Genomic DNA, 215,290 nt, shown 5'->3' with positions numbered 1-215,290 from the left:
CATTGATTGCTTTTTAACACGAAACGTTTCCAAATATTTGGCGAGATGGAGAGATGCCAAGAGGCTTAGAGAGTCGATCTCCTGTTGATAAGAGGCTGATCCGAGAGCCCATTCCGAGACCAGGGTGCGAAGAGACCGCTAAGCAAGTAATTAGCGGTATTTACAGGTCTCTTAAGAAACTATTAGGGTACCAGTGGGTGACCTGACTCGCCCCACGAGGTAAAGGGGCATCAACCGTGTCACGAGCGCTGGACTTGTGGAATTCGACGCTGAACCCACATCGCCTATAAGCGCCACCAGCTGCTCATCTGATGAGGCTTGATAAGGCAAAGACGATGCTTTGTGATACCCCCCACCACAGAAATCTATTCCGTTTACCTTTTAAAAAAATGACTGAATTGTTAAACGATGTCTTTTTAATGCAACGCACTGATTTAAAAGAAGTGTCTATGGCGGTTCCCGGACAGGACGGATTCTGAAAGCTCACCGCGCTGGTGGCCTGGGCTCAAGGCTCGAGAGGGGGGAACTGTCCCACTAGATGGGTCGTGTCCGCCAGACGTACAGCTCGCACCCCTGCCCATCCCTCTCGGGGTTTTCAGCTTTTAATTGCCTTTAATTGACGTCAGATATAAAGATCTGATGGTTCTTGTGTCAGCAGCGTTCAAGCACACAAACTCGACAGGCCGAATCCTGGTTCTAGATCTCTGATGCGATCTGATTTTGTAGCAGCACCCGAAGATCTGCGACCGGTTAAACCAGTAACCGGCTGATTAAGTTCGTTACTGACCCGGAAGAAAAGCCCACAGACGCAGCGGGAGTCCAGGCCCAGCACTGGACCCCTCAAGAGCCGGGGGTGAGAAGCAACCTAAGAACACGAGACAGGCCGTTTGGCAGGTAGCAGGTAATGTTTACCAAGATCGACAGGTGATCGATTTCAGCAAAACAGCCGGGCAGCTTGTTCCCCGCTCCCGCCACCCTTTGTGAAGGGACGTGCCTCCTTTTCTCGGTTTTCCCTGCGCTCCCCCCTGATTTCCTCTCGTGTTCCAAAGGAAGAGAGAACAAGGAGGGAAGAGAAATAGAGGACGCGTTTAAATAATATGAAAACAATATTTGACATTTTTCTTAGACTTTCGACAGGCTCTTAGAGGAGGTGAAGGCGAGCGTTTGCAATTGAACAACAAACTTTGCTCTCTGTTGTGTATTGAATTATCTGTGGTTTCCGCCCTGCCTAAACTCAGCAACAGCCTTTCAGACACGCTGGGGTTAACCGGACTATTAAAATGGTTGGTGCCGTTTTGCGGTGCAAATCGTCTTTCTTCCGTTTGACAGAACGCTCCCTGGTCTGGCGTGAAGAATAAAAGAACCATCAGGACATTATTACTGCACAGTCGCTGCAAGACGGATCCCCTTATCCGTCGATCGTGTTATTATGAGCCTCTTCATGAGTTGGCGTGTGAGGCATGGTCACCGACACCGGGGCTGATCGCAGACAGAGCGCGCCTGTTGCGCCTCAGATGACGACTCAGAGGAACCAGCGAATCGGGTTTGGCAAACGGGCAAACGCGAACCAGCATTTCCTCCCTCGCACACCTGATCTCGGGCAGGGCAGGCAGGTAGTTTCCACGCGACACAGAAACAAAGAGATGTTTAAAACTACAAGCACGTGAACCAAGCAAGCGTCTTTTGCCTTCCGATACCTCATACTACAAACGGGGGTGTGAACCGCAGCTGAAATGAAAGTGAAATAGAATATATAACCCCCCCCCACACCACCACCACCTCCTCATGTTTCTCGAGTGAAATAAGGACGGGGCTCAAAACCATAGACAGAAATAATGTTAAAGAGAAACTGAAAAAAAAATGCAATCGCATGATGTCGTCACTTTACTGCTGGTGGATGTGTCATTTGACAACCTGGAGATAATAATAATAATAATAATAATAATAATAATAATAATAATAATTGCTTACACTTATATAGCGCTTTTCTGGACACTCCACTCAAAGCGCTTTACAGGTAATGGGGATCCCCTCCACCACCAATGTGCAGCCCCACCTGGATGATGCGACGGCAGCCATAGTGCGCCAGAACGCTCACCACACATCAGCTATCAGTGGGGAGGAGAGCAGAGTAATGTAGCCAATTCATAGAAGGGGATTATTAGGAGGCCATGATTGGTAAGGGCCAATCAAGATGCAGGTGAATTAAAGGGACATCACTGGGATTTGAGTGCAACAGCAGCGTGACACAGCGCAGCTCAGTAAGGCACATACTGCCAAACCAGGACTAACTCAGAGGCTTTCGGTCTCGGAAAGCAGTTTTAAAAAGGCTCCCTGCGCAGGTTTCGGCTGCGGCTCCCGGGCTGGTGGACTGAGGGCCGAGGCTGTTCTTCTGACAAACGCAGAAGGGTCTCGCTCTGCAGCACCTGCCAGTCACTGCAGGAGCGGGCTGGGGTGGAAGGCGTTCGCCACCTGTCCCGCCTTAAACTGTTTAACAACGGATCACGCTTCCTGCGATACCTGAGGAGGCTCGTTACTGTGCCCGTGTCCAACTGGACCGCGGTGCCTGTGGGACTGGCCAGCTCAGACTAGCCCACAGCTGGGGCACAGTCCAGGCCAGCCAGAGCTCAGCGAGGAGCTTGGCCCACAGCGGTGCCCATGGCAGACTGCACACACAGGCCAGCTGGCAGCCTTGCCTATGAATGAGCAGGGCTGCCAAGCATTGTGGGCTCTGTGATGTCTTCATCACAATGTGAGCTCCCGGGATTAACAGGAAACCAGGAAACTGACCAGCACTGTACACAGGAAGCGATTAGGACAAAGTCCTTAATGTCCCCCAAGAGACCTCTTAAACACAGCACCTGCAAAGTGAGGCACGAGTGAAGATTACTCATTCTCTCCCTTGTAACGCCCACCTGCCCCGCAACTGAAAAAGAAACACATCCAAGGGCCAAACAATGGGAAATTTGAGAAATCTTGGTTTTAGAATATAAGGCAGTTGTACTTCAGTTTAATATATCACAATTTTTTAAATCCATACAAATCAGGACACGTTCTGCGAGGTCAGGTCTGCTACACCCACTGGTGAAACAGTATACCACAGCACCAGAGGGCAGCACCTCGGGGTCTTTACTCGTGGGCCTGGAAAACCCCAATCCAGTTAGCCCTGTGTGTCACCCTAAATACGGGACATCAGCTGATCATGTAAGCAAGGATTTCATTCCAGGAACCCTCGTGCTTGGAAGCTGGAGGGTGTTCAGATGGGTGGCTGGGAGCCCCAGCGCTCGCCAGGCCCGATCCAAGCCCCAAGAGCCGGAAGGACACACAGGAGCCGCCGCGGAGAAAAGACATCGGGGGGGCTGGTTTTCGAGCGCCGCGCGGTTTGAGTGGGCGGCGTGTCACCACACACAGGACAAAGCAGCGCATCTGTTGGACAGGGCAGGTTTATTTCAAGCTGCTCTCTGCACGGCGCCAAGCAGCGACGCCCCCCTGCTGAGGCTCTTGCAGAAACTGCTGCAGCAGTGCTGTCCAGGCTAATGAAAATACACACGTCCCCTACATTCAGAGTAACCCCCCCACAACAAAGTCACCAGAATTGTACCCCCCACCCACACTGCCCAGTCTCTGAGGTTTGTTAACACAGCACAAGTGGCCACAAGGACAGACCCCCAAAAAAATAGTGCCCCCAGGTCCGACTCCAACGCTCCTCCTGATTCAGCAGCGATGGTCCGGAGTCCAGACTGAATCCCAGAATCCGAGGGTGTGGAGGCAGGAGTATGAAGCCGGCCAGGATCGCTCGCTCACAGTCCGGCTCCGCGCGGACGGAAGTCCCGGCTGGCAGGAGTGGACCCCGCTCTGTCCTTGCGCTGTCCTGGGCAGGCCTGGCGGCGGGGCGTCCGCCGTAGAGGCTGCAGAGGAAAACGGGGAGCCCTCTCCCCTCTCCCTGTGACATCGCCGCTGTGCAGGGACCGGATCGGGTGCCCGTGCCCCTCCTCACCTCGCCACCCCGAGTGCCCCCTCTGCCGGGCAGCTGGCTCGCGGCGAGGAGGACGGCGGCCGGTGGGCGGGAGAGCGGCGCTCACTGCTGCTTGGAGCGGGGCCAGAAGCGGCCGGCGATGGAGCCCAGAGACAGGCCCTGGGACTTGTGCTGGGAGCTCTCCGACAGGCGCTGCTGCTCCTCCTGCAAGGCACAGCACAGCGCGTCACACCCCCGCCAGCAGGAACAGCTGCAGAGCATCACCCGCGCACAGGCCGGGTCTGGACCCACAGCACCGCCCCTACAGCAGCATAGTCTGGAGCGTAAGGAACTGTCCGTGTGTGTGTGAGGGTCAGGGGTGTGTTTTGGTACCTGTGGGGGTCGGGGTGTGCTGGTTACCTGTGTGGGTCAGGGGTGTGTGTGGTGGGGGTCGGGGTGTGTTTTGGTACCTGTGTGGGTCATGGGTGTGTGTGGTGGGGGTCGGGGTGTTCTGGATACCTGTGCAAGCTGTGCTTGTCGGCGTTTGAAGGCTGCAATGGGATCCTCCTCGTGGGCGTAGTTCTCCAGCACTGTGCGGACGTCTTCAACCCCACTGAGAGCGATCGCTGGCAGGGAGAGAGACAGGAGGCAGGATGAGGTTCACTCAGTCTCTGCTACAACACCTTCACATCGTCACCAGCTGTCCAGTCTCTTCTTCTCACGACTGAGCTGCTTCTGCCAACTACAGCCCTCGGTCCCAAATCTGAATCGTCGGTCAGCAATGCTGAAGTGATGGTCTCCAGCCCCACACTGTGACAGGAGCGGAACCTCTCTCACTGGTGCATCTCGCACTGCCTGGCAAGCGATCGGAAACCGAGCCGCGGCCGTGCACGAGCACACGCACGGTTCCGGACTCACTCTTGAGGAAGGCCGCCAGGTCGTAGAGGGCGCGGTCCTCCGAATTCCCGTCCCACTTCTGCAGGGCCAGCCCGTTGAAGGGCTGCAGGCTGAAGGCCTCCCTCTTGCAGTCCACCACGATCACCTTCGAGGTGTCCCGATTCAGGCAGGAGACGTCCTGCAGGGCCCCAGAGAGGGAGAGAGCACAGGCGTCAGCCCCGACCCCAATTCATCATGAACTCATTAATGAAGTCAATAACTGGTTCGATCAAGGCATTCAGATCTGGGGTGGATACTGGGGCTCTCCAATGTGGGGGGAAATGGCTCCATTTGAGTTTCTAAATCCTACCCATTAAACACAGAGGAAAGTGCCCATCGCACCACTGAAGGTACAGTCACATCCTTGCTATTTGTGCTCCATTTCCGAATCCTAACGCCCCGTCGGCGCCGATCACCACGCCCCCTGGTGGCGTGTCCCTCTGATTTCACCAGCGCAGGACATGGCTGTAGTTCATGGGCCATTCGGCTGGATACAGGAGAAAGCACAGAACTTCCAACAACGTTTCTGGTTCTGTACCATCTCCTTTGGGTCAGGACCCAGGGTTTCTGGGGGGACGCAGTGCACAAAGCCAGGAGGGGCGTGTAGCATCAGAACGCTCCCCCCCTCCCCCCAGCACACGGGCACGGTCTCCCTGGGGCCAGCTGTCCTCCTCCAGCCTTCACACGGCGGGCCCAGCAGATGGACAGGGCCGTCCCTCTCCTCCGTCCCCAGGGCAGGCCGGCTCTGACCCTCCCTCCAGCTAGCACAGGCCCAGGTCGTGGGAGACTGCCAGCGCTGCCCCACCGCAAATTAATGACCGGGCACCTGCCTCCCTCCTCACACTGCAGATCAGCTGAACGCCCCTCAGGGGAGCTCCGAGGACACGGCTGCTGGGCATCGCCAGGGCGTGTGTGATGGCGCGCGGGGGCCTGCGCGCGCACCGGTCAGGCGTGACCACTGAGCTCCCTGGAACATGACGCACAGCCTGCTCCCCCAGAAGTTCACATCAACAGGAATTATCCTGCGCGCCCAAAGCGCACCCTGCCCCCTCCTGAACTGGGCTCCCCACAACCCAGGCATGAAAGAAATCCTGGTTTAGCTCCTCCACGGTCTTGGGTTACATCTGCAACCCGCAACGTGTCAGGAAACGGGGCGCAGACCGGCCTCTCTGACAACAAACCGCCAGCCGACGTGCTGGAGCAGTGGGGCTCTAACCTGCTGGGGTCCCCCCAAAACCATCACTTTCACAGCGCCCTGGCCCTCAAGCTGACACTGCGCAGCACTGGCTTTCTGACGGAGCCCACATCCCCCCCCACCAGGGGCGGACAGGACCCCCGAAACACCAGGGGAACAGAACTCCCGCTGCACAGCAGGCTGATCCACTTCAGGTTTTACAAACCACAGAATGTGGTATGAACCCCCCTCACGATCTGTTCTGAACGAGCAAGAGTTCAAACTAAACTATGTTTGACAATGAAAAATATTCTCTTTCTACATTAAATTGGTTTAAAAAACACAAGCGAAATCAGTCAACAACCCAAGCCGATTGGAATGGGAATTACAAAATATGTCCGTTGCTCAGTTCGGCCTCAGCTTTCTCTTTGCTTTGGGGAAAAAAAAAAAGTTTTTGTTCTCAGATTAATGACTAAAAGTCGGACCCGTCTACTGTTTCAGCAACTGTATCCGCCAGAACCTGCAGCAGCTTTTCAGACGTTATCGGCCGCCTCTGGACCAGCGCGCCGCTGGGTCTCCAGAGAAGGGAGAAAGGGTTCAGCTCCAGGAGAAACAAACCTGGGCCGTGTTTTGTTCCCGGACTCCAGTGCGCTGCTGTCGCGAGCGCCGCTTTCTGAAAACTTGCTCTGCCTTTGAAAAGCATCGTAATTCAACGCCAACAGAGGAGCGGGTCTCTGGGGGGCTTTCTTTTCAGAGAAAGTCCTGCGCGTCCCCCCCCCCTCTCCTGCCCCCTGCTGCTTCTCACAGGGGCCAGATGGGAGGTGAGGGCCGAGGGAGGGGGGGGGGCCGAGAGGAGATGGAAAAGGAAGACAGAAGGCAGATAGAGGCTAGAAACCAGCGCGCGTTGCTGTAACACCCCTGGAGCAGGAGCAGCGAGAGGGAAGAGGCTCAGCACTGGGTGGGGGGGCAGGGTTCGGTTGTCAGCTTGTTCTAGACACACAGAAGCCGCCTCCCTGCCCTTTCAGCACTGCCTCTTACTTCCCCGTCACATTAAATTCAGATTTTCATTTAAAGATACCAATTTGAAGAGGACAGCAGTTTGTTCAGCCCTTTCCTCTCCCTTTTTGCAGCCTGGGGGACAAGCTGTAGCAGGAGGGCTGAGAGGTCACACACAAAACCAGCGCCACACTTTCACATCTGACCGACACTCTTCCTGGTTGCTCTCCCCCAGATTCCCAAAGCCACACAAGCCGCTCGGTCCTGATCCGGCTCCTCCCCGGATAAAAGACTTCTTTCACCTCCAGGTCCGGCAGCTGTGCGGAGCTCCCAGTCTCCCACAGAGACTCCCGCTCCACCATTCCCACTACACCTTTAAAAAGGCCCTCACCGTTCAAATCATTGGCCAAACTACGTGGAACCGGATCTCAAAAATAGCTGCCGAGGTTGGATTTTGGACAATGCAGATAATAAATATAAGGAAAACAGGACAGACAGAGAAAAGTCACTCGGAGCTCCGCCCCATGCATTCTTCTCCCCTGCCAGCAGGGGGCTCTCGCGCCTGCGGGCAGGGTGGAGCTGCAGGTTCCCTGCCCTCACGCGAGCGGGGAACCCTGCTGTGAACACGACCGCATCCCCTCAGACAGATATCCCAGCATGCCCGTGTTTGAGGACCCGGCGACTGGGCTGCGGTCAACAGGCCAGACCCGAGACCCGGGCGATTCGCAGGACTCGGTTCATCCGAGCGGCATCACGCGGCAAGCCGGTCACCGCCCGGGCCTGGACAGGACAGTCGACGTTGAGCCATGGAAACGGTACCTTGACGTGGTGCCCCTCCACGTAGCGCGTGGCGTCCCTGAAGAGCCGGTACATGACGAAGCCCTGGGGGTCGATGCTGTCGATCAGGGGGAAGGCCGTCTGCGGGGGTGGACAACGGCGCAGAGGAGTGTTAGCGAAAAGCCGCGGGCCTGGGCGAGCCGCCGCGATGGACCGCCCTGCCAGCGGCTCCTGTCGGCCATGGGCCCAAACGGCACAGGCGGAACAAAACCGCTCAACCCGACAGAACCAGATCTTCCTCCGTGTTTGCTGGCGTGTCTGCTGCACGCCGAGCCCTGCAGTAACAGGTCTGCGATGACGGGGCGCTCCGATTACAGTGGGGCCTGGAGCCCCTGTTCACATGGTCACCACAGGTCGCCAGGGCGGTCGTTAACACCACCCTCAGCTGCGGCCTGCGCCCCAACGCTATCTGAGCTGGACAAGGGCGGACCCTCACACTGCGGCACGCAGAAGATCCTTTTTTGGGGTTTCAGTGATGGCCGAGCACCACAGCAGCAGGAGTATTAATGTGATTTTTCACGCTGCGGGTGCCAACACCATTTCCATGCAAGTACACCAAGACCGAATCTGCACATATGTGCTATATATAGATACATGCAGGGAGGGCAAGAGTCTCTTCTCCTCCAAACATGAGCCCCAGGTCACTGCAGGTCTATGCCAGCTGCCATTTAAAAAAAACAAGTTTCAGGAGCATCCCTCCCTTTAGAACACAAGCTGATTACTACGACTTTACTGCTGCTCCTGTTGAGACGCGAGCCTCTTGGTTTCACCCGACGGGCGAAACGCGGCGGCGCCCAGGCTGGACTCTCACCATGCCCGTCTCGGAGGTGAAGATGACGATCTCGTAGAGTGGCGCCAGCTGCTGGAACAGAAAATCGATCCCGGGCCTCTTCTTGAAGCGCCAGCCCGTTACCAGCTGCGGGGCAGAAGGGTGGAGAGGGCAGAGTCAGGGCCGCTGACCCGGCTGAGCGACGCCAACCACGCGACTGCCCGCCCACAGCTCGCCGCGCGGGGAGCACAGGTCAGCCGAGACAGGGCCTGCTGGAGTGAAAAACATTTCAAAGGCAACAGTACTTCTAGAAAAGTATGCTTCTAGATAAGGAGCCTGCTTGAGCCCCCTGCCTGTCTCTCGGAGCCGTGTCTGAGCTGCTGAGGTCCAGCTGGTTTCTGGTTACAGCAGCAGCTGTGTGGGGGAGGGTCACACCGCTGGACAGGTGAGGTGGCAGGTGAGACAGGTGGTCAGCCGTGTCCAGATGGCTGGCTCGCCCGAGCTATAGTGGGAGAGGCAAGGCAGGAGGTGGGACTATGGGGGGGGGTTAGGGCCAGGTACTGGGAGGAGAAAAAAAAACAAATGACCATTCTGCTGCCCCCCCCGACAACAGGGCCTCACCTGCACTACCGCACACCTGCACAGGACAGGACAGGGACGCCACAGACAGGGGGAGGGAGAAAGAGAGAGAGAGACAGCGGAGACGCCAGGACGGAGTGAAGCAGGGACAGGAGCAGAGCGAGAGAAGGGAGCAAGCCATCCCACAACAGACCCCACACCCACCGACCACTCAGGGTGCAGCAGGACGTCGGTCAGCTCCAGCACCAGGGTGTAGGGGGGCTGGTAGTAGGGCTCCTTCAGGGGGTCTGGCAGCAGCTTGGGGCTCGTGGGCTCGATGATCATCTGGAACAAGTCAAGGACAGCAGGCTGGTCAGCCAGGCAGCCGGGCACCACGTTGAGGTGGGCAGGCAGCACGCAATAAATTGGGCCGACTACCTCTTCCAGCACTGCTCACGAGTGCAGAGGCCATGTGCGTGCTGCCCCGCAGAACGTGAAACATCACTACTTTTTGTGCCTCGAGTCTTCCCCCACCCCCCCCACATCCTGTGTTTCGTGTTCTGTCTCGGCGAACTTTCGTGCGCAGGGCTGTCATTTCCTGCGATTTTCACAACTGTACGAAATGCACCCGTCTCGAGCGCCTCGTGCTGAGCTGACGTGGACAGAGTTCGCGCTGACAGCGAGCGGAGCGGGCTCTCTGTCTGTAACCCCTGCCATTTCATCAAAGATGAAAGCCCCATGTTGCATGGTTGTTACTGAGAACAGGCACCTCTAGCAGAGTGAGATGTGACTTGCGGTGACAAGGGATGAATTGGGCTGGATTTGATGAGACTTTGCCCAGCCCACCTGTCTGCAATGCCAGGCACAGTGCTGCATTTGGATCAATGGGAGAGTCTCAGCGAACAGGACACTGGGTCCAGATCCCGGCGGGCGGGTCATAGCTCAGATCGGACCTGAGCCCACACGCAAGCCAATACAGGCTTCTGATCGGACCTGTCCTGCCTGCTCACCTGTCTGTAGTCTTTGAAATACTTGTAGGTTCTCCGCACCTGCTGGATCACAGGAGGGTCTGTAAGAGGTAAAAAAAAAAAAAAACAGTGAAAGACACAAGAAGGTGAACCAGCCGTTTAGCTCAGGCCAGTCTGGGCTCAGCCTCGCAGTCTGCAGACCGGCTCCAGTCTGGACAGCCCACAACGTCCCCTCCCATCCCCCTGGTTCTGTGGTCGGGAACCACACTGTTCCACTGGGGCCCTCTCGGGTCTTCTCCACGGACATTCCCTGGACAAGGCCTGACCTTTTCCAGCTGACCTGTTCTGACCGCAGTGAGGTGCGAGGACAGCTTGGAGAGGAAAGGCACGCTCAGATCTAGGCTCTGAAGTGAATCGGCCTCTTTTTTTTCCTTCAGCTGGAGCAAACTCAAGAGTCGGCAGTTCCTAACCAGGGTCCCGGAGGAATGGACAGGGTCTCTGCTGCTTTTCATGCTCCAAAGGATGACTTCACCGATCTGCTTCCTTTAACTTTAAACTCGTCGTGCTTCAGTCTGTCACAAGTGTGAAAAAGGCCCCGAATTCAAGACAGCCTCCAATGCAGCCTTCTCTTCAACCTGCAGGTCGCGACTGGCTGGCTGGACAGCACTGAGCTGCTGATCAGCGAGGAAACACGGGCGCAGGTGGGAATGACGCTGTGTCCGACACGCCCACAGCGAGCGCTGCCGCACACCTGAATGAGGGAAGCTCAAAAACTTCCAAATTGGTACAGAGTGGACGGGAATTAAATCCCATTATCCTTTCAAGAGATGAAAGGAAACTTCAGAGTCTGCCCCAGAGTAAGAATCAGAAGACAGTTGTCCAGGTTGGTCAGGACCAGGGCTGGGAAGCAGGTCTTGGTCTCAGGCTTTGCGGATGTGCTGGCTGACGGCTCTTTTTTTTTTTACCCAAAAAACCCCAACATATTTCAAGATGCCTCGCTGCCCCAGCTCGGGAAATTTAACCATTTAACCAGTTGAGCTCAGCCCTCGGCACCCGGCCTGAGCAACAATGCTCGCTGGTTAAGTCCCTGGGGAGGCTGCAGAAACTCGAGCTGGTATGCGAGGCTTTGATTAGTTTTAATCCATTTCATTCAATGGGAGGACTTGGGGGGGGGGGTGGGGGGCTCCAGATTTTGTAGGGAGCGTGTGACTGTGACCGCGCTGTTAAATACCGCCCCTCTGAGATTTAAGCATTAGCATTTCGGGCGGCTGCTGCTATTGACACTTCTGCTAGAGCCACTTTATCAAGCGGGGAGCGTGTGTATCGGCGTGGGGGGGGGGCAGTTTGAGGCGTGCTTCGCTGGCGATTGTTATGGTAATATGGAGGGGGGTGTCCAGACCCGAGCAGAAGCCGGGGTTTCTCTCCGACACCTTCCAGAGGGACCCCTCCTAGAAGGGTTCAGGGGTTCAGGCCTGGGAGCAGCAGAATCTAGGGGGCACACAGCCCCGTTAGGGTAACATGAACCCCGGACTCCCAGCGGAGGCTTAAAATGCAGAATGCTAGGCACACAAGGGAGACAGCCCAAACACCCCGCAGCAGCCCAAAGCATCCCACGGGGCCTGAAGTGGGACAGTCTGACTCCAGCAGAAAATGCTTTCAGTTTGCGGAGCCTTGTTGCACTTTCCTCCTCTTCCCCTCTCTGCTTCACTGATCTACTCGAGTCACACCCCCCCCTCCAGCATCACGGCTGTTTTCACACTTGCTGTGGAAGGATGGGTTGGTTAAGAGTATAGAATGTAAATCAAGCGATGTGTTAAAACTGCACGATGCACTAAGAAGAGCACGCGCTCTGGGACGGGTTCCCAGAAGAATATCCCTGCATTCCCAGGCTTGAGAGAAGGTGCCAGACTGACAGGTGGAAGGAGAGAGTCTTCTCACGCTCGAGAAGACTGTGCGGAGAACTCCTGCGAGTCCTCAACCTCCTCAGCGACGTCGACCAAGCCCGGCCCGTGGCCTTCAGAATCCAGAGTGAAACACAAACCGGAGGACACAAGGAGGAGGTGGCGTTTGCCACTGGGAGCAGGAGCCAGTCCGATACACCGAGGGTTGTGGGGGTAGTGAACCAGCTACCTGAGCCCTGGAATCAAAGCCGGTGTCTTTCGAGAAACAGCAGGATGAGCTTAAACAGCTCCTGAGCTGAGCAGCCATATGAGCTCGATGGGTCTCCCCTTGTTCCCAACCTTTACAAACCCGTAACGTTCCCTAGTCATTTTAACTAAATCCCCTGGACGCACAGATAAACCTCACTAAGCTTCCCCCCTGAACCTCACCAGGAGCCGAAAAGCAAGCGTTAAGAAGAGAAATTCGGCCAAGTTCCCTCCGACACAAAGGAGGGCACTTGAGGAGGGCCAGCAGGGGGACGTCTCATTGTTCCCCTTTGTTTTAGGGAAACAAAAAGAGCACAGCCCACAGAGCGGAGCTCCGCGCGGGCCGGGCCGCCACACTCCGGAGGGGCCGTGTTTGAACAGGGCCTGCTGGGGGCGAGTGGCTGGGCCCCAGCCCACACAATGGGGCCTTTTCATCGCGCGAGGGGGTGACATATGCTTGCTGTGTTTGTCAAATGCCATTATTAGTCAATCGCCACTCTTTTCTCCACACCCCACCTCTAGCTTTCCAGGTCTGTCACTCTTCTCCTCCGCAGAGCGATGACCTGCCCCACCCCTCCCCCACAGCAGCCGGCCTGGTCTGATCCCTGATCCCCACACTGAAAAACGGGACCGCAGGAATCACAGGGAATCACCCTCTGGGCGCAGGGGCTGTCCATGCAGGACAAGGAGGAGCAGAGGAATTAAATCTCACCAGCCTGCTGCACATGCCTGCCGTCGGCCAGCTTGCTCGCCGGGTTCGTGGACGAGAACACCTCTTCGCCTTCCCAAACTGGTCTCACCGAGGCGCCGCTTTCCCAGTGGGGTATGCGCAAGGGAACGTAGCGCTGTCGGTCAGCAGAGCCCTGTCAGGCACCTGTTCTTACTGTCCGGGTCAGTACCGGGCCCAGGAGGCCCTGGCAGCCAGTGGAGAGCCGAGCCCAGCGCAGTCCCGCGACAGCAGGAACACCAGAGCAGACCCGGGGCAAAACTGGGAATTTTCTCCCCATTTCCCCTCGTTTTCCCCCTTTGGGAGATAACGGCAGGGTTACCACACTAACTGCACACGGGCACCAGGACGCCCACGCCCTCCGTCCCGCCCACTCTCAGGCACCGGCCGAGAAACGCCACCAGGCCCGACCGCGCCTGCAGCACAGCCAAAGGTCCCGCGGAGAAGCCAACCGCCTCCGAAATCTCGGCATCCCGTCACGTCAGGCCCGCACCTGCCCAGCGCTGGGCTTCGGTCATCCGGAATGCCATCGCTCGGCGTGGGAACGTCAGTCCTCTCTTTCCTGACCCCTCCCGGTTTGTGCACTGATCCCCGCTCCCCGAGGGACCGGGTTCCGATAAATATTGTTCTCTCTCTCACACACACTTGCAAGTGGCACCAATCTGTCAGCTTAGGGACCGTAAGGATAGGCAGCTGGAAAGCCTGCTAGGCCGCCCCCCCCCCACCTCCCTCCTCCTCCCATGGGGATCAGGCGTTTTACCCCGGCCCCTAAGGTCATCATTACCTCTCATTACAGTATTAAACAGGGTTGGTGCTTTGTAGTGGGGCAGTGCAGCCCTGCGCCCTGAGGCAGTCAGCCTGCTGGGACACCAGAGAGACCCGAGCGTGACTGGCTGTGCGATTACTGCCCCACTGCCCAATTGTTCTGCGTTTAAAGACAACCGCTGCTCACTCTCATTTCAAATTACAGCTAATAAAAAGGTACAGCTGTCTCTTCTCCCCCTCTCCCCCACCCCACCCTCCACCACAAAATTAAAATAGCTCTGTAGCAGCACACAGCTCTGTCCCATCAAACAGGCCTGCTCGTCTCGGCCTCGTTCGCTCCTCCTCAGCTCCCGCCTGGAGAACGTCGCCAAGGGATTCCCCATTCCACGGCGCAGCGGAAGAAGCCCAAGCCGGGTTCTTTCCCAGCGGAAGAATATCCACGATGCCTGGTTTCGCCGCAGGACCGCGGGTCCTCACTCCCTTAACACCACGCGAAGGGACAGCTCCCATGAGCACACCTGCTGCCCTGGAGGATTCCCAGTGCCGGTACTGGGAACCACCATCGCTGCCGGGTCTGACGAAGGGGGTCACACGTCTACAAGGGACTGTTCTTCTGCCCCTACCCTCTGCTCACGTGCCTGCCTGGCTCCGCACAGAAGCACCCTCGTGCCAATCAACACGATTAGGAAATGACTTCCTACTGAGTGGGAGACAGGTGGTTCCCACCTCACTGCCTCAAAGTGAGAAGGGAGGAATAAGACGCCGGGTGGGGGCTTGAGGCAGAATGGCGAGACGGGCTTCAGAGCGCTGAGCGACGCCAAAATGCGTCCCCACCGAACTTCCTCGTCCTCCCCGGACCCCTGAGCAGCTTGCAGGGAGGAATCAATGGGGGCAGTGAACACAACGGAGATGAGCTTCACCCCGCAACAGCCACAGGGCAGCATCAGGGGGAGAGCTGACCAGGGCTGGGCAGTCTTCACTCAGGACAGGTGTCCTCCCTCTCGGACAGAATTTCCGAACCTGCGCGCTAAAGGGGGTGCTGCTTTTCAGATGTGATGATAAACTGAGGTCCTGACTGGTCATGAAGGATCCCCTGGCTGTTGGGAAGATTAGGGGTGTTAACCCCCCCGAGCCCACTAGGAGCCCCCCGAGTCCCTCCTCCCCCCGATCTGGGGGTGCGTTGCGTCTCCCAGGTGGGGCAGCACCTCAGAGGGGCCCCGATGGGGGTCCCCGCCTGCATGTCAGGTGCTTTGCGATGAAAATCATTACGCAAAAGCAAGGAATGATTCACTATCCCCATTGATCTGCGCGGCTCTTAGGAAAAGGCTTCCGACTGCCCCAGTCGAGCAGTGACCTTCAGCTGAGCCGGAGGAGTACAGAGAACACAGCGCCCCCTGCAGTCCCCCGTACACCAACAACGCCAAACAGCTCTGGCCTGGACCGCTGTTCATCTGGCCAGCCCAGTGTACAGCGGGAGAACTCTCATCAGCTGGGCGCCCCGTCTTCCATACTTACTGAGCACGCTGCTTGGTTACTCAGTGTCGGGCCCTGCTCTGCAAACCGCCAGCACTATTAAAAGGATTTCTTGCCAGAAACAGGGAGAAACGCACCGCGCTCAAATCACCAGCCTTCCTGGGTTTAACAAAGACCCAACATCGAGTCCAGCGGGGTTAGAAACCGCAGACAAAGGCAAAAAGCAATCCCAGTGCGCCAAGCACAGCTGCTTTCCTGCCCTGGAAAACAAAGTCCCGGGCATGTGGTGCCAGCGTGGCAGGCCTTCCTGTCTGCTGGCCCCGCTGGGCACATGATGGATGAGCCCTGGGCTCCGCAGGGGCAGCCCAGGCGGGGTGGCATGTGGCTGCACAGTGGCTGGTCTGTCCCCCCTTGGCGTGGGGCGCATCGCCGCAGCACGGAGCGGCGCTGATCATGGGGCGTGCCATTCATCATGGCCACACCAAGGCGCCACTCCTGGCAGAGAGGCAGGCCAGAAGGTGGGGGGGGGGTGGGGGGGGGCAGGAGGGTAACAGCGAGCCAGCCAGGGGCAGGGAGGGCTGCATGGCCTTATGGGAACCTCACATCGGCAGGAGCTACACACACACACGCAGCTCATTCACCATGATCAACGGCCCCCCTGCAGGCAGCTATGAAACCAGGATGTGCCGGAAATTCGCTTTTCCAGAGACACAGTCAGTATTACACATCCAGTGCATAAACATCAGAAACATCACAGACAGGAGGTCACTCAGCCCATATAAATCTATACTTTGCTAGTAGCTGAATGATCTGAGGATCTCCAGCAGATTAAGAGATGCCTGAGCATCAGCTTTGACAACAAGGGTGGACAGCTTGTTCCATGCTCCCACAACACTTTGTGTAAAGAAGGGCCTTGTTGGTTTTCAATGCATACCCCCTGGTTTTGTGTTGCTCTCCTCACAGGCATCACTCCTCTCACTCCGATATGATCAGGAATACCCCCCCCCCGGAGAACAGAAAACAGAAAAAACAATCAGGAACAGAATCAGTCACACTTACCACCGTCGAACTCATCTGGAATCTGAAACAGAGAGGAGAGAGAGAGAGAGAGGGTGAGCGAGTCCGATCCGCTCAATTACACATTAAATTAATCTGCCAAACAGATGAATAATTCAGATACATCTGCCAGCAGGCCTGAGCCCCCCTAGAGCTGGTGGTGGTGAGGAGGGGTTCCCAAACAGCCACAAGCTGTACAGCGTGGGAACTGGGGAGAGGGGGGCCCGCTCACCCACCCTGCCCGCTCTGGGACCCCCGACCACATTGACATCCTCCCCAATTCTGTTTTCCCACAGGGGGACTGACTGCGGGCCGAATTACCCCGGTCCCTACAGCAGGGCAAACACCAGCATCGTGCTCGCGGCAACACCACTACCGACTGTGGGCTTCACTGATCCTGCAGCTGCCTCTCCTCATGTTGGGGTCCGACCCCATTTAAAGAGCCCGTAAGCTGAAACAGAGGTGTACTGGAATAAACCAAATATCTCCTTTTTTAACTTATCTACAAATTAGCCGATTCAATCATTCTCTAATCTCTCTGGTTTTGTGCCCCAAAGAGACTGAACTGGCTCCCCTGATTCGGCAGCAGGACAAGGAAATTAGCACCGATGGGCTGTAAATGATCGCAATATTCACAATTACAAGCTGAATAAAATGTGCAAATGTGCACTATGCATGGACACCATGCAAATCGCCATCACGGTACAGTCAATGTGGTAGAAAAGGATTTATACAAAACTTTAAAAAAAAAAGACTAGTGTAATTTGGATTTAGTTCAACTAGGTATCGGCGTATACTGCAAAGGAATCGGCTGCAAAGGAAGAAGTAAAGGTTTATTCCAGAGAAAAGAAACAACCAAAAGAAGGCTCCACAGCCAAAACGTTGTTCTTTTTTCTTGTCTTTCCAGCATGGAATAAACCTTTACTTGCTCCTAATTTAGATTTTAGACGTCAACAAGACGCCCTCTTGTGGTTACTACTGAGCAGCGCAGCTGTCTGTCAGGCAGACCTCTTGGTATCTCAGAGGCCTTGCCTGCAGTTCCCAAAGGCAACGCACGCACCCACAGAATCAAAGCTGTCAATTATAAGCTCAAAGGGGCCAATTAGTAATTTGCGCAAATAAGGTGAAAACTTCTTCCATAGAAAATAAAACACATTGCAATGCCCAAACTGTGCAATCTGAGCAATAAAAAATGCAGCAAGTCAGTATCTGTTACCATAAGTATTTTTAGTTTTTGATATTAAAGTTTTGGCTTCTCCCTTTACTGCACCTAATATCACAAACACGCTTTTTACGGTTGACAGCCGCCCGTCTCCCACTGAGCCTCCTTCACCTCAACAAGAACACTGACCTCTGGTGGTCACCTACAACATTACACCGCGTTGTGGAAAACGATTAACCTTAAATCGAAACGTTTTAAGAGCTGAATCGGAGGCGTATTGGAATTAAACAGAATAAGTCTTTATTTTTTAGTGATCTACTAGCCAAACAAATAATTATCTAAAAAGGCAACACTCTAATCCTGTCCAAGATTTACTTAGAAGCCAGAAAAGGGTCAAATGTTCCATCAAACCGATTCTGGTAGGCTTCATTTCACATAGTGCCTTCAAAATAATCTCAGAAAGTAAAAGGAAGATTATTTTAGCAGACAGTTAGAAAACCACAAGAGAATGAACCCCAGCATCTCAACAGTGGATAAGTTTTGTAAAGGAATTTTACATCATGGAAAAGATCACCATCACTCTTGGGTTACAGGCGAGAGGTTTAGCCAATACCAGCACACCTGGATTGAGTTTGTGGGCCCATTGAGACCCGGTTCTGCTCTGTGAAGAGGATGAAGTCATTGTTTTGTGTTGATAGCTGGTTATGTTTTTGCCGACTGCATTTCCACTCGTAACCTCCTGTTTACATTAACTTAATATAAATAGGCAATGACATAAAACACAAAATATAATTGTAAAATGAAAGACGAACGCAGTAGATTACTTTAAGTGTGTTTAGCTGTGCTTTATATGTTCTACCTGTAAATCCTTCCATCATCAAATAAAAAGTTTTAAAAAAACCCGGGAATGCATTGCCATACTTAAAAGCGACTCAAGATAGTTCATGTAATTCACGGAAGAACTTCCTTTTTAAAAGAAGCCGGGATAACCGGATGTTTTTCAGAGAATCGGACAGAAGCAGGCCGAGAGCTCCTCCGCTGCGGCTCCAGGGCTCTCCCCAGCCTGCCTCACAGATCCGAGTGCCAACAGGTATTTAGCAGCAGCATCACAGGCATTGACGCCTGTATGTGAAGGGGGTGTCCAGGAACCTGCCAGCCCACTTAACAGCCTCGCACCAAGCTGCAGAGAGGGAGGCTGGGGCCACTCCAGTTCCCACGGGAAACCGGCACACCTCCGGGCACAGGGCTGTCATCCAGGTGCGGTGTGGGGGCAGCGTGCCCCGATCGTTCCAGAGAACGGGACTGTGTCACAGCACCCAGGCCTCAACAACACTAGAGCACGGCTCTGGGCTGGACACGTTCACCGCAGGATGCACAGAGCTACACCAAGTACACTACCCTGCACCTACTGTTCTCCTCAAGTGTTTACACACCAAAACTGCAAACTCTCTCGCAGTGAATGACGGCACACCCCATCTCCCCAGCCAAGACCGAGCGTCTGCACACCCCTGAGCTCACGTGAGCAACCACTCACCTCCTCCTCAACACACCAGCACTCTCCACGCCACACCCACACTCGCACCTGGGCCAGAAGTGCGCTCTTTGAAGTGGACTCCCAGCACACTCCAGGTTCACACCTGGGCCAGAAGTGTGCTCTTTGAAGTGAGCTCCCAGCACACTCCAGGTTCACACCTGGGCCAGAAGTGCGCTCTTTGAAGTGAGCTCCCAGCACACTCCAGGTTCACACCTGGGCCAGAAGTGCGCTCTTTGAAGCGAGCTCCCAGCACACTCCAGGTTCACACCTGCAGCAGAAGTGTGCTCTTTGAAGTGAGCTCCCAGCACACTCCAGGTTCACACCTGGGCCAGAAGTGCGCTCTTTGAAGTGAGCTCCCAGCACACTCCAGGTTCACACCTGGGCCAGAAGTGCGCTCTTTGAAGCGAGCTCCCAGCACACTCCAGGTTCACACCTGCAGCAGAAGTGTGCTCTTTGAAGTGAGCTCCCAGCACACTCCACGTTCACACCTGCAGCAGAAGTGTGCTCTTTGAAGTGGACTCCCACTCCTCACTCACAATGCAGCCTGGATCACGTTACCAGACAAGACCAACCGGCAGGAAATACCCCCAGTTCTCCACAGAAGCAGCAGACAGGAGGACTCCAGGACCAGGACTGAGAAGCACTGAGCTTGCATATCAGGAATTCGGCAGTTAAAGGCCACACTCTAAATCTGATTTTCTAGAACAACCCTCTCAGGAGTCATGCTACTCGGAAATGTGGAACATAACATTTCTTTTCCATCACATTAAATGTGACCAGTATTTGCACATATGTATGGCACTGATTCATATTGGTACAGCTGTGTGAAATGTGCATGAGAATGAACAATAACTTTTACAGAAATCCACATCTCGGATCCGGTGATGTCTGTTTTAGGTAACAGAAAGTTTACCCATATGGTTATCATACGGTCCCCAAGAAAGTGACAAACTCAATTTGGCACCTGACAGACTTCACCGATCACCCCTGCTTACTGGAAGTCTGCATTTGAAATAAACCACCCAGTTTAGTAACTGCATAAAAGCACACTTGTTAGTCTACAGCCCTGAACTTGCATTCGCCTTTGCTTGAAGTTGAGAAGATCTTCTAGCAAACTACTGAATTACTGTTTTAAAGGGGAACTGCAGTCCCAATTTCTCAGACCGGTAATTAAACCTTGGCAACAAAATAAACTCATTTACAGTATCGCAACAGTTGACAGATTCTGAATGAAGTGTAAAAACATGGGCTTTGTGAAAGGACTGTATGGTTGCCATGTTGTCGCAAAGCGCCTCGCCACCGTTTAAGCAAAACTTAAAAGCACCTAAAAATGTGTTGCCTTGTACGTGTCAGATTCATCAGAATTTTTACTATTACTATGGTAGCAAAACTGACTTGGTCTGAAGCATGTTCACAGTGCAATAGGCCTGCTTTTGTATTAAAATCCCAGGCATTTCTTGAAAATAGTAGGGGTGTAACCCCGCTGTCCTGGGCAAATTTCCCCTTGGCCCTCACCAATCATGGCCTCCTAATAATCCCCCTCTCTCAACTGATTTCATCACTCTGTTCTCCTCCCCACTGAGAGCTGGTGTGTGGGGAGCGGACTGGTGCATCATCCAGGTGGGGCTGCACACTGGTGGTGGTGGAGGGGATCCCCATTACCTGTAAAGCGCTTTGAGTGGAGTGTCCAGAAAAGCGCTATATAAGTGTAAGCAATTAATTAATTAATATGGAGCTGCAGATATGTTGAAATTTTGTCTCTTTGGTGATTGAAATTGCAGGTTGTACGTTTCTGTGTATTTGGTAGTTTCATTGTGGTTTGAAATGCACTTATCACTATAACACCAAGGTGTAAAAACAGCCTTGCAGATCCCCTTGAAGACAGAGTGCCAGTACTGAAGAAAACTCTTATTCCCCCCAGCCTGTAGTGACCTGCTTCTCTGAGCTGCTAGAAGCTGAATATTACCCATTCCGGCCCTGTAGAGGAAACAGACTGTACCTTGTTCCCTTGTTCATCCATAGAACTGCTGCCTGCAGGAGAAAGAGAAAAAAAGTTTCACCCATCAGGATCCGGAGGGAGCAGATCTTCTTGAGCTAAATATTTCTTCTGATTATTTGCAGAATCAATGTCTGGAAAGATCACCAGCTGCCCCAGTTGGATCCCTGGGAATAAAGAGCTGCTCTCGCTGCTCTGGGGCAGGACACTGACAGATAAGAAAAAGACCACCTCTAGCCCCGGGGTCGTCCCGTTCCGATCCGATCCAGGCCTTACAGACCGCTCTTCGATCAGCAGGCTGTCAAGACTCGGACCACAAGGGAGTTGGCACCAGCTCAGTCAAGGAACGGGTTCGATTTAGGCGTGAAACCCAAGGAGCTACAGGCTTTCGGCATTTTCCTTTCAGATGGTAGCTAAACTACTTTATGAAACCAATCACCTGCTCCAGAGGTTAAAATAAAACTTCCCCTTGCACCAGAGTAGGGGGTCCCCTGATTTAAGGAGTGACCCATGAATCCCACGAAACTGGAGCTCTCAGGGGCCAGTGTGGGTCCCCTCAGCCGCCCCCCGCCAGTCACTCTCTGGCCCTCAGGTCTAGTGCTGCTCCAGGTGGGGACTCCAGGCCCAAGTCCTGGCTTGTCAATACCAGCGGACAGGAATCCCAAAGGATCCAAGCTGCTTGAGGGCAGGGCTCTGGGTGGGCAGACGGCCCCGCCCTGAGCGGTCCACTCACCGAAGAGGTACACCACGCCGACGGAGCCGCCCAGCGCCAGCACGCCGGCCAGCCTCAGCACGATCTTCTTGGCGTAGGCCGTGTTCTCCTTCTGCTTCCTCTCATCGCCCCGGTCCTGCTGCCCCTGCTGCCCCTGCCCCTCTGCGTCGCCGGCCGGCTCCCCCTGAAAACACCCACACAGGGGAGTCAGAGCTCTGCACTGATATCTCGCGCCCAGCCATGCCCTCACCAGCGCGGCAAGACAGCAAACCGCCCTCACAGCCGAGAGCTGGACGCACTTCTTTACACAAAGGGCGGCAGGGGTCTGGAACAAGTACCCAGTCACATTGCCAAAGCCGGCACCCAGGCTTAAGGGCCAAACAGCCTCCTCCTGCTTGTAACTGTTCTTTATGTTTTAACCAGTAAGGAAGTTTGTGAGCCTCAGCCACTTGGGGATTGTTGCACATGCGTCTACAGCGTGACATGTGTTTCATTACGAAAGTCTACAGTGACGCCAGGGGAGAACGAGCCGGGAAGGTTACTACTAGCAGTCCATCTACCCGACCTCACCAGCCACCAGTCACAACAGGAAACCACATCAGAGCAAAAAACTCAGGCTTCACTCACTACACCGACGCTGGAAACTAGACGTGACCCCCCTGTCCCGCTAACAGGCGATTCGCGTTAGCTTACCATCAACGCGTTTACTCTCTGTGATCGAGACACACCCGTTTAGAGTAAAAACAACAACAACAACAGACTTGCCTTCTTTGCAAGATTTAAAAACCCAGTTCGGTTTCAAAACGGAGATTTAGATATATTCTTGAATATACCTAAATGAACGGCAACGGTCATTTAAAAGAGCAGCTCTTTCAAGGTAAAAGGTGCCTTTCCCGGGACAAGGTTACGTCGCCCACGACGGCCTCGCTGTAACAGCTCAGTTCCAAAGTGTCGCGTCACTATCATCATCATCATCATCATTATTATTAACAAAATTCTTGGGGAACATCTGACCTGCGGGGCTGTGGCAGCACCGACACTGACAGGCAGCTGACTCGCTTCAAAAGCAGCGAACCCACTTACCACCATCGCAGGCCGACATGTAGAGATACGTCTTCCTATGGACTTGACAAAAGTGTAAATTTCGCCTGTACTCGCCTGCAGTATACCGTGTCTTTCCCTCCAACAGGTGGAAACCAGACAGACAGAACCGCGGCTGTGCACAGACCTGGCTCTTGAGCTGCTGCTGCTGCTGGAGTCGGTCCTGCAGGATGGCCTGAGCCAGCCCACCGGTACCGCTGTCCTCTCTGCCGGCCGGCCGGTCAGAGTGCATCGCCCGGATCCCGGCAGGTACCGCAGCTCCTGGACCGGCTCTGATCCCGGGTCCCAGTCGCAAGAGGCCCCGGCTCGTCCGGACACACACGTTGTATACATACCCCGCCGACATCTTGAATGGAGCACAACCGGTCGCAATGACGCGAGTGTAAAGGACAAATTGTGGTGATTGGACGGGGGGGATTTGATTGACAAGGGCACGCCCCAATAGGAAATTGAACGATGAAGGACCCGCCTTTGAAGGCGTGTCTCGAAAGGTTGCGCCCAATCAAAAAGTAGGAATCGCTGACCTTCGCGAGAAGCGCCAAAGCGGCCATGCTCTGTGAGGGCACACGCCCCAAAGACGTAGAGTGACGTCAACGAGTCTATTAATCTTCTTACAAGGCGAATTCGCTGGAGCGAGGTCTGATTCTACGTTAATAGCCATTGACCTCGTAAATCAAAATTTAAAACGTTTGTTTTCAAGAAGAGAAATTAAAACAATAACTTGATGGATTCTTATACTTCAAATTTGATTCTTAGTACGTTAGGTTTGTGAAAACATTTTCTCACGTAAAAATCTCAATATATCTAACCCCTACGAGTCTGCAGTTTTTGGATTACTGTTGGCTACGACTGACCTATTTTAAATCCAATCAGACACTGCATCTCCAAGGTGCAGCTGATACAAGGCATCTTTCATCACCGCCGGTCTTTTCAAGAGATTTGACATTTCCAGAAGTCTATCGGTAAAAAAAACAACTACTCTTGTTTTTAAAGAAGTCTGGAATTTCAAAGACATTTTCAGAAACAGAGTAATTCTTTTTTTACCGATACCTTCCACTGGGATATTGTTTGCAGTGGAAGAGAATCTCTGAACTGCTGCTGCGCACATCCAGAATCTTCTTACAGCTTAGGTGGTTAAATGTACTGTGGACCTCTCTTTTCTCATCTCTTTTTGTGCTGTGGTTACTACTGGATCCTCGTTCTGCTTTGCAGACCCCCCCCAGATGAACTGAGAACCAAACGCTGTGTGAGATCGCCCCCGCCTGCGGGACGGTTAGTCTGGTGTCTGAAGGGGGGGGGGTCACGGGGTCAGCGGCGTGAGGTGAGTTTCCAGCGCTGTCCCGGGCGGTACGTCACCGAGTGAGGTGCACGCTCCCGGCACGGATCCCTGCAGGTCCGAGAACTCCAGGTGCCAGGTTTATAATGACGGGTTTCCGGAGAGACGGGGCCCAGATCAGCAACACTGCGATTGCTTTTGCGTTTTGATAAGATCACTTTATTGGCTTTATCTTGGCTTTATTTACTTTATCTTGTATTAGGAATTTGTCTTTTGCATACCCCAGCTTGCTCTCCATGAGACAGGGAGAGAAGCTTGGGGTCAGAGCACAGGGTCAACCATTTATACGGCGCCCCTGGAGCAGTTGGGGTTAAGGGCCTTGCTCAGGTTCGCAACAGAGTAGGATTCCTCTGCTGGTCACGGGATTTGAACCAGCAACCTTCCAGCCACAGGTGCAGATCCTGAGCCACAGAGCCACCACTCCACTCTTGCCCAGTGCGCTTTTCCTGTTTGATTGCCTGAACAGGTATGTTGGGAGTCTGGACAATTCTTTATGCACTGCATGTCTTTAAAAACGCCTGTGACTAAATCTGCATTAAAATTGTGCATGACCATATCCAACCATCAAGGTAATAAATGAACTGCTTGTTAATAAGGTAAATTGCAACAGATTTACCTGGCAATTGTCTGAAATAATTATGCTACAATAATACTGTTTGTAGAAGGTGATTAAAAAGAAATGATAATTCATCTGTTGCCCATATATGTAACTGTTTAGCAGGGAGCAGTGGGCCAGGAACTGGTGAAACCTGCTGCAACAAGAGAGAAGCACTGAAAACACTCAAAGGTAAGATCACAGTGAAGAACACACAACATCAAAGATGCACACTTTTTAAATTTGAGAGTGAAAACAAGCCACTCAGCCCAACATCTTCTCCATTGCCGTTTTTATTGTGGAATTTCATGGCCTAAAAAAACAAACAAAAACAAAGCAGAAAATAAGTCCTAAGTTCCACACTGCACAATCAGAGCAGCGTGCCACTCCAAAATCTGTCTCCAGCAGGTTTAAAAAAAAAAGGAAAAAAAAAATCTTCTCCTCAAATTAGGAATTACTCGGAATTACTCTCCATCTCTTCAAAAAGGTGACATACGCACAGCCTCACCACAGCAGGAGGACGAAGAAAGTACAAAAAGTAACGCTACGCCACGGAAAAGCATGGTTTTTTTACATTCCTCTAACTTCAGTGGGATGGATGCGCGGAGCTCAAGCTGGGAGGGATGGATCACACCTCCAGTTTGCCCAAGAAGCGCAGATTGAGGATCTTGAGCTGCTCATCCAGCTCCATCCTCACAATCCCGTCCTCTCCATCAATGCTCAGCAGGACGCCTGTGGCCTCCCGGTCCTCTCCCAGGATCACTTTCACCTGCAGGGGGACACACACAGCTCACGTCGTTGGCCACAGCTGGATGGGGGGACGTGCGAACTGGCTCTAACACCGGCGCCGGAGAGCTCTGATCCTGCAGCCCTCCATTCATCTGGCCTGGCAGGAAAATGAGACCCAGTGCCTCTCCAGGCCCAGTGTGACTGAACCCTGAAAGGGCCTCAGGTTATTCAATCCTTCTAACCAGGGACTTGAGCAACACAGAGACATTTCACATTCACCCTGGAAAGCCGATCTCCAGCCGAGTCCAACCATGAAGTGGGTCCAACAAGAGCTGAATCCCACAGAATCCACAGACAAACACTGTTACCCATTAAACAGATGTCAGCTACAATTAAAACCTGTTACTGCAGACACTGACATTGCATGTGGGGGTGTACTTCTCCTTCCAAAACACATGGGGGCACTATAGGGTAAGGCTTTTAGAAAACCTTGCCGTGTCCCAAACGAAGTACTGAACAAAGAGGAGACACATTTTATTTTTTCATGCTTTAAAAGCAGTGAGTGTCGGGACAAGAAGCCTCACTCCGCACAGTGATTTAGCGTCACTGGCGGGTACAGCTGCTCCAGGCAGGAGCCGACAATACCTTGTTGTTCTTGGTGGGCGTCACGGGTTCCAGGTGCTCGCTGGAGATGCTGACCACCTTCTCGGTGTCCTGCAGGTACACGGAACACATCCCGCCCTGTGGGACACAAGACACGCAGAGCCCATTGACTGGACAGCAGACCAGAGACGCCACCCCCAGCTCCCCCGCGGACCTGGGGGGATCCCCCATGAGACATCCGCTCGGAGGAGGCAACAACTAAGCGTGTGCAAGTGTGACAGATTAGGACAGCTCACGGGGAGGAGCACCACGCTGTGCACAGGAAAGTACGAGCGCACCGCAGAACCATCCACACAGCAACAACCCTCAGGCAGCCAGGTCGGAAAAACTCCGGTCAGACGACTCCAACACAGTGGGGCGTCAAGGTCAGAGAGTTTAAGACCTCCCCAGCGGCAGGGCTGCGGTCACTCACCGTCACACTGCGGATCACGCCGGTCTGGTTGACCACCTGGGTGTCCAGGAAGGAGTCCCGGACACGCACGAGGATGTCAGTGGTGACCCAGTCGCAGGACGTCTGGTCGATGCTGGAGCCAGGGGTGTGGGGGTTATACCCACCAGGAGAGGGCGCTCCTGGGGTCATGGGACTGTAGCCTACCGGGCTGGGGCTCGGACTGGCCTGGGAGGGGGACCCAAACAGTCAGCATGCTAGATATCGGCAGTTTAAATTCATCTCTCTACAACACCTTTCAGAGATTAATATGTAAATACAGTTTACTGGATTTAATTTAAATGCAAAAAAATATTTTTTGATATTTTTAGCAATCACCCAAAAAATCTAATAAAATCAGTTAATCAAGCTCAGTGTTTCAACCACAAGTATTTCTCCTCGCAATACCTGACTTAATACAAGATCAATTTCTTTTATCGGCTTTATTTTTTGGTCTCCTTGTTTCTTAACTGCAGCCATCACGGAAGTTTGAAGATAGGTTTGAAGTCACTAGAACTTTTCACGATACAGAAAATTATACACCAACAGTGAGTTGGCTCACACCCCCCCTATAGGGAGGGATGGGTTCCTGACATTATTCCACATATCATCCACAGTACACTGAGGAAAGCACCCACTGATGCTCATGGAAGTGTAGGGACATGGCTGGCGATGTGGTAACAGTACTGTGGAGAGACGAGCTGTAATCTTTCACAGTGAGGAAGAGGAAGATGTTACCTGGTACGCCATGGGCGAAGGGGTGGGGTGGTAGCTGGCAGGAGAGTGCGTGTTCTGGTAACCCACAGGACTGGGCGCCACCTGGTGGTAGCTCTGTGGGCTGGGACTGGGCTGATAGGAGCCCTGCGGAGAGGGCGCAGCATAGGGGGAGTATTGGTCTGTGTTGTACCTGCGGAACAAGGACAAGGGAAGTTCCAGTCAAAACCCCCTCACCGTTTTCCCCAGCAGCCTTCTATTGTAATCGTAGCACCCAATGGTTGTGCATTGTTCTGGAGGAAAAGCAACACTGGACGGACTTGCAAGAAAAAAATCAACTGTTGGCTCAAGAGCTTTGTCCTTCCCTCCCATGTCATCATGTCTCCACGAGCTCCTCCAGCTGGCTTGAACATGAGCGCAGCGCTCACTGCGGCCTGTCCAGCGTCAGGCCTGTCAGAGGAGTGGGACAGCACCGACAGATCGACCCACGACTTCACCCACACACTCTTTCAACGCCTTGGCTTGCACCTCCTTTCCTGGACTAGTGTGCTGACTCAGGAGGGATTGAGGGATAACATCTCAATCTCCAGGAGACTGCTCCGGCAGATAGGCTGCCTTCGACCACACTGCCAGCAAGCGGGCGGACCTTCCAATACCCTCACTGGCCTGTCCGCGGAACAACAGCGCTCCTGTCAGCTAACCTAGCTGCTCTTCTAAAATCAGAACTGATGCTAAACAGAACACACATGCATTCCCATTGTGTATCCTCATACTTCCAGAAACTGAAAAACAAATTCAGGATGTGGAGATTACTCGGGTATGAAGACCCATGCTGTGTGCCGAATTCTGCGGATCAGTGGGTACAAGCTGGTAACGTCAGGACCCCTGCAGGCCCCTGTGCCCTGGCAGCGAGCAGTGAGCGCCCATGGGTGGATTGGGGTGTTGTCACTCACATGGCAGGGGTGCCCGGTGTTTGTGGGTTGTACTGGGGGTTGACCTGAGGAGAGGGCACCTCAGGGTAACCAGGCGTCTGCGGATTGGGTGTGCCCCCATAACCCTGCGGAGAAGGAGAGGGCTCGTCGTCGTATCCGAACTCGTAGTCCTCGTCAGCCCTGTGAAGAGAAAACGGGGTGAGACCAGGGACCCCATGGCGTGTGATCAGACTGAACTACGACAGCCAGCCCCTGGGGGAGAGGGGGGGGGGGCGCGCCTTACCTTGAGGGAGTGTTGGGATTGTTGGGGTCCCAAGCTCCGCTCTGTCCTGGGGTCCTGCTCCCATCATGCAGCGGGGTCTGTGAGCCATAGTGGGGGGTGCGGTTCCCAGCTGCAGTATTAAAGGCAAAGGCAAAAGAGTCCAATCAGATCCTGATCCATGAGCCTACAAAAAGTGTGGAACCCAGATCTGGAGAAAGAGGAGATGCTATGTTTTTCATGAAACAGAAAGATCAAGTTTTGTGAGCGCTCAAGACTGGATCATTACCAAGTCCCTTGGACAGTGTGCTGTAACCCCAACGCTCAGGAGAGCAAGAGAAGGCTGGGATCGGGATCAGGATCGGGATCGAGTGATGGGATCGGGATCGGGTGAGGTCTTACCGTCGTGCAGCGGCGTCTGAGACCCGTACATGGGGGTTCGGGAGCCTGTCCCGTACATGGGGGTCTGGGAGCCGTACATGGGGGTGCGCCCATGTGTGGAAGTCATTCCTCCATGCCTCCTTGCTCCCCTGTGAATCCCCCCAAAACAGACAAGTCAAAGGTCAGACAAAAAAAACCTCACAAATGTCCACACAAAAGGGTGAGACAGAGCGGCAGGCAGGCCGTGTTTGGGCGGTGCAGTAAACAGTCAGGTGACAGGTCTTTCAGTTCTAGTCAGCTGCAGTGGAGAACCAGAATTCAAGTGGGGAGACGCGCCCCAACGCACACCACCCTGCCGACTCCCCCTCTTTTTTTGCCCAAAGTTCAAAAGAACATCTGTTTCTCTTTCCTCTGGAATTATTCTGGCAAACTACTCCTGAGGAGGAAGAGGGATGTGCAGGGAAAATCCGTTTTCCTGCGTTTCCCAACAGACCACACAACGAGAGAAGACGTTGTTCGCGCGCTGCTCGAACTGTTAAAAGCTGGTTCCTCTCATCCACTCCAGTGTGGTCAGATGTTGATTAACTAACCCCTGGCAGAGCAGATTAAAGTAATAACAGCTGAACTCATATTTTGCTCATGTAGCTGAGGGTTTCATCCAAAGAGATTACAGAATGAAATACGGCATCAGCCCAGTCACTGACAAGAGCACTTCAGTCTGACATTCCATCCACACACAGAGACTCAGTAACTGACTGTAATGCCTGGTCTGAGGAAGACCCGGAGCTTCAACTGGGAACCTTATGATAGCAACCCCTGTACCCTAACCACTGGACCGACAGGCCCCCTTCACAACCCCTGTACCCTAACCACTGGACCGACAGGCCCCCTTCACAACCCCTGTACCCTAACCACTGGACCGACAGGCCCCCTTCACAACCCCTGTACCCTAACCACTGGACCGACACCCCCCCCCTTCACAACCCCTGTGCCCTAACCACTGGACCGACAGGCCCCCTTCACAACCCCTGTACCCTAACCACTGGACCGACAGGCCCCCTTCACAACCCCTGTACCCTAACCACTGGACCGACAGGCCCCCTTCACAACCCCTGTACCCTAACCACTGGACCGACAGCCCCCCTTCACAAGCCCTGTACCCTAACCACTGGACAGACGCCCCCCCCTTCACAAGCCCTGTACCCTAACCACTGGACCGACAGGCCCCCTTCACAAGCCCTGTACCCTAACCACTGGACCGACAGGCCCCCTTCACAAGCCCTGTACCCTAACCACTGGACCGACAGGCCCCCTTCACAAGCCCTGTACCCTAACCACTGGACCGACAGGCCCCCTTCACAAGCCCTGTACCCTAACCACTGGACCGACAGGCCCCCTTCACAAGCCCTGTACCCTAACCACTGGACAGACGCCCCCCCCTTCACAAGCCCTGTACCCTAACCACTGGACCGACAGCCCCCCTTCACACTGCCTCTCATTCCAAAGGCACTTACACAGTGGTCAGACGCTGCCGATCCACGGAGATGGTCTGACAAGTGGAATGCAGCTCCACACGAGCCGTCGACTCTGTGGCGTCTTTTACTACTCCAATGTACCCTGGGAAAACGGAGCGAGAGCTCAGATTGTCTGGCCCACAAGAGACCTGCGACCCCCCGACAGGAGAGCCACTGCCGGGCAGCCACAGAGAGTTTGCACAACAAAGTCTTTTATTCATTCAGGGTCAAGAACGGAGGATGTATTTAAGTGTATGGTATTCACAGTAAAAGTTAGAAGAGCATTTTTAACAGTGTTTCAGAAAAATAAAGTATAAAATATTGCTGTGAAACGGAAGAGAAGCGGTTTTTAACAGAACAGAATATTTTAATGAACTTCTACTGGTCTGATGTTTCCCAGACATCTTAACTAAGGATCAAAATATTTATACAATTCTTTGCAGTTAAGCCAGGAGCACTACAACCCAATGTAATCACTGGCAGATGTGGCAGAATAAGTGTTTTTTCCAGGTTTACACCATAAAATCATGGTCCTGGCAATCACTGCCTATTCCTCATGTACAAAATTAAATTAGAACACTGGGCACCACTATTGACAAGTATAATGTTGGCAAAGACAACAAATGACATAACCCTGAGAATTCATAGGTCCTTGAGATCCTGCAAGATAGGAGGCCTGTGGGCAAATATCATGCTCTTATTAATGAGGGGAATCACAATGCAAAATATTTAGCATGTTGAGACTTCTACAGATAAGACTCCACATATAAAGTGCTTACAGAAAGTCTACACACTTATTTTTCACCTTACGGTTGGGTGTTACAACGTGTAAATTAAAGGTCAGATAAAATTCTGATTTGTGTCTTTATTTCAGGCTGTTAGGCCACAAAATGTTACTTTGGAAAGGGTGTGTAGATTTTCTGGGTACATGCGTTTCCACTGTGGCTTGTTAGTCTTACAGTTCAACACTCTTGTTCAGAACCAGCTTGTGTCCTTGAAGGGCATGAAGGTAGTCTCCCTAATTCTATACAGTACAGGCTCTGCTTACCTTTGTAAGGTCCCTGTGAGATACGGACTGTCTGTCCAATCAGATCGTTGTCCCGCCGGCCTCGGCCACGCCCCATGCCTCCGCCATGCCCGCCCCTCTGCTGCTGACCTGCGAATCACACGATGAGGATTTAAATCACAGTGACTGCAGGAAATCGAGGCGCAAAGTAACTCCACTAATCTGTAACGTGTCTCGACGTGATGGATCGATGTCAAGCGAAAGTGGGGACTACTCATCACGAGGGGATGGGGATGACGTGGCACATGAGCAGACAGCTCCTGTGACAACGCCTGCTCCTCCTGCAGCAGAGTGAGGACACTGCACTGCTCTCAGCAATCTCCCGTGACTCCACAGGTGAGCCTCGACCCTCAGCGACAGCCAATCACATCCGTTAGCCTGCTTTTGATTCTGTTTATGGTAGCTGGACGCATGTCAGGTGAAAGAAAAGCTTGCAATGGCTTGAAAGGCCCTTGAGACCTGGGTGCAGTGTCCGTGTGAGGTCAGCAGGTGGCGGTATGGAGTCCGTACTCACCCCCTCCTCCCGGGTGCATGGGGCTGCTGATCCGGGGGCTCATGGGCGCAAACCCCCCCACGGTGAAATTCGTCACATCCCTGGGCTACACACAGACATAACACAAGCCTTCAGTGACAAACGCAGGCAGACAGGAGGAAGAGCACACTGCTCACAGGGCTCCTATAACACATCTTCACCTGTGATTTCAACCTGTAATGCTTGAAGTAATTTAAGTGCGTTAGTTTAAAAGTTTTCCAAGGAACAACACATCCTACGTAGTTCCTACATAACACTACTTACTAAACAGCACTCCACATATTTCTTATTTCAGTGGTTTTACTGCTGTAGCTTTTATTTTTGTGCTTCCCCTTTTGACAGGGTCTCCTCATCTTTTCTCCCATGGATCTACAAGCTACAACCACACTCCCGTTGTCTGGAGCCGTGAGGCGATACATCATGATGAAAAAATAAAAGCGTAAAGAAAAATGACCCATTTAAATGATGATCGAGTAGGGAGCTGCATCAGCATGCACAGGCTGCAGAGGAACAGGCAGAGGTTTATTCCCTGCCGAAAAGAGAAGAGACAAGCCTTCTTCCCACCCAGCCGAAACGTTGTCTCTTTTCTTTTCGGCAGGGAATAAACCTCTACCTGATTTTAATGACTCCACTTCAGGGGCCATCACAGTTGCCCCTCAGCAAACTGGGGCTTGTCTGAGGCAGCTGTGCCGTGCTGGGAGCCTCCGACAGGCTGGTGTAGCGTGGCGATGAGCTGTCCCTGCAGGGAGAGCGCCCACCTTGGAGCCCCCAGCCAAGACCAGGTGACGCGTCTTGCACACAAACATGCCCCCGTTCTCCACCAGCTTCTTGCAGTGCAGGAAGGCGAAGCCCCGGAACAGGTGCCGGATCTCTCCCTCTCGGCCCTGAGGAAGAACAAGCACAACGATGGGACAAACCCCGGAGAGGCCCGGACCAAGCTGGCTTGACTACGGACTGCTGTCACGTTGCAACACGTTCAAAAGTGCTCGAAACACGCTTTAACCGATATGGGGAAATCTGTCAGAACAGGAACGTCTACATTAAATATTTTCAAAACGGTTGATGCCATGTTAGGCCATTTTTCGGGATGTTCCTGTTTTGATCCCGTACCGAGTGCGGGCCGTCGATGACCTTGACGATGTCCTTCACGTGGATGTTGTTCTGCTCCGAGTCCAGGGCCACGGCGAAGCGGTTGTCCTTCCTCCGGTTCACAGCCTGGTGCCGCACAGTCAGCACCTTCCCGTGCATGTTGAGGACCTACAGGGGTTTGACAGGGAACTCCTTTGTAAGGGAATTCGTTGCAGGGGGGGTCCTACTTTGCTGTTGCACACACGCGGTTGCATAACCTTCTCTGTTCATGACTACAAACGTTCAGTTCCTTCCGCTCATCAGTGTAGGACATTCCCTTAAGCCCAGGATGTATCTGGGTGCCCTTCTCTTAAATTCCAGAGCAGCAATGTTTTTTTCCCGAAACATGGTGACCAAAACTGTGCAGAATATTCTAAACGAGGGCTTACTAGTGCGCTATACAATTTTAATATGACATCCGAATCTTTTGACTACAGTCTAAGAAAAAGTATGTTTCCTTTCCTTTGAAAACTTAAGAACCCTCTTCCTTTTATTGGTGTGAGCACTGTTTTCTGAGCATTTTTTATGCTTTGTTACTGCATAAACAGTATGTGGTTGAAACTGACGCGACGCACACTTGCTCAGGAGAGGGCAGCAGCGGCAGAGCAGTAAAGGGCGTGCTCTGGACTGGAGAGCCAGCCCAGTGAAGAGACGCCCAGGGCGGGAGGACAGCCCTACCTGGAAGGTTTCTCTCTCCAGGCGGACGATCACGCCCACGGTCTGCGGGTCCAGCTGCACCAGCTCCCCCCACTCGTGCTGGCCCCCCGCGTCCACCCCGGAGGCCGTCTCCGAGCACAGCTGCAGGTCCCGGGGGAGCACCTTCAGCTGCAAACACAAGGCAGCACAGCACAGTCAGAGGCGGCCCTGGCCAGCACCCCTGCCCGTCACACCACTGAACTACAGTGGCTGGCTGCGCAGATGAAGGAGGAAGAGAGGCTTTGCCTACAAGCTGAAGAAGTTTCTTGACAAGCGGGCTGGACTGGGAAGGGTTCCTGCCCATCAGACTCCTCCATCACCAGAAAACAGTCGCAACAGTTGCTTGAGCCCAAGAGGCAAAAACTTTCCACTAACGAGTGCGGGAGATGGTTAGAAAAGTGTTCTGCTCTTGCAAAATGTAGCTCTTGCAATACTGTACTGTGCAAATGTAGTCCGTGTCAAACATTTCTGTTCATTGTACTGTATCTATGGGCCTATCTTTCCCTAAAAGAATGGAGTCTGTGGCTCAGCAGAGCTGGACAAGCAGTAAAGACTGTAAACAAGCGTTGTATCCATGTGAAAAATAAGTGGAATTGACCATAAGCTTATGCATAAAAAACAAGAGACCCGCTTCTTTTAATTTGCATTTTGTGCTCCCGTTGAAGATCCTACACTTTTCCCATGTTATTGGTAAACGCAGCTCTAACCCCGCTTCGCCGCACGAATGCGAGAAGGCACCAGTGTGTACAGGGGCCCCCGTCCCCGTCCCCTACCTCGTGCATGGTGAGGTCCGAGAAGAGGATGACGAAGTTCTCCTCCACGCGGACGATGAGGCCCGTGTCGCCCTCGTACCTCCCGGCGATCACCTTCACGTGGTCGCCCATCCTGAAGTACTTCCGCAGCTCGTGGGCCGGGAACTCGAGAGGGTCCTGGGGGACAGAGACGATCAGCACGCCCCCACCACCCAGACCCGCGCCACTGTCGTCAGGGCAGAACTTCAGCACGTTTCCGGAGAAGCAGATTACCTGGCACGCGTGCCAGGGTACAAGCCAAACGCACGACGGGATGCACGCTTTCGCACACGGCGTTTCCACCATTTCCCCTCCTCGGATCCCAACCCAGGATGACCTCACAGCACCCACTGCTCCTGCACACGCCCCATTAACTGTAAATCCTCAACAGCGCAGGGGGCCTTGCAGGAGGAACAGCAGGCCTGTGTGCCGGGGCGCAGGCCTGTACCTTCAGGTCCTCGTGCTTGGGCAAGATGGTGATCTTGTTCCCGTCGACGCTGAGGATTTTGCCCTGCAGGTTGATCAGCTCCCCCTCGCACACTTCCACGTTGTCCCCGGGCTGCAGGTTGTGCTCCCGCTCCTTCCCTGCGGATACGACAGCACGGGATCTTAGCTCAGCACCCCTGGCCTCCCGGGACAGGATCAATAGTTTTAACAGAGAAAGACCAGTGCGAAGGAGCGCCACCTGCCGTGCCTCGGAAACACAACTCCACTTCCGGAGAGCTACCTAGCTGGCCAAACACGCAGTGGCCTGACATTGACGCATGTGAAGGAGAGAAAAATAATCTGTTGGCTCATGCAGGGCCTGATGTGAACGCTACTTAACCATTATGTCACCACTGTACTATAACTGTGGGTGCAGGGACAGGCCCCATAAGCATGAGAAGGCACCTTTCTTGTTTTAGGCTGTCCAGCATGAAACGGAAGCATAATGAGTCACCACAGCAGACAGCTCACAAAGAGGGAGAACGCAAGGCTGATTCGCGTTTACAGGAAGGGACGGGCTCTGGGCTGTTTGATGGCGTGCAGTGCAATCACCTGTTGTCTCCGTCACAACTTCCAGGTCGATGCCCTCGGGCTGGTCCTCGAACTTCTCCAGCTCGGACAGGGTGGGCTTCACCCCGTCTGTGATCTGCAGAGGCACACGGAGGAGGGAGGGAGGGTGAGGGGCCGGGATCACTCCTGAACGGTGGCAAAAAACAGCTGCCCCCGACAGCCCAAGACCTTCAAGATCTGGCCCCTGCCCCCCTTGCTGGGTCCTCCAACATGGCTGCCTGGCCCCGCAGTACCCCCCCAAACGGTATGCGCCTTCCGCTAACTGGGAGCCCGCAGGGAGAGGGGGCACGCCTGCGCCCCGCCCCGATGCAGGAGCTGCGCTCTTACCACGGCGGACATGGCGAAGCTCTTGAAGAGGAAGCCCTTGCGGCTGTAGCGGTTGCCCTCGAAGATCAGGAAGTCGCCGTCGGTGGTGACCTCCCCGCCCAGCGCCCTGGAACATCGAGCCGTGCGAGACGGTCAGCGACCCTGCGCCGGGACCGGTCCTCCAGCACCCTCCCACCCTCCCGTTTGGCGCTGCAGCCCTCAGAAACCAGCCATCTTTACACCCTTCCCCTTCATCCGGCCCCCTCCCAATAACGGCACAGACGGACAATTAACAATCAACAATTATTGCACAGACCAGCGAAACTCTACAAACATTAGTGCAGTGCTTCTAAGGAGCAAAGTTTTTTTTTTCTACAAAACTTAAGACCAGACTTTAAACAGAGGTCCTGACTACTCTGGGTTTGTACAATCTGCCCTTCCTAATGCTTCCTCCTTAATTCAATGGGGGAAGCAGATTCTCACCCCTCTGCCCTGGTGTACAGTGTAGTGTGGCTGCCGGTGCTGACTGGGTGCAAGTCTCCCAGTTAGGAGCTATTCTACAATGGTAGAAGAAATGGGGTCTGTCCAGTGTGTGAGGCGATTTGGGATCCTTTGTAACACTAAGCATAATAGGAATGCAATTTATTCTGATTAAAACTCCCAGATATAAGCCATAGGAGCTGCAGCTGCTGTAGTAAATTCTGCTATACCTGGGCCTGGACACACACTGGGATACTGAAAGACACAGGGGAAATGATGACCCTGGAATTCTCTGCTCAATGAAATAAAAACTGTTCACGATACCTGATCTTCTCAGCATCAAACAGTCTCTGGGAGGGTCTCTTGAACTTCTTCCTCTTTGCGAACCAGTCTTTCTGTGAGGGAGGGATACAATATATACAGCCAATCAGGGATCTAGACCAGGCTGAACCCTACCAAAACGTCCTGTCCCTCATCTTACAGAAACAGTACAGCTCCTTGGTTTAAATAAACATCTTTAAGAAGCTGAAAAAGTTCCTTGGACAGAGATATGTGAGATATACTACATTCCTTCCATTTGTTAATGATTCAATTAGAGATCCAATGTCTGTTAACATGTTAGCTATAATATAGACTTTCCCCAGTAGTGACTTCTGGGTCAGCACAGGTTAGTTTCCTAATTAATACTGGCCGTTAGCAAAAAGGTAGCTCCTACTGTATGTATCAGCTCAGGCAAAAAGAAGAAAAAAAATCACTCCAAAAGAGCCAAAACCACTACGAAGCTTGATGCTCACCAGGCTCATCCGAGCTTTAATGCGGTCGAAATCGATCCTGGGAATCATTTTCAGCGATATGGTGTTCTGGCTGGGTTCAACATAGTCCACCTGACAAAAAATTCAAACAAGCAATCACAGCCAAATCATGAAAAACAGCCCAACAACACTTCTGCTTAAAACAAGACTGTGACAAAACTTTTATGTTCTTGCTTTTATGCATCTTGTACTGTGCACCCAGGACATCTTACCAAAGGTAATATTCCAGTCTTTCAAGGGGGTAAAACAGGAGAGAAAAGGGAGGAAACTCAAGTCCAGCAAAGGCAGGTGAGGAACAGAGGGTTGGACAGATTATTCAGAATACTGAAGGTTCTAGCTGTGACACCAAAGTCAATCTGTTCTCCAGTGCTGGTGCCTCCTTCCCTCCTGCCACAGTCATACCTGAGCGATGTCATCCTTGTACAGGCCTCTCTTGAGCCGCACCCATGACTTGGGCTTGAGGTTGGTGACCTCCTTGACCACCTTGAGGACGTCGGTCATTTCCTTGATGGGCACCATCTGCTGGTTCCAGAAGCCCATGCGCAGGTTGCCCACTCCTTCAATGGCGGACTTGACGTGAGTCTGCTTGTAGGCCTCGATATAGATGTAGCCCTTCACGTGCTCCGGGGCCACTACCGACTTGATCTGCAGGGGCTGTGGGGACAGCAGGAGGGCAGGGGTCAAGGGGGACAGGGGCTCCACGCGGACCGCGTTTTTGATCCGCTTAGCGCCAATCGGCAAGTTTCACAAAAAATGTAACAAGCAGAGGTACGAGGGCCAACTGACACTGGGTTTAAGGGTAGTTAGGACCTCAAAGATCAAAGCACCATTTCGTTTGCAATTAGCAAAGCTTTCCATCTCGTTGAAAAACAAAGCCAGATTAAGAGTTTTAAAATAAAGAAAAACATTAAGGTTTCACTGACTGCCGGGCGGGCGTAGTGAGGTGAACTGTTCAGACCTGCCCTTTCTCCAATTATGCTGAAATCATACAATTTTAACTGAGTGACTTAAGTGTTACACTAACTCTATACACAGAGTACATATGGTAAAATCTGGTGTTTTTAATTGCTGGCGCACACTGTCATTGTCTAGAAGATGTAAGCGATGTGTCAGTATGAACACCTATGTCTTTTAAATACTCATCCATCTCAAGGCTTGCAGTTTTTTGATTCATAGTTTCTGTTTTTGCTACCTGCATGGAAAACCCTGCACTTGTGTACATTAAACCGGACGTTTTTTTCCAAAACATACTGTGTCCGTGAACTGGTAGGCAATGAACTTCCTCATTAGAGCAATCGCAGTGGCTCTTTCTTCCCCGATCTGCAAGGACAAAAACAAACGCACACCATCACACACCGAAGCTAGGCTGCAGTGACAAATGCCAACAACCAACAGGAAACATCTGCTAGAGACACGCAAAAGGGAGAATCACAGAACAGAAACAGAAGCAAACTTACCTTGCACTTCACCGTCCACAGATTGGGGTCCCTTGAAGGAACAGATCAGAAATGGGTTTGTGAGAGCAAGAACCGGCAATAATCTTGTAATAAAACAAATACAGAGAAGCAAAGGTTTATTCTGGGATAAAACAACACTGACTCTCATGTCTCCTTAGCAAAATTCACCTAGACCAAGTTCTTGGAATGGTTAGCTCTACGGTGTACGATTCAAGGATTGACAACATTTTGTGTAGTCCCCCATCCTGTCCAAGCAAATCATCACATCATCACAAGGATCCCAGCATCCCACCTATCCCGTTCCTTTCTCCACTGAGGGCCGTGGTGAGCCGGAGTCACTGGCAAGCACACACACACACGCGGGGGACAATCTACACAGGCCAGCTGGCCCAGACAGCACGTCTTTGGACTGTGCCAGGAATCTCAGATCTGTGTTTTACGATTATTAAAAATGCATTAAACTTCCCAACTCAGAAATTCACTGCTACTGAACTGGAGGTTCTCCGAGGAGGAAATCGTAACCTTGACACATGGTTTAGTGGCTTACAAAACATGGATGCACGCTCTGGGGGGGTGCATGGTGAATCATTTCTGTAGTGGGTGGGGGGAGAGGGCAAGAATATTACACTTTATATCTCTACCTACACATTTCAAAACAATATTAGGAGCATAATATCAACACCGCAGTGACAACACTTGCTAACAAAGCATTTTAAGATAAAAAAAAAACAATCCCATGAAACAGGATCTAGTTTTCTGGGGTGCAGAGGTACATTCAGGAGTTTGGGTAATTAGATGTCAGCCTCTCTCACTGCCACAGTCTAGCAACAGGCTCTTGAGGGATCTGAACCAGAGCCAGAACTTTGAAGAGGCTTCAAAGAGCCAGTATCTTCAGTGGAAAAATCTTGAACATGTGTTTGACACAAAGCGCAACGCACCAGGGACGGCAAACGGACAGCAGGTTCTGACAGGAAGCGCCAAGACACACAGTTGCTTGTGTTGAAGACCCGAACACTTACTTGACTCCAGGGAGTAGCTGCTGCTGGGTGATGTCATCTGAAAGCTCTTCCGAGCCCCCATAAAAACTTCAAGAGGGGGTTTTTTGTAACGGGGAAAAAAAAAAGGAAGAAAATGCATTTTATCAGCACAAAAGCTGTACAAACTTGGTTATTCTTCAAACAGACCAGACACACCTGTTCAACATTCTTTATTAATTATTATATAAACAGTGAAACAACTGCACATTCCTCTTTAATCTTCTGATTACCATTGAGATGACACACTCTCCAGAAAATACTCCTACTTCTATTAGTGGGAAAACATGCAGTGTAGTTCAGATGTTACAGACAAATACACCATGGAGACATTTTGTTTTATCCTGTGATCTTTCCCCAGTGTCTGGTGGGGAATATACAGTTCACATTCAATCCCATTCCAGGACCAGGACTTCCCAGGGGTGTAGTCCTTGCTGCTTTAATGGGAGTGATTTTACATCAATCACTCCCATTCTGAAGAAACCTGGCTTGGATTCTGACATAATAATGAACAACAGGCCAAGTTTTATTTTCTACTATTCATCTCTAAGGCATTAGAACAAGTATTTACAAATCCAATATTGGCTCGTATGATAGTAAATGATCTGTTTGAACCACTCCTGTCAGGCTTTTGCTGTAATCATAGCACTGAGACTGCTCTTGTCAGGGTTGTGAATGATTTACTTATTGCGTTTCACTCGGGGGCTATAAGTGTTCTCATGCTCTTTGATCATATTCCGGCTTTCGATACAGTTAATCATTCAGAATTGCTCAAAACATTCCCATGACCCCGGTAAATCACGGTGTGCCGCAGGGTTCAGTCTTGGTGCCATTGCTCTTTATTATTTATATGCTTCCTTTGTGTCAGATTATACAAAAACATGATCTTCAGTTGCACTGCTATGCAAATGAATCTCAGATTTTATGATAAAACCTCTCCCTCCTCCGATCTCCTGCCTCTGTCACTAATCGGGTGTCTGAGTGAAATCAAGCTCTGGTTGACATCAAATTCCCCGAACGCCCTTCCTCAGACTCTTCGAGAGATAAACCCTTTGACTCTCTTCAAACAAACTCAAAACTCACCTTTTTAGGGCCTACGTCTGACTGCCCACCCGACATGTTCTTGTTTTATTGTATTTTTTGTCTTGTTCTTTCTTTAGCACTGTAGCATACAGTAGCATACAGTGCTCTTGAGGTTGGAAAGGTGTTATATGGATATAAGTTATTATTCCGGATAAACGGTTTATCTTAAGAATGAGCAAGAGAACTGACTATAGGTGCTTCTGCCGTGTAAGAATTCACATTTTTTTCCAAAATACAGCCTTGACTCTGAACGGATGGCAATTTAGAACTGCTTCACTGTATACGCTGTATGGGACAGATTGATCTCTCAAGGACAACAACGTCTACAACTATACATGTAAATCACTTACTGTTCTCCTCCAGATGACTTGGCGTATTTCTTCATGTAGTATTCACCCAGCTCCTCTTCCCGCTGGTCTCTGAGGAGGTGAAAACACAAAAAGCAATTCAAGAGAAGCAAGGCAGGGAAGCCTGTAGTTATTGGCACAACCACAGAATTCAGAATTCATTCAGAGTTGTCTCCTTCTGCCTGTGAGCACAAGGGGAGGGAGGAAACATGGATGTCTGGGAATGCTTTCTGCTGCTTGGCCCACAAACCCCTTCCTATGAGGACAGTGCAGTGCGAACATGTCTTCAAACAGAGGCTCAAAGGACTGGGCTTAGGACCAGCGCGTTTGGCTTTAAACATCACTTGTGACACAAACCCGGCTTTACTTTTAAAACAATTCTTGCTTTTCATTAACAAGGCGTTCCGAAATTTAATTACCAACATCACAACAGGTCAATAAGCACTCTAATGTGCTTCCCCTGCATGAACTGGGGGGAATTCAGAAAGTGTACGATTAACCAAATAGAGGCTTCCCAGCCAAAGACTTAACACTTTCATACCATTAGTTCAACCTAAATAAGGGAATTACAGTTTGAAAAGCACAGTGAAAACACTAAGTGTACACAGGCGCCTATGATTCTCAGTCACACAGCACAGGGATTCACACTGAGGATCAGAGCTGGTCTCTTGCAAGGGAAGGGGCTTGTGCTCCTGTGCGCACACACACCTCCAGAGGTTTTGCAGCCTGCGGGCACCCGAGCGATCTTCATCCAAAACCACATGATCGATGTTGGACACTAAGGAGAAAAAAGGGACAGAGAAAAATCAAGCCAGCGGAGCGAACCAGACAGACATCTCACCGACGCACTCCCTGAAACTACACGAGCAAGCAGACAGCCAGCTGTCCTCCAACGCCATCACAGGCTCAAGTCTCATTCCCTCACAACTCCAAAGGCAACAGCCCGCGGGGGGTTCTGTGCTTTCCGGGTTCAAGAGCAACATCCCACTCCAGGACAGTAACTTACTGAGCCCTGAGAAGTAAGGTTCAATCCTACTTCAATGTTCATTTCCTCTGGCTTCTCAAGAACCCACAGCTAATAAAACTGGATAAACCTAATAACTGTTTCTGGTGTTCATCACACAAGCTCTAATCACAAGTTGACAATTCAGTGACAGTGCTCCAACTGTTTTTCCCCTCTGAGCTTGTTTGTAAGAAAGAGTTTAAACCAAATAGCCTGACAACAATCCAAAAACAACTGTCCCATCAGGAGAAGCCTTATTAATAAGGGTTACTGGCAAAAGTGAAAATCGTGTAGTCATTTTTCACGCTGGCAGTATGTATGAGTTCACTGACAAGGTTTGTGATTTTCAGTCTACATCTAAAGCCATTCTGGATCAAGACCTACAGAATAAGCCTGTTCCAGGGAACTGCAACAGGCCGTCTTGACAGGAATCTGAAAGACACGCACACCAGTCTAGACTGCCCGTGTCAATATCCCTCTCAGACGGCACACAGCCCGTTGCTGTATGTGGAATCACAAGCCCCTAGTAGGGATTCGCTGAATTACAAAAGCAGAAACCTCTAAACAGCTTCTACACCACAAAATCAACAGGTCTTCTGGAAACAAGAAAGCCGTAAATGGTACAAGATGCCTTTTATTCCAACTGGAATTTTAAACAGAAATAAAAACAAACGCACACCGGAATGCGGACTGCAAACACTTTTATGTTCCTAAAAGCAGATAACAGACAGATCGAGAGGCCTTTCAAAGGACTGACACTGTGAAAGGCAGATGGGACTTTCTTGTTTTGTGGTAGGAGCAGGCCCAGGTTTGGAAATCACACTATTTAAGACCGGCAGCTTCTCTTGGCCAGAACCTCAATTCCATAACTCAAACTCGCCCACCCCAAACTTCTCATAACAACGGAGTTTTGGGATTTTCCAATACTGTACGTGCATAAATATTTTGGGAGCTTGCTTTGCATGGTCTCCATTGGAATGACATGGGAGCCTATATTAGAGGCAACTATTGTGACTATTTGTTTACTAGAAGCTTACTTCCCTTTTGATTAATTCTCTGTGTTGACTCCTCAGTAACACAAACCTTTGAAATTCTAACAATGAAGAATAGTACACTTTAAAAGTCAAACAGGATACATAGGAGTGCAGAGAGCTCTCAAACCAGTGGCAAGACCTTGATTTAAGAGTTTCCTCCCCCAGGATGAGTAAGAGAAAGCGTGTGGTTAGGGAGAGGTTGTTTTTTTTTTTCCTCAGTGTGCACACAAATCAAAGTATCTTATTGTCCATTCAGTGCTGTTATCCCCACTTCTGAACTTCTACTTTCCAAACCCGGACACTGGTGAGGCATCCAATTAAACCCCTTTATCTCCAATCCATCCCAATATGCCCAGCAAGGAGCGGCACAGTGGCGCTTCTCACACGTGACAGTGAGCAAGGCTGGTTGTCTCCGAGTGCAGGCGAGCAGGACAAGACGGCCGGCCAGAGCACAGAGCAGTGACCACACACCAGAGCACAGGTGCCAACACGGAAGGGACTGGATTGGAATGACCCAAATCTCTTTCCGTAAAGATCCCCTCCCCCCCGCCGACTACGTCATCTTCGCTTTCATTAATCTACGACGCAGGTGTGTTCGGATTCGGTGCAATAACCCCTGGCCTGCGTCTGTCTGATACTGGCAGTGCAGACTGTGAATGCGCTCTAGCCCACATTTACAGCGACAGCTAAGCTGCAGAGGGACAGCTGGTGTACAAGCACAGCCCTCCTGTTCCCTACTGCTCAAAAGGCACTGAAAATATCTGCTCCGTGTTAAGTGTTTCTGCACCAGTCACAGACTCGGCAACATGTTGCTGTGTCCCAGTCTACTCTGCCTCCATGTTGGCACCTGGAAGAAATCAGGACTTACCTTCCGCTTCCTCTGTTGAAGGAGGGGTGGAGGTGGAGATGGTTGCAGCACACAGCATGAGCCAAATTATATCACCAATGGCGGACAGCAAAGGGTGACAGGGGTCAGGGAGGGAACCAAAATTTTGTGAAGGAAAAAAATAAAAAAGTAAACAAAATGTCTAAAGGAACCCAAAAAAAGGTACAAATGGTACATACAATTGTAAGGAAAGCAGAGATTCTTTTTTTTGACAAATCTGTCCGGACATAAATAAATATTAAATCAATATAAAAATGGGACCCATACTACTAAAGGAACATACTCCGGCCTACGGTCCCCATACTGTGTGCAATGAGAAACAGTGCTTTTAATGTACAAGTGCTGTTTTATTGGCAGGTTGTACAACAGCCAGACGGAAAGCTGGACAGTTCTGCAGTCTAAAGATACTTCCACTATAAAAGCTGTTTTCTATCTGGAATAAACATTGCTGTGCTTTTGTTTGAGCTTGATGTCAAGCAGTTGGGCTTGTTTATGTTGTCTATGCTCCTGGCCAGGGGCTGTCCAGAAAAAGCTCCAGGTTCTGTCTCTAAAAATCAAGGGCATCCTCACGGCTCAAATCACTGCCTGTTACAGAAAGAGATGCCTGAAGGCGAGACTAGACATCTGGTTTCCCAGTAATTTTTGAGAAATCTGTCTGTCCACATCCTGTTCCTCTGCACCAGAACTGCAAGCAGTACTGCAGTACTTCCCTGGAGGCTGCACTAGGCTATGTTACCAGGAGGAAAATAGACTTTTGAAGTGGGGGGGGGGGGGGGGGGGCAAAGGCCAGTTGCAAAGTAATTTCCCTGCTTTCTGAGACAAGGAGGGAAGGGTTAACTGGCAATGCCTTATGACCTATGACCTATGGAACGCCACCAACACCCACATCACTGCTCCAGGCCTGACCGCACCCCAACTCAAGATTTCAAAAAAATACCCTAGTCTACGAATGGAGGAATTCAAACTAAAAAGTTATATTTTATATTACATCAGCATTCTTTTCTACTGACTTCAATGTCGACACTATTAATGTTAGGAGTCGTAGAGCGTGGTTTCTAACCATCATAGTAATCCATCCATCTTCTAACCACTTCCTTCCATAAAGGGGAGCCAGAGCCTATACCGGCAAGCAATAGGCACAGGGCAGGATACACCCTGGATGGGACACCAGTCTATCGCAGGGCACACACACACACAAACTCCACACAGACGGCACCCCAGGTCCGGAATTGAACCCAGGGCCCGGGAGCTGTGAGGCAGAAATGCATGCAATACTGGACCACTGTATAGCCAGTATTCAATTGAAATGTATTTTATCATAACTGCAAGACTGCAAATGCTTAACATCATCTGAAGATGTAGGCTAGATGCTTCAATTTAGAAGTAGAAGGGTAAGAGGAGCTTTAATCAGGAACCTCCAGCACCACCTGGCCCGAGTTCACAGACACATTATCAGGGCTGAGATTGCAGTCTGGTTTAGAAGGCTCTATCGACTGAGTGGGTACCAGAACCCCCCCCAGTATCGAAACATCAGCTCCTGCTCTTGGTCATCTGTGCTTTCTTCTTTCCCAATGCAAAACAAGTCAACCACAAAGAGCACCAATGTGTTATACGGTCCGTGTGCGTGTTGGTTTCCTGCCATCACGCATGCGTACAGTACATACATAAACATTCAGATATACAAAACAGAACAAAAAAACAAGATCTGGAATTGATTTACCGTTAACTGAAGGAGGCATGCATAAAAAATAAAGAGTTATGAGCGCAGCAAAGGAACAGTCAAAATTAACACAACAGGCATCACTATTGCAAAACAATTCAGGCTCAATGTTGCACGTTTTTTTCAAATGCCTAATGTTTGCGTGCCTCAAATTGTTGCAATTACAAGGATTTCTGGCACTAGACTTCAGAAACTGTAAACAATTGAAATTGGAGCCTTTCTGGAGGCCCCTTGTCTAACCCAATTACTGGTGTTAAACAGATGAAAATGGGAAAGATAGCTCAGTAAACATCCCGTTAAACGGCACGTGGACTAAGTCTCATGTGGTGTGCATGACTCATCATGTTGAGCTGCCAGTCCCCTCTGCCACGCCGTCCTGTTTAAACACCACAAACGTTTTCAGCTTTGCCTTTGGGACACCATGAGAATTTTCCAGTCAGTCCAGAGCTGAACTGCGGTGTTCCACGCTCCCAGTTCACTCACAGAGGCAGGAACCAGAATGTGCTCCTGGCCTGCGTGTTACTTAAGCCCTAGAATGACTTCAGCCCAACTTCTGAGCTGTCACTTTCCCAAGCTGGATTTGAACTTCCAAGACGTCAGCACTCATAGCTTGCAGGAAAGCAGCATGATAGTGGCCAACACCTGTAAGTCTGCAGTAAATAGGAAGGAGACTGAAGAGGCAGGGAAGCTTATTGGTTTTAAATGCAGACTGGCAAGGTTGAGGGAGGATGGGTGGCTCTGCTTACAACAGAATGCATGTTTAGGGGCATTTAAAAAAAAGCCAAAAATCTCTATCGTGTTTCTGAAACCCATAGGGCCTGATCACTCAAGATGTTGACATCAAAGGGGCAGTAAATAGAACTACCTTTCTAAGGTAAATATTTGGAATTTACCCTTACAGCATGCTTGATGTAACTTCCAAATATGTTTCTGAAGGTTTTGCATTACAAGGAATTATACCCTACAGGTAATCACGGGCTTAAGCACAATTTTTAAACATTTAGAATGTATGACAAAACATGACTAATTTAAGATATGGGAAGCATTGAACAGCTATCTTTCCTTCCACCAGCTAGAGGTTAAAATCAGACCATGATGCACTGGCCTAGTCAGCCCTAAACAAAGCAGCTTCAGAGCAATTAACTGGCTCAAGATTGTTTTCTGTAAATCTTAAGATCAGGACATTACAGGAACAGCCTAATTAATATGCTATCAATAACATACCAACATTATGATATATAGTCGCATGTTGAAGCATCATTTTCCCTATGATGCTTCAAAACGAGTCTTGAAACATTGTAATTCCTATTAGTCGCTACAGGTTTAGCAGACAGACCAAAGGCCAACTTTCAGATTCAGAAGTTAAAAAAAGGGGGGCATCAGAAGAGAACGATAAGAAAATGTATATACAACAAAAAGAATCCCCCCACTTTTTTTAGGTGTTAGAGGCATTCAGTCATAAACCCACAGATGGCAGCTTCACACCATTTCAGAATTTTAGGTGCTGAAAGGTTCTGATCTATAAAGCCACTATGAAGGTTTGTTTTGGCTTTTTTAAATGCAATTTGTTTTGTTTTCCAAACCCAGTCACAGGAGACCTATACAGCACGCCAGCTCTCGAAGGAGAGCTTCTCATGCGAGCCACTCTCTCCATCCCACCTCCTCGCGAGGACGCACTGACCTTTCTCTAGGATGTCTTCAGCTCCATCCTCCCACTGGTCCTCATCTTCATACTCATCGTCCACATCTAGAACAGGAAAGATGGTGTCAGAGAGCCTCTCCTGTTAAGTGTCAGAGCCGCCACACCTGTGGCCTGCTCTTTGTCCACCTTATCATGCATTTTAAAAGGCAACAGACCTCAACACTTTTATGTTTAAGACATCGGACAGTGGACAGCAAGCCTGGATACGACCTCCCTCTGAATTCAGCTATGCAGAACCAACAACTGAATGCTGGTTCAGAAGCAGAATTGACACTTACAGGACAAGCACACCTCACTGTCCTGTACCCCAGAATGAGGGGGGCACCACACAATTTCACAGGTGAGCAGAAGGTAACAAGACAGAAAAGAAGGTGATTACATTGAATTTGGGCAGAGGATTGAATCCCTTCTTTTATCTGCTCCAGAATTACCATAAAAAAATATTTTCAAATGGTTTTCTCAATGAACCAGCGGCACAGAGACACCCCCAGTGCCGAGGGAGAGAGAGGAACACAGGTATCTTACCGGCCTCGTCCAAGATGAAGCCCCCGTGACGTGGCTTCTTCCTGGGCCGGTCGTCATCATCCTCCTCTTCCTCCTCATCGTACTCTTCCTCATCCTCCTCTATCTCCTCCTCTCCCTTGTCGCTGGCCTGGGCCTCTTCCTCCTGCCATTGCAGGACGATAGCGGGCCGTCACACACCCAGCAACAAACAAGTCACCCCTCCCGCTTTGCAGAACCGGACCAGAACCGCTCTCCAGGGAGGGCCCGACCCAAACCCCTGCCTTCCGGCACAGCGGTCCAGAGCACACAAATAAACCCTCCGTCTTGCCTTTCGACAGCTTCCAAGACTGGAATTGCGCTTTGATTCGGAGCTGCGGGCACAATCCCCACTCTGCTCTGTGCTTGGAGGCCCGAAGGCGGGGCGATCGGCACCTTGTACTGGGCCTGCCACCAGCACAGGATTCAAACCCCGGCAGGACGAGCTGCACCAGAGTCACTGTTCCCTCCCCAAGACCTACACAAACACCTTTCCTTTCTGGGTGTATTAACAGTGAAGCGCCAGGTTATGCCCTAACTTGAATTAACAACCTGATTTAACCTCTGCGCTCTTGTTGCCAAGACGAAAACAAGTTTGGAGCTGAAGGACCCAGGATAACTGCAGGTCTGAGCCAACTGCTAACGTTTAATTGCCAGCCAAGACGGGGCCTCCCAGCAAACCGACATCCCTGTACCCCAGCTGCGCCCAAGCACAGAGCAGAGAAGCAGGAAGGAAAAGCTAGTCAGAGAGCACAGTCGTTGATAGCAGGGAAATCTGAAAACTTTCAGGGTACAACACTGTGTTAAGCAGTTATAACACACTGTGCTGAAAAACAGACAGCTCTTTTTCTTTTAAAGCCATCAGTATGCATAGGAATCCCAGTGCACAAGGCGCTAAGTGTCACTAAGTGTTTTGATAGGCCACCGTTCAAGGCGCTATATAATATAAAGTGTTTCTTTATCAATAATAAATCACACTTGGCTGTTTTTGCACTGAAATGGATGAACTTTTGAAAAGTATTAAACGGCAGGAGTTAGTGTCACAGACCACATACTGGATGAAGGGAAAGAAATGGTGGTCAGGTAGCTGTCTAAGTGGCAGCAGAACAATCTGTGAGCAGAGGCAGGACATGGGACAGGCCGTGCAGATTCCAGCTAGAAGCCAATCTTCTGCAGCCCCTTCACCACCACTTAATGGGACAACTGGGGTGATCGCTAAACTTCAAAAAATAATATCCGCACACTCCAAAGAAACTTGGCACAGGTAGGGAAGAAAAGGACACAACCGCCACACATCGTCGAACACACGACTCCCCGTCTTCTTTGACCGCGAAAAAGACCTCAGTTCAGTGACCCCTGCAGTGGCACAGCTCCCCGGACAGAGCAGCTTCTTCTGACCGCCCTGTCCAGTCTCGCTGTCCAGTGAGCGCAGGGTAAAAGAACACCGGGCCTAAACGGAGACTGTGCATCGATCAGGGGTTCAGGGGAGGGCGCCCGCCGTTACCTCATTCTCCTCCAGCTCCTCCGCCTCGCTGCTGCGCTCGCTCTGGTTGTCCGAGAAGTCGCTGTCCTCGCTGTCCGACATCCTTTCGGCACAACCCCCGGCTAGTGGGAAACAGGGAAAAGGAGCTGTAGGACCACCAGTTTGTAAACACCGAGGCTGAAGGCTGAACCTGCTCGCTGTGCGTCCTCACCCAGGCATCATCCTGACTAGCACAACTCCAGCTCTAGAGCCTTGGAACAACTGCCTTTTCTCCAGTTCAAGCGGCAGTAGGCACCTCAATATGCTGATCTTGTAGAGATTGAATACTGTGTGTAAGGGTAATATGCGTTTTGTTGCTTCTGCTGTGTGGTCTTTTTTAATCTGGGCTGCGCTGGACCAGTGTCAACTGTGTTGACGTTGAAGTACTAAATTGAGCTAAACGACAGAACTGTGGGATCTTTGAGTGTTGGATTTTAAACTTTCCCCGCTGGAAACGCCAGCAAATTCAGCAATGACGTCAATATTCGAAATAAGTCGAAATACACGTCAAAGACCACACAGCCCTGCAGAATCAGGCGCTCAGCTCGTTTAGGCAGCGGATACTTGTGACTCCGCATGAAGAGAGAAGCTCTCAAGGCAAAAACAAACCGACTTAGCTACGACTTCAAACTCTCTCCATCATTCCAATTCGTTCTTGTTTTTATTCGTGCTCCACTTTTTTTAATTAAGCTACGCCCTACCAGACATCTAAAACAGAAAATCGCTATGCGACATGAGCGATATACGGAATTTATTAACGGAAGCTATATTAATATAAAATACAGTAGTACCGGCCATGCACAAATACGTAAACAATTATATTAAGTACGCGAAAATCTATCTTGACACACCAAGTTTAATCGTTTTTTCATTTCATTAATGCACCACGTAAGAATATTTTATGAGGTTAAACACCTTGAGATTGATAACAGGCACGAATCTTATAGAAAACTCACAGCTAGGCCCTGAAATTAAGCCTAAGCCTAACCCTCTTTCTAAGAAATACATACGTACTTAGTCGCACGAATCATGGTATTAATACAGGCATCTGACGCCTAAATTGCAGCGAAAGAGCACTTACCTTAAAAATTACCGCAAACTGAGAAATATGTAAAAAAATCGTTGAGTTAATAAACACACATCACCACTCCAGCACAGACTGAAAGGAACTATCGCGAGAACACACTGAAAGACATGCTCCTGTCCTCACCAAGACGCCATATTAGAAAGGTCAACTGGCTCTGAGCGCCATCTTGGTAGCGGAAGCTGTATGTACATCAAGTATATTTGATTTTTTTTTGCCTTGGTATGTAGATTGCGACATTTAAAGTACTTTTTTTTTTTACGGCGGTCTCTGTGGCGCAATCGGTTAGCGCGTTCGGCTGTTAACCGAAAGGTTGGTGGTTCGAGCCCACCCAGGGACGCGAAATATTTTGCCAGCAGCCATATCACCCTGCAACTCACAACTGGCAACCCACTGAAGCTAAGCAGGTGTGAGCCTGGTCAGTACCTGGATGGGAGACCTCCTGGGAAAAAAACTAAGGTTGCTGCTGGAAGAGGTGTTAGGGGGGCCAGCAGGGGGCGCTCACCCTGCGGCTCATGTGGGTCCTAATGCCCCAGTGTAGTGACGGGGACACTATACTGTAAACAGGCGCCGTCCTTCGGATGAGACGTAAAACCGAGGTCCTGACTCTCTGTGGTCATTAAAAATCCCAGGGTGTTTCTCGAAAAGAGTAGGGGTGTAACCCCGGCATCCTGGCCAAATTTCCCCATCGGCTGTTATCAATCATGGCCTCCTAACAATCCCCCTCTGTGAATTGGCTTCATTACTCTGCTCTCCTCCCCACTGATAGCTGATGTGTGGTGAGCGTTCTGGCGCACTATGGCTGCCGTCGCATCATCCAGGTGGGGCTGCACATTGGTGGGGGTGGAGGGGATCCCCATTACCTGTAAAGCGCTTTGAGTGGAGTGTCCAGAAAAAGCGCTATATAAGTGTAAGCTATTATTATTATTATTATTACTTCCCCGTTCTCTTTTTCGCCTTTGCATATTCATCTTTATTTAATGTGCTTTCACTTGGGATTTTTCATTTGATTGTGGATAAGAGTAACTGGCTGCATTGTATAAAAACAATAGAAACTCAAATGAGTAAATGTTATGCAGTTGTAATTCTGGGGACCCTCTAATTAAAGGTAGCTATATAATCAAGTGTGCAGGAAAAGACAGAGTATTGGTTCCTATGGATGTGTGGGTCTGTCTGTCTTTCCTTCTATGGGCGTGAGTGCAGCAGTGGAGGTCTCTCTGCTTGTGCTAGCAGAAAACACCTTCAGAGGCTCGGGAGGCTGCACTGATAAGACAAACCATGTGGCATTACACAGATATTCTGGAGAGTATGCTTGTCACGTGCAGTGCACTGAACTCCAGTTCATTCCAGTTCATGTTTGGTTTTTAGCTTGTACTGTACTTTCCGCAGGCTCGATCAAAGTCTGGCGATGACGCAGCGGTTTGCTCGCAGGCGTGGCTTGTTGCCACTGGTCTGTTGATTACCGGCCGCAGCAGTCGGTCTCTCCCAGCAAGGCCTTTCTGTCCATTTAGTGTGAAAGGTGTATTGTGCTTCGTCACGGATTTTCATTCAGCCTCTGTTTTTCCTGGTTTACTTAAACCCCACAAGCAAAAAAGGGCAGCCTGTTAATGTCAACGTCAAGCAGAAAATAAATCAGGAGGAACCCACTCTTGACATCTAGGGCTCTTTCATCACCACTTTTTTTCCCCCTCACATCAACAATTAAAGTGTGTGTAATAATACCAAGTGTGGGATAAAGGGGGAAACTTAGGATCATTACATTATGCTCTTACTGTTCAGATGCCTCCCAATCTGCAGAGTAAGCCAGCAGCCCTGGACCAGCACAGTCTTCATCAGGATCATCATCATCACCATCACCATCACCATCACCCTTTGGGGCGGAGTGGTGGCACTGTGGCTAAGGACCTGCGCCTGTGGCTGGAAGATTGCTGGTTCAAATCCAGTGCCCCTGGAATTAGGGTTAAGGATTAAGGTTAAAGAGGAATCCTACTCCATTGGACCCCTGAGCAAGGTCCTTAACCCCAGCTGCTCCAGGGGTGCCATATAAATGGCTGACCCTGCGCTCTGACCCCCAGCTTCTCTCCCTGTCTGTGTGCCACCTCATGGAGAGCAGGCTGGGGTATGTGAAAAGACAGATTCCTAATGCAAGAAATTGTCAATGGCCAATAAAGTGATCTTATCATCTCCACTTGCTGCAACAGAGTTTCCCTCTGTCTCAGCCCCTTTCTGTACCTCCTTCACTTGGGACTGAAAATCACATCCCGAGCACTGGCTCGGCACCAGCACTCACACACACCTCCAATTGTTCCAGATCCCGGTGCTTGTTTTCTTTGTTTTTCAAAGTTTTTTTCTGTGTCGCTCCTCCTGCCAGCCAAGCATGAAGAGCCTGGAGCAGATTTCTTTCCTCAGTGCTCAGCCAAGAAAAGAAAAGCAGAAGTTTTGCTGGGACCCTTGAGTGAACCTTTCCTTATCTGGCAGGCAGGTTATTTTCGTGCTGCATCAGGCTTTCATCACCTTCCTGGAATAACCCTGATCTCAGCCCCACAGAGAAACTGGAGATCCAGCAGTGTGCAGAATACACGCTCCAGTCCCACTCTAGGGACACACTCCAGTCCCACTCTTGCTGACAGAATGGGAGGGGACTGGGCCGCAGGACTGCACTGACAGGACAGTGAGGAACTGCAGACCCCAACCACACCCACCTGCTCGTCTTTTTACACCTTTGAGGCGACTCAGTGCTGTAACAGAGGACCAGAGCTGTGGGGGGAAGAGACCCCACTCCAGGAACCAGGGCTACAGAAAACCTTCAGCTTCACTCACTGCAGCTGGAGAGAATACAAGCCCTGAAACTACTGCCAGGGGTACTACCTGAAGGGTTTACAACACTCTGGGGCCTCCACAGCACGATCACTCGCTCCAGAGTGCAAGTCAAACGCTGACTGGAGGAGAGGCGCTCCCCTGAACAGCAGCTACATCAGCCTGCAAGCATGCAGGAGGCCACAGGGGTCCCCGTTGCTGGGAACAGAGTCAGCATGACTAACTAATAATAACAACTGCTAACAATTATATAGTGCCTTTTGGACACCACTCAAAGTGCTTTACAGGTAATGGGGATCCCCTCCACCACCACCAGTGTGCAGCCCCACCTGGATGATGCGACGGCAGCCATAGTGCGCCAGAACGCTCCCCACACACCAGCTCTCAGTGGGGAGGAGAGCAGAGTGATGAAGCCAGTTCAGAGATGGGGATTATTAGGAGGCCATGATTGGTAAGGGCCAATGGTAAATTTGGCCAGGACGCCGGGGGTAACAACCCTACTCTTTTCGAGAAACGCCCTGGGATTTTTAATGACCACAGAGAGTCAGGACCTCGGTTTTACGTCTCATCTGAAGGACAGCGCCTGTTTACATTATAGTGTCCCCATCACTATACTGGGGCATTAGGACCCACATGGACCGCAAGATGAGCGCCCCTGCTGGCCCCACTAACACCTCTTCCAGCAGCAACCTCAGTTTTTCCCAGGAGGTCTCCCATCCAGGTACTGACCAGGCTCAGACCTACTTGGCTTCAGGGGGTTGCCAGCTGTGAGTTGCAGAGTGATATGGCTGCCGGTCATTAGCTAGTGATGTGACCGAGGTTCGAACCCGTGATCATCAAGCTTAACCAGTACCCAGGTTAGAAACTTTACTGGTTTAGTCACTCAGGATGCTCTCATTCCTAATATTTTGGCCAGTAAGGAGATCTGACCCCTGCATGTCCTGTGTGTGTCCTGCCATGTATTAGTGTCCCAAGGCAGGTCTATCCTGCTCTGTGCCCATTGGCATCCAGGTTATGGACACAGTCGGCTTATACTGGCCTGAGCAGTTTTTGAAAAGTGTATCTCCTTTGTGTTTGAGCATTCAGGCATCCTGTAGTGTCCCTGATTTGAATTGAATGACTTTGTGCAACTTCACAGAAATCAAAATAGTTGTATAATTAAAGAAATATTTAGAGAAGGGAGCAGACTGGGATATTTCTTGAAAATAAAGGCTTTCTTCACGATTCTTTCAACACAAAAGCAACTTTAAATGGGGCATTTGTTAAATCGCGCAGTTCCAGGGCTCTATAAAACATCAGCTGTCCTGCTGAGTCACTGTCCACTGTGAATGAGGCCCACCCTGGTGGTGAGCCAGTAAAGACAGAAGGCTCCTTTTGTGGCACAAAGTGTGTGATATTGTGTATGTGCTGGCTGGGGCACAGTGTCAGATGAAGTTAGGCTACAGCTCTTCAAAAAAAAAAACTTTTGAAAAATTTTGCTCCGTTTTTATGTATTAAGCATTTCATTACATTTAAAAACAAAGTACATTGTTTGCGCTTTGGGTTTGAGCATTCAGACATCCTGTAGCATTCCCGATTTGATTTAAATGGCTTTGTGCCAACTTCACTGAAATCAAAATAGTTGTATAATTAAAGAAATATGTAGAGAAGGGAGCAAACTGGAATACTTCCTGAAAATAAAGGCTTTCTTCACGATTCTTTCAACACAAAAGCAACTTTAAATCGTCTCACAGATTGCCTTTTTTGTTTTTTTTGGGGGGGGCATTTGTTCAATCATTCAAAAAGAAGAAAAACCTTCATTTTGCTCACTGCTTTTATGTTTAAAACATTTTATTGCATTAAAAAACATTGATTTCCCGACACGGGATTAATCTGCTGGCTCGTTGCTATGAGCTATTTCCCTGTCATGTTTAGCATTAGCGCAGCCCTGTGCCCAGTGAGTCATCGCTCAGAAGAACTTTCCTCTGGGGTAAGTTTGGGTCTTGTCTTGCTTTTCCACAGATACAGGATTTCAACAATGTCACACGAAGGGGCTGCCAGTATGATCTGTGAATTCCAAGCACCAAGTTCAAATTCTGGGCTGAAGGAGCCCCTTCCGTCAGGTTCTGGCCCTGGAGGAAATAAACACATCCAGATCATTGTGTTGTCAAGCCAGGGGCTGTACATGGAGAATCGGGGAATGTGATGCTTGTCCCAGCGAACTCTGCAGGTAGCCAGAGCCTCTCCCAGCGGGATGAGCCTGAGCACATGACCACTATCTCTCCAGATGGGACACTAGTGCCGCGTCCCTGGGATAAAACTGGAGCTCCTGGCCAAAGCCCTCATGAGCCCAGGGAGGGCATGACAACTCCACCCAGGCAGACTGCTCAAGCAAACGCCCCCATCTCGGCATCACTCAGCATGGGTTGCTGCTGCGCAGGATCTACTGCAGTCGCATCAAGAAAAGATACTGCTTTACTTAGTTTGAGAACAGCTCATGCTTGCTCTCATGACCTGCCCTGATCGAGCGAGGGACCTCATAATTATAATACTCCACTCAAAGCACTTTACAGGTAATGGGGATCCCCTCCACCTGCATCACCAGTGTGCAGCCCCACCTGAATCCTGGATGATGCGACGGCAGTCAGAGTGCGCCAGTACTCTCCCCACACACCAGCTCTCAGTGGGGAGGAGAGCAGAGTGATTATTAGCAGGCCATGACTGGTAAGGGCCAATGGGAAATTTGGCCAGGACACCGGGGTTACACCCCTGCTCTTTTCGAGAAACACTCTGGGATTTTTAATGAGCACAGAGAATCAGGACCTCGGTTTTACGTCTCATCCGAAAGGATGGTGCCCTTTTTAAGTATAGTGTCCCATTCGCTACACTGGGGTATTAGGGCCCACACAGACTGCAGAGTGAGCGCCCCCTGCTGGCCCCTCTAACACCTCGGTTTTCCCAGGAGTCTCCCCTCCTGCTGAGCTCCAGTAGGCCTGCCAGCTGGGAGCTACAGGGTGATCTGGCTGCTGTCCAACTAATGCCAGAACCAGGGTATTGGCCTCAGCAACGTGGCAGGCTGGAGCATTCCTCCTCTGCCTCCAGGGCTACAGTAAAAAAGGCCAGCAGTGGTGTACGAATGTAACCCAGGGCCATGTGTGTGGGTAGTGTAGTTACCAAGAGGGAGGAAAGGCCAGTAGAGAAAAGAAAAAAAGATTTTCCCCAGAGTCCACAAGGAAACCATGGAAACTAAGCCAGGGTGCTGTCTGTTTCCTGAAATGCCGCAGAAATGCCTCCAGGATACGCTTTATTGAAAGTTATAAATATTGTAAAGTCTCCAGACTGGCCGTTGTGAACAAGCAATTTAGGTATCCTAGCAGCAGCAGAAGCTCCCGTTTCCAGACAGACAGAGGGCAGGGTGACAGACCAGGCCTGCCAGCCCATCCACCGGTTGTGTTGCTTTCCCTTTCCTCAGCTCTCGAAAAGCACAAGGAGGGTTTGCCGGGAGCCGGGGGTGCCTCAGTCTGCAAGGGAATTCGTTCAAACCCCACGTTCACAGGCCTAGAACAGGTTTCCCAGCTTCAGAGCCTTTTCAGCAGTCGATCCGTCCAGCTACTATTCCTACAACTACTGCAGCGAGGACTATAAATGGCTTAGAACGCTGTCCAGCAGATTTTCTCCAATCAGCCATCGACTGCAGTGTGCCATGAATGCACTTTATTTTCAATAAAGGCTCTGCAGTTGCATGGGCTTGAATGCACGCAGTGCTGTACGATGTCCCATTCCTCTCCCAAGGTTGCTCATTCCGAAAGAGCTCCCTGCAGCTGCAGGGTCTTCTGCGGCAGAGTCAGATCCCTTCCTGGAGGACCCGGCTGGTTTCTCTTCTGGCTGAACCATTGTTTTCTTACACGTCTACAGGGTGTTACCCAAGGTCACAGCAGATGACTCAAAACACGCCTTTAAAGCCACCGGTGCTTATAAACAACTTACAAGTACTATAATCATGCAGCTGATTAAATAATTAGCCCCACGATGGACAGGACTGGACACCAGGCCCTCCAGGAACGGAGTCAGACATCCATAGCGTGGTGCCGAAAACTCAAACCTTGAACAGAGCAAACAAGATCTACGGCCGGAACGCAGCGGTCCCGGCCGGCCTCGGACACGAGCCGCGGTTCCGGTCTCGCCCTGTACCTCGCTGCGGACGGCGCCGGGAACGAGACCAGCTCGGGAGTGGCGGCCGGCGGCGTCTGCTCGCCGCGCTAACAGCTGTCGTTGATGGACTGCAGGACGGACAGCAGGGCGGTGAGGAACTCCCAGGGTGGCTGCTCCTCATGGGCCTCGCACTGTGGGCAGTCCGCTTTTTGGTCCTTCTGGTGAAAAAAGAGCACAGCAGAGACAAGAGAACCCCCCCGCCCCCAAAGGGCACAAAATCAAAACTGGAAGCACGACTCCCATCTCGCGGCCGCACGCCTGTGGAAAGTCTGCATCAGCTTTCACTTCTTTCCCATTTCAGGCCCCCTGCGCTGCAGCTGCGGCGTCTCTGCGTGCCCAGGGATGAGAGAGCTTTTCTCTTCTAATGGGATCTAGAATGCCTCAGTGCAGTTCGGAGGGAGGAGGGAACATCTGGAGAGCTACAAGGGCATGGCTGCTGCTTCCCGGGGCTTCAAATGTGGGCCTGGCTCCAGCAAGAACCCGGGAGGGAAACGGGCTGAACACGGGAACTGGGCAGCACTGGGGAAGTTCCCACAGGGAGCCCAGCCGGAGCTCCTGGGGCAGGACACTGGGATCACGCTGCTGCCTGCACGCTCTCCGCTAGCAAGGGCCCACCAGTCTCATCTTCCGCGGTGAGGGGAAAAACCCTCCCAATCCCTCATAATTAGCATGAATCCTGAGGAAAGACGCTGCGTGCTTCTCCTGTGACTCGGCTACAGAGGAGTGCAGAAGCAATCAGATTTCAAAACTAACAGCAGGGCAAAAGTTGAGATCTTCTGTCAAGGGGAAAGGAATACAATCTGCTGCTTGTCGGTGCTTGCAGATCTCCCTTTGCTTCCTTTGGAGTTTGTGGGCCTGACTTCTGTGGCAACACTATACCTTAAACTCTCCCCTCGGGGCCACAACCAGTGATGGGAATAAAAAGTTACACAAGAAGATAAGAGCTGAACACTCAATGGCATTGTTTGACTCATGCAGCAGAAATCTGTCCAAGAATGTCTCCTTCCATTGAGGTGACGCAAAAAAAAAACAACTCTATTCCTGCATGTATAAAAATTGGTTTTAAATCTGAAGTCTTAATTTGATCTTAAAATGACAACATGCAGGTAAGAGCTCACTGCTGTTGGTACTCAGGTGATTCTGGGCCTTGTGAGTTGGGGTCTCAAAGGTACTTGAAGGGAACGCTGGTTCAGTGAGTGAGCCCCACACCTGAAGAACGCTGTGTTTTCTCTCTTCTCTTTTCAGCATGGAATAAACCTGTTACTTGTTCCCTTGAAGGGAACTACAGCTCTGAATGAGTCTGGCCATTCACCAGGCACTGTATACCTGCAACTCCAGAAACTCACCTTTCATTTCTATTTTCAATTCTATTAATAGTAGGGATCGTCTATTGTTCTAGCATGAGAACTAAAATGCTCAAAACATCACTGGAATTCTACTCAACCACAAATGTATAAAAATGTTGAGAAACAGAACAACTGGAGTGAATACCAGCTAGAATTACAAGCTGGTGTGAATGAGCTGGTATACTTTTACAGGTTTTTATAAACTGTTTGACTCAACGCAGTCATGTTAATATAACCGCAACGGGTCTACAAAGTGGGCGGCTGATAACATTCACTGGCAAGAGATGAGAAAAAGTCCCACCGCAGGAAAGCAGAAATCCTCCCAGATTCAAGCCTTTTCATCCCAGAAATCCAGTTCTGTGCTAATTGCTGTACAGGGAATTTTAGGATTACTTTGAACTCCTTTTTTAAATCTAAATGTCAGACTTTATGGCATATTTTTCTTGGACATTGAAATGCTCAGTAAATATCAGAAACCTGATTATGCTGGGAATGTGCCGGCGATAAGTGCGAACTGATGAGGAATGCGGATTAGATCGTTTTTACTTTAACTTGCGAGGTCGTGTGGAGAAGCTGCAATGCGCGCACATACAAAAACAGAAGAGAAAGGACAGTCAATGCTATAAGTTCATCTCGGGTATACTCGGCTTCTAATCCCTAGGCTTTAGTGATTAAAAAAAAAAGTTTAGACACCATCTCGTTCTCTCACACTCAGGCACAACTTCTGCCGGAGTTCCGAGTGCTGGCTTCCGTCCAGATCCAGCCCGGCCGTTTGAAAAAGTTTGTTGAAGGTAATACCGAACACTTTCGTTCCTTAATGGACACAGACTGTGACAGAACGCCAGTGCATCAAAGATGTCCTTGAAAACGTGCACTCTTTAGTCAGCCTGTGGCTACTGTGCCAGTCGACTATATAGAACAAACCAGCATAGCTGACAGACCCAGCTGCGCTTCTGCGTTGAAAGGGGACGGCGAGAATTGGACCCGCTCTCTAAAACAAGCCAGTTAATGAGGGGTACCGGCACAATAGCAGTCTTGCTTCGCGGGAACTTCAAAACGCCAGGTCCGCCTCTTCCTGGGGACAGGCTGAAGAGATGCATCCAGGTGCAGGAACCGATGGCGAACTGCAAATTCTCACCGAGAAACAAATCGCCGCGAAGTGAAAACGGCCCAACGCCTGCCCACGGAACCACGGCGAGGGGGACGAACCGGAAGACGAAAGAGCTAATAGTGGACTTTCGGAGACACGGGCCATACACTCACAGCCCACTCAGTATTGATGGAACGGAAGTGGAAACAGTCACCAGCTTTAGGTTTTGGGGAATTCACATCTCTAAAGATCTAACCTGGACTGTGAACAGTCAACACTGTCAACACTGACTCTATCATGAAGGAGGCTCAGCAGCGCCTCTATTTCCTGAGGTGCCTCAAGCGATGGGGGATGCCAATACATGTGTTGGTGAACTTCTACCGCTGCACCATCGAGAGCGTCCTCACCAACGGGATCACCGTGTGGTACGGCAACACCTCTTCGGAGAAAGAAAGGCACTGCAGAGAATGGTCAATATGGCCCAGAAGATCATCGGCTGCGGTCTCACCGAGATTAAACAGCTCTATGAGGACCGCTGCCGTGGTAGAATTCTGGCCATCACAGAGGACAGTCACCACCCCGGGCATGAGCTCTTCACCCCACTGCCCTCAGGCAAGAGATACAAGAGCATACGGACACTTACCACTAGATTCTTCAATAGCTTCTATCCAAAAGCAGTGAGACTGGCGAACACATTTAGCCATCCCCCTCGGACCACCCCTACACCATCACCATCTACCTCTCTATGATTTCTTATCTATTGCACATCTCCAGTCATTGTTTACACATCTGTATTGTTTACATTCAAACTGTCTACATGTTTACTTGCACATTGTCTATTGTTTGTACATTGTCTTGATGCACTGTCTGCACTTTGTCTTGTTTTTTACACTTGTTTTACAATCGAGAGACTTTCTGTAAGTAAGAATTCCATTGTACCAGTACCGGTTACATATGGCAATAAAGTTCAAGTTCAAGTTCAAGACGGAGTGGAGGAGGGAAAACACACACCTTCGTATTCAGCCGATGCAACCGCCTCAGGAGCTTCGAAGAGACGTTCGTTCTCGTGTGTCCAAACTCGAGAATCAGGACCCTGAGCTCCTCAATAAAACAAGATAGTGTGGAGTTGGGACATTCCTGCTGGATAAAACACACCAGGATGTCAGCAGAGTAGCAGAAATATTCACAACTCTGCACCTTCCCTTAGACATCATCATCAAACTGCGAACAATATCAAATAAGTACAGCGTAACAGAGTACCGGTTTTAATCAACACCAACGCTGGAGATGGGGGCGCAGGGTGCTGAGCTTCATGTCGATGAGCAAGCAAGCAGGGAGGCATAGTGCCCCAGCGGTTAGCTCCTGGTCTCGGGTTCGATTCTGGCCCGGGGCAGCTTCTGCGTAAAGCTTGCATGTTCTCACCACCCACTGGGTATTCTGTGGCTTCACCCAGTTCCCTCACGGCTCCCTGGGAACGGCTTCAACAACATGGGTGGGAGGTTTGTTCCAGACTCCCAGAACCCTTTGTGTAGAGAAGTGCCTCCTGTTCTCTTTTAAATGCACCTCTAGGTAGTGCCTAGGATTGACTTTGAGTATAATTACTAGAAGGGAACCTCTCTCAAGCTTCGTCTGTCCAAGACTACAGATGCAGTTTTTACTGTAAGTCATTGTAAGACATTCTTTTGTGTAACTAAAATGGTATGCCGTCTTCTGAATGAGATGATATTCTTCTGTTTTCATGTAACATCCACTGATTTAATTTCTACTGTTTCTATTATATATCCTAACATGCGTTTCTTATGGCTTCCCTGCGTGGTATAACACATGAAACAAGCTGGTTGAAAACATTTAGCTGGACTCTAAATCAAAGGTCTTTTGCTAGGTAACCACCTGCAATATTAAACTTTCTGTCCTTTTTAAATTTCCTTTACATTTTCTACACGATGTGCTACTACTCCTACTTTATCATCTGCAAAGCTGAATAATTTTCTAACACCAGAACCTAAAGTATTGACCAGGCTTAAATTAAGAAGCCCAACAACTCTAACAAGTTATTTTAGCAAGATCTGCATTCCCTAACTCCTCGGCCATTACTCTGTTGAATCCTACTGTTCTGTAGAGTTCTCCAGTAACACATAACTGATCCAAGTCATTATAGAGCAGTATTAATGGATGGCACAGCATGAGCAATTCTCTACTCCATATGTGTCATTGGTCTTGTGGCTGTTGGAAGGGTTTTGTAACAGGAGGCGGTCCAGGCTCCCGTCAAGCGTAGTTCTGGACGCTATGCAGACGGTATCATCCGGAAGTAAGTGGAGAAGGACAACAAGGAGGAGGTGACGAGGATGAGGAGGGGTTGACAGACGGGGGGGCGTGACGATGGTGAACTGGTACTCGGGGGGCGTGGCCAAGGCAGACAAGTCCAAAGAGCCCAGAGGGGAAATCTGGGGTGCAGTCCAAAGTCCAAAACCAGGTGATCCATCCGAGACGAGACAAAACATGGTTAAAATCTGGAACCGGATCCAGAACACGGACAGGGAATAAAAACAGGATGACGAGGCCAGGCGCTCCGAGCCCCGGACCCAGACGGTCAGGATGCTGTGATGAAGCCTGTGCCGTCGGGTCTCTCCTGGACCCGCTGGTAGGCGGGCTTCCGGGCTTCAATCTCCCAAAGCTGAGCCGGTTCATTGTCGGCTCCCAGGAAACAAGACACATTGCCGTGTTAGCACTGGCAGGAGAAAGGGTGAGGTAGCTGGAGCAGGCTCAGGCTTAAACAGTGACAAATAAGACCACGGATTTAAGTGAAAAGAAGTTCCATTGAATCAAATAGTGGTTTCCAGGAAGACAATAATTTGTCGAGGAATGGAGTCCCAGTCCGACCAGAGGGGTCAGATAAGGGCAGCTTCAAAAAAACCAAAGTTTGAGAATTTAATCCTGCTTCTCAAAAAAAACATAAATCCATCCGAGACAACAAGAGAATTAATTTGATTTAGATGAACAGAGCGTGCTGAACTCAGCACTGAATTCCTTTATTGTCTGGTAAACATGTTCAAGTGGGTTTAAGAGTATTGCACTGAGGAAATGAAGAACCATTTATTCAGAAATTGGAAAAGCAAGGAATTATGAAGCGGCTTTTCATTGTTTCTTGATTTTGAGGAACACAGTTCAGATTGTGCAAACTGGAGTCCAATAATACACATCCCCTGCTTGAGCTCCAGTTCAAAGCACATTAAATTGAGGCCTTTTTGACACTCAACACATCAGTGCCAAGTGCAGCTAACAATAATAATCCAGTATAATAATTCTACTACCAATAATAATAAGAGTCCAGTTTTAAATCCCAGCTGTGGTGTGGCATTTCTGCTAGAGTCTTTGAGGAATAACAGGCAGGATGCATAGAGCAGCAGTACGTGTGTGCAGGTTAGGAGGAAAGAGCACTTTGTCAGACTTTTAGCAGAACTCCAGCACTGTGATCATTATGTCAAGCTGCTCCATGATGCTTCATTCCAAGTCAGACTTCCATGATCTGTTTGATTCAGGGAACTGTACAACACCCACGTTAGCCACATCTTTCTTGGTCACTCTGTCAGCCTTCTTCCATGTACAACGCGAGGCATCTCCTATTGTCTGGAGATGCAGACAATAGCTTCAGAAGCAGCTTCAGAACAGTGTGGTCATTAACCTCCAAACAGCTCTCCATCCACAGCCAGGTACACTCAACACACACCCAGTGCTCACGTGGTCCTGCCTTGTAAAGGGTTAATTCTCCTGGAGAGGTTAATCTGTTCAAAATGCAGGAGGGAAACAGTGTTTACTATGCAGTGAGGATGCCAAGACCTTTTTCTGGAATGCACAAGATCAAGTATCTGCTCCTGTACACCACGTTGGATTCGGGCTTGTATATCAATGCAGTGCTGTGCACCTTCAAAAGTGCCAGAAGAGATACGCCAAACTTGGGAATAACATTTCAATATGAATGCATGGACCCTGATCTGTCATGCTGCTCAGTACAAGAAAGATTTTCCGACTGAAAAAATGACATGGGTCTTGACTCACAGACTGGGAGAAATATGACAAAATCAATGGGAGGGAGATGAGGTGGGTACTCTCAGTGTTTGTGCACTCAAGCACTGCTCTCCAGCCAGATGCACAACAGGGGCAATTAGTTCAAAGCCTGGTCCAGCATTCTACCCCATCTGCAGAGCCACGTCTCTGAGATACTCGTTACTTTTCCATTCACTCACAGGGAAACACGCAATATCCCTTAAAGTATTCGGTAGATTCTGGATAAAGAGCCCAGGAGAGGCATCGCTATAAAAACAAACAGAGCAAGGCCAGCGACATGTCGAGACACCACAAACAGCGTCCGTGCAATGAGACTGATGCAAGGAAACTAACTCACCAGAAGGACAAAACTCTCGTGGTGATCAGATTACTCTGCAGAGGTGCTGTCATGTCAAGACTCCCCTGTGCTCTCCTGTGCAGGACCTGCCCCATGCAGCAGTGCAGTCACATGCAGGTGAAAAGCACCACATCTCTGCCAGCGAATTACAGCTGTACCAATCGCTCAGCACTTCCTACTGTACATACCTTATAATCGCTCACATTGGCAGTGTAGAGAGTGCAATTGTCTGGATTCTGAATGAAAACAAAAAAGCACTGATCAAAGACAGGCAAGACGAGTGCAGAACAATCTGAAAATTAGTCTGGTTTTACAAGGCAGCATTTTTCTAAACAAACAGGAGACACTCTATAGATTAGTCACCCCGATGACAAAGCACAGATGAATGTTTTTTTAATGGCAAGGTAAAAATACCTTATGTTCCTTTGCTATAGGACTTAAACTTGGAATACAGGAAAGGTGAAGAACTCTTTACCGCAGAAGTGTAATGTGCCAGTACAAAAATGTAAACTATGAATTTTTATCTTGCTTTGAGATGAATAAATGGGTTATTAAACAGCAGACGTTTCCCACTCATTAGGTTCTCACTGTGTACAGAGTACAGAGTTTACTGTTTCACAAATGTTCTCAAATTAGCCAGATTGAATTACCTCTATAATGGACTTCAGGATTACTCTGGTTTCATGAAGGCACACTTTGGTTTAAGTTATCTGGTTAAAGCAATTCAGTACAGCAATTCTGTAGGCAAGGAGAGTCAAGCATCGAATCCATCTGAGCCATCAAAACCACAGCGAAAGAATGCACGTCTTCATCCAGTGACTATGGGTTACAGCCCTTTATGGAAAACTATGGGGATAAAAATCTGTTGTAATAGCAAGGAACTATACAGTAGCAGCTGCAAAAGCCAGAGAAGAAACCTGGCAAAAATTCACAGAGAAATTGAATGTGGAAGTTAATTAGGAAATATCTGAAGATAAGAAAACTATAAAAATTGTGTGAGTATGCATGCGTTGGTGTTACTTCACTTACATTATTGTGGCACTGAAGTGGAGCTCCTTTTTCAGCTATTGTGTAGCTGTACAATATAGTTTTTATGCAGCAGTAATTTATGCATTTACAGTAGCTGGAGCACAATGGGGGTACCTATCAGTAAGTCAATACAAGATTATCTTCCACAGTGGTACTGCACAGTACAGTGCAGTGCAACCCTCTGGATAAAAATGTTGGATAAAATTAGGGAACAAGAAGACAAATGAGCAGACTAGGACTGGAGAAGGAGGAATCATCATCAACACAAAGGAATGTATCCCTTTACAGGGATATTGTCTTTTTCCCCAACATTTTTTGGGTGTGAATCAAGACGTTTAAGTGATGCACCACCCTACCACGTTGCAGAAACTCTTAAGCCAGGTAGAAAATGTGACCTAAATATAATATCTGAATTATTTTATTTTTCTAAATGAAGTAAGAAAAAAAAATATCCTAAATATCACTAGACTGGTGTTGAACTCTGATGTCTCTCTCAGCTCAGCACCCTGTTGATCCAGAGGAATGAGAGGAAAGTCATTACAGGGCACAAGTGGAGGAGAGCAGCTCTCCGCTTCCTTAGGAGCACAGCAAAGGTGGCTTTACATACATTTTTATGTAAAGTGGGCAAGTAAGTAATCATTTTGAAGAAATATATTGCAGTACTGGGCTTCCACACTCAACAGTCAATGCAGAGTTCTATTGTTTCAGTAAATCAAAGCTTATATTTACCCAGCCCACTCAAATATCACCCTTTAGCTTCACTGGTGTAGCAGGATGGACAGGAGATCACTAACAAAAGAGGGGTGTGTGATGTGTGGATGTGCAAGAGTTGTCAGTGCCAGCAGCCCTATCACCCTGCAGCTCCCAGCTGGCAGCCCACTGGGGCTCAGCAGGTGTGAGCCTGGCCAGTACCTGGAGGGGAGATTCCTGGGAAAGCTGAGGTTGCTGCTGGAAGAGGTGTTAGTGGGACCAGCGGGGGGCGCTCACCCTGCGGTCCTAATGTGGGTCCTAATACCCCAGTACAGTGGCGGGGACACTATACCGTAAAAAGGCGCTGTCCTTTGGATGAGATGTAAAACCGAGGTCCTGGCTTTGTGTGGTTATTAAAAATCTTGGGGCGTTTCTCGAAAAGTGGTGTTATCCCCCTGTTCTGGCCAAATTTCCCCCTGGCCTTTACCAATCATGGCCTCCTAATAATCCCCCTCTCTGAACTGGCTTCATCACTCTGTTCTCCTCCCCACTCAGAGCTGGTGTGTGGGGAGCGGACTGGCGCATCACCCAGGTGGGGCTGCACACGGGTGGGGGTGGAGGGGATCCCCATTACCTGTAAAGCTCTTTGAATGGAGTGTCCAGAAGAGTGCTATATAAGTGTGAGGAATTATTATTATTGCAATGAGCTTGCTTGAAACAAAGCAAAACAAGCTTGCTATTTCAGCGGTACCTTCCACTTCAGGCTGCTGGTTAATATATTTTGACCAACCTTCACCACTGACAGTTGTCTGGCGGTCCTGAGACGCAGCGGGTGGGGCTGTTTTATCAGACCCCGGGTCTGGGGGTCTGGGGGTCTGGGGGGCTGTGCGAGGGCAGGAGCTCAGGAGCTGTGTGCGCGTGGCGGCCCCTTACCCCGCTGATATTGCTCTGGAGGCTCTGCAGGTCCGCGACCGCCTCCCTGCTGCACAGGGCCCTCTGCCCTCCTGCCCACGGCGTCATGGCAACCAGGCAACACAGGGTGCGCAGCAGGGTGCTGCCAGGGGTGGCCATCCTCCACCGCATGGCAGGACCATCAGTCCCCCAGGGCCAGTCCCGGGACAGCTGGGGGGGTCAGCAGGAAAGGGCCAGGACCTCTGTGGGGCTCGTCGGCGTGCCAGCAGGGTGGGGGAAACCGGGCCGCGGGCTCATGCCAGCTGCCACTCCATGTGTTCCAGCTGGCACCAGCCCGGACATCTGCTCTTGCCGGCTCCCCCTCTGCACAGAGAGAGGACACGGATCAGCGCCCTCCTGCCGGGCCGGAACAACGCTGGACAAGCCCGCTGCACCCGGGAACGCATGGGCTGGTCAGCGCCGGACCACCCAGGACCAGGTCCACTCCTGGGAACGCATGGGCTGGTCAGCGCCGGACCACCCAGGACCAGGTCCACTCCCGGGAACGCATGGGCTGGTCAGCGCCGGACCACCCAGGACCAGGTCCACTCCCGGGAACGCATGGGCTGGTCAGCACCGGACCACCCAGAACCACCCAGGACCAGGTCCACTCCCGGGAACACATGGGCTGGTCAGCACCGGACCACCCAGGACCAGGTCCACTCCTGGGAACGCATGGGCTGGTCAGCACCGGACCACCCAGGACCAGGTCCACTCCCGGGAACGCATGGGCTCATCAGCATTGGACCACCCAGGACCAGGTCCACTCCCGGGAACACATGGGCACCGGACCAGAGTGGGCCCTACATCCACAGCCCCCCCCCCAGAGGAGCCAGATCTTTGGGCTGTGGGCCGCAGGGCAAGGTGTGCCTCCTGAGGGACCAGTCCTCAGCGTCACAAAGCACTGAAATCCAATCAGCAGTCCTACATGGAAACATCAGCCCCAGCCCTGAGACAGGAGTGCTGGAAGCATCGCATCGCCTAAATCAAGGGCATGACTACAACAAGTCCACACACTCATGGTCACCGGCCGGGCTGCTGAGGCAGGAGTCTCCCCGGACACACGCCCACTGCCTCGCGCAAAGGCACACGCACGCCAGTGAAGTTGCCCCCCCCCACCCCCCTACACACAGCACAAACGATTACCCCCCCCGCGCTCATTCGTTAGTGCCTTGCTTGTGCCGTTTTGTGCCATTGAAAGTACCTTCCCAGCTGCTTTCTTTCCCGAGATATAGCGCCTTCTTTTGGGGGGGCTGTGACCGCCACTCAGCCCCCCCCTACAACAATTTTTATTTTTGTGAAAATAAAAGTATTTTTCCAAGATTGCCGCGGTCCGCAAGTGTGAGCCGGTAGAATTACCAATGTTGTTTTGCGGATGTATTATGAACTACCCGTGTCGGCTTTGTACACAGGGCCCCTGAAAAAAACATCCTGGTTCTTTTTCACGATGACGAATGTGCTTTGCGCGACAAGAGTTGAAGTTGCAAATCCAAGCCTTTTTAAAGACTGACTCGACCGGCGGGTCGAATCTTCACCAGTCCCTCGGTGCGCATGTCTATTTAAGAAGGAGACAATGAGAAACTGATTACTTCTTCAGTTTATTTTGAAGGACAGCGCTACGAAGTATTAAGACGTGCAAGTTAAAGCCTCTTTGTAAGAACATAATATTGTTTCCTAAAGTTCGCTTTTTAAGGCTTAACCCGCAACTATTCTGCTAAGGGTACGATATTGGGGACAAATTTAATTTTCCTGTTCACACAAACGCACAGAAGATACCGATATTAAATGCAAAATCCAGCGCCCCCCCCCGACCCGGGCAAACAGAGAAACACAACTGCAGAGTTGTTACTCTCGCACCGGTACCAGAGCTTGAACTCGGCAGATGGGGTCACTGGAAGTCAAAGTCGCCGTGCATGGTCAAGTGATCACCGGAAAAACAAGGCGCTATATCTCGGGAACGAAAGCAGCCGGGAAGTTACCATCTACGGCACAAACCGGCACAAACGCAGCACTGAAGAATGAGACCGGCTCAGTTCTCCTAAACTGGTCTAAGGGGGCTCAGTGACGTCACGACCCCCGAAAACACAAGGCGCTATATCTCGGAAACGAAACGCAGCACTAACAAATGAGGGGGGTTTCGTCGTTTGTGCTGTTTGCACGGGGGGGCCATCGTCACGGAGCTGCGCCAGCGAGACAGCCCGTCTTCGCATTGTGGGCGAGAACCGAAGAGTCACCCCCCCAAAAAAAACCCACTCGCTTGACAAACGTCCCAACAGAAGAGGGAAAGGAACAGGTATAGGAGCCATACCCACTTCCTAGAGTAATTAGCGCCGCCTCTCGTTGAAGTTCCCTTCAAGAGTACACCTGTAATACACGAAGCAAAATGTGTATTGAAATCAAGTACAGGGTGGACAGAGCGGCAGGAATGAGGATTCCCAGTCGGAAGGTCTTGGGAATCATCTTGCGGTATTCTGTTGTGAAGCTCAGCGTGGTTTCGTGTAGGTATAGATATTGAATTGGATATTTGAATTTAACCGTCTGATGTTAAAAAGATTGGGCTTCTTGAATTACTTTCATTCTTTGTACCTCGAAGGAGTTGAATTCGCTTTTATGTACTGTGCTCATTCTGTGGCTTCTAAATCGCACATTGAGCGCGAACACTATATAGGTTTAAAGTTGACTCGAGAATGTGAGTATCGGTAAACTAGCTCGTTTGCAATTGGGGGTTAATTGCTGCATTGTATAATGGTCTCCCCGTTTATACGCCCCGGTGAAGGCACGTCTTCACTGAATTCTGGAGTTTGATCCAGACGGTGCTGTCGCTGCTTAACTAAACGTTATTAAAATGCACCATACAGAAAACAATAAAATGCATATTAAAGGCAGGTCTCTAGCTTTCGTTTTGATGACATGTAACTTTTGCGCGTAAAAAGTTACTTCACGTTAATCAAAAGCTTTTACAATTCAGTTCGAAATACTTCATCCCTCCCCAGGGGGCAATTAAAGAGACGAAATCTGTTTTTAATTACAACGCAAAAGCAGCGCACAGGTTTGGACGGCGCTCGAACGAAGCACTCGAGTACCTGATCTGCAGAGTGCCAATGGCCGTCCATGCGGATTCTGAAGGATACAAGAAAGTTAAATAAAGAAAAGAAAGAAAGTCACTTTTGCAGCCAGGTACTATAAACGCGAAATACAAACGCGTCTCCGCGCATTAGGAAAAGGAAAGTAAAACGTGCTCACCTTTTAAGATCCTCTGGAAAGGAGTTATTGACCTGTTGAGTCTCGCTGACACCTGTGTCCCTGCCTTCACTCCCGAATTTAAAAGGGTGAAAGTTAGAGCCTCGCTTTAAAACCGCCGCACATCGCCCGAGGTGTAGACTCGGCGCAGTCCGATTCTCGCTCGCAGCGTGAGGGGGTCACTCCTCAGCGGTCCGTTCCCGAGCGGCTCGGCTCGGCTCGCCACGGCGTTACCGAGTGCGCACGCTGTCTGAACAGGATGTGAAATTTCAGCAGTTTCGACTGGGATCCGTTCCAGAGTGAAGGAGGTGTTTCGCCGCAGACTGCGCGCCCCTGCAGCCGCAGCGCGCTGGAATTCCTGAGCGAAAGGTCACCCGCCCTCAGAGACGCGCGACGGCTTCTCCGGGGGGCGCCGCACAGGAAAGAATAGCCCCCCCCTCCTGTTTGTTATAAAATTCAATTTACAGCAACTTGAAAAGCAGCGTTTGAAGCTTTGAAATTAAACCCGACCCTTCGCCCCGGCGTCCCGGCAGGGCTTGGGTCACTGAGTACAGACCTGACCCGGGGCGAGCTCCGTCTCTATTTCCCCAGTGACCTCTGGTTCGAGTTCCGTGCCCGCTTTTATACAGCAAACAGGTCTGAGTAGGAAGCTCACACCGCATCGGGACTGCCAAGCAATCGGCAGGGAAAAGAATTGAAAAACCGGGATACTCCAGCGGAACGCCACGAGGTAACGCTCCCGCCTCCTCAGCTGAGCTTCCTCTACTAACAAGGGAAAACAAAGGATGGTCGTTTTAAAACGAACAATATTACAAGTGCAATGAAAATTGGTTTTACAGCCCAGGCTGACCTGAGGGGCGGAGATCCCAGGTTTAAACTTTACTCGTGTACTCCGAAAGTCTCTGCAGGCACGTACCGGGGCTCCCGCCGCTCTTCTGTTACAGCACAGCTGCCCGCAGCGAGAAGTTCCCGTCACCGGCTTCAAGATTACTCTCCGCGCACAGGCGTCATCAGGCTAGCCCGTGGGCACTGCCAACAGGACACGTGCTGCCCAGGATTCGACGGACTCAGATGGGGGTAATAGTGACCACCCAGAGACAAAACGCAGCGACTGATTGGATTTGTAACAGTCAAAGTAATAAATAATACTGTAACGCAACGGGGGTTCAGGCGGGCGCCCTTGCCTTCTGCCTGCATAGGACGCGAACCCGGGCCTCCGGCGTCACTCAACAGGGACCCAGCTTGCTGAGCTAAAGAGAGATTCCTCTACAGCCTAGGGGCTGTGGTCCCGCTATTACAGGGAAGGGCGGTGACGTCACCGCCCTGGTACCCGGCTCTTACACACCACTGACGGCCGTATGCGTTACAATACGTTTCACGTTTGCAGATCAGTCCGAGATGGGCGAGGCCGGGTTCGGACTTGCAGAGGAGCGAGCAGGTGGTCTACAACTGCAGAGGTCTAGGCAGTGGTTCCTGTAACACACAGAAAGCCTCCAGCTCGCGCTGGAAGAAGTAAGGACGTGGGCGGAAGGGAATTCGAAGCCCCCCAGGCTCTCGGATAAAGGCTGCCTGCCGTGGCCCACGGTTCCACAGCTGGTGTCATTAATTCATTTCCTGCATCTTTCATAACGCGTCCAACCAGGCGTGAACGCGTTTATAACTGTAATAAAGTGAACTGTAAAAAGGCTGTGCAAAATACGCTTTATATGTCTAATTAAACCAGGAGAGACTAGACCTTCCCAGAACCGAATTTGGCAGGCCTGGTTCCATAGCGAAAACCTGAGGAATGTTTATAGGACCTCTCACGATACAGTATTCCCGCGACAGCACACTCATGCCAAATCACAGAGTAAGCAGACACAGTTCGGAACATCACACAGAATAAACAACAGGCTGCACAATAACTGTCTAAACTAAATATTTAATCGGAGCGGAATGGCAGGTTGCCCCAGAGAAGGCGTAATGACCATGTCTACCACTAGATGTCGCCAAAGCGCATTTTCAGAGCTCATTCTATATAGTTTATCCTGTGGACATTGTTTTACTAATTGCATGGATTTTCTCATGTTTTTTTTTGTGGCTATGTGTTGGTAGAGCAGAGGAACACTTGATTTAAATGCAGTTGCTTCTGAGTTGTGTTAGACAGGGTACAATGTTAGATTTTGTTTTGTACCAGCATATAATGTTAAAACTTCACAAAAATGCCGGGATCACTGATTAGCAGGATCACGGATCACTTGATTTACCATCAGGACCTTGCACATGAAAGAAAAGGTGCATATAAACAGGTGCAACAATTCTGAAATCCTGCCATGAAGACATTCTGCTGTGTGTCAGTGTGAGTTCAGCGTCTGCACTCTCACAGGTTGTTTTTTTCAAGTGCTCGGTTTCTCCATCACTGAATGCTTGCTGCACTCATTAGTGCATGCCTAATGAATACGGGACACCTGCAGACAGGAGGAGGACTGGAGGCGGGAGCGGATCTTTACAAATGAGCACACACGGGGAAATTATTCGGGAAACATGACGGAGGTCACTGAGTGGAAGGGCAAGGACTCCCACCTGGATCGGCTCAGGCTGCCTGTTGTATTAGATCGGACCCCCGATCGGCACCGGCTGGAATCACATCAAACGAATCAGGGGTGCGAATGAATACAAGAAGACAGTCCTTTTGTAACTCTGCTTTATTCTTCTAATTACAAGCCTCTAAGTGCACAGTTTGTCTGGACCTGTGTCACATTTGAACACAAACTACCGATGTGGAACCAGGGCAGGGGAAACGAGATCTGCTAAAGATTTGCTCTGAACAACGTGAAAGAAATGCCCACAAAATAAAACAATCAGGGCTAACTGATCATACTTCCCCTCTAAGAGCTTACTGTGGTATAGCACAGTGAAGCTGAAGCTAAGCACCGTGGTGTCATTGTAAAAACATGGTAAGACACAGGGAGCTGTGGTAAAGCGTGGTACAGATGTGAACACTGTGGCGAAGAAGGGAACGCCTCGTGCCCTGGGCTCCTCTGCAGATTCACCACGAAAAACTGCCACAGGTGGCCACTTGAACCCACTTAACCACTGTGCTCTCTGCTAAGCTGTACAACTGTAATTATTAATCATTCTGTCTCTTGTATGAGCTGCTCCCTGGTGACTTCCACCCAATAATAATCATAATTTATACAGTGCTTTCAATCTCCTGCAGGGCAGAACAAAGACGCGATATTCCACAGATAAAGTAACGTCCGAGGACAGACACAAGTGCAGAAAGCAATGGGAGGTTATATTACAAACCAGGGTGGCAGGTCTGAGGAATCGGGTCTTTAAAGGGCTTTTAGAAAAGAGACAGAGCTTGTGACAGAGTGTCACACAGCCTCAGGCAGCGTATTTCCCTGTTTCCGTGCAGAAGAGCAGACCAGCTGCTGCCAAACGAGAGGGACCGGGAACACACCGCGGATCAGAACCCAGTGGCCAAAGCTGGCAGGGTGGGGAGTAATACACCAGATACACCAGCAGGCCTGTGGAGCAGCAAGACACCAGATTACCTAGGGCTTTTCAAGTCAGGAGGTGGGCTTGTAGACGATTCCCAAACCTGACTGGTTGCCAATGCAGGGAGGCCAGGACGGGAGTAGGACTCGGAGATCTGGTTACAATTCCAGCTATTTCATGTTATTGTGTTGGGGAATAACCAGACTGACTCTCACCAGGTGGCTCTGGCCAGCTTAGAGAGGAGTCTGACTTCTGTCAGAGGCTCCAGTTGGCTGCAATAAAACCTTCCATTTTTTCAGAGGCATCATTCATTCAAGCTGTCAACTCACCTGTCTTTAAAGAAGCCCTTCCCTCACCCTGCCTGCCCACCCATCCTGCCCACGTAATGGATGTCTCGCTGCGAAATGGGGGTCACAAAACTGGGCATTGATGTGACACAGGCGCAGTAACTGAGTGCCACCTGCCGGGCTCCTCATTGCACTCAGCTACCGTCCATCCAGTAGCTGGACACCGACGGCTCACGAGACTCTCACTCTGGTTAAGGGCGGGGCTGCTGTTCGCATGTAATGGGTCGGACTGCCGGTGCTGGGCTCAGGACCACACCGCCCCGGTCGCAGAAACCGGCACGGAGCGCGCCGGCGCCGTCAGATGCAGTTGGGCGGCGCTTCCTCCGCCGGGCTCTGGGGCGGCCTCTTCCTCGCGTAGCTCGCCTTGTTCACCCCGTCCTTGTGCTCCTCCTCGTGGTACCCCCTCTTCATCACGGCCGCCAGGTACGCGAATAAACTCTGGGGTCAAGCAAAAGCCAAGAACTGAAAGAGACTTGCGTTTTTGTAACGGTGATCTTAGCCCTCTCTGAAACAGTGCTAATCATGAGTGAAGTCTCATGACTTAATACACTCTCGCTCTCTTTTAGACCTGCTGCATTGGTCAGCATCAGCCTGTGATAATACACTCCTTACAGAGGTATTCAAGCGTTAACCACCTAGTCCTGTAACGGATGTCCTGATATACCTGCCCTGTAGAACAACACTGAACGATTCGTATTAGCAGGGCAATATAGATGTTTGTATCATATGAAATGTGCTTCGTGGTTTCCTCCTTCGCATCAGGACTATTTATACCACAGGATATCTTAGAATATCCGCATCACATTCCGTAGCCGGAGAACGTCAAAAGTGTTGACAAACAAGAGGAGCTATTCAGACCATCTGGACTGTTTGGTCGTTAGTAGCTAATTGATCCCAGAATCTCATCCAGCTCTTTCTCGGAAGAAAACCGGTGTATCGGCTTCAACAGCATGGCTGATTAGCCTGTTCCACGCTCCCACAACCCTTTGCGTAAGGAAGTGCATCCTGTGCACGTTCTGAAGCTCCTCTATCTAGTTTCCACTTGTGGCCTCTGGCTTGCGGTTTACTGTTGATACCGAAAATGTTTCCCAACGGTTATTAACAACCATGATCTCACCGAAAGCTGCGGCACTTTGCTCTGATTCAAATGGGGCACAATGAAGCCCAAACTCAGGAATATTCACCTCCCAGGCCTGTTCCACCTGCGGGCTCCAGCTGTCCTTCAGGATGGGCTTGACCGCGCTGATGAACTGCACTCCGACGTACTGGGCAAACACAAGAGAACCCGTCTCTCAGCCACAGCGCCGGCTGGCGAAGCCGCACTTTAGAAAAGGGGTTGCTAATATAATTTAGAGCTTTTTTTTAAAAAAGAAAACATATTCATAAAACGTTAGGAGTGAAATAAATGTGATCATAACCGAACTCTATATTAATTGCACCTGTATTAAAAACAACTAATCCAGGCTGATCCACAACTTAAACACGAACAGTGTGTTAGAATTGTTTAGAGCATCTTAAACAACAGATATCTGCTTGTTCTAGTCACAAGAGATTAAAAATACCTGCTTCATGCTCATTGTAATAATACCCCTCCTAATAACAGAACACCGTGCAGGACTGCTCTTCAGTTCTGTCGTGTTCTTTATCTTTTGCATAATTCTGTCTATTTGCATCGTGTGGTGGACAGGGAGTACAGGAGATCTCCTTCCCAGTATACAGTGTACCCCCCCCCCCCCCACCCAGTCTCAGGAACGTCTCCCCCGCAAAGCAGGAGGACTGGGAGCACTGGACACAGACTGGGATGGTGGAGACAGAGCTGACAGATGCGTATCTAAAGCCTGGAAGGGAACTGTCTCCCAACACTCTCTATCCCACAGCGCACTGGTAACAGGACAATTGAAATGCAGGACCGAGGAGTGTCAGTACCATTCCATAGAGTGTCATAGAGTACCTCGAGTGAAATCCTCACACACGAAACCCGTCTGTGGTTCTAAAAGGGGTACCTCATAGTATTTTGGGGGTGCATTATAGCGGCAGTGGCACTTCCCCAGTTCCAAGGCAATCTGCTCCAGCTTGTCTTCCTGAGCCAGTCGCGCGACACTCTTCTCGATGAACGACATCACCCTGCCGAGAGAGGAGACGCAGTGAAGCTCCAGCTCACCTCCCCCTCCTCTCCGGAGACTCCCAGCCACGGGACCCCCACATGGGTACCTGAGGCCGTGCGCCTGCAGCTCCTTGCTCATTTTCAGCTCCTGGAGGTCGTCGATCTCCCGGAAGATGAAGAAGACATCCTTGCACTCCGGATGGGTCTCGAACAGCCTGGGAGGGACACGGGCACAGGAGCTCACTGCTTCGCCTGAGCCTTGTCCCGACTACAGTGGGGTCAGTTTCATAGCTGAGCCCCTCCAGACAGGCCTGTCACCCTGTCAGAGGAGGGGGAAACTGGGGTGCTTGGAGAAATCCCATGCAGACTCGGGGAGACCATGCAGACTCCACACAGACAGGCACCTGCACCTGCAGACAAACCCAGCACCCCAGAGCTGTGGGACCTCACTGTTAACCACCACTTCTCCCTTTCTGTTATCTTCCACTATTTCACTATTAAAAATATTTAACACCCCCGACACACCTGAAGAAGGCTCCACAGCCGAAACGTTGTGTTTCTTTACTTCTCTTTTCTGCAGGGAATAAACCTTTACTTGTTATTTAACACATGGCTACACAGCCCAGGTCTGTCCTAGACTGTGCAGTGGGATGTGAACTCCAACAGGTCTCCTCAAATGTTGTTTTTCTGTGCTGCTGATTACAAACTTCAGCACAGGCAGCCAAATTCATTCATACTGTATATACAGTAGCATCCCTTGAATAAAAGGCTTGGTGCTTTAATCACATCGTACGACACAAAAATACCAAGGAGTAATAAAACTGGTTTGATTGATTGAGTGAGTGATTGATTTAAAAGGTCAGGATATGCCACAGGTTATGTTTCTTGGGACAAAAACAAGAAACATGATGATAGAGCATTATGTGTTACACTGTTTCCCAGTGTGGTCAAGATCGATCTTGCGTGTAAAATCGGTCTCTTTACCCAGCACGCCCGTCATTCCCTGGCTGAATTCACTAGACAGTACTAATGTGAACACAAATACATCTACAGCTGCGATGTCCTCAGCAAAGTGGGCATGAGTGTCACTGTGAGGGAGGACGGGAGCGACAGTTACGAGCCCGGTTCTTTCTCTCCTACCTGATGAACATGATGATCCCTAACCGGGCGATGTCCTGATGCACGACCTTCCAGGACTCCCGGATCAGGTCCTTCTGGGACTCTGTCAAGGGAACTGGCTCCGACTTCAGGCGGAATCCGGGACCCCTGGCGCCTCCGATTTCGGAACCTCCAGCGGACGCAAAAGTGGACTCCGCCGCGCGATCTCTTCTGGACCCGGCCGAGTCGGGAGCCGACGCTCCCGAACTCACTCCGCTTCCGGACAGCGCGCACCCCATCGCGATCCGACCCTGGACTCCGACAGCGCACCTAGGGGAGACCTTTTATTCGGATTAAACTGGGCGCCGGGGTATAACTGATGCTGATGGCTTGAACTGTTCTTCCGTGGCGTCCACAGCACCGCCAAGAGCGCTGTGAGAGATATTCACCTGCCCCAGAACCACCTCCCCAAAGAGAGCAGAAACTCTCCACGACGGGGACTTCAGAGAGCACCCCGGCTGGAGCCGGACTGAACAGCCCGCTCTTACACAATTTTCGCTCGCTTGCCGCCCGCTAATAATCACTGTTAACAGCTGATACACGGCGAGCTCTCATCCCTTATGAGCGAAGCACGATTTGTTCTGAAACGTGAGAAGGATTTCTTCCGTTTGCCTTCCGCGATTGTTTTATTTTTCATGGAAAAGAAATTGGGAGTAATTTTTTTTTGTTCTCCCGTCGGCAAACTAATGTCTTTGACGCGCGGGCGACGCGACGCGAATGAGGTGGAAGCCGAGAGCCCCCTCCCCCCCCTTCAAGGGCGCGGGACGCCCCCACCTGTGCGTGGTCCCCCAGCCCCCGCGCGCTGGGAGGACCCGAGCAGCTCCCCAACGCCAACATCTCCTTCGCCAATGTCAAGAGCCAAAGAGCGGGTCTATCGTTCACGCAGAATGGCTTCTGGAAATAATCCCCGCCGATATCCGTGCGCTTCTGCCGTTGTGCCACTTTTTTATCTGATTAGATATCACAACACAATACAATAATTATAACAATTGCTTACACTTATATAGCGCTTTTCTGGACACTCCACTCAAAGTGCTTTCCAGGTAATGGGGATCCCCTCCAACACCACCAGTGTGCAGCCCCACCTGGATGATGCGACGGCAGCCATAGTGCGCCAGAACGCTCATCACACATCAGCTATCAGTGGGGAGGAGAGCAGAGTAATGAAGCCAATTCATAGATGGGATTAATAATCAATTCATAGATTATTAGGAGGCCATGATTGATAAGGGCCAATGGGAAATCTGGCCAGGACACCGGGGTTACACCCCTGGGATTTTTAATGACCACAGAGAGTCAGAACCTCAGTTTTACATCTCATCCGAAGGACGGCACCTATTTACAGTATAGTGTCCCTGTCACTAGACTGGGGCATTAGGACCCATCCGCAGGGTGAGCACCCCCTGCTGGCCCCACTAACACCTCTTCCAGCAGCAACCTTTTTTCCCAGGAGGTCTCCCATTCAGGTACTGACCAGGCTCACACCTGCTGAGCTTCAGTGGGCTGCCAGTTGTGAGTTTCAGAGTGACATGGCTGTTGGCTACAATGCCACTGTAGTTCTGTGTAGACTCAAACCGACAATAAGGAGGAATATCATTATTCTGCTATAGCGCCATATAAATAAGACAGTTGGCTCAATGAAATGGCCAGTAGCCATATCACCCTGCAGCTCCCAGCTGGCAACCCACTGAAGCTCAGCAGGTGTGAGCCTGGTCAGTACATGGATGGAAGACTCCTGGGAAAAACTAAGGTTGCTGCTGGAAGAGGTGTTAGTGGGACCAGCAGGGGGCGCTCACCCTGAGGTCTGTATGGGTCCTAATGTCCCAGTACAGTGGAGGGGACACTACACTATAAAAAGGCACCATCCTTTGGATGAGATGTAAAACCGGGGTCCTGACTCTCTGTGGTCATTAAAAATCCCAGGGCGTTTCTCGAAAAGAGTAGGGGTGTAACCCCGGTGTCCTGGCCAAATTTCCCATTGGCCCTTACCAATCATGGCCCATAATAACCCCCCTCTCTGAACTGGCTTCATCACTCTGCTCTCCTCCCCACTGAGAGCTGCTGTGTGGGGAGCGGACTGGCGCATCATCCAGGTGGGGCTGCACACTGGTGGGGGTGGAGGGGATCCCCATGACCTGTAAAGCACTTTGAGTGGAGTGTCCAGAACAGAGCTGTACAAGTGTAAGGATCATTATCAATAAAAATGTAGAGACTCTCACAACCCTTCCAGATAAAAGTGATAAATGTTCGGAGACACATGAGATGTACATCACAGAACACCAAGCACAAAAAGAAGCAGGCTCAGCTTGGTGAGATTTGCACATTTACTTGATGTGTGAGGCTTTAGGCACATCACATCACGCCTTGCCTATGAAGCAGAGGGTTCTACTGCTGAAGAGAACAGAGGAGCCCAGGTGGGCTCACTAAACCATTTGCGATAATCAGAGTGATTCCCTTTTCTCTTTATTTAGGGCAGGAGACTGTGTAGCTGAGCGCAGCCATCAAGTTACATTACACTGTCATTTCAGTCATACGCATATGGTACCTTTTATTTCATTTCCTTTCCAGCACTGTCAAAGTCTTTGTTACTCCAGAAAGATGCAATTGTCTCAGATTGCTGGGCTGATGTTCCATCTTGATTTGAATCTTTTGACAGTGCAGGAATAGTAAAACCTAATTCTTTACCTGAAAGGCACTCACAAAGTCAACTGTGCAGCTTTCTCCCGATAGCTATGCACATGGAAATGCATTTGAAACCGAGAGCTAAAGGTACATGCTGTATTTACACCAAGGGTTGCAGGAGCAGGGAACGAGCTGCTCAGCCATGTTGTTGAAGTCGATACCATGGATTCCCAGCAGTTAGATGAGATTCTCAGATCAGTGAAGAAGTAATTACCAAAGGGGCTAGATGGGCCAAATGATCTCCTCCTGTTTGTATGAGTTATGTCTTTTGCAGACTTCAGTCACAGTGTCTCCTCTCAGAGAGCTGCTGAGTGCTGAATATTTAAGGCAAATATCTCTCTCCTCCCTGGCCATTACCATGTTCACCACAGGCTTACTGAAATACATGCTTGTTTCAAAAATATATAACCTGCTGTTGTTCGATGACTTGAAACAGAGACAGTTCTATTGTAGAAGAAACAGCAGGCCTGTTTTTCTGATTCTCCTTGAGTAAAACCTGCTGATGAGTTTCGTGTATTTGTTTTGGGATGGGTTCAAGACTGCACTGTGTGACAGTGTCGCGCAAAGGAATCACAAGCCATGCTTTTTCTCTCTGAGTAAATTTAACACTTAAGTGTCCTTGAGGAGGGCGGAACATGGATGGTACTGCTGCTTCACAGTGCTGGGGCCCAGGGTTCAATTCTGGACCTGGGCTGCTATCTGTGTGGAGTCTGCATGCTCCCCAATGACATACAGTATTTATTTCCTCCCACAGTCCCATGAGAAAATTAGTAGGTTAATTAGCTTCTGGGAAAACTGGTCCTGGTGTGAGTCTGTGTGCCCTGTGGTGGACTGGCATCCCATTCAGGGTGTTTCCTGCCTTGCGCCTGTTGCTGGCTGGGATAGGCTCCGGCTCCCCCCCAGACCCTGAACTGGATGAAGTGGTTAGAAAAAGGACGTATGGTATCCTTGAGGGACTGGATTTCAATATGTAAGTGTTGTCATGACCACTACTAGGAATAAGCTAGCATTCCTAGCATAACAGAAAGGACGAAGAATTAAATTCAAAACATTTTTTGTTGTATCTAATAGTACCAGTACACTGTCTTTTGCTCTAACTCTCTCTCTCTCTCACACCCACACACCCCCATGCCTCGAGAGGAGAGACACTCAGGAGGGCCTGACATTTCCAAAGGACCCCACGCTCTCCGCCCGCTCGTGACGAGGGGGAGAGGGAGGGAGCTCTCAGCCCTGCTCTCCAGGAAAACAGAACGTCCTCGCGGGCTCACGGTGCCCAGATATCCGCTTTGTTCCTCTTGAAAGCGAGCCGTGACTGGGGCTCCATTCACTTCCTAGTGCTTTGTCGACACAGCCTGAAAACCTAAGGCAAAGCTCTCTTCTATACAGACTTAGGGTAGATTCCAGAAGCAAATAAACTACTAGTACTGACACCACAACATTTTATATTTTTATATTTAAAGTGTCAGTAGCATCAGCACTACTATCAGTGTTAATAACTGTCATTTTAGCCTCTTCATATCTTGCCAGACAGCTGTACCAAGCAGTTAGGAGGGCAAATACAGGTGAGCTTTGTGTTTGTCATTAAATTATCGATTGGAAATCAGGTTATCACAGAATGATGCCCATTCTAGCAATATATCCCCGTACAGGTACCTATCACAAGTCCAGAGCAGACCAGTAGCTGCACACACAGCACCACAGTGAGCTCCCCTCTGCTCCCTCTGGTTTTCCAAGCCGGGCTCAGGGATGGCTCCTCAGTATCCAGGGAGACTGTCTCGACACAAGCGACCGGCTTCTTGTGGGACGTCCGTCGCGGTTCAGTTGTGACCCCTATGCACGCAGCACAGAAGAGTGTGAAAAACGTTGCGAGATGATGACAGGCCAGGAGAACAATGATGGAGACTAATGGCTCAGGGCTGAATCATTCCCATAGGCTGTTTTTAGCTTTTCCCAAAGCCAGACTGTGATCGCACCTGATCAGCATTCCTGTACCAGACGGCAGCTGTACGGCGCAGGTACGCCAGTCTACGGCCATGCGCCTGCTGTCTGTAGGCACTCTGTATTCCTGTAGCGTTCAAGCCATTGTGCTTGAGCTGCGTGTCACGAGGAAGTACTGATTTGTCATATCGTGCTGTAGCCATCATGCCACCTCACAGGAACAGAAGGAATAAATCCTATTTTGTTTGCTTGGTTGCTGATAAATGACTGAACCAAAGCTTTTAACATGAATTTAGAATCTCCACTAACTTTTTGTTTTAAGCCCACCTGATGTGGATTTGCCATTTGTGTTGTTTTTTTTTTGCATGTCCTGGCTCACAGCGCCGAACCCTGTGTGCCTACACAGGGGGGGAAAAGGGAAGTGTGTGCAGAGACCTCTAAACCTCTGACTTCTGACCCGCCCACCATCCAGCTGCTCCTCTTTTAACAGGTCACAGGTGTGCAGGTGCAGTGGTGATTGGAGGAGAGGAGTGTCCCTCACAGCACTGTGCTCGGGAGCCTGGGGGGCTCACTGTGTCCAGGGAGCTCACAGAGCCCTGACCTGCTAGGCCCATGCTACCCTTCTGGGTAAGCACCACCTCATGGAGAATCCCCGGCACAGCCTGGTGGCGACACGACCCACAGAGCTCAGAGCTGTGCGGAGGGCAAGCGCCTTTACCGGCTGAACAACTCCGGCGACCCCTCGGGCGAGATTCCTTAAGCATGACGCGAGATCACATGCGCTCATTTATTGGAATATTTAGAACTGCTTAGCGTCGACACGTTTAAAATAAATGTGTTGTTAAAGAAATGAAGGGCCTTGTCCTTAACCACCCTGGAAAATTCCAACAATAATACAGAAAATGTCCCTTTCGTTGCCACACTGGTTTTGAAACAGAAAGACCACAAACTGCTTCTCAATTTTCTTGTCAACACCTGAGGATTCTGGGGGATTAATGTGCACCATGAAAGGTTGTGAGCCAATTCCCTTCTGTTTCTGTTTAATACTTAAATGCAAGAGATTAACAACTGCTTTTACAGTTCCCGATAATAGAGTAAGAGCACACACAACACTGATTCAAGCAGTGCATTTGATACCTTGTGCTATTCCAATAATCAGAATAAGCGTGGTTATGGCCTGAATGCAATAGGAACAATTCGGGCATTTTTCTAATTATAATCTGTTCTTCACAGATGGCCAGAGGGTTATGACAGACACGCAAGATTTGATTGGCTAGGAAACGACAGAGTTATCTGTTGTTGTGTACTGTAGCCTGTGCACAGAGATCTGTCAGATGGGCAGTCCTACAGTGAGGGCGAGGTTAATTCAGAATATAATCTGAATGTCCGGAGATCTTATATCTGTTAACAAATAATATAGCTGGATAGTACTCAGCTCATTTTCCTTTCTACTGTCGGGAAAGGAAGAAGCCGATTCCTGGGAAGTCTCTTTTTTTAGGCCAACATGATGAACAAATGGCACAAAATAAACTCGATCTGGCTTTTTCTAATGTGCTATGTCTTATGTGCTTATGGATGTAGAGTTATATGTTTTGTGGGAAAAATGGTTGCAATTTCTATTGGCAAACACTGAGGAGCTTAGGACTGCAGTAGCCCAGGTTTAACTGGGCACCAAAGTGAATATTAGGCTCTCTAAACTGTCCCTGAGTGGCATCTTGTGCCCCGTGCATCCAGGTCAGGCTCCAGGCTGGCACAACTCTTACCAAGACCGCAGGAGAGGAGCTGTGAAAAAAAACAGCCCCGCCTGGGAGTCGCGGGTTTCCCCTGAGATTCGGCTTCCCCCGCCTGCGCGCACAGCTCGTGGCTCTCTGCCGGCGCTGTCCTGCCAGGGCGGCCCGACCCGCTGCAGGGCCTGGTTTGGCGCTGGCTTGCTCACAGCTCCGCTTCGGCGAGTGCAGAGCTTGGCTTCCCCCCGTTGCCACGCCAACAGGCGCCGGAGCCTGGCGACGCTGCTCCTGCCCGCACTGTTGCCTGGCACGGCGCCCAGAGGCTCCCAGCGTCGGGGCAGCGGTGCATTTAGCAAAGAAAAAAGATCCCTCCCTCCCGCCAATCTTACCCTGAGCTGGGCTGAAAAACAGGGACAGACAGTGGTGTTCCAGCTTTACTGAAAGGCAAACTCCCAGCTCTGCACATACAGAAACATCAGTGTCCCTGTCCTGAACACCTGCGTCCCCCTCTCTTCCTCATGCGGGCCCGCAGGCTGGTTCTGGTACGGCCTGTGGTTCTGGACCCCACCTCCAGTGGAGGAAATGAAGACATCAATGGACAACTCTGAGGATGACACTGTTGGCAACAAAGAATAGTTGTTGCTGCTGTGAAGGACCCAAGACCTGTCTTGGCCCTGTGACAGTCCTCAGCCCATAGCGAGCGCTTCGTCCTTCTGCAGGGGGCCAGTTGGTCACATGCCAGTCTGCACCCCTGAAAGAGGTCAGTCGGTTTCTCAGAATCTGGCACAGAGTTGATACAGATTACAAATCTCTTCAGACCGTTTGGGGGCTGAATGTAAATGTGAAAACTTTTCCCCACCAAGAAAACTGAAATCAACTGGCCTTAAGAATGTGGCCAGAGACGCAGTGTTCCTGCAGCACCAGGGTTAGGAGCACTGCTGTAGATACTAGGAAGATACTGAGCACCTGTTCTGGGCTACTCTATCAGGCAGAGTGCCTTCCCTAGCATTTGAAATCCTACAGTTGTGCAGAACACGCATCTGAATAAAAGAAAGCTGGAAAGCTTTGATATTTAACTGCTAATTTTTGTTAAAAGCCAAACAGCAGTTTGATATGTAAAGACCGAGGTAGTATGTTTTTTCTATCTCTTACAACAACAGTAACAATGGATATCCTTACTTTACCCCAGAAACACAAAAAGCCAAAGATCAAAGCCTCCTTCTCCCTAGATGCAAAGACCCCCTTTCAAATGAAAATGCTGCAGGTTCATTTTCCCAAAAAGAACAAACATATTGTGGAGTCTGTGTTTTGCAGAGACAGGGGCATTATAGAGTGAAGCTTAACCAAGGCAGAGATCAATAGAGCCTGCTTTCAAAGTGTTCAGATGCAACAATACATTAAAAACAGGTAACGTTTTTAGATTAAAAGCCGAACAGCCATTGGCTGTGTGCTATAAGAACAAAAGAATGTAAGAAAGGCTACAAATGAGAGGGGGGCGTTTGAGCCATCTAGCTTGTTTTTCTGCCAGTACCTGATTGATCCCAGGATCTAACGCAGCTGCTCCTTGAGAGAAGCCTCAGTATCGGCTCCGACAACACGGCCGGGCAGCTTGTTCCATACCCCAACAACCCTTTGTGCAACAAAATGGCTCCAGAACTCATGCACTAAATGCACTTCCCAACAGTTCTTCACTTGTGTCGGGTAGTTTGCTTTTCCCAGCTGGTTCTGAGGCCCACTGGACTGATGGTGTCAGAGCTTGTGAAGATTCTGCAGACTTGAATCAGGTTCCTGGGCAGTGTTGTCTGCAGACAACTAAAGAGATCCAGTTCACTGCCCTGTCAGTGTAAGACAAGCGTGGTCAGAAGGAAGTCCTTCCAGTACTGAATAACGTATCTGTACATTGTTTTACCCTTCTGACTGTGGCCTGTCCCTGGCATTGTATCTCCAGAGATGAGCTCTGAAAAAAACAAACCCCCTGGTGATTTTTGACCAGTGCTGCAGGACACAGAAGACGGACTGGGGCAGTGATTTGGGTATCCACGGTGACAGCTCAAGGTAGCAGGCCTTCCTCGAGCACTTCAAGTAGTTGTGAATTGGAAGGCCGAGTTTTAACATGTGCTTAAAGCACAGGGAAGAAGCTATACAGCACACTGAGCTCATGTGCAAAGGCGTGTACATAAACGCAGAGCTGTCACAAAGTGTAATGAGAAGGTATTGTATTTGATTGGAAATAAATTATCAAACAAAATTTAAATTTGAGGTTTAGTGTTTCCATGCAGATTCCACTATACAGATTCCTCTTTATACCATGACATGCTATAAAACTACTCATTGGTTTGAACACTTTTTCCCTCTACAGAAAACACCTGTTACAGAACCACACAGGGTACAGGCACATATAACCGCATCAAGTATAAAAACACTCGCACTAAAAACCACTTTCAAAGACAGAAGCTGCAGAAGAGCAGGTGTTTTAAACACTAGAAGTGACAATAAGAAAACACTTCCCTGAAATAGGAGAAATACAAGCATACTGAGAGTTAGAAAAATGATTCCAAATGAGGCATCAACACACATCATCCTGTATTTCCCTAACAGTAAAGCTGTTGCCATGAAACTTGCACGCTTTTAGAAGATACCAATACCTCCTGAAAGATCTTTTTTACCAGGAACACCAATTTCAGCAGTTCTCTTAAACAAAGACTCGTAATGTCCCTCCAACTATCTATTCCAGGCATCTTCTAAAATAATTAACTGGATATACATTTAAGAAACGAGTCCAGTTCTAGTGCTAATCTGTGCTGCATTGTGGAACCTACAATTATTCCTTCAGTGAGAGCCATCTTAAGTGCTCAGTAGTCGACTGTACTCTTCAACTTGCACCCTTCTACTACAAACGTTCGAGCACACTTCTGTCAGAAAGCATGGAATCCCTTCTAAAGAACAGGCTTAATTTAGGACAAAGCAATCCCAAACCATATGAGATCTATTCAAATACAACAGGTTCTTTCAGAGATGGATTTGACAGTAGATTCAGGGTCTCTCACTCTTCTGTCGCCATGCGGGATTCAATCATGTGCTTCAGCGAACTTCGGAATAAAACTGTTTTTGTGCACGGATAAAATATTATTCAAGGTACAATTCGAGGCGGATCACAGTATTTTCCATTATTTAAAAAAGCCATCCGGTCGTTAAAAAATTATTTAAAAAGTCAAGCGGATCTTTGTCACAACAAATACAAAAACAGGTCCCCTGCCCTGGATTCAGCGCCGCAGACCTGTGCCGTCACACGTCCAGCAGTGGCTCAGCTGGAACATCACTCAGGGGCCACACAGGGTCCTTGCTGCCGATGCTAACAGATCAGTTCACTCACGCTGGTTGGCTCGGTTTTCCGGGTGGGGGCTAACAGCAGCCTGAACACCACAAGCTCCCAGGGAGCGAGGAGTCCTCTCTGGGAGGAATGCCCTAGTGTCCAGTTTCCAGATTCCTCATGTAGTCCTGAAGCGCCTGCAGTCGGGCGTCAATCTCCGAGAGATCGGCACCGGGGTCGAAGGAGTTCTCTGCAAGACCGACAAAGGCGCTGCTGTCATGCCCATGTCTCACAGAATACTGCAACACACTCGGGAAGACCACTGGAGCAAGAAGAGCTTTGGGTGGGCCCATGAGGAGTCATCTACAGACTGTCCCATTCAACAGCATTACAACAATGAACAGCGGGCTCAGACAGGGCCTCAGTGGCCGTCCTGGAAGCTGGTCTACAAGCCATTTAAATCCTGAAGAAATGATTGTTTCATAAAGACTGACCTTTGTCGGCAACCCGGCTCCTCCTGGTTGGGGTGCTGGACATCTGCCTCTTTGGCTTGGCTCCTCTGGGGGGCTGCAGAGACAGGAACAGGACGGTTCCACGTCAGGGATTTCTCTCCCTGAAGAACTTGAATTTTGTGTAACATTTAAATCAATGAATCAAATCAACGTAAAGCCTACAAACAGGGATGCCTTTCAGCGCACATCACTTGTTTAACTGCTAGTAGGCGGTGGACCCAAAGACCTCATCCAGTCGTTTTCTGAAATTATCAGCTTCAACAGCTTGTCTGGGTACCTTGTCCCAGACTCCCACAACTCTGCGTTAAGGAGCTTTACAGACACTTTTTTGTCATGCTGATCCAGGTGATACCCTGGCTTCCCTTACGAAACAGCTAACCCAACTGGGCCACACAATTTCCTCTTATTTGTAACCATTCACAAATTCTTTAACTTTTGTACGCTAAGCCTTCAATAGCTGGAACTTCTCTGGTTGTTAAACTTAGACCAATAACAGCAGCAATGGTAAGCAGTGCCTTTTATTTTTTAAATACCCAAAAGCATTTCATAAACTACACAGCATTAACAAACCTAACAACTGTTATATACATAAACATTAAAGTTTATATTAAATAAACATTAAAGTATAAATGTATTTGAGATTTGAATGCAAGTAAAAATTATTTAGCTGAAAGCTGAAAGATTTATCAATTGTTTGAACTAACTGAATATCAATGGCTTTGAATTAATTCAATGCTGATCTTACTGGTCTATCAAGAGGCAGCTGGATAAGGATCTTGGACACAAAGCTACACAAACGCTCTTCAGACAGGAGGACAAGGGGCACAGCGGCTGAACCCCAGGGGTACTGACCATGCCGGGGCTGTTCCAGGGCACGGAGCACAGGGGAGGCTGCGTTTTCTTTCTGCTCCGGATCCCAGCACTGGAACACAGGGGACACACCGGGATCAGACACATGGATCTTGCCTTCCTGTACCCACAATCCACCTGAACTGTAGGGAATCCCTGTCCCTCCCCTTCTCGCACTGTCCAATGGACACTTCTGGGTGACCCGGTGTTTATTTTATTGAAGCTCTTTAGCTGTTGGTCATAACTAAAAGAAAAAACTATTTGTTGTTTTTTTTACAGATACTACTGCATCTATCAAGATGGTGAGCTCCTAGATGGAGGTCTGGCTTTGTCGTCACTTCGTCTGAGCTCACCTGGAAGGGAGGGGCTTAGCCAGGTCCTCCAGATCAGCCAATGAGCTGGCTGAAGACTGCCTGCTCCTCTGGCTCTCCACAGAGGAGCCCCGCCCCCTGTCAGCCAGACCCAATCGGGCACCGCCATGGCGAGTCTCCCGGGAGCGGGCCCGCCCTCTCTCAGAGCTAGTGGGCGTGGTCAGCATGTCTCGCTGCACCTTCCTCTGACTGCGAAGACAGAAGAGAGGAGTCAAAGTCCATTAACAACAAAACACAAGGAGAGAGATGACTGTGGGCTTGTCAGCCATTCATCCAATAAAGAAGATGCTCTTTGACCCTGACAATCATGAGCAAACTCGAAAGCAAAACAATAATGTTTTTTTCATTTAACACAAGTTTGTTTTGAGACGGGACAATCCGTTACAACAGCTTCTTATAGTACTGATGTTTTATAAGTCAACGGAATAATGAAAAGCAGATTGCGTCATCTTCCACAGGACCTTAGACATCTTCAGCCTGTAATGTTCTTGCTATCAAACCTTAAAATACCATGAGCTGCACACTGTGGGCAAAAACAAATAACCTGAACTGTCAATTTTATGAAATGGCAAGACAGTTATTCACTCTTTTGTAAATTAAATCTCATGTCAGACTTAAAGAGTTATATGTACATATACACTCCTCATTAAACAAGCACGCATTAAAGATTCCAAACAATGAACACTGTTGGCACTGAGGCTGTATTACTGAATAATAAGTAAATCCTGCCCATCGCAATAAAATACCACTGCAGCAAGCTGCTATCTTTGTGTCTCATGGAAACGAATTTATTTGTCCAACGCTTTTATCTAAAGCAAGATACTTTTGCATTCATTTAAACAGCTGGATATTTCAAGGGAACAATATCTTGCTCAAGTGTACAACAGCAGTGTTTCACCTGGGATTCGAGCCCACAGCCTTTCAGTTATCAGTTCAGCCCTGCTCAACTCTGCTACCGCCAAGAAACGGGCTTCAAATGAACACAAAACCGGCTGCTAAATTCCCAACCCTCCCACTGCACAGCAGCACGGAAGCACAGGGTTTCCGGGAGGAGCGGAGCGGCCTGTGACTCCAGCAGGTTCAGACGCTGGTGCGTTCCGAGGCCGGGGGCTGGCGGCGGGCCTGATGGGGCTCGGAGAGGACAAGCAGGAGAGGCCAGCACCACTCAGGGCATGAATGGGTACGCTCTGCCCGTACCTCAGAAATACAGTAAAACATACAGCACTGGGCTTCACATCAGCAGCGCGCACACTTATGCGATTACTGAAAGGAGCAAACGACTTCATGCGCCAGTAAGCCTTACGTCTTCAGCTGGGCCTCCCTCTGCCTGCGCTCCTTGCCTTTGATGTAGGCCGTGGGGTCGAAGCGGGGGGCTCTGGTCCCTGTCAAACAGAGCAGAAACGCCTCTTGATTTCACGGTCTTGTGTGCGGAGAGCTCTACTGAAAACCACAATTTTCAGACACTGCTCACGTATGACCCATCATGGTGTCGGAGGAGAACAAAAATAAGGGTCAGCTGAGTATTCACCCCCCCCCCTCCCAGGACCAGAACAGTCATCTCTAGATCGTCACCTTTCTTATGTGCTGCTAGTCTCGCACTCTTTGCTGCAGCTATGGACTCTAGCTGTACCCCTCACCTGGTAAAGTGGCCAACTAATACAGGATGGACGAGTATTTGCTGCACAAAGCTAAATTAGGGATGTAAGAATGAAGAACTGAGGACTCTTCTTCACTATCTGCAGGGCACTGACAGACCTCTCCCCTTCCAGCCTCCGAGTCCTGGGAGAAATTTGCACGGTCTTCAAGTGGGCACTTACTGCAGCTATCGGCAGCTATTGTGTTTCTCTGAAGGTCCCTGCACACCTGTGCTTACCTGCTGGTGATGGGGACTGCCTGGAGACGAAGGGGCGCGTACCAGCCGAGCCCGACCTCCGCCCTCTGTCCCGGGAGCCCGAGCGCTCCCCAACACCCACACTGCGCTCCCGGGACCCCGAGTAGCTCCCCAGGCTCCTGTCCCGGGACACCGAGCGCCGCCCCTCCGCCTCTCTCCTGGGCGGTCCGGAGCCCAGCTCTGAACCTGACCGCCGGGGCCCGACGGGAGTCACCCTCCTGCAGAAGAGCCTTCAGTTACACCTCCTGTCCAGTGAAGAGCCAGGAGTGGAGATGAGCTCCCCACGGCTCCACTGCTCAGTACATCTGATCGAAGACTGTAGATACACCCAGTGATACGCGCAGACTCACCCCTTTCTCACGATCGCCAGCTCACTGGTCAAGCTCTTAACTCGCACGCGCAGGTTCCTCTCCGACGCCTTAAGCTCCTCCAGCTGAGAGGGGAAGGACGGAGTGAAGCCATGGAAAAAAAAGAGGAAAAGGAAGAGGGATGTAGGGGAGCGAGACACATGGGTTTTGGGGTGGTAAAGGTCAAAACAAGTCCGTCACTCATCCGCTTCTCACTCGGCAGCGGACACCTGACCAAAGCATTATCGCTGAAAACCAGGGGGGCGTAAGGCGAGTGTGCGCTTAGGGAAAAAAAATATTTTGCAAGAATTCTAAACTGTAAAATGGAAGTTAATATTTGATGTGAAGAACGTCTACAGTACTGAACAGATAACTCCCCGATTGATATAACCACAGCAGTGCAGCACAGCACAGCACTAGACCTGTGGTGTTTTAAAAAAACACCGCACAAAAGCTTTGGCAACACTTTATTAAAGTGCTCTACAGCATCATAACCCCTCGTCTCCGGCGCTATAGCACATGACATCTTCTGTGCTAGCGATCTTACCCTTCTCCTCCTCCAGCGCCTTCCCTGGGGTTACTCACTTTCTCCAGCAGGAGGCGCTGCTCCTGGCTCTTCTTGCTGGCGGAGCGCTGGTTCCTGGCTCTCTCGCGCAGCAGCTCCTCCTCCAGGCTGCGGACCACCTCCTTCAGCGCCTGCGCCCCCCTCGGCTCGTCGTGCGGGGCCGGCCCCCCAGCCTGCAAGCACTCCAGGGCCCGGGCCAGGACCTCCTTCTCCTCCCGCATCTGGGACAGCCTGGGCACGACAGCAGGCGTCAAGGCTCCAAGAAAAGCCCCAATATACACACCCCCATGAGCGGGGCCAGATTACGTACAGTAATTATTAAGAGAGGCACCAGTGGCTTCCTCGATACTCCTTGTCCCCAGAGTACAAGGGAAACTCATACAAGTTTTAAACTCCTCAAAGACGCGGACATAGCCAAACCAGCAGTGCTCTTCCTAGCGAGCAGTGAAACACACCCCAAAGGGTACAAGTGGAAACTAGACAGAAGTGCATTTAAAACCGAGAACAGCAGGCACTTCTTTACCCAGAGAGTTGCGGGAGTGTGGAACAAGCTGCCCAGCCATGTGGTTGAAGCCACTACCAGGGATTCTCTCAAGAAAATCTGGGCGAGATTCTTGGATTATTTCACTACCAAACAGGATGGTTGGGTCACGGTCTCCTCTTGCTTGTAAACATTCTTATGTATCCCACTACAGTTGCTTAAAGATGCCAGTTGACACCAGAGGCCAGGGTCAGGGTTTGTCCTCCCGAGCAGCAGCTTGCTAAAGAAATGCAGATGACAGGTTCTTCCACCTGCACTGTGATCTGGAAAAAGGACTCTCCCCGGGAGCTGAGAGAGACTGCAGCCAGAAAACAGCCAGGGGGCAAGACCTCTGCCGGACTGACTGGAGCCCAGAATCTAGAAAGTAACTGTGCTGGACTGACACGGGCAAACCCTGCCTCAGTGCTCTGCAGTCTGAGCTGGATGGGCCTTACTGAGAGCGTCTTACTCAGCCTCCTGTCCAGCGTCCAGTGCTGTGCTCAGGTCAGTGAGAGGTGTGTGCTACACTACCGGTCCAGCACCACCTTTACAGCCTACGATCTGCTAGAATCAGTAAAGTAATCTAAGCAGAATTTGGTCCAGAGTAAGGAACTACGAGCTCTATGAGGACCGCTGCTGTGGTAGACTTCTGGCCATCACAGAGGACAGTCACCACCCCGGGCATGAGCTCCTCACCCCACTATGCTCAGGCAAGAGATACAAGAGCATACAGACACTTACCACCAGATTCCTCAATAGCTCGGACCACAGCTACACCATCTACCTCCTTATAATTCTATTTATTGTGCATCTGCAGTCATGGTTTACATGTCTGCATTGTTTACATTCAAACTGTTTAATTGTTTACTTGTATATTGTCTACTATTTGTTTGTATGTTGTCTTGATGCACTGTCTGCACTTTGTGTTTTTACACTTTTCACAATTGAGAGACTTTCTGTAACACCTCTACGCCTTGAAGAACACTTCCTGTACACCTGTACACAGGTACAGTCACTGGGAAACGGGACTTTCGCTGTGACCCAGCTGAAGGAGCCACTGTGTTGGCCGGAGCCGACGGGACCTGTGACGGATCTGGGCAGGATGCGGCCGAGTACTGACTCTGCTCGGAGGCGGCGGATCTCTGCGTCGCGGGCGTCCTTGCCCGTCCGGGTGCCCAGTGCTGCCAGCTCCGCCCGCAGCGCACGGATCTCCCTCTGGAGCGCCGCGGGGTCCGGCTTGCCCAGGTAGGGCAGGGGCAGCGGGTAGTGGATCCTGGCGAGACAGGGAGGGGCAGGAGTCAGACCGGCACAGTGCGAGGCCGGAGCACTGCGGTCCGCCATCGCGTGCTACATCAGCAGGAGGGAGCCCCAGTCTCACACTGTACTTGGTGTTGTTAGACATCAGGGAGCTCTGGGCGCCTAACCCAGACCTCCTACTGATGCTCCTTAACAAGCTGTAGTAAGCTGCTGTGCACCATTAACCAAGGCACCTTCTACTGTAAGTTTAGTTTTCTAAAATTTTGTTACTGATTTGTAACTCTTTTTGGGTTTATGTCGATTAAAATGGGCAATTTAAAGGCATCATAAAACCAACTTTCTCTCTGAGCTTCCAAACTTTCTTGGACTTCCATATTACAAATAATAACCTGTAAGAATCACTTCTTTTTTCCTTCCATCAAAATATTCTTTACTGGGTCGGTATTTAGAGATAAATGTCTATTTAGCTCCAGTCTCAGATTCGTTCCTAATGCATTTTGTGTTAAAAGCAGGTAAGAACAAAAGCAATTATCACCAAACAATCTTTTCCTTCACACCAACACCCACACGCAATATACCATTAAGAGTAATGTGTAGGGAAGTTAGTGAACTACTGTTCTGTTAATGGATTTTAAGGTTCACATTGAATTTTAGACTGCAGGTGTTCATTTGTATGACTAAACCTTCTTCCTCCATGATTTCTTTCAGAATCCACATTGCTCTGCTCTGAATCCAAAGCATTACAGCAGACGTACAGTGGGCTTGGGCATAACGTCTTCTGGATTCGCTGACATAAGCTCATCTGAAAGGGAGAACAACAGCCTCCATCTAAACTGTCTGCCAGCGTAAATGACCCCAGGGTTAGCTGTGGGTCCGACAGCGCGCTGTGAACACGCAGGCGGAGGGGAGCTGACCTGTCGAACTCCACGGAGTAGATGAGGATGAGGTAGCGTTTGGAGTGGAGGGCCGGCGACTGGGCCGGGGCCCGCGGCCGTCCCAGGAGCCCCGCCTTCCTGTTCCGCAGCAGCTCCAGGTCACCGTAGGTCAGCAGGTCCAGGGACACGGACTCGCTGGTCTGGGAAGAGAAGTCCCACACGGAGGACAGCGTCACACTCTCGGCAGCCCCCTCATCCACACCCACCCACCCACCCGCGCGGGACCCACACAGACCGAGCTGATCTCCAGGCTCCAGAGCTGTACGGAACCCAGCCAATCAAAAGAAAAGCTCTTGAGCTCCGATTTCACAAGTTATTGTAGAAGGGAAAACAATGAAGCTACAAACAATATAAAACTGAAAAATCTTTCTTATCTCTATACATGCACACGTAGAGGCTACACTTCTTCACTTATAGTAGTCTAACTTATCCCCAGAATCCTGAACAGACCGCTTATCTCTAATGCAAATGTCGGAGTGCCAGCGGGTTCACAGCACAGCTGGTCAGAGCCTCGCTGTTCCCTGCCCCCTGCCTGACCTTGCGGACTGCAGACTCCAGCATGCTGCAGAAGATGGCAAACTGCTTGAAGTTGCCAGTTTTACGGGTAAGATCTTCAATATCTGAAAAGACACAGATGGACAGGGAGAGACAGGAATTGAGGATCACAGCTGTAGAAAAAGGAGCACTAGCCAGTTACAACATCCTGGACTGAGCAGGCCTTGTGGTCTTATGAAGAGAAAGTCCCAAGAGCAGAGCAGGTCTAACAGCAAGGAGGGCGCAGGTAGTAATCCTGCTGTATCACTTGTCTGCTGGGGAGCTGGGCTGTGATCAACTACCTTGCCTCTCAGCAAGACGAGCTCAGGATGTAGTTGCACAGCTTGTGAGCACAGTGCAGGAGCCCTTGAAGACCGACCGCATATGCCGAAGTTGGGTTTGGATTGGGCAGTAGAGAGTGATATCACAGTAGCAGCAAGGTACTCACAGGCGGGGTGAAACTCTCCTCTCCACTGGTCAGCGGTCAGCAAATCCGACACCTCGACCACCAGAAGGTCCTCCCCCACTTCCACAGACACCGAGACCTCTGTTCCCCGGAAGTCCATCTCCGCCTGGATGTTCAGCCCGCCCTCCATGGCTGCACGCACCAATGACAGCTCTGCTCACCAGGCAGGGGGGCAAGCTGATTGGCTGTGCTGAGCCAGAGTGAAAGATTGCAGTCTCACGATAAACATGCAGATGGAAACTAATTAGATTTAATATTTCCCCCCCCATTAGAATATGTTTTTGCTTAATGCTGTGCTTGGTATTCTAAGCTATTCATCACGCACTTATATCCCAAAATGTAAAGTTTTGCCTTTAGCGATGGTCTCTATCCAGGATGCTGCACTGGATTCAAGGACCTCGTTATACATTCAGTTATGTTTATTCTCACAGTAGCTGTTTAAAACTAAAACTGACAAAAACACTGACATTGCTGATGCAGAAACCTACAGGAGATACTACAGGGAAAAACACACCTAAGATCTGTCAGGTTCAAGCGCACAACAATAACAGGAAAGTGATGGCAATAGACTCCTACTGCATAGCAGTGTGATCCATTTCAGGATTTAAAAGTGCCAGCTTCCAGTACGAACTGTTCTTACAGCAGAAAAAAACACCCACACTTAACATCATACTGCGAGGCACCAGGACTGAGAGGTCCAGCACTGAATTTGATTTTATACAAATAGGTTTCACCAGCAGCTGCTGTATTACTAAAGAGCTGCTGTGCTGCGAGTCAAACTCCCTTCTTTTCACAGGGATCTTGGGAGAGCAGGATTCCCCAACCCTTCACGCAAGACAGACAGACGGAAAACACTGTCAGCGGACACATACTTAGTAAACACACTGCACAAGGAGTATGGCAGAATCACGTTTTGTTGTGCTCTGAAAATCTAGGTAATTCGTTGGATTTTTTTTTACTTTTCTCAAACACAAAACTAATGTTCAGCTATTTAAAAGACTCCCACTTAAAACACAAAATGCTTAATTCAAGTCCTTAAGGATTCTTACATCAATAAAGACATTTAAATCACTGAAGGCAATTTGCACTGAGGCTTCTCACAAGCCTAATGCCCAGCTTCTGCGAGCTGGTCCTTTCACAGTAAACAATAAACATGAACGGACACAAATTGGATGGAGTCCTCCGAGCAGCAAAACTAATATATCTCTGCCATTCCGTTAAATAGCAGAGAGGGGCATGCAAAGGTTTCGTTTTTTTTTTGGGATACTACAAATATTTAATGCAAAATTCTCAACCAACACCGTGACGACCATGAGTCTAAATCAGTCAGGGCGCCCCATCCAAATCTCAGCTCTAGCTACATAGGAACACGAGGACACGGGTGGACCATACGTCAGAGTTCATTTAAAAGCGAGAGCCGGTGGCACTTCTCTACACAAAGGGTTGTGGGGGTGTGGAACAAGCTTCCCAGCCTGTTGAAGCCGATACCCCTGGCTTCTCTCAAGAAAGCTCCGCGTGAGATGCTGGGATCAATACACGACTAACCTAGCTTATTAACACACTGGGTAGGCCGAAAGGTCTCCTGTCGTCTGGAGCTCATGTTCTGAGGTTTTTGCACAGTAAATCATTCTATATATGGATGGATCTAACCGAATCGACAAGCCCGGTCACAGTGCTGAGATGATTTCTACTGAAGGACAACACAGGCTGAAAGACTGACCGATAACCAGAGAAAACAGACCGGACACTAGACCGCCGCTGGGCATCTCGAATGGCTATCTCACGAAAGGAAAAAGACAATAAAGTCATGTAACTATGACTTTATGGGATTATCCCAGCATAACGTAGACACGTAACATCGTTGCGTATTTGGGGCTGCATTGCTCTGTGAACGTAAAATCAAAGAAAGAAAAAACGCATAACATACCTTTAATCCAAATCCGTGTCAGTCACCAGTAAAAAAAGTAAAGTGGAGCTCAACAACTTTGATTTTCAGAGCTAAAAAATGAGTGGCATCAACGTTTTGAAGTTTATAACTACGGGATTCTACGTTGCAAATGGCTGCAAAAAAATCCAGGAGAGTTATCTTTCCTTAAAATAAGCAGAATCTAAGGAAAGTAAGGAATAATATAATTATTTAGTGTTACTCTGATTCATTTTAAATCACCTCAAGATCCATTGATCGACTTTAAATCCCGTCTGTTATTTATTTTGTCAGTTACAGCTGTTGAACAGAGCGGGCGAACAGCCGGGAGTTTAAAATACCCGCCCCCTGCTTCAGAGCTCTAGGAACCTATTGGACGCGCCAGGCAAATACTCAATGACAATTGGACACATATGCTGTCAATCAGAATTAGTACAGTCCCCAAGCCCAAATTCTTCCGGTTGGCTTGAATCTTAGCCACGCGATTGGCTGTCACTCTCGTCATTCCAAACAACACGTTCACTGACCTTAATCATGTGACAGGGGTGCTTGAGTGAACAGGAGACCTTCAATACTCCACCTCGTGGAAAGGATTATTTAAAAAATATGGATCCAACCCTTCGATAGACGCATGTAGGACTATCGCCCACTTGTGGTTATTGCAGAAAAACGCTGCCTGCTGTCTGAAGAGGCCTACAGTATGTTCTTTGCTCTTAGCCTAATCTGTACTTTTAATTTTATTGTAGTTCCTTATTTGAACTGGATCCACTTAATGTTTTTATGAAGTGCTTCTCTCTTGTGACGTTCTTGATTTAATAAACTATTTGGCCCGCTGCTTGGACTCAATTGGGATAATAATAATAATAATAATAATATCCTTACACTTATATAGCACTTTTCTGGACACTCCACTCAAAGCGCTTTACAGCTAATGGGGATCCCCACCACCACCACCAGTGTGCAGCCCCACCTGGATGGTGCTCCAGTCCGCTCCCCACACAGCAGCTCTCAGTGGGGAGGAGAGAAGAGTGATGAAGCCAGTTCAGAGATGGGGATTATTAGGAGGCCATGACTGTAAAAGGCCAGAGAGGAATTTGGCCAGGACACAGGGGTTACACCCCTACTCTTTTCAACAGACGCTCTTGGATTTTTAAAGACCATTGAGAGTCAGGACCTTGGTTTTACATCTCTTCCAAAGGGTGGGGCCTTTTTTACAGTCTAGTGTCCCAGTCACTATACTGTAGCATTAGAACACATACAGACTGCAGGGTGAGCGCCCCCTACTGGCCCCACTAACACCTCTTCCAGCAGCAGCCTTAACTTTCCCAGGAGTCTCCCCTCCAGGTCCTGGCCAGGCTCGCACACCTGCTGAGCTCCAGTGGGCTGTGAGCAGCAGGGGGATATAGCAGGGTCACCCTGCGCATGTGCTGTGCCACGCATTGATGTCCAGGACCTGTGTCCAGGCGATGGGACAGAACAGTAATCTTCCTGTTTTCAGCTGTGTCCCCTAGGTTCACTAATATCACTATCCCTGTATGGGATAAGGAGCTGGCTCCTTATTCCACAAGACTGTTCGCAGTGACGACCAAATACCTACAAAGGCTTTCAGCTCCCAGTAATCGGGAAAAGGGAAAGCAGACGGAGACAGAACTGGGCCCGCCGCTGGGGAATCATCTTCACTGAACATCCCGTCTGAACTGCAGACTCCGACAGGTGCCAGCAGGCCAGCACTGTCCACCTCGCACAGCAGCTGACAGCCCCAAAGGGCTCTGCCTCAGTAAGCACCGTGCTTTCAAACCTCAGGAAAGCAACAATATCAAGAGAAAATCTTCATACAGCTTTACTTGCACAACCTTTGGAGTAAAAGGCGGGCAGACTGGGTGGTCATCGCTGTCTGTAGAAGACTAGAGAAGAGTAGAGTGAGTGTGTTTAGGGATGCTCGGACACTGGTGAACAGAAGGATAATGGAATGAATACCGCTCTTCCTCCGGAATCTGCATTGATGTCAGCATCTGTGGGCTGCAGGTCACACCCGAAGAAGGTTCCACGGCCGAAACGTTCCGTTTTCTTCTTTTTTTTCAGCATGGAATAAACCTATTATTTATAATGATGGTAATCGCACCCCTGCACGTATTTAACAAGGCTATTACCGATATATTTTTGTTTTTGCTTACTTCAGGGCTGTCAGTGAAGAAATGTCGGTATTGCCTGTGATCATTACTGAGGACTTAAGGCTGACATCAAGCATCTGAGCCACCGCAGGACACACACACACTACAGGACCTGGACACCGTGGCTGTGGAAACTGTGGAACAGCAATGTGGGGGTTGAGACCAGACCAGACCATGCAGCCTCCACCCAGACGGTGCTCCAGGCTGGAACCCTTCCCAGGAGTATTCCGTGTGGTGATAACAGACGGAAGACTTATACTCCCTGTCTGCTCCCAGCTGGAGTCGGGCTGCCAGGCGGAGAGGGGAGAGGCCCAGGCCTGCCCCCAGGATCAACGCCCCGCCCCTCTCCCCTCTCCCCCAGGCCAGCCCGCAGCACAGGGGCAACAGGAGCCACTGCGCGCCGAAGAAGAGACGGACTCGGGTGTGTTATAGGAAGCAGCTGTATTTGGCTATAAAGGCAGTCGCTGATATCCAGTGTCTCCTACACGTTTCTTCCGACAATTCAGTGTAAAAAGGCTAAAGTCTAATAGAAAAACAATAAACCCATTTAAAAAAAAAAATCAATCGCAGCAAAAAAAATACCCATTAACCTTACACCATGAATCTCAAATAAAATAGAAACCATTTATCATATTTTCATTTCCCTCAAAAAGAAATTTCTATATATACTATATTATATATCATTTCAAAAGCAGTTAGCAGGAGTGGCAAAAAAAAAACTTTTTTTCTTCTTTTAATATACATGTATAAAAACAAACACAAAAAAGCACAGCAAAGTTTAGAACCACTGCTGGAACTCCCAGTCTGCCCTTCGATGCGGGAGAAGGCACCCTTGATCCAGGTTTAACCGGCAGCAAGCGTTCCCTGGTCTGTTTCCGCGTTGTGCCCTGGCCATCGGCGTCTTCCTCGTTTTTGACCTGCCTGTCAACACCTCCATCCCCAAGCTGTGACCCTGCCATGGGATTCCTAGAACTATGACATCACCCTTCCTTCCCTGCTGCTACAGTTGTGACATCACAAAGAGGGCAGCAGTGAGGCCACACCCCCTGCTCAAGAGGGGTGCTTGCCCTTGCCTGCTCCACCATTCACAGCACGAAGCCCTGTTCAACATGCAGGGCAGACGCCATCACTCATGTCAGAGGAAAGGGCTTTCTTGTACGTTTCCAAAGTTTTGGGGAGGGAGACGTGCCAGAGGGATGGGAAGCTAGCTCTGTGATCCCCGATCCCCGTGTTCCTGGAAGCCGCCAGGCACTAAACGGAGAGGCCGCCAGCGAAGTTTCCCCTGGACCTCTCAGCTGATTGTCAAAGCTGTACAAACACTGCACAGTGTGGGTGCTGACGAGCCCCTGGCATTACAGGCTGCCCTGCGCCCCTCCGCCCAGCTGAGGACACTGGGGTGCCCACCACAACTGCTTCCTAATACCTGCTGAAGAAAGGGGCGCACAGCTTTCAGCCCTGTGGCTAACGGCTGGCCAGGGGCCTCTTACAATACTGCCGGCCCCCCTTATCCTTTCCCGCGCAGCTCGGAATGATTACGGAGGAGCCAGATGGGCGCTATTGCAAAGCAGGAATGTTCTGGAAAGCACGAAGCGCGCTCACGAATGATAGCACAGAAAAGCGGTTCTTGTCCGTCTGCGGGCTGCGTGTCAATCTCCTCACCTGTTCAAAAGTTTGGACTGAAGTTACTGGACTATAGCTACGAGGCTACCCTGTCCTAGACTAGACAGAAGAGCTGTGCGTTCCCTTCGATTGTCTGGATTTATGTGCGCCAGTTTTTCGTGCTTAAGGAAAGGCACAGCCTTACTGCCGCAGTCCGACGTGGGGGTGGTGGTGGTGGGAACCCTGACTCAGGCTCCCTGGCCAGGCCCGGTCCGGCCCGAGCCACTGGAGGGGGGGGACAGGCTGGAGACTCAAGCGTGCCTGTCGGACAGGAAGGGCACATACCCGTGCCCTGCTCATCCCTGAGTTCTTGATATGTTGGGGTTCAAGCTTAGACCCGCCCTTTCTGTGCTCCTCTCTCCAGCCGCGGCCCCTTGCCTTCCAAACAGCAGGGGGCGCCAGCGGGAAGGAGGTCCTGCCCTCGCCGGCTCTCGGCCCATCATGGAGCCGGAATATCCCAGCCCTTACGAGCGGAAGGCGGAGCGACCCCACACTTGTAAGGCCTCTGAAAGGAGCTCAGAAGCGAACAGACGGAATTACCCACGAGCACAGAGGACCAGCTCTGCGCTCCCCTGGGTCTGGAGCTGGCGCTTCTTAAAGACTTGACTTAACATCTTTTTTGGGGGGGTCCCACATGCACCCCCACTGGCACAGGTGCACTGAAGGTCAACCCGCCCCGGACACCCCGCTCTCCTTCGAACTCAAGAACGAAGAGGACTGTCCCATCTGGGAACGGGAGTCCAGTGCCGGAGAGGGCGTCCCCACTCAGGTCCCCCTGCGTCAAGCCCGCCCCGGTATTCCCTGCAGACCTCGTCCAAACCCGCGGAGCTCTGTCAGGAGGGGGCTCGACCTGGGCGAGCTGCGAGGGGTGCGGCCGAGCTCCGCCAGGAGGCGCGGGGACGAAGGCGAGACCCACGCTCCCTTCCTCTTTCACGGCACAGGGGGCTCCTTCCCAGGGGAGGGGGGGGGAACGCAGTAAAGAAATGAATGGGAAAACACCCCCCCGGCTAAGAAAACGAAGCGAAAGCGGCTCTGCGGCTGCCGAGGGCGTCGCGGGGCTCAGCAGTGGTTCTAAAACCGCGCGTGAAGAATCGGGGTACGGGGAGGCGAGAGCCGCCCGCTCTGGGCTGCGCCCCCCCGTCTGGTCTTGGTGAAGGGGGGTAGGGGGGTGGGGGTGGGGGTGGGGTTGAGGGGTGCCTGGTTCGGCGGCTGGGGCTCGGCGGTGCCGGCCTCCTCCAGGCTCCCTCCAGCGTGCTGCAGGTCCCTGCTGTGCAGCTGAGCCACTACGAGGAGCCCCTCTTCTGCAGCTCCTGGATGAATGCTGTGACGGAAGGAGAGAGCGAGGAAGAGAGTGAGCGAAGGAACCCCCACGCTTCACATCCCAGAGGATCACCTACATACACATCACGGAGTGCAAGTGTACAGTATTCAAAACGGAATAACAGAGGCACCTTGTTACACAATGAGTTGCGGGAGTGTGGAACAAGTTCCCACATGGTCTTCACTGACTTGCTTCAGGGCGAGATGCTGGGATCAACTGTCTACTATCTAGTGGGGCAAATGAGCCGAACGGCCTCGAAATCTGTCACCTCAGTTGTGCTCCTTCAGTATATTTATTGGCTCATCGAACGGGACAAGAGAGAACAGCCTGTATTTATCGTTTCCACTGGATCGTTCTGAATGCCGCCGGGAAAAAAAAAAACCTTCTGAAGAAAAAGGATAAAACCCAAATTTTATCCTTGCCCGGAGGAGTAAATCTTATGAACTGAGCAGATTCCCCACCCCTCTGAATGTATTCATCCCCTTGTTGCAAAAAAACAGACGCTCTCCTCCCTGCTGCTCCTTAGTTCGGTCTGAACCTTCCTCCAGAGAAGGCTTAGCCTCTCCGACTGCGGCCTGGAGGAGTTTTAAATAAGGACTAAATATAAAACCCTGCTGCATGATTTGCACAGGCGGACTCCTTTACAGAAGACAATCCTTCTTTTAATCTGCTTTGGGGGTTAATCTTCATCTTTAAATTCGACCTCCCTGCAGACAGCGGAAAACTGGAAAGGTCTGTCTAGCATTCACACACCTGAGAGGCTCAGACAGAGATAACTACTCAGGGCAGGGGAAAAGGCCAAGGACACAGGAGAAAGGTTACCAATTAGTAATTAGTAATTAATTGAACTCATCCAGCTGTTTTTTTAAAAGAAGCCAGAGTACGGGCTTCAATAGCATGGCTGAGGAGCTTGTTGCCTACTCCCACCACTCTTTGTGTAAAGAAGCGCCTCCTCTTTTCTGTTTTAAATTCAGGTGGACAGTCCCCACTCGTGCCCTCTGGTTCCTATTTTGCTGCTGCATTCTTATTTTTTCTTTAAAAAGAAAACACAAAAGCTTGTCGTTTCCCCCGTGTGGCAGGTGGTGCAGCCTGCACTCACAAGTTCCAAGGGACGCCAGCAGACAGGGGTGAGTGCTTACCGCTAATGATCTCCTCCTTGACTTTCTGCAGCTCCTTCCGCACCTCCTCCAGCAGCTCCTGCGGGCGGGAACAAAGGGAGACTCTTGGTCAGAGCCGCTGGGACCAGGCTGGACTAACACTGCGGGTGGCCACTGGCTACAGCCCCTCCCTTGGATATGCAGTGAAGACTTCACCGTCTCACCGGGTCGAGCACAGGGAGGAGGGAACACCTGGCTCGTCTTCTAGAACCGGGGTACGTCTGGGTGAGAGTTCTGGGTGAAACTGGGGTTGGGGGGGGTCAAGCCCCCACACTGCACACGATGAGGGGAGGCACCCCCTGGAGGGAAGAGAGATCCTGTGCTCACCTGTTTGATGCGCTCCATATCCGAGTCCTCAGCGCTGCCTCCATCGCTGGTGCCGACTGCTGACTTCACCCTGTTCACAGACCAGGGGACAGGGGGCGACAACACAAGAGAAGGGCATTGCAAACTTGTCACCTGAGAGATCTCCTCGTCGAGCACACGTGCACATCTGCAGGCGCGGCGGCAGACATCTAGCGCCATGGCAACACATCGCTGCTGTGGCAACAGACACCCAGCGCCACGGCAACCCAACAACCACAGACCCGCCCACCACCACCACCCTTGACAACCAGATGGACACCAGCACAGCTCAGCACACTTCTCACACACAGCACATCTGGGATCCAGAGCCCAGTGCCATTCTGTCCTGTACAGAGGCAGCGAAACGGACGCCTGTCCGGACACAGGTGTGCCTGTGCTCGCAGGTAAAGCAACTCTGCAGCCTCAGCACAGCAGCACAGGTTTTGATAACCTCCAAGGATGCAGTCTGGGCACTGCAGCAACACCGACACTGGCCACAGAGCGTGGGGAAGAGTGTCGCAGCTGGACTCAGAGGTCTACGATAAAGGGGGATCCTCGGGCCTGCAGGCTGCTTCTGACAGCCAGTGTGCAGAGAGATCCAGCAAACACCTGGTCTAGCAGAGCCCCTCAGGGGTCAGCCAGCCAGGCGCTGAGGTCTGAGGCCTGAGCCCAGCGCCCCTCGCGGGCCACACTGCAGGGACTGGAGCCGCCCCCCCAGACAAAAAGCCACCACAGCTCGCGCCCAGAACCCAGAAGAGCAGCGCAGATGCAGCAGCCTGGCAGCAGGGCGCCGGCCCAGCTCGGTCTACCTGGGGCTGCTGCTGACCGGGGAGCTGCTGGAGTCCAGGCTCTTTGGCACGGAGTTATTCCTGTTTGAGAGGAACACACATGCTCACACGGGGACGCTCGCGGGCGGGACAGAGCCCACACTCCGCTGTGGCTGTGGCTGTGGCTCAGTGATACAGGGCAGGGCAGGGCCTGGATCTGTACACTGACCAAGCCTCCAGCACCACCACCACTGACAAACGCAGTATTAATATTCTTCCATCTCAAACAGCTGTTAAGTCTTTCTGCTTTTATGTACTATATCATTACCATGTTTAATAATTATAACTTAATGATAATACTAATATTCTTCTTCATTTTCACTTAAAATAATTTCCAGGTATTTTTCTTACATATGTGATGTCTTTGAAATGCACTTTAGATATTAACTTCTTAGTAAAGTTACTGTCTGCTCTCATGCATTCTGTGTGCTCATGAGAGTCTTTGATGGTTTTGTCTGTTTCCAATCAGAATCTCATGTGCTCCGATCAGGCTGTTTGATTCCCGGTGCCCAGCGTGTCTCTGGGACTGAGCGTGATGAAAGGCACACGAGCCCAGTGCATCGTGGCACCGCTGTCAGGCTTGTTTCTTATCATGCAGGGTTTGTCAACCCACCTGAGCCTCGTGCAGACAGAAGGACAGAAGAAGACAGACAAGACTACAGCCAGAGGGCACAGACGGTGGAGTCTGGGAGAGACCCCCTGAGCCCCTCCTCTGCTCTACAGGGAAAAAGACCAACGTCCCCTATTGTAGGCAACCAGGCGCTACATGTTAAAATATGAACAGTTCCTGTGTAGTGTTAGTTTCCAACAGTATGTAGTAATTAAGAGAAACATTTACTCATTCTGGCTTGGGCCTCTGTCCTCTCTTTCAAACCTAAAGAAGGGAAAAGTATACACAAGAGCTCCTTTTAATTTCTCTAACACCGGCTATTGCTGGCTATGATTTGGCACGGCCAGCCAGCTGTCTCTTCCTGTCTGGGTCATCTTCGTGAGCCCTGCGCCTGCACACAGGGAGTGGTGAGGAACCGCAGGCTCGGGGAAACCCTGGTCACGGCCTGCAGGCCACGTGACCCAGGCTCGAACCCGCGATCACAGAGCTCCGCCTGCTCGCTACTGGCTGAGATGTCTGGGAGGTCCCCATCTTTTCCCAGCCTGGTGCAGTTTTACATTTCAAGGTTCAGTAGTATATTCAGTATCACTAAGAACAAGCCTGTACCTGGGCATGGTGGCAGCCTTCTCCCAGGGCTTCTTGAACGAGTCTGAAAGAGAAAGAGCCGGAGACACAGTTAAACTCCTGACTGGACTGGACTGGACTGGCAGGAGCCCAGGACAAAAATCAGCTGCAGTTCATACATACTTCCTCTGTACAGGCTATACATGAGCCTGGGATGTGTGACACCCGACACGGAGGAAACATTTTTTTTTTTTACTGAGCTACCCTGGGGCATAAGGAGCATCTCTGCATGCAGTGCCCCTAACTGGCCACTGGGAGGCACTGCTTGACAGAAGTGACTGCAGCAGCTGTCTGGAGCCTGCAGAACGTCATCTTTCAATAGGGGAGTTGCATAGCTATAACTGTGTGAAGACCGGGCCAAAAATGCCAGTGTCCTGAACCCAGGATCCAGACTGTTGGCTGCACAGCAACACACAGAGCCCAGACCTCCACTGTCCCACTTTAACTCACCACTCTGGCCGAAGGGCTTTGCACCAGAAGACTCGGACTCATCCTGCAGAGAGAGAGAGGGCACGAGGGTGAGAGTCGAGGGACGAAGCGTAGAAGCCATGAGGAAGGAAGAGAGAAAAGGTTACCACTTGTGGGTCCAGGAGAGACTGAAAAAGCACAGTATCCGGGTCGCGGGACGGGGTGTGGGGGTACTCACATTGGCAGAATCCTCCTCCTTCTTCACTACAGGCTTTTCACTCTTGTTCACCGCTTTTCTCCTGAGGAAGAGCATTTAGGAAAGGCTTCAGCAGCAGTCTTCCCCAGCCCCTGGGACGGGCAAGTGATTATGGCATTCGCCCTTCCCTATTCCACTGTCCTGTCCTGGACTGGCATCTGTGTATTCACCAGCTCTGACTGAACGCCAGTTATGCGATTCACAACTTCAAGAACAACAACCTTCAGGACTTCAGATCTCTTTCCTTGCTGGTTTCATTTCCGTGCATTTCTCCAGAGTTCCTAAGTCACGGCTCAGCCCATCAGCCCAGAGTCTAAACTACTCTCCCTTTTCACAGTTCCCACAGTTCCCCCAGGATCAGCTCTCATTACTCTGCAGGACATTCTTAGATAAATTCAGAGATTTTCCACGGATGTATACATCTCTGTCCTCTTACTCATCCTGTTTCCGGTGTCCAAATCCCTCCACATGTTTGAATATCATTAGCCGCCCACTGTAAACAGTCAACTCCGCAGCAGTGGATATTTTTCCTGTTCTCCCCCGGGCTGAGCGTCAGGCCCCTGTTACAGCCTCAAGACGCACTCACCTGCGGGCAAGGATGGCACTCATTTCGTCCATGAGCCCGCCTCCTCCTCCTCCTCCTCCACCACCACCGCTGCTGCCGCCGCCCCCTGCTGGTAGGGAGATGCTATTGCGGCCGTTGTCAGCTTTGGGCCCAGAGCCTGCCCCTGTGCCGTCTTCCTGCTGGCGGGGGGAGAGAGCAGCAATGTCGTCACACACGGCAGGGAGCTCAGAAAGCAGAGCACTGCTGTGCACAGTGGCCGTGCGAGAACACTCATCCGGAACTGACCAGATGTGCAGAACACCAGTTACATCTACAGCATTACTGTTGGGTTCTGAAAGATGTAATAAGGAGAATCAGACAACATAATCAACCAAGCTGGATCTAAAATATCATTATTATGAAGGCATACCAAGCTTCCCAGGACACAAAGTGTGTGAGAGGGGACATACAGCATCCTTTTATTTTTAAAATAGACCTGTCAGGCTGCTTACTGACACTTCAGCTGCTTAACTCAAGCAGAACACTACAGCAGAATAGTGTAGAGAAAGATAAGGCTGTATTTTCTTGGCCTTTAAATTGGGTTGCCTGCTTTGCTGCACCTGACCCCTGACCTCTGACCTCTGACCCTGCCTTTACCTTGGCCACCTTTTTCAGCTTGGCTCCTGCCAGCGCCGCTGCAAGGCCAGAGGCGCCCCCGCCAGCCCCCGAGCTGGCTGCCGGTCCCGAGGGGAGAGGAGGGGCGGGAGGGGGGCCGACCCCTGAGGGAGGCGGGGGTCCTGGTGGGGGTGGGGGCCCTGGAGGTGGAGGGGGCCCGGGCGGACCAGGGGGGCCCCCTGGGGCTGGAGGAGGGGCAGGCGGGGCAGCTGAAGAAGAAACGGAGAGAAGGTAGAGGATCAACACATTTCGAACAGTCTAAAGCTGGCTCTCTCTACTAAGGGAGTACAATACAATACAACTGAGGTCCTGCCCTCTGTAAAGGGGAGGACCAGCATTCCTGTTCTGCAAAAAGTGATTAAATGGAGTGAAGTCCTACTTCAGCACTTGTAGCTGATAACCACTTCCACTCCAGTCCTGGCCTGGGTTCTCTACTTTTACACCACCACAGGCCACACCTGTCGGAGTCCTCTCCTCACCTGGGACGGAGGCCTGTCTCTCCCTCTCCAGCCGCTCCCTCTCCAGCTGCTCCTGCCTCTGCTGCTCCAGCTGCAGCTGCCTGTGGACAGAACAGACATCAGGACCCCTCGACTCGGGGCAGGAGCACCTCCTCTCCAGGAGCACACAGGCTACAGAGAAATCCCAGCACTTAATTTCACAGCACTGCACTGCGGACGAGCAACACAGTGAACAGAATGGCTCAGAATAAAACCAGAGTCAGTCCCCGAGTCTCAGAGTCCAGCTGGTTCTCTCTGACACTTTAGGGTAGAGTAGAACAGCTAATTGGAGCTGGTTTAACTGGATCAATCAAGTCTGAAAGAGGCGGAGGACTTGCTGGACTCTGGGACCTGAAGACCGGAGCCGAGAACAGCAGGCCGAGAGAAGCACACTCTTTATCACTGCACAAGTCTTCCCCATCGCATTCCAGGCCAACAGACCAGGCAGTCACTGCAAAGAACTTCGACCCACACCGGGTGTTACCAGTGCAGCAGGCTGACTCGTGAGGGGACTGCAGTGACGGGCGGGCTGCCCCTAGGGGCCGACATCGGCACGGCTGGCACTTGTGAATAGCATCACCTGCCGTACAGTAATTACTGGATTAAATGCTTGGAATGTTGAGATTCCCGCATGGGTCTGGGCTGACTGGGAATGTGGTCAAGGGTTTGCCCAGTTCTGGTAAAGCTAGTGAAACTAACAGGAATAGTAGCAATAACCGTAACGGTAACGATAGCAGTAGGAATAAGGGTCAGCAGGCTCAGGAGGTAGGCCCTGAGCACAACAATTTCAGGCTCCTTTTGAGCTCTCCTCCTCACATATTTGCATCAACAGATGCATGAAGTCAAAATGAGGTTATAAACACACCGACTGTCTGCTGCATCAGGAAGATTCATACAGATGCCAGTGAAACCAAAAACCTGAAATGGAGTCAGGTGCTGTGGAGCAGGACCTGTCCTATTGCAGAAGTGGCAGGGGGGAGAGAGAGAGAGAGAGAGAGAGAGAGAGAGAGAGAGAGAGAGAGAGAGAGAGGGGAGAGTCGAGGCAGTGCAGCCGCAGGAAGTGACAGAAGTTAGAAAGGCAATAACAGGAAACCGCTGAATCTCAGTGACCCATTATGGGCTGCTGTTTTTTTACTCTTACTCGGTACAACTCCTGTCTCGTGGCTTTGCAGTGAATCTGTGTCGCTCAGTTACCTTGCTGTGCCTGTCCGCTCAGCTCTGAAAAGCTCCTCTTTGTCGTGAGAAATCAACACCTGTATTTGCTCAGAGAGTGCTGCAGTATCAGGACTTATGCAAACCTGCTGCAGATCTCTCTCTACACTTGGGATCGGAGATCTGTGTCTCCCCCCCCCCCCCCCAACTCCTCCTCCCCTCCAGCCCACAGTGCACTGGCCCGATTCCCCGAGAGGATGCACAAGGCTCGGACTGGTGAAGTCGCGGGGAGCCTCCTAGCCAATTAATCCAGGAGTAACATTGCTGCCGAGCTGCGCCCGTGAGGCCCGGCACCTGGAACCTGAACCGCAGGAGAGACGCTCATTGGCCCAGGCAAGACGGCTTGTCTGTCTTCTGAAGAACAACAGTTAAGCTATCCAGGCAGCAATCCTGCTAATGACACTCTCAAATTAAATCAGGAGCACTTACAGCCTCCTTTTACAGGAATACTGCTCTCTTCCCCTGCAGAGCCACTGGTATCTGCTCTCTGTGAATCTGGACTTGGCAGCAGAGCTCCTGGGAGTCACACTGTCTTAATGATTTCCCCTGTTCGACCGGATGCTCAGCAGCGATGGACGGAGAGAGGCAGTGAAATCACGTTTCAAAATCTCAGACGTTCAAAACAAAGAACATCCCAATCTAGAACTGTCAAGAGGCTGATGCTCCCTTGATATTTCCTAGCGCGCAGCTGGTGTATCGTTCCGCAAGCCCTCAGCAAGCTGATCAACGTCCCAGGATTCGGAGCTGGGGGGGGGGGGGCACGTCGCCAGCTGCACCACGGATCATCGACGCCACAGCCGAAGGGTCCCAGGCCAAACCGTACCTTGACCCAGGAGCCTCCGGGAAATGAGCCCATCAGCCACCGAGCCCCAGCCGGGCGCCGCAGTGGAGCCCCGTATCGTTACATCCGAGCTCACTTACAGGGTATTTCCAGGTGCGGGAGGAAGGGGGATCCCCGACAGCACAAACCCACACATCGCTCCTCCTCAGTCCTCGTGCTTTGCCCTCCGTATGGCCACTGACCCTCCGCGCCTACCTATCAGCACTCCTCCTCCTCTGCCTGGACAGGCCCTCCAGCAGCAGAGCAGATTACAGCTAAGCTGGGAGTGACCGGGGCTCATCAGAGGAGCCGGCCAGGGGGAGGGGTTGGGGGTGGATTTAAAAGTCAAGCATTAGGGTCTCATCCCGGCTTTGCTTCCCAGACGCACAGTTAATTCAACACCAGGGGACCAAAGAGCTCCATGCAGCACTAATGACATTACCACAGCTTGAAGTCTTCCAGCTTTAAGACGGAACAAAAGCTATTTTAGCAAAGGTGTGTGTGTGGGGGGGGTTGAAAATCCTAAGAGAAGTAGTGAGTAACCAGCTGGCAGAAGTTGAGCTGAACTCAGCTGAACTCTGCAGAAGACATCAGAAAGAGAGCACAAATCAGATTGCTTTCCCTTTCATTTCACCGACTGGTAACCACTCTGTGTCAGACAGAGAGATGCAGGTGCGGATGTGTGGGCTCCCCCACAAACACCATCGCTTGGTACCTTCTCTGCTGCTCCAGCTCCTCTGGGGACGGTCCATTCTGCATGGTGCGGGGGGAAGGTGGGAACCCTGTCCAAGAGAGGGAGCAGTTTTAGGAACGGCACTTCATGCGTGTTAAAATTGCACAGTATTTGTATACAATGCGTCCAGCACAAAGTTAATTATGATTTCTTCAGAATAAACATTTACCAATGAACACAAATGCATCGAGAACAAGAGGCACTTTACATAAACAGCTGTGGGAGTGTGGAACAAACTATCCAGCCATGTTGCTGAAGCCAATACCTCTTTAACAAGATGACTGGGTAGCTTGTTCCACACTCCCAACACTCTTGGTGTAAAGTCGTGCCTTCTGCCCTGATTACAGGATCTCGCCCAGCCATTTCTTGAAAGAAGACAGAGTATCGGCTTCAAGAACATGGCTGGGTAGTTACAGTACACGACAAAAGCAACAGAATTTTAGTTCCAATTCTGTGCAATGTTCTTTTGTTACATATTTCTGTCACATATTACAAATCTACGTCTGGAGAAAATTTGAGAAACGTCTCCACAAATGACTAACACCTGACAGCTACAAGGTGTGGTGGACATTGCAACAACGCAAAAGATTTAAAGATCAACTTTTAAATCTAAGAGCGCAGAAACGATTTATTTCGGCTCTGCCGGTTTCGGTGGCGTCTGGAACAGTGAAAGCAACAATACCACGCGTGTGTGAGACACGGCCCTGGCAGAGCGTCATGGGACCTACCAGGGTCGGGCGCAGTTGCCAGCAGCTCCAGGGCGTGCATCATCCCGTTGGCAAACAGGGTAGCGTCCTCCTTGCTCCCGAAGTTGAGGCCCCAGACCTGCCTGGCGTCTCTCCACTGGTGGAAGTTGGGGGTGGCCTGGTTGTACTTCAGCCCCTTCACGATGGGGCAGTTAATGACCACCTGCAGGCGAGGCGCAATGATTCAGCTCCCCACCACTGGTCGCTCTCTCCACAGACGCCAGCCCCGACACGAGGCGGCCAGGAGTGAAAGGAGCTACAGACGGCGGCTGGCAGGGCCATCGCCGAGCTGGAAAATGCCGTCCAGGGAGTAGACTGGGGTGCCTCCAGTAAGACCCCCACATTCCCCTTCCTCACTATGAGGAGGAGCAAGAAAAAAAGCCGCTGTGGGCGGTTCAGACTGGAGGACTGAAATCCAGGGATGTGGCGTTTAAAGAGGACAGTACACATGACCTCATTTGGACAATATGATCACAAGACGTGGAAGTACAAATCTGCTTTGGAACCTGTCCACAGAAGAGCAAACAGGCCCATTCCTGGGGCTTAAAGGAGTGGCTCACGCTGACAGTCGACGAGAACAGAGTCTTTCTAGTGCTGAACAGAGGAGACAGCAAGGGGACTGGATTAGAGTATTCAAAACCCTCAACGGCCCTGCCAAACTCAACCCACCAGGGAGCCCCTGAACACTGAAACCAACCAGAGGAGACAAGAGAAACCACACGGAAGGGCATTAAATACCAAGAGACATTTCCTTATGCATAGGGACGAGAGAGAGTGAGGAACTGAGTACTCAGCCATGTGGACTTGGATAATATCTTGACTTCCTTTAAAAAAAGCCAGAAGGAGACCCTGGGATCACTCAGATACCAAGGACCAGATGTTCTCAACCTGAAGTTCCTCCCCATGTTCTTATGGAAAAATCCCCGACGCAATTAAAGAAACTGACAAAGTGATCCAAGCTCAGAAGGCTTTACAGACGGATATTTTACCGGATGCAATAATAAAGAAAGCCACTAGGTGGAGGCAAAGTGGGCAAAGACGAGCAAGTGCAGCTCTGCTGTGCAATCCGCGCCCCGAGGTGTCGTGAACCAGCCCAGGCCCTCAGAACCAGTTCATTCCCAGATTGCCACACAAAGGAAACGGAAGGAAATTTTATTCTGCAAATTACACATTTGTAGCCAGTTCCCTTTTTCCGTTCTACCCGTGAGCTTAAGCGGTGCAAAAGGGGAAACTGTAGAAATAAAGTAATTCAGGGAAGTTCTTCGCTTGTCTCCAATTCCTGAACTATGCAGAAATATGTTGATGTTTTTTGTCTTTGAACTATGAAAATCATCTGAATAGTTATGCTTCTTTGTGTAACTCTGAAGGCCTTTCTGAAGCAGATCTATGGCAAGAATGTTTTTTGCTACAGTTGTACAGTGTACTGGGATGCCTTATGAAAGGCACTATATGATAAAAACTCCAAATATAAATGAAGCCATCACTCATCAGTAATAACCACTATCATGAAACTATGACAAAGGCACTGAGGCCCCCGGAGGTCGCCGAGCTCAAGACCCCCAGCCTGACCCGTTTCCTGAGGGGTTCTGGACCCGAGCAGCCGGCTTCAGGATACCGGGAACGTCCTGGCCTCGGAGCCCGCGCCAGGCACCCGGAGACGGTCCCGGGAGCACACACGCAGGTGCGCGACGAGCGCCACGCTCGGTCACAGGAAACCACGGGCGCTCTCACGCCACGCAGGACTCCCCAGAGAGGCGCCCGGCGCCTGGCAGACCGCGCTCGGCTGGCACACAGGGGGGCCGGCGTCAGCTCGCGGCACTTCTCCGAACACCAGGAGCTACAGGCAGACCCGGACTGGAGCTCTGCATCAGCAGCTGGAGGACTGTCTCTGGGAAGCAGACGGACGGGATTCTTGGGCCTGCTAGCAACCCGACAAACGAGACGAGCGTCCGCCGTGTCAAGTCAGATCGGCAATCGGCCAACGGCACACGAGCATCGCCGGCGCACACACAGCGCACAGCAGCAGACCCCGGGGGCTGGGGGCACATTTACTGCGGTAAACCTTGCCAGCGGGGAGTGCGAGGCCCGGAGCCGGGGGTGTTGCCCCGGCCTGCTCCAGAGAGCGGTACCGTACCTGCTGGTCCGGCTGCATCTTCCGCCCCACCACCCGGAAGGTGTTGGCACTGGGGTTGTGGTAGATCTGCACACGGCTGAAGGTCTGGGGGCCGGTACCCGCTGGCACCCACTTCTTGTTGGCGTCATCGTAGATCATCACCGTGGCGCGAGCCTGGCAGATGCTGGACTCGCTGCGGGGCAGAGGGAGAGAGAGACGGGATGGGTGACTTTGGGCAGGCAGGCAGGCCATCGACTCGAGACCAGCAGGGCGCCAGGGCCACCTCCTGCAGCTGGCGTGACGAGAGGGAGCCGTGCCAGACGCAGAGGGCACTCTGACTGCCCTCGGCCATTACCTCCTGCACCAGCTGCAGAGGTCCAGACTGGACTGCACGTACGGTACCTAGCCAGCCGCATCTTAACTACTGGGGCGAACGGCAAAGATCAGAAGCTGGTTAGTGTTTGCACCTGCCCATTCCAAGCCAGCTACCACAGAGTCGTTCGCACCTTTAAAAGTGACATATGGCAGGTACAGCGCACGATGGCGTTGTTTCCTCAAGGCACAAACTCACCTGGCAGGTCCCCACTACCTGGTCAGCAAACGGGACCTCTTCTGCAGCCTGGTGCCCGTCACCCCAAATCCGAACAGTGAGCTCAGACTGGGGGAGTGGGGCGCTGCCAGTTCTCAATTGTTGCCAAATCTCCTGTTTAACAGCTCGCCAACACCACAACACATGGGGGGTGATGGCCAGAGCTCCCCGCGTTTCCACCAGCTTGCTAGCAGCAGTGTCTGTGTAGCCCCGAAACAAGCCCAGCGCCGTTCGAGATGTAGCTTGGTTTGTTTTTTTTTGAGAGGAGTAGGAAACCATTACAACACAAAAAAACACGATTCACATCCGAAACCCGGGCTACATGAGATGCTCTCCGTCACGCTGGCTGCTGAGCCGGGGCCCGTCCAGACGGACGCGGGTTCGGGCTCGGCCCCTCCCGGGGCGATGGCATGTGGCAGGGCGACGCGCTGGCAGACAGGCAGAGCGAAAGGAGCAACAGGCTCGTACCCCCTGTCCTCGCACAAGACCGCAAGCGAGCAGACGAGAGACGGGCGAGACGCGTGAACGCTGTGGCAGGGGTATCAGCCCCCCCCTCCCCAGCCCAGAGACCCAGAGAGCTGATCTAATCTGTTGCTTCCTCTGACTCGCTCTGCTGCACCATCGTCGGCTTCCTGCCTCTCCAGCACGCTGCCAAATAAGGGCCTGAAGCACAGCGCAGGCACAGCGCCGCGGCTGACACAGGCCTGGGGGCCACACTCCGGGCGACTACGGGGGCTCCCCGGCCTGGACACAGGTACGAGACCGCACCGATGAGCTGAGGCTCCTCCTGAAGGGCTGTCTGAGGCTCGGCGCAGACTGACTTGTTCTGGCCGACTGCCCCGTTTGTTTGTTTTGGATCAGGGTTTTTTTGACGATGAAGAAACACGCAGATGGCCGAATTAGCCCAAGTGTTGCCACACTGGGGATGTGGTGTGAAGCCTTCTAGCTCTCTCGCCCCCCAAAAATGAAAGAAAAATTCACCATCCCCCCTCCGGCCCTGGACAGTGTAACAGCAGGAAGGCCTTGTTCAGAAGCGCATGTACAATGCTGGTCACTGCGTTAGAGAGGAGGTATTGCTGCTCTGGAATCTGTCCAGAGAAGGATCATCGGCTCCATTCCAGGGGTTGAGGGAGTGGTCTACACAGACACACGGGAGAAACTGAACCTTTTCACTCCTGAACACAGAAGACTACAAGAGGACCTCAGTGACCAGGTCAATCTAGCAGACTCCTGCAGCAATAACAACAAAACACGCACCAGAGGGCACAAAGGGAAACCCCATGAGAGTGCTTTTAAACCCAAGGAAAGGAGGCACTACTTTACACAAAGGGTTGTGGGAGTGTGGAACAAGGTATACAGTCACGCCGTTGAAGCCAACAGCCTGGCTTCTGTCTGGAATCATCTGCAAGAGACCCTTGGATCAATCAGCTACTGATGAGCTCAACGGGACGAGCAGTCTTCTCTTATTTATTACTTCATTCTCCTGATGGAAAAGATCGTGCTGGCCCTACTATGACCCGTTTTGTATTTTAATATTCATTAATCATTAACTGTTAAGCTCTAAAACGCACCCCGACACACATGGATATTAATCCAAATAGAGAAAAGGAACAGATCGCGTTAATATTTAATTTGTTTGTGATCCAGCGCAGGTAAATCGGAGGGATTCAACCGAAAGAAGAGTGAGCTGCTGAGCTGGAGCACAAAGCTCCAGCCTGTCCTGCAGGAGTGTCTACAGTGTCAATCGATTGCAAAGATGGTCTTTTGTTGACTGGCTTTTCCTGCTCTCGTTAAGCATGCCAATTCCTAAATGTCTGGGTACCATGCAGAGGTCTGCTCAGTGCTGAATGTTATTCGTATCCCCACTGCTTCAAGGTCTTCTATCGCCTGTGCCAAGTTGCCCCGAGTTTAACAGCAAATCAAATTAAGTAAAAAGTCCTGACGTGCTTGTTATTTTATCTGGTTATCCTACTGAAGACGCCAGGGAATCTGGAAAAAATGAGAAGCATTCCCTGCCTACAAGAGTGGTTTCTGGCAAGACAGCACTGAACAGATCAGAATGAGCTCCCGGACCAACTTGAGATTCTAGGGTGCTGCCCTTACCAGGGGTACGATTCAGCCTTCTTCATCGTACAGAACCCCCAGAAATACACGTACTGTACATTTCGGCAAAACGAAGGCTTAAAGCAGCCCTGTTCCTGGAGAGCCCCGGCTGTCGAGTCATTCTCGACTCCCCAGCGAAGCAGTTCAGGTCCAAAACTAGAACGAACGCCCTCTACCGACTAACTCCACTGCTGGACAGGGATCCGGAAAGAGAGGACAAGGCTCGGCTTCTTGTAGTGAAATAACCAGCGGAAGGGCCGGAGTGCCGCAGTAGAAGGAGCGAAAAGGTCAAAATTGAAGCCAAGGGGAGGAAGCAAAAAACTGGGAGGCGCGGGGGGGCTAGATTTGCAATGCAAACATTTCCCAGAGCGCAAAACACAGGCCGCGCCCCGCCCCCTCCCACACACGAGCACGGCTGGCCGGCGGGGGCGGCCCCAAGCCAGCCTCGCCCGCTGCCGGGGCCGCCCTGCTGGGAGACCCCCCTGCGCGCGGGGGGAGCTCGGGAGGCGCAGGTGGGCCGGAGTTCCAGGGGTCCCAGCCTGCAGTCAGAGAACCAGAGCGCCCAGGCGAAAACTACAGGGAAGTGCATTCAAACCTGTCAACGGGAGGCACGTCTTTACACACAGGGTGGTGGGAGTCTGGAACAAACTGACCAACCAAGCAGCTGAAGCTGATACCTCGACTACATTCAAGAACCAGCTAGACGAGATCTGGGTTCAGTCAGCCCAGATGTGCCAGACCTCTGTGCCAAATGGCCTCTGCTCATCTTCTTGATGTTCTTGTACCAGTAAACGGCACCGGCCCACACAGCACGTGCAGCTCCGGGTCCCAGCCCTGTAGTGTTTGCTGGGATGGCACGCCGGGTCCCGCTCATTCAGAACCTGATCGTTCAGACCCTGACGGAATCATGGGCCCGGGTTCATTGAATTGCCCTCCCCCGTGTCCCGGAGAGGCTAACGTTGCTGGCTCAGGGGGAGGGGCACAGGGTCAGGCTCACTCCCCAAGAGGAATCTACGGGTGTGTGACCCGGAGGGGGGCGTGCGTGTGTGTGACGGAGACAAGGCGAGAGTTTCAGACAATCGGAAAGAGAGCGAGCTGGCATGCATTTTCAATCTCTTCAAATTGCTCTTCGGCAGGAGCATTAAATGGTGGATCACGCCGAGCCTCAGCTAGGCCCAGACTCTCTGAGCAGACAGCGCATCCGGCAATCACTACCTGCTCCTTCAGGAGCTACTGCCACTCCCCACCTACCAACAGCAAAGTCTACCATTCACCGCAGAAATCTACAGTTTCACTTTACCACTCTGACCTTTTCCTACCGGAAATTAGGCTTCTGAAATGCTCAAGGCAGGCATATTTCCTCATAAACCTCTGGGGCCAGTGGGCTGTGTTAAACACATCAGCAGAGCTCTCAAAATAAAGGATCGTGTGCTCGATGGGCTCAAAAGGCTAGCAATCCAGAAGCCAGGACCACAGACACACCTACTGAGCACGATCCATCGACAAACCCCTCTGTACGATGCCGTAGTGCAAGGCACCGCACCCCGAAACCCTGGGTGGAAACAGGAGCCAAAATGGCTGCTGATCCAGGAGGGAAAGCAGCCCTGTTGCCTGGTCAGGCAGGAGTTAACAGGAAACTGTGCAGCTGGGGCGAAGTAAACAGACTGCGGCCAGGCGCTCTCAGACATGCCTGTATAAGGCTGTGCTCAGCGACACGCCGACGGGCTGAGTCATGCCCCACAAGGCACGCCCCCTCCGTCTCTCCCCCTGTGCGACTGCTCCCTCGGGAGCTCTCTGTACCTGCGCCTCCCGTCTCTCTTCTTCAGGCCCAGCCCCGTCTGCCCCTCTCCTCCCTCCCACCCCGTCTCCCTGACAGCCCCGGCTCGCTCCGCTCTACCTGGCCCCCCCTCCACTCCCTCCGAGTCTCCAGCCCCACCTCCCACTGCAGCCCTCTCCTCTCCCCACCAAACCGCTCAAAACCTACAATCACCAGCCTGCCTTCGGCTCACGGTCTGGGGTGTTTGTGCCTGCTCCTTTTTGTGCTCAGTGTTGTTTGGCAGTCTGCTGAGCTGGCTTGCGTCAGCTTGGCAGAGCGTCTCGCGCTTTTACTTACTGCAAACTTTTTTCCCTTAAAACAAGAAACCCTTCATGTGAATTATCTGTGCTTGTACTAGGGCTATCCTATCGGCAGCCTGCAGGCCTCGCCTCCCCCGATGCGGTCCAGAGGACACTGACAGTGAGAGGGATGTGGTCAGGGTAAACAGGAACACTGCTCTAGCCACTGATATTAACAAATGAAAAAAGTTTTGAAGTCGGCCCGAACATAACTGTCAAAATGTAGACGAGTGCAAGTACAGCTGCTGTTAATACATTTACCATCTTAAAGCGAGACTGTGGTAGACGATACCAGATATACAACAGGCTTATATAATTAGCTGCGTAAGCTTTCGGTAACAGAATGAACAAACGCAGCATTAATATGCAGCTCTGCAAAAGTGCAAATCTCGCAGGCACCTCAGAATACACCCCAAGCTAAGCACAGGCAAGACTGCCCCTCTGGTCTCCATACACAACTAACTGCAGAAATGAAACGCACACAAAGGTACATCATTTATCAAGATATGTGACATACGCCTGAAACGTGTTTGGGCGATTTGAGACACAGGACACAGATTATAGTGGTCTGGGCTCCAGGACACATCTTGGCTTTCAGCTCTCGAAGAGTTAATTCCACATTCCACCAGCCCCACAGGGCGTTTCAGACTGGAGCCTGCGTTCTGGGAGCACTGCCGGTGTCTTAGGGCTGCGGGCGACTCACGGCCTTCGACAAGCGCGGGCGTGGCGGAGGAGAGGGGGTTCTGAAACGGAGAGAGCCTTCCACACATCGAGATAAACTGATCGCCGCCACTTTTTTCACAAGGGATCTGAGATAAGGCCTTGGAGGAAAAAAACAAGAACTTTAAGACCTCTGGTGCATTGGCCTGATGCTCACCTCCTTCCCACAGAGGAACAGGTAAAGGTCTATTCCATGCAGAAAGGAAAGGAAAGGAGAAAACGTTTCGGCTGTGGATCTTCTTCAGGTGTGTGCAGAAGGCCCCACATCCGAAACGTTGCGTCTCTCCTCATGTCTTTTCCTTTCAGCAGGGAGCAATCCTTGACCTGTTCCTCTGCAGCCGGCACACGCCGACACAGCTCCCTCCTCGAACATCTCCTTCACACTATATATAACCAGCCTCACGAATGGACAGGTGATCCCAGCGTTGGTATTATCACATACACCCCTGGGAACACCGAATCAGGCTGTTACTTATCAGACTTCACATTACTGTGATTGTCAGTGTGAAGAGAGTGTGAATAAACCTGATGAAATGCGGCCAGCCAGCTCTTGAAATCAACAAACTTTCTCTCTGGATCGGTAACGTGCTTTAGGGAGCACAAATCCAGTTTGGGACTCTGCGAAACAATTCGGAGATCCATCTCTTGTGAAGCCGATGTCCTGAGCTCCCCAGCGGGGCTGCAGGTGCGCAACACTACCACGCACTCCGATGTCTGCAGAAGCGGACAAAACTTCGCAGAACGCAACTTGATTGTTATCCACAACCAGATGAAAAAGAACCACTGAAAACAATGTCCTCCGCTTTCACGGGGGGACAATGAGAACGTAGAACAAACTGCGTTCGTTTGTTCCGCACACTCATTGTTTCTTCAGCTACATCCTCAGGCTCTTGTGAAAGATGCTTCTGCAAATTCACAGTTTGCTAAAACCAGGCACTGTGGTTTGACTTCCTCAAATTCCTCTTCCCCCCCAGGGTCGGCGCAGGCGAGTCTGGTCAGCACGAGCCGCACGGAGCGGTAGCTCTGTCTGCGACAGCGGGGGCTTGGCTTCACACCGAGGAACGGCGGCAGGGTGAACCGGCCCGTCACGGTACCGGCTCGCCCCGGGACAGGCTTGGTCTTGGATACGGCCCCACTCAATGGAACAGTGTCATGAAGCTGGCAGGTGCACACGCCCCACTCCTCCTCTGAAGGAACCCCAAAACACTCGCAGGGAGATCTCAGGGGGCACGGGCAGAGAGGGACACCCCGAAAGGCATCAATTTGGATGTGGGCGGAGGTGTGATGGTGAAGTTGCATCATTCCGCCTGCTGCTACTCTGCAAATTCGCAAAGGGCCGGCACTCGTAAGCAGCTCTGGATGGGAGATGTGCAGATGCGGCGCAGCCAGGGTGCAACTTCCAAACCCGCCGCACGCCGCTTCCTCCGGCGCATTTTCACACAATGACGGGTCCGCAGGGCAGTTCTCCTTTCCAGCAGATTAACTGCACCGCTCCTGTCCACCACCCGACACCAGGCGCAGAACAGGGCCCGCACCGCACCTGCCCAGTTTAAACGTATGGCATCCAAGAACAGACACAAACCAGAGTGGAGCTAAAGAACAGTAGCGTGTTCCACGCTCCTACAAGCCTTTGTGTAAAGAAGTGCCCGTTTTAAATGCACTTCCAAGTGGTTTCAACCTGTGCCGTCTGGTCCGCGTCTCACCGTTCATTCTGAAGAAGCCCACTGAGTGACTTTGTTGCCTTTGATGATTTCGATTACTTGGACGAAGACCCCTTTCAGTGTTCAGGACTAAAGAGCTTCAGCTCCTTCAGCCTGTCCGTGTGGGATGTTTCCTTAAGCCCCACAAAGAATACGAGCGTTACTTCCTGGTCTGATTTCAGAGCAGCAACGCATTTTTTTAGAGGACGATGACAACACTCATACAGAGCACTCTACATGAAAGCCTGAATACAACGGATCAAAGAGTTATGCTCCTTCCAACCCTGTACGTCAGCTGATGGAAAAGAAATGCATGTTCATGTTGCGGATGCAAAGTGATGCTGTTCTAAACTGATGTGTGCGCGCTGAGGGGGAGGGGGACTGTACGACCCTCCTGACAGGCAAAACTGGGAACTGCATTTCATTAAATAATGTTCATCGCCACTCTAACGAGCCACATTGTAGTTCATTATTCAGTGCGAATAATTCTTCACTCAACAGGCCTAACCACAGCTCAGCAGAGGAGCAGCAGAGCTCCGGCCCCTCCTCCTCGAATCGCCTGGCGGAGGGGGGTTGATGAAGCATGATTTCATATTCCCGCGGGCTCCTGTTGCACAGGGCACGTCTGAGGACTGCTGATCAGCGCTTCCACCTTTGAAGCCTTTCTTGCGAGACCGGAGAGCACGAAGCCCGGGCTTGGGTGCCGGTGTCCTGCGCTCTTTCCTGGGGTGTCCACCCATGTCCGGCGATTTCGCAGGCTCTGTTTCCTTCCACTCCAGAAACCCTCATCCCTTCAAGTCCCCACAAGACCCTGCACGCTCACTGTCCTCCTCCAGGCTACCAGTAATCACAGCACCCAGCAATGCAAGGCATGCAGGAAATGGCAGAGATTCAGGGCTGCGCCCTGGACTCGCAGAAGAGCTGCACTCTGTAAACTCACAACTCACACTCTCCCTCTCTGCCCCATAAACCTCTCTATTCCTTCGTTACCTGCGGAGCTCAGCACGCCTTGCGTACAACAACACGGTGCAGAGATGGAACTAGGCTCTCTGGTTCCGGTACCAGTCTGATCTCCCGCTCAGGTGAGCGCGGAGGTGGGCGTGGCAGGCTTGGGCCACTCTGCTGCAGAGTGCGACGCCCGGCGGTTCTGCTGCACGGGCACAAGGGGGCGCTTCAAATGTCACCGAACACACCGGGCAGCCTTCCTCTGCTCCCTCAAGAGCCTTCTGTCCTTGTGGCGGGAGGCTGGGGAGGCGTGGCTCCCAAAACAACTCTTGAACAGAGGAGGCTACGAGGGGATCCGATACAAGCAATCAAAAATCCTCAAGGCTCTGGCAAACCCAACCCAGCGGACGTCTTCAGAATCAAGGGTGAAACACGAACCAGGGGACACAAGGGGAAATGCATTTAAAACTGAGAACTCTTTTACACAATGGGTGGTGGGGGTGGGGAACAAGCTCGCCAACCATGTAGCTAAAGCCCGATACCCTGCCTTCTTACAAAAGACAGCTGGAGGAGATCCTAGAATCAATCAACTGGCTAACGGGCTGGTAGGGCCACACAGCTCCTCTCATTGCATTATTGGACTTTGATCCAACCAATAATGGCTTATTTTACTGGCCCTGTAGAACACTTAGACATGAAAAGGACTAGAAGTGTCTGTTTCTCATCGGATCAGACAGAGGATCTTTGCCAATTGTCTATGAGGAGCCCTTCAGGGGACACAGTTGTACTTGTCCACCAGCTTTGATGCCAGAAGGTCTGCAGGTCTCCTACCAAACAGCCCAGAAGTAACCTGGCTTATATTTGTAACTCTTAGGTCAACCAACATTGTTTCATCTCCTGGTCTCTGTTCACGTTAATCATGTGTGTGATTCCAGGACACAGGGGTGTCCAATCCTAGCCCTGGAGGGCTGCTGCCTCTATAGATATTCACTCCATCACAGCTCATCACAAGGAACACCTGTATCCACTCCTCTCGGCTCTTCAGCTGCTTCTGCTTTAAAGAGACCCGGAAAACCTGCAGACACACTGATCCCTCCAGATCCAGGACTGGACACCACACAGCCTGAGAAGAATCCTAAGGGTAGCGCACAAAACAGTCTCTTTCGGGTTTTAAAAGCCCAGGCACAATGAAAAACCAGAGGAAACTCCAGAACTCTCGCATCAAGTGATCACAGTCCTGCATCAAAGCTGGCCTTGACATTTTAGTCTGCCTCTACTGTTGATTGTTTTGGTGTATTGAGAGGATGCATCACGAAATACACATGGTCACCCTGCACGGACAGATGAGGAGCTGCCCTGTGGAACGAGCGCTTCATCTGCACATGAGTCTGTAGCTGGGAAAGTCTGAATTGGAGCAAAGGGCTGCGGAACAGGAGTTTGATTGGTGGCCCTTCAGCAGCTAACGGAGGCGCGGGCTGTATTCAAGGACACTGCCCCACAGGCAGCAGGCCTTCCCACGTGATGGGGGGGTCTGAGAGAGACTGCCAGCCTGGGTGGGATCAGACTCGCTCCGAGACTCCCCCAGCCCAACGGATCTATTTTCCAGCAGCTGAGCTACCATGGCAGGGGTCTCCAGATTTTGTCCTGGACGGTACTTTTTCTCTACTAAATTTTAAACAAAGAGTTGTGTGGGTCTGGATCAAGCTATCTAGCCATTTGGTCCAATATCCAATAGCCTGGCTTTAGCAAGATCCTTGGATTAATTGGCTATTCACAGCCCAACAGAGCAGATGAGCCGAATTCTCTTCGCTCATTTGCAACCTTTCTTATGTTCTTCACTAAACTTGACAATTTCTGTTTTTAACAGCTCTTCGGGAGGTGACAGATAACAGAAAACAATGAGTACTGCGAGATCCTGCTCTCTCGCTAAATATAAGAACCACGTGAACATATTTCCAATTCTGGCTTTCTGCAGGAATCCTTCAATCAAGTCTCTATATCTACACTCTGCAAGAACCAAAACAGGTTACCAGCAGAATCAAGGAACAACTAAAAAAAGAGCTCTGCAATGAGCAATTAAAAACTGCGATATTATCTGCTTTATTCAGTGTGAGATACTGGGCTCCAGGAGCTGGCAGTATATCTGAACTCTTCAGAACACCATCGAAAAGCACAAATCAGCCTGAAAGTGCAAGATTGCACATTAGTGTTGGTAAACAGGAAGAAAGCACTGACCACACTATCTGGTTATGGAAATAAAGACTAACTCTTCAGCTGTTCACAAGTTACAGGCAATACAAACAGCACATTTGTAAAGGCACAGTTTGTGTTTCTTCGCGGTACATCAGGGGTCTTTTGCTCAGAATGGTGGCCCGTCTTCTGGTTGTACGAGGATCACAAGGGATAGTGCAGCTGGGGGAAGAGGGGGGAGGGCAAGGAGAGAAAGGCGGTTGCACAGCACTAAGTGAAAGCGGTGCTCTGAACCCTGCGCAGCGCCCAAATGTTTCCCCCCACCCCAAACTTCCTCTTTTCCTCGCGAGCTCTTTTGTAGAATCTTTCCAGCTATGCGTTTTTTTCTAGTTTTGCTGGAACAGCAGGATTGATCGCGGCCCTTCACGCCTGCTCAGCTGAGCTCTGCTCCAACTTGTTTCTCCTGCCTGAGGAGGAAGCTGTCGGAGTGTCGTGGAATTCTCCAGAGCAACACACTGGCACGCACGAGCTCCGGGATGGTTTTCCAGCCCTGCTCCAACTGATCAAACAGCAAAATACACCACCACTACCCAACACAGAGGAAAAAAAAAACCTCAGCATTGCTATTGTACCTCGGACTCCATCTTTTAAGGCATCAGGTTTCAAATACCTCCAAGACACAGAATTAAAGATGTCCGGCCGAGGCAGTTGCAAGATCAATGAAGTTAACCGAGGGCATCCATTAGAAAGAAACTCAATTCTGCAGCTCTCCGGAAGAGAGGGCGGGGGGGAGCTCCACACCGCTGGTCTAACCTGTTCCTCGGAGAGCCACAGAGCAGCAACCAACAAATCCAGAACAGCACATTCCACTGGCGGGAGCTTATCGATCGGGGGAGACACTCCTGTTTTCCTAATAAAACCCCCCGACACGTTTGAAGCCGATGGGCTTCACCTACAGAGCGAGGGGTCTGGTTTGCAGCTAGAAACAGGATGGATGCTCCCGTCTTCTCCTGTGTGGTCGAATGTGAGCTCTAGGCAGCACCAGCATGACAAGGAGCTCCCCATCGCCTTCACCCACACTTTTCTTTGGGTTTGCCTAGAACCTGAATTACACCAGTGAGCTCCTTGTGCAGGTAGAGGATGAAGCGAAGGCAGAGAATCGGCTCACCTGGGTCCCCTGTGCAAAACTTCAAGCAACGTCGCAGGAGCTTGAATGATTTATAAACATGCAAATGCGCATACAGGACTGAGACTGCTGCACAGCACCAGCACCTCCCCAGCAGCCCCCAAACACCTGGGCACGCGCTTGACACTTTCAACCCGTTGTGACAGAGGAGGGGGTCTGCTGGGAGACGGAGAGAGCGAGCACAGCACAGACACCCCAGATGGGTCAGAAAATAGAAAAACAAATCCATCCGAGCACACGCACACGCGCTCCAGGTACTGCGATCGCCCCCAGGGGGTCGAAACGTGGACACAAGGCTACGAGAGCTCCAAGCAGAGGAGCGGTCACTTCCAGGAGGCAGCAGGCGGGCTCTGGACCGGCCAGTTGCTGCTGTTGCCCACAGTTGTGCCAGGCGGCTAAGGCCACAGTCTGACACGCGTCTCCCTGCGGCCTCTGCTGAAAGCCCCTTGAAACAGGAAGGCAGCTCCGTCTCTCTCCTGCTGGAAACAGACACGCTGCGCTAATCCCTCTGGAGACTTTCAGCTCTTCCATTAGGCTGGGCTTGGCCCTGGTCCCCCTCCTCTTCTCTAAACAAACTGCTTTCCCTCGGCCGCAAATGTAATCTTCTGCCCCTCCGTCCCACACTTTCACCAGCCTCGCTCTCTCGCTCTCCCGCGTTTTTTTTCCTTCCACTTCGCCGGCACCCAAGCCACAGGGCTTCCAGCCTGCCCAGCCCGAAGCCTCAGAGGCCAGCAGCCGCCCACACTCCTGCCCGCGTGGGCCGACACCCCTGCCGCAGGCCGGGCCGAGGGGCACCGGAGTCCCATCTGTCTCACTGGAGCAGAAACTCACAGGGCCCAATGGGAACTCCACGCTCAACATGGCGGGGCTGGGAGGGGGAGCCATGCTCTGTGGGCAACAAACGATGGGCCTTGAATGCGCTGTGATGCAAAGTCTAAGAAAACGAGCCATGTGGTGTAGTGGTTAGGGGCTCTGATCTTGCAGATGGAAGGCTGTGGGTTCAAATCCCAGGTGTGGCACAGCTGGTGTCCCCTTGAGCAAGGCGCACCACGCTTGTTCCAGTCACCCAGTGGCTGGAATGCAAGTTGCTTTGATTAAGGACATCAGCCAAATTAATAATAAAGATCAGAGCAAAAAAAAAAAAAAAACACCACAGACTGCCGTGTGGGATAAAGCCCATGAAGACCAGCTCAGGGTCTGTGGCCAAGCAGCAGGTTTCAGACGGCCAAGAGCAACACCAGTGGGGAAAACTGCCTCTTTGCTGGGGCCAGTTTCTTGTTAATCGCCCTGAGAATCAACCTCCCCTCACTGAACAAGGGACAAGTGCAGGGGGAGGAAGAAGAAAACCCCACAGAGCTAATTACAAAGCAAATGACTGCAGCTGTTACAGCTGTGCATTAATGCCTATGCAATGACTTATTTTAGAAATATTAATTGGCTTTGGTGCAGCTAGAAATCTCTCTGTATTCGGCAATGCCAACAGCGCGTCTTGCCTGGTCTTGGCACTAGAGGAGAAACCTGGCCTGGGGTCATCCTGCACCAACTCACAGGCACAGTTTTTAACTGCCTGTGATCAAGTCGCTGACCAGCTGAACAAACCACCCCAAGAGAAACAGCCCCTTAGCTTTCCTCCTTAATATACCTCGAGTTTAAGGGTGCTCGGTACCACCCCCTGTAGTACTTGCTCTGGGGAGACGGAGGATCTGACCGGGTGGCGAGGTGAAAGATCACGTTCGCAGAGGCCAAAGGTCATCTGGCTACCCAATGAACACGGCCCTTCCTGCTCCAGTTTGTTCTATCCTACATCTCTTTGCAAAAGCGTTCTATTGCCTGCCCTCTTCGAATGAAACGGCTCAACAAGACGGTGGCATTAACAACAAACCTTATTCCTCCAGCTTATAATCACACAAGGGGCAATTCACAGCCTTTGCCCAAAGAGAGAATCTGGTCGATTTCATCACCAATGCTCGATGGCAAAAGCTGAAGGTAATGAAGTAGTTTAAACCGCCCGTGGAAAATCAGAAACCGTTTTTTAAAAAGTAAATGTTATTAAGTCACAAAGAAACCGAGGAAGTCGACCTGTAAAATTGGTCTACAGGCGGCATCCGGACATCAGTCCGTCAGTACTGTCTCAGCTCCTGAAGGCCACAGTGCGCTAGATCCCCTGTCACTGTACTGGTGGGGTGGGAAGAATTTAAACTGTTTTAAAAAAAACGTTTGATGTTCTGATTTTGCCCCAGACAGAGGGATATGGGTGAGTCAGGGCAAGACTGTATTCAAACCAGACCTGAATCACAGTTTATCACCGCTCTGGGCTGATTAAACCAGAGGCACTGTCTGTCATGAGTGCTCCTGTGAAGAAAACCGACACGTCGGTGACTTATCGTGTCGTAACGAATTTTATACCTACAGAGCAGACATTGCCCCTTTCCTAAGAGTTACAAAGGCGCAACCAGCTGTGAAAATTCAAAATAGACAGCTCATACATGTTCTCAAACAGTTTCGAACGCGCAAAACACAAGACGGAATATTCCTCACCAAACGCTTATCTAAAAAAAACAAACGGATTTTTAGAGGTTAAAAAAAATCGATCAGATCACGTCCGCCTAGACACTTTTTTTTTTTGCAGGGGAACAGGATTTGGTAACAGAAAACCGCAAGTTTCTGTTACCTGCAAATATCCTGTTCATTCGAAACGATCTTCATCCTCTTGCGATTTCTAAAACCACGCGGCGTCAAAACTCCCCCTCCCCTCCTCCTCCTCCAGCTTAGAGTACATGACTTTTCACAATGGGCCAGCGGAAATCACGTCTCGGTACGACCCGAAAGGCTAACGAGAAGAAGGCAAGTGTTGGATATCCGGGCCCTGGAGCTCAGAACAATGTTTACCTACATGAAGATCAGCTGGAAGAAAGAGTCGGTGTGCGCCAGGACCGCGGAACAGCTGGAAAAAGCGAACCTGAGGACGGTTCACGGCTGCCAGGCGCGTAGCCGCAGGTGGGGACCCCAGAGACACAGCGCCAGGACGCGGGGGGGGAGGAGGGGTGCCCCTGTGCCTTTTGGGGTCACCAGCCCCCCGGCTGCTCCGCGAGTGCGGTTCCGTGTACAGCCCCAGCCGCCTCCCTGAGGCTGAGCACACGGACACGGACACGGCCCTGCCGCGTCCACACAGGTAGCGCACTGCTGCCGCGTTCACATTCCTGTTCCACACCGCGCATTACCGAGGCGTTTCTTTAACAACAAAAAAAAACAATACATAAAAATCAACGACAGGGGTCGCCCACTCCGGGACTGACCGCTACACTGACACACCGCAGGGCTTAAATTCCACCCCCCGCGGTCCCACGGGCGCCCTCACCGCCGGTGGAAATGTCACCGGGAGCGGTACTGGCGTTCACCCCGCCTGGGAAACGACTTTGTAACAGTGCCGTACTGGATCTTCCCAAGACTGCAGGATACTTCGCCGCGATTACGAAACGCGTTCGCGACGGCAGACCTAATGGTGAGGGGAGAGGAGGAAAGTTCGGCTCAGGTTGCCGTCTGGACCGCGGCGGTCACCGCGCCGGAGCGGGGCGACGACTCCGCCGCGTTACAGTAACAGTTCCGCCGCGTTACAGTAGCAATAACTGGCGGCCGCTGCGATCACACCGGGGGGAGAGATTCCCACAGCAGCGTAAACTCCACACAATACAGCGGCATTAACGCCGGAGAATCTCCATACTTACCTCATTTTTGCGCGTCGGTCTGCTGAGGTTTCCTCCCTCTCTCTCACTCACTCTCTCTCTCTCTTTGGTATCCAAATCTACGGTCGCAGGGTTAAAAAAACGAAGCCGAAGAACACCCCATCAAGACACACGTCTGTGTGCACATCGATATATCCGCTCGGGGCGGACGGCACGCCGCAGGAAGAGCGGGCGAGCTGCACACCTCGCCGATTTCCTGGTTTGGGAGCGAACGCGGCGCAGCCGCTCAACTCCAATCAGGATCCGCGGCGCTTCTGCTCGACAGCCTCTCCGATATCCGCCCGAAGAGCTTGACGCGGCAGAGATCCCCTTTTTTCCTCCTGTCTTTTTCTTCTATTATGAGTAGTAGTATCAGTATCAGTATTGTTCTTATTAGAACGGTCCGATCACCTCTTTCTCTGGCGGAGTCTGTCTCAGTTCCTCTCCGCGCTCCCCCTGTTCCCTAAACCCGGCAGCCCGCCAGCCTCCAGCTGCTGGTAACGATACTTTCATTACAGCCTTCCACGCTGTAAAACGTATACATGTATATGAACGTCTGCTCCTCCTCCTTGTCGACGCACCTTCCTCCCGGGGGCTGAAGCGCTTAAAAGGGAAACGGCCGTCGGAGTCGCTCTTAAAACGGCGACAGCGCTCTGTTTCCCACGCTGCCCCGCTGTCGCCCGCACTGGGACGGATTAGTAAGTCCTCCGACCCCGCTAAACGGTGTTATGTGTTGGGTATGTTTTTGCGCCCTAAAAAAGGCTTCTGGGGTTTCAGACGGCGAAGTGGGATCGGTCGCAAAGTCAGCAGAAGGTTTGAATACCAGCAGCTTCATCACCTTGTAGCCTGGTCTCATCAGATCTCAGAAGCTGAGCAAGGACTGGCCTGGCCAGTATTGGGGTGGGAGACATCTAAGGGAAGCCAGGCTGCTGCTGTCAGTGGTGTTGGTGGACCAGTAGGTGGCGATATTCCCTCTGGACAGGTGTCTCCAAGGCAGTGCCCCAGTATGAAAGCTGGGGACCTTGTTTGGGAAGAGGTGCTCGTGTCCACCTGAGGTCCTGCCTGATCGGTCAGTAGAGAGAGGACACTGTCCGCAGGGCTGCTCTCCAGCCTGGGCTGCACAGCCTGGCCTCCCTGCAGTTCCTCCTAATGTCCACTCAGCAGTTTCTCTCTCCTCCACGTCATCTGCTGTGCTGAGGTGCTGTTGGGGGTGAAATTGCCCCCAGATGATCTGGGAAGCCCCAGTCTCAGACACTCTCTGGGGGTGTAAGTCTGTGAAGGCGCTCTTGGTCGGGGAGGCGGGGGGACTCTGCAGCGTGGTGCTGTCCTGATACCTTACACACAGGGGTGACTGCACCCCAAATCAGCATCAGTCCCAGCTCTTGCACTTTCAGCACACCAGAGAGAGTGGGGCCTCTGAGCAAGACTCTCACAGGGCTTGTTGAGAGTCAGAAAGGTGAGTTTGTCTACTTCTCTATTCCATTTCTAATAATAATCTACTTCTCTCCCCTAAACACCCATGTGTGTAGTGGTCTTATGCTTTCACCCTTCGAGACAGCACAAAGTGAGAGATCAATACTGCAGTGAAGTGGAGGAGCCAGTCTGGATCCTGGCACTGGATAAATGGCTGCCCCACACGACTGTTTTACTAAGTGCAGCTGTGTTCTTTATTCAGCAGCATTAGTGTCAATCAATCTACCTACAATGATCGTAATTCTGTAGCTCGTAGATCGCAGCTCTGGAAGGCAGAAGAATGAACACACAGGGGCAGACCAGAGACACAGAGACAGATCAGATTCACAGTCCAACAGACCAGAGAGACAGACACAGAGAGACAGACACAGAGAGACAGACACAGAGAGACAGACCAGAGTAAGAGATAGATCAGACAGACCAGTCACAGGTAGATCAGACTCACAAACAATCAGACCAGAGACACAGATAGACAGACCAGAGTCACAGTCCAACAGACCAGAGACACAGACACAGAGACAGATTAGTCAGAGATAAATCAGAGAGACCAGTCACAGACAGATCAGAGTCAGAGATAGATCAGACAGACCAGTCACAGGTAGATCAGACTCACTCTACGTGACACTCTACTGGATGAAGTGGTCAGAAAATGGGGGGACTAGGTCATCATGGTTCTTGAGATCAATACATTCACATACAAGACTACACGGCTTTAGATCAGATGGTTGTGGGTTCAACTCCCATGAGCGAGGCTGCTGTTGTGCTCATGGGTCAGGCAGTCAGCTCAGACTGATCTAGCAAGGGCCCTGCTGTGCCAGTGGAGCCCCTGGGTCTTAAAGACGAGGTGCATTTAAAACTGACAGGGTCCACTTCTTCTGGAGTCTAGAAAAACTTGCAAACTTCACCCGACAGAGGGACAAACTGAGTGAGAGGAACACAAGCAATATCTGTTAAAAATGTAAATGTTAAAATAATGACAAAATATGTTTCTTTTAGAACAAAGAGCACAGTGTTTGGCTTGACCTCTTGGTGGACAAATTAAGAGAAATATCACCTTATGAGTTTCAAAAAGGAAGAGCCTAGACCTGATATATAGGGGTCTGAGACTCTGGAAGGTGGAGAGATTCTGAAAAGGCATAGATGAAGGTAGAAGAGCTTTAATTTGGGAGACACGTCCCTGCTGAGAGTCTGGCTAACATCTGTTACAGGAAGGTTTTCACAAACCAGAGGTTACGCCTAACCTGAGAGATGGTGTGTCTTGTGCGATATTTAGTCAGGGGTCATGTGAGCTTGCTGGGTTTATTTAAAACTGTTTCAGTTCGTTATATAAACTGAGCAACTGGGCGTCGGCAAGGCAGCCCAGCTCTGCCTTGGGTGGTGAAGTTTGTGCCGAGCAGGAGGGGCGAGCCGCGTTGCTCAGTGTAGCAGACAACTCTCTGTTCGCGCCATATGAACCTTTTCAGAGCCATCGAGATGTGAAAATTGGGCAGCTGCTGCCGTCTTTGCTCCTGAGTCAGAGCAGCGTGCCTGACAGCACCTGTGACAAGCCCTACACTCATCAGACACAATAAAACGACAGTGTTCGCTTAACTGCAGCTGATGAAATTACACTGCATATACAGGATGCCTCAGGCAGTGCAAACTGCTTCTCTAAATTAATTTGCTAAACTCAGTGGCTGAAATATCTCAATCAATACCTGAAAGGTGCTGAAACAAAGGACAACCGAGGACAGCTCTAATCACTGTAGCAGTGGATCACAGTCCCGGACAGCACCAGTCTTAGGTGTCTTGGGTCAGCAGCCAACAGCCGCCCTCACCTGCACTGATTAAATAAGCCAGTGACTCATCTGGTGATGTATGCGAGAGCTCTTCACTGAGTCAAAGCAAGAAGACCCTGTGGCTAAGATGCCGTCTGATCGCGGGGCGGAGAGGAGGCTGACAGCCAGGCCTTACCACCACCACCAGGGTCCAGGGGAGGACCGGTACAAAGAGGATAGTGTGTCGATACACAGTTTCGGGATGATCACAGCAATGAGGTGGTAGTGTGGTACAGTGGCTCGGGGAGCTGAACTCCACCCATCCTTTTTCTAACCATTTCTTCCAGTTCAGGTCCACAGGGGGGGGGAGCCAGGACCTATACTAGGAGGCAACAGGCCCAAGGCAGGGTACACCCCGGAAGGGACGCCAGTCCATCACAGGGCACACGCGCTCACCTCTAGGGCCAATTCTCCCATAAGCCCATTAATAATAATGATAATAATATAATTAATAATGATAATGATAATAATGTAATGATAATAATAATAATAAGAATAATGTTTCTTTATTAGCCCTATACAATTTCTTGCATTAGGAATTCGTCTTTTCCGCATACCCCAGCTTTTCTCCATGGAGACACAGGCAGGGAGAGATGTCTGTCATGTCTGGGACTGACCACCGCGCCATTGTTCTGGCCTTGGATCTGAACTCGCCCCCGGAAACATCAATCCCGATCTCCCAGTGGAGGTACTGTGGTTGTACCCTTGAGCAAGGTCCTACGCCAATTGATCACTGCCACCGCGCGGCTCTCCTTGACAGGACTGGCTTCTGCAGGCAGGCAGTCTGTTGTGCCCATGTTCATGTGAGTTCTCCCTCTGGGTGCTCTGGTCAATGGAGGTTTCTGAACTGTGAGCGTGCCCTGTGGTGGACTGGAATCCCATTCTGTACCCCATGTCCACCAACCCTATATAGGATAAAAGTTGCTGCAACTTCACTGACTGTATAATTAACAGCCCTTTTCTTTTAATTTTCTATTTACATTAGAACTAGTTTATTTGTCATACTGTTTGGAGCTCAACTTCAGACCTTAGAAATGGATTTTTAGGTGAGCTTCCCACTTCTGGGCTCTTACAAACCTGGCTTTACCCCTGGTTACACTGTCCCTTCAGGATAATACCCCTCACCTTCATCGTATCTCCCTGCCACACTCCTGCTACCTTAACCCCCAGCCTCTCACTGTCTCCATTTCTCTTCTCCCACTTCAACTCGAGAGCAGGCTCATTCTCCGAGCAACAGATGGCTTCCAGCACTCCCTTGGGTCCGAGCATGTGGGCTAGGCCCACGCCCCGAAAGCACTTGCTCCCCTTTTTCTTTTCATATGGCTGATCTATTTCAGTGCGGTCTGGGTCTGCGTCTTTCCTGAGTCCTTGGATGAACGTGACTGGAGACTGACCAAACTGCCAGTGCAGACATCGGTATGCCTGGAATCACAACTCTTTCACAGAGGTTACAGTACAAACTGCTGACTTTGCATCATATCTCAGCAGTCCTGCATGGTGTATATATCTGTGTGTACAAGTGGGGTTGTGGTATTCAGCAGACTAACACATGCAAACCAAAAGAAGGTTTCGTTTTGCACTTGGCTGGGCTTTTTAAACTTCATAAAGCGAAGGTTTTTTTTTACTTGGCTGGGCTTGTTAAACGATGAATATCTTTTTTTAAACAAACGGATAAAATATCTCAGTTTTAGGGTGGTGGTATTTAGTTCATGTTACAGTCTGTGCTGTAGCACTTTAGCCTTAATGAGAGTCTGACTGTCCCGTCTTACACAGTCAGACAACCTGGAAATACCCGTTAATTGGCAGCCTAGAAAACCTGCTGTTTGTTCCTACCAGAAGCTTCAGGTGTTGAGGATGGGATCCATAGGTCAGTGTGCAGGAGAAGTAAAAAAAAAAAAAAAAAAAAAAACATTTTAAATTCATAGTGCTTTCTGTGCTCCAAATGTCTAGTCTTGCTCTCTGAGCTGATAAGATCCCTCACACAGCTTGTGAGCAACCATGCCTGAGAGAGTACTCTCAGATCAAGCAGCAGCCTTTACAACAAAAAAAAAAAAACATGCTCTACCACAGCAAACCTGCACACAGAAATACGAACAATGTTAAAACAGATTGGCTTGCTATTCTTCACCTCACAAAAGCAGGTACAGTAATCATTCTAAGAAATTAAAATTAAAATCATACATTTGGGAATTTGAGCAAAGCCACTGGAGTTGTTCTCTTGATAAAAGATACACAATTACAACAGTTCAACATTTGTCTATACTGAGCTCTGCTTAACTGTTAAGCCTAAGCCTTTCCTCTATGTGGAATTAAGATATTTCCACTTCATAAGAATAACATTTACGAAGGAACAAGTAATAGGCTTATTCCATGCCGAAAAGAGAAGGAAGAAAACAACGTTTCAGCTGTGGAGCCTTTTTCAGGTGTGTGAGAAGGCTCCACAGCTGAAACATTGCGTTTTCTTCCTTCTCTTTTCAGCACGGAATAAACCTATTCCTTGTTCCTCTGCGGACTACGCGTTCCGACGCACCTGCCCACCTGAACTATAACAGTTAAAATACTTAAATCATACAGGGCAAAATACTGTACTACCAATAGTCCACTTAATGCAGTATTTGCTTTTAAAGATTTAGCCAAATTATTAAAAAGAATTGTTAGGTCACCAACAGGAAAAATTGTACTATACAAAATAAAGCATTTCAATTGAATTTGAATAATTCCTTGGAGTATTCAGTAACAAATTGGTCTACAGTCCAAAAGCCTGCTATTCCAGTTCAGCACCCTGACACCCTGCAATATTAATAATTCATATTGATGTTGTACACAATCAATTCATTTTACAGTACAACTATACTTTATTTTTGAAGAGGGTAAAATGCTCACCAGTTGAAACAATAGTAAATACAGAACAGTCAAAAATAAGATTACAGGGCACATGGGTTGTTTTGCAACCTCTGTCGTTTCATTAAATCATCCATAACATTTAAAAGTGGAATTGAAACGGATTAAGTAACAAAACATTCAGTTACCCAAGAACATAAAATAAGCACCAGTGACTGTCCCTAACCCAGGTCTTGAGATCTGCTCTGCCCTCTAGTGTTCGATCATGAACTTGCAAAAGTACTAGTTAAAATTGGCAAGGTAATGTAATACTTCAACTTGGTCTTATTTTTTTGATTATACCCAAGTTGCATTTAAAATTTAATTCTGCAGTCTTTATTTTACATGATACCTTCAGGAATCTGTCCGTACTAAAAAAATATTTATAACTACACAGTCCCACGCATTTTAGCGAAATGAACTGTAACTATACAGCTCATCAAGTTTAAAGCCTCAAAACAATTTAGAGCAAACAACCTTATAATTCCTTGCATTCATATAGCACTTTATCACAAAGCCCTTGAAACAGATTACTTTTCAAGCACGCCATTGAGTTCTCCAGTCTACTGCCTTGTCTCCACCTGGTGGCCAAGTAGGACATCTCATTTGGTTGCACTAGGGCAGGCCTGGCCAGCCTTGGTCCTATAGGGGGCGCTCTATCTGCAGATTTTGTTCACACTAGCAGCACCTGAAAAGCAGAGAGATGCTGGGGAATTGGACCAAATGAGCCAGTAGCCAGCAGAAGACTGAAAACTAGATTGAAAACATGGGTATGACAGTAGCCGGGTCCAGGAGCAGACTACCCTGTTCTATTCCTTTGGAGCACAACTCCAGTCCGTGACAGCTAGCATCCAATGGTTTTCTAGGTCTCTTTAAATCATCAACTGCTGCAAAACCTTTGAAAAGCGTTCAACTGGTCCAGTTTTGCCAACGACCAGCTCGGCTGGGTTATTACAAGCAGAGGTGAAAACCTGCAGAGACACACTGGAATCTGTCCAGCAATCCCAGAAGGAAGCAAAACCTGACGCCGTATGTGTTGCCACAGCAAGACCCTGCCTGACCACCTCACATACAGCAGCACCAACCATGACAAAAATCCCTCCACCTTTATTCACAACCGCCAAGTCTTTTTATCTTCAATGAGATGGAAACATAGATGTGACGGGAACAATAAAAAATGGCATTCCAAAATTCTAAACACCTACTTCAAATTCACTGTAAAAGAGCACGTTCACCCGTACTTCATCCACACTTCAAAAAGGAAAAACCCACTTCCAGGCTCAATGTGCACCCCTGCCAAGATCGAGGAGGTCCACTCTCTGCAAAGCAACCAGCACAGCTTCTCCGTCAGAGCTCCGCGTGCGTCTCAGAGGCTGCTGCTGCTTACCCAAGGACTGGGGTGGACGTGTCAGCGCCTGCACACAAGCCGTCAGTCACCGCGAATGAGTCAAAATGTTGCTCGAGTATAAAGAAAAAAAAAATCAGAAAACAACTGGAATATGTCAATCCTCCTAACTAGAGCGCTTTAACTTTGGTACTCCACCTTCTGACTTGACGGAGAGCAAGTTATGCAGTTAAACAATTTAATAGTGATACAAAGCAGTTCAAAGCAAAAAGACATGAGGAAGGCATCACAGAGAAGACAGATGTTTATGGAGAGACACACTGTATAGCATGTTTCCAGCTCTTGGTCTGGATCCCCAATCAAACATTATAGGCCACCAGTTTTTGAACTCTAATTTCACAGGGTGTTGCAAATTGTCCCAAAACTACCTCCAAATTAGGTAATCTAACAAAGCATCCTTTTAATGATCACAGTTAAAAGTGTCCCAAATCATCAGAAATAGACACCTTAGAGGTTCCATATAAAATCTGTGAGCCAGGGCTTTCCAAGCCCAGAGTTGGAGACCCCTGGTACATACGTCTCACCATCTTAAGGATACCAATCTGGGTCTTAAATTTCTCATCTAAAATGTTTATGGGAAAACCGTAACTGTAAATTGTCCAAAATGCTCCTCTTCCAAATACATCAGTTTTACAATATGGATAAGGTCAGGAGCTTGGCCATTTCGATTTTTAGTCAAAAAGCACAGATCCCACATAAAAACACAGGGAGAAAGAAGACCCTTTAAGAGATGCCTATTAATGAATGAAGCCCCACTTCCTCGGGTCAGGGAGCCTTATGAAAACAGGCTCAGTAACAACACTGTTCTGGTCTCATAACTCAAATCAATGTTGGAGCATCAGTCTAAACCCTTTGACATGGAGAATAAAGACTAGATTCTAAGAAAACTTAAAGTATATATATTTTTTTGCACTGTTCGGTTTATCTTCATCTACTGCCAAACAACACGGGAAAGCTTTCAAGGCATAAACAAATTCTCCCACGTGTTTAAAGGATTGTGGCAGGAAAGTTTTGACTGAAAACATTTGTAGGAGAGATGCAAGATGTGCATTAACTATAAATGTCAGGAAAACCAGACTCTCGGCAAGCAGAACAATTCATTTAGGATGAAACAGGCTGCAGGTTCTTCACCACATTGTCCTACTGAGGCACAAGTTCATTTCATATTTTTCAATCAAGTTCATTAAAAAAGTCAGTAACGTGCCTAAGAAGTACCGGTGGAGCCAACAGCTTGCCAAACCAGAGATGAATCGATCTTGCATGCATCTCATCCAAACACAAAAGACAAGAAGGGTTGTTAAGGGCACCCACCCCTCCCCACCAAAGGGCAAAACCGAACAGCTGGAACAACACCTGCAAGACCAGTGGTGGAACAGAGAGAGAGATGGCCAGACATGGATACTGCTGATGCTATGGCTCACACAACATCCCCAACTAGTTGACAATTTCCATCAAATTCGCCCCTCTATAACAGCATCTCCCAACTCCTTCGACAAGGGTGAAGCCCCCAGTGACGGGGCAGGCTGGGCGGTGTGATGCAGGCAGCAGGAGGGGTTCGGTTTATGTACAAAGCAGACGCGCGCTCCCTCGTCCTCCTTTCTCTCCTTCTCTTCATGTTGGCGTTTGTCCCGATCCCTCCACCCTAGTAGGAAACAGAAAACAGATGGAAATCGGGGCTCCTGAAGCAGGGCACAAACAGAAAAGGGCGTTCTCATCTTGTTACCTGCGTCACACCACAAGAGATGCAAGGGAGGGCTAATCTCCCACAAACCAGTACACAGCTGGAACTGAGGCCTCATCCTTGTTATTATTATTGTTCTGCTGTGTTCTTGTTGGCAACCCATTCGGCTCTTAAGAGCACAAAGTTTACAAATGAGAGGCCATTCAGCCCATCTAACCCGTTTGGTAGTCAGTAGCTAATCGATCCCAGGGTCTCATTCAGCTGCCAGGGTATCGGCTTCAACCAGTTGGGTTGGTAGCTGCATACCCCCACAAATCTCTGTGTACAGAAGTGCCTCCTAGTCTTAGTTTTAAAATGCACTTGGACAGTTTCCACTTGTGCCCTCTGGTTCATATTTTGCTGTTTATTCTTAGTTTTGTCTTAAAAAAAAACACAAAAGTTTGTTATCTCCCCTGCATAACAAGTCTGCAGTCTGAATTCACCAGGACAGATCCTGTGCTGATCACCCCGTTGTTCAACTTCACGACCAGCGGAAGGCACGGTGCCCAAGACACTCCCTCACCTGCCCAGCACATACAGCATGTGCCCGGGGTCATCTGCAAACACCCTGCAGGAAGAGCACAGAGACAGACATTAGGACTACACAACCAACCCGACAAACACACCTCACAAGCCCTGTGGCTGTGTGCTATGCACAAAAGATTAAGGCCACATCACTTATGAAGCTGGAGCAGTAGGCAAGCCTATATGTCTCACAGCGAGCTTCTGACATTGGTACACATTCTGCTGTGATCAAAACAGCACAAGAAAACTCCAGCCCTTTAATGATTTTTAGATAACTTTCATAGCCTGAGAACTACAGGAATGTCTCAGACTGAAGTATCAATTACATTTTTTATATTACTGCCAAAAACTCATACTGCTTTGAATCGCATTGAGAAAGGGATCTTTCTAGATTTTGTAGAAACAAATACTGAACGTGCAAGTCTGAAGACAGAACGAAGAGCTTCTGAAACCACCAGGAGCTCTCGTTTTGGACAGCGGTGGATCATTAACGCAAAGCCCTGCCCACTCACCCCACACCCACGTGATAGAAGGCCCTATCCTGGTAAAAATTGCAGAGGAACAGCCAGACGCTGATGGTCTCCATCCAGAAGATCACGAAGAGGAACCAGACGGACGATAACAGGAAGAGTTCGCACACCATGCTGGCACCAGGGGTGAGGGGAGCTCGTGCTCTGTGCGCCCTTGAAATGAAGAGAAGGAGAGAGTGGGTGGGCACACCTGAGCTTACACCCCAGCATACGGTTATGGGTTTTAAATAGCATCTTCACCACTCTTCCATGAAGGCAGCAGACATATGGCATGTCCTTCACAGGGGGGCTCTTCATTAAGAATGGGGATTGACATTCTGCTTCTAGAGCCCCTCTTCATCCTGTATCCTTTAAACTCTTTTCAACCCTCATTGGCACAGGTAACTCAAAATGGTCCCCCCCGTCACATACCAATGTACACAACACATTCCATCTCACTGCTACTGGAGATCAGTCTGTCTGTCTCTGTGTCGGTTTATTTTCAGCCTTTTCCAAATAAAAGGAACTCAGTCCAGAAAAACATGACTCAGTTATGGCTCCTCTAGGAAGATTTTTCAATCTTCCTCTCGGATATCAAATTTCAAACCACCCATGCAAAGGCTGTCCATAAGTATACAGACTGGGGCTGGGGCCCCTGTAGCAACTTAGTTTGAGAAATTAAGCACCTAATTTGCTTACTTAACCGAGATCCAGACCATGGCGGCTTAATATCACTCAGATCCCGCTCCCCAAAATGACCACTTAAGTACTTAAATGACCTGCTAAACCGATCACAGGGAAATCGCTTTTCTCAACTAGTGAATAGTGACGTACTGGACTGGAGCATTGATGGGGGGTGCTAAGGTTAGACATCTCTGCAGAGGAGTTTAAACTTCACGCGTTAGAATGTAGGCTACCCATTAAGGAAACTATCTGCTCCATAGAAAATTAAACTGCACAAAGGGGCACTTTCCTTCACAAATACTCGAAAGTTCGTTATAACGTATCTTATTACGGCACTGTGGCGTTTCAAATATAAGCACAATAATATCATCCACCACAGTGCATTTTCTCCTACGCAACGTTGAAAAGCACCTACGTTGCAACTGTACCATGACAACACTACAATTACTAATAATCCGATTTACTTCAAGCTTCGTACCCATACACTCAAGGGCCAAAAATCACCCCTTCGCTCCACTTTAAATATATATACATTATCCTCTTATCATTTTTACACTTGCGATTTACATTTATTTCGTTTAAATCCCTAACAAAACCTGCACGTTTTATCAGAAAAACGGGCACCCGACTCACCCGAGTCTTACCGCCGCCTCTCCCGCGCCTTGCTGTCGGGAATTGGGCTCTACTTCAGCCCGTGGATGTCCCGGGGCCTTCTCGAAAACAAAGGCGCTTTCGTCTGGTAATTCATCGGGTATAAATCTGGGAGATTAAGTAAAATAAAAATAGTCTGCGCACAAATGAATAAGACAAAAAAATAGGACAAATACAAACTAGCAAGAAACATCAAACAGAAACCCCTGTATTTAACAGTCGTCCAGAAATCCCTCTCGCTCCGTCAACAGGAAGCGAGTGACTGTAACTACACGCCTACTGAAAAACTAGAAAAAAAAACGGTATTGGAGAGACCCCTCGTTTCAGGTAGTTGTACGGATCACCCTGAATAATCTTTTTTTAAAAAAAAAAAGTTTAGGAACACCTGTATGTCATCGGACTATTCAAAAAATATCTTAATTTGAATTAATAAGGAGTCTCGTCCTTTAGGGTCCAAAATTATATATTACCCAATTTATTCATTTAAATTGTTTTAGAACTTCACTAATAATAACTAACTTCATTTATACACCCACGCTTGTATACAGTTTAAAAGCACATTCTCAAAAGTTGGGGTCTCAAAGTCTCAAGTTTGGGGGACAGACAGGAGACCAGAGTCAGATGAGAGAGATGGAAGATTAGGAGTAGAAGGATAGATTATAATTCGGCATTATCTGATTTATAAACTGTTGAACAGGACGAGTAACAAAAACAGTCTAATACTAAAGTCCCTGTTGCAGGGTGTGAAAATATCCTGGAAACTGTTCCAGTAAGAGATGTGAAATGGATTTAAAACCTGGAGAATCAGAATTATCTAATTTAAATTTCCAGTGAACGTGATCTGATACTGGCGTCATCCTAATATAGACCTATCCCATCTGTTAATGCAAGTGGTTTATAAAGGTCGCACCCCTGATCCACTGCAACTAGGAAGCATTTCATGACTGAAAATAAATGTTTTTGTTTTGTGAAAGGCTTTTAAATAAAACTGAAGATATAAAGGATGTCATCTAAATTATTAGGAAAGTTTATACAGAGAGTTGACTGGTGAAGTATCTTCTATGCTACACAAACTGTATTTATAATAGAGACTGAATGTGGGGTTCAAAAAGGAATTCAAGGATCTTAAACCCAGCAGGAAAACAAGCGAGGAAGAAAGAGGCTGGCACTCAGCTGACCTAACTCTGTCTGATATGAAACAGCTATGCAGAGACTGAAATGGAAAAGTACAGACTGAACGTCCCTAAAGCTTATCCAGCCAGTGTTATGGAACTGATCATTTATTTACAGAAGTGTTGGGGGGCAGGGTGGCCTTCACAGCACAGGGGCCCTGGGTTCAATTCTGGACCAGGGGAGCTGTCTGCGTGGACTTTGTATGTTCTCCTCGTGTTTTCCTGGGTTTCGCCGCCACAGTCCAAAACATTTGCTGGTAGGTTAACTGACGAAAACGAATGGCTGGGTTTGCAGAGGTGTATTTAAATTGTTCTTCTTCACGCCCAACTGCATTCTTGACTGTAAAACAGGTTTAGACGCCCACTCTGCACACCTCCTTCTGTGTATAAATACTGAACCTTGCAGAACTGGTCGGACCTGCAGCGCACAGAACAGGTGAATCTGTTACCGACACGAGGATCCAGCCGGACAGGGCTCTTCTCCGGCAGAATGGATTCCAGCAGACCGAAAGGTTGGTTTGGGCATTTTTATTCTCTAAATCTCATAAGAGTGTCCAACAAACTGGACAAGGGCTCCCATACTGTCATGCAAAGGAACAGGCAGAGGTTTATTCCATGCTGAAAAGAAAAGCAACACAACGTTTCGGCTGTGGAGCCTTCTTCAGGTGAAGAAGGCTTCTCTTTTCTGCATGGAACAATTTACAATTTATTGTCATTAAACTCATATACAGGTATATGGTATAACGAAATGCTATTAAGCTACCTCTCAGACGATACGTAGTACAAAAAAAAAAAACAACAACAACAACAACAACAACAACAACAACAACAATACAATTGTATAATAAAAGAAAGACAGAGACAACAGGCAGTGTGCAAAAACAACAGGCAATGTGCAAAACAACAACAGGCAATGTGCAAAACAACAAAAAGGTAACAGGCAATGTGCAAAAACAACATCAGATGTGCAAAAACATGCATCAACAGAATGAAATAAAAGGATAGAAATTATGGGGAGTGAGCTTTTTGACATGTAAGGTAGAGGTAGATTTCAATGTGTGAGTTTTTGGTAAGAAAGAAGGCACTGTGAGGTTCAGATCATAGGTGAGAGGTGAGGTGAGAGTGAGAGAGGCTGGGAGTTTAATAGTTTGATAGTGCGGGGGTAAAAACTGTCTCTGAGTCTGGTAGTCCGGGCCCGAATGCTCCGGTACCGTTTTCCAGATGGCAGAGGGTCATACAGTCTGTAGCTGGGGTGTATGGGGTCTTTGATGATGCTTAGAGCTTTCCTCAAGCACCGTCTGTCATAAATGTCCTGTATAGATGGGAGAGGAGCCCCAGTGATGGACTGGGCAGTTTTCACCACCCGCTGTAGGGCTTTGGGGTCAGCAGTACTGCAGTTGCCTCTTCCTGTATGCGCTCGCTAGGCGCAGAACAGTACTGGGAGCAGTCAGATTTATTTGAAGTACCTCTGTCACGACCATGCTGAGAAACTAAGTTCTTCTTGTCCACGCACTGGGTAAGAGGTAAGCCGGCGCTGTTTTCGTGTTCTAGCGCGTTTTAGCCACGGCGAAGCAAGATCTTTTCAGTGGCCGAAAAAGTGACCTGAACGATGTGATAATCACGTTATCTATGTTTATATTCGTGCATGTAACCAGGTCCTTTTCAGCAAGTAGTTGATCATTATAATTATTATTGTCTGTCATTTTAGATCTATGAGAAGATTAAAAAGATAATCTGAAAAAAACTCGAAAAAAATCTCTACAGGCGTTAACCGCTGGTTATCGTTCACACCCACACGTTAATAACACCGTGTGCGTGAAGGTCTGTAGTATCAGGCACTCCGGCTCAAAACCCACACCCGGTGACAGGACCTCTTTTCCGCGTTAATCACACTTATCCAACATCACCCGCCCCGCGTGTACATCTTGGTGAATGACGGCTCAGATGCCGCATTAGCGTAACTCAAACTTTTAAAAAGAGATTTTTCAATCATATCTCCGTCGCCCTGTTTGCACTAACCCTGGACATTAGCCATAGACGGGGTGAGGAGGAGCGCTCCCAGAAACACCCGCGGGAGAAACGTTCAGTCCCACCCGGAGGCTTTCTGTTCGAGGCGCGAGGCCTCTCAGAAATGACGTCTGTAAAAAATCCTGCAGGAATACTGTACCCTGTACCCTGGAGTGTACCCAAGGGGAGTGTCTCTAGGCTGATAGTCCCTGTGCGCTGTCCCAGCAGTGGAGAGAATGGAGGTGAAGACAAGGCAGGAGCTCTGGGAGGAGGGATGGAGGGGAGAGACGTGGAGGGCTGCACCAGCGAGCCTGACCCCCCACGCGGATCAGGATCGGGATCCCTCCAAAGAGCATCAGGTGAGCTGGTGGGGTGGGAACAGCTGCTGATGAAAACCTATGGCGCTCTGCCAAATCAGCACGCCAGTCTCCAAATGCAGCGTGAACAACCAGGTCCTTTGCAATATATCCGTACCTATAGTGTATCAGCCTTCTTCATGGCTGTCACAGGTCCTGCAAGGTGCTCAAAGTCAAATTCTAGTGTGTTTGTGCCTGTTCCTCTTTGTGCTTGGTGTTGTGTCACTGTACATTAGGATACGGACCATTTCATTGCTTATTGTAATCTGATAGGATGATGCATCTAAAACAGACTTCTATATATAGTAGTTTTACCAAATTTTTACCAAATGTCAGGGCATGAGCTGCAGTTCTGAGAGACACCCTTACAAGGGACCTAGAGACATGTGGTGGATATCCCTTCTATCACACCAAAGACCCCACCCAGAAAGTAAAATCACAGCTCCAACAGCCTGCGGGACTACTTTGTAAAATAGAACTGAGAACGTCATTTCTGATACCGACATTTTTTACTTTATCTTCAGCAGTAGGGGTGGTGCTCCTGGAATGGAACTCCTTTATCAAATATACACAGATATGATATGACACAAATAGATACTGGCGTTCGGTGACGTCAGCAGCGGATTTCTAGTGGCGGTGGCCGTACATAGGGAATTCTGTGAAGAATATTAACCTGCTGTCATTTGCTCTTTTACAGGCATCCACCTCCTCTTCCTCTGACAGCGAGGATGACGAAGAGGTATTTGGCTGCCTGCAGTTTTCCCTGACACGTCTTTCCCAGAAGCACAAACACCTTGAGCATGTTTTTCCACCCCCCCCCCCCCACCTCAACAGTGCTCTTGCAAGCTTGAAAAGCCACATTCCTGCGCCCAGGTCGTGTGCAGTCCATTCCTTGGCAGCCAGAGCTTCTGTTCAATATTCCTTAGAGAAACACAGTCCCCTGACCTTCCCAGTGCCATCGCCTCTTACTCTCTCCCTGTCTGCCAGGATGGAGAGAAGGAGAAGAAGAAGGAGAAAAAGAAGAAGAAAAAGAAAGATAAGGGCAGTGTCACTGAAAGAGGAGGTGAGCCACTCCTGTCTCTTTATTGTGGAATATACAGTATGAATAGCACTTACAGTAGCTATGACTACTTCTTTTTATATGTGATGTAGAATTAGGTGTCTCCCATTAAGTCAAGGCAAGCAGCCACAGATAGCTATTTCTCCTATATTTGGACTTCTCCTTGTGGCTGTGCCTTTAAGGCTGTGCCTTTAATGAAATGTCTATCAGCAAATTTTACAAGGGTTCAATTGACATCAGTAAGAAGAATCCACTATAAATTAACTTCGCACTTTTTATTGTAATGCACAAATTTGGGCAACAAGGATCAACTGAATAGTTAAAGGAATGTAAATTATACACAACTGCATGCACACACTTTGCATTTAATAATTATAATTAATAATTGCTTACACTTTATATAGCACTTTAACACTCCACTCAAAGTGCTTTCCAGGTAATGGGGATACCCTCCAACACCACCAATGTGCAGCCCCACTTGGATGATGCGACGGCAGCCATAGTGCGCCAGAACGCTCACCACACATCAGCTATCAGTGGGGAGGAGAGCAGAGTAATGAAGCCAATTCATAGATGGGGATTATTAGGAGGCCATGATTGGTAAGGGCCAATGGGAAATTTGGCCAGGACACCGGGGTTACACCCCTACTCTTTTCGAGAGATGCCCTGGGATGACAACAGAGAGTCAGGAACTTGGTTTTACGTCTCATCCGAAGGACAGCGCCTGTTTACAGTATAGTGTCCCCGTCACTATACTGGGGCATTAGGACCCACATGGACCGCAGGGTGAGCGCCCCCTGCAGGCCCCACTAACACCTCTTCCAGCAGCAACCTTAGTTTTTCCCAGGAGGTCTCCCATCCAGGTACTGACCAGGCTCACACCTGTTTTAGCTTCAGTGGGCTGCCAGTTGTGAGTTGCAGGGTGATATGGTCACTGGCTGGCATTGGATGTGAGTCCACATATACACACTGATGGTAATGCACATACACACACTTTGGGTATATATACACAACAATATTGATGAGCCCACACATACACTCACATTGAGCGTGATGCTTAAATTCACCCTGTGAGTGATGCACACACACACACTGACACACCTAAAGAGTGATGAAGACACACATACACACCTGGAGAATGATGTAGACACACATACACACCTGGAGAATGATGTAGACACACATACAAATCTGGAGAGTGATGTAGACACACATACACACCTGGAGAATGATGTAGACACACATACACACCTGGAGAATGATGTAGACACACATACAAATCTGGAGAGTGATGTAGACACACATACACACCTGGAGAATGATGTAGACACACATACACACCTGGAGAGTGATGTAGACGCACATACAAATCTGGAGAGTGATGTAGACACACATACACACCTGGAGAGTGATGTAGACACACACATACACACCTGGAGAGTGATGTAGACACACATACACACCTGGAGAGTGATGTAGACGCACACATACACACCTGGAGAGTGATGTAGACACACATACACACCTGGAGAGTGATGTAGACACACATACACACCTGGAGAGTGATGTAGACACACATACACACCTGGAGAGTGATGTAGACTCACATACACACCTGGAGAGTGATGTAGACACACATACACACCTGGAGAATGATGTAGACACACATACACACCTGGAGAGTGATGTAGACACACATACACACCTGGAGAGTGATTCACACTGACTCCAGCAGTTCTTGTTTCCAACTGTGTCCTCAGAGCTGAGAGACCCTGGAGATCTGAGTGACGATGAGTTGGAGGAGAAGGAGGAGAAGAAGAAGAAGAAGAAGAAGAAGAAGAAGGTAAGCAGAGTCAGCGGCTAACACTCCTGTTGTCGTTCAGGCCTCTGGGAGTCTGTACTTGTTGTGAATCCAGTTGTGTAGCTCCCCCGTGTGTCAGCACTGCCTGATGAGCTCTCACACGCTCTCTCCTGCAGGACTCTGGATCCTCCTCCACCTCCTCCTCCTCCTCCTCGGACAGCGAGGATGATGACAAGGTGCGATTTGACTTCTCCTGCAGGGGCACAGCCCCAGATCGACAATCAGTCACCCCCTTCGTGGAGCCTGCAGGCCACCATGCATGTGCTGGTAGTGCGCCTCTCTCCTGCCCTCAGATACAGAGACGACACTGCACAGTCGAGGACAGCAGCCAAGACTGCACATGAACAGTGCATTACAGTATCCAGCTCCTTCTTGAAAGCAATATTACTCAGCTGAGTGAAGTGCTTAAGAAATAACAATTGGTGAACTTTAGAATTTAGTAGTGATCTAAACAGTGTTAAGAGGTCACTTAGAAAGCACTTCGCTAGCTTTTTATTACAGTTGGGTATAAAAAGCCCGAACACTTCCACTAGTGTCTTCTTAGATACAGTAGAATTAGAATGAAGTTGTTCTCGTAGTCCTGCCAGATGGAGGAAAGCCTTCGCTGTGGTAGTGGGGGTGACCACTAGGGAAACACAGCTGTCTGGGCCCTGTCCTCAGCACTGCGTCCAAAGCTCTGTCTGTGCTGCCCTCCTCACACCTCTCTTCCTGTCTCTAGGAGAAGAAGAAACAGAAGAGAAAGAAGAAGAAGAAGCAGAAAAAGAAGGTGAGAAGAGCTAGTGCTGATGTTGTATTGAGTGGGAATTCTTGAGTCTGTCCGGAGCAGCAGAGTCTATCAGGGCACTGGAGCCGTGTGGCACTTCAGACTTCAGCTCAGTGCAGTTTACAAAGACGCAGTGCCTTTGCACCCTAGCCATGCTGTACAGCTGGAACATGAGAAAGATCCCATAGTGAGAGATGAGCCCCCAGGCGTGAGGAAAACAAGCTTTCAACATGAGCTGAGAGGTGTAGTGCTGTCAACCTTCTGAACTGGAGTGTATTGGCTAAATGCCCCAGGTATGATGGCACATAACGGGACTCTTTCTCTGTCAGGGTATCTGTGTTCTGACCTGCTCTCGCCTGTCTCCCCCGCAGGACTCCAGCTCCTCCTCCTCCTCGGACAGCTCCTCCTCTTCCTCGGACAGCGAGGATGATAAAAAGGTAAGACAAAGCACTGCCTGTGTTTTCCATAGTTACTCCTTTTTTTAGATGCAGCTTCAGATTCCAATGCGCTGTTTATCTCAGAACACTGCACCCCCACATCCCATCACTAACACAGCAGCTGGGCACCCCCATACACCCTTCCAGGACTGTGTTGCGGTCTACTACAACAGCAGAGAAACAAGCAGCTAGCACAGAGGTGAAGTCAAGCTCGAACCTGTGATTAAGCCAAGCTTATGCACGTTATAAACATGTCCAAAGACCTTTCAAATGCAGATTTGAAGGGAACGTCTCAGGTGAATGCAAAAAAGGACGGGAGTCTCTTCGCTCAGTGAATGACACTGCTCGGAGTCTGTGTGTTCTGCAGTCCCTCATGTCTCTCTCTCCCTGTCTTTAACAGAAGAAGAAGAAAAAGAAGAAGAAGAAGAAGAAAAAGAAGAAGGTAGGCGGACTCCTGGATAACTCACTGACCAGTCACTACGGCACTACTTGACCCAGCATGCACCACAACTCACCTTCGGGTCTCTTTTGTTCGTGTAGCTGAGCTCGTTTTGTATTGTGCCAAGGAGGTCAATACTCTTTAGAATATGAACACAAAACAGAAAGGGGCCTAGTTCCTGGACAGCAGCAGCGCTGGTCCTGGAGGGACCTCATTCCACTGTGCTCTACAGGCCACTTGAGCGCAGGCCACAGCTGACACGATATCTGGACACGCTGGCCAGAGAGCCGGACAGGTGTCCACTGACACTGACCCAGTCCAGAACAGCAGCCCTCAGAGCCGGGCACAATTCTCATTTTGCACATCGCTCACAACTCAGCATGAAAGTGGGAAGTATGGGAAGCAAAGGAGGGAATGGGCTTTATGGTTTTGCTTTGGGCAGCTAAAATTCTACAGAAAGATAAAAGAAATAAGAGTCCCGCTGGGAGAGCAGACTTAAGCAGTAGGTAATTGCAAGTGATCCAAGTGTGCTCCGGGGTTGGTCTGGTGCCAGACAGCTCTGCTCTGGGTACGGTCCGGGTTGGTCTGGTGCTAGACAGCTCTGCTCTGGGTACGGTCCGGGTTGGTCTGGTGCCAGACAGCTCTGCTCTGGGTACGGTCCGGGTTGGTCTGGTGCCGGACAGTTCTGCTGTGGCACTGGTTGAGCCTGGCCAGTGGAATTGAGAGCTGGCACCCTGCAGAGCTGTGAACACACTCTGAAGAGAATAACTGCTGTCTCCTGCTCCCCTCCCACAGGACTCCAGCTCCTCCTCTTCCTCCGACAGCGAGGACGATAAAAAGGTATGCAGTGCTCTTCTTGTGTGCTTTACGGTTTAAAACTGAGGGGTCCTCCTTTTTTAATTTTCATTTCTAACGGGTTTTAGTAACTCTTTAAAGTTTCCTGCCCCATTGATCCTGGTCAGAACTGTATCCTCTCGCTAAGACACACAGGAGCTGGACGTTCCTCCCAGCCAACAGCACTTTCTGTTCCTCATGTTGCTCTGTTCCTGTCTTTAGAAGAAGAAGAAGAGGAAGAAGAAGTTGAAGAAGAAGAAGAAGAAGAAGGTGAGCTGTTGTTGACGAAGAGTCCTCTAATCTCCACGTTCTGCAGCAGGGACAGCAGCTGGCAGAGGAGACGAGCAGGTGTAGGCCAAGGGCAGGCGTGAGGCAGGGGAGCCCAGCTGTGTGTCTGCCAGGACCAGCCAGACCCAGGAGGCTTCAGGGCGTCTGGGCTGTCTGAGGCTGAAGCACTAACCTGCTGTCTCCTGCTCCCCTCCCACAGGACTCCAGCTCCTCCTCCTCTTCATCCAGCTCCTCCTCCTCCTCCGACAGCGAGGACGATAAAAAGGTACGCTCTGCTCTTCTTGTGTGCTTTATGGTTTACAATTGAGGGGTGGTGGATCCTCCTTTTTTAAGATAAGATATGATTTATTGTCCACTGAGGGACATTTTTTGTGGACACACAGCACTTCTGTACATTTAAATATAATGCACACCCTCCCCCCCAAAAAAACAACAACAGAAAAAACATTGCACATCACTCTATTGCACATGTGTAACACATAACAAATATAACATTTATAACACATTACAAAACATATTGCACACAAGTGGATTTGAAAGATAAAAAATTGTGTTTATCCTTGCCATCTGCATTGACAGCTTTAATGGATAGTGGAACACAGGAATGTTTGTATCTGTTTGACTTACATTTGGGAACCCTAAAACGTTGGGCACATTGAAAGAAGTTGGTATTCAGAGTTGAGGATGTGGGAAGGATCTGATATAATTTGTCCTGCCTGTTTGATTATGGCTTTTTCAAAGATTGTCTGCAGGGAGGGGTGCTGTTTCACTCCCATGGCCTTCAAGGCTGTTTGGATGAGGCGGGTAATTTGCGATCTCAACTGAGCTGATAGATGACCAAACTCCACTGTTATACCATATCTCATAATGCTCTCGATTACAGTATGGTAAAAGAGTAGCATTATTTCCTGTCGAACCCCAAACACTCTTAGTCTTTGCAAGAAAGATGAATTTTAGACTTAATTTTCATTTCTAACGGGTTTTAGTAACTCTTTTAAACTTTCCTGCCCCATTGATCCTGGTCAGAACTGTATCCTCTCGCTAAGACACACAGGAGCTGGACGTTCCTCCCAGCCGACAGCACTTTCTGTTCCTCATGTTGCTCTGTTCCTGTCTTTAGAAGAAGAAGAAGAAGAGGAAGAAGAAGTTGAAGAAGAAGAAGAAGAAGAAGGTGAGCTGTTGTTGACGAAGAGTCCTCTAATCTCCACGTTCTGCAGCAGGGACAGCAGCTGGCAGAGGAGACGAGCAGGTGTAGGCCAAGGGCAGGCGTGAGGCAGGGGAGCCCAGCTGTGTGTCTGCCAGGACCAGCCAGACCCAGGAGGCTTCAGGGCGTCTGGGCTGTCTGAGGCTGAAGCACTAACCTGCTGTCTCCTGCTCCCCTCCCACAGGACTCCAGCTCCTCCTCCTCTTCATCCAGCTCCTCCTCCTCCTCCGACAGCGAGGGCGATAAGAAGGTACGCACTGCTCTGCTTGTGTGCTTTACGGTTCGGGATCGAGAGCCGTTGGTCCCTTTTTTAGATGCACAGATTCAGCAGCTGCATGGGGCCCCTGGGGGCCCAGGATCGGGGAGCCCTGATTGAGGGTCCCCGGCTCTTATTTGACCAGGTCGCCAGCGCGGCCTCAAGTGGGTGATGCTGCGAGCAGGTGACCGGGATGTCCCATGAGCGGACCGGGCCTGTGGCTCGTCTTGTTTCAGAACCTTGCTATGTTAATGCCTTTCTCTGTCTGCTAGAAGGGGAAGAAGAAGAAAAAGAAGAAGAAGAAGGAGAAGAAGAAGGAGGAAAAGAAGGAGGAGGAGAAGGGGGAGAAGGTGAGTCAGTGACAATTACACTACCTCCAGGTTTCCATAAGCCCTGTAGAGAGACAGACGCCTCTGAGCTCAGAGTCGGCGATGGGCTGGTTCTGCTGTTTGTGCCGCTGTTAAAATAAAAAAGACAAAACAAAGTGTTCGACTTCGAAGCCGGTTACGCGCAGTCAGCTGGGACTCGGTGCGAGGCAGTGTCTCCCGTGCATGAGCTTCTCACAGACATCTCACGTGCACGTGGAGAGCAGCTGGTCAGCTGTGCTGCTGGATGACACCTCCGCTCACTCCTCTCCTGTCTGCCAGGGTGGCCAGGGCGAGAAGGGGGCTGCTGATGAAAGTGTGGGTGCCGTCTGTGAGAGCGGTGAGTACAGGCTGTGTGTGGCCGCGGAGTAACGCAGGCGCTTCTGCAGAAAGCCACTTATTTTGGTGTGGTATGCAAGAAACTAGAGCCTTTCCCAGAATGGAGGGGGACAATTTAGGATTAACCTAGCTTGTGGGTCTCTGAGAGAACATGCAAACTCCACACAGAGTGTTCCTGTCCAGAATCAAACTGAGGACCGAGAGCTGTGAAGCAACAGTGATAAACCACATGCAGCTGTCACCCTTAAATGTTTACAGTTTTTCAATTAAGTTTTGCATGATGTGCTGCTCCCCTAAAAACGATTCTGAACAGCAAATTTTCCCCCCGATTGCAACCATTTATCCTCACAGAACTGAGAAACCCCAGCTTGAGGCTGCAGTGCTCTGAATTCCTGTACTTTCCATTGACCCCCATTCTATTTTTAATATTCCAAATGCCACTCAAATGAAAACTCCGCCTGAACCAAAAAATACAGGCACCTCTACATTTTAAAGAGGAAGTAAGCTCATCTTCTTTAAAAAAAAAAAAGGTGGTTAACATCCTCACATAAACCAGCAACAACATATTGAATAAGCTAGTTGGTCTGAACAGCCTCTGCTGGTTTGGAACATATCTTCTGTTTTCACAACAAACGCTTCTCAGAAGCGACAGTATCTGTGAGGACAGCTTCTGAGCTGCTGTCCTCAAGGGTTTACTGTACTCACACTCTCTCTCTCTGCTTTACCCATTTCCTCCTGCAGGGGGGGCGCAAGAGCAGAGAGACCCGGCCGTCCTGAGTGGTGATGAGGACAAGAAGAAGAAAGACAAGAAGGACAAGAAGAAGGACAAGAAGAAGGACAAGAAGGACAAGAAGAAGAAAGGCAAGAAGAAGGTAAGAAGTGGGTGAAGAGACACTTGTTGCTGCTCTCCTCTAGAGATTGAAAGGATGATTCAGATAAAAACCAAGAAAGCAGGATGACCCCTCAAGATGGCAAGCAAAGGACGTCAGGGAACTTTCAACAGCTTTTGACAGGGTGGACTTTTTGCGATTTTCCCAATATTAGGATCTTAATCCTGTGCCTCCCTTTCAAAGACTTCTAGCTCCTCGAACTCCGACAGCACAGGTTCTAAAAAGGTAGCTCACAGCTCCTCTCGTGTCTTCGTGATGAAGTCTTCGTGATGATGTCCCAGGATGACAGCACAAAATGGGACCAAGTAAGACACTGAGCACCGGCGATCCCTGTGAAGGGCTGCTGTGGTTTTAAGCATCTAAGTGTCTAACAACCCGGGCCACCTCAGCTCAAGGGGAGGTTAGAGTACAGCTCAGTCATTCCCCTGTCAGACGCAGGCCCACCTCCTCCTGGTTCGTTTCTGATCACTGCAAGCACAGCGTTGCAGCAGTGAGACCGAGAATGTCTTTACGTGCAGCAGGTGGTTCTGGCTTAAACCACAAGCACCTCAAATCAGTCAGTGAAGTTTATGAAATGGAATGGATATCACTTTGAATAAGGAATCAGAATAAACGTTTTGAAGATAGATTGGGAAAAAACCGAGAAGGAATAATATTATGTGAAATAATGAAAAATAAAGGTAATCATTTTTCAATTGAATGACTATTTTCTTAATGTAAATTGTTTAATTATTCAAAAATATAGTATATTCTTATAAATGTGAATATGAAATCGTATATAGAAATATGATTATATTTTTCCCATGAACTGATGATGTATTAGTGGATCTGTCAACTGTTTTTCTGGCAGGTGGAGGGGTGTAAGAGGGTGTTTTGTGTGGGTGTATATTTCCTTTTACTACCTTAATTGTTTATTAAGTATATGATAATTATGGAAAATATTGGATGGTAATAAAAAACACCTATAGTGTTGAAAGACAGCTAAAGTGTGGAAACATGGAGAGGTCAAACTGTTCGATAAAAATCTAACCTGTTGCCTTCCTCTCTTCCAGGACTCCAGCTCCTCGTCTTCCTCGGACAGCGAGTGTGATAAAAAGGTGCCGTCCTTTCGGCTTGACAGATATCTGGACCCTTTTTCAATGTCTGTGTGTCCTGCAGTCTCTCATGTCTCTCTCTCCCTGTCTCTAGAAGAAGAAGAAGAAGAAGAAGAGGAAGAAGAAGGTAATGAGAGTCAGAAACCAATTGACCAAGAGTCTATGTTTTGAGTTTATCCACTCAAAACATAGACTTTGCGACCATGCAGGTACCTGGTATGGTACTGAGTTTTGGTGCATCACTGACTGCAATGACAGCCTCTCTTGTGGCTGTCAGGTGGTGCAGATATTTGATGTTTTTTGTGACCTTTCGAAGGTCTTCTCGTGTTCAGAGTGTCAGTCTTGAGGAGATCTGTTTTTTCTGCTGTCAGAAGAGAAAGGGCACTAACCTGCTCTCTCCCACAGTGCTCCAGCTCGAGCTCTTCCTCCTCATCCAGCTCCTCCTCTTCCTCAGACAGCGAGGACGATGAAAAGGTATGTCGCTGCTCTTGTGTTTTGCTGTTATTTGTTCCCTGTTCAGAATCTCTGACCTGCCCTACCATCAGCTGGCCAGTACACCCCTGCACTGGCACAGGCAACACGTTCGCAGTCACAAGAATGTTCCTGCATCAACACTTTGTTACTTGACAGTGCAGTAGAGCTCTGCGTCCAAAACAAAGACTGATGTCTTCATAAGAATGTATTTCCTGCAGCGCCTTTAGGTTCTTCAAGATGTAGGAAAACAATTAAAAAATCTGGAGGAGGGGAATAATTAGTTCAATTAGAGTGAAACTCAGGGAACTCTGTGGCCTGACCACACTGTCCTGCTCTGTCCACTCACGTTTCAAGTTTCAAGTTTATTGCCATGTGTACCTGAGTACAATGAAATGCTTACTTGCTTACTTGTTTCAGATCAGATCGGATCACCTTATTGGCCACATACAATTTCTTGCATTAGGAATTCGTCTTTTCGCCAACCCCAGCTTGCTCTCCATGAGACACACAGACAGGGAGAGAAGCTTGGGGTCAGAGTGCAGGGTCAGCCATTTATACAGCACCCCTGGAGCAGCTGGGGTTAAGGGCCTTGCTCTGGGGTCCAACGGAGTAGGATTCCTCTGCCATTTAATAAATGACATCACACATTCTTTGGAGACAGGAACATGGTAGCAGCTATGGTCTTAAGTGGCATTCAGACAGCAGACGTGTGCGAAATTCATTTGGATTTTAGGAGTCTTTTGGCTGTGGGAAAGCAGCTCTCTTTGAACCTAGAGGTCTGGGCTTTAATACTCCTGAATCTTCTACCAGAAGGAAGAAGAGAGAAAAGTGCATGAGCAGGGTGCTTTTGATCCTTGATTCTATTATTTGCCATTCTGAGGCAGTGCGTGGTGGGGAGTTCTGTACCAGTGTAGTTTTCTATGGTCACAAGCTGATCAACTGCCATACCAAACTCTAATGCAGCCAGTGAGACTGCTTTCTCTGATGCGTCCTTAAAGCACCCTATCTTTGGTGCTCATCAAGACAGATGTGCTGCTGTCTCTAATATCACTCTCTCTCTGTCTTTTAGAAGAAAAAGAAAACCAAGAAGGTGAGTAAATCCATCATAATCATACTGATAAAAGGCATCTTTTTTATCTGCCAGAGTGGCCTCAATGAGGTTTGTACAAAGGTCTCTTATACCTGATGTTATGCAGATGTGAGAAGACAAAGAGAAAGTAAATCAGTTTGTATTTCATATAGATGCATGTAAAAATAACATGTTTCTGTTACACAAAGGGTTGTGGGTGTCTGGAACAGGCTGCTCATTCTCACACTGTAAAAGCACTTTCATTTTCATGAAAACGCAGGGGTTTATCATCAGATCAATAAGCTGCAAACAAGTAGGATATTTGAAACCTGGGTCTTGAGCTCCTGAAAGTACACACTGTAGAAATGGGCAGGAGTAAGAACGACAGCCAGTGCTTCAGCAGGATGAGCAGTTTCAGGTATAAAGTCCTTGTGTTTTTTTTTCCACATACACACAATCTCTCACGTTACCACAGTCTTGTTTTCTCACAAACCTGCTGCTCACTGTACCTCTTGAAGAAGGCAGCACCGGAGCTGCCCTTTTATGTTAGCAGAGCTTGAGGTCGGTGCTGCAGGCTTGGGCCCCCCCCCCGGCACTGCGGGACCCTGCTGATGGGGTGGGAGGGTTCTCAGGCGGTCTCGCTCTCCCACTGTCCTTCAGGACCAGAAGCAGGGAGAGGAGCAGAGGGGCGCTGGGGAGGCGAAGCAGGGGAGGGCCGAGGAGACACCCGGATCCAAGGACTCGGAATCGCAGAAGCAGGGGGGCGCGCCGCCCGGGGAGGTGACGGACTCCGGGGCAAGAGGCGAGGCAGAGCTGGGAGGCGGAAGGCATGTGCTCTTCAGGTGGGAGGGGACGTCGCTGTCGGGGGAGACGGTTCCGTCAGGGAGGCTGGAAAAGCCGCCAGGCGTGTTCGGCGCGCCGGCCCCCGAGAAGCAGGCCGTCCCAGTCAGCCTGCGGGCCGGAGAGCACACTCTGACCCCGTACGAATCGCTCATGTCAGGGAAGTCAGCCCGGCCAAGCGGGATCCCCATGAGCCCCATCGAATCGCTCATGGGGGGCCCGACGGCCCGAGACAGGGACACAGCCAGGTCCCAGGACAGGGTGACGGCAGGGGGCACTGTTCTCTCGGTCCCGTACAGAGGAACAGTGAGGTCCTCAGAACTGCTGAAGGGCCCCAGGCCGTACCCCTCCGAGTGACACCCGGGGTGACACGAGGTCACCACAAACCCCATTGTCAATGAAACACAGAAATCAAGTGTAGAACGACGGGCTTCCCAGCACAAGAAACATAGGAAATCACAAGGATGAGTCCCCATCAGCAGAGTGGGTAGTGGGCGCACTGTGTCTAGCAAAACAGCTGTATAGCAATTCTCACACTCTATAGAGTGCCGTACTCTATATAGCGATTTTCATGCCAAAACGTTTTCCTTGTTTTGCCTGATTGAATTTAAACAGTGTAACAACAACATGATTTTCAATGTGCAACATCTTGTCTGGATTTATAATAAAATATGATTGATCACAAATGTGTCTGATACTTCTCATGCTCTCTCTCTGTCCTGTTGGAATCGTATGGAGAGTCGAAAAGCCCTCTCCTTGGTCCTCTAAAACTAATTTCAGGGTTTTCAGTACTTGCTGAACAAATAACTCGTCTCTCCTTGCTGGAACACAGACATGCACATACTTCTCTGACGTCCTCTGCAAGCTGATGTAAAACCAAACCCCTCCTAGGAAAGAAATGAGCAGCCACGTTGTTCCATGGCTTTGGCTGAGACTCTAAATCATTGTCTGATCCAGAAAACCAAGAGATCGCGAGATAAAGTTGGATAGAACAGTTTTTATTTCACAAAGAAGAAAAATATTGCGCTCATAATGAATTGGTGCAAATAGCTTTGTTTTGATGCTGGACTTGAATTGTTTACTGGCTGTGTGTTGACGTCACAGGGAGAAACAGCTCTTCCTCTCGTTCATCGCCTGCAGACATACACAAACGCCACATGAAACCACGAGTCGATAACATTAATAATGAATTCCTAGGCTTTTTAATTGTTCCCTTTTTTACAGTATTATCCACTTCACGATAAACACACAACACAACATGAGTGAGGCAGTCAAAGCGACAAAAATGAAAAACAGACAATACTGAACATTCAAACCCAATACTGACAAACTCTGCTAACTTGCAGATGGTGCAAAATAGGAGGTGGGCAGTGAGGAATGCGATGGCTTGTTATCAGGGAGAAGGTACAGGGCAAGCAGGAAGCCAGACCCAATGGGAAGGCTTGAGCTGCCACCCTGTGCAAATGAATGCAGAACACAGACTCTACACTGCTTGTTGGCTCTGTGATGGCTGCTCGTGCCTCTGGATATTGGTATCGTCCCTGAAAAGAGTCTTGGAATTTCAGAAGAAGTCGTGATGAATGACCCCCCCTACAGGGCATGTGGGTTCAGGGCCACTGCAACCAAAAATGCCCCAGATTACATAAGTAAACAGCTGGTCCCTTTAAATCACTTTAGATGTCTGGTTTTTGGAAATAAAAAGTTAGGAAACTGTCCTGAGTCTGACAGGACACACCAGCAATGGCCACAATCATGAAATTAAATGGGTGACACAGCAACCGAAGGGGTAAATAAAAGAACCGAGGCACCCCACCTCACCTCACCTGAGCTGGCCCAGGCATACCAAGAGCTGTTGAATCTCCAATGATCCCCATGTAGTGGATTCAACAATGTGTCTGGGTGAGTAACTATGAGACACCTTTGTCTGTCTCACTGTGCAGAGTAAGTTTTGAAAATGACCTGGGAACGCTGTGGAAATTGATGATGCCTCTACCCAGAGGAAAGATAGGATTGCTTTTTTCTCACTTTCATCAAAGCAGACATGGCCCCCTTTCTCCGTGTTTTTGAGAGTTCACCTCTTGCATTAGTCAGTTTTGTTCAGTTTGTAGAGAAGTTCCCCCTTCTGCCATTTTATGCCCAGTTTCATTTCTAATACACAAAACATTAACATCTCAGTTTAGCCTGAAATACGAATTCATATCACAGACACGTCAGACCCACTCTCAGCCTAAAGACCTTGTGCCAAATGAGGAAACAGCAATAAGTGCCAGACAGGGAAAACAAAACCACTTCATAAATAAGAGCCGGTATAAGATTTACTCTAAAAGCTGGAATGGGAATGTACTGCACCCCTTCAACTGGACGTAAAACATAAAATCCGGTTCTTTTACGTCATTAGGGGTGGTAAAAAAGAGCAAACATCATCAAAAGATAGTATTAAACGAGGGACGTCACTTCCGTACTGAAATAAGAAGGAAGCTTCAGCCTGCATCATCACCCATCAAAGTCTTTTGCAGTTCGGAGACGCAACAACATTACATCCGTTGACCCGTCTCGTGCTCTGGCTGTCCGACGCCGGTGCCAGAGTTTGGGTCAGGCTGACCTGTGCGTTGCTGAAGGACGTGATCCTTCCACTGCCTGCGATCTGGAGGTTAACCGTGGTGGCGTAGCTTGTTTTTACTGAGCCTCTGCCACGGGCCTGACCAGAGTCTCCGTCTTCGCCATCCGTGCACGGATCGGGTGTTTCGGACGAGCCCCTTCGGGAGAGGGGCTTGCTGTTCACGTAGGCGCAGACGATGCTGCTCCTGAAACTGGTGTCACAGAGATCCGGGTCTTCCGAACTGGTCTCAGGGCAGCCCGACGACAGCGAGTCCTCACTGGGTCTTTGAGGGCAATCTCCCAAATCGGACGAATCATATTTGGTCAACAGTTCCTGGATGTACGGCCAGGCAATGCTGGTGTAATCCTGTATGCTGGTGCTGCTCTTGTGAGGGCCCTGCCTTGTTGGAGACAGGGACACCGGGCTGAGACAAGGGGGGCTGCTACAGGTCCTCCTGGGGCTAACCGGCCCTGGATCGTGATCAACACTCAGGGACCTCCGAGCATCAGGACCGCCATCTCCCCAAGAGATCTTCCCAGTGATCTGCGAAGGGCTGGGAGGCCCATCCGTCCGGCCGATGAAGGGCAGGCTGTTCCCTCGTGGTCTCCGGAGGGTCTGAGGGTGCGCACCTGTGTTCGGAGGGACCCCTAGGGGGGACGGGGAGGTGACTCGGGGGCTGGTGCAAGGAGGCGAGGAGCAGGTGGAGGAGGACCCTGAGCGGTTTTGAGAGAGGGACAGAGGGGTGAAGGAGCGAGGCCCTCTGGGGTGGGAGGGGTGGGGGGGCTTGGCTTTCAAGGTGGCGCAGTCTCTTGTCTGTGCCTGTGGCAGCAGGGCGGGAGGCGGGGAGCAGATTCTGGCGCAGGATGGGGAAGGAGACTGGACCCGGGAACTGGGCTCTGAGGCAGAAGAGAATGGTCTGGCTGCTCGATTGTGGGAAGAAATGGAAGCTCTTGCCAAATTTGGGGAGCACACTCCCTGTCCTAGGCTTGCTGAGGATGCCTTATTGTTGTTATTGTTTGAATTACTGTGACTTAAAAGCTCTAAGGCAAGGGATCTTGACTGTGGTGGGGTAGGAACCTGCTGGAGACTAACTGATGCTACAGGTGATATGGACCTCTGGCTCCGGTACGGTGGAGGAGACAGCATGGGAGATGGGCTTGTCCTGGACAATGAAGGATGGGAGCTTCCACTCCTTGTTGTGGAAGGGTCTCCTGGGAAGGAACATTCAGTCTTGGGTGTACCTGGAGTACTGGGGCTCTGTGGAGATCCCAAAGGGGAGCTTGGTCTGGGTGAAGGGGACCTAAACCTCAGACCCGATCCAGAAGCAGGAGGTAGAGAAGCAGAAGGGTTCTTTGTATTTGAGCTTCCTGGAAGAACAGACTGCAGTCTGGCACTCCTTCTAGCAAGGGTCTGACTTAAAGTCTGGCTGATGCAGGAAGCTGCCAAAGACTTGGCCAGAGCACTGGAGCTGGACGAAGCAGATGGAGGATGGATGTTTCTCATTGGAGAGTGTGACCGAAGACGAACTCCAGGGATAAATGCAGACGGCACGCTTGCATGGCTATTGGCAGATGGGGGATTTATTGTATTCCCTGAGGGGGTCTGTAAGTATTGGGAATTTGGTTTTCTAGTCTGGGAGTGTCCTGTAACTCTCAGGGATGTATCGGGAAAAACGTCATCTCTGATGCTTTCAGGGTACCTGGAATGAGAGGAAAGGAAAAAGTCTAGTTAACCCATTGGGAATCCGACTGTACTGCCAATCATGCAAAAGCACAGTTTTAAGTTTAAGATACACAAAGCTTAAGCCTTCTTGGTACTTTGTCATTTTGCAGTCGTTCACCACACCCTACAAAAATGAACAGAACAAACGATCTAGGTATCAGGCAAAACCTCAGACTCAAACATGTTGAACGGAAAATGTAACATGCCCTCAAAAACGTAAGTGCAACACTGTGCTACTACATTTCCTTATAAATCTGAATATTAGAACTTCTTTTAAGTGGGCCATCTACCCACATCTTTAGAATGTCCTGTTATCTCAACTGCGAAGTCAGAAAGTGGAGGAACACACCTTGGGTTAGGGACAGACAACCCCTGTCTTTCCAGGCTCAGAGCCAGGTTTCTTCTGCCTCGTGTGGTGGGTAAGTTAAGGGGTCTTTGGCTGGTGAACTTTGGCAGATGCTCTGAAGATGACGAATCTGAGGGCTGTGTATCCGACAAGTCCTCATCAGTTGTCTGAGCTGTTAAGCTTTGGTTTTGAGGAAGCCCGTCCTTTTCTTGGAGTGGGTCAGATCTCGTAGTGCCTTGAAGGTCTGACCCCAAAATCTCCTTCACTGCACACGTTGCAGGCAACAGTACTATCGGAGATGCCAACGGAGTCCCTTCTCCAGCATCCTCCAGAGGCAGAGTGTGTTGTGGAGATACGGAGGACTCATCATTCTGACCGGCCTGATGGTCATCACAAGCTCCATCACCCAGTGCGAATGTCAAAGTGAAAACGGCGGAGTCCTCGGGGACAGATGGGAGGCATGATGACAAGGAAGTAGCAGGGGATGGCTGTTTGACACACTCCGCTGCATCTTCAGGAACATCAGTATGGTTCTGCACCACCTGACATGATGCCAATGCACCCCTGTTGTTGGCGTGCTGTTCCCCGCTATTTGATGTGCTTATAGTGATGTCGCTCTCCCACTCTGGTGCACCTAAACATGACTGGCAACTGTCTTTATCTTCAGAACTGAGTTTACATCCTTCCCCTTCAGCACTCCGGTAGGGCAGATCATCCTCCTCTCGCAGAGTATGAAACTCATCCTGGGCCTGGACCTGATCCGAAGAGGAAGCCAGAGAGCCTTCTAGGACTGTTGTGCTGGATAACAATTTGTTCACTTCTTCACACACCAGAGGAAGAGGGCATGCCAAAGTGGGGTCTCCACTTCCAGAGGCCACTGGACTATCAAAAGTTTCTTTCACGGGCATTGGACCGGCTTCCGATGAATTTCCTGGAGCACGTGCTGGACTGTCAGCTTCAGCCGATGACAGCCAAGATCCTGAACCAAACTGATCTGTCAGAGTTACGTCCTGAAGAACCTCGAGCTTGTCTTTTAAGTTGATCTCTGAGGCCTGGTTAACTTCCGAAGCTCTGGGGGATGGAGCTCCTGGGGGAGGAGTGTCTGGGGAGGAGTCCGTGCTGTTGGATGGTGGTGCTTGCTCAGAGCTGGGTAGACCTGTCTCAGGACTGCAATCCAAGGAGGGTGTTTCCTGGATCTCTGCATCTCCTTCAGGTGGTTCAAAAGGAGATGGAAGAGGATGCAACAAAGTCTTGGAGGGCTCCAGAGCTGAGGCGCTGCTCCGGGGTGCGGAGACGATGCACCTGCTCTCCTGCAGGTAGGTGGGGGACAGCTGCTCTCGGATGAGGACATGCCCATACAGCTGCGGCTCTCTGGGCACCATGGGACGTCCTGATGGAGAAAAGAGGGCAGGAGAACATGCTTTTTAGACAAAGTAAGCGATTCGTGTGACCTGAGTCTTCTTTGTGACTTGTCTGAGGGAATCAGAATGATAAAGCCGACGAGTTGGCACAGGTGGAACATTAGAAAATGCAGAGTATATTAAGATAAAAGAGATCAAAGGAAAGCCCAGCGGAAACCTTCCACACAAGGTTTTTAGTTACGCCCAAACCCCATTCCTCCCTTATCTGGCATTTGGATGGGCCCTTGTGATCGCCCACACTGCACACACATATCGGTGACTTGTCAGCATGCATTGCCTCCTGTCTTTGGGTATTCCCCATCATGCCCTGCTCTTGTCAGTGTCAACAGTCTCCCGCATCCCTTGCCAGAACTGTAGACCCCAGTTTCAATGAAGGCTTCATCAAGCCTATACAATGGCATAAACACTCTTTTTTGGTGGTTCTTTCGTTTCATGAGGAATGACAACGCCCCAAAATCAAAGCGTGGCGAACTATTGTGGAGTGGATATTTGGCTTAACCCGCTTGGCTGAGGGCCGACCTCCTGGCCATAGGACGAGGAGGCCAGGACCCCCCGCGAGGTAACCAAGGGGCAGCTGCAGAGGTGGACTTGGGGTGGAGGTGGGATGCAAAAGTCGCACGCGAGGGAGAGGGAGATATCGCATTTGGTATTTATAGCATTCGGTGGAGGAAGGACGAAGGGAGTGATTGCTAATCGCTGACGGCTGGGGATGACTGAGCGTGGTTGTTGTCATCCCTCCCGAACTTTAGTTAAATAAACTCCATCGAAGCGCTTCAATGTATATTAAAAATGTAATTGACTGACACATTAACAAATGGGGTCAGTGTGGACTATATGGGGGTGGACACACTCTAGTCCGACTTTAAATCAGTTTTTATTGCCTATCCCGATCTTTCTTTAACGTCCTCAGAACAAAGCAAAGCCATTCCGTCAAAAACAAACACCGCCACTTCAGATGAATTTATTCAGTTTATTCGCAGTGAAACGAGCCCCCCGAGCGTCTGCCGAGATGTTACGTTTGCGGGTGGCCCTGTGTGTGGCTGCAGGCCCGGAGCGAGCCCAGCTGGAGTGTGTTTGGGAGCTGTCGGCGACAGGCTGCTTACCCGCAGTGGTTTGGGCCGCTGGCCTCCTCCAGGCTGGGTCAGCCCTGGCCTCTCCGAGGTCCTCTCGCCTCCCCGGCCCCCTGGCCTCCCACACCTTCTTGTGGAGCGGCGTCTTCATGCGTCCGATCTTGGCACTGTACATGCGGGCCAGTACCTGCACCCTGCTCAGGATCTTCTCCGAGTTCTCCGGGAGGCACACGTCTCCTCCCTCGTGCAGGCTGATCCCGGTGACGTCCGGGGGCACGCTGTAGAGAGGCCTCTCGAGCGCCCCACAAAGGGTCACCCCTGCGTGCTTAGAGTAGGGCTCCTCTTTTGCCCTGGGGGGGTCCTGGCTCGGAGTGCTTTCCGAATCCCCGCAAGGCGTGGATTGGTGAGCGATTTTGTTCTTCAACGTGTCCAGTTCCCTCAGGTCCTTCCCGTCTCGGTCTTCGCTGTCTTCGCTGTCCTGCCTGGGGACAACCACGTCCTCTCTTCCCGTTTCCACATTCTCTACGAGCACCAGTGGCCCGTTTGCAGGGGCTGCTGTTCGATTGCTGGGGGCTTCTCCATCTGTGGCTCGCTTGACTCTGAGACCGAATCGCCTTCCTCCCTCGCTGCAGCTCAGCCTCTTCTCTTTCTCCTTCCACACTTTCATCAGCTCCGTGCAGGACTGGAACGCCAGCTCTGGCTCAGGCTTTGTGACAGAGCCACCGTCTTCCTCTCGGATGTCCCAGGACTCCTTGCCCGTCCCTTCCCGTTCCACAAAAGCGCAGTCACTAAGACCGAGAGACCCGCTCAGCTCCAGCTCCGAGTCTTCGGTGGCTGGCAGGATAAGAGGGGTGAGCGGAGAGGAGAGATCCATCTCGCTCGCCTCCGACCGGCTGCTTTCCGACTCACAGAGGCTGTCCTGCTGCCCAAAGATGTCGAATCGGGAAACAGAGTCTTTGACCAGTCCAGTGGGAATGAAGGATATGCTGTCTCTCCTCTGCAGGGTGCCACCGCTAACCTCTGCCGTCTCATAGTAGTTTCTTATCTTCTCGATGATCATCCGGTCGTTTTTGGTCAACATGGCTTCCTTTTTAGGCATTGGCCCACTTCCTACCAATGCCTCTGCATAATTCAGCGGCTTGTGGCCTGCCAGGCCTTCTGCTGGGCGCTGGTTCTCGGGTTCATCCTCGCCGCAGGCTGGGTAGGAGCTGGCGCTGCCAGGGAGGGTGGGGTGTGGGGCCACCCCTTCCTGCTGCGGCTCCAGCTCAGCCTCAAGCGTGGGCTCAGCAGCCTCCTCCTCCTCCTCAGGCTCTGTTGAGCTTCCTGGGTTCACTGTCACAGCTGAAGGCTCTTCCTCGGTCCCCATCTCGTCCAGCATGTGCAAAGGGGAAGACACAGACTCCCCTTTCCTCGGGTCCTCCTCTTCAGAAGACTCGCTGACTGCAGCAGGAGGCTCTCCTTCCTCGACCTGAACTTCTTCATCTGTCAGCGGGGGCACAGCTCTTAGCTCCTCCTGGCCGTCCTCTTCCTCGGCCCCGACGGTCTCTAGAGAGAGACAGAGCTCTTCCTCATGCTCTTCCTGCTCTGCGGCACACAGCTCTTCAGCAGCTGAGTTTTCATTCACTGGCTCCATTTGCGTCTGATCCTGCCAAATTCAAAGGTTTTCTTGATTACACAGATCAAAGAGCCTGGCTGTCTTGTTGCACCTACACCTCACTCTACAACCTTCTTTTTTTCAATTTACTCCACTGTGGTGGAGGCCATGGACTCCCAAGACGGGGTTCTGTTTCCCCAATCCCTGTCACATTCTCCAGACTCCTCTGCCTGCACCATCTTGACTGCACTGCAGTGTTCCTTTGCACGGTACATGTGGAGCCTATTATTGTGCTCCCTTGTAATTTATGTAGCATTGGGTAAAATACGGGGGCAGGATAAATCAAGTGGAAAAGAACATAATACAACCATGAGCACCCCTGCACTATGGTACTTACAGTATACATTAGCTTGACTTTAACCCCTAAACTAGGCCTCTGCCCTCTATACTTCCAGAGATATTGCAAAATGGTTGAGGAGACATCATTCCAGGCAGAGGTTGCTCTGCACATTTGTGGTACTTATGCAAAACTGAACAATGTATAAGAAAGGCCTTTATTTTTATTTTAAAAAATACATTGAATTGAATTGAATGGCCTTCAATGACAAGAAGAATGGCTTCGATGAACAGGTCCTATTTAAAAGGAAACACGAAGCATGTTGGTCTTGAATTGAGACCAACTCAACTATTCAAAATCCCAAAGCTCACCCAAATGCCGTTTTGTTTGCCTTGGCATCCTTCAAAGGGATTCTAAAATAAACTAGCTACTCAAAACAAGCCACACGACAAGGGGCTATTGGCCTCATCTCTGTGTTCTCCTGTTCTGATTTCTGTGACTGTGTTTTTCTTCTGTACATCATGCCCTGTAGACAGACAAGTGGCACAGGGGCGTGAAGGAAAGGAAACTCGCTGGTGTGCGACTCACCCTCTCCAGCTGGCAGTCCGTCATGCCCTCCCGGGCCCGGCTCTGGCTGATGAACTGCAGGATCTCCTCGGTGATGGACAGGGTGGGCGGAGCGATGTCCCCTTCCGGGCCCAGTCCGAGGTCGTCGCGCCCGGCCTCCACCTCGATGACGGAGGAGGCCAGCGTGCTGGCGCTGCCCGAGGAGCCCATGCCATCCGCGCCCGGGCACAGCTCCCCCTCGCTGCCAGCCTGCTGCGCGCGACACAGACAGAGAGATCAGGGCCAACTGAACGGCTGGACTGCCGTCAGAGGATAGTAACGTTCTCGTTTCCCCTCTTCAAGCTCAGCCTCAGCTACCGACATCCCAGTCAAGACTGTGTTCCCAGAGTGTTTCTTGTGAAATCTGACATAAACCTGCTCAGCACGTCAGTATAAAGAGATGATCTTCCCAGCAACAACAAGCACCTTAGAGAATTACAGCAGAAAAGGCTTATTCTATCAATTCTCTGCAGTGGAAACATATCAGAACTGACAGTAAAGCTGTCAGCGTGGGCTTTCCCAATCTCAGCTCCTGCACCGCCCCTTCAGACGTACGAGTGAGCTCACCTTCAGCCTCACTGGAAGTCAGATCGCCCCACCAACAGCACACAGGACGGGAGGAGGAACAGAAGAAAGGTCAGAGGTCAGCTTTTGTATGGAGCAAAGGGTCAATATCATTGACATTTAGCACATCCTATACAACAGTGTCACGTTTTACTACAGCAGGGGTACCAAGCTCCAGCCAGGGAGGCCCACACTGTCACTAAACCTTAATGCCCTGATTGAGGAGATCATGAGATTAGCTGGACCAGGTCTCCAGATAGTGATGATTTAAAGAGACCTAGAAAAGCTGCTGGATGCTGGACTACAGTAATATGCAATAATACTCAAACTCTCAAATATTCAACACTAGAAAACAATAACAGCAAACAGACTTACAGCTCTGCTGATAGGCTGTCTCAATGTCTTTTGCAGGAGCTGCAAAACAACAAAGTCCCTGAGATTCACAATGAGCCATGATTTCTGGTGTTTAGCCCTGAAAGCAGTGGAGAGTCAAGAGGGCACAGGCCAGTCCTTACACATATTTTTAGACTTGTCTTTTTAAGAGAAGGAAGTTTCTTGAAGGAATCTTTCACATAAACGTGCACAGCATGGCTATGTGACAGACCGGGAACGTTCAATCCCGGTTCTGGGGGGCAGATGTGTGTCTGCAGGTTTTAATTCCAGACCAGCTAAATCAGCCGAAACCAGCTGGACCAATTTACTTGACCGCTCTCTAAGAAGCCTGCAGACTCATCAGGACTGGACTCCTTGCCTGAGATGTTTGTCCATTTTTAAGAAGGGAGTATGTCCTTATTCTTGCTCCTGAATAATACTTTCGATTGCATTCTGTGTGAGTTCCCCCAGGTCTGGCTTGTGTTTTAAGTCAGAATTTTACTCAAGTGCCATAATATTAGAAACCTGGATTTGCACAATATGAGTAGCACAAAACAGGACCGGTGTAGTTCACTTACACAGCGCCCTGCATTTGCAGGAATTCCTGATAGAAGACTCAACCACATATAGTAATCAGAACCACTGGGACATAATCACTCCTGTGCTGACATCTTCTGCATGTAAGAGCCAATCTACTAAAAGTGTGTGGAAAGCACACAGACCAGGAATGAGGACTGGTCTCGCTAGGACTCACCAGACTGCCTCCGGCCTCTTCTATACGGCATGTTGCCCTCCAGGAGCAGAGGGAAGCTTTTTTTGGCCTTTTCGGGGGTGTATATAAACTCCGGGGGCTCTGCGGACGAGACGCAAGGGGTTAAGACGGAAAGGGCAGAAGCAGTCGCTGTTTATTCTCCACACTAACATCATCGCACTCCCTAACAAACCCGTGTAGCTCCTGCAGTGGAAGATTAGTGGCATCGTCAGGTCATTGTCGGCGAAGTGGAAAACAGTGCCAAAAGGAAACTGAAGGTAAAGCACAGTGAAGAGCAACCGTACTGGCTGTGCACGTGCACCGCGTGTGTCCCTCACAAGCACTGTGAGGGACTGTCAAAATACTGTCATGTGCATCCCTTTTGAATTGTCACACACAAATCAACAACAACAACAAAAAAAACATCAGTTGTCACCAGCCTCCTGGGAGTGGTCATGTGACCATTTGCTGCATCACTTCCTGTTACCAAGGTGCTGTGCAGAAGGCTGGTAAACACAGGGCTGAAACACAGGGGCGACAGGGAGGGCAGAGGCGGCAGGACAGACCTGACTGGCGCCTCCCCCGGTGGTAGCCCCTCGAATCATCCAGGCGGGGGGAGGCGGCCGGCTTCTTACTGGGCTCGTGATCAAACTGGAGAGCAGGGGGAACTGTCCATCAAAACACAAAATAAAGACATGAGAACACTAGAAAGGTGACAAACGAGAGTGTGCCGTTCAGCCGAGCTGGTCCATTTGGTAGTCAGCAGTTAACTGATCCCAGGATCTCATCCAGCCCTTTCTTGAAGGATCCAGGGTATCGGCTGCGACAGCATGGCTGGGCAACTAGTTCCACACTCCCACAACCCTTTGTGTAAAGAAATGCTTCCTGTTCTCAGTTTTAAATTGATGAACACTGACTTTCCTGTTGAGTTCATTGAGTTTTCACTGTTGATTTTTAAGACGCTAACCCAGCTGTCTTTAAATACTTGTATTGGTAATGGAGACATGTTCAGCAAGTGACTGATGGCCATAGGACCTCACGGCTGTGGTGAAAAAGGTAGGGGAGTAACATTTGTTCTTGTCCTGGATCCTGTGTTCAGTTACAGACTAGGACACCTTCTGTGTGGTGTTTACATGGTTTGCCTGCGCTCACAGTTCTCTGACTTCCTCCCACCTCTCACAGACATTGCGGCTGAGGGAACTGGCATTTCTGCCTGAGTGTGCCCTTAGCACAACTGGCATCCAGCACCCCTGGGTTTCTTGGCTGAGCTCTAGGTTGCCATGAGCCTTGCCAGGAATACGCATCTTTCTGAGGACAGCTAACGGATAAGTGGAGAGAATGTGGGAAAAGGTCTTCAGGTAAAATCAGGAGAAGACAACAGATTACAAATGAGCAACAGCAATACTCACATGGGCAACAGCTGTCACCAAGCACCTGTCTGGCCTGCAAAAGACAACAAAGGGAAAGACACAAGTGAGGCCAATACAGAGTTACAGCCAGCTCGACAGCACGGCTTCTGTGGCGATGCAAAGTGAAAGGGATCTTGCTCCTTGTGTCAGAAAATGCTGGGAATTTAGAAAAAGAGATAACTCTGTCTTTCATTCGTCTGCGCAGTGCGCAACCAGAATGGTGAAAACCGTGCAGTGAGAGTGTTTGGCCATTAGGAGGCAGCACAGCATCAAGATGCCTGGACAGGACGAGTTTTTGGGGAACACAGAACGGCTGAGAAGGGGACAGGATTAACCTGCCTTAAATTTCCTACTTCGCTTCCTCAACAGCGTGGTATTTGTGCACTTGACAGGCTTGCCTCCTGTCTTGGCATGGATAATAATTTACCATGAGAACCAGAAAAAGTTTCTGCATTCTTACGCTTCATGGAAGGAATGCCCGGTCTTCAAGCACACTACTATCTCACGCCTCATGAAAACATTTCCTACAGATAGCTCTGTGCCCTGTTTTTGTATATTTCCCATGGTTTTTCATCACTGGCACCATGTGTGTGCTCTGTGTCTCAGTGACTTCTCATTCGTAAACCAGTGATGGGCAACCAGAATTAAAACAGGGTTATCCCAGGACACTGCAGTAGTGAGAAGCCCAAAGACGCCAATCACCCAAAATGTGTACCAGTCTTCTGAAGGTTGAAGCTGGTGTTATTAAAATGGATTTATTCCAAGAATACCTTCATGACCTCCATACAGTATGTCTCCCCAGGCTGCATGTTTCATATCACTAGTTTATACCATTTTACCATGATGTCACATCACTTTACTGCACTCTACTCTACTTTTACCATGCTGTTTCTCCCAAAGTGCTTCTTTCTGAAGTCTGTCTGACATTTCACAGCACTGAGACAGTGGATAGTGTTCAAAACAAATCCTATAATAATGTATATACAGTATACACATTTATCTATGCAATGTTTGAACCTGTGTACTAATATGAGTGGTGCGCAGAGATTCTTCATAAGGTTCTGCACTTGTCATTTAGATGAGAAAGAGGAAACAATAATTGCATTAATAATAATTTATACATCAATGACCAATAATAATCGCACTAATTGCAAAGTAGGACTCCACTGTGTTTTTTCAACTAGTAGAAACGCTGTCACGTGTTCCTGACAGTAGTTAAAACTCAGTTCCTAATTGAATGCATCTGTAGACCGGGCTCTACTACTGAAATTAATCCCTCTTATATTTAAAAAGTTAATGTGTTCAATCTGATAAACCCAGGCAGCCAAGGGCCTGAAGAAGGACTGAAAGACCGGGTGATTGACAATGAAGCAGATTGATCTCCTTTAGCACTGCAGGCACTGTGGTCGAGCATGGTGCCTGTTGGGTTTAAAGGCAATCAAGTGCTGCCACACAGCAATGCCAGGGGCAAGCCTTCTCCATGTTCCCCACACGTCACTGCTTGATGCCTGTATTAACACTCCCCGAACAGGCGACTCAGCCCCAGCCTCAGCCTGTAGCAGTTAAACAGCAGCATGGCACAGCACTGAGGATCCAGGCTTCGGAAACTGGAAGGTTGCAGGTTCTAGTCCCAGGTGAGACACTGCTGTTGCAGCTTTGACCAAACTACTTCACCTAAATCGCTCCGGTATAAATGGTTAGTAATGTAAGATACGTTGGATAAGAGGGTCGGTCTAGTAGAGAGTGGTGCTGCTGTGTCGCGATCGTGCCTGTATCTGCCTGAGCACACTGACCTTCTGTGGCAGGGAGGCTGGGTGATTCTCCACAATCAACCTCTTGAGGTAGTGCAGCCACAGCCTCTTCTCCTCCTGGTTCTTGGCCTGCAGAGAGATCGCCGTTACACCACTCATCGAATGACACCTTCGTAGATTCTGCACGATGATTTTTGGTACTTCTGTCTTGGTAATATGGTAGTTCTGCAGGGCTATCTTATGGATATATATATATATGCATATTTCAGTCTGCTTCCACTGTGCCCAACTACAGGTTGTCGCAGGAGCACCATGCCATGCTGTTCCATGCTGACATGGTGCAGGACAGGAAGCAGTAAACAGTAAACAAATGGTTAAACTCACAGGAAACCACAGCAGTACAGATGGATAAAACCGCAGTGGAACTGATAAACCACCACGATAAATTCACCGAAGAAAGATTTCATAAGGGACATTACATTACCCAGCAGAAATAGTTTGAAGTGCCTGAACGATTTGCATCTTTTAAGTGTCAGTTTATTGTACCTTATTTTGTCTGCAAAGTATGTACACATCAAACTACCAATTTTCATGTTAGCGTACCGCTGTATTTGCTGACTGGCAGCTTGTGAAACATAGAAACAAATGGATTTCAGGATTATCATGATTTAAGTGGGGGACTGATTTGGGTCCGGTTTAGGGGATGAATTCTTCGTGGGCTTGTGGGAGTGAGGAACAAGCCACTCAGCCATGTGGTCGAAGCCGATTGTCCGGCTTCTTTCAAGAAATGGCTGATCAATTAGATCGATTAGCTGCTAATGACTGCCTGAGCCGAGTGGCTCCTCTTATGTTCGTCCCCTCAAGGGCAGCGAGCGGCACTCACGCAGGTCTTACTAACTCGTCTCTCCTCGCCCTGCGGGGGAGCTTCGCGCTGGGAGCAAGCTGACCCGAAGCAAACAGTTCTGGCACTTCAGGACTTGAAAGGGGTCGAGATTTTGGTGTCTCCGGAAAATAGTTTTTGTTTATCTCTCTGCTGGCCTCGGGGGGGGCCTGGGAATCCCCCGGGAGCAGCTGGAGACTGTTGCTGGGGAAAGGGAGCCCTGGCTGTCAGAAAATGGAGGGAATGGGCAGATGGAGTTTCCGTGGAGGGACCGCCCCCTGCTTACGGAAGTCCCGCACTCCCACTCCAGCAGACCCCACCTGCACAATGTGCTGCTGCTTGGGGATGGTCTGGTCCGACACCTTGAAACTCAGAGGGTCCTTCAGGTTCTCCGCCAGCAGCAGGTTACAGCACTGGGAGAGAGAGGCAGGGGTGAGAATCACAGGACCACACGCTCCTCGGTAGACACCGCCGACAGCCCGTAACAGGTGAATACCACGTGCTTTCTAATGGCACACCATTGCCCGGTTCTGGGAGTGTTATTTATTGTTGTCGCAGCTGGATAGAAATGACAAAAATACAGAAAAACTAAAACAATCTACAATCTGCAAGCCAGGCAAGAGCCCTGTTTGTACTGTGTTGATATGTGGATCTGCTCATGCGCTGGAGAAGACGTGAATCTGAGCTGCGGACAGTCTAAAGTACTGCAGCGGTGTGAAAACCAGGAGCTGCCCTGTCCTTCAGGCCGCAGTAGGATGTGCTCCGCTGTGCACGTGGTGGGTGTCCAGCTGGAGGGAGGGCGCTTACGAAAATGTGGGTGCTGTAGACAAAGTTCTCATTCCTCTTCTTGGCGATGAGTAGCATCTTGTCAAAAAGGAAGAAGGCTCTCTCCTTCTTGACCCGCTGGACCCGGAAAGAACCCTCCAGAACCAGTTCCCCAAAGCCGCTCAGGTCCGGCCCGTTCCAGTTCAGCAGCAGGCTCTCGATCTCCTGCGAACAGAGACCAGCGGCAGGCACAGCCTCTCAGACTCCATGCTTTAGCTTCAGCTTTTCACAAACCCACAGAACCACAACTTCACAGAGGTATTATAAAGAAAATATAAACACTAGACAGCAATCTCTACTGACCGGAGAGGAGGACATTATTTCTATCACAGTTCCAGCCATCACCACAATGATGCACATGCAGTGATCTGAGACCCGCAAAGCCGAGAGCTCAGCCCCTCTCGACACGCCCCCTGCTGGCCGGATACGTGTGCGGCGATCTGAGACCCGCGAAGCCGAGAGCTCAGCCCCCCTCGACGCGTCACCTGCAGCCTGACGGCGTGCTCCTGCTTCCGCTTCATGTCGTTGATGTACCAGGCCACAGCTGTCATGGTGATGATGGCCTCCTCCACCACCTCGTACCCGGGCTCGCTCTTGTCGAAGTGTTTGGAGAGCTCCTGTACACCAAGAGGATACATCTGTTGGCCCTTCCTCACACTCTGATCAAGGCTCTGGCTGCGGTCCGGAACATCAGACACAGATTTTAACAAGGAAAAGCAGAGGAGCTCTTCAGGCTGGCAAACGGAGAGCAGTGCCAGCTGTGCCTCCTGATGGTTATTTAACGCCCACCCCCTGTCACATCACATCTGCGCAAGGCTCCAGCCAAACTCGGAGAGAAAGATCTCCTTCAGCGCTCTGTGAGCAGATTTCAACCATCTGCATCCCTCACTGTGGTTTCATTCCTGTGTGTGCGTGCCTTAAATACACAAGGCCATATAACATCTGCCGGCCGTCTCTTGTCTTTCTTCTTTGGAAGTGGCACCTCATGCCATGCAGTCTGGGAGACTGGCTTTGCCACTGGCAAATTTTTCCAGGGGGGGCCCACAAATAACCTCTAAGCCTCCCCCCGTAACCCCTGTGCTTTTTGTCCACTGAGACCTGCCTCTCCTGACCTGCAGCAGAAGGTGATACTTGAGGATCCTCTGCACGGGCTTCAGCAGGTATGTCTCCAGAGGCAGGGAGTGAGAGAGGGTGGTCTGGCGCTCCTGGAAGAAACGCACCAGGCTGTTGTTCTTCATGCAGTCCCGCAGAACAGCCACGGAGCTGAGCGAGGTGGGGAGGGGGGCAGAGAGAAGAGGAGAGGGGTTAGCTGAGCCCACAAGTCCACAGGTGCTGGTGCCACTTCACCATCTGCCAGCACGGCAATCCACTACCCTGGCATTCCCACTTTCTGGAGACCATCCTAGACATTCGCACTGCGGCTCGGAGAGCGAGCATGGTCGGATTTAGAACTGTGGGAAAGCTCAGTCCTTTAGGAGTAACAGCAGCCTGCTCACAGCTGAGAATTGAAGGGAACAGTTTTCAGGTCCACCAGGAAGCAGAGATCGCGAGAGACTTACTTGGGGTAGTTCATGCAGTAGAGGGTGTAAATGTCAAAGGCTTCGCTCTGCAAAAGGAGACCAGAGGGAGAGGCAGACATCAGCATCTGTAAACAGGGGCCAAACACAGCTTTCTTTTTTCACAGGACACAAAGCGGTTCTCAGAGGGGTCTGGCGGAGCGGGCTGGCACCAGGCAGCGTGTTGGCCAGAAGGACCGGCCCTGCAGAAAAGCTTGTTTACCCGACTGCAGCGGCTTCCAGAGCCAGATCTGTTCAGTCCTCTCTGAATTGGACAAAATAACTGGCTGCATTGAAGCACGCTGCTCCCCGTCTGTGTACACCGATGATTTATTACCCAGACCTGCAGGCGTGCAGTCCAGCTGCTCCTTGGTGTAGAAGCACATTCTGGGCTCAGATCAGTTCGACTTCCCCGGGTGAGCAGGTCAGACTGTACCTCAGCTAAAAATATACCCAGTAATTGCTTAATTGAATCTACTGTACTTCTTGGTAGCTCATTTCCACTCCCATTTTCTCATTTGCGGTAACACTGGCGCATTCACTGAAAGCACACAGCGGGAGCCTGAGGATACCAGGGTGTTTCCCAGGTCCTGCTTGAAGGAGAGGAAGCAGTAAAAAAAGACCACAATGAGGGGTTCAGCCTGCGTGCCGAAATCTGTGCAGCCACCTCTGCGCTGACGGCCAGCTGTGACCGAATGGCTCTCCACACTGCAGCGTGAGAGATCGCCTGTCTGAAAGCATCTGGCATGAGCCATTTCCTCACCAAAGGGCTCGAATTTTTTGTTTGTGTCTTACTTTTTTCTTTCTGGAGGGGGGTGGGGGAGGTACTGAGGGGGTGCGGTGCAGTGGTATATTGAGCAGTGACTCTGTGAGGTAACCACCATCTTGGCTCAAAACCCAGGCCTGTCAGGAGGTGGCCTTGAGCCAAGATGGTGGCTTCCTCACTAAGCCACCTCCTGCCACATCACAGGGAGGTCTGAAAGGTTTGGAAAAGGCAGATGACAGATTCAGGTGCAGTGCAGTTTAAACACTTATTAAACCTCAAGCTATTAAAGTCACCAGCTGTGCTACTTTTGCAAAGAAATAAAACCATGTGCTGTTGCGATTACCTGAGTATGCTCTGAAACGATTTGACCAGGCAACCTTCCGTGTGGACTGTTTTGTGCAGTTTGAATCTTCTCCCTCTCACCCCAGGACACTCACCCTTTCCACGAAACACTCAGCGATGGCAGCTGCCTGACTGCATCTCTCCAGGTCTTCCAGCAGCTCGCTGTCAAACCAAGCCAGCAGGACAGGTCAGAGCTCCAGGCAAAAAAAAAAACAGCTTCCCATACAGATCCTATTGTTCTAGCAATCTGACTATTTGTTTTTAATGATAATAATAACAACAACAACAGTAATGATCATCATCATCGTGTTTATATAGCGTCTTCAAAAGTTGCTTCTCAAAGCAATTTACAGGAACAAAAGCTAAAACTGAATAAAACAGTTAACAAAAACAGGAGATAAATAAATTACAAATAAACACAAGAGATTAGAAATGCAGCAGAAGATGCAAATGAGTAGAGACCAATTACATAAAAGCCCTTCTAAACAAGGTGGTTTTGAGTCTTGATTTGAAAGAGCTCAGGGATGTTGACTCTCTGATATCCTTGGGGATAGAGCTCCAGAGTTTTGGGGCACAGCAGGAGAAGGCCCTGTCACCCCCAGAGTGTAGCCGGGCTTGGGGGACAGACAGGAAGGTTGCAAGGAGGGGAGCAGGATGATAGTATGTCAGACAGGTACTGAGATACCGAGCCATGTAGACCCTTATAGGATGAGGATCTTGAAGTCGACTCAACACCTGACAGAAAGCCAGTGCAAGGACTCCGTGACAGGAGTAATGTGATCACTTGTACAAGACCTGGTCAGGATTCTGATTGCTGAATTCTTCACATATTGAAGTTTGTGCAGCGTGTGTTAAGAAACCCAAGTGTGCAGGGAGTTGCAGTAATCAGTTCGCAAACCAATGCATAACAACAGGCTGCTTTGCACAAAAAGACAGTCACAACATGCTGCTCTGAGGTTGTGCCTGTTGCTGGCCATCTGCATCATGTGAAGTTGACTTAATCAACTTAAATATCCTCTACAAACAGTGCTGTAATGAAGGCCTTATGCATCATGGACTGTCTCATCCCCTCCATTGTGAATTTACACTCCTCCCATCTGGGAGACTCCTCTGTGTCCCCAGGTGTAACAGTAACACACTCAGGAAATCTTTCACCCCCCCAGCAATCTCACTCTGAAATAATGTAAATTCTGTAACACTACTGCACCATCTTCTCTGCTGGTAATGCTTCTGTGTCCTTGTTGTTTTGTTGTATTAGACGGTGCCATAAAACTCATTTTCTGCAGAGGATAAGAAAGCTTAGATTGAGCTGACAGTGGTTGTTCATCATCCACACGAATGAGACCCACAGAAGAGAGTGACCGCAGTGGACCAGTGGCGGGTCAGCCGGGGTACTGGTCTCCCAGCTGTTAATTCCTACGGGGACATCTGACTTGTTGGTCACACTGGCTCAGAGGGCGATCACTGCCAGCGAGGGACCACAGAGCAGGAGCTGCATGACTCCAGGAGCCGCCAACAATTCCTAAAACCTGGAGAAACGCGCCAGTCTGTCGCATGGAAGCTCTACGCCAAAAATGGGATCGTGAGAAACCCTCCTCTGCAAACATCGCTAAGGAGTTGCAGATGCTCTCTGGACTAATTGAAAACGTATCAGTTACTAGGTTTTGACAGCGTTTACCGAGATTAAAATGCCAAGCTGGCAGCAGAGCTCCGTGCACAGCTACAGAGCTAAGCTTGGAAATCTTGCTTGTTACTGTAAGGTATAAAATCAACAAGGACATGACTCTTGTTTTTCCTTTAATCTGGGATGCATGTTTTGACAAAGTTTTTAAAAAGCGGTGATTAAGTGCTGGCCGGTTCCAATATTTTGACTGTTGTAGGGATGAAAATTGCTGTCCTAACCGAATGCTTCCGAACACCAGCTCAGCTCCTGTACAGACACCATCCTGCAGGGTTTATAGGTCTCTCTAAATGGTCTCTAAGCACCTGGAACAAATTGCAGTTTTGACCAATTAAGCCCAAAAGCCAAGTGTATTCATGCATTTAGGCCTTGAATGAAATCAAAACCAGAAAACCCTGCAGCTATCTTCATCCCTGTTGGTCATCCCTGCTGCGGACGCTGCCAAAGACTCTGCAGTGGCTCCAGTAAGCGTTTGTTATAAGAATGGCAGGAAGAGCCTTGGATTTCCAGCTCTGTGTAATGCCACAGAGCTGCCAAATGAAGTCTGCAGCCCAGCAGGCAATTCCAAAACCTCTCTGTGCTTGAGAGCCCAGAGCGGAGCTGCAGTGACAGTACAGCAGGAGCACACTAAACCGGCACCCTTCTCGGCCAGAGACCCCCAGCACTCGCATCCTCACACGCAGCTCGCTGCCCACCTCGGACTGCTACACAGCGGGAAGCTGTGCCAGGGGGAAGCCCAAGAGTGCAAATGTTGCAAGGGGAAAGGAAAGTGCCTAAATGTAGGAATCCTGCTCAGAACAGAATCAGATGGAAAGGCAGAGGACAGATGGATCAGATAGCAGAGCAATAATTCTGAACACAACTTCCACAAAGCCCTTGTTTGTTACTCTCCCTCCGATCCATGCTAGCAGCCCCTTAAACGAGCCCAGATGGGACTCATCTGCGTTTGGCTCATCATCAACCCTCCCACCATTCCCCTCTCCCCCCCCATCCCATCCCATCCTGGAGTGCTCACCCCCACCCCCTCAACTGCTGCCGAAACGGGGAGTCTGTCTGTCAAATAATCACCAGTGCAGTGACCTTAGCCCCCCTCCAGGCAGAGATCTGGGGGGATTTTGTTGCAGAATGCAAATTAATTCAATTGGTTTGTTTTGGATTAGTCTGTACAGAGAAAGGGAAAGAGGGCAGAGAGGAGAAGGGCCAGACAGGAGGTGAGAGAAGGAGAGAGGAGAGGAGAAGGGCAGAGACAGGAGAAGAGAGGAGGGGAGAGGGGCAGAGACAGGAGAAGAGAGGAGGAGAGAGGAGGGGAGAGGGGCAAAGACAGGAGGTGAGAGGAGGAGAGAGGAGGGGAGAGGGGCAGAGACAGGAGGAGAGAGGAGTAGAAAGGAGGGGAGATGAGGAGAGAGGAGAGCTGGGCACAGAGAGGAGGAGAGGGGCAGAGGAGGAGAGAGGGAGAGAGGAGCAGAAGGAGAGGACAGGGGCAGAAAAGAGGACAGAGGGGCACAGTAAGGAAGGGGAAGAGGGAATTTTCGCATTGCAAGTTCCTTCCTCTGAACGAGCTGACAGAAGTACAGTAATTGTGGAAGGGTGTGCTAGTCTGTGCTGGAAAGCAGAGAATTTAAAGGGGGCTTGTTTTTAAGAGGTTTTGATTCTGGATTTGAGTCCTTGAATAAAACGTAAAGCTGGAGCTCAGTGGTCTTATGATAGACTTTAGCAAACCACATGTCAAATTGCTGAAGCCCATCTTCCAATTATTATTAACCATAACCAGCGATACAGCCTTCAGCACTTGACGCGTCAGCTGGAATTATTATTACAGGAATAAAATAACCACTTTGGTCATCTTTAAAGAGGCCTGTAAAAACAGAATGTTAAAAAAACAAACCGCTTTATCCATGCCACAGTGGCAGACAACACTGTGTAGCAATGGGCTGTATCAATTCACATATCAAGTCTAATAAATGCCTTCAGTACCGGGCGGCTGTGCAGCAGTAATGTGCAGATGTGTTCTGAGTTTTCTCCTGCAGTGCAGTGCAAAGGAAGGCAGGGAGTTTTGAGAGAAGTAAACCTGCAGCTGAGTGAGCAGTCTGCCTGCGCTGAATGATAACACGTCCACGTACGCAGCCGAGACTCTTCAAACCCCAGATCGGCGATACAGTTACTCTGCTCCTCGGCCCTCCTCCCACTCACCAGAGGGGTCTCTCTGGCGGCCCGGCGGAGGAGATCGCACATGCCTGGGTGTCTCCCAAAAACAACAAACCGGAGAGCCCCAGCCAGCTCACGTGACCTCCCTGAACCGAGCCGGGGTCTGGCGTGTGACGCGCTTCAGCCACGATCCCAAAATTCCTTACACCTATATAGCGCTTTTCTGGACACTAAGCATGAACTAAAGTCACTGTTGCACTAAGTGAAAGAAAACGGAGAAAGACAATCCGAGGGAGTTTGGAAACGAAGCACTGCCTTGTTAGGATTGAAGTGTTCTGAGGAAATTGGGGTTGGTCTCCTCCTCCTTTCTGTCAGGCTGGGAATTTTCTTTTCAGTAACCACCAGGTGGTGCCAATGAAAGTGCCAGGGTCTAGGGTCCCATGTGATCCCATTGGTGCTGCTGGGCACCCCTGGTCACTACCTGCCCAAAGGAGGACTGGCGCTGCCGCCTTCCCACCCCCTGACCGGACCACAGGGATGATCCAGGAATCTATGCTCCTCTGACTAAAAGTGTTCTGGATTTCTGTACATGATTCTGGTCTGATGGGAGATTGAGAAGACAGGTGATCACTTCTATCTTCAGGGCCTCTGCAGCCAGCTCTTCTGTCCTTGGACAAGCACAAAACGTCTGGAAGAGGAGGAGGGGGAGGACGACGTCACAATGTAACAGGTTTTAACCATGTTCTCCTGTGTGCGTGTGCGTGTGTGTTTCTCTCTGCGCTCCAGTCCAGGAAAAAGAGACGGGCACTTCCAAGATCAACAGCTCCTGGATCTCTGGCTGTAACTGGGTCTCATTCACATACCTTGTGTGGTTTTTTGGGGGTTGCGGTTCATTTTTAATGCGAGGTGCACAGAATTCCCTTGCTGCAATAAAGCACAGCTAGATAAATTTCAGCTGTGCTTGCGGTTGTCTTCCAAAGAATGTCCTGCCCTGAATTTGAACATTTCTATTGTTTGAGACTGTGGAGCAGTGGGCAAGCTGGACAGAGTTTACTCCATGTCTTGTAAGGTCAGACCCCAGATGATGCCCAAAAGACTGGGGGTACAAACAGCCTCATCATTTGTCCCCAATATCATCCATACAATTGCTCTGCACCAAGAAACTGTGTGAACTGGGATCTTCCGCCAGAATTTATGTTACAGGAAACACGGCTCAGACTCCAAGAGCAAAACAATAATCCATCAAGCTGAGAGAGTGTTTAACACTGCGGTACGTGGAAAAGATCTGGAAAGCCGGCGTTCTGACACAAAATGGCCGATCTGTCAATGTGTCGCTGCACATGCGACAGTGAGACAACGTCCCACACAGCTCTACCGCCGGAGAGGCAGTGTATCAGCAGCACAATGGCAAAGACAAAACGGAGGAGGCGCAAACACAGGAGGCTGTTAGATTGGAAACTTTGCAGGACTTCAATGAAGTAAAATGAAGGAGGTCCTTGCACCGGAGCCGCAGAAATGCCAACAGACGTGTTTTTCATAGAGAAAGGACTTGACCTGCTCTTCTTGGAAACTGGCCAGTCCTGCAAAATCTGTCAAGCCCAGGGGGGCCAGGCTATCTGCTGCATCAGGGGCCCCAGCTACAGCTGGGCAAGCAGAACTCACACTGGGGACCCATTCTTCAGACTAAGGGGCTCCGCTACGGAGATCAGGCCTGAGTTGAATATTTGAGTGGAATGAACTACAGTACAACAAGCCCTGGGTCCCACAGTCCAGGCCCTCTGTGGCTCCAGGGATCGCAGACAAGCACACAGAAGCAGGAAGCAGAACAGGAAGACAGCCTCAACACTGATCTGCCGCTCTGTTAATCCAAGGCTGATGAGCGCCAGGACAAGACAAATGCTGCCAGCGAGGCCCAGCCCTTTCTACAGGCCGAGCGGAGCACACGTGCAGCACGAGAAGGAACTACTTCAGGAGCGGTCAGAAAAATGGCATCCGCGCACTGCTCCCGAGACTGCCAGCACCGACCAGGAACAGCACAGGACTTGATAGCACCACGAATTCCGAGGAAAACATGAACTCCGGCAGCTAAGGGACAGGGTGTAAAAACACGGATTCTGAACATCTGGATTCTGCTCTTACATGCCTCAAAATAAGCCGTCCAAATGATTTCAAATTAGTCTTCCATTTCCAGCAGTACTAATTAGCTGGCCTCACACCCAGGAAAGGGCACAAGCTGTATTTCAGGAAGGAACCATATAATAAGGTAGAAGAGAACTGGTTATTATAACACACCAATGTCTAACAGGAAAGCACTGCTTCTCTCTAGAGAACACCGCCTGCCAGGAACATGTGGGCACAGCGAGTTTTAGGGAGGTGCTGAGACCACCTGTGATCATATCCTGAAGTCTTTCTATACGGTGCTGGTCGTTTCCCAGTCCAGCCACTCTTCCCAGTCTGTGAGTCTGCTGGAGAGAGCGAGGGATTTTCTGCCCCGGAGCCAGTGCGGAGGGCAGGTGGCAGTGGGACGCTTGGAGTCCACAGCACTGCCAGGCCTCTTTCAAGGAGCTCCCTTTGAATGAGCCAGCCTCTCGGATTGGTGAAAGATTGCCCAGCTCGACATTAAGCAGGAAAGTCGTTCTTCTGACAAGAGGAGACCACTGCTGCTACTATGGTCCTTCCTGGGACATTCCTCTCTGCCCCCTTTGTCAAGGTTTCTGAATGCTTTTTGCAAGAACATTTACAAGTGAGAACAGGAGGCAGCTCTCTACACAAAGGGCTGTGGGAGTGGGGAACAAGCTTGTTGCAGATGATCCCCTGGTTTCTTTGAGGAAACGGCTGGGTGAGACCCTGGAAGCTACTAACTACCAAAACGAGCTGGATAATAGAAAGGCTTCCTCTCGTCCTTCTTAAAGCGCTGTTCCAGGTCCAGGCAGCACATGTCTCCCTTCCAATCCACAGGAGACGGACCTCTCCTCCCTGCTCTGACTGGGACCCTCGCTCTGTTCACTCTGGGACTTGGTGGTTAGGTGCTGATTGTCTTCTGTAGAAGGCAGCCTCCTTTTCTTTCACCACGTGGCAGTGCTGGAAGTTGCTGTGCTGTAATAGTTCATCCATCTTTCGTGAAGACATTCCACCTTGATGAAAAAAATTAACCCGCAACGGCACTGCCCTGCTTCAGGCTGTCTAACCCGGTCTCAGCTGTCCTGCTGGTCTGCGTCTCCTGTGGCCATGTGACTCCCACTGACCCCGCCCTCACAGCCCCCCATGTCAGCTGTCAACACAAACATGCAGCAGACAGGGGAGACTCAGAAAGATGCCACCCAGGCCACTGCTGAAGAAGATATCCTGGTTTCTTTCAAGAAACTGCTGGCAGAGATCCTCCGCTCAACCGCCAGCTAGCACCTACAACAGCTAGACTCCTTAACTCTACAGCATGCGCTGTCACATTTCTGCTGCTCCTACTCACTGTAGACTGTCCTCGGTTCTGTGCGCTAGGGTCATCGTAAGGGCGAGAGAAAGCACAGCATGAGCAAAAACATACAAACACTGCAACAGAAGAACGGGCCAGTGGTGCACTGTGCTGAAGGCCGCCTTGTGGTTCCGTCTGGCTGTGGACTAAATTCCACTGCTGCCTTACAACGACCTTGCCTGACAGCAGGGGGCCCAAATTTCTCAGCTCAGCAGCCTGTGAGCCGAGCAGGAATGGAAGAGACAGAACTGAACCGTACCGAGACGCTGGGAGAGGTTTTCAGAGTTCCAAGAGAGGAGCATTCCCACATACCTGTTGAACTCGTATATGTCCTCTATGTTGCAGAAGAGAGTGCTGACCTCCTCTGGCTTGAGTGGCAGGTCTCCGCAGTCTATGATACATCCCAAATAATCCTGGCCAGGGAAGGAGAAAACAGACATGAGCACTTCAGCGCCACAGCAAGACACCTGGCCAAGCAGGGGCTGAGACACGTGTTTGCTCCCACACAGGCTTGAAAATTCATTCAAAATGCCCTTCTCTTCACCCCCACCCAGTTAACCCTTGCAATCTCAGTGCAGGGGCAGTAAAAAGGCAGGAGCAGTGCCCTGCGAGTGTCTGAGAGGCACTGCAGCTCGCTCCCCGTGCTTCCCAGCTTCCCTCAAGAGAAGGACATGGAGCTGAACTTCACTCGGATCTGTGATGTAGAAGCTCTCTGCGGCCTCAGCAACTGACACTGACAAGAGAAAAAAGGCTCCCCCTTCTGCAGAACTTTGCTCTGTATTTTCTTCTCCCTTCTCTTGGGAAATGTAGCTCCATGTTCAGTGGTGAGAAAACAGATTTTTGTGGCTTATCTATTTTTTCGGAACCACCGGCCAAGGTTGACTCACTCTCCCGCGACAGGGCTTCCAGCCGGGGTAGCAGCTTTAGGAAAGTGGGAAGCTTTCAGGCATCACTTGTTATTCACAGGCCAGAACATCTGGGCATTGGTCAGAGCCAAATCAAGAATGTCAGAACCTTTTGGGAACAGCTTGTGTTAGGCACAAGGGATCTGACCGCAATACTAAGAGCTGTGGTTTCATATTTTATCCAACAGCTGAGTTGAAATGTGTACATTTTGCAGGTTAAAATGGATTTCTTTAATACATGTTCCTTGTGGACCACCATTATGAAACCAGGGCAGTGTGTGACCAAGTGCAGTGGCATTGTGGAAAAACAGTGATAAAGGGTGGAGAAGTATGTTAAAGCATGTTGCATTGTGGGAAACTGCATAATGCACAGTGGGAAACCAGGACAAAACTCAACTGAACTGTACAAAATGCAGTTAAACATTAGCGCATTCAGAGCCTCACAGCTTTTGACTTGTCAATGTCAGGCTTTCCAAAGCCAGCTGCATTGTGGGCTCTGCTATTTCCTCTTAAAGTGGCTGATCACATGACGTAAGTGCTAAACCCACAAATATTAAGTAATGTTATGAGCTAATGTTTCAGCCGGGCCTTCAGTTTGATAGATGGCTTTGTGAGATTTCTTTACACATTAAACAGCTACTGAAAACCTGGTGAAGAAGAAATAAATGATTTATGCATTTATACCTATACATTCATCTAGTGCACATATTTATTAAAACACCTCACAATTCATGTACAGAACTTGAACATATAGAGCACACGTGAAGAAATCATTTTACTGAGTTAGATGTTCTGCGAGTGGCATTCATACCTAATAAAGCATTATTAGAGGTATTAGATTGGCTAGATTTGAGTTTCTGGTGTCAGTGAAATAATGAAGGTTTCCTCAGATGGGGAAGGATGAATGTGTGACTATGATCCCTTCACACCCTCCTGCTGCAGATCCTCTATCCCACCGGCTGCGTAAAGACGAACAACACCGAACCCCTGAAACTCTCCGAGCAGCTTCTGCAGGAGGAACTGCAGGGTTCTGCTTCTCTCGCAGACTTAGATCGATGCAGTCCTCTGCTCATGAAGTCAAAATGGACCGTTTCTATGATTTCAGACAGTCCTCTCAGTTACAGAGGACTGATCTCTCCTATGCACAAAAAAAAAAACAAGACTGCAGACAGAGCGAGAGGTGCTAATTCAAACTGCAAGATTTACGAGCAGAAAATGACCAGGCGTTTCTGTAACATAACGGTTCTGTATGGAGGCATGAGAGTGCGGGCAATTATGTCGCTGCTTGGAAAACTCAAACGCTCTAACCTCAGGTTATTTTTACAGGATCACAGAGCGTGCTTTGTCTTTTAAGGCAATGTTTGGGAGCTGGCAGGAATTCAAGCCCTGCCAGGAGGACCACGATTTCACTCTGCCTCATGATCTCGTTAAGAACGACACAGTAATTTAGTTTGAATGGCAACGTTAAAGAGCCGGAACTTTCCAGTCTCTGTACACACAAAAAAAAAAAAACTAATTTCGAGTCGCTCGGCACTTATCTCAGATGTTTCAGCCCCATTTATACCAAATTGTTGGACTTCGACGCGATTTCCAAGTGCCTAGCTCGTTAGTCTGATAAGCCGTTTTTGGCCCAGACAGAAGGCTATTTCCGAAGGCCCAGCAACGACAGTGCACTGAGAGGGTGAGGTGGGTCAGACTATTTCCCCTTGGGAGTCTGGCTCCAGATGCAGCTGACTCTGAAAGCAAAACAAACCGGTTTGTGGAGCTGAACCCAGCTGTGCCCTTTTCAAATGATTCTGGGTAAACAAACATGAAAGAAGCAAAGGAGAATGGGCACCAACCAGTCCCAAACAGGCACGGTGAGACTGGGCTCTCTGTGCTCCCACCTACCAGAACATTTCAAACGAACATTTCTTCAAAAAAACACTGTCTCAGCACACTCCAGAGAGAAACCGAGGCAGGGAGGGGAAAGGGTAATCACATTCTGGAAGCTGTCAGGAGAGCCCAATCTGCGATAAGACACAACCCTAACACGCCAAAGACAGAGGTGCCTTTGAGAAAAAAAAAACATGTCTGAGGTCTGACGAGGAAAAGACAAGCCACAGAGAACATGAAACAGAAAGAAACCAAGGAGGAAAGGAAAAAAGAAAAAAAAAACACTGTCTCGTGCAGCTCGTTTAAATTTTTGCACGTTGGAATTCAGAGAAAAGGTTGGAGGTTTTTGGAACAGCAGAAGAGATGCCCCTCCTTCGCTCAGATCCCCCCCTCACACGAGATACGAGGGCCTCTCAGTCCCCCCCTTCCTCCTTCTTCCCTGGTCCCAGGAGCTTTCTAACGGGGGCTACAGCCAAAAGCCCTCGCCTCACCCCCCTCCTTTTCCTGTCCGATCTGGCCGAGCTTCAGGCGAAAGGGGGCTTCTCTCCCTTTACGACCTCCCTCCCCCAAACAGGCTGCCGTCACGGTTGGTTTTCATTACTGTCGCCGTTGACATCACCCCACTGCTCGGCCCCCGATTAAAACCAGACTCCCCCAGCTGATCCAGCTCGGCCCGACCCAGCCCGGCCACGGGCACACGTTGCTGGCCGATGGTCCCCCTCTGTGCCCCCCAGGCCTCACTCCTCAGAAACAGCCCCTCTCTGGGTCCCACCCAAAGTTTTCAGCCCCTAAAGATCAGTTCCTTCTCTGCTCCTCCTTTTTATTTTTACAGCTCGTTAACACTGGAGGTCTCCTTTTATTTCCATCGCACGCTGTTCAGAAAAACGATTGTGCCGTTTGTGGCACACATAGCCGTGCACAAAAAACCTTCGAAACCCCGAGCGAGGGACGCCCACAGGCACCAGCTGCGTGCACTTGACCGGACTGCTCAGGCTGCGACGGGGGCTCTGGAAGCCATGGAAATGGGGGTTTTGGCTGTGTCCCTATTCTGCTGGGCGAGATCTGCGTGGAAACATGAAGTTATTCCTCGCTGGAGCGTGTGGGGTGGGGGGTGGGAAATTAAGTTCTGGAGCAGACGGCTCTTTTTCAGGTCAGGTTCTGATCTTGTCCTGGAGTGGCCAGCCCCAGAGCCTCTCGGAACAGGTCTGGGTATATATACCTTGGACGGGATGCATCTCATCTGGCCCTGTTCTCATATGACAGGGTCATCTTGGGAAAGCATGTTAAAACTGCGTCTCAGACTTCCAAGATCGCATTCCAGCAGTAAAACGGAAGCAGCATGAATTCTTGTGAATTCTGTGCTCGGGCCTGTAATTTCAGGGCTCGTTGAAAATGCCCCGCTAGTACAAATTCTACTCCCCAAACATTGACCTTTGACCCCTGACCCACCAGGGTCCCTCCAGGAGTCTCGCCTCCTTTCTAAATCGAATAAACGTGTTGAAAAACACAGCCTCCTTTCTCCAGCTCCCCGGCCCTGGCTCAATTACTCCTAATTGAACTAATGGCTCTGACTCCGGTGCGCGTCCTGCCGAACCCGCTGTCGCGTTACACCGCGCTGTGGCCTTGACGCGGCTTGTGAATTCTGGACAGCTGCAGTTCCCGGTCACCCTCCCCCGCCAATGTTTTTATTACAAAAGCAAAGAGCAGGAAAAGAACATCAGTCGCGATCGCGGAGCTGTGTGGATCATACTGCCGGCTGTTTCTTTCACTGTTTAGTTTCCCCGGTTATACTGACCAGGCAAGTTCGAATCGCCAGTTGTGTCTGAGTGTCGGCCCACGGGACGACGCCTGTACCCACGTGGGGAGAATGGGGAAGTGCAGAAGGGCTCCTCTGACCCGCCCACCCTGAAGCCACCCAGCCAATCATCTTCTGTCATCCGTTTGACCCTTCCTCCTTGACCTCACCCGAAGCCTGCAGAGTCACCCAGGAAGTCACGGGGGTCGCTGTTTCACCGGATACCGAGAAATCCCTGACTTACAATTCCCATCCCTGCCCTTAGCCCTGCTGAGCAGCGTGACCCGGGTTCGAACCCGTGTCCCGTGGATCAAGCACCTGATCCATCCCAGTACTGCCATTCATTCCAGAATTATAGGTACTGCAGTCCCACATCAGCACTTTCCATCAAGGAATACAAGGAAAAGATGAGGATACAAAAGCCTCAGACAGTGCCATGTGGAAGCTCTTTGTGTAAACTGAGGGTCGAGAAGACACTATACAGGAGGAATATTTTTTCCCAAATTATTTTCTCAGAAGAACCCGTGCAATGTTTCTGTGTTCTACTTTTGCTTACATCTCAGGCTATTTAATTGGACCGTAAAGTCTACTCTTTCTGCACTGCATTTAAATTGAATAATAATAATAATTGCTCGCACTTACATAGCACTCTTCTGGACATTGCACTCAAGGTTCTTTACAGGTAATGGGGATCCTCTCCCCACCACCAGTGTGTACCCCCACCTGGAAGATGGTCCAGTCTGCTCCCCACTCACCAGCTCTCAGTGGGGAGGAGAGCAGAGTGATGGAGCCAGTTCAAAGATGGGGATTATTAGGAGGCCATGACTGGTAAAGGCCAGAGGGAAAGTTGGCCAGGACACCAGGGTAACACCCCTACTCTTTTCGAGAAATGCCCTGGGATTTGTAATGACCACAGAGAGTCAGGACCAAGGTGCTATGTTTTATCCAAAGGACACCTCCTTTTTACAGTGAAGTGTCCCCGTCACTATACTAGTGTATTAGGCTCCACACAGACTGCAGGGTGAGCGCCCCCTACTGGCCCCACTAACACCTCTTCCAGCAGCAGCCTCAGCTCTCCCAGGAGTCTCCCCTCCAGGTACTGGCCGGGCTCACACTGCTGGGCTCCAGTTGGCTGCCAGCTGGGAGCTGCAGGGTGATGTGGCTGCTGGCACCTGATATAAAGGTGTGTTTCTCCTATCCCAGGCCCTGTGCCCTGCCCTTCCCCGGCGTCCGCGATGAATCCCAGGCTTACCTCCACGATGCTCTTCAGGTCCCGCACGTAGGCCTGCTCCGTCTCCACGATCTCCAGGACCACGCGGTCCAGGCGGGACAGCTTGGCGCGGCCCGCGTCGCCCAGGGCGGCCAGGGCGTGGCCCGCGCGGCCCCGCTCCTCCAGCTGGGACAGCGGCGTGAGGTCCAGGCTGATGTCGCTGCCGTTGCGCTGGGGCGGGGCGTACGGCAGGGACCCGCCACCGCCGCCGGGCCCGTCCTGCAGGGAGGCGGAGGAGGCGGAGGAGCTGAGGCTGGCGGCGCGGTCGCTGTCCGAGCACACGGTGTTGACGGAGGTGCAGCTGCCGCGGCAGGCGGGCTCCGCGGACGCCATCCTGCCCACGATGCTGCTCAGAGACGAGACGGAGGAGGGCCGCTGGGCAGCTGCGGGCAGAGGGGACAGGAAGACGGGTCAGGCCATGCACCGAGCAGAGAGGGCTCCCGGATACGACTGCATCGCAAGAATTCATCACTCTGGATCTGGATCACAAGAATTCATCACTCTGGATCTGGATCGCAAGAATTCATCACTCTGGATCTGGATCGCAAGAATTCATCACTCCGGATCTGGATCACAAGAATTTTAAAGAGCACGGCATCATCTCGAGGTGTTCAAGCGGGGATCTACATCCAGAATCCTGAACCCTGACCACGCCGCCACACTGCTGCCTCACTGTTAGTGAGCAGAATGGTCTAACAGCTACGTCTGCGCACATCAAGTGTTTTGAGACTTTGCATGTGTGTCTGCAGGGTTCTTAGCCATATCTTTCATTTTGCACTTGATCAACACCTGATTTAACTTCTTATCCACCTCATCAGTTGTATTAGGTCATTGAATTCTGAGAGGGCACGGAAACCTGAAACAAAAGCAGCGCAACAGGACTGGGACCGATCCAGCTGCAAACCGAGTGTCTTAGTTAAGACTCCCTTCTTTGCCTCTCTCTTGCAAACGTTTAAAAACGATGCTGTTCAGCCTGCAGCAAGTGGAAATGTCTTCCTCCTGGGCACAGATGCCCTGTCTGCGGGCACTGAGGGGGCACGTTGGCACTTCGCTGCAGGAAGCTCAGCAGAGCCCCGAAGAGGCCTGGCACGGTGTTTCAGTTTCTCTTTCACAATCAATCCCACTGAAACAGCGGTGGGGATCAGCAGTCAGCAGGGGCTGGATGGGCCTGACATGGGGGACTCGGGGTGAAAAGTGGGGTACATCACAGACGGTCTCAGGAGAGGCGCGCCGTTTCAGCCCACTTTTCCACCCAACATCCCTCCACGCAGTTTGCCCACTTCGTGAAGAAGGAAGCACACAGACCACGATGAGACATCCTGACACACGACGGGAAAGAGCGCTCTGTGACAGGAGACATGAAAAAAGTTCTGCCTCGATCTGCACCCTCTGTGTTTTCACTATTTCAGTTTCTGCCCTTACCCAAATGAACAGCGATTATGATCTCTGCTGTTTTGCTTTACAGACAAAATCCTGTTTACAATGAGTACAGAGCTCATGTCCTCAGCTTACACTTGAACCCACAACCCTCCTCTGTGCTGCGGCATGTGACAGGCATCCCATAGATCAAGGGCCCCAAGGGCCTCAATCCTGCAGGTTCTCCAGGTCTCTGGAAATCAGCAGCTTAACTCTTGCAAGGGCTGCCCTTGGCAAGCAAACTAGTACAGCATTCTCACACTGTTACTGCATTGCCAACTTTAAAACCTCAATTAATCAAACAAGCTGCTTGACTGAAACAGTCGCAAGGTGTTTTCTCTGCACGGGGCCAAGGGCCCTTGACAGGACCAATGATGGGATCTCGTGCAGTACAGTGTGCTGGAGGCAAGTTTGAATCTCACTGAGGTGAATCCGCTGGAAGTGCAGAGGCAAGCCATTGCAATGGGAGACCAGAGGAAGTGAGTGAAACTGACCCAGTTCTGGAGTCAGCCCTCTGCGCAATTTAATTTAATTCAGCTGCGATCAGCCCAAGCTGATAAACACAACAAACAGTTTTCTCTTCAAATTCCTCAGCCTTAACCACACACCTTGCAGCAGTGCTGCAATATTATTTTTTTAATCCTTGATCCAATCAGAGAACTGTAAAGAAAAATCGAATGCTTCTTTGGCATTCAGTGCACACTCAGCTAGAAATGCAAGAAAAGCAATTCAAACACTTTCTCTCCAGATTTTGCACCAGATGTATATTGAGTGCTGCTTATGTTGGACTGAAGCAGTGATTTGTAGGTCGTAAGACAAACCCAGGAGCAGGCGGGGGAAACAGGCAAGCAACAGGCGAGTGTAGTAAACAGACAGGGGAAACAGGCAAAGCACAGTCATAGCAAGCAGAGCCCAAACCCAGGTGACACTGAGCAGCAGCACAGAGCACAAAGGGAGATCTACGAACAGGGTTGAGGGAAGCAAGAAAAGTTCGTTACCCAGTAAAACGCAGTTCAAAGGCACACAGGGTATATCCGGGAGAGAAGGTCAAAACAAAGCAGGGTCAAGCACCCAAGTGACATACAAGACAGGGAACTGGGGATTTAGAGGAGTGTACAACTTGAGAGGCTCAGAGTAAAGACTATCACAGAGCCCAGAGCACTGCCAGATCTGACCTCAAGCAGTCTGATGCACCTGAGAAGGAAGAGGTCCTGATTACCCACAGGTGAAACAAGCTTCCTGGCTTCCTGCATATGCATGGCAACCAGCCCTGACTGACAGGTAAGTAGAGGCGTGACCAGCACGATAAGATGGTATCAAACAGCTGGTGAGGCTGACAGAACACAAGACATGTGTTTGACATCTCTTCCTCAGTGAAACAGAATTCTCAAGAGAGTTTCTTGGAAACTACGTGGAAATCCGTTTAAAAGAAAGAATAGACTTTCATCACACAAAAAGGAAAAAAAAGACATCTTTATATAAAGGGTGTGAGAGGGTGGAACAAGGTACTCACCCATGTAGCTGAAGGCAATATTTTGGCTTTCTTTAATGAAATAGCTTATTGAGATCCTGGTTTCAATTAACCAATTAACTGCTAAATTCCAAATGGGCAAGAGGGGCAGAATGGCCTCCTGCCAGCATTCTTATGTTCTCATGAGCTAAATCCTAGTTAACTCTTCAAGATCGGACTCTTAAGTGTCCTGTCAGCGGTGCTTTCTACTAGAACTCATTCTTTAATAAGCCCTGCTGCCCTGCTCCCCCAGACACTACTGTAACTTCGTCCACAACTCATGGCAGGACTTTCCAGACAATGTCTTTCTCCCATCGGAGCCTCGCACTAAATGCATTTGGATTCATTTGGCCAAAAGACTGGTCAGGAAGACAGGCTCGGCTTCTGGAGATAAATGTTGGCGATAACGTCTATTTTCCTTGTGTTGAAGTGCCAGTGAAGATTCCAGTGAAATGACTCCTCTTTCTCTCTCTGCTGTCTGTCTGCGCTGATGCCTCAACACCTCATTTTTCAGCCAGGCCCTGGTGCTTGCTTTCCTGTTCCTGCGAGCGGAGCGGAGGTCTGGCCTGACTCCTTTGTTCTGAAAATCCTTTTCATAATAGGCCAATATATACTGTTCTCCTGACCCAGCTGTCAGATGCCTTCTATTGCCTAGGATACAGCGGTGCAATTAAATCCCACGTTTTATTCAGATTGTATTTGTTGTGCATTAAAGTTCTATCATTCTTGCACTACCATATCTTATACTTTCCAAACACTTAATTAGCACAACTGTACTATTAGTGCACTGATCTGTATTTAATCGGTGTGACTGTCATACTGATGCACTGATCTGTTTTTCATGGGCACTTTTTCTGCCCACGTATGTAAGGGTGTCTGCTAGGCATGCATATGGTAAAACAAAACCTCCCACTTTCTCTTTGGAAAATTCACACTCAGAGCAAAACCTCGACTGACGGTAAGAAGCGCAGTGCCTCCTGCCGCAGCGGCAGACGCTGTGGCTCCTGGCCAATCAGGGGCAGCCACCCTCTCGTCTCCCTCAACGTGAAGACAGGTAGGAGATGCAAGCAAGTCGCAAAGGCGGGGTGGAGAGACGGGGAGACGGGCGGCCAGGTTGAGTGAACAGTCAGCTGCTTCCTTTGAAACCGACTTCCTGTGCCTCTGTGCATCTGCTCACTGAGCCGTTCCTCGCTGCGACAGTGCAAAACAACAGCACCAAATTTAGACAAGGTGCGAGGCGCAATCACCTGACACGAGCGCTCGAGATGATGGAGCTGTACCAGCACTTCGTGCCCACTGACCTACCTCCATGGCTGGTAAGAAATGCAGTCACTAGCCCTGGCCTTGGCTGATGGTCATGCCTGACCCTAATCCATCTCATGACCCTGGGCTCACTTCACACTACGGATGAGCCGCTGTCCCTCCTTGTAGATTCCCTAGTGTCCCGTTCCTCACCCTTTGGTGTGTGAGCCGGAGAATATCAGTGGTTCCTTATGCATATCTACTAATATTGCCCCTTGACCCGCTGTGCTGTCTGTACCTTCTGGGCTCCAGCAGTGCAGGGTGGAAAACAGAGACAATTTTCCATAGAGTGTAAGGCAGAAAAGCTTTTTTTAATAGAGTGTCTTATTCCTCTGTCTCACACTGTGTTTCTGTTAACACTTTTTGCTTATTTATTTTCACAGCCAGTTCCTGTATGACAAAAAGCGGGGCTGCAGTCATGAAACAGTGCCAGGTGGTCTATTTAACAGAGGTGCTGCCATGACAGTGGAGTGTGCACAGACACCCACACTCACACACACTCACACACTGACACACTCACATACACACTCACACTCACTCTCACACTCACACACTCACACTCACTCACACACTGACACACTCACATACACACTCACACTCACTCTCACACTCACACACTCACACTCACTCTCACACTCACACACTGACACACTCACACACACTTACTCACACTCACACACTTACACAAACACACACTCACACACACTCACACACTGACACAAACATACACTCACACTCACTCACACACTGACACACTCACATACACACTCACACTCACTCTCACACTCACACACTCACACTCACTCTCACACTGACACACTCACATACACACTCACACTCACTCTCACACACCCACACTCACACACACTCACACACTGACACACTCACATACACACTCACACTCACTCTCACACTCACACACACTTACACACTTACACAAACATACACTCACACTCACACACTGACACTCACACTCACTCTCACACTCACACACTCACACTCACTCTCACACACTCACACACTCAGACACACACACACTCTCACACTCACACGGACACACTCACGCACACTCACACACTTACACAAACATACACTTACACTCACACACACACTCACACTCACTCTTACACCCACACACACTCACACACACACTCACACACTCACTCACACTCACACACACTCTCACACACGCACACACTCACACACACTCACACAAACATACACTCACACTCACTCTCACACTTACACAAACACACCTACACACACTCAATAACTCTTACACACTCACACTCACTCGCACACACTCACTCACAGTCATAGTCACCCACACTCACACACACTCACACACTCATTCACACACACAGTCATACACTCAGTCACAGACTCACACTAACAAATACTCACTCACACACAAAGACACCATCACTCACATGAACATGCACACAAACACACACACACACACTCAGAAGATACACAGGAGGAAACCAAAAATGACAGATGAATTTCTAGACAACTGTTAAGACTGTATTAAAACATTTTTGGTCTTCGGTCTTTCACAAACACTGTGAAAGGGATGTCCTTAAAGAGCTCTTCTCTGAAGTAAAGCTGCATTTAATGAATTGACTGACTTGATTTACTGAATTCTTATCAATAGAAATATAATTAGGCTCACCCAGTGTCATTGGAGGAGTAGCATAATACGTACAATTATTAAGGCACACAAGTGGTTAATTGATGAACAAAGCGTGAGGAGAAGAAGTTACAGAGACCCCTATATGTCCAGGATCAGATCTTCATTTTAGAAATCCCTGGACATTAGCATTTCAGACCTGTCATAAGAATTTCACATCATATCCAACTATTATTAAAAAAATTCCAGTGCATTTTTGCCATTTTGAATACATTGCATCATGCGAGATAAAAAAATACCAAATAAACAGTACTCTGTTATTTGGATGCCTATCTTTTTATCAGTTTATCTTGGAATGGAGACAGGCCATCTGTCGAGCACCTGCCTACCTGCACGTAAGTTTCCCCCCGTGCTCCAGGACTGACGATACAGACCAGCTCGGCAGTACGCTGGCTCAGTCTGAGCCTCTGAAGATTACAGCCAGTAACCACTCAGCTCACTCAAGCGGTCCTCTGATCTCTCCCAAGCGCTGTCTTGTACAAACTGAATTCAAACCCAGCCCAAAGCCACCTGCTCTGTCCTCGCCAAGCTTTTATTCTGGACAGAACCACGGGCGAGCCTGCCTGCACTGAAGAGAAATGAAAATAGCCGTCTTTGTTGTTTGCAGTTTACCTCTGTTCATTCGGAATAGCCTTGACCTGATGCCCCGGTGCTGTCCGGCGCTCGTCTCCGGCTCATCTTGAACACAAAACGGGCTCCTTCTTGCCAGTGAGAGTGTGAGAGGGTGAGAGGCTGAGGAGTGCTACCCAGAGTGACAGAACGCGAAGGGGAGAGAGAACTAGCCTACCTTAGAACCTGCCCTTTTTTTTCTAAACACAGTTTCCTGTTTTAGCTCTTTTTTTTTTTTTGTCGGCGACAGCCGCGCGGCTGCCTGTTTTTCTTGAAATCGGGTGTCGGGGAGAGGTGTGAGCTGGCAAGAGCCCTTTTCATGTCGAATCGTAAGGACGAGAGAAAAACAAGACCAGTTGCAACATCTGGGCTGCGCAGGGAATCTGTTTCAAACCCTGCTCTTCAAAGGCTTTTCGCGTGCTATTGATCGAGTAAATGCTTGAATGCAACAATGTCGAAACATAGCTGTTTTAAGATACAGCCAGCGCAGTTCTCTCGCTGCTCAAGCTGTGCAGCTGACTCTCTGTATGAATGGGTCTGTACCTGAGGAACGCCAGTAGGATGTGGTTTACCTTGAAACTCCTCCACACTCAGCTAAAAAGGCTACCTTGGGGTTGCTAGGCAACAGGATGAAAGCGCAGGCAGTAGGCCGCGCTGAGTTGTTATGTTGTCCCATACAGTAGGCCGGCCTCTTTAAGGGCCTTTGAAGACATATCAAAATAATAAAACACTCACAGGCAAAGAAACATGAACCAAACAGCAACTCCTGCCCAGAAATAGTACAGTGACGAACACAGGAGCTTTCTTGTCTCTGTATCTGTCTTCTCTCTTTCAAGTACACATTTTTTTCCCCCAAAATAACCAGGCCTCTGTCTGTTTGCATGCATGAAAAAACAAAAACAAAAAAAAAACAAGGCCTCTGTGTGGTCATATTAACATTGGCAAACCGTAGCTCGTAGCTCCTTATTAGTGAGCTCTTACTCGGATCCAAGCGGTACTTGTGAGAAATGAATGCAGACCTCAGCTCAGGACTTCAGCTCAGGACTTTGGCTCAACCTAAGCAAATAAGCAGGCTTTGGGTGCGTACGTGTTTTGATTTGATGAGTCATGGTGTAGGACCAAGTAAATAGACTCTCTTAAATAGACTTCTCCCAAACAGGGGGGTTGATGGAGGGGGCGGGGGTCACTGAAATGTTCCTTTTGGGGGGGAAGAGGAGCTGGGGGACTCACAAATGCCATTTGTTTTTCTTTCACCTTGGTTCTGTCTTGCTCCTGGAGCTCTGCAGTGCCCACAGTCTAACTCGGGCTCAGGAGAAGGGTCACACACAGCTGACCCTGGCTTCCAGACTCTGATGAGCACTGGTCTGATTGCCTGAGCCATGTGGGGAATCCCTGAAAGGTCTCTGTGAACTGAACTCTTCTTAAGTACCACTCCTTTAGCAGCGGGCAGAGCGGTGGCTCTGTGGCTCAGGATCTGCGCCTGTGGCTGGAAGGTTGCCGGTTTGTATCCTGCAGCCGGCAGAGGAATCCTACTCTGTTGGGCCCCTGAGCAAGGCCCTTAACCCCAACTGCTCCAGGGGCGCCGTAGAAATGGCTGACCCTGTGCTCTGACCCCAAGCTTCTCTCCCTGTCTGTGTGTCTCATGGAGAGCGAGCTGGGGTCTGCGAAAAGACAAATTCCTAATGCAAGAAATTGTAATATGGCCAAAAAAAGTGATCTTTTTAAAATCTTTTCCTTCATAGTCCCAAGGCAGCCCAAGAACGGGCTGGTTTTATTGTTTTGAAGCTTGTTGCTTCTTCCTTACAGCAGCAGGGGAGTGAAAAGCAACAGTGGAGGGACACGCCCCTCTGCACACCTCACACCTCACACTCACACACTGGCCACTGGGACTGGCGTATGGGCGGACTGCGACCTCTGACCTTGGTGGCTGGGCTTCTTCTGTCCGCCGCGGCTCGCCCCCTCAGGCATGGTGTGACGCGATCACAGGAGGAGGAAGCCTGTGGACCAGGAAGACAAGCATGTAAAGAAACATCGATGGACAACAGATTTAGGTACACTGCTTTCACATCAGGGAAACCAAGCACTTGGGATCAGTTCCTCTACAGGACAATAGTCCTAACCCGTCTTTATTTAGGAAGCTGATTACCTAATCAGATATTCCTTGATAGTTAATTGCTAAATTTGTATGTGATCACTTCATTTGATGACCGCAAAAAGGTGTATTTTAACAGCCCTGTAACTAATCCTTAGCAATCTCACAACACCCAGAAGCATGAAGGACCAGTCCTGATCCTTGTGCTTAGACTCTTACATTGCTATTTATGAGTTTCATTTGAAAGAGAAAGGAGACAACCACAAAGAAAATAACATAAAGGGGAAAAAGAGTTATTTTGTGCTGGCACCATCAGTCAATTGACTCAAAAAGTCTTAAATTAAAAGCAATATCATTTGTTACAATTTACTGTCATTCATAACATTTTATTCACTATTACTACATACATAACCAATTCTGAAACGCAGCAGTGCTAAAGAGCTCTCCATCACAGGCAGCTGCCTGACATGGTCCCAGGCCCTGCGTTAGAGCAGAGCAGGAGAGCAGGATTGCACAGTCCTGCAATCCTGGCACAAAGAAAGTCTTCTCAGGACAATAGCGACAAAAGACTAAAGTTGAGGAGAATCAGCCCACATGAACAAATACAGTTAGCAAGGCTGCATCCCGAGCTAGCCCTGTGGCAGTGCTGTTCAGCTGTCCTGAGAGCAGAGCCCGATTACTTCCTCAAACCCATAGTTTGATATCCTGTGTAAGACATGGCGTGCAAACCACTTGAAGACCTGCAGACAGGATCAAAAGGAAATGTGGGTAGCTAACTAAGGTCCTAGGTTGTGGGAAAGAGGTGCATGATGGGTGCTCATTGATGGGCTTTTCAGGGCAAGACTCTCTTAACTCAGATTTTAGAATCGTTCTGAGTGGAACGGCTTCTCAATTAACACCCCTTATGTATCTGTTGGAGGCAGTCCATAGATGATATAAAAAAAAATAAACAAAATAAAAAGAGTTTATTCCAGAAAACCTCGGTTCAGTACAATGATGAACAATACTGATGCTTAGTTTTTATTTTCTGCCTTTGTGTTAATTTAATGGCAGAAAAGGCAGATAGAGATTATTATCAGATCATCAGGCTGACTCAACAAGACTGCTCACAGAGAAGTGTTAGTGTTTCTGTCTGAATCAGTCTTGGCCAACAGATTCTGTTGCGAGTTTAGCACTTACTGCCGATGCCAATGCTGAAAAGAAGAAAACATGCTCAGTGGATGGCAAGAGATGAAAACCAGTCAAAATGTTTCACAACAAACCTCCATAAAAGCATCTTAAAATGTGGGTTCTTAAGCATAACAATGATCTCACCACATCCGGGAGGTCGTTCACACGCGTCACCCAATCCAACAGTGTTCAATCTGTGAGTCCGTTAAGGTCGTGCACAGAGTCAGAGTGTTCACAAGCTATACTTGAGGGCTTTATGGTAAAATACTGTTGGCAGGACTTTGCCAATCTTGAGCCAATGCCTGAATCTGGCACATAGACACTGCCCATAACGGTCAGAGATGGCGGAAATAACTCAAAGACAACTGCAGGAGCAGAGCCTGGTCTTATCAGCTCGGGAATGCCTTCTTGCCTTCAGGAAGTGCAGAGCTGTCTGTTCTAGTGGTGCGAAGGCGATGCAGTTAAAAGCCCGAGCTCTGAATGCCGTGTTTGGAAGCCAGCGCACCACCAAAGAGAGTTGGGGGGGGGGGGTTGGGGGGGTTGGGGGGGTTACATATGTCATATTTGGCTCGGCCTCAGCAAAGTGAACTTTCATTATGCCATTCTCCCAATAATTCCCTCATTGCTTTCGCTCTGAGCAAGATGAAAAAAACACTCTGGAATTTTGTGCTTTATTATGAACCTTTAAAAAAAACAAAGAATGTGGGAAGTGGAAGTTATTGTTTAGAATAACTCTCTGCCCCCCTCCTGACAACCCTCAGTCCCGAGCTTGCTGGAGACTGCGCCTGTCCCGGCTCAGGCCTGAGCAAGGCCGCGGAGGGACAGATCTCAACCTCCCGAGAGCCTCCGTTCCTGTGTGCCAGGACCTGAGAACCTCATTTATCACCTTGCAGAGAGTCATGGGAAGAGGAGAACTTGGCAGGGCAGCAGATTGCATTCTGAGAAAGCACGGCCATGTGACAGGCTGCATCGAGGCCTCCAGGGTGTCGAAGTGGGAGTCAGATCGATGGCACCCCGTCTTCCTGCGGTGTGAGAGGGGGACATCGTAGCCCCTTGCGTTATCGTGCTTCAGCCTTCACGCTCGGGCTGCGGACGGCATGGATCTTTACAAGGCAGCTCCATCTCTCCCGAGATGTGTTTGGCTTCACGGCAGACCTGCTGTTCCGAGCTGCGCTGGGTCTCAGACCCATATTTTATTCCCCGTGACGGAACGCGTGTCCGCTCTCCCGAAGCAAATCCCCACTGCTTCTCTGGAGCGGGAGTTTTCTCCTGCTCGCTCCCAAAAACAGACAGCAAACAAGATCTGCTTCCAGTTTGTCATGGTTACAGAAAGTGTCTCCTCTCTCAGTCTTATTGCGAAAACACCAGTCATGTCCCGGCCGCTCCATCCCACATGTGCCTCTCTGGCTCCACAGCCAATTTCTGGGAAGTTCTGGATTGGGAATTGTGGCTGGCGCTTTCTCAATAATTCCTTCGTTTCAGCCCCCTCTGTCCAAAAAGATGCTGGTAGCAGGGGGGGTTTCAGGACAAAAGGAATAGTCCAACATCTGGCAAGGAAATTCAGGGGTGAAACTGAGGTCACCAGGACTTTTTTTGTGTTTTCCTTTGCAAGTATTCCGGTTATCCTCCCAAAGGCAGTAGACCCCCAATTTTCAAAGATTTGATAACCATCTCATTAAGATAAATGCTGCTGGAAATCCCAGGATGTTTTCTTAAAGATTTTACGGGTTACTTACAGCCTTACCTTCCAAGATACAGCTGAGCAGCTCTTACCCTTGTAAAAGAGGAGTAGATCCACAGACGGATATCTGGAGACTTGTCTTACTGGCATTCAAGGATGCAGATGGATCTCAGTGCAGCCAGCAGAACATGTCGCAACATGTGCACAATGATGATGACACGTTTTCCTCTCAGTTTTTGGAACTGTGACCCTGGCTCCTGAATACTGCTCTTAGGAAAAGCCTCCATTTGAGCTCGAGGGTGAATCCCACAATCCCAGAGAGAGGGAGCCCGGGCAGACCCAGGGCCCTTCGAGTGAGGAAGAACTTCTAGAATCGGAAAAAGGTGGAGGGGAGGAGAGTCTCTCAAAGGGAAAAGACCCAGGAGACAAGGAAAAGCATCTGGAAAAGCAATTGGTCTCTGTAGTTAAGTGGAAGTAGGAGAAGAAGGTGCGAAGGTTCTGTACTGAAGTGAGCTCTCACCACAGCAAAGGACTTTCTCCAGATTTCCAGGACACCTTTTTGCCTCATGTGCCCGAAAGCCACATGACCCCAAAAAGAAGCCCTTGTGCCCCAATCCGTCTTGTCCTCGACTCTAGCTGCTGTTTGGATGGGTCAGGCTTTTCTGCCCAAGGCGGTGATTTTTGCTTCACTGCGATTGTTTAAAGAAAGTAAATACAAACTATTTTTCTAATTGCTTCCAGCCCGTTGGCCTCTCTTGCATTTCGCTTCCTGTGGAATAGGAAGAAAGCGGGTTTTGGGCAGCGCTGTCTGCGTGTCAGTGTGTGAACCGTCGAAGAACAAACAGGCCTGATGACAATCGCAAGGGCAACAACCCTCCCAAACACGACGCTGCAGGGCAGGGACAGCAGGGCTGGCTTCACCCTCACTGAGACGAGAGTCTAGATTCAAAAGGCCTGCATTGTTCCTATTGTAACTTTCACTTCCTCTGGGTGGCGACCAAATGCTCATTCACTCCTGAAAATGGAGAAGAGCTTTTTTTCTTTCTTCCTGCTTGGCCTTGCTTGTTCCTTGGCGTCTCATTGTGTGTGGAGCTGCAGCGGCAAGGCTCGGCCAGCGGGCTCTCTCGCTGGAGCTGGTGCTGACAGGCCAAGGAGATCTGGGCCGACGCCCCCCCAGGGCGTGACAGAGAGCGTGCGGCCCTCTGGGCTCCTGAGGAGCCTGGGACAGAGACATTCACTCCTGCTCCTGGAAGGCCGGGATCCTCCGGGCTTCGTAGGTAACTTACCATCATCCATCACAACCTGGAAGCAAGAGCAGTGAAGTCCAGGGAAGTGAACATGGGAGTCCGGGGTGGAAGGAAGGAAAACCAGGGCTCAGCGGCCTGCTGGGTGCAAGGGTGAAGATTAGGGGCTGGGATTGCTGGGGCCGTGATGGGCTTGAGCACACGGGAGCTGGAACAGTGAGGAGCAGCGCTCAGGTAGCTGGAAAGAGGCTCTGCTCACTGGGCACCAGCAGAACGCCCAGCTGTAGAAAGGGATACACGACTAAGCTGCTTTGGATATAAACGTCAGGCAAATAAGTGAACTAGGATGAATAACAGGGCTCCAAGAGGACAGGGGTGGAGGGGAAGTCGGTCTGTGGCAGGTAAAGGAAAGGCAGCAACATAAGCATGGCAGGACAGGGAGAGAGCTTGCACTGCTGTCTGAAAACCGAGAGGGAAGAGCGATCCATCGACAGGCCTTAAGACAAGCTGCTCTGGCTTCCTGGGAGGGAGAAGCACCTTCCTTGATCGAACCCGGTGCTGCAGCAGGGCTGTTGGCCCTTCCAACAGCTCTAGAAGAACAGCAGAACTTTGGCCTTCCAACCAGCTGACACGTGCCCGTGTTTAGAAGATAAAGGCATAACGGGAAGCAGGCTCACTGCAGGGCCTGTTCAGCCCGGAGCTGCTGGAGCACAACAAAACATTTCATAGTAGCTGGGATTAAATGGTTCAGACTGGCCTGGCACATGATCCAGGTATTTGGGAACTGGAGACATCTTTAAGCTGCACAGGAGAAGGTACAGTGGTCCCTAATTAATGAGCTACACTCATTAATCATTCATCAATCATTGGGTATTGATTAAATAGTCTAACCCCACTTACACCCCTCTGTTCTTGCACTGACCTCAAAACACTGCCACTGCTGAATTTTGCACACAGCTGCTATCTAAATGCTCATTAGAATTATAGCTGCTCCCCTTTTCTTGTCTTCAAGAATTGTGATATAATTTTCTATGTCAGTGTTACATCATCTGTCATCTGTCATGTCATTTGTCATGAAAAGAAAACACACAAGAAAGCAGTTCATTGTACTCAGGTACACATGACGATAAACTTGGACTTGAACTTGAATGGTGCATCTCTCAATGGCTTCATCAAAAGCTTGCAGGTGCCCTGCAGGGGCCCAGGAGCAGAGCTTGCTGTTGCTCTGAAAGTCAAGTGAGCTCTGGCCAACTAAAGCGCACCCATTCCCAGCGGCACTCTGCCAGTCGTGCCCAGAGATCAGGAGGCTGGAGAGAGCTACTGAAAGAGGAACAGTGCCAATGTAAAGGAAGTGTGTTTCACAGTTACGGTTTGTACCAGGATGCTGTTACATTTCCACAAAAGAAAAAAAATCCCTGAAGCCAGTCAGAAAAAATGGCAGGAAGGCTGCGACGCCCTTTTGCTCAATGGAGTCAACATAAATACGTCTCCAAGACCTGCAAAGAATGGAGCCATAAAAAGCGAGCAGGCCCAGGTCATAACTATATTTATCACAGAGCTTCGCTCTCTAATTATAGTGTTGATGATTACCTGTCATCAGGAGCGACAGAAAAAAAATACTACAGACATAATGAGGCTCCAGGAGGGAGGCAGTGCAGCTTTGTGGGCAAGGCTGATAGACTAGGAGAGGGGTCGAGGCAGAGAGAGGCAGTGTGGCCTGAGGAGAGGAATCAGAGGGAGGCAGTGTGGCCTCAGGAGAGGAGAGGGAGTGAGGCAGAGGGAGGCAGTGTGAAGAGAGGAGAGGATGTGAGGCAGAGGGAGGCAGTGTGAAGAGAGGAGAGGACGTGAGGCAGAGGGAGGCAGTGTGAAGAGAGGAGAGGACGTGAGGCAGAGGGAGGCAGTGTGAAGAGAGGAGAGGACGTGAGGCAGAGGGAGGCAGTGTGAAGAGAGGAGAGGACGTGAGGCAGAGGGAGGTAGTGTGAAGAGAGGAGAGGACGTGAGGCAGAGGGAGGCAGTGTGGCCTCAGGAGAGGAGAGGGGAGCCGTGGAGCCAGGGAGAGGCTGGGGACAGTAAGGACATGTCTCAGTGCACAGCTGTCAGAGCTGCTCCCCAGCAGACACAGGCTCTGCTTCTCCCTGCTCCCTCCGAGCAGCAGCTCCTTGCAGGGAGAAAAGCACCAAGTTTATTTCATCTGCTTTCACATCCAATGCGGTTACTTGCTACATTTACATTTTTTCTTCAGACAAAATGAGGAACACATTTTTTTTTCCAACAGAAAAAGGCTTTGAAGCCCGTCTGGAGGGACTGCCACACGAGATGAGACACAGGGGGGCAAGAAAGGAGAGAGCAGTGAACTTCCAGGGGGAATTCCAGCCACTGCTCTCCTCGCCACAGCAGAGCTCAGCCGGCACACCGGCAGGGAAGCTGGGAAGACGGGAAGCTGCTGTGAGGTCCCAGCATTCCGTCTGTGAGCGAGAGTGAAGAGAGACGAGGCTGAGACAGGTCGTCTCTCTCTGCCCTGCTTTTCTCACCCTTTCTTGACGGACCCGATCCCTGGCGCCCGAGGGGTGAAACACACAGCACAAACACACAGACCTGACCTGAGTAAGCAGGATTTTGCAGAGCCCAAATAAAAGTAGTTGATTCGTCAGTATTTAATCAGTTCAGATTCTGAAGAAGGTCAGTGTTTGGTCAGCACTGCTAAACGCAGGTGTCACATCTGTGGCTGAAATGTAAGCAGGGTCACAGTGCATCACAGCAAAGCTATGATGTAAGCATGATCACAGAGAGTCACAGCACAGCTATGATGTAATCATGGTCACAGAGAGTCACAGCACAGCTATGATGTAATCACGGTCACAGAGAGTCACAGCACAGCTATGATGTAATCATGGTCAGAAAGAGTCACAGGAGTCCATGCTCTCTGAATGATGAATGGTAAGGTGTGGGAACTCTTTGTTTTAGGAAAATGTTAGCTTCTGAACAATTTCAGAAACTGGAGATGTTTTCACCCAGACTGGTCTGTTTCCCTCCACATTCTATTCTGGTCTGGACCGCAGTCTTGACACTTTACTACACTTGCACTGCGCTGTCTCGCTCGGCAATGAGAGCGCCATCATATTTGTCGGCATTGCAAGAGCCTTTGAGGAGAGAGGCAGAGACTGTGCTTTTTAAAAGTAAAGGAAAGTGCATCTAAGACCAAGGACAGCAGGCTCTTACACAAAGGGTTTTTGTTATATTGTTGAAACAGATTTCCTGGGATTTTTTTAAAAAACAGCTGGATGTGAACCTAAGCTCAATTAGCTACTGGCATCCAACGAGCATAATGGGTCAAATGGTCTCTTCTGTTCTGGACTTTTGTGTCATAATCCCCTGTAGAATCAAAGATGGGGAGTGTAACACCAGGTGAAAACATGTGGCTGTAGTGCTGGAATCCAGATGATAAAGATGCACAATCCCATAAGGGCTAATGCTTTTCGCAGAGAGAACTCAGAGGGTAGAAATGGCAGACCTCTGCTGTCCTCCTTTCTTCCAAAATGGAGCCCTTTGATTTCTCCGGCACAGGCTTGAATACCACGGTAGTTAAACCTTCCCTAAAAACACTGTGGCCTGAATCAAGAAGCAGAGGGATTCAGCAAAGGGTCTGGGAAACCCATTACAAATAGCAGGGGGGTAACTGGAGATTATAGCTATTCCTTCTGCCGCTGGACATTCTTGGCTGAGGTGGATAAGCGGATCGTCACTCCCGGGTGAAAAATGGGAGTGAGATATGGGAGCACATGAGAGTGGCCTAAAGCAGGGCAGCTCCTATCCAGGAGGAGGGCTGCGGTCCAGCAGGGTTTATAGCCCTCCGCAAATCATCAACAGGCTAAACGTGGGAGATGGGCTTCATTAACCTGCATGATGCCTTCAACTGGGGCTCTGGCAGAATCACACCCCGGAGACCCTGGGGCCCAGCAGGACCAGGATTCCGCAAGGAGGTACGGAGCATCTCCACAGGGCCTTTGCATCCATCCGAGACCCGAGAACACCAGCTCATCGGGCTTGCATGAGAACAAGCCCAGCCCCTTCCATTCCGCGCCACAGCTTGGCAGGCCTCTCTGAGCATCACCCCTTCTTCAGCACAAGTGCAATTACTGCATCACATTCCCAGGTGTTCTTGGATGATCGAAGTGATCGAAAATGGACTCCTGCTTCTGGATGCCAGCAAACTGTTCCACCAAAAAGGGCATCTGAAAAGGTGAATGTGTAAATCTCAGAGTAATGAGTCCCTCTGGGTAAGCCTAGTATCTTAGTAACCCTGGGACCCACAAAACCCTACAATAACATTTTCCCCACTTCAATGTCCCCACAGTGCGTTGGTGCTTCTGGGGCATGGGCAGGCTGAGCCAACAGATACAGATGGACTTCTTTCTCCCTTGTTCTGAGCTTGTGTTTCCTGCCTCGCTCCTCTGTCAGGCCTCTCCATTGCCCTTGCGGAAATCTCACTGTGCCGGATTCGCAGATCCTTTCTGCAGCCCCCCCAGCAATGTACCAGGGAACTGAACTGAACTGGGAGGACTGCGAATTTACTCAGCTGTGCCATTGTTTCACACAGCTTGTGGCTCGGCTTGCCATAGGCCTGTATGGCACACTGTTCATTCAGTGTGCTTAAGTACTCTTTACTTTTAGCACAGTATACGACAAGCAAACTTTTATGAGGGCTGAACAGCTCCATTCCTGCTTATTCACCTTTAGAAAGAATCACATGGAATTGCTCTTAATTGGGGATTCAATGGGTCACTGCACATGACCTCTGCTGACTGGTATTCAGTTTGTGTACAGAGTGCAGCGCTAATATTTAAAAAACAGCATTTTCACAACATCTGGAGATCTGGAGCATGAAGGCTGCAAGCTGCCCTCCAGCTGGACTCCAGAGCAGAGAGGGCTTGAGTTCCACCAGTTCTCCTTGGGAGCTGTTCCTGACACTGTGCATGTCTGAGCTCTTCTCACCTGCACCCTTCCTGGCCTGACTCTTTCACTTACAACCCCTGAGTCTCCTGAACTGAGCTCAAGAGGAGAGAGACGCCTGTGAGCACACATACACGCAGACTGCTGAGGCTTGCAGGCAAAGAAAGCAGGGGAGCTGGAAAGGAGAAAAGAAATTAGAGAGAGGAAAGGAGAGACAAAAAAGAGTGAAATAAGAGCTAACACAAGTGTCAGTCTGTCAGCCAGTTCCTCTCCTCCCCCTTTAAGCCGCCCCTGTGAAGCACTCAGCATGTAAAGCAGGATTTTTCAGAATTAAAATAAATGCTGTGCACATGGGCCCGAAATCAATTCCATATACTTCCAACATCCAACGGAAAGCTCTTTAGATTAGAAGACATTCTGGCTCTTTCTGTTACTTGAAATCGTCAGAAACCAACCCCCTCTTTCTGAAAAGTTTACTGAGGTGAATTTCTATGATAGGTTCTCAGTTTTACCGTCAATTAACATAACTTTTTGCGTCACTTTACAAAATAAAGGAACTAACACTACACTAACATCAATACTGATGAATACATCCTGAACCCCAATTCCTCTACACTAACATCAATACAGCCTGAACCCCAATTCCCTTACACTAACATCAATACAGCCTGAACCCCAATTCCCCTACACTAACATCAATACAGCCTGAACCCCAATTCCCTTACACTAACATCAATACAGCCTGAACCCCACTCCCCTACACTAACATCAATACAGCCTGAACCCCAATTCCCCTACACTAGCATCAATACAGCATGAACCCCAACTCCACTACACTCACATCAATACAGCCTGAACCCCACTCCCCTACACTAACATCAATACAGCCTGAACCCCAATTCCCCTACACTAACATCAAAAAAGCCTGAACCCCAATTCCCCTACACTAACATCAAAAAAGCCTGAACCCCAATTCCCCTACACTAACATCAATACAGCCTGAACCCCACTCCCCTACACTAATATCAATCCTCTTGAACACCAGCTCAACAAAACCACACTGCAGTTTGCTCAGCAGTCAGGATACTCCTGCAGGTTTCTGTGAGAAACCCGGCAGCCTGGTCTTCCCGGGCCAGAACCACGCCTCAGACAGTGTAACCGGACTGGCACTGTGCTGGAAGAGAACAGCAACGCTTTGCACAGGCCTGTCTGATCAGTACTGCAGCTTTCCTCTGCAGATGGAAAGGTGGACCAATGAAAAACAGGCTGTACTGTAGCAGGGACACTGACACGAACCCTGAACAGCCAGATAGAATTATTCATCTTTTTCCCATAGCGGCCTTTTGTATTCAAAGCAATCACTACACTGTAAGAATACACGCAGACACTTTTACATTTTAAAGGCGCATTGGCAGTAAAGGAGAAGAGGTGACTAGTGGGGAATGACCAAGCTCCCAGCACTGACACCGAAGGCCGCGGAGCAGGTTAGGCCACGAATGAGTTCAGAACAAGGACCCCCAACCCGCCCTCCGCAGCGAACAACAGCCTTCGTTTACAGTCGCTCAACCCGAGCGCCGGTTTACACAGCGGAGCCCAGTGGGATGTTTGATGTGCCCTCCCTGACTCGCCGGCATTCCTGCTATGCTGAGGAAAAACACAACATCTGCAGCGCAACACCAACCCTCCGGGGCGACCGTGCCTGCAAAGACCTCATTGTTCCGCCTGTTTCTGCCTGTGACTAATATCCTGAAATCCACATCGGACCCTTTTCCCCCTTTTTTATCATCACGAATTTACTTTCTTCGCTGCGAAGAGGAAGGAAACAGTCAGGTTTATCTGTACATACAAAAAGCACACGAATCTGCCTTATGATAACTGCAATTCTTGGGAAGCCAAGTGAAACAGACTACTTCACACTGCTTCTGTTCAGTCAGTAACCATCATCCCACCGTAGGACTTAAAAGCACAATGAAGAGCGATGTGGCAAGACGCGATTCGTCTCTGATGCTGCCGGGTGCAGGACAGCGGAGAGGATTGATCTCACTGGACGAGCGCATGAAAGCCCAGGTCCTGACCGAGCTGGGGTTTCAGCGAGTCCCGCGGTCGCCCGGGCCCTGCGCACTCCCGTGGACCGATTCAGCACGGTGACGTCAGCCGCCGGTGGAATTTGAGAACCGTCCTCCACCGCCTGCGGAGTCTGTATTAGCCTTAGTGGGCAAAGACTAGTCGGAGCCACAGACACCTTTCCAGACTGTAGCACCGCTCAAACTCTCTGGAGCCCCGGTTCCTCCGAGTATGGGCGTACTTTCAACTGAAATAATTTCATTCAGGGTGGTTTTTTTTTCGGTTGCACCGAATCGAAGGTCTAGTTAAATTCCCCAGGATATTCGATCTATTGAAAGAGACCCCTGTACCGCGCTTATAGGCATTGAACTGTTTGCCTGCCAGCAACATAACACGGGTGACCTCCGGTCAATAGGTGCGAGTTACAGACACTCCTAGAGCTGCAATCAGCCCCTAAACTGAGCTACATCTCAGTTTTATTGTAAAGATCCAATTATTCTGAACGTCCGGCGCTCGCACTTAACGGCACTTAACAGCGTCCTGTGCCCAGACAGCACGATATTTTCCCCTGTTGTCTCCGTTGATGCACGCAGTTATTTTGCCATCGTTTGCTAGCGCTGGACTTTTTAACCACTTGTACGCTTCACTGTGCGTTATTACACTTTGCCAGAGCAAAGTCTACCGCCGAATACAGTTTTTCTCAGCCCGAGGCGCTGTTTCAGAAGGCAAACTTGCCGATCAGCTGTGAAACTCGGACCTGCCTCCGCCTTAAACGGTTATGATCAACAGACAGACTATCGTGTCGTAAAATCTAAACCACGTCTTTGGTCTGGTTCCATGTTTTTGATGTCTGAATACGGCAAACGTCGGCATCATCTTAAAGAAAGGATTTATCTTTTTTTGTCGAACTCATCGACCAGTTGCGAAACCACGCTGTGTGACGGGTTTGGCCGTGCTTTCGGAAAATAATGATGATTTATAAACTTCAGCGATGGCAAACTGCGTAACAACGCACGGCCCGCCACTGGGCACACCTACTGTACACTCACTTACTCGGGGAAGAGCATTTGAACTTGTGCGCGACCAGCCCGAGCGCCCGGAAAGCGCACAGAAACCTCACGTACCTTGTTCGCGGGCGCGCTCGGCTGAGGCATCAAACACCGTCCCCGGGCGCTCAGCGGTCCTCCCCTCCGCCTCTCTGGCAAAATCCTTTGAGGACAAACGGGCTTGACACTTCACGCAATCGATAATCTCCCACTGCGATCGCATCGGACGGAATGAGCGCACGTTCTCCCGCAGGCAGGCGCACCGAGCTCGGCGGTCTGGGAGTTGTGTCCTCCTCACAAGAACATTCTCCGCTGACGACAGATGAAGACCCCCTTTTTTTCCCCCAGTTCCTGGATTCACATTGCTTTTGTTAGACTTGTTGCAGCGTAGAGATACCTTTCTGTCATATTATCGTTAATCATTGGCTTGTTTTCGATTTCCAGAGTTGGTTTGAAGTGCAAAGCGCTCAAATGCCCACGATGAAGTCGTGCATAATTGTTTAACTACCCACTCCCACACAATATTCTAGACAAAGCAAGTTTTTTTTTTTAATGCCACTCCAACATCAGTTTCGGAAACTGCAAAATGCGCCGAGAAAATAAGACGCTTTCCTTTTTTCTAGATCCAGCAGGATTCATCATCAAAGCAGTCGTTTCACGTCTTGAAACAAGCGACGTCTCATTGTCTTTATTCTCGTGATAAAAAAAGTCTTTTGACAGGACTTCAAAGAAAAACAAAATGCCCCTTAATGTGTCGTTTCAACAAGCGGTTTTTATTCAAAGGAAAACGAGTGCCCTCTCCGTGCAGAGAGGCGGAATCTGCCCGGAGCCGCTCTCCAGTGAGCTAAACCGAGGTCGGACCTCGGCAGAGCTCGGTTACCAACAGCAAGGTCCTCCCGCGAGTGGAAGAAAGCTGCGTGTCGCCCCCGGCACGAGACTGCTCCGCTAACTTCCTGCAGTGGGGCTCGGCGGAGAGTTAACCCTTCTGGCGCTGGGCTCTGCTCCACGAACGACCCACGAAGCCGCAACATCCCTCGTTATTTTGAAAGACCCGACACCCCCCGCCCACCGGCGGTCTGTACTTGAGAACAGAAAAGCAGGAATTCCACCGTTTTAATGCCGTTTTCCCATCCTGTTCTCTCTGCCCGTCAGTCTCCAGACGGGGGCAAAGGTTACGACCTAAGAGATGCCTGTAAGCACGGGTCAATATTTAAGAGGGTTCCAGTCTGTATCTGGAGGGGGGTGACATTAAATAACAAGTAGGTTAACATTAATTGTAGATTTCAACCAGGTGGTGTTTTGTTTTTTAGCTCTGGAACCCTGACTGGTCTAATGAAGAGGACCAGTGGTTTGAGCTGGAAGAGCCTTGCGGACAGGGGATCAGCTCCCTGACGCCAGTACATTTACAGCTACCAGCATGGAGAGCCAAGCACGGCCTCCATCCAGGGTGTGGAAACACGGGCTCCAGGCTTACGTTTTCCACATGTAAATGCAGCACTGTCTGTCCCTAGCCAGCGTGTACAAGGAAGCTGAAGAACCCCTTCAGTCCCTTCGAGCAGAAGCCTGTTCTCTCTCAGGCGCCCCTGTGAGACAAAGACTGCCAGCACATCCGCCTGAGCAAGATCAACGTCAGCCCTGGCCTCTACGGTATTAACAACGTCTCAGATGCGCCAGAGGCAACCTCTCCTTTCTTAATCTGAATCTGCTTAGAAAGTCTCTGCGGAGGGACAGACAAATTGTAGGAGGCACATACATTCCACATGGAGGTTTGGGCTTGATCAAAAATCAGCGTTAGAGAACAGTTACCAGCCAGTGTGGCTGGCTCATTTCCATCGGTCCTGGTCAACTGACTGCAACTGGCAGCCAGCAGGCACGAGCCTGGCCAGTACCTGGATGGGAGACCTCCTGGGAAAGCTGAGGTTGCTGTTGGAAGAGGTGTTAGTGGGACCAGTAGGGGGCGCTCACCCTGCGGTCTGTGTGGGTCCTAATGCCCCAGTGTACTGACAGGGACTCTAAACTGTAAAAAGGCGCCGTCCTTCGGATGAGACGTAACACCGAGGTCCTGACACTCCGTGGTCATTCAAAATCCCAGGGCATGAAAAGAGTAGAGCTGTAACCACAGTGTCCTGGTCAAATTTCCCCCTGGCCATTACCCATCATGGCCTCCTAATAACCCCCCTCTCTGAACTGGCTTCATCACTCTGCTCTCCTCCCCTCTGAGAGCTGGTGTGTGGGGAGCGGACTGGAGCATCATCCAGGTGGGGCTGCACACTGGTGGTGGTGGAGGGGATCCCCATTACCTGTAAAGCGCTTTGAGTGGAGTGTCCAGAAAAGTGCTATAGAAGTGTAAGGATATTATTATATTATAACAGCAGAAAATCTGAACAAGTCTTTACTGCCCCCATGAACTGGAGCCTAGACTGGCAGCTTGGTTTCTTTCCACACATCCTTCTGACTAAGGGGCTGTCGGTCCTTCTCTGTGTTCTCAAGTGGAAGGGTAGGGGGTCTCGTACAGCTGCTGGGGGTAGCTGTGTTACTCCCACTCAGTATTTTATACAGGTCTGTCTAGCCTGTGCACAGCTCTGTGTGATAAAAAGTGTTTCTTCACTGAACACGCTCGCTGGGGGGGCTTAGTCAAACCCAGAGCAGACAGGCTGATGCAAACCGAAGGGCCGCGGTCGGACTCGGGCCAGGCAAGGCTCTGCTGAACATCTGGTTTACCCCAAGCCCTTCAGCGAAGGAAGACAGCCAGATTTACGACCGCCAGCCACAAGAGAACAAACAGCCGGGATCCCCGGAGAACGGAGAGGCTGATCCCGAAGGCTTTGCACTGGAAGGAATGAGAACATGTAGGACTTCTAGTCAGGAAATCCACCGAGTGGATCAGAGTCAGAGTATGGATGCTGAATTCCCCCCAAATTTATACCAGGCTTGTTCACCAAAGAGAAGAAAGGGAATATTCTTGATCCATGCTGATAAAATCTTTTAAATGACACAAATCATTTCCTGCAGCATTTATTCCCGGTCGGTTTAACCAGCGATCCTACAGACTTGAGCCCAGTTAAAGAATGCCACCGTCCTGACATAACCGTGATGTCAGTCCAGCTGTTCTCAGAAGAGCCGTGCTTCAACGGGTACTTTTTTCTCCACACATAGTTTTTCATTCCAGTAACAGTCAGCTGTGACATGTTTCTGATAAAACAAAAAGTCGCCACTGTTACAACACTCACACAAAACAACTAAAAATAGAGTCCCAGTCTCTCCTGGGCTGTCTGAAGTCTGACTTCGCTCATTGTTGTCGGTGTGCTATGGAGCGGTTTCTCATTTACTTTCAGGAAATGTAGAGCATTTTTGTTTTTCACGGTGAGGCAGGGATCCTTCTTCCTGAGTGTCCAGCGCCAAGCTCATCTTCCCCAGCAGTCGCCAAAGAATCGGGGAAATATCTGACAGCACTTTCCTGTCTTTCAACTAGTTTGAACCTTGCAAATAGTTTTTCTTTGGCAGCACAGTCCAGCAAACCCTCCCTGTTAGCCCTTCGCTGCAAAGGAATATTCTTCCTTTTACTCCGAAGAGCCAGGAACAGGTTATGTGAGACACATCCACTGCAATTCAAAAATATACTTTGTTCTTTTCTTTCGGACAGAACGCGACACTATAGGCTCTCGATGGGCAGGACGGCCCTTTCCATTTTTCTTCGAACACTTCGGTATTTGTTGTTTTTGGTTGCAGAATGAAGCCTCACTGCTTCAGGAATTTGGCTCCTCGTTTTTCTCGTGCTCTTACTGCTCAGCAAACAGGCCCTTCTGTTCTCTGGGTACCGGAGGGGCCGTTGACCTTTGACCCTGCGGCCTGCCCTGCCGTGTGCTCAGGGCCGGTCACCCAGTGCGTGAGGGCCGGGCGTGTCAGCACCAGATTTACGACATCAGGGAGAGGCAGAGAGAGGCAGAGAACGAAGGGGTGAAGGAACTGGAGGGAAGGGAAAAGGCAAAGAGAGGGGGAGAGACACAAGGAGGAAAAAAAAGAGGAACAGAGGAAGGAAGAGAGGAGGGACAGAGGCGGGGGGGTGCATTCCAGGCCTGCGTCTAATCCTAACACAAACAAGCAGCGGCTTTAGGAAGCCTTCGGACGGACTGGGGGAAAGGCAGCAGAGGGAGGAGTGGAATCTTTTTCGCCGCAGAGCCGGAGCAAAGCCAGGTTCACAGCACGTTTGTTGTGTCTTGCGAGGAGCATTAGTAACCATGTAACTGTAACTCCAGACTCCCGGCGGAGGCGGAGACACTGAGCCGTGCCTTTCACTTCAGCCGGGTTCCAAACTCCCCCCGACCGCGCTGGTCCACACGAACAGAAGCGGGCCCTGTCAGCCAGTGTGTGGAAACAGCCAGGTCTAACCCGGGCCTGCTCGGTGCTTCCAGGACAATGGCTGTAACAACAAGCTGCTGAGGCAGGTATCAGCTTACGTTCTGGCTGTGGCTGCTCTTTAATTCACTCACACGACATTTCAAAGCATCTTTAATGAAGGTTTGCATGGAAGACTGAACCCTAATCCCGCGCTCTTCCGTCAGCAGGAATGTCGTGTCCCTGCTGCCTGTGCACTTCGCTTTTGCCCGCCTCTGTCTTCACAGCTCCCCCTCGCGGTGGGGGGGTGCCGAAGCCCCCAGTTCGGACAGCAGAGTGTAAATCACCGCTCTGCTACGCCTCATGGCAGTGGGTTTGTCTGAACTGCTGAAGTAGTGTCCAGTAAAAACCCAGTCCTGCGTACAGAAGTGTGGTGCACATTGTTTTATCGTGACAAAAGCTTCTGAAGGGGAATTTTGTCTGTGAAATCAGAAATAATCAGAAATGCAGGACTTTCCCCACAGTAACAGGGAAATGCATACATAAAAAACAAAGTAAAATATACATTTTTTTAAAACAAAGGTTTCAAGTTCAGGAATGTCAATGGTGCCCTATAGGAGTAGGTCAGTTTCTTTACCATGGGAGTTCGTGTTTCATATGGTTTAGGAAATTTTATACAATATATTTACAACATGTGAAATAAAGAGCTCATATAGTATTGATAAAAAGGCACAGGAACAATTTCCATTGGCTGTATTGATTTCAATTGTAAAAAAAAAGTCAACTCAGAAAGCAAATATATAGTATACAGTATATATTTTATTCTCATACAGTATTGTGTTTTACTTGTGATTTAACGGACACGCCTTCCACCTTATTAGGCTGTTAAAATGAGGGTTGACTGTAATAACAGCCAATGACAGATCCTGCAGATACTGACCAGGAGTGTGAAAGTGGCTGAAGAACAGTGGCTCTGTTTGTCCCTGGCCCATCCGGCTCAGAAGGCAACAGAACCAGCCCTGCTTAACCTAAAGTGACCTGACGCCCAGACTGCCTCTGCTGAAGAAGCCTGTGGGATCAAGACGATCAGGGGAAGATTAAGAATCCCCCTTGTGGGACACCGGGGTAAATCCCTCCGTGCTGGGTCTTGGGAACCCTGATACAATATGTTGGATTAAATCAGTCAAAGCCTCAGCGATGACCTATAGTGACCAAAATGATAGCCACTGCCTGGAGTACAGAAATTCTGCTGGTAGAGAAATTATAGGCCTCAGATGTACATCATAGTTAACCCGGTATTTTAAGCATTGTAAAGCACAGGGTCAGCAGAGGGAACTGTGTCATTTCCCTTTCATGCTG

At 50.1% G+C, this 215,290-nt stretch overlaps 9 protein-coding genes, 5 long non-coding RNA genes and 1 other non-coding gene across 85 annotated transcripts; 6 read left to right on the top strand and 9 right to left on the bottom strand.

Moving 5' to 3' along the window:
- Positions 1-3,425: 3,425 nt before the first annotated feature.
- timm50 (translocase of inner mitochondrial membrane 50 homolog (S. cerevisiae)) lies at positions 3,426-23,245 on the bottom strand. The gene is made up of 11 exons (XM_088627448.1): positions 22,994-23,245; positions 21,787-21,949; positions 21,057-21,088; positions 16,365-16,386; positions 10,236-10,294; positions 9,451-9,570; positions 8,710-8,814; positions 7,881-7,979; positions 4,874-5,030; positions 4,475-4,581; positions 3,426-4,180 (listed from the first exon to the last, which is right to left on the bottom strand). Exons 1-11 carry the CDS (start codon positions 23,210-23,212, stop codon positions 4,079-4,081), a joined length of 1,185 nt encoding a protein of 394 aa, XP_088483574.1. The 5' UTR covers positions 23,213-23,245; the 3' UTR covers positions 3,426-4,078.
- A 751-nt stretch (positions 23,246-23,996) lies between these two features.
- Positions 23,997-25,144, top strand: LOC148672104 (uncharacterized). The gene is made up of 2 exons (XR_015935648.1): positions 23,997-24,668; positions 24,921-25,144. It is a non-coding gene; the product is annotated as an uncharacterized LOC148672104 (long non-coding RNA).
- Positions 25,073-50,850, bottom strand: supt5h (SPT5 homolog, DSIF elongation factor subunit). 2 transcript variants are annotated; one of them, XM_088627446.1, is made up of 30 exons: positions 50,693-50,850; positions 49,594-49,694; positions 48,075-48,216; positions 47,529-47,594; positions 44,110-44,121; positions 41,913-41,982; positions 41,208-41,276; positions 39,760-39,825; positions 38,741-38,771; positions 38,535-38,603; positions 37,686-37,937; positions 37,266-37,355; positions 36,796-36,866; positions 36,013-36,118; positions 35,668-35,761; positions 35,078-35,214; positions 34,612-34,767; positions 33,821-33,967; positions 33,125-33,271; positions 32,773-32,898; positions 31,997-32,081; positions 31,465-31,572; positions 30,417-30,519; positions 28,924-29,051; positions 28,546-28,654; positions 28,284-28,442; positions 27,355-27,523; positions 26,602-26,805; positions 26,172-26,267; positions 25,073-25,566 (listed from the first exon to the last, which is right to left on the bottom strand). In XM_088627446.1, the coding sequence occupies exons 2-30, from the start codon at positions 49,672-49,674 to the stop codon at positions 25,426-25,428; spliced, it is 3,234 nt and encodes a 1,077-aa protein (XP_088483572.1). In that variant the 5' UTR covers positions 49,675-49,694; positions 50,693-50,850; the 3' UTR covers positions 25,073-25,425. The 2 variants fall into 2 exon arrangements, with proteins under 2 accessions (XP_088483572.1, XP_088483573.1); XM_088627447.1 differs by lacking the exon at positions 44,110-44,121.
- A 111-nt stretch (positions 50,851-50,961) lies between these two features.
- trnan-guu (transfer RNA asparagine (anticodon GUU)) lies at positions 50,962-51,035 on the top strand. Its single transcript has one exon. It is a non-coding gene; the product is annotated as a tRNA-Asn (tRNA).
- A 4,289-nt stretch (positions 51,036-55,324) lies between these two features.
- On the bottom strand, positions 55,325-70,834 carry il15l (interleukin 15, like). 9 transcript variants are annotated; one of them, XM_088627534.1, is made up of 8 exons: positions 70,455-70,834; positions 70,295-70,331; positions 69,520-69,575; positions 67,194-67,535; positions 64,730-64,777; positions 61,151-61,276; positions 57,683-57,858; positions 55,325-55,623 (listed from the first exon to the last, which is right to left on the bottom strand). In XM_088627534.1, exons 4-7 carry the CDS (start codon positions 67,341-67,343, stop codon positions 57,751-57,753), a joined length of 432 nt encoding a protein of 143 aa, XP_088483660.1. In that variant the 5' UTR covers positions 67,344-67,535; positions 69,520-69,575; positions 70,295-70,331; positions 70,455-70,834; the 3' UTR covers positions 55,325-55,623; positions 57,683-57,750. The 9 variants fall into 9 exon arrangements, with proteins under 9 accessions (XP_088483660.1, XP_088483659.1, XP_088483658.1 ...); XM_088627533.1 differs by having other exon boundaries at positions 61,151-61,279; positions 70,455-70,829; XM_088627532.1 differs by having other exon boundaries at positions 57,683-57,861; positions 70,455-70,807.
- Positions 69,568-72,147, top strand: LOC148672100 (uncharacterized). The gene is made up of 2 exons (XR_015935655.1): positions 69,568-69,709; positions 71,081-72,147. It is a non-coding gene; the product is annotated as an uncharacterized LOC148672100 (long non-coding RNA).
- Positions 72,148-73,120: 973 nt separating this feature from the next.
- LOC148672099 (cytoglobin-1-like) lies at positions 73,121-79,000 on the bottom strand. Of its 2 annotated transcripts, XM_088627523.1 has the most exons (5): positions 77,526-78,986; positions 76,493-76,600; positions 76,285-76,405; positions 75,466-75,546; positions 73,121-74,719 (listed from the first exon to the last, which is right to left on the bottom strand). In XM_088627523.1, exons 1-5 carry the CDS (start codon positions 77,780-77,782, stop codon positions 74,579-74,581), a joined length of 708 nt encoding a protein of 235 aa, XP_088483649.1. In that variant the 5' UTR covers positions 77,783-78,986; the 3' UTR covers positions 73,121-74,578. The 2 variants fall into 2 exon arrangements, with proteins under 2 accessions (XP_088483649.1, XP_088483648.1); XM_088627522.1 differs by lacking the exon at positions 73,121-74,719 and having other exon boundaries at positions 75,081-75,546; positions 77,526-79,000.
- A 7,138-nt stretch (positions 79,001-86,138) lies between these two features.
- On the bottom strand, positions 86,139-98,082 carry ccdc61 (coiled-coil domain containing 61). 2 transcript variants are annotated; one of them, XM_088627509.1, is made up of 13 exons: positions 97,375-98,082; positions 95,430-95,637; positions 94,985-95,067; positions 94,427-94,587; positions 93,376-93,528; positions 91,756-91,966; positions 91,174-91,256; positions 90,806-91,041; positions 90,236-90,314; positions 88,915-89,121; positions 88,565-88,634; positions 87,695-87,767; positions 86,139-87,450 (listed from the first exon to the last, which is right to left on the bottom strand). In XM_088627509.1, the coding sequence occupies exons 2-13, from the start codon at positions 95,575-95,577 to the stop codon at positions 87,356-87,358; spliced, it is 1,599 nt and encodes a 532-aa protein (XP_088483635.1). In that variant the 5' UTR covers positions 95,578-95,637; positions 97,375-98,082; the 3' UTR covers positions 86,139-87,355. The 2 variants fall into 2 exon arrangements, with proteins under 2 accessions (XP_088483635.1, XP_088483636.1); XM_088627510.1 differs by having other exon boundaries at positions 95,430-95,632.
- Positions 98,083-99,966: 1,884 nt separating this feature from the next.
- On the bottom strand, positions 99,967-129,923 carry LOC148672096 (vasodilator-stimulated phosphoprotein-like). 10 transcript variants are annotated; one of them, XM_088627512.1, is made up of 15 exons: positions 129,363-129,923; positions 114,111-114,282; positions 111,959-112,139; positions 111,213-111,279; positions 108,448-108,527; positions 107,951-108,177; positions 107,336-107,490; positions 106,732-106,792; positions 106,536-106,578; positions 106,068-106,110; positions 105,690-105,725; positions 104,834-104,893; positions 104,007-104,076; positions 103,662-103,719; positions 99,967-102,522 (listed from the first exon to the last, which is right to left on the bottom strand). In XM_088627512.1, exons 1-15 carry the CDS (start codon positions 129,365-129,367, stop codon positions 102,485-102,487), a joined length of 1,296 nt encoding a protein of 431 aa, XP_088483638.1. In that variant the 5' UTR covers positions 129,368-129,923; the 3' UTR covers positions 99,967-102,484. The 10 variants fall into 10 exon arrangements, with proteins under 10 accessions (XP_088483638.1, XP_088483637.1, XP_088483642.1 ...); XM_088627511.1 differs by having other exon boundaries at positions 107,336-107,493; positions 129,363-129,921; XM_088627516.1 differs by lacking the exon at positions 129,363-129,923 and adding an exon at positions 128,527-128,863 and having other exon boundaries at positions 107,336-107,493.
- Positions 103,716-105,692, top strand: LOC148672097 (uncharacterized). The gene is made up of 2 exons (XR_015935659.1): positions 103,716-103,894; positions 105,450-105,692. It is a non-coding gene; the product is annotated as an uncharacterized LOC148672097 (long non-coding RNA).
- Positions 129,924-135,484: 5,561 nt separating the features above from the next.
- Positions 135,485-141,306, bottom strand: LOC148672095 (uncharacterized). Its single transcript, XR_015935654.1, has 4 exons — positions 141,006-141,306; positions 139,692-139,862; positions 139,178-139,222; positions 135,485-138,576 (listed from the first exon to the last, which is right to left on the bottom strand). It is a non-coding gene; the product is annotated as an uncharacterized LOC148672095 (long non-coding RNA).
- A 1,180-nt stretch (positions 141,307-142,486) lies between these two features.
- Positions 142,487-157,457, top strand: LOC148672094 (uncharacterized). 50 transcript variants are annotated; one of them, XM_088627469.1, is made up of 22 exons: positions 142,487-142,707; positions 144,428-144,561; positions 145,256-145,297; positions 145,546-145,621; positions 147,379-147,470; positions 147,596-147,655; positions 148,198-148,245; positions 148,572-148,679; positions 149,080-149,121; positions 149,914-149,958; positions 150,175-150,222; positions 150,440-150,505; positions 151,361-151,411; positions 151,629-151,694; positions 151,973-152,050; positions 152,348-152,405; positions 153,146-153,276; positions 154,347-154,391; positions 154,483-154,515; positions 154,794-154,862; positions 155,932-155,952; positions 156,598-157,457. In XM_088627469.1, the coding sequence occupies exons 1-22, from the start codon at positions 142,686-142,688 to the stop codon at positions 157,126-157,128; spliced, it is 1,866 nt and encodes a 621-aa protein (XP_088483595.1). In that variant the 5' UTR covers positions 142,487-142,685; the 3' UTR covers positions 157,129-157,457. The 50 variants fall into 50 exon arrangements, with proteins under 50 accessions (XP_088483595.1, XP_088483582.1, XP_088483587.1 ...); XM_088627461.1 differs by having other exon boundaries at positions 142,488-142,707; positions 144,431-144,561; positions 156,592-157,457; XM_088627483.1 differs by having other exon boundaries at positions 142,488-142,707; positions 145,546-145,600; positions 147,379-147,458; positions 156,592-157,457.
- Positions 157,458-157,748: 291 nt separating this feature from the next.
- On the bottom strand, positions 157,749-167,169 carry LOC148672093 (uncharacterized). 2 transcript variants are annotated; one of them, XM_088627450.1, is made up of 5 exons: positions 167,034-167,169; positions 166,449-166,679; positions 163,963-165,574; positions 161,442-162,828; positions 157,749-161,069 (listed from the first exon to the last, which is right to left on the bottom strand). In XM_088627450.1, the coding sequence occupies exons 2-5, from the start codon at positions 166,635-166,637 to the stop codon at positions 159,272-159,274; spliced, it is 4,986 nt and encodes a 1,661-aa protein (XP_088483576.1). In that variant the 5' UTR covers positions 166,638-166,679; positions 167,034-167,169; the 3' UTR covers positions 157,749-159,271. The 2 variants fall into 2 exon arrangements, with proteins under 2 accessions (XP_088483576.1, XP_088483578.1); XM_088627452.1 differs by having other exon boundaries at positions 166,449-166,676; positions 167,034-167,166.
- Positions 167,170-167,361: 192 nt separating this feature from the next.
- On the bottom strand, positions 167,362-210,494 carry plekhg2 (pleckstrin homology domain containing, family G (with RhoGef domain) member 2). The gene is made up of 15 exons (XM_088627508.1): positions 209,675-210,494; positions 197,269-197,346; positions 188,805-189,205; positions 183,290-183,390; positions 175,778-175,844; positions 174,578-174,624; positions 174,131-174,281; positions 173,504-173,635; positions 173,001-173,183; positions 172,514-172,606; positions 171,356-171,442; positions 169,563-169,596; positions 168,720-168,821; positions 168,157-168,255; positions 167,362-167,444 (listed from the first exon to the last, which is right to left on the bottom strand). Exons 2-15 carry the CDS (start codon positions 197,315-197,317, stop codon positions 167,362-167,364), a joined length of 1,629 nt encoding a protein of 542 aa, XP_088483634.1. The 5' UTR covers positions 197,318-197,346; positions 209,675-210,494.
- A 219-nt stretch (positions 210,495-210,713) lies between these two features.
- On the top strand, positions 210,714-212,595 carry LOC148672091 (uncharacterized). The gene is made up of 2 exons (XR_015935658.1): positions 210,714-210,788; positions 210,907-212,595. It is a non-coding gene; the product is annotated as an uncharacterized LOC148672091 (long non-coding RNA).
- Positions 212,596-215,290: the final 2,695 nt, after the last annotated feature.

This window comes from Lepisosteus platostomus, chromosome 4 (genome assembly GCF_059453375.1).
Source record: "Lepisosteus platostomus isolate fLepPlt1 chromosome 4, fLepPlt1.hap1, whole genome shotgun sequence".
Classification (NCBI taxonomy): domain Eukaryota; kingdom Metazoa; phylum Chordata; class Actinopteri; order Semionotiformes; family Lepisosteidae; genus Lepisosteus; species Lepisosteus platostomus.
This window is presented reverse-complemented; position numbering and strand designations above follow the sequence as displayed.

Coding starts and splice junctions, on each gene's coding strand:
- timm50 (XM_088627448.1), bottom strand. CDS start 23,212: ATGTCGGCGGGGTATGTATACAACGTGTGTGTCCGGACGAGCCGGGGC. Junction 10,295..16,364: donor TCCAGATGAGTTCGACGGTG/GTAAGTGTGACT, acceptor TACCTCTTACAG/ACCCTCCTGTGATCCAGCAG. Junction 5,031..7,880: donor TGGAGGGGCACCACGTCAAG/GTACCGTTTCCA, acceptor GGGGCCCTGCAG/GACGTCTCCTGCCTGAATCG.
- supt5h (XM_088627446.1), bottom strand. CDS start 49,674: ATGTCGGACAGCGAGGACAGCGACTTCTCGGACAACCAGAGCGAGCGC. Junction 41,277..41,912: donor AGGCTGCAAAACCTCTGGAG/GTGTGTGTGCGC, acceptor TCACCTCCTCAG/AGACCAGCGGGAAGAGGAGC. Junction 31,573..31,996: donor CATGCACCCGGGAGGAGGGG/GTGAGTACGGAC, acceptor TGTGATTCGCAG/GTCAGCAGCAGAGGGGCGGG.
- il15l (XM_088627526.1), bottom strand. CDS start 67,343: ATGCGGTGGAGGATGGCCACCCCTGGCAGCACCCTGCTGCGCACCCTG. Junction 64,778..67,193: donor TCCAGAGCAATATCAGCGGG/GTAAGGGGCCGC, acceptor GTTTTCATTCAG/AATCCAGACAATTGCACTCT. Junction 57,862..61,150: donor TGCATCGGCTGAATACGAAG/GTGTGTGTTTTC, acceptor TTTTTTCACCAG/AAGGACCAAAAAGCGGACTG.
- LOC148672099 (XM_088627522.1), bottom strand. CDS start 77,782: ATGGGGTGCGCGCTGTCCGGAAGCGGAGTGAGTTCGGGAGCGTCGGCT. Junction 76,601..77,525: donor GGGATCATCATGTTCATCAG/GTAGGAGAGAAA, acceptor TGTCCCTCCCAG/GCTGTTCGAGACCCATCCGG. Junction 76,406..76,492: donor CTGCAGGCGCACGGCCTCAG/GTACCCATGTGG, acceptor CTCTCTCGGCAG/GGTGATGTCGTTCATCGAGA.
- ccdc61 (XM_088627509.1), bottom strand. CDS start 95,577: ATGGAGGGCGGGCTGAACATCCAGGCGGAGATGGACTTCCGGGGAACA. Junction 94,588..94,984: donor TGGAGTCTGCAGTCCGCAAG/GTCAGGCAGGGG, acceptor TTCTCTTCCCAG/ACCAGCGAGTCCGTGTCCCT. Junction 89,122..90,235: donor AGGGAGGCCCAGCTGAAGAC/GTAAGGCTTACT, acceptor CTGTCTTCGCAG/TCAGAGGAAGGTGCAGCGAG.
- LOC148672096 (XM_088627511.1), bottom strand. Junction 106,579..106,731: donor AGGAGGAGGATTCTGCCAAT/GTGAGTACCCCC, acceptor CTCTCTCTGCAG/GATGAGTCCGAGTCTTCTGG. Junction 104,077..104,833: donor CCGGTCAGCAGCAGCCCCAG/GTAGACCGAGCT, acceptor GTCTGTGAACAG/GGTGAAGTCAGCAGTCGGCA.
- LOC148672094 (XM_088627456.1), top strand. CDS start 142,686: ATGGATTCCAGCAGACCGAAAG. Junction 149,959..150,174: donor ACAGCGAGGACGATAAAAAG/GTATGCAGTGCT, acceptor TCCTGTCTTTAG/AAGAAGAAGAAGAGGAAGAA. Junction 152,051..152,347: donor AGGAGGAGAAGGGGGAGAAG/GTGAGTCAGTGA, acceptor CCTGTCTGCCAG/GGTGGCCAGGGCGAGAAGGG.
- LOC148672093 (XM_088627450.1), bottom strand. CDS start 166,637: ATGGGCTCCTCGGGCAGCGCCAGCACGCTGGCCTCCTCCGTCATCGAG. Junction 165,575..166,448: donor CGGACTGCCAGCTGGAGAGG/GTGAGTCGCACA, acceptor TGAATTTGGCAG/GATCAGACGCAAATGGAGCC. Junction 161,070..161,441: donor TTGTCTGTCCCTAACCCAAG/GTGTGTTCCTCC, acceptor CTCTCATTCCAG/GTACCCTGAAAGCATCAGAG.
- plekhg2 (XM_088627508.1), bottom strand. CDS start 197,317: ATGCCTGAGGGGGCGAGCCGCGGCGGACAGAAGAAGCCCAGCCACCAA. Junction 174,625..175,777: donor CTGAGTGTTTCGTGGAAAGG/GTGAGTGTCCTG, acceptor CTCCTTTTGCAG/AGCGAAGCCTTTGACATTTA. Junction 168,822..169,562: donor TGGTGACAGCTGTTGCCCAT/GTGAGTATTGCT, acceptor TTTGATGGACAG/TTCCCCCTGCTCTCCAGTTT.